This window comes from Thermobia domestica, chromosome 9 (genome assembly GCF_964235325.1).
Source record: "Thermobia domestica chromosome 9, izTheDome1.hap1.1, whole genome shotgun sequence".
Classification (NCBI taxonomy): domain Eukaryota; kingdom Metazoa; phylum Arthropoda; class Insecta; order Zygentoma; family Lepismatidae; genus Thermobia; species Thermobia domestica.
In genome coordinates, this window is record NC_137462.1 from 128,708,954 (window position 1) to 128,997,311 (window position 288,358).

The 288,358-nt window shown below is 35.0% G+C and overlaps 5 protein-coding genes across 5 annotated transcripts; all 5 read left to right on the forward strand.

Annotated features, from left to right (window-relative positions):
• The first annotated feature begins 19,044 nt into the window (after positions 1-19,044).
• LOC145695009 (uncharacterized) lies at positions 19,045-69,707 on the forward strand. The gene is made up of 3 exons (XM_081771834.1): positions 19,045-19,910; positions 29,167-29,332; positions 66,729-69,707. The coding sequence occupies exons 1-3, from the start codon at positions 19,749-19,751 to the stop codon at positions 66,962-66,964; spliced, it is 564 nt and encodes a 187-aa protein (XP_081627960.1). The 5' UTR covers positions 19,045-19,748; the 3' UTR covers positions 66,965-69,707.
• A 4,501-nt stretch (positions 69,708-74,208) lies between these two features.
• On the forward strand, positions 74,209-140,466 carry LOC145694115 (uncharacterized). Its single transcript, XM_081770234.1, has 6 exons — positions 74,209-74,510; positions 78,730-78,940; positions 83,794-84,007; positions 103,384-103,483; positions 135,963-136,146; positions 139,917-140,466. Exons 1-6 carry the CDS (start codon positions 74,331-74,333, stop codon positions 140,147-140,149), a joined length of 1,122 nt encoding a protein of 373 aa, XP_081626360.1. The 5' UTR covers positions 74,209-74,330; the 3' UTR covers positions 140,150-140,466.
• A 7,469-nt stretch (positions 140,467-147,935) lies between these two features.
• LOC145695010 (uncharacterized) lies at positions 147,936-195,135 on the forward strand. Its single transcript, XM_081771836.1, has 3 exons — positions 147,936-148,214; positions 188,810-189,026; positions 194,818-195,135. The coding sequence occupies exons 1-3, from the start codon at positions 148,050-148,052 to the stop codon at positions 195,048-195,050; spliced, it is 615 nt and encodes a 204-aa protein (XP_081627962.1). The 5' UTR covers positions 147,936-148,049; the 3' UTR covers positions 195,051-195,135.
• An 18,447-nt stretch (positions 195,136-213,582) lies between these two features.
• On the forward strand, positions 213,583-230,336 carry LOC145695011 (uncharacterized). Its single transcript, XM_081771837.1, has 3 exons — positions 213,583-213,783; positions 214,758-214,944; positions 229,359-230,336. The coding sequence occupies exons 1-3, from the start codon at positions 213,619-213,621 to the stop codon at positions 229,574-229,576; spliced, it is 570 nt and encodes a 189-aa protein (XP_081627963.1). The 5' UTR covers positions 213,583-213,618; the 3' UTR covers positions 229,577-230,336.
• Positions 230,337-249,930: 19,594 nt separating this feature from the next.
• Positions 249,931-263,453, forward strand: LOC145695013 (uncharacterized). The gene is made up of 3 exons (XM_081771839.1): positions 249,931-250,165; positions 250,891-251,077; positions 260,925-263,453. The coding sequence occupies exons 1-3, from the start codon at positions 250,001-250,003 to the stop codon at positions 261,140-261,142; spliced, it is 570 nt and encodes a 189-aa protein (XP_081627965.1). The 5' UTR covers positions 249,931-250,000; the 3' UTR covers positions 261,143-263,453.
• Positions 263,454-288,358: the final 24,905 nt, after the last annotated feature.

A 288,358-nucleotide genomic window follows, 5' to 3' on the forward strand; every position in this document is an offset into this window, starting at 1 on the left:
AAGTTTTACTATATTACTTTAAGACACTTACGCATTAAACATTAAGTAATTTTAAGCATTAAACTTGTGCATTAAAAGAAATAATTTCAATTTAATTCATTGATGTTCGGTTGCACCAACCGAGGATTAAGTTCGGATAAGATAATCCGTTGCTTATTTTTATCTTTTGATAAGAATCTTACATCTTTGCACCAACAGTTTGTGAGAAAGGATTAACTTATCCACGAATAATCGGAAGTTGTATAAACCTATCACGTTTACGACATGACGTCACGCAATATCATACGTTTGATTGGCTAAAACAGTGCAGTAACAACTGAAAACTGATTTGCGTAAAATGTGGTAACTTTTCATACTAGATATGGGGAGAAAGCAGGCGAAGTTGACTCCTCGGGAAGGCAAATATGTTTTAATGCTGATAGATAAACATACCCTTTAACCCCAAAAAAAAAAAGGCTTATCAACTACTGAAAAGGAAGCTGTTTCTGATATTTCATAATATAGGATATAGGACAGCATTTTTTGGGGAGGGGGAGATTCGCCGCGAGAGCTCATGTTGTTTGGATTTTACGTTAAGCTGTAGGACTGGGCCTCATATAGCCTCGATGCTGAAAGGGATGCTAAACTACAAACCAAATCAAATATGGATATCTGGGGTCTAAATATTAAGGATCCCATACACGCAGACACATGTATGGAGAAACCTTCCAACATGCATGAAGAATGATAAAACCACAGGCAAGTTGATTGTGTATGGCCTCTTTCATGCGAAGTTTTCAAACTCTTCTGTAAACATACATGATGGTTTTGCTATTCTTCATACATGTTTACCGTATATGTGATAGTTCATGCATGTTGGTTGTTTTATATTTAGGTCGTATCATTACCAAAACCCATCTATTTTCACTACCTTCGCTTACGTGCGTACACGTCATCGCTGACGTATCTGCTCTCTAAGGACGCACCACCGAACTTATCGTGCGGGTCCACTAGCTTCACCCTGCCATTACTCAATTAGATAGCACTTGTGCTTTTAGTGGCCACCTAGCACAGGTTGGTTTATGTTTTTTGCACTGTAGTTTTTGTGCGATATATATACGTATATAGTGATTTTCTATTCCAAGTTGTAAAAGTGTACACTTCTGTTTTCAAGGTAATTGACTTGTAACTCAAATTAACGTAACCTAATATAATGTAATCGACGAAATGTAGTACATTTTGGTATTTTTATTTGATTTTCGTGTGATCCAGGAATACAGCAGAAATGTATTAAGATACAAAGTAACATAACATATTACTAACGTAGATTTCACAATTATGTGGATCTCTTAACTCTCAGACATTTGTATAGTTGCGCGTCATGAGTTAGCACATTGACTTCAGATATATTTCTACTTCACTTCATATACTATGGTTACTTGCTACTTTATAGGGAAATTCATGCATAACATGTTCAACTTTCAGTAATGTATTTTTACGTAGCTACGTATCTCACAGGTAAGAAGACAATATATTTCGATTAGTAACACACTAGTCTATTAAAATATTACTACAAATTTGTTCTGTAAATTTTACAAATCTGTGGATCCGTACAGTAAAGGTGCACCGACGATTCTAATGAAAATTTGCTTACATTTTTTAAAAAATCTATACACATGAAGTTATTACTTACGGTGTTTACTGCATGACTTATTGGTAAAAGCACGATAGCAGCTATCAATAGTTTTTTGTTGTAAAATTTCCAGAATATACCAGCAAATTTAATGTAAGGGTGGGAGCAATTCTAGTTTATGACATACAAAGTCAACTGTTCCGATTTTCTGTTCGGTGTATTATTTTTGTTTTCACACTTATTGCTACTTAATGTACAAGGGCGTATTCAACCAAAATAAAGCACAATTTTAAAGATTTAAAATGCCAATAGGCCTGTTAAATGAACGAATGGAGCAGTGATATCATAAAATATAACTGACCCCCTGAGAATGTCTTGCAGGAACGTGGAATCTTACAAAGATAACCACCTTAAATGTAAGATAAATTTAACGTACTATGCATATCCATCACTACTAGCTGATTATTAAAAAATAAATTTCTTCGATTCACAAACTATAGTAAATAAATAAGTCAATTGATAAAATAAATAATAAAATAAATTAGTGTAAATATGCTACTGACATATTTTTATTGTTACAAATATCATTGTTTCTTACTTTAGGAACATACCACATTGGTCTCACATAAAATGTTTCCGTGATATGGTTGGCACTTAACCTGTTAACTTTAGTTTAATCTTTATCCACAGATTAATCCTTGGTTGATGCAACTGAGCATAAATACTTTAAATTAAGTTTCATTAACTTTGCATTGAAGTGCCTTCTGCAGCCATCTACACTCACATTGGCGGAATAAAGCGCTCTTAACCCTTTCCCTCACGCGGTTTTTTGGGCTATTTTTTAGACTTTCAGTCAAGCAGCTACTGCATCGTCACTGTTTATCCTAGGATCATGGTTCATACCTCATTCTCTTCAGAATAGAGCTGGCTTTTAAATGGTACCACTTGCATGTTCATACCATATACCAGGAGCGGGAAAAATGATGTCAAAGGGAAAATTTCCGAGGGATTTTTTTCTCGCAATTTGGCCCCCTCTGGAGCGGCCCTGTGTGAACGTAGCCATCTAAAAAAATCTGAGAAATAATACTTGGTATACTGAATGTGTGTGCTAAATTTCAAGTTTCTATCTTGAATACTAAGGGCGAGAGAAATTTTATCAGGAATTCCACCATGCCCCAAATTACCGTAAAACACGATGATCTCAGGTAAAACATTTCCTGAGACATCCCTAATTACCCTAGAGTCATGTTTCGCCCAACATTCTCTTCAGCTTAGAACTGCCTTTCAGGCGGTATGACTCGCGTGTATCCATCATGCATCTAAGCCGGGAAAATCCCGAAAAAAGGGATTTTTTGGTCTAAATATCCTTCTTTTCAACTTTTTGCCCCCCTGGACCCCCCTGTTTTAACGCAGAGATCTGAAAAAAATCTGGTAAATACTACTCGGTGGGCTGAATGTTTATGCACAATTCCAATTTTCCAGGTGCAAAAGTAAGCCCGCCAAAAAAAAAAAATATACCGACAATGTCCCATATTCGAGTATACAGAGGGAAATTTTTAAACATTCCCTGAGACATCCCTAATTACCCTAGGGTCATGTTTCGCCCATCATTCTCTTCAGAGTAGAACTACCTTTTAGGCAGTACCATTCACTTGTACCCATCATGTATCCAAGGCGGGAAAAGCCCGTGAAAGGGATTTTTTGGTAAAAAATTTCCCTTTTTCAAGGTTTAGCCCCTCTGTAACCCCCTGTTTTAACGCAGAAATTTGAAAAAAATCTAGTAAATATTACTCGGTGGACTGAATGTTTGTGCACAATTTCAATCTTTTAGGTGCAAAAATAAGCCCGCAAAAAAATACCGAAAATGTCCAAAATTCCCCTATACAGAAGTATATTTTGATAAAAATTCCCTGACACTTCCCTAATTACCCTAAAATAATAATTCGACCGTCATTCTCTTCAGAATGGAACTGCCTTTCAGACGGTCTGACTCACTTGTCTCCATAATGTATCTAAGGCGCGAAAATCGCGAAGAAAGGGATTTTTTGGTAAAAATATCCCTTTTTCAACTTTTTGACCCTCTGGATCCCCCCTGTTTTAACGCAGAAATCTGAAAAAAGAAATCTGGTAAATACTACTCGGTGGACTGCATGTTTGTGCAAAATTTCAATCTTCTACGTGCAAAAATAAGCCCGCCAAAAATACTTTACATACCCCCCCCCCGTATTTATTACACGAAAATATAAATTTTAGACTTATGACGTCATCATCTCCTGTGTCTCCACGCAGTAAGGTGTGAAACCATACGTAATGTCTTCTACAATGCCTCTGGACTTGGAAAAAAAAAAAACCGAACGAAAAAGCTCAAATAGGAGAGTTATAACGCAATGTACCATGAAACACCCCGTAGGTAGAAATTGTACCATGGGATCCCCCACATAAAATGTTTCCGTGATGTAGGTGGCACTTAACCTGTTAACTTTAGTTTAATCCTTATCCACAGATTAATCCTCGGTTGATGCAACTGAGCATAAATAGTTTAAATTAAGTTTCATTAACTTTGCATTGAAGTCCTTTCTGCAGCCATCTACACTCACATTGGCGGAGTAAAGCGCTCTTAAAGTAAACTAAACATTTCCAAAGTAAAATATTTCTAAGCTTCCCTTTAAGGGAAGGATCAACGAGAGAGAAACAATACAATACTTTCTGAATTTTAAAGTAAGAATAATGATAAATTTCAATGCAAGGGTGTAGTTGTTCCTACTTCATAAATAAATATATAAATTGTTTTACTCAGAATTAAATTTTCATCAATATCGTAGAAATCGATTTATTTTTCATTTAATAATCTTTCTATAATCACCTAGAGTCCTTTGGCTGCAGTGAGAAATTTGTCTGCTTTGAGCATGTTAGTAGGCAAGCTATCCTTCAAGTGTTGGTTGCCAAATCACTAAATAATTAGGGGTCTAAATAAGCAATATACTGTATAGATATCATATAAATATGAAGTGTTGCCTACGACACAGAAAATCTCGTCTCATCTCGAAAACGAGACAAGAAGAATATTTTCAAATTATAGAATCGAGACGAGAAGATACTTATAGAAATTTATGAGACGAGACTAGAAAATCTTATTTCTCGTCTCGACTCGTCTGGTGGACAGCATTAGAAATAGCATAAACGTTGTTATAAAAATAACTCTTTTTGCAGTTCAGATTGTAACTGAAGGAGAAAGAGTTTCTAAGAACCCAAACTAGGCCTTTAGGGGGTACGAAATACTCTGGAGATTGTAACTGAAAGAGAAAAGGCTTCAAAGAGCCCAAACTGGGCCTTTAGAGGGTACGAAAGGTTAAAAGGGACTTAACGTGGCTCCGTATCTTTAAGCATTTTTGTGTTTAAAACGTAGATTTCGATGAGCTATGTCCAACGGCACCACTTTTGATTTCTGGAAATGACCGCTTCAAGGTCAAATTAGGGGCCAAAAATAGAAGGGGGACCATTTAGGCAATGCGGACCAGTGGCCGACAGGGACGAAACGGGTGTCATTCGATCCTTATCTACACGTACATGAATGATTGATATGCCATTTTCCTGAAATTCTAGTTAAATCCGGAAAACTAACGAAAATCCAACATCCAAAAGTCCAGATTTTCGTTAATTTTCAGGGTCAAAATAGAACTTTCGAGAAAATGGCACATCAATTATTCATGTACGTGTGAATACGAATCGAATGACAGCCATTTCGTTCCAGTCGGTCACTGCATTGCCCAAACGGTTCCACTTTTTATTTTTGACCCCTAATATTACCTTGAGCCGGTCGGTTCCAGAAATCAAAAGTGGTCCCATTGCACACAGCTCATCAAAATTTACGTTTTAGACACAAAAATGTTTAAAAATACATTGTCATGGTAACTTCCTTTTAACCGGTAGGAAATACGCTGGAGAACCGGAGTTGAACAGGCTGTTGTAAAGGAAAAAATATAGCAAGAGAGAAGCCATAACTGTGAAATTTCATCGTGTCCTCAGTCAACCCAAAATCTCTCGTGCCCATTTCGCAGCATTATTTTTTAATAAATGATCTTACTGAATTGGGCACCACTATATTTATTCTTGTAGTCAACACCTGACGGTGTCTATTGCGTACAACTTATGCCGTATTATGAAGCAAGATCTGAGTGTGGCACCTTCTAAACCTAGTCGTTTATAAAGTTTTGAAGGGCATTTTGATCTGTGTTTCCATCCCACAAATTAGTTTTTCTCTACGAATTAAAAAAATGAAATGAAATCTTTAAGTTTTACGTCTAACGATTATGCCAGCGAGGCTACGGTGATTATGAGATATGAATGCCATAGTTTAATTAAGAAAGTGGAATGATACGGGAGAACCCCGAGAAAATCCTCGCACATGATGTTTGTCCACCACAAAGTTCACTTGGCGCGAGTAGGGTTCGAATCAAGGGTAAAATGCATAAGAGGTGAACGCTCTACCACTGAGCCATCGCGGCCCTTCTCTACAGATAGATAAACATATTCAAACTTTTGTTTAAATTCATTCAAGCACTTCAGCAAGAATAACAAATTTTTAAACAATTTTTTGTTAATCCGTTATAAAGGTCACATCGAGTGTAGAATAATGAACACTTCATTATTAACACTTGGGATATTTTGCATAAATAATTCTGTACAAATTGCGCCAGTGTTCAGCATACCGTTTACATTTATGCTTAACAAAAAATTTACACTATTTTTTACTTCAAAATTTTCAACCATTCTTAAGAGATGATGCTGTGGTGATTTTCCCAAAGTTTTACAACGTATGTTTTCCTTGTGCTAAATACTATGCACTTGCACATATGAAGAAATGGGCATAAATACTACTAACAAGGAAGGGTCACTCAGTGGCTCCGCTGAGATCAGAACGAGACAATTGTGTTTCCTTTTGATATGTTATAACTAGATGTATTCCCAAGTTATACGTGCCACCGAGCGGAATATCGTGAGTTACAACATATTTTGTAATGTAAGAACTACAAAAAATTTACCTGGCATAATAGTTTGAACCGAGTCATTTCTTCGAAAACGGTTGAGTAAGTGGAAAACTCGGCCAACACGTATCCCATCATTTTCAACGACAAACATTTTTGGGGTAAAAACTTTGTCCCAGGGTCCCCTGCAGGGTCCCAGACGGGGCCCAACTCAAAATTTTCAAATGGCAAAGGGGGTTAAGTGGCACATCATTTGAAAGCTGTTGTAAAATGAAAGAAAATGCAGCAAGTCTCGACTCTCTACAACAACCCTGTGCAAAATGGCGATGTGTCAAAGTGTAAACGAAAACTTAATTGAAAAGTCCATGGTCACCCCTATAAATCGGAAAGGGTAAGACAAATGTGAAAACAGGAAAGGATGTGTGGCATTATTTTCAAAGTACAACGATTAAAGTGAAAACGTCTTGTCCCAGGGTCCCCACATGGTCCCAGGTGGGGTCCAACTAAAAAGTTTCAAATGGCAAGAGAGGTAGGACATCGTTTGAAAGCTGTTGTTAAGTGAAAGAAGACGGAGCGCATCTCGAATTTCTACGACAACCCTGTCCAAAATTGCGGTGGGTCAAAATGTAAACAAAAGCTTAATTGAAAATCTATTGCCACCTTGAATCCAAGCGGGTCGCTTCAAACCTATATCGAAAGGATAAAAGTACCAAACTGCTGAAGCTACGAAAACAAATTTGTCATTAATGTTGATAAGTAAGTGACTAAAATATGCAAAATGTTCAAAAACGCGACATCTTGAATTCAAAATGCCGCACTATGTATCGAACGCATATCCAGCTCACACCACTGGTGTTGGAGAAACGAACGTTTATGGTTAATAGTAGATATCCACAAAATATCAAAGAGTATAATCTGTAATCCAATATGGCTGCCAGCGTGAAAAATAAGTTTGTATATAAATATGTTATTTCTTGGAATACTGTGACCAAACCAACAAAGTTTGACGCAGCTCGATGTACTGAAATCACTTACACATGTTTGGTACTACTCGCCAATCTTGCAAATGATTTTTTTTTTTTTTTTTGTATATTTAGTATTGCTTGAAGTATTGCGATCAAACCAACGAATGACATACAAATGTAACCATCACGAATACGTTACAGTAGAGCACCGACCTACTGGTGCACCAAGTTCTTTCTGAATGAACTACGTATGACAAAATTAGAAAAATACCCGAAGGTATTCAACTTTTGTTTAGCAGCATGAGTAGGAAATCAGAGTTGTGTTCGCGCATATTCGTTATATTCAAGTAAATAATGTCCAGAGAACCGTGAGGAACGTGCATTAAGAACAAAATATATATGTGTTGTTACCGAATGAAATAATAGTTGAAGTGAATCGAAATTCAATTGTTCTTTAGTCTTCCTATTATTTCTAAATACATAATAGAGAAAAATAGAGATTTAGATTTCTACTATGAATAACATAGGTTTGAAGCGGCCCTCTTGGATTCAAGGTGGCAATAGATTTTCAATTAAGCTTTTGTTTACATTTTGACCCACCGCAATTTTGAACAGGGTTGTCGTAGAAATTCGAGATGCGCTCCGTCTTCTTTCACTTAACAACAGCTTTCAAACGATGTCCTACCTCTCTTGCCATTTGAAACTTTTTAGTTGGACCCCACCTGGGACCATGTGGGGACCCTGGGACAAGACGTTTTCACTTTAATCATTGTACTTTGAAAATAATGCCACACATCCTTTCCTGTTTTCACATTTGTCTTACCGTTTCCGATTTATAGGGGTGACCATGGACTTTTCAATTAAGTTTTCGTTTACACTTTGACACATCGCCATTTTGCACAGGGTTGTTGTAGAGAGTCGAGACTTGCTGCATTTTCTTTCATTTTACAACAGCTTTCAAATGATGTGCCACTTAACCCCCCTTGCTATTTGAAAATTTTGAGTTGGACCCCGTCTGGGACCCTGCAGGGGACCTTGGGACTAAGTTTTTACCCCAAAAATGTTTGTCGTTGAAAATGATGGGATACGTAGAGGAACTGTACCAAACCCGGGCCCGGGTCCATAAAGCGGGCCCCCTCAATTGCTGCTCCGGGTATTGGCGTAGAATGCTAGAAATAAGCTGAATTGTAGTTTAACGTTACTGTTGCATGCAGCGCTAGTTCCTGTGTTGATCAGTTAATCCTTTGTTCTGCAATCAACATCTGACGAGTTTTCATGCAGTGGAAAGTTTTGAAGCTCCGACGAGCAAGCATTGTTTTCCATAGTTAGTAAAGAGATAAGTGAGCCAACTATTTATTTATTTAATCTTAATGATAAGAGGTATGTTCTATGTACTTAGCTAGTAATTTAGACGTAGGATTGACAAATTATTTGCAGCGAAAGTAAAAACATGTATGGTCGTAAAGTGGGCCCCCTTGTCAATCCTAAAGCGAGCCCCTACTATGTTGTGCAAAAGTAAAAGATATGTTTCATACCAAATTCTCATAATTCGTGCAATTTATCTACAATTTTCAAGAGGACCAAAATGCCCAAAACAAAGCTGAAACTAATAACACAATATCGTGGTCGAGGGCATGGCAGTGTTAAGTCATTATCAAGATCCTGTGATCCAGGAAAGTAAAAGACAGCTGAAGGTGAAAGGAAGAGCAAAGGAAGACGATTCTGATTGTGGCTCAATCTCTGATATAAGGAAGCATCAACAATATTCTCAACTTTAAACGTTCCACCTGGGAAAACATCGTCCACGGATGACGATGCCACATGCATGTTCTGCACTGAAAATTTTTCGAGTTATACGAGAGTTGAACTGTGGGTCCATTGTGTCATGTGCTCTTAGTGGGCCCATGTAGATTGTGAGGAGACTGGCAAAGTCATTTATATTTGTGACTTTTGCCAGTATTAGCAATCTTAACTTTGTGAAACATTTCATTTATCACGTTTAATTTGGAAGTTTTGGTTCTGAAGTTTGAGGATTTTTTTTAAGGATAAGTAGGTTGGAGAAAGAGAGATGTTTAGATTTCTTATTTCTACCAGTAGAATATTGAATATTTCAGTTTTGAAAGTTTCAGTCTTCAAGTTTAGTCTATATGAAAGATTGTTCTGGAGTTTGAAAAAGAAAAAAAGACATTTTGATTTGCTATTTCCGCCAGTAAAATGTGGAATATTTAAGTTTAGACATTTTCAGTTTATAAGTTTAATCTATTTGAAAGGTTGTGCTGGAGTTAAGAAAAATATTTTCAGATTGCATTTTGGTCACTAGAATGTGGAATATTTAAGTTTTAAGTTCAATTTTAATGTGTTCTTTACTTTTCGGAATTTGTTTCAATTTCTTCCAATAAAGTCTTTTAAACATTCATATTTGATTTTATTTCAACCCCCAGTGTTTAGGATGTTGTTTTTAGCTTAAATACGTAACTCATTTAAAGTAATACAGGTTTTTGCTTTGGGTAATTTATCTAAATTTAAGGGGGCCCGGTTTTGGAACAGTTTTTTCGAATGCCGAAAATGCAGTCCATAAGAAAATCCATTTTTTCTCAACCCATTTTTGCCTTGATTGTGATGGGAAGAAACAAGCAAAACAATTAAATATCATATTATTTTTAGCCTGAATAGCATTTTTTTCTGATTGATACTTTCTTAGATATATGGAAAAAACAAAATGGGGGCCCACTTTTGGTACAGTTCCTCTATTGTCCGAGTTTTCCATTTACCCAACTGTTTTCGAACAAATGACTCGGTTCAAACTATTCTGCCAGCTTTATAGCTTTTATATTACAAAATATGTTGTAACTCACGACATTCCGCCCGGTGGCACGTATAACTTTGGAATTCGTCTAATTATATCATATCAAATGCAAACACAATTGTCTCGTTCGGATCTCAGCGGAGCCACTGCGTGACCCTTCCTTGTAAGTTGCGAGAGATCAGGTTATCTGTACCTTCCACTCGTAGTGCAAATATTTCTTATAGATTTTAAAACTCCTGTGGAAAATCATAATGTTCTTGCAATTAAATAACATTTCATTCTACTCAACATTTAAGTTCTATGTTTTTCTATTTATCGAAAAAGGAAGACGTGCTTTAATAGTACAATTTTACAATTTCAACATTACGTATGAACCAACGAGTAAGAAAATAAAGCAATAAGTTATTGAGAATGGTGAAATTAAAAAATACTCATAGTTATCTCAATATTATTCAATATCTTCTTCAGCAGAAATGATTGTGAAGGGCCAATTACATAAGAAAGATGATATTTACGTAGAAAATGAAAGAATTATGTGTGTTAGTATAGGTTGCCCTCGAGACGCCAAACGTCTCGTCTCGAAACGATACGAGGAGTAGCCTACATTTTCACATTAAAACATATACATGACAGATTTCGTCTCATTTATGAGACAAGACTATAGATTTTTCGAGTTTCGAGGTCGACACTAGTGGTTTAAATTTGTAATATCACACACACTTTAAGGCATATTGTGAGAAGTTTTATACACGAAGTTAAGAAAATATTATAGGAAAGGAGGACAAAGCGGATCACTTAACTTCAAGGGCCTCAAATGGCAACTAAAATTAAGACCATAAAACCAAAGTTTTGAGGAAATATTTTATAATTATTAAACTTTCACATAACAATACAATAGTAACGAGAATTGCATATACATAAATGATATTGCTTAATTACTGAACTACTGCAATTTATTCATTTTGCCCTACCGGTAGGGCAAAGCGGGTCATGATAGTGGGGCAAAGTGAATAAGCAAAAACTCATACATTAAAAGTCAGGGTTTAATACAGATATGCAAAATAGAAATTGTATAGAAGAACAATATATGTGTACACAGTCTAAGACAATAAAAGAATGACACCTAAATGAACTGCTTTACCTACCAGAAGATTAAAATGTTTAATATTTTGTATTAGCCTAACACATTTAAATATAGAATTAAGTCTAGACAAAGCTTGCATACGCATGATCCCTAAATATGTTTAAAACGCTCAAGTCCATAGAAGTCTTTTTTCTTATCAAGTAGGCATCTAGTATCTAGTTTCTTTCAATCTATAGTAACCCTAATGAGTACAATTTACGTAGTAGCAAACAGATTAAAAAAAAAAAAAAAAAAAAACAATAATAAGGCTTAGGGCTGAAAATAATATCACATCGCACGCTTGGTTTACACAGATATCAAATGTGTCCCTTATAATAATATATGTCTCGTCCCTTATAATAATCGGTACAGTTTTCGTGAAACCATGACAGACAAATAGAACACTGAATCCAGTCTTCATTAAGTGGATCTGAATAATATTCATGACAGAACTTGCATTGGTAACTACCGGCTCCTGGTGATTTTGAATGTTTTACTTTGTAATTCCAGATGTACTTGGGAGAGCTATAGCCGCAGCAAAACATTTCTTCTTGCAGGAGAACCTTGAATGGTAGATTTCCCTCGTACTTCCTTTACGGGAGTTGCACCAGTACTTGGTTCGGTAGACATAGTAGACTTGCTATACTTCTTCACAATCTTCTGTTTTAAACATTCCTTGATAGGGGTACTCGTTAGTTCCTCTGCACGTAGAGACCTCAAGCTTCCCCCTCCCCGAACAAAATTTCACCGTACGCCACTGTAGTCATTAGTACTGAACATGTATGGAACATTTTACGTAAATTGATTCGAGGCAAAAAGTAGAGAAACGAAGAAACAAACAAAGAACTGAAGTTAATTAAAATCATTTTAAAAGATGTAAAATCAAACTATTAGTTTCTTAACAGTGGTATAGAATTACATAGTTTAATATAGGATAAGTTGCGTTAATAGCCGCTGCGATTATTTAACTGAACTCCTATCCTAACCCAACTTACTACTACAGCAACTACTGATGTTACTCTACTACGACTACCACCACCACTACTACTACTACTACTGCTAAGTTTTTGTTCGGCGAGTGTTAACGGAACAAATTCAATATGAATTTCAATATTCAAATTAGCTGTGTTGCAACGTATACGTACTGTCAATACCACATTTAGTGCCAAACAGATGTTCTAAAACAGTACTGCATTATGCTTGGGGCAAAGTGAATCGCTATTCGCTTTGCCCCTTCTAGAATTATTATCTTTTCCCCACACTAGCACATGAGACAAAAGACTGTCTACAGCATATGGACGACGTATTTACGATAATTCTCAAACATGATAACAAAGGTAAGATCCCACCCTGTCCATGCATAGTGTGTTCGCAAACATTCTACGGAATAGTAAGAAAATATTTCAAAATCCTTACCTCTTGAATTTTTTAGCAAAATGCGTATTTTCTTTTTTTCTCCTCTCTCGTCGAAACAACAACACATACACACAAAACAGTAACGCCCTTCTTTTCTTTCACTAGTGACGTCATAAACTGGGGCAAACGTTTCCTGCCCTCTGTTTTCAGTTGATTGTAAATTGCGTTATTCGCTTTGCCTCATATAATGTATCGTTCATATTATATTGCACATAAATTTACAAAGCGGACCGGCACAAGAAATAATTCTTCGAGAATCAATACGAAGTTTCTACAAAATTTAAGAGACGAAACGAGACGAAAAAGCTTATTTCTCGTCTCGTGGAAAATATTGTGTGTGTACAATTGTGGATTCATTGGTATTTTTTGTGGAATCTGGGCCCAAAAATTTATATTAAGCTAAATAAAATTTGAGTTACTTGATTGACTGTAGTTTAGTTTCTCCTTTTGAAGACCACGATTATATGAGACGGACTCATGTGCATACTGTTAAGTAATGAGCCCCTAAACAATATTTCGTCATCCTCTCATATTACAGCACCACCAGCGGGCCTGAATGGAAAGAACCAAATGCACGTACCATGCCGGAAGTCAATAAGTGTAAATTTTAGTTTCTTCTGGCATCAGGAAAGTTGTAATGAGAGAAAAAAAAAATTGTTAACCTGTATTACCTGTAACAGCAATGTTCGATTTGTACAAATGTTTATCAAATTAATATCAAAGAATCACCTGGAGTTGGACGTTAGATGTCTGGGCTGGCAACGATCAGCCGGCGATTGCAGTGGAAAGCTGTTGGTGGTGGTGGTGCATATGAAGATTACTCTGTATTACGTGAGGAGCAGTACAGCGGCAATGTAAAGTATGCTGAACACACAGGGAGATCGTAAAATGGACGACATCTCTGAATTCCAAAGAGGACAAATGGATGGCGCTGGCAAGTGTGTTGGATGTTTCACGAAGGAAAGTATTGTCTGAATTCTACTTTTCATCAGAGCTGTTCTGAGAGCGCAAGGTGATCCAACGTCATACTAGTATTGATCTGACGAATTGTAGTTGTCTTAGGTAATTATATTACATTGATAACCATGTGCATCTTCCTTTAAATTTCTGTCTTTCGTGTACAGATTGTTTGTTCCTCATACATTTCCAAACTCGATTTTTTACTGTTATGTCGCTGAAAATTTACTGCCCTGGTTCGTTGCTCTGTAACCTCTAAAACAGCTCCTAGTTCTGCCAAAGAGTAGGGTTCTCATTATTTTAGATCAGAAACCCGGAAGACTCTATGAAAGTAAAAACTATTTAGTACACCCTATGACAATTTAATATATATTCAGTGGAGTATTTACGGGGAGGGCTATCGGGCTCAAGCCCCTTCCCCGAAATAAATGTTATATGCACAACTTCATTAAAATTTGTCGGCACCCAGAAGGAAAAATATAAGTGCTTATTCACGCGTTGTGCATAGCCCTCCCCGAAACAAAATCCTAAATACGCCACTGAGTATATTCATAGTTATATATTTGCTTGTTGTTGAAATACAGTAATTTCACAAGTAATTAAGTAATAAGTGAACACTTACCAAAAGTGACAAAGAGTAGATTCCTATTAGTTGACGAAAGTGGGATAGTTTAAATATCGCATGAATGATATTAGTTTAAGTTTTGGAGGAAAACCTGAACATTTGGAGTTTTGAATAATTTTGGGAATTATGTAAATTCGGGACTTACTGGAAGAGTGCTCTTTCCTTGAGAGCTCTATCACTACAAGGAAAACACACTTCACTTTGACAGTCCCTACCGACCCCATGCCGTAGGCGTCGGAGGACCGCCGATGGGTAAGTAGAGATATCTCGCCAAAAATTAGCGGCCCCACTTCCGTTTCGAAAATTATACCACCAGCGGCAGAGACGCGACTAAACGCCAATGAACAACAAAATTACTCCCCAAAAATATGTTATATCGCCTATATGCGTAATTTGTTACATTTAGAAGAGTCTAAAAAACACTTTTGAAAAAGTAAAGAATAAGTGCCGTAGGACAGGAACGAACCACCAACCTTTGGATTACTAGGCGCGTGCTCTTGCGACTTGGCCACGAAGGCGATACATAAAACGTCGCTTGTAGAGGCATAAATCATTGAGGTATTTCTAATTTAGCTAATCAGAGTGCTCCTGTAACCGTGTATATTCGACGATAACCGTTTGAGATTACATAAAATCCGTTAGCCATGTAATTTTATAACAAAATAATGCGCGTCTATTTACTTTTTATTTCATGGTTCTCCCATAATCACTTTCAAATGATTGGCTACAGTTGTCATCTAAATTCATACAATTATACGCACTCATCTCAAGATTTTTACTTCATAATGTTGAGGCAAAGGTTATTCTTGACCCCCGGAGCTCACTTTAGGAACAATTCGTTAGGAAAAATAATATATAACAATAACCGCATGCACATGTCTGGGGCGATAGTTCGTGTTGGTCCCTTCACGATTCTCCGCTACGAATCGAAGAAGCGCGGACCAAAATGAAGTCCTCGCTGCTAAGTGGTGGTAACTTTCAATACTCTGACTATATATCTCTTTCGACTTGACGAAACCCTGTCGCCAGTGGCACACTAGCGACAGTCCTTCGACGCGTCGCTATAGCGACGATCGACATTTACCAGCAAGTGGGCCACTAGGTATTGGCGACGTTTACGGCATGGCGGATCTACCATCCTCACTACATTAATACTTCTTTCCAAAGATAGTGAGTAATGCTATGGAAACACAACACCTATTATACCAATTTATTCATATTATTCCTATATTATTCCAATTTTCTTTTCTTCTCACAGTTTTTCCTTTATTTTAATCCTTACTCGTTAATTCACTTTTATGCTAATTGAGAGTTTGAACTTTGTACATTTTATTCTAACATTTCCATCAGATTATCCCTTATTTGGTCAAAAGATTTTTCTAATTTAATAAACACTTAAATATAGTTCATTTTCTCTTCACTTTTCTAAACGAGTATTCCACAATTGCCCTAACATGTAAGTAAATTAATCGTGTCCTCTTTGGCCATTTTCTTTGTAAATCTAAACTTGTAATGTTCAGTTTCCTTAGGTTATATTGTATGTAAAGTTATCCCTCTATTTCACGAACTTTGCAAAATACGAACAAAAACTAGAGCAGCCAGTATAGTCTAAATGCCCAGATTTTAAATTTATTTCCAGTGCACAAACTATTTTCCACTGGCAAATAGTTTACTTGATTAAAAATAAAGGATTGTATTTTCTCTTTCTTTTGCATTGTAATTGTGGATATTAAGTCATTGCTGACATAATGTCTGAAATTACGGACAATACGACAATATCGGATCCATATTGCCCCCCCCCCCTTGAGTCCATTAAAATGACGAATGTGAATGTATGAATGTATTAAATTAATGTTTTCTGTGAGATGGTTGAAAATAAAATAATTAGAAAAAATCACTTAGTTCTTTCTCTTAAAAACTTTACATAACTAAAATTTTACGGTTTTTCAGAAACGAAAATTTACACGATAAAGTAATGATTTGTACCCAGTTGGCTTTAGAATCTTCCATTACACATACAAAAAATAAATTACTAAATCGTTGAAAGTGTATATAAAGTTAAAAATTGGTACTAAAATATGACAAGGAAATAATATAAAAACAACAAACAAAAAAATATATATCTGCAAGCACCAATATAGTATGTGGAACAAGAACTTTCCATCCTTCAATCCAGTTGTCTAACAGCATGATTTAAACTAAACACTAATGATATCTTGAAAGAATAGGTCAACAACCTAATGTAATTATACCAAGAAAGTTCTGTCGCTTTTTCACCCACCACCTTCGAACATCGATAAGACACCTAAGACGTACCTGGAAGATCAAAAATAATCCCCATCAGCATAGACGATCTTCTGCCAACGTTCTGGAAGGCCATGGATTCCATCGCAGTAACACTTGGTGGACCGTGAACCGAAGGAGGTATCAAGTATATTTTGTACCTCTACTAGAGATTTGAACTGGCGTCCTCTAAGGTGATTCTCCGAGGAATGGAACAGGTGATAATTTGACGGTGCAATAGCCAGGGAGTATGGCAGATGCAATTGTGTTTCCCATCCAAGGGGTAGAATGGTGTCCCGGGTCATCCTAGCCACGTGGGGCTTAGCGCTGTCCTGTAACAGGAGGACCCCCTTGCGATTCAGAAGTGTTGGCTCCAGAGTTTTGAGTTTTACTTGAACACGGCTCAACTGTTGACAGTACACACTTGCATTGATGCTCTGACCAGCTGATACCAGTTCCCAATGCACGATGCCACGGACAGTCCACCAAACACACCGTAGGATCTACTTCTGGTGCAGTGCTGATTTTGGCTATTTTGGAATCGGTTCATGGGATGGTAATCAATGATGACGGCTCAATGAAGTTTTGTACAGGACCGCTTGCCTCAATTGCTGCTTGAAGATCTTCATTTTGTATATGTGTTGTTTTTCAGGCATGTGGTACACCTTCGAGTGTTCTGTCACCGTCCTTAAACTTGTTAAACCCCACTGAACTGTCCGCGTAGTCACAATATCCTCACCAACGGCCTGGCATATCTTCCGCCCCACTGCAGAGGTGTGTGACTCCAGTTCGAACTCGTACAGCATACACGGCGTTATCACGCTCTGTGTAGGTCCCATGTTCACTCTGTCCTTACGCAAGTTCACGGTGTAACTGAACTGCCACAACCAGGTAGTATGTTGGATATACCCACAAGAAAAACTGACCTTTGCCTTATCTCCATTGACATTCAACTCATGGTGTAAGGGCTATTGGAACACAGACCTCCACAAAAAGTACAGAACTTTCTGGCTTACATTTATATATATTTTATTTCTTGTATAGCAATATTGTGTGATAAAATTTTAATATAGCGCATTTGTTCTTAACATTTAATTGTTTAGTATATATAATACATGCAACGTGTTATAGTGTCTTTGATATATGGCACTCATTGGACAAGATGCTCTGAACAATGGAGTTTAATCTTAAGATAGGAGACTTTCTTTTAATGCTTCAATAGCAGAGCAAAAACCCGCTTCAGTGCTACATAGGCTTATCAACTGCTTGGAAAGTTACCGTAAATTCAGTTGCATCTGTCGAAATGTTCATGATGATAGTAAGAGCACTGGACCTTACGTAATGAAGTGAAGGGTTCAAGCACTTTTGTGGCTGACTATACCTAATTCCATGCCCCTCTATCCCTACCCCATCCTGTAGAAACAAACTACCCCACGTGTGACTCCCTTTTGTTGAAGCAAGGTCGGATAAAAGGACATCATATTTTGAATCCACATTCTATTAATTAAGCAAAAGGTATAGAATCAGTTTGCAGTCTCTGAATTATTTTTTTTTAGCTTAAAGAAAAGGGAAACAAGAAGTACAGGTGTTTTAAGTGTAGACTCACGTGGTAAGGCTAATCTAGATACCTGAGTTCTACATTCACTAGTATATTAATGGAATTTACACTCAAAATATTTACTATGTTCTTTCTTCCGATCTTAATCCAACATTTCGTTCTTGAGTTATGACTTTTGTTTTATTATTTCTCCCAAACGTTTGGTGGACAATAACTACGAAATGATGCATTCCTGTACTCACGTTAGTGTGTATATAGTGCGTTCAAAACGTTGCTCTGCAGTGGATTATGCAAATAAATACATGGAAATACATCACTATAGTAAATGTTGAAAACTGTTCATATTAGGTAAAGGTACTAGTAAATCTTCTCAGACATTTATGCGAACACACGGAATAAACATTGGTGATTAATAAATTGTGTCTACCTTAAATATGATATCGTCCCTCAGAACTTTAATAGTTTTAGGTGGCTACTGACTGTTTCATGAATACAGTTGAACTACTTTTCATAATAGATTTTCAGAAGTCCTTTACACTTGTCACTCGCACGAAATGTGCATTCCTTAAAAAAAAAAAAAAAAAAAAAAAAAAAAAAAAAAAACCACCTCCATAGTTTTTTGTTAATACTGTAATACAACTTGTACTATTCGATACTCAACAGAACTCTGACTGACGTTTGAGGACAACCACTGGTTACAGTGTAATTCGAACAGTGTTTATTGTGCAGTATACATATATTGCACATATACATATAAGGGATAGCATAGCTTTGTTCCTGTCTCTGTTGGACATTTGCATAGCACAACAAACTCATACACAAGGACAAAAGGAGATGGTTTAATCCTTTTCTAACAATAGAAAGTTTCTACATCCATTATGGAGCGGCATTTTGAACGCACTGTAGACCTATTTATATTTTTGTGGGAAGAATCACTTTCTAAAGTTTCGGGTTCGGTTCCCGGAGGGAGCTATGTGATTGGAATCCTACATTAAGCTTTAGGTTCACGTCTCATATAGCATAATTGCTGACAATGATGCGAAACTCAAATCAATCAAACAAACAACCAACTTCTCAAAGTTTGCTGGCGTTGTTTCGGAGCACCCTGTATATTCTGTAGCTGGCAGTAAGCCGACTCTGAATGTACCATAAAATGAAAGCAATAGTGCTGATATCATAATATGGAAATCGTGCATAATTGTCCACAGAGGGCGTATGAACGATTACATAGGATATCACTGAATGAAGCAGCTGCAAAACAAACATGGAAGGAAGTGCTGAGATAATTTTTCTCCACAATGAGATATATCCAGTTACATTCAAGATTTTCCTGCCCTCAATTTTTCTTGTATCCAAACCAAACCTATAGAAATATGTCATTTGTACTTCAGTATTAAGATATATAGAATCTATTTATAATGTGGTTCCCTGGAAATGTTGTACTGTGGTCACTGCTATTTTTTGTAGCGATGCAAGAATCTAACACTTTAGTTGTTAAGAAAAGAACAGCATTTCATCACACTAATGGTTGCCCTAATGTTACTGATGTCCCTAGTCAACAGGATATAAATTTCGATGAGGTAAGTTCCATTCTTTCGTTCTCTTCATCTACTAAATATGTCTAAACGATGATAACACTACGTCTTGGTCCGGATCCTGAGTTTAATCCCCAGCCCTTGAAACAGATTGTTACACTAACTTACAGGACTACAACTAATATAGTAAACTCAATAATAATTATAACATCCCTAAACACATAAGTAACGGTTAAAGCGTCCGAAAACTGAATCCTGCACAATGTCTCAAACATCATATCAGTGGCGTATTTCGTGGCTACCGGGCCTACCGACGGTAGCCTTAGAATATTACAAAACAAAGTTAGTATAATATAAACTAATTTATATTGATAATTTTATACTTTACTACCTTCTTTCAATGTTAAAAGTTCAGGTGAAATATATGAATTTAAAATAAAACCACTAACGTTTTTTTTCACATACTCTCTCTCGCTTTCTTAGGAGATTTTCAATCTAGCAATGCAGCAGGAAACCACCTGTAGTTACTCAACTTTAAGAAGAATCGTGTAGTTATGAGCATATTCTCCTTCCCTCCACCTTCGCCCGCAGCGTACGAACGAGCTAGTAGGTAACACCAGTTATTCATAAGAAAAACTATAAATAATCAATGAAAGTAACTATATATATGTTTACATATAATGAAAAGTACCAATTTATAAACAAATGCTTCATTTCATTCCTGTATGAAATCACTCCTGATGTTCTTCTGGGCAATCAACTTGTGAATTACTCTTATAAAGTTTAGTTTTTTTTTTTCAGTTTTTTCTCTGTTGATACTATAGCTAATGCACTGAGACTATTTTGAGCTGCTTCAGCTACTATTTTGAGCTATTCTTTAAATGCTTTCATATTCTTTAATATGATAACACAACTTTCAATTTCCGAAGTCAACTTCGGATTATTTGCTATGATTTTCACGAATTTTGTTGTATGTCATTCTCTTTCTACAAACTCACCATCAATTCCACAATATACTAAATGTAATCTCCATAGTATAAAGACTACAAACATATTCTATTTCGTATATATTTGAAAAGCTCCTTCGTGGTTAAGCGGTTAGCGTAAGTACCTTTGGCATGGGAGACCCGATTCGATTCCCGGAGGGAGCTCACGTGGTTCGGATTCCAAGTTAATCAGTAGGTCCCGTCTCATATAGCCTCGCTGCTGAGAGGGACGTTAAACTAAAAATCAACTCAACTCGTATATTTGAGCTGCCATGTTTGACCTTTAGTGAACTGTTAACAGTATACACGAAACATGCAATGTATCAAATTATGTTGATAGTTGCAGAGGCACCTTTAATTAGGAACGCTTTGTCCATGTACTTTTGCATTGTTATCTCAAGACACTTTATTACTGTTCCGCCCCCCCCCCCTTAAAAAAAAAAAACTTTCCGGTTACAGCTGAACGTATGTTTTTGCAAATCTCAATACTCGTCTTTTTCCATTTTGCATGTGTTAAAGATGAATGTAGAAAAAAATCAATTCCAAAATTTCCTTCAGGTTCCCTCAATGCAGGAGGTAAGACTTTACGATTGTAGCAATATTACCAAGTATAGCATGTTTTCATAAGCTTTTCTTACAAACATTTACTTTATTTAGGTAGAAAAAACCATAGCCTAAAGAAAAATAAGAGATTGTACATATTTAAAAAAGTTTTAAGAATAAATTAAAATTTAATTTTATTCTGCATGAAATTAAAAGTCTCTGGATAAGAAGGTTTTTCACCTTCCCATTCCCCTTGATACGACCTCAAAAAGCCGTAATTTTGTTTGTTTTATTAGTGTATTTTCATTACGAGAAATTGAGATAAAGAGAAATGTAGATAACTGTTTGAAAGAATGAATTATGTTGTACCACTATATTCTTCCATATATTTTAAGTTGCAGTTCATTGATTCTGTTCAAAGCGCCACATTACTGGAAATAAGTCAACAACAGTGCTAATCTTGATTTTAACGACAGGAGACCGCAGTTCGTTCCCTCCGCTGCCATGCGTACTACACACAGAGCAGCCTATCACGCTTGCTGCTCCGATGTGAACGTGGTATGATGATGGAATGCATATACGCAAGGAATAAAGCAAGCGAAGAATAGAAACGAAATGACAATATAATAATATTGTAAATATTATTAAATATCTTAAGGAGCAACAAACAGTCCACTATACTTGGTGGTTCACGTGCTCTTGCGAACTGCACAAGGCGACGCCACTCGTGCAGAATAATAAATATCCTTTCAGTGAAACATATGCGTAGTGGGGTTGTAGTATTGCCCTCCTAAAGCTTGGAATCTTCCTAACAAAAATTTCTGAGTTTGAATAAGGTTAGAACTTATCCAAAGCAAAATGTAGGAATACTTTGTGCAGCAAATGAAAATAGAAATGTAAGAGCAAATCATATTTATCTACTTGATAAAAAGAAAGTGTGTTGTTAAGTCTTTTTATTTTGAAAACTATATAATAACTAGAGACCGGATGTTTAGGCACTAAAAACCTGGAAAATATGCAGGCAAATAGGCACTTAAAATTTAAAAAATAGGCAGTAAAATAGGCACTAAAATGTAACTCGAAATAATGAAGATAAATACTCAATACCATTAAAAAATAGATTCAAGTCATAGATAATGTTCAAAGAATATTACAACGACTCTATAGAAAAGCGTCGTCAACCTGGTCCGTCTGGTAAAATATAAGTTACGAAGCGATAATAACTTTTCTTTATGCAAGAATCAACTCAGATATTCAAAGATCATTAGCCTCACCTTTATTGCTTGATATGTCTTAAATATTCCTTTTTAAAACCGTGAAATACATAAATTCACTTGACTAGGTCAACACATAACATGTACATAGCCACAACTATCCCATAATAATCTCTTACATATATTAAAAACATTCTTCTTTTTTTGTTAATTTAAAATGAACATTCTACTAAGTATATTACATATTTATGAGCACTTTTTGCCCACGGTACAGGTAAATATTATACAAACTAAAGTATTTCGTTATAGAAAATGTCGCCCGACAAAGGGACTGAATATAAAAGTCATGAGTAGGCTTGGCTTTTATATTCAAGAACCACTGGTCTGATTAGATTAATGTTCGTACATTACATATGTTCTTTATATTTTGATCACACCTCGTATATATCTTCATTATTTTTTGGTTAACCCTCATATATATATAAAATATTAGTTATTATCATTCACATAAATACATTTACAATAAATCTTTGATTTCATTAATATTTCTCTTTTATTACATTATTATTTATTCTTTATCATTAAAAACATCGTCGCTTAGAAATATAATTAACGAGGGTGAAACACAAATTATCAAGATTACTAGTTTCGATCATTATTACAAACGATGATGTGACAAATAATATTTATTCTTTTCGGGCGCATTGTATAACAAATAAGTTAGATGTTGCAATTGTAATGTATACATAGTAGCACTAAGATGTCATAAATAAAGAAGAATTTCATTCAAGGTAGTTATTGAATAATTGATTTTATAGAATAGATCTTCCTTTTAACATAATCTTTGACAATTAAATTTTCAACACAAATCAATCTAATATAAATAATCTTTGCTTTTAATTAATTATAAATTGAATTATGATTCTTCACATTAATAAGAAAGAATAAAAATTAAACATAACCTACGTTTGAATAATCAAATGGAAGTAAATAAATTTATTTTACAGAAACAAAAGACACCTTTTTGTTATTAAATAAACACATTTTTCATTATTATTGTTATTTTTCATTCTTATTTATTTGATCAAGAATGTTGGGTGCTACTAACTCTTTAACTAGATGCATCCATTTTTCCTTTGTATACGGAGTAGGCTTCCAAACCTTTAACTCATCTATATTGCGAAGTCCAATTGACCTCCCCGTTTTAGCGTTTAACAGTTCGAAGACTTTAGGATTTATCTCCTTAAAACATAAATAAGGACCTGAGAAAATGTCACAAAATTTGTAGATTTTCTTTAACAACATATTACTCTGCGGATGTTACCATATCAGCCGCAATTAGTTTAAATTCATACTCGAGTAGGGTTCCAATAGGGTACACTGTACAGCACAATCATGATTATGTCCTGTATTATTGTTTTGTACAGAAATTACTTCAATACCTGGATCTTGATGTGAAGTGCCATCTCTTATCCTTCCATTACTTCTATCCACGTAGTTCGCTGCGTTGGTGGAATTTCTCCATACATTTCGTCTATTTTTAAACCTATTTTGACTATATGGTCTAACATAGGAATTATTACGATTAATTAGGTTAGGCGGATTCCCTACATAACCTTGTCTATTTTGTTCATTTTGATTGCTAGAGTATACTCGTCTTAGGTTCGGTTCATTATTATTCACACTTCGGATATTCAAATTCCGAACAGGGACCAAATGATCTGAATTATTCTTATTTTTACCCATTCCTGATTGTGTTAGATTCATAGCATGGTATTGAGTTTCGTAGCATTGTACAAGCATTAATAAATGACTGAAACTCATACACTGTGTGGAAAATAAGATCTGCTGTAATTTAAATGGAAGCAAATTGCGAATCGATGCAATTATTCTTGATTCCGATTGCAAGGGATTAACAACCTTTAATTCATTATAGACATTTATAACAAACTCTACAATAGATTTGTGCAATCGAGGATTGAAATGTTGATTTCTAAGAGTGGCATCTCTGTTTGCCAGCAAAAAGTCATTTTCGTAATTCGCGATCAATGCCGCTTTAAATTCCTCATATGTACTAATGTGATCACGTATTGCCTTAAACCATAAGGAACAAGGTGGGAGTAATACATGGGGTATTAATTTCATGTATTGTGATCGGTCGATAGACATTATATTACATTCGTCTTGGAATTTCTCTAAGAAAGAACTAGCATTTTCATTGCACTTACCACTAAATTTACTCATGGCTTTGATTTCGCTCATCTTGACACTTAGCTTTACCTTTCTTTTCTCACTCCTTGTTCTTGTGGTGTGATTGTTCCGGTCCGTAGCGTGCTGTGTCATGATACCATTTATATTTCGTTCATCAGTGATCTTCGGACAATTTTCCTCTAATATAATATCCTCCTCAGATTCCGGCGAAGGCGTATTTATATCCGGTGATTGGGGAAACTCGAAGCGATCACTGCCCAGATTATTGCGATAAATGGTGTCTCTAGTCTGTAACGTTTTAATTTCTTCCTGCATAGTAGCCAACTGGATCTTTTGATGTTTAACGGAAGATTCTATTAACGTTAAATCCTTTTTTACAGCACAGATTTCATGATTTTGATGATCGTGCTTTTCTTGACACTCATCGGCTAACCTTTTTAACTTCTCTTCAAACTGCGAGGATATGTCGTTCATCACCTGGACGATTGTTTGTTTCGTATCGTCTGATTTCAGTTCTATCCGTTCTATTCGTTTACTTAATTCTTCATACTGCTTGCTAGCTTCATTAAATTTCAGTTCTATCTTCTTTTCCATGGTCTGGTTAGCTTCATAGAACTTCAGTTCTATCTTCTGTTCCATGGTCTGGTTAGCTTCATAGAACTTCTGTTCCATGGTCTTGTTAGCTTCGTTGAATTTCAATTCTATCTTCTGTTCCATGGTCTGGTTAGCTTCATAGAACTTCTGTTCCATGTTTGTGTTAGATTCATTGAGCTTCTGTTCCATGGTTTGTTTTATCTCAGTCGTCATTTGCATAATTTGTCGCTGCACAGCTAACAAAAGTCGATCCTCAGATGACAAACTTGGTGTTGCACTAATTTCACCTGGATTACTGGTATTAGATTCCTGTTGCACTATTTCACTATCCATTTTTCTTTTGATGACCTTACCGCTTCGTAATACGGTTAAGTTCGTATTCATAAATGGTAATATCCAAGTAAATTCAGCCCTACTTTCCTTCTTCGGGAACTGAATTTTCAAAAGATCCCGGGTTTGGTAAACCAAATTTTTATAACGACTCTATAGAAAAGCGTCGTCAACCTGGTCCGTCTGGTAAAATATAAGTTACGAAGCGATAATAACTTTTCTTTATGCAAGAATCAACTCAGATATTCAAAGATCATTAGCCTCACCTTTATTGCTTGATATGTCTTAAATATTCCTTTTTAAAACCGTGAAATACATAAATTCACTTGACTAGGTCAACACATAACATGTACATAGCCACAACTATCCCATAATAATCTCTTACATATATTAAAAACATTCTTCTTTTTTTGTTAATTTAAAATGAACATTCTACTAAGTATATTACATATTTATGAGCACTTTTTGCCCACGGTACAGGTAAATATTATACAAACTAAAGTATTTCGTTATAATATAGAAACATACTTGTTCGTTAAATAATATCTTCTTTTACTGTATATACAAAAACGAGGCATGTTATGCATTGCACATACTGGGTGAATCTGAAAGATGTGCACATACTTTGGGAGGTGATTCGTGACATGAAAAGAAGACAAAAAGTGTTGTTGCATGTTGTCGAATTCTGCGTCATGTTCGAGTGACAGGGGTGCCAAATTGGAATCGAAATCGAATCCTGACAATTGGACTGGGACATAAAGGTGCGCACATACTTCGTGATTCGTGAAATTCAAGAGGACTTTTATCTTCTTTTCGTGTCACGAATCACCTCCCGAAGTATCTGAACATCTTTGAAGTTCATCCTGTATATATATTGTAACGTACCACGAGCTTGTATTTACAAACACATAATATAAGTAAATATGTGTGTATTATGTTACGTAAATTATATATTTTCCCAATGAAGGCTTATTTTGAAGAAAATACATAGAATAGGCAATATTAGGCACTAAAGCAATTATTTAGGCAGTAAAGGTCGAAATAGGCAAAATAGGCAAAATAAAATGGGCTTAAATCGAAACTATAACCCCCCATATAAACTTCAAAACGTTATTTTTGATCATATCTTTAATATTAAAGAATAGGCATTTTGTCTAACATCCGGTCTCTAATAATAACGTAGAAACTAAATTCCAATAATAATAATAATAATAATAATAATAATAATAATAATAATAATAATAATAATAATAATAATAATAATAATATTTTTATTGTTATTATTATTAATGTACAGGTGTGATAAAGGTTAGTGGTAGTCCAATAAATCAAACCAGTATACGCCATTGCATCATACAATAAAAAAATAAACAGAACCCTCCCTACTAGTGTGTTGGGTAGCAAGTGAATCGTTGGTGGAACAGGTCCCTTTTTCGATTCTGGGTGCGGCAACATTGAACACAAATTCCATCCTAAGCTGTAGGTCCATGTCATATATATTCTCGGTGCTACAAAATGACAGTAAACGAACGACCACAAACAATTGTACCGATATTTTTAATATTACATCATTGTTTCGTACAATTTCATTTCGGATAACGAATAATCATTTGAATAATGATTTGGATAATGAATGATGATTCCAATAACAAATAATTATTAGAATAATTATTCGGATAATGAATGATTATTCGGATAATGAATAATGATTCGGAAAATGAATGATTATGCAGATAACGAATACTTATGTGAATAATGATTCGATAACGAATGATGATTCGGATAACAAATAATTATTTGAATAATGATTTGGATAATGAATGGTGATTCGAATAACAAATAATTATTAGAATAATTATTCGGATAATGAACGATTATTCGGATAATGAATAATTATTTGAATAATTATTCGGACAATGAATGATGATTCTAATAACAAATTCAATATTTGAATAATCATTCGAATAATGAATGATAATTCGGATAACGAATAATCATTTGAGTAATAATTTGGATAATGAATGATGATTCGAATACCAAATAATTATTAGAACAATTATTCGGATAATGAATGATTATTCGGGTAATGAATAATTATTTGAAAATTATTCGGATAATGAATGATGATTCGGAAAATGAATGATTATTAGGATAATGAATAATTATTTGAATAATTATTCGGACAATGAATGATGATTCTAATAACAAATTCAATATTTGAATAATCATTCGAATAATGAATGATAATTCGAATAACAAATAATTATTAGAATAATTATTCGGATAATGAATGATTATTCGGCTAATGAATAATTATTTGAATAATTATTCGGATAATGAATGATGGTTCGGAAAATGAATGATTATTCGGATAACGAATAATTATTTGAATAATGATTCGGATAATGAATGATGATTCTGATAATGAATGATTATTCGGATAACGAATAATTATTCGGATAACGAATAATTATTCGGATAATGAATGATGATTCTAATAAGAAATTCAATATTTGAATAATCATTCGAATAATGAATGATAATTCGGATAACGAATAATCATTTGAATAATGATTTGGATAATGAATAATTATTTGAATAATTATTCGGATAATGAATGATGATTAAGACAACAAATAATTATTTGAATAATTATTCGGATAATGAATGATGATTAAGACAACAAATAATTATTTGAATAATTATTCGGATAATGAATGATGATTAGGATAACAAATAATTATTTGAATAATTTTGGGATAATGATTGATGATTCGGATAACAAATAATTATTTGAATAATTATTCGGATAATTAATGATTATTCGGGTAACGAATAATTATTCGGATAATAAATGATTATTCGAACAATTATTCTCATAGCATATAATTATTTGAATAATTATTCAGATAACGCATTATTTGAACAATTATTCGGATAACGTATAATTATTTGAACAGTTGTTAGGACAACGAATAAGTATTCTGATAACGAATAATTATTCGAATATTTGTTAGAGTATTGAAAACGAATATAACAATATCTGGCTAACAACAAAACAACAGAGAACAGAAGTATGCTAATAACGTTATTCGAATAATTTTAAAAGCACTAGTTAATACATATGTATGTATCAATATTCATGTTAAATTTTCTAAACATAACATAATAATTTAATTCCCTCATGGGTTAGCGGCGAGACTACAAGACTTTGGCGTGAGAAATCCAGGTTCGACCCCGGCGGTAGCTCATGTAAATAAGATCCCACTTTAAGCTATATATCCACATCTCTTATAGCCTGGCTGGTAAAAGGAACGCTAAACTCAGAATCAAATCATAATGTAATAACTTTAAAAAATAAGTTTATAATATTCTGCAAGTAGACAAAATATGGCAAATTTACCTTATCTTTGACAATTTCAGGTAATTGGACGATGGATTTTGGAACGTGCTTCTATCCCCTCTTCCCCATGCGTTATGTTGACTGTTGAAAGAAGAAACACAACTGTACTGGAACTGAATCTAATTAGTTCGCATGTTAAAGATACGGTGTTTTGCCAAATTATTGGGTCAGGACATTGCCAATACGGTGAGTTTTGTAAACTGTAAAGTTGATAATTACATGGTGTATGTATTATTCTTCATAATTAGAATCGAAAGTAATAGTTTAATCGATAACCTTGATAATCTGGAATAGAAAAAATAAGTAATTATAGTTTAAGGAAACACAATTTATATTACTGCTAAGTTACCATTAAAGTTAAGAAGACTTTAGATTATTTACCACAATAGTTTATCTATGAACTCAGTGTCCAAGAAACAGGTTCCATCTTTGATCTTATTACACTATTGCAACCAGTAGTTATAGTTGTACTACTTCAAGTTTCAGTATTGAATTCCCATATTTTGAAAGTCTAATTAATGTTTTTCACACTGTGAAACGAAACTCACGTGTTAAACTTCCAAAATATGTTATGCGCATGTGCCGGACAGCTTAGAGACCGCTTTATAAATTCGTCTCTGGACAAGTATCGGAGCAAAAACGGCAAGAAGTATCGATATGTTGCTTTCTGCAATCCATTTAGCGTCTCCGGAATACGTTCTATCTCCTCCGATAATCTTTTATTCAAACCGAAGTGATTTAAATTAGCCATTTAAGGTTTCAATATTTATCGCAATAGAAGGAAAACAGTAATAGATAGTGAGAAGCTATTTTGTGAAAACAATTTAGCACCTCAAGTTAACATGCCTATCCGCAACACTCTACGAAAACAGAAAGTGGTTGAAATTACTATTACTACCTGTTTCTACACTGATTTTCATAGAGGAAAAACAATAAGAGATATATGCAGTGGTGGATCCAAGGGGGGCTATAGGGGGTATAGCCCCCCTGGACGCCTGGAAGCTCAGGTATACACTGGATAAAATGGGCTGCAATCCTGCTTTACACTGGATAAAACGGCAAAATATGGTTTAGCCCCTCCCTTGATCATATCCTGGATCCGCCCCTATATATATATATATATATATATATATATATATATATATATATATACAGTGTCGTATTTACGATTTTGTTTCGGGGAGGGCTTTGCTAACTTTCGGGGAGGTTGCCTGAAAATGTGAAAATCCTGCAAGATATTTCATATACTTTACTATAGTAAGTAAGATTTCGGGGGGGCTTAAGCCCGGAAGCCCCCCTAAATACGCCACTGTATATATATATTTATCGATTCAGCATTTCAGCAATAGGTTTCAGTTCCATTTCCGTTAGCCTTCTCTTGAAACCGAACGTGGTGTTAAAACTAACCATTTACGATTTCATAATTTATTCCTATAGTGAAGAAATAGTAGGCCTAATAGTTAGCAACAAGCGGTTTTCTGCTACTGATTCGAGGTCTCAAGAGAACATAATCGCCACAACCATTAACACTCTATAATACGGAAATGGTTAAAAATTACTATATTTTTTTTCCTATTTCAGTACGGATTTCCATCTAACAAAAAGAGTAAGAGAAGTGGTTTCTCGATCCGTTTCGATCTCGATCGATTCAGAGTCCCAAGAATAGGTTCCTTCTCCTCCGTTAAGCCTGTATTCACACCATGTGTGGGAAAAAATATTCATTTCCGGTTTCAACATTTATCACCGTAGAGCAGAAACGGTAATACATAGCGACAAGCGGTATTCTGTACACTATACATTCAGGGGCGTCGTTTAGGGGGGGCAGGGAGGGGCAATTGCCCCCCCCCTGAGTTTGATGTTTATATAGATTTTATCAATAGAATAATAGAAAATCAGTGAAAAACGTGAAATTTTACTTATATCCAGGGGTCTTGCTCCCCCAAGCAAAATCTGAAATGACGCTCCTGTATACATTGTCTTTAAAGTATACAGGGTGGCCCATTTTAATCTTTCCACGGAAATATCTCGAAAACGTTTCAACATAAATGAACCAAACATAAACTCGAAAAGGAAATGCCATAGGGCACATCGAATGTTGTCACGGTCCACCCTTCAGGGGAGCCCAGGGTCCAACTTTAAAATTTTAAATGGAAACAAGGGGCAAGTGAGACCTCGTTCGATAGATCTTTAAAAACTAAAAAGCGCAGCGGTAAAAGATTTTTCATATCGGTCACAGTATTCAAAATGACCTCCAAGACATGGTTCCTGTATCAGATAAAACGTCCAGTACCACTAATATGATAAATGAACCGAACAAAAACTCAAATAGGAAAGGTCATAGGGCACATCGAATGGTAGGGTGGGTGAACCATATATGGAATACGTTCCTAATATGAAATACCAGACTATTTTGTCTACTATGCGCTGCCACCGAGAAGACTTTACGTAAACTTGTACACAGTGACGCCCTCAGTCTGCACATGAGTGGTTTGCTTTAACATAACATTTTTCTTTTGCTGCAGAATACTCTTTTGAAGAACTTGAGTTTTTCTGGCGAATATTTTCAGGCTGCTGAATATACGAAAAGAGGCAGGTATTATTGTTGAGTTTGTGATATTTAGATTACATATATAGTGTACCATAAGGACGTACAGATTCAGTACACAGAGAATCACGTAAGCTTGTGTAGAAAGAGAACTATCTAAAATGACGATTTTCCTAATATGGAATACTAGCAGGATCCTAATATGGAATATACCTAAATAGGTTAATCCGTATGTGAACTAGAAGTGAAGAAGAATAACTGAATTGTAAGTTATATTAAATGTGACTTCATATTTTAGACCAAGTGTCAGCGAACGTCTCCTAATAGAGACGTTTGGCATTTGTGTTGTCTGTCTGTTTGTCTCGCGATAACTTCTGAACGCTTGAACCGATCCGAATGAAATTTTCACAGATTATTTATTGGGTCAAATGTCCCAACTGCCGTGTCATCTACAGTGGAAAGTGAAGATAACAGAACGACAGTACCGATTGATGTAGTGGGTCAGGTACCACAACTTCAGCCACAACATCGCAACTCACGTGGTCGAAAGCCAGGTGAGGCGAAAGTAGTTACAAGCGCTCCACACATAAACAATTTAAAAGCTGCATCTACCTTATCATTGCAAGTAGTTAAAAAACGTTCGAAGCACCGGTCAAGAAAATTCAATCGAAACAGCCAATGAAAAGGACATCACTACAAGGTAGAAAGTTAATCCGAAAAGTCAGTGAGTGACTTGAAGGAAAATCGTGACAGTTTAAGTGATCCTACTGATGATCACGATGATGAGGAATATTGGATAAAGTGGACATTGTAGTAAATTGTGGTGGCTAGTGCAGGGAAGATAGACTGGTTAAAATGTCCAGTTTGTAAAAGATGGTCCCACGAAATGGCCTAATAACAAATAAATCCAGTCAAGTTTGATAATTATCTTTGTACTACGTATAATTCTGGTATTTCTGCTGTTTTATGCTTTAATTATGTTGTGTAATGTAAAGTAATTTTTTGTTTTCGTTTTATACATCTACAAAATATGATATATAAGGCAGAATGCCTACAACGCGATATTTGGATAATTCGAACATGGGTCGGTGAGGTCACTCGGTCAAAAAAGTGTAAACGCTTTTTCAGGCCAGCCACCCTGAATGAGGTTTTCCTCACTCACACCAAGCAAATACTGAGGTGGTTCCTAACTTATAGGTCCCAGGCCGCTTCTTCCCTTCTCTAATTCTTTCTTCCTTCCCTTTCCTCGGATTCCGTGCACGCTGATGGACGTTATCCCTCAAATGTGACGGGCTAAATGGCCTTAGAGGCCGAACGCCCAGAAATCTAAATCCTAAATCCTAAAATTCGAGCATGGGCACGATCCCTGCTCAGACTACCCATCTTAAGAGAAGTTTTCCCTGGTTTTCTTTAGTCCCATCAGGCGTATGCCAGGAGTGGTATTTTTCCTGAGGTCAGGACCGAGTCCTTTCCAATTCGTAGAATTACTGTATCTTAAGAGCCAATGTGATCTCGGAGTTGGAGGCTCCTCCTTGAACTAATAAATAAGTGTATTGCTTAAATAAACAGACAAATTGTCTTAATGCATTACCCATGATCGAATTCTCCAAATGTCGCATTGTAGGCAGACGCACACATTTGTTCTAGTATTCTATTTTAAGAACAGGTAGTGTTCCATATTAGGAGCGGGATGTGCCTAATATGGGAAATTGACTTTCTTTCAACTTTGTAATATTGTAATAAATCAATAATGTGAAAAAAACTTTCATACTTGTATTTTGTTTCGCAAAGCTACCACAAGTATTATGATGTGTAACATTTTTATTCTGGAATACGCATTTCTGAGAAATAAAGGAGAAACAAAAAGTATTCCATATTCGGTGAATTTATCCTATTGTTGCACTACCCCCCAGGGGGCACAGGGCCAAATTTAAAATTTTAAATGAAAAAACATGGGGCGAGTGATACCTCGTTCACATTGCAAAAACTGCAATGTTCAACAATTTTGTTTTGCATTCCAGTTCTTTGATTTTTGCATGAAATCATTACATGCAATAAAAAAGGAAGGTAGAGGAAAGGGGGGCAAAGTGGATATATGAGGCAAAGCGAATAACGCAATTTACAGTCAACTGAAAACAGAGGGCAGGAAATGTTTGTCCCAGTTTATGACGTCACTAGTGAAATAAGAGAAGTACATTACTGTTTTGTATGTACGTGTTGTTGTTTAGACGAGAGAGGAGAAAAAAGAAAATACGCATTTTGCTAAAAAAAATTCAAGAGGTAAGGATTTTGAAATATTTTCTTACTATTCCGTAGAATGTTTGCAAACACACTATGCATGGACAGGGTGGGATCTTACCTTTGTTATCATGTTTGAGAATTATCGTAAATACGTCATCCATATGCTGTAGACAGTCTTTTGTCTCATGTGGTAGTGTGGGGCAAAGAGAATAATTTTAGAAGGGGCAAAGCGAATAGCGATTCACTTTGCCCCAAGCATAATGCAGCACTGTTTTAGAACATCTGTTTGGCACTAAATGTGGTATTGACGGTACGTACACGTTGCACACAGCTAATTTGAATATTGAAATTCATATTGAATTTGTTCACACAAAGAAAAACATTCAAAATCACCAGAAGGAGTCGGTAGTTAGCAATGAAAGTTCTGTCATGAATATTATTCAGATCCACGTAATGAAGACTGGATTCAGTGTTCTATTTGTCTGTCATGGTTTCACGAAAACTGTACCAATTATTATAAGGGGCAAGACATTTACATTTGTGATCTGTGTAAACCAAGCGTGTGATGTGATATTATTTTCAGCCTTAAGCGTTATTATTGTTTTTTTTTTTAAAAAAAATCTGTTTGCTACTACGTAGATTGTACTCATTAGGGTTACTATAGATTGAAAGAAACTAGATACTAGATGCCTACTTGATAAGAAAAAAAAAACTTCTATGGACTTGAGCTTTTTAAACATATTTAGGGATCATGTGTATTCAAGCTTTGTCTAGACTTAATTCTATATTTAGATGAGTTAGGCTAATAATCACAAAATATTAAACATTTTAATTTTCTGGTATGTAAAGCAGTTCATTTAGGTGTCATTCTATGATCTTAGACTGTGTACACATATATTGTTCTTCTATACAATTTCTATTTTGCATATCTGTATTAAACACTGACTTTTAATGTATGAGTTTTTGCTTATTCACTTTGCCCCACTACCATGATCCGCTTTGCCCTACCGGTGGGGCAAAGTGAATAAATTCAGTAGTTCAGTAATTAAGCAATATCATTTATGTATATGTAATCATTGTTACTATTGTATTGTTATTTGAAAGTTTAATAATCATAAAATATTTCCTAAAAACTTTAGTTTCCTATTCTTAATTTTAGTTGCCATTTGAGGCCCTTGAAGTTAAGTGATCCGCTTTGCCCTCCTTTCCTATACCATTTAACGAGAATTTTATCTACTTTTTCTCATTACAGAGACATCTAGCTCTTATAAAAACACATTTCAAATAATTTTGTTGCGTAGATTCAATTTCCAAAAACTAAGGTTCTCATTTGCAATTTCACCATTCTTTCCTACTTCAGCAGAGGGAGGTTGCAGCAATAATTTTCTAGGGATTAGATTTCCTCCTTTGCATTAAGTCACTTTTATTTTAATCATCTTTTTCTCTGCTGTAGCGCTCTCAAGCCGTGGAATAATAATACCCTCTGTGATTTCCTATACGACTTTTATTCTCTTCATTTATCTCCAATCGTTTTCATATTAGTGGTACTGGACGTTTTATCTGATACAGGGACCATGTCTTGGCGGCCAATTTGAAAACAGTGATCCATATAAAAAATGTTTTGCCACAGCGTTGTTTAGAGTTTAAAGCAGTGGTGTCCACCGCCCCTTATGTCTATGACGCACCCCCCTCCCCAATTGTCTATCCGTATGTGTTCTTCCATGAAAAAATATTCTTTTCGATTAATTTTTACACCGCCTCAAACATATTTATATAGATTTTTACCCCCCCCCAAATATTTCAATGACGCAGTTTGCGTCATAGCCCCCCTCTGTGGGCACCCCTGGTTTAAAGAAATATCGAACAAGATATCACTCGACCCATGTTTCCGTTTAAAATTTCAAAGTTGAGCACTGTACCCCCATGAAAAGCGGCCCTTGGGTCACCACAACATCATCATTCGATGTACCCCATATCATTTCCCTGTTTCACTTTTTATTCTGATCGTTTATCTCCAACCGTTTTCTCACTAATGGTACTGGACGTTTAATTTGATACAGGCACGATGTCTTGAATGTCTTCATTTTGAATACGGTGACCGATATGAACATTTTTTGCCCCAACGCTTTGTAGTTTTTAAAGATCTATCGAACCAGGTATCACTCGCACCATGTTTCCATTTAAAATTTTAAAGTAGGGCCCTCATGAAGGGTGGCTCTGGGGGGCACCACGATAACATCATTCGATGTGCCCCATGGCATTCCCTATTTGAGTGTTTGTTCGGTACATTTATGTTGAAAAGTTTTCGAGATATTTTCGTGGAAAGATTAAAATGGGCCACCCTGTATATCACCTCAATTTGCAACACTCCACCAAAACCGAATGTGGTTGAAATTTACTAGTACTTCCAGTTTCAAATCTGATTTCCATAGGTCAAAAAATAAGAAGATATCAAGAAGCGGTTTTTGGCAATTGATTTAGCGTCCCGAGAATAGGTTCTGTCTATACCTTAATAGTACAGTACAATTAGGATTGAACCCGGACATTCAAAATAACAAACCGAAACTTTTTCTAAAATTATCACAATACTCTATTCGGTAATTCAAAGAAAGTACCAAAAAATCTCGCGTCGGGTTTCGTTACTGTGGCCGCCATATTGAATAGCCTATTAACAACGCCAAAAGTAGGGATGCATTCGAGTCGAGTCGAGTCGAGATTTAAGCCTGTCTCGACTCGTCTCGAGAAAATGTTGTCTCGACTCGTGTCTCGACTCGAAAATATGTTTCTGTCTCGACTCGACAGTCTCTGTCTCGACTCGACTCGAATTCGAGTCGAGACGTCTCGAAATTCGAGTCGAGACAAAATGTACGAGTTAAAATATACGCACACATCAGCCAGACCATCATGACTACCTACCTAATTGTCAGTATGTCGACTTTTGGCATGGATAAAAACGGCGACACGTCTTGGCATACACGCAATGATCCTTGATAGGTCGCTGGAGAGAGCTGGCACCACATGTGCTCACTCAGGTCACCTAATTCCCGTAAATTCCGGGAAGGGGGGCGATGTGTTCTGACGTCACGTTCAATCACATCCCTAAGGGACATCACTCAAATGTACGGCTCCAATTTCAATGAAACTTTTTTTGCTGATAGAAGGCATGTATGCATCATTACTTGTGATGACAAATTTTTTCCATGGTGCATGTTTTCTATTTTTTTAAATAACTTTTAAGAGTTGTGATGTGGTTATTAGAGATTACTACAGAAGTCCCTTACTACCCTTTGTAAACGGAGCGTTAATGAAGAAAAGTGAAGAAAAACCATGTGGATACATATAAGTCCTGGGGGAAGTCGTATGGTAGATATGACCTTGATGGCAGCCATCTTGAAATCCGCCATTTTGAATTAAGGTCAAGTTTTCAAAATGGGAATAGGGTAATATGATACATAATTTCGGGCTAGAATTTAATTAGAAAAATAATGGTGAGGTTAGTTTTAAGATACACCCATTTGGGGGAAAGTTACAGGCATATTAATTGTTTTTACTTACTGTGTGCGTAAGTCCCTTCTTATTTTCGTCTCAAGACCTGTAAATCGATCGCAACGGCATAGCCCGGTTTCGCACTAGTGTTTAGAAATCTTTAAACTCACTTGAGGCAATATTTGTGGATTATTGTATTGTATTTTGCCTTTAATTAAATTTGAACCCACTTCATGATCTTGTGTAAAGTATCATTAAAAGAGAATTTCTGTTTTTATGGAGAACGTAAGCATAGCAATTATAAAAGGTGAGTAAGGTGCGTATGTATTTATAAGAAAGTTTATTTTACGAGTCTTTTGTGGTTCCGCCAACTTATTCTTTAGTTTTTTTTTAAATACTCATATCTCATAAATAAAAGAGCTATTATAAAATCTCTTACCACTATTCTTTAATACTTAAAAAATTTTATTTATTGTAAAAGCAATGGCGAAATATTTCTTATCGCCCACTAAAATTATGGTGGAGCTCCTTCGTGGCTAACGGTTAGTATACTTGCCTTTGGCGTGGGAAACCTGGGCTTGACTCCCGGTGGAAGTTCATGTGGTTCGGATTCCACGTTAATCAGTAGGTCCACGTCTCACATAGCCTCGCTGCTGAACGGGACGTTACATTGACTACATTATAAAATTGTAATTTGTGACGACTAAAATATCAGAAATTAAAGATTATTCTTTGGGTTTTGGAACATTTTGAAAAACGTGAAAAACTGGTACTGCACCGATACAACACACCTTTTGGATTTGTCATTGTGTAAAGTGATACAAACTAAAGAAGAATTACAACTTTATGAAATTGTATTAGGACTTATTTAGAAATAAACACCAAATAAGTGTAATAGTTCATATCCGTATCAAATACCAAGTTTATGATGAATCAACTACACAACGTAGGATCCAAAAACGCTCATTGCAATTTGTTCCATCCTACAGTCGAACCAGGAACTGAAACATAAAGAGTGACATTTTCTTTCTAAAGATACTTTGTCCAGCTAAGTATTGTGAAGGTTTATGTCAGTAGAAGGAATTGCATTCCATTATACAAGCGCAATTTCACAACTTTATGTACACATTACTAAATATCGAACACCCTTGTCCATATGATTAGCGTACGCGTCTTTGGTGCGGGAGACCTAGGTTCGACTTCCGATGGGAACTCCTATGGTTCTGAACCCACGTTAATTTGTAAGTTCACGTCTCATATAGCCTTGATGCTGAAAGGGACACTAAACTCTAATCTAATACTAAATACAAATATTTAAAGAAAAATGATGACGAACCAAGATGACGTGAATTTGGCTATCAAATCCATTTTGTGTTTTCAGTTATTTTCTAGTAGTATTTTTTCTAGGCATCCTTTCAAAAGACAGTGATGCAAATTTCGTAACTGCGAATTCCTGTTAGAAGCCATGAAATTATCCGATTAGATGCAAAATTTCTCGTCCACTAAAATAGATACCGTAAATTTACAATATCTAACAATAAATAATTTTGAAAGATATCGCTTTCGAGGGAAAAAATGAAGTGAAATCTTTGAGTTTTACGTCCCACGATTATGCCGGTTAGGCTAAAGGAGAGGGGTGATGATGAGAAATTAGTGAAATCGTGGAATGAAGAAAGTGGGAGGAACGGAAGAACCCCGAGGAAACCCATGCACACGGTGTTTGTCCACCACAAAGTTCACTTGGTGCGAGCTGGGATCGAACCAGGGTCCCCAAGCACCAGAGGTGAACGATCTACCACTGAGCCACCGCGGCCCCGCTTTAGAGGGGCCATGACGTATAGTTGAACTCATTCTCGTAGTATGAAAGGTATTATTTATAATTATGCATGATAGGATCACAAAGAAAATTTAAAAATATTATGTGCACTTTCTTTTAACAAACTTATATTGTCTTTTATGGTGTGGAAGGAAATGTTATGTTCGAAAAAAAAAGTCCTTAACACGATTCTTGTTGCTACACACTGCATGTTCCTAGCCACAGAAAAGATGCAGCGATAGGTAGGCTATTTTTCAATTGCTTTAGATTAGTTTGATGTTTCAAGTCTTTTGTGTGTTTCTGAAGTTCACTTTTACCACAAAAGAGCTCAATATTGACATGTCTTACATAGCTTTGGTTCAATTCTCAACACGGACTGCAACTACCCGTTAAATTGTGCATCCGAAAGGCACTCTTTGTTAAACCTCGCTTATCACCGCTCATCTTAATAATATATATATAACTTCACCGCGAAGCAAATGTTGCATTTCTCTCTTTCATCCTAACACAAAACAAAACTAACCACAGCTGTGACACGAAGGAGCTATTTCGAAAAGAAACAAGCTGTGCTTCATAGAGATGTGTACCAAATGATAGAAGTATAAAGTATTGTTTTCTTTCCTGTTTATTGATATCAGTTGGTGTTCTTAATGAGTTTACTCATTAGTTTAGAAATAGTATATATGGAATTTGGACATATGTTGTACGTATTTTCCTGAGAAATTGATGAGACCAGAAAAATTATAAGGACAGATGGAATAGGTTTAAGCGCATCTACGTGACTTTATCAAATATTTATTCTCCATAATGGTACCACGCGGAAAACTTGGTATACTATAATCTTTGCCTCCCTCTGTTAGCTGTTTCGTATCATATATATTGGATGGTTTTGATATTTCTTCTGATCATTAAAATATAGCAATGGTACCTGTATGCGTGCAGAAATGCAAAAGCACAAGATAACTTCCTATTTGTTTTGGAAACAACAACACCCATTTCACGTGTGCGAGAGAAATTGAGCACAGCGAGATCGGGTGTTTATGTTTACTCACGGTCAGTTCGCAGCAGGAGTCCATGGTAAAAGATTTGGCTAACTATCTCTTCATATTGACGTGAAAACACTCGCAAAACCCTACAAATACAAAAGAATGTGCTTCAAAGAAAGTTTAGACACAGATGTTTCAATTTTCTCTTAGCATCTTTCTTCAGCAAAAGAGTCGGTTCATTGTATTCGAAAAAGGGAAGGGAGAAAGGGTGAATTTATATTTTATGGGGGGGGTAACATTGTAAGTAGTATAAACAATACATACCGCTTCCGACTCGACCCTCATCCTACCTCAAGTTGTAAAGTAGAAACTACTAGAAAGGGACAGAAGTATTCAACATGACTGCGACTTGAGTTTCAGTTCACAATACTAAAACCAGTGAGCAAGTAAAGAGTCTTTTGTAGGATCGTGTTTTACTTCTTGAATTTATTTTTGAACATTTCTGTGAATTCAACAACAGAACGCAGTAGAAATACGGACTAGTTTTTACTTCAACCATTACTTTCGCTCCAACCCAGGGATGCCACATTTATGATTTCGTATAATACTAGATTTAGTGATTTTACTATTGAACTAGTGATCTAGTACGTACTTTGGGTAAATAGGCACATTCTAGTGATTTTTTTGCATTTTTTTCTGATGCAGACAAATGAGAAGGAAATGGTTCTTAAAATAAAAGGAAGAAGTATATTGCAGTTCAAAACAAATGTAGAAACCTTAAATTATTTTTTCTTTTCCCTCTGACTGAATGAAACCCCTGCTGTGTAACGACCTTAGGTAAACAACTCTATCTTTGGTCCGCTACTTCCTTTTGTTAGCCGACATGAGATGGGTTACTTTTTTTTTTTTTTTTTAAGAAAGTGAAGAAATAATTATCCAGTACATTTACGTTTTGTCAGGCACACAGGCGCAGTCTGTACTTGTTTCCTAACGAATTTTAGCAACATAACATAAATGAAACATGTGTACCAGAAAATAGAGGCAGTACAAACGGACATTTTCATCTGTGACACATTTGATGAGAAATATAGTTAGATGTCACGTGCAAGCACTCTAAACATGTCATATCCTGTAATTCTATTCGTATGTTTATGTAGGTGAGACTGAGAAATCAAGAAACAATAATAACTGGTTTTCTTCCAGGGCAAAAATCTAAATGTGAAGGGGTGTTACACTGGGACTTTAATTGCGTCCTTTGTACAAGATTGACAAGTAATCGCAATTTTACAAGATTAACAAGTAATCGCAATTTTTTAATTTATTAGTTCTTGGGGAGAGGAAGATGGAAGCGAACCCTCGTAAGGACCTCTGCAAGAAAACATGAATACTATCCGCCACTGTTTGTTACATTACACAAAATAGTTATATATATACAGGGGCAGATCCAGGATATGATCAAGGGAGGGGCTAAACCATATTTTTCCGTTTTATCCAGTGTAAAGCAGGATTGAAGTCCATTTTATCCAGTGTATACCCGAGAGTCAAGGGGGGGCTATAGCCCCTATAGCCCCCTTAGATCCGCCACTGTATATATATATATATATATATAATATTGAGTTTTAGTCAGAGTTTTCATTCTGCAGGAGAGGGGAGGATAGTAATACCTGGCGAACATTTTCTATTCTCAGATGATAGCAAATGATAGCATTTCCTTCATTATAGCTTGGCCAAGCTAGTTGCATTATATATAAGGATTAAGTTAGCCTAAAAAGCTTAAATTTTTATGGCAGTTTTACTCTGTAGCCATGTTTCTCATTTTCGGTCTACGGGACTCTGTGTCCGGAAATTTTCGATGGCTTCCAAGTCGGAAAATAAGTCTATCAAAGGCATATATATTATATGTATGGTTATATGAGGCATGGATCTACAGTTTAAAGTGGGATACCGGTAACAACTTCATGAGCTTCCACCGTAAATCGAACCAGAGTCTCCCGCGATCAAGGTGTATGTGTTAACCATACAGCCAAGAGGAAATTCACATAAACACACACATATATATATTGTTGAGTTGATTTTGACTTTACCGTCTCTTTCAGCAGCGAGGATATATGAAGTGTAGACCTACTGATTAACGTGGAATCCGAACTACATGAGCTCGCGCCGGGAATTGAACCCGAGTCTTCCACGACAAAGACGCGTACACTAGCCACGGAGTTCACACACACACACACACAGAATCAGAGTCCTCACACACCAAGGGTGAAAGCTGTGCCACTGAGTCACAGCAGCCACGAGGCTAGGTCGAGTCCACTTTACGTTCATAGTTTCTTAGTACATAAATGTTACGATTATGAAATAGATTTTCCTTAATGAGCTGCATATAAACAAAAGCTTTCGAAATGTATTAAACAATTAGCTCGATTTGAGTGTGAACTTAAAGTTATATCAGAGTGTAAATACGGATACGCACCAAAGCTCGAAAACTTAATACACTATTTCTCCTATATAGTCAGCATGTACCAAGCAATCGTTCAGCTTTCATTTGAGAGGATGGAAATCGAAGGCTCCTGAACAACTATGTTACTAATGTGCGGAATGTATTTATCTTACAGTGAACTGCTTCGATGCCAAGTGGCCTAACTCCAAAATTGAAATTTTCCAGGAGTGAAAGTTAAAGTTCAATATCTCATGAACAATTCATATTTCTTTTATGTTGGGAACCAAAACCATAACTACTGTATGTAGTTCATTGTTTTATAATTTAGTGTTTACAAAAATCCTTTAAAAAAATACCTATTCACAGAAGTGAAAGGTACTTATCTGTACTAGTTCTTGGCATCCAAGCAGTCCATTTACTGTAATACTAGCTTAATATACCCATTCTTAGCATGGGGGCTGTATTTGGAAGTCAACACCTGTGGAAGTATCACCATTCATTTCAGCGACCGCGAAAACTATGGATTTGACACTAGTATCAATCAATATGGGCTATTTATACATGTCTCGGTATTCCTCACCCGCTGACACCCGGCCCGCGTACAGTGGTAGCTGAATTTGCAAGTTATCGCTGATGGAAGTGTCACCATTGATCTCAGCGACCGTGAAAACTATGGATTTGACACTAATGTCGATCAATTTGGATTACTTTTACTACATGTCTCGGTAAACGCGCCCCTGAGACCCCCCTGGTTACAATTTTGACAAAAACGCTTTGCCTTAGACTGGGACCTGGACCAAGGTATCCGTGACCAAAATTTGGTAACTCTCGGTCAACTTGTCTGGTCCTCAGGTCGGTCCCAGTAAACGTCCCCTCCGAGACCCCCCTGGTTCGAAATTTAAAAATAAACGCTTCGTCTTGATCTGGGGCCTGGACCAAGGTACCCGTGACCAAATTTTGGGAACTCTCGGTCCACTCGTCTGGTCCCCAGGTCGCACACAAACAGACAGACAAACTCACAAACAAACTCTTTATTTTATTTATATTAGATAAGATATACTATGTAAAATAGTCTCGTATCACAATATGTGATGTACAACAAATGTTTCATTATATATTATCCGTAGCTCTTGATATGCTGCAACATATTAAAGCCTCAAAATAGTTGGGCAAGCGAATAATCCAGAAGTTACGTAACCCTATTGCGTTCATGGGAACAAAAACAATAATTATAACTATGCTAAATTACTATAGACTATCAACTGCTCATTCAGAGAATTTATGAAGTCCACTTTATCGCAATAGTTTTATACAAACTAGATTTAAACTACGGATAATAGTTTTATACAAACTAGATAATCAATTATTATTATTATCATTATATTTGCAGTACAACCAAATACTGCAGTATTAGTTCTAATTAACTGAATTGAGCTGAAAATTAAATCTTGATCTTTAAAGATTAATTATTAATTTTATGCGTTCTGTACCTTTCTGAAGGAATAAAAGCTGGAATTGGTTTCAAGGCTGTTTCTGAGTGAATACTTTCTTCAAAATAATATTAAAAATTATAGAAAAATTTTCGAGACATTCGAGTCGAGTCGAGATTTTTAAGAGCCGTCTCGACTCGACTCGTGTCTCGACTCGAAAATTCGAGTCGAGAAATACGTTTGTCTCGACTCGTCTCGAATTTTACAAAGTGTGTCTCGACTCGAATCTCGACTCGAATTCGAGTCGAGTCGAGTCGAGATTCGAGACATGTCTCGACTCGAGCGCATCCCTAGCCAAAAGAATTCGTGGAAACCTTAGTATTCACTTTAACTGACTATAATACAGGTTGTAAACACAGCCGAAATATAAACCATACCTCATTGAAAACATACTTCATTAGTTGAAGTGTTGAACTTCTATCGTACACTCTTTTCATTCTTTACTTACACTTCTTTTCAACTGACTTTAAGAAAAGGAAGGTCTCAGTTTGATATATATATATATATATATATATATATATATATTTTACAAAACAATAATCATGCCTGTTGTTCTGTATGGCAGCGAAACATGGTCACTTACTCTGAGGGAAGAACATAGACTGAAAGTATTTTAGAACAAGATCCTGAGACGAATATTCGGACCTAAGAAGAACGGGAATGGGGAATGGCGGAAACTTCATAACGAGGAACTACATAATTTATATGGTTTACCCAACATTGTTAGGGTCGTCAAGTCCAGGAGGCTTAGGTGGGCGGGTCATGTAGCTAGAATGGAAGAAAGTAGAAACGCTTTCAAAGTCTTGACTGGAAGACCAATCGGAAACCGACCATTAGGAAGACCTAGACGCAGATGGGAGAACAATATTAAGATGGATCTCGTAGAGATTGGAATACAAAGTAGAAACTGGATGCAGTTAGCTAAGGATAGAAGTCAATGGAGAGCTTTTGTGAACACGGCATTGAACCTCCGGGTTCCATAGGCCAAAGAGTTATATATATATATATATATATATATATATATATATATATATATATATATATATATATATATATATATATATATATATATGTTTTATATTATATGTTGTGTTACATATTTTATGGTATATACAGGTCTAAATATAAGTATGCATGTATGTTCGTTTGTATGTTGGCGGTTGTTTCGAGAACCGTTGGTTATTTTTCGATGCGGTTTTTCTAATCGAATAAGCTATTCCCAAGAAAGGTTCTTACGTATAATATATATTTTTAAAAATTAATAATTAATTAGTTATTTTTTAAAATAAAGCAAATGAGTTTCGTTTCACAGTATGAAACTACGGTAGACTTCCAAACTACCTGACTTCAATACTCAAACTTAAAGTTGTATATCTATAACTACTGGTTACAATAGATTAATAAAATCATGGGTGGAACCTGTTCCTTAGACACTGAATCTGTATAAAGAAAACATTAGGACTACTCATAATTCCTTTATGCTTTTATTCAATGGCGATTAATGTTGAAAAGGGAAGTAGGGGAGATATGTATGTTTTGCCCCACTTTCCCCCTCTACCCCCTAACTGCCAAAAAAATTATGAAGCCGCCACTGACCATTGTACTTTAACACAGAAGGATACCCCAAAGTGAGAGTGAATATGCTTTTATGACATTTAAAATCATAAAAACTTACATCTAAAAGAATTTGTTTAGATTACTGTTCCTTTAATGGAAAGACAAAATTTTATATATATTTTTGGTGAATATCGCCCCAACCATCGCGACATTCTGTGAGCATCATCCATATATATGTGCCCTCCGATTTCAAAAAATATTATGAGATGTATTATCTTAGATTAATGTTTAGTTCAGCCATATCTTCATCTTCTTCAAATTCAGTTGTTTTTATGTTTTTTAGATTTGAAATTTGTATATCGATATTATCACAATCATGTTCATACATACGAAGCTCTTTAGATAGTTCTTTCATACGTTTTTGTACATTTCTAATATTATCCTTAGTTCGCTTCTTTTTTAATTTTAATTGTGTGATTTTTAGCTCAATTGTTTCATTGTCAGACTTAGCTACATTGCTTTCTAAGAATCTACATACTCTTTGATCAGATGTATGAGGAAATGCAAGCTGTTATATGTATTTACTTATTACATCATCTCTGAAACAAGTTTAAAAAGAAAAAAAAGCTACTAACACATATATACATATATAGCAAAGAACAAGAAGGAGGAAGTAAAACTTGGACGCTTGCCAATTTTTTTCTCTCTCTCATTCTCTCTCTTTCCTTCCCATCAGCTCTGAACGACAGAGAGGTTTATGCAATAGAAACAGAGAGAGAATGATTAACGCCGCAGTATGTCTCGCTTCCCATATAGTTTATATTGAATTTAACGGCTATATATAGCTCGGGCGCTGTATCCTTCGCTAAACTTTCCTCTCGTAACGATCAGAATTCGGGCGAAAAATATCGCGCTGTTACACGGCGGACTTTGGCTGTGAGCATCGTTATCGACAGAGCCACTATTTAGTTCCAAAACGTGCCACATGCGCGCGCTAGTGTTATATATACAAAATGTATTTCTCACATCTTTTTTCTCTCTCTTTCTCCCCACACATTTCTAGAGTTGAAAGCATTCAATAGCTGAGTTGTATTTGTATATTCAAAGGTCTTAGTTTTATGGCATTACCATAAAAACACTTAAAACATACTTAAAATTACAAGTTCGGATATTGATAATGGAATCTTCTGTTAATCTCGTTCTCTATAGGAAACAATGATTTCTTAAACTCTGTCTACTGATCGTAATTCAAACTGAATAGACAGCCGTTAATATCAAAAACTACTTGAACTTCGGTTTGCACATTTTTCACAATTACATTGAAATTGTTAGTAAGTATAAACTTCTTTTGAGGATCCATTTTAATCACTCCATTTTTTACTTCTGACGACATATTTTTGTTCATTTTCGTTTATTTTTTGGATTTACATACATAACTCAACAGTTGGATAGTTTTCTTTTAGACCAGTGTATTTGATTTTTATCCCATCTTTAGCGATCTCATCAATCATTTTATCTGTTAAGTGTTTTGTAAATCTAGGTGGAAGAAAAAACTTGACCCCCTCACACTCAACCAAAATGCTCTTTCCAAACTTAGTTTTAATCTTTTCCATTTTCACAATCTTATATTCTGTATTTAATTCTAATTCTCTTAATCCAACAACTTGTTTCTGCTCAAGACTTCCAAGGTTGTTTAAAAAATCAACGTGTTTTGCCATCGTATTTATTATATAGAAAATCAATCTTCAATTTTTATCTTCACTAAAAAATATTTAATCATTTTTATCAATTTCGTTTGATGGAAAAACTTCCATAAAACAATCGTTAATGAAAACGGTTTGAGGATGGTTAACTGATAAAGGTCCAGTGATACTGGCCCTTAGATCCTTGAATTGTTTTTGATATTTCGTTAACTATCTAAAACTCTTCTACTACTTTCTCATTTTTGGGATCATATGTAAAGTTCTTTCGCCCAATTAAAATCGCATAACATATAGTATCAGCAGCCACAGTTTCTGCAAAGTCTACAACAATCTTTATGTTTGTTCTTTCATTTACCGATACATTCTTCCTCTTACTACAATTAATCACATACATTGGCCTGTTATCTATAAACTCTTTAGGGTCATAGTACATTTCAGTGTTGCCACACGTTATCCTCTTAAATGCAGTATAATCTTCGTACATCTTAAAGTAATCCTTGTTAGCAATATCTAAGTTTCTTGATTCTTTTGGAAATACCTCATTCCTCCCATTCTTAAGATAGATATTCTTTACCTTACAATGATCAAACTTACTTGCATCTGCCGTTTGTTTGCCACTTCTATCAGTTTGGAACATTACAACTACGAAATCAGGCATATCAAATTGTCTAGAATTAAATTGAGTAGTAACATCAAACTCCAAGAAAGAAACTACAACAGTCTTCTGAACACATTGATAAGTATGGAATGAAAACATGACTTTAGGTTCTTTAAGAATATTCAACTTTAACTTGTTTTCATAATTAGATTCGTATTCAACAATAGGCATTCTTATCTCCATACTTTTTATTGTTATTTTTCCATCATGAGGAGCTGCTCCCGATCCAGTCCATTTGTACAAAACATCGTTATTGTTGTTAGCTTTTGTAAATGTTATTCTCAATCCACCTTTCCACATAACCTCTTTATAATCACTTAAGAAGCCTGGAATTAATCTTAATGGATACAAAACGCTAAAGTCCTTTCTTAGACCAAGTTTATCATCTGTTTCAAATCCTGCTTGTTTTAAATATTCAACTTCTGGCTTGGAAATCTTTAATGTTAAGACAGCTGTAGATGTTATTCCAGGTAGCTCAATCTTATCTATAACAACTCCATGCTTTCTAACCTCAATTTGAGAAAAGAAGAATGGGAAGAAGTTATCTACAAGTTTTATAGTATCGTTTGCACCAAATGTTCCTCCAACTGATGCACCAACAACTTCAAAAGTCATATGACAATCGATTGTGTGGATGTACGAACCCATCACCCACGTTGAAATCAAACTCAATATCTTTGTTAGCTTCAGTCAAATTATTAAATGTTCTTGTGTTAGCTTTAAAACTCTGTAACTCGTAACTCTCAACACTATCCATTTATTATAAAGAAAATCTTGAAACAACGCTTTGATGGGATATACCCATAAAAGAATCATTGGTCCTTCACATGTGAAGGGCCTATTAACAATCAAAAACTTATAATCCCCATCCCAACTTAACCTTAGCATTCATAGCAGTACCAACCCCAAAAGCAGCTAATCGTTCACCAATTGGTGCATCACTACTAAATGCTCTTTTCCATGCTTTAGTTTCTAGTTCCTTATCTGCAATATGTCTCGACTCTGTATCTTTATTGTCTCTGTAGTATATATCGTGTTTTTTACAAGCCTCATCTAATGGGTTAATACCTTCATCACCTCTTTCTAACCTTTCTTGAAGCTTAGTCCCAGGCCCGCAAAATCTGAAACCTGGAATATGTAATTCAAATGGGAGCTTATTAGTCAAGTCATTTACTAATCCTTTCCCAAGCTTCTCATCATTCCAGAATCGTGGTGGTAACGTATTTAAGATCTTAATCAAATAACCTATACCTTTAGGATCATTAGGAATAAAGTGTGAAAGCTTGTTATTAATCATACTCACTATACCTACTTTCTCATTGTAAAAGTTATGATTACCAGCCCTTTCTTCTCCATCTATAACTATTAACCGATCAATTACCTTTCTCACATCAGCCATCCATATATATTCTTTAGGTGTCTCTGTATATTGTTTAATTCCTTCACCAGTCCTTTTAGGTGTCGTGTTCTTTTTAGGAGTTGGGGGTAAAGTTGGTTTAATATAATTATCCCAAATAGGCTTGATAATATTAATTTACTTTGAACCTCTACTAGATGCTACCTTTTTATCTCGATTATATTTTTGGAAGGCATCTGATTCTATAATTATTTCCTTGTACTGTTCAAAATTATCATCATCATAATTTTCAATGGTTTTATTAGTATTCATCGTTAACAATTCCCATAGACCTTCTGTTCCTTTATAAGTTTTACCATTAATTATCAAATCATCACCATTCACTTTAACTTCCAAATTTCCTATCTTGTTTATTATTTTTCCATCTTCTTCTGCAGCTCTTATTCCAAACACAGTATCATTTCTTTTACTATAATATTTCGTTGCGATCTTACCAAATGACTGTGCTGTTGTTAAAGGTTCTACTCCTTCCACTTTGTCTTTAATTTGTTTTCTCATTTGTTTTATTTCTCCCGTTATAGGCGTATCACTACTACTTGGAGAACTATCATAAGTTATCTTTTTAGGTGTTTCTAATAGACTAGGATCTATTGAAGCCCTCTTATGTGCAACTGGAACAAGTTCAGTTATTAGATTTTTATTTTGCTCTGCTACTTCTTTGATCTCACTCCCTAAGTTTTGAATAGCATCAATTACAGGCTGTTCTTGTGTCTTAAATTTATCGTATATACCTGCTCTTTCTTTCTTCCAAGATTTGAAGCCCTTTATCAAGAACTCCTTCAACTTAATATTCTTATCAATTTCTTTCTCATTCATTTATTGTATAGTAAATGAACAAACGTCAATAAACGTCAATAAACGTCAAAGAACGTCAAACGTTAAAACGTAAAACGTCAATAAACATCAAACGTTCAAGAAGTGTTTTATCTTGTTCCTATACTTACCATTGTTTACCTTCCTTGTCATATCAATTACTATAAAACCATAATCTTCTTGCCAAAATTTTGAACACATCTCTTTAAATTTATCATAAGACATATCTCCCCCAACAAACTCATTATACACATGTTTAAGATTAGTGTCATCTTGTCTGAATATGCATAGGAAGTTAACGTTATCTCTTATAAGCTGTTTAGGTACTTTTGAATATGTTTTTGCAAGATAGAAACAGTCTAAATGTCTATGTCTACCTCTTGTAAAATAATTTCTAACAGTATCTTGATTCTCCAAAATGTAATCGTCAAACACAACAACAGAGTATTTTTCACATTCATCAATAGGTACAATAGAATCATTACCGCTTAAGAACGTTGCTATTTGCTTCTTAAACTTTAGTTCTGCCTTTTCAAATCGATCTTTTAACTGCTCATACTTTGACTGATTCATGCTTTTAGAATATATGTAGAAGTAATTATTGTTTAACCAACCTGGCTGTAATAAGAAGTTAAATAACAAAAACGTCTTACCAGACCCAGACGAACCCACTATAAGGCATCGAACATCATCAGGTATAAGTTCTCCATTTCTTTTCTTAGCTGTTGTTTCTTTTATCATCTCTTTTACATCCCAATTAATAGTTTTCTTACTCATTTATTATAGAGAAAATCATCACCTTTTATGATCTTATTTGTCTTAGAGTATTCACAACCTAGAAACACCATCCAAGATCATGTAGACGAAGAAGATAAGAAAAATTTTTCAGAAGTTAAGAGCGGCAATTCACCGCCCCACGTTGGGGTCCACCAGCACTGGACCCCTTTCAAACAATTTGAGGATGAACTGTAGGGTGAGCGTTTTGCTCACCCTTAAAATCCCTATATACCCGTTGATATTTTGTTTCTACGTGATCTCTGATTGCTTCTTGTTACCTGCTAATTTGGCCTCATATGATGCTTGTTTAAAAAGCCCTCGGAATTCCGATGATTAATTTTCTGCTCATAGTACTAGTCAGACCCAGTTCGTTGATGAAGGTTGTGTGAGGTTGTTCATTTGGAAGGGTGTTCGTAATGCGGACGCCATTTGTAGTCTCCAGGTCTTACGTTGTCTTTAAGGACTTGACTTGTATTTACATAGCCTATCTTATATCTTTATGTTGTTCTCTGATCTTAAGCAACGTATCTTTTATATATTCGCTATCCATTTCACCATTTAATGTTATTATCATCTCTAACTGTTCTTTAAATGAGTTAATACAAGTGACAATGGTTTTATATTCGTCTTTTCTTTTGCTTATGTTTAACTTCGAAGACAAACCTGTTATTATAGCACTTCCAGTTGCAAAAGACGTTGTTAATATCGAGTAAATTGTTACAGGTATAAAAATATTAATAAACCCAGTTGTTGCAGAAAGTATAACCGACAACGTGATCAAAGTGTAGTATGCGTATCTAACAATCCGTAGTTTTCTCTTTTTCTTCTTTAAACTGTTTTCTAACTTTTGAATGACATCCTCTATTAACTTGATTACTTTCTCTCTTGGAATATCTCTAAGTAAATCAAACTCATTTATTTATTATATAATAAATGGCTAAGGTATTTAAGCTAACGAGTGATACTTCTGTTTTAAAGAAGAAGCTCCATTACGAATTAGACAACAAGAGCAACTATTTAAGTATAGGACTAGTTGGGTTTTACAGTACATATCTGACACCAAACATAACAACACAAAAAAACAGTTTCTCATATGGTGATAGACAAGTTTTTATACCAGAAGGGCAATACAGCTTAAACAGTCTTAATGAATATTTAAAATCTCAATCCATCAACATAACATTATCAGAAGATCATTTAAGAAATAGAGTTAAAATTGAAACTGATAGTAATGATGTTACAATTGGGAGTATAGGCACTGTCCTCGGGTTTAATGTTTTTGAAGTTTTAGAAAAGAACAAAACACATATTAGAAGTAAGTTGCCAAAGTTTCATCCGTTTGATACTATAAATGTTCACTGTAATATAGCAGATGGCATGTTTGTTAAAGATACGGAATACACACATAGAGAAACAGGAATTATAGCATCATTCAAAACAGATGCTGAGTTCAAACATAGTATTATTTACGAGCCTACTTATCCATTATTTTTCCCTGTATCCAAAGACAAGGTTGATAATTTTGAGATAAGGATAACAGATGAGAATGATTCCTTAATTGATTTTGGTGGAGCAACAACAACTGTACTTTTACAAACCAAGATTTTCTCTTAGATAAATAGGAAGATGTGTTCTATTAAAGGTTGTATGTTTAGTGTTCCTTATAACGAACTAAAGGATTTAAATATTGATCATGTATTAACAAAGAAACAACTTAACGATAAATCTAAGAAAATTAAAGAAGGTAAAGGAATGGATTTAACTTTAACTACTGCACAAATGAAAAAGATTAAGAAAGAGCATATTGGCGGTTTTATCTTTACAATTCCAGCCATTCTAGCAGCTTTAGGAGCAGTTGGCTCATTAGCAGGTGGTGCAGCAGCGATTACTAAAACTGTACTTGATGCTCAGAAGAATAAACAAGAACTTGAAGAACAAAAAAGACACAATATGGCTATGGAAGAAAAGCAAGGGGCAGGTAAACCAAAGAAGTCAAAAAACTAAAACCATTGACCAACTTCGATATAGAGAGGTTGGCTAAAGAACTAAAGATAAAACGATTTAGAGGTGTATTTATGAGTGATGAACTTCCACAAAAACTCTATGTACATGAGTGTGGCGTACTTAACCTTGATAAATCAGAAAACATTGGTACTCATTGGATATTCTATTGGAAAGATAATAACAAAAAGTACGTGTTCGATTCTTATGGTGGTGTTCCATTTAAACAACTGGTACAATATCTTGGTATCGAAAACTTCTTTTACAATGACGAACGAATACAAGACTTTAACTCAGTTATATGTGGTCATCTTTGTGTTAAGGTTTTAAATCTTCTAAATCAGGGGTATCCTTTTAGTGACGTTATGTATATGATTAAAAATGATTAAGCGCTTTTATGGTTTGTATCCATAAAAGTTTTGTTTAAGATAAATATGGAAGCTATACACAATAGATTTTTAGATTATTTTGAGAAGCATGAGGATGAACTAGATGCATTAGATAGATATAATTTTTATCAGTATTTTCAGGATGTTAGCGAGATAGACTTAAAAGATAAAAACAATGTATATAATGTTATTGATCTATGGAAAAGGTTAATACCAAAATTTTTGTACACGGAAGAAGAGTTTGAAAAGTTACGTCCTATAATTACCTTAAAGGACTTGTTGTCGAATTATAGCTCTAGACCATTAGAGTGCAGTAATTGTGGTAGTAAGTCATTAACAAAAGGTACGAGTAGTTACATTTGTGATGATTGTTCTGTAGAGAGTGGTTGGGTTTACGATACTAATGAAGAAATGAGAGCTGCTTGTGCGAGAAAACCATGGTACGATACTATAAAAAGATTTAAGTTACAGTTATCTCGTTTGCAAGCTTTACAGGATAGAATTATTCCCGAAGAGGTGCTCAAGGTGTTAAATGATGAACTTAGAGATATACCAAGAGATTTAATATCAACAAAAGATGTTCTAGAAGTACTAAAGAAAAACAAATACACAAAATATTATGATGATGTCTATTTAATACACTATCACCTTACCGATCAAAAACCATTAAAATTACAACATATGGAAGAAACACTTATAAACGACTTCGAAAACTTACACGAGGTCTTTAGGGAGCTGTATCCGGAAAGAGCATTGTTTATTAACCTAAAATGCGTATTGTACCATCTGTTGAAAAAGCATGATGTTCATGTTGATATTGATTTTAAACACTCACCTAAACAAATAGAGATGTTAGAGAAATGTTTTGAAAAACTAGGATGGGCATTTTCTGTATAATAAATGAGTATGGATATATTTGGTAATGTTAAAGATAGAAAAGGTGATGTTGATATTAGTGAAGAAAAATTAAAATTGTTGGAGAATTTAAATGATGTTGTTAGCGTAAGTCAACTTAGGTCAAAAGAAACCCAATTAAAGAACGATAGAAAACGATTTGAAGATGCATTAGAAACGTTACAAGACACATACATCAAGAAAGAAGATTTTCAAAAGATCAGGATGGATACTACTAAATTGATTATGGAGAAAGAAACCATACCTCTATTATGTCGATTGAGAGCTAAAAACGTTAAGGAGCCAATCTTTAGAATATTTAATCTCTCTAATGGTTACAAATTTCTCTATAATGGGAAAATAATGCACATGGAGTTAAGTTTGGATAAATACTTTCTAGAGATATATTTGGGTGATACTTTGATTGAAAATTTACCTTTTAACTTTAACAAGAGTGATATAATTACAATTAAACCAAATAAAAATTCAACTATGGAAGAAGGACAATTACTGTTTGTTGTAATGTACATAGAAAGAGAGCTTTCCTAAGGACGTTTGCTATATAATAAATATGGATATCTTTGGTAATGTTAAAATGACATCAGAGTTAGATAACACAGTTGTGAGAAAAGATATTGCTATGTTGAAAGAAGAGCTTAACTTCATCAAACGGAGTCATGTTATAGAGCTTCACAGTCGATTGATATCAGAAAATGATGAAACTCCGTTCTTTTTAATACATAATCTATCTATCACATACAAATTTCTTTATAAAGGTAGGATAATGCATATAGAGTCATCTTACAATACGTATTATATAGATATATATTTAAATGATTCTCTAGTTGAAACTTTTCCATTGCACTTTAATACAAATGATAATTTAGCAGTTAGACCATCTAAAGATTCTGATCTGAAACATGGTAAATTACTATTGCTTCTTTTGCATGTAGAAAGAGAAGACGAAGATAGTGATGATGATAGTGAGAATGTTGATAGCATAATGTTAAACAGCGATAGTTATTGATTTTCTATATAATAAACAGGATGTATTGTGTTAAGTGTAAGAAATCGACAGATACGAAGAAAGATACTATTAGAATTGAACAAACAAAGAATAGAAGATATCTAAAGAAAGGTATTTGTTCTGTATGTGGTGTTACTAAAACTCAGCCTGATTGACTAGAAGAAGGTAAAGGTGTTAGAGAAGACATTATAGAAGAAATTCACAAACCATCTAGAAAAAACTTTGACAGATTAAGTGTAGTTATAAAAGGTATCGATGATCTTTGGCAAGCTGATCTTGTAGAAATGGATAGTGGAGTGTTAAAAGGTGTTTCCAAAATCAATAAAGGTTATAAGTATTTGCTAACGATTATAGATGTGTTCTCGAAATATGCGTTTGCTGTTCCTGTTAAAGATAAGAGTGGGAAGAATGTTACAGAAGCATTCGAATCCATATTAAGAACGAGAAAACCTAGTAACTTACAAACAGATCAAGGTAAAGAGTTTTACAATAAAGAGTTTAAGAAGTTGATGGATGAAAATCAGATTAATCATTACTCAACCTATAGTGGTAAGAAAGCTTCTGTTGTTGAGAGATTTAATCGAACACTTAAGCAGAACATGTGGAAAAGGTTCACGACACAAGGGAACTACAAATGGATAGAGATATTACCAACACTAGTTAAAGAGCATAATCATCAAATTCATAGAACAATTGGTTTAAAACCTATAGAAGTTAATAAGAAGAATGAGCAAACAATATTGGAGAAAGTGTATCAAAAAGAATATAAGCGTGTTAAGCCCAAATACAAGTTAGGTGATCATGTTCGTATAAGTAAATCGAAAGGGTTATTTGAGAAAGGATATACACCTAATTGGTCAACAGAAGTATTTGTTATTAGCGAAGTTATTCCATCTAATCCACCTACATATAGAATTAAAGATTTAGAAGAAGAGGATGTGCAAGGTAGATTTTACGAACCAGAACTATTAAAGACGAAGTATAAAGATGAATACTTGGTAGAAAAGGTGTTGAGAAAGAAAGGTGATAAAGTATATGTTAAATGGCTAGGGTTTGATGATTCGCATAATAGTTGGATAGATAAGAGTAATGTTGTAGTGTAAATATAGATGTTTGTCTTTTATGGTTATTATGCCATAAAAGGATAGTTTGAACGAGATAAGGGGGTAACGAAACGATACCCCCCATAACATATATTTCCAGGGTCGGTACTACTTTGTATCCAATTTTAGAACGACGACGTAGACTCTTGAACAATGTGAAATTTCTAATTGAATTCAAGCATCTTGTCGACTGGGCTTATGCTACTAAACTGTGTCAAGATGGAGGTAAGAGGTTTAGACACTGGCTAGAAAATAAACAATCTAAAGAACTAATAAGGTATTACGATGAGAAAACCGACTGCCAGAATTCCGGCGGTCGCTCTTGCACATATTTAGTAAAAGGAGGGGAGTCGCTCCAAAACAAAGTTACATACAAACAAATCAAGGTCCCGGAAACGGGGACCCGCGTTAATCCACAACAACATACAATCTTCATTAACGAGATAAGCGGTCTAGATAGACCACTTCAAAGAAGCGACGTATGCATGTTTGCAAGGGGTCCAGTACTGGTGGACCCCACGAAAATGAAGTTAAAAATAAAGATTTTCTATATAACAAATATGAGTACTATGGATAGTTCACTTAGCTTAAACGATATTTGCTACGAACAGATTAAAGATGATTACTGGTATGGTCTGTTTGGTGATTTCAAGTTGATTATAGATAAGAGTACAGGATACTTCAATGCTACTAAGTTGTGTCAGAGTGGTGGTAAGAGGTTTGACAACTGGCTGAAAAATAAAGATTCTAAAGAACTAATAAAAAATTAGAAGAAAAGTATCAGTCTAAAAAAATATATTACATGATTTTAGGAGGAAGACAAAGGATAATCACGGGTACATATGTTCATCCGGACTTGTTCCAAGAAATAAAAAGATGGTCTCAATTGAAAAAAGATAATGATAAGTCAGGTTTTGTTTATATAGCAACTACCAAACAGCACCAAGAGAAGAATATATATAAAGTGGGTTTTACAAAAAACCTTGAACAACGCCTAGGTCAGTTTAATGAGTTTAGACTTGACTTCGAGCTATTTCATTATGAAGAAACGTATAAGACAAATGATGCTAAAAAGTTAGAGTCACTTGTGCATGAACAATTAGATGAATTTAAATATAAAGGTGAATTTTTCAAGTGTGAACTCAACACGATCAAAGAAGTTATAGAAGAAATTCGAGATGATGAAGTAATCGAAAAATTAAAAGGATTAGAGTTAAAAGATGAATAGGTGTAAAAAGGTAAAGGCAATGAGTTTTGGACATCACTATCAGAAGAAGAATTGATTAGCAGTATAGATCGCTTGTATGATAGATTATTATCTGATAATTAAGGTTACAACAAGGGGGCCACCAGCACTGGCCCCTTTCAAACATACAACCTCATACAATTTTCAGCGAGAAAATACTTGACATTTTGGACCTCCGAATACAGAAGGGCTAAAAATTTTCTGAAATTTAGTACCATCTGCTTGCTTCTTTTGTTTTGTGTTTGTATAAAGAAGTTTGGTTTCGCTGTGTGGGATTTTGCACATGGGGAAATAAGTTCCTCCGAAGCTAGGAATTTTAGAAACTCGTTTTACACAGTAAAACTAGCTGGTAACGAAAATGAAGTTAAAAATAAAGATTTTCTATATAATAAATATGGGTACTATGAATAGTTCTCTTAGTTTAAACGATATTTGCTATGAACAGATTAAAGACAATTATTGGTATGGTGTTTTTGGTGATTTTAAACTGATTATAGATAAGAGTACAGGATATTTCAACGCTACCAAGTTGTGCCAAGATGGTGGGAAAAGATTCAAAAAATGGTTAGAAAACAAAGAATCAAAAGAGCTAATAGATTATATTTCCAGGGACCGAATTCGGGCCGATGAAATTATTAGAAAAGTAACAGGAGGTAAAGGTGAAACATGGAACAAAATAAGAGGAACATATGTATGTAAAGAGTTGATTTTGGATATATATCGATGGGTTTCTCCTGAGTTTTATCTTAAATGTAATCAAATCATTATTAACTACTTCGTTAAAGACTTTCAACAGCTATACCTTACTAGCAACGATCAGCTTCAAACAAGAGTAGAAGAGATAGAACAACAAATGGAGCAATTACGATTATATAATCAAGAACTAGAAAGCAAAGTTGATTATCTTAAAACAGCTGCAGCACCATATACAGAAGATCCAGGAAAGATACATAGGCTATTCATTATCAAGAAAAACCTTACTAAAGAACAACTTGAAAATATACTCTTTTACTATGACAAAGAAGAACGAGATCAAATAGAAAGAATAGAACGATATAAGTATTGGGTTGGAAGAGTACAAACATGCAATTGCGAAAGTAGGATTAAACAACTCAAACTTAAGTATCCAAGTATGAGTATTCTGCTTAACGTCGACGATCCAAACTCTATCAACTTATACAACAGAGCTAAAGAAAGATATGATGATAGAATAACTTGGCACGGTTCGCATATGAACACAGATTTAAGTGATATAGATCTTGTTGACAGGTTTATTCAGTTAAGAGACATTTAAGTATAAAAAATACGAGAAACTAAATATACTATTGCTTTTATGGTTTAAACCATCAAAGTACAATTTAAGTGTTATACATTACCATCTGCTGCAACAGCGAATGCTACATTCAACATATCACCTAAATCAGGATTATTATGATATTTTCTTATTATAGCTCTCCAATCCACAAAATATTTATATGCATATATAAAGTCTATAGATAGGTCTTGATAAGTTGAAATGTTAGTCCAATGAACTCTGCCTTCGAACTCTGCAATAAATTCTTCTGTTAAATTTTGAGACATTGAAATCATTTCCCAATCTACTTTGTCAGCGTAATCTCTTATAAAGTTTTCTGATAATTGACGAGTTCCAGATATGTACCACCAATTAACTCTATCTGCATGTTCTCGTATAAAGGCTTCAGAGAGTTCGTTTTTGTAAGATATAGCATCAAAATCAACTTTATCTATAAACTCATTAATAAATTCTTCAGATAGCTTTTGGTGATACGATACTTCTTTTCAATCAACTCTATCTGCAAATTCTCTTAAAAAGTCTTCTGATAAGTCTTGGCTTCCTGAAATAATCTCCCAATCAACTTTATCAGCTAATTCTCTTATAAACTCTTCCGATAAATTTTTCCATAAACATATATCACTCAAATTAACTTTCTGCATATATTTGCGTATGAAGTCTTCTGTAATGTGATCATAGTTATATTCCTCCTCATAATCATCATAGCCTATAGATAGCCATTGTTCATCAGTCAGTGAATCTAATATTTCATCAGACAAGTTCATAACGTTCGCATAGAGAATGTTTTGTGTAAGAAATGAGTTGTTTTCTTTAGTGGCTTTCTTGAACAAATGATCTAACATACCTATGGACACGCAAAAATTTATTTTGTCTTTATCATTATAACCACCAATATCTAAATATTTACGTACACAATCAAATATAGGTTTGTAAGATAATATTTCCTTAGCACTAGTCATGTTTGTTTTTATTCTTAGATTTTTAAATTTATTTCATTTTTGTTGGTTTTCTATATAACAAATATGGAGAAAGATTTTGATTTATTACATGATAGACTTGAACTAATTCATCATGATCTTAAACTATTAGCAACACTACTAGAGAAGCAAATACTGTTAAAGGAAAAAGAGTTATTAGTAATGCAACAAAAAACATCTGATTTGAGTAGTGATGATGAATACAAATATGGTAGTGATAATTATGATGATGATGATGATGAGTAAGCTTACAAAAATGATTCAGTTTTAAATGTGTATATGTGACTTTGATGGGTCTTCCCATGAAAGTTCTAGACTAACACAACGAGGAAACATATGTAGACAATGGCAGACGCGTGCAGATGTTTAAACGATGTGTTAGAAAAAATGAAAAATGAATTGAAATAACCCGGTGAAGAGTACTAACGAAGATTTTCTATATAATAAATAAGATGAGTAATTATAATAAGTTTACTGTAATAGAGTTAAGACGACAATGTAAAGAGAGGGGGATCAGAAGATATTCCCGATTAAGAAAAGCAGAACTGATAGACCTTCTTTAACAACATGATGATGAACAAAGCAGAAGGCAAATTAGAGATATATTTCCCTTTAAACAAGAAGTAATTGAAGAACCGAAGCCAGCACGTATACCCATCAAAGTTGAATTAGAAGAAACAGCACTCAAGAAGCGTTTACAAACCATTAAAGTCGAAAACACAGGAGGATATAAAGACCCAATAAAATTTTTAGATACAAGTGGGAGAGTTGCTATTAACAAAATCAAAGAGGAATTAAAATTTCACCCTGTTAAAGTTAACCTTGTTTTCATTTGTGACTATATTAAAGATAAAGAAATACAAGAGCACAATTTCAAAACATCAAACGAAAGAATATTAGAATCAACTGACTTAAGTGAATATATACATCATGCCAAACAAAAACTTCGTAGAGAAATGGAAGAATTTCAAGGCCGAGGATCAGGATGGACGTTACATCAAATTAAACACCTAGAAATCAGATTAAACAAGTATGTACCATTAAGAGCTTCTTCCTATATTGAACTTCTAAAGCAGATTAAAGATAAGAAAGCAGTAATAAATATTCAAAATAAAGATAATAAATGTTTCTTATATTCTATTGCAAGTTATTTAAAACCTATTGATAGAACCGATTCAAAAAATCCTCAAAGACCCTCTCATTATAAACAACTTGTTAATGAATTACAAAAGAAATATTGTGATGGTATTGAGTTTCCCGTACAGTTAAAAGATATAGTTAAATTTGAAAAAAGAAGTAATATCTCCATCAATGTTTACAGCTATGACAAGAACTATAATGTATATCCACTTCAAATCACAAAAAATAAGCAGGAAACTCATATCAATTTATTATATGTAAAAGATGAAAAAAACAATCATTTTTGTTGGATAAAAGACCTATCACGATTAATAAGAAGTCAAGTGACAAAACATACTGAGAAGTTATACTTTTGGGATAGATGTTTAACAAGACACTTTAGAAATGAGAAGCAGTTGCAAAACCATGAGCTATATTGTAAAGAGCATGAGGCTGTTAGAATAGAACTTCCTAAACCATATGACAATCAAATAAAGTTTCAAAACTATAATCGATCATTAAGAGTTCCATTTACGATAATTGCTGACTTTGAATGTATCTTATGTAAGTTAGAAATAGAGCATAATTGTAGTAAAACAGTAAAATATCAAAAGCATGAACCAATGAGTTTTTGTTACTATGTCAAGTATTCAAATGGAGACTACAAAGCCCCTGTTAGTTATATAGGTCCAGATGCTGCGAAAGTATTTATTGAAATGTTACAAAAAGAAGCAATAGAAATTATGAAAATATATAACAGAGTAGTTAATATGACCCCGCTTAGTGAGGAGGAAATAGAAGTTTATAACAGTTCAGATACTTGTCATATATGTGAGAAAAACTTGAATGACTTACCACCAGCTGTTGAGAAAAAAATAAATATACTGAAGAAGAAAATACAGTTCTATAAAGATAAAGATGATATGAGTGAAAAAATAGAAGAATGGAAGCATGACTTAAAAAAGTGTTTGTATAAGATAAATAAAAATAAAGCAAAAGTAAGAGATCATGATCATTTAACTGGAAAGTTTAGAGGTGCAGCTCACAGTTATTGCAATTTAAACTATAAAAATCCTAACTTTGTTCCTGTATTTCTTCACAACTTAACTGGTTATGATACGCATTTGTTTATTAGGGAGTTAGCTTATGATACACAAAAAATCAAACTGATCGCTAATAATGAGGAAAGGTACATAACATATGAAAAATATGTAAAAGCAGGATCAGAAAAAGATGGAATAAATTTAAGATTTGTTGATTCATTTAGATTTATGCCAAAGAGTTTAGCAGAGTTAACAAAGAATTTAAAGCCCGAACAATTTCGAGAAACATTAAAGTTTTTCCCGATTGATAAACTTGATCTAGTTAATACTAAAGGTGATTATCCATATGACTTTTTTGATTCATTTGAAAAATTGAAAGAACCTGTTCCATTATCTCCAGACAAATTTACAAACAGATTAACAGGAGAAAAAATGAGTCCTGAACGCCATAAGCTTCATGTACGAGTTTGTGAAGAATTCGATCTAAAGACAGGGGAGGACTTAACTGAACATTATAACAAAACAGATGTCCTTCAATTAACAGATATATTTGAAAACTTTAGAGATGTGTGTTTAAAGGCATATGGATTAGATCCTGCTTGGTATTATACAGCACCAGGTCTATCGTGGGATGCAATGTTAAAGATGACTAAAATTAACTTGGAAATGTTGACTGATTATGATAAAATACTAATGTTAGAAAAGGGTATACGAGGAGGAATCTCACAATGCAGTAAAAGATATGTAAAAGCTAACAACAAATATATGCAAGATTATAATAAGGATGAGTGTTCAACATATCTAACATATCTAGACGCAAACAACTTATATGGATGGGCTATGAGTCAATACATGCCTTATAAAGATTTTAAGTGGGTTAAACCTTACATAGATATAAAGAACATTCCAGATGACTCAGAAACTGGCTACATATTAGAAGTAGATTTAGAATATCCAAAGCATTTACATAGCAAGCATTCTGATTTACCATTAGCTCCAGAGAACATGTGTCCACCCGGCTCAAAACAATCGAAATTATTAACAACGCTTTACAATAAGGAAAGATATGTAATTCACTATAGAAACTTAAAACTATATATGTCACTTGGAATGAGATTGAAGAAAGTGCATAGGGTATTAGAGTTTAAACAATCAGACTGGTTAAAGAAATACATTGATTTAAATACAGAGATGAGGACGCAAGCTAAAAACAAGTTTGAAGAAGATTTTTATAAGCTCATGAATAACTCGGTATTTGGAAAGACTATGGAAAATATTAGAAAGAGGCAGCCCATACAATTAGAATGTGATCCTAAGAGGGTAGAAGCATTAATTGCTAAACCTAACTTTGATTACAGAACAATATTTAGTGAGAACTTGTGTGCTATACATATGAAAAAAGAGCGATTAACGTTTAATAAGCCAATATATGTTGGTATGAGTGTGTTAGAACTATCGAAGCTATTAATGTATGATTTTCACTATAACACAATGAAGCCGAAATATGGAAACAATATAGATTTATGTTATATGGATACCGACAGCTTTATATATGAGATTGAGACTGAAGACTTTTACAAAGATATAGCAGAAATAGTTGACCAGTTTGACACGAGTGAATACAAGGAAAATAACATATATGGACTACCACTAATAAACAAAAAAGTAATAGGTAAGATGAAAGATGAGAATAAAGGTAAGATAATGACAGAGTTTATTGGTTTGAAATCAAAGATGTATGCTTATAGAGTAGAAAATAAAGAAGAGAAAAAAGCTAAAGGAGTAACTAAATGCGTAGTTGCCAAGGAGTTGCAGTTTGATGATTATAAAGAAAGCTTATTTAAAAATGTTAAAACGTATAAGGATATAAACCTCATTAGAAGTTATAAGCACGATATATATAGCATAACCGTTCATAAGCTAGCACTAGATTCCTCGGACGATAAAAGATATATAGCGCGAGATGGTGTAAATACGCTAGCTTGGGGGCATTATAAGATAGAAGAGGAGTAGATGTAATTATATGTAGTGTAGTTTTAGTTATAAGTTTTAGATGTAAGTTTTTATGATTTTAAATGTCATAAAAGCATATTCAATCTCACTTTGGGGTATCCTTCTGTGTTAAAGTACAATGGTCAGTGGCGGCTTCATAATTTTTTTTTGGCAGTTAGGGGGGTAGAGGGGGAAAGTGGGGCAAAACATACATATCTCCCCTACTAAGGGAAATTGTTAACTTAAATCACTTCCGGTTTGAATGGAGGATTATAGTTCAGTGCAATTAGACCAAAAAAGGGTAAAACCCTGACATTCAAAAAAACAAGCCGAAATTTTTCCTAAAATCATCATGATACTCTATTCAGTAACTCAGGAAAAGTCCCAAAAAATGCCGCGTCGGATTTGGTTACTATGGTCGCCATATTGGATAGCCCATTTCCAATGCCAAAAGTTTTCGTGGAGACCTACCATTCACTTTAACTGACTATAATACAAGTTGTAAACACAGCAGAGACATAAACCATGCCTCGTTAAAAAGCTAATTAATTTAGTAGTTCTTATTGTGTGAAAATTGAAGAAATTTACTTTTTCTCGAAAGGGAGAAAAGGGAAATACTACAAAATTTCTCAGAACAGAAGGGAAAAATTGAGTTTTGGGGTTTTTATTACAACATGGTAGAGAGAAGAAACGTAAAATGTGTACAAAATTATTGGCTGCACTCTTCTCAGTAAAACATTAAAAATACATAATGTTAATATCCTCTAAAAGCTGGGATTTTCAAGATTCATATAATGCATTAAATTCCCTCTTGATTCATATTGTAAAATTATTTAATTACATATAGTAAGTAATCTTGTCGATTTACTCTGATTGTACTATATACACCGCAGTTTACTTTAAGCATATGTTGTTAATCCTGATGAGACCTATAGTGTGATATACGTCTGGGATAATATTTTAGTAAAATAATAATTAATGTTTAAGAGATAATCATGATTTTGTGCTTTATCTCATTAACCATATTACGTACTGTCGTCTTGCCAGTGTCACAATGAAGAGCTTCACGAGGGTATATTTCATGCTACTCTCATCTTAATCGATATCATGGTTCTCGTTGAACACAATTACACAATTCTTGGCTTTACAAAACAATTAGGTTTTTTTTTTAAATCAATTTTCTTAAATACTACGCATGAGGTTCTACGCTGACATATACCATTTTGTTCTATTCAGCAAGATCTATCGAATGGAATATGTCTTCTATTTTAAGTATTTTTTTTTCGTTAAACGCTAATAAATTAAGTTTTGTATGCCCGTAAGCAAGGGTGCCGATTTCTTTGTAAATTTAGGGGGGGGGCATTCAGATGCAAAAGGTATATATATATATATATGAAGATTTTAAGACAAATTGCATTCAAATTATGCCAAATATTGTATATTCGTAAATACAATAGGGGACCCACATGAGCTTTGGGAGGCCCGGGCCCCCTCGGCCCCCAGGATCGGCGCCCTTGCTCGTAACATACTTCATCAATAAAATTTTATATAACCTTACTGATAGAATACAATAGTGGTTCCCAACCAGTGATTTTATAATATTTAGATAGTACTCTATTGAACTGCTACAAAAAAAGAACTGTATTTTATTCCGTACGAGAAAGTAAAATTATTTTAAAAATTGTAGATCTATTCAGTTTAATAGTTTAAACCTTTTGATTAACATTCTGGATAATATAATCAGTTTCTAATTTTAACTCTCTCGTGACTATATAGTTAGTGTACACACCTATGAGAAAACACGCCTGGGCTCGATCCCCACTAGGAGCTCAAGTAGTTTGGGCTCCATATTAAACTGTGGATTAACATCTCATGTAATATCGCTATTGAAAAGCAAAGCTAAACTCCAAAACCATCGAACTAGTTTCGAACTTATTGGTTTTATTTTTTTATGTTATATTTTCACTGATTATTCTCGTTTATATATTCAAGTTTACAATCAACTTTTTAATTCCTTTTAGGGGCCACGGTGACTGAATGGTTGAGAGTTTACCTCTGATGTGTGGGGTTTCTGGTACGATCCCCCACAAGTTTGTGGTGGACAACATCGTGCTCGTGGGTTTTCTCGGGGGTACACATGTTTCCTCCCACTTTCTCATACTACCAATTCTTTCATCATCGTTCGTTTGCTATAATCATCGTCTCCTTTAGTTTAACGAGCATAATTGTGTGAGGTTTCAAAGAGTTAATTCCTTTCCTTTTAACATAGAAGCCTCCTCAGAGTTCTCTTGAAACGTGAAAATTATTACTTGATGGACATGAGCTTGAAAATGCTTTTAATTTTAATTTCATATATATATATATATATATATATATATATATATATATATATATATATATATATATATATATATATATGTGTGTGTGTGTGTGTGTGTGTTTGTTTGTTTTAGTTTGACTAAATTCACATCATATAAATAGCTGTTTATTGTTCCTACTTATACTTAATTCATTAAAGAACTTATAATTTCTTTATTTATTACTTTTCAGAAATGACAACTGATTTACGCTTTCTGAAAATGAATTCTGGTAGATATATAGTGGTGAGATTCTGTGAACGTTTCTACGATGAGTACTTAATGTGGGTTGGCGTTTTGCAGAGAGAAAATACTACTCTGACTCCCCAAGAACTAGATGAAATCAAAGATGTAATATTGTCAATGGGCATAAATCTCCATGATATGAAGATAATTCATCACCCTGATTGCCAATATAAGTTAACTTAATATATTGTTTACTTTACCATTACTTGCAATTACATATTGTAGTAGTCAAGGAAAAGAAATGTTCTTTCTTTATTTTTTTAAAAGGTTTTCGGTCATTTAAATATCTGAGAATATAAGCAGCCTTATAAGAAGAACCTGTCTCTTAAAATGTCCTTTCATCCAGTACAAACTGGTGAGTAAGGATGAAGGATCTACTATCTATTCACCTCGTTGAAATACGGCCTTCGTACTCACTAGAATAACCATCGTCCGACCGAAGTGACATCTACATCTGAGACGCTGAAATTACAGTGCTTTGTAATAAATTAGCACATTAATATGGTGTTTACATCTGTCTAAAACATTTGATCAAGAGTGAAGAATTTCTAGTTATACCGTTTCTCATTACAACGAGTTGATGGTTTTTAATGATACACTTTTCTTTAAAGCTATATTTATTAAGTTTTCCAACGATTAATCTTTGCAGTTGGGTATGTCACTACAAAATGATTATTTATGGAACTAGGAATTCAAGTGCAAAATTTTGGTTACCAAGATGCAAAACGTTGGTGGAAAAGATGCACAATTTTGTAAACAAAAAAAAAAAAAAAAAAAAAAAGTGGAAATTTCAAATGAAAATATTCATACAAATAGCACCAAAACTAATTACATCACATACGTATATAGGTAGAGGCCTATAGAATATAAGTTTAGCAGCAGCATTTTAGATTTTGTTTTAGGGAAAAGAGGCTTTATTCGGTGCTCTAAAGGGAAGGGCAATTGCCCCCCTTTAAATTTGAGATTTATATACATTTTACCCAGTAAGATAATAGTAAAATGAAAAATGCGAATTCAATATAATCGGATAATCTTGAGCTCCACTTCCCCCAAGAATAAAATTTGAAATTTTGCTGCTGTAACTTATATTAGAACTTATAATTCACTCATGTATTAAAATGGAGGTGGTATGTAAAAGATAATCGAAAACGACGGATATTAGTCTCCAATCAATGTTTGTTGGGGTCACTGAAATGAATAATTACACTCCCTATCCCGTCCCACCTCTGACTCCCATGCCGATGGGGGCTGAATTCTGAATTTGGACTTAAACCTCACCGGGAAAATTACTATTAATCTCAGCAACTTCGAAAGTTATGGATTGAACAGTCGATCGTTTTCGTTTATTTTTTAATGTTAGGCCTTCTTACCACCATGCTGAAATGTGAGAAAAAAATTAACTTGATCCATGGTTCACTTACATCAGAAGTAAAAACTACCCCGATCATGTAGAAGCTAGCCGCTGATATCGTTAAATTCACTTTTATTTATAACAGATATATTCTCAAAGGATGGGTGGGTGTTTCTCTTGCACCACTCCACATATAAACCTAGTCCTAGCCATAAATTATGCAATAAAACCATAACCCACAAATACTATATATTATTGGCACTATATATTATTGGCACTATATATTATTGGCACTATCAATAAACCTTTCAACTAACATTGATTGTACAAAAACCATCCATCTGTTTATTTCTCTCAGAAAATAAGTTTTTCTAAATTGGATTGCAGTGTACAGATATCAAGTTGAATCACTTTAAAAAGATTTTGCATTATGTATCATTGAAGAAATATAATAGAATTCTCAGGTATGTAAATATAAAATTGTATGAAATACTAGAAGAGGAGAAAATAATTAGCTAAATTAGAGTGGTTGTGCTTGCCAATGGACATACGTGGTGGTGTAAAGTTAATATATAGTTGTATGGAATCTCGCATTCTTGCCACACTTGGTACAATTGTACCAAACCCAGCCCTTTTTGTCGTTCATCGGCCCGTTGGTACCACGCTGGCATTTTCAGCCCATTTTGTGAAAAAGTTGGTACAATTCTACCAAATTTCAGTACCATTTAACAAATACTTGTCACATTTTCAAAAGTGTCAATAAGACTTTTCCTACACCTTAAGTTACTCATACTATGTGTTGGATTTTTAAATAATGCTGTCTTTAAAAAAGTACATTCTATTATCCTCCTGTCTTGAAATGAGCGAGAATAAGGGGCAATGGTTTATATTTTAATATTTTATTATAACGTATTGTTTGCACACGAACTCGGAGATGATTGATTTGTTCCTCGTTTTATATATATATATTTTCATAACGTTTTGGTTTATTGGTCACTTTCAAACAGAGCCGCGTTTGGTTTCCTTACAATACGTACCGTAGACGATAACTGTTTTCTCTTGCGAGAAAAGTTTCATCTACTTCCATCTAGTTTCATCGTTGTTTTCTTTCCACCTATTTGGCTGTTTTCAAACAGTAATTTTTGGAAAGACACTTACTTAATTTGGACTGTTAGAAGAGGGCGGGGGGGGGAGAAGGAGTGTTCTAGAACTTTACCTCTTTTAGTTTCGTGTATTACACTGTGATAAAATAATGAATTCAGCCCTTTTCGTTTCAATTTGGTACTATTTTTCAGCCCACTCCATAGCTAGGACTGTGGCAACACTGGAATCTCGGAAATCTCAACAGGAAAAGTTCTTTTAATAAACTAGAGGTTGTTATTATTTTTATCCATATTTACAGAATTTGATAGTGCTGAAATATTTTCTTGCCTTATTTATTAAATGTTAATTATTTTAATTATAACAAAAACCACAGTATTATGCTTTTAGTTGAAATTAAATTATTATATTAATATGTAAACGATTTGAAGTTTATAGATATGTATTATCAATAATAATAAAAAAACTATTAAATTTGCAACCTTGAAGACAGTGGCTTATTAAACTTTAAAACAATATTCTTTCATGATTGTATTTTATGATTTTGTTTGTTTGTTTAACGTCTGATTACGTACCAAGTCTAAAGGAGATAGTGGAGAATAATTTACTTTCCCGGGACCGGAAAAGTACTACATTATGGATTTTAGGGAAATGGTCAAACTTAGTATCAATCACTTTTTCTTTTCGTCATCCTGAATCGATTAATATACTGTATATATTGAATATGTAGTATAGTTAGAAATTTTCAGGCCTCGGAAAGTAAATTGTTACTCTATACAGGAAGCTAAGTTATGGAAGTAATCAAGATTGAAAAGTTAATTGATTTTCTTCGTCAAACTCAATCTATTCATGTGTATATTGTAGGTATATACAGCGTCAATAGAAATGCCCAAATCAAAGGAAATAAGTTGTGACTAAACCGAAAGTAGCTATCCGGAAATGGCCAAAAGTTATGTCAATTGACGTCTTTCGTTTGTCCTGAATCGATTGATGCGCATATTATCTATATAGGATTACTAGAAATGTCCGAGGCTCGGAAAGTACGGTAATGATAAGATGGATGGATGATAAATGATGTAATAAAGAAAGTGGGAGAAAGAAAAGAACCAAGAGAAAACCCCTGTTCATAGTATCTGTCCACCACAAAGATCACTTGGCGAGACTTGTGATCGAAGCAGAGACCCCACTGACCAGAGTTCAGCACTCTTCCAGTGAGGCCTCAGAAAATCTTTATTTATTGAAGTTTGGCATCCCATTTCAGTACCCAGGCTATATTGAGATGTTGTCGTACAGTTTATGCTGAAATACAAACTATCGTAATGAGTTAAATTCTTAACTGTTCTTCTATTGCGAATCGAACTCAGAACCACGTCATCAAAGACGCAAAAGCTAGCCAGCAGACAAGCGGGAAGTGCACTTTTATGTATAAGTTACGAATAGTAGTGTTATAGTATAGTACTTATTCTGTTTCCTTCTGCAAGTGAATGATTACTGCTGCTGGTGGATCAAAATCAGGTTAAATGAAGAGTCGAAATTTACAATGTTGATTCAGCATCATGAGGCTATTTGGAAACTACTTGAAATAATTCTACAGTATTGATAACATTTAAAGAAAAGAGGAATGTCCAAACATAATATTGAACATCATTGACCCCAAAGACGTACGAAGGAGGTGAGTCTTGGTGGCTCGAACCACCCAAAATCCCGACTATTATGTAAGTTTAGTATAATTTTAGACGTAATCTTACAAACATGTAATACAATTTATTCTCGAATTGAATTTGGAACCCTCAAAAGCTTTCATTTCATCGCGAACTAAATTTCTACGTTGCATACCTGATTGGCAATGTCTTATTCAAACATTCCTGGCCACTTGGTTTTCTTTTAAAAACTCACAGAACATTTCTGGTTATGTAAGCTAATAATATTAAAAATAAGAAGTTATCCTCCTAAGTTGTGAGTTGTGAAAATTACCTAACTTGTAAGAATGCTATTTCACAAAGATTAATAGATGCCCAGGATTTATTGAACACGAAAATACGTCATTAACGAAAGATAATTACGTAATTCATAGTCACACTGAATATAAAATATAACTTTTTTTTTTCATTTCTGATTGTACATAATGCTATTGAAAGTCGCAAAGGATTTGCAAACAGTGGCGGCTCTTGATGAAAATCACATCGATTAAAATATAAATGTTATCGCTATAAGCAAAGGGAAGAAAGTTCCATACTGCTTCACAAACACTGTGAAAAATCCGTTCTCCGGACAGCAGTACATTGTACAAATATATGGAAGCCTCATGTTTACTACAGAAATCAGTATGGAGCATAGCCTACCGGTACGTTATCCATATGCTACATACGCACTGCCCTAAGATGTTACATCATGCTGTTGTAGGATGTCTGACATATAACAGTTTTCCGTCAACTACATGTTATATACGTCCATTTGTATGTGAGATCCTGACCGCCTATACGAAAAGTACGTACAAATGGAACACTTATACGGAAAGTATTATAAAACATGCGTTTTCAGTTATACGTCTGCTGTACGTTAAGTCCAAAAACTATAGGAATTAAGCATGTAACCTACTTTTTTTTAAGTACGCCACCTACATTTTTTCTCAGTGAAGCTATATACATTAATTTGTGCATAAGATAGGTTATATTTCCCTAGTTTTTAATGATAAAATTTTAATTTTTATTGATCCTTCTTTCCTCAAGACCTACCATTGCTTGTAGCTACGATTATTTGATTGGCATGTCAGCTTTGATCCTACATAAGAAGATACCTATTTCTAAAAGTTAAGTCCAGGACCGTAACTTGAAGGGGGGCAGGGAGGGCAACTGCCCCCAGGGAAGCTTCCCGTCGTTTGAGGAGGCCCATTTTGAGACAAAATTTTCTTACTCCATATACGATACGAACATGATATTAGAAATGAAGCATCTAAACAGGTTCACTACATTACATAAACAAAACAGCAGACAAAAGGTAAATAGAACAAAAATGAGTCGTGGGCCCATTTCAGTAAAAAATGTCTACTATTAGAGGCAATAGAAATAATATTTATTCGTATGGCTTTGAGATTTGTAAATATTATCCCCTTAATAATTTTGTCATGTATGGAATGGGCCCAAGGTGTAACTAACGGAACGAAGATCTTGCCGTGCGGGAGGACCCACAGGCTCCGGGGATCCATAAAGAGTAAGAGAAAAATAGGGCCCAAATACGCATATTAATGTTTGCCCCCTCAAAAAAATTTATGGCGCTGGTTGAGTCTAAAACAGCGCCATTGCTTGGAATTTTTCCTGAGAGGGAAGCATTAACATTTTGGACCCCGCAAAAGAAATATATGAATTTGGGCCCTTATTAAAATATGAAATATTAAATTTAGGCCCTAATAGAATTTAAAATCTTACCAAACATTTTCATTACTTCTAGGGATCCTAGTTGAATTTTTACTAAAGTAGGACCTTCGTGACATTTATGCTTCATCTTAAGGAAATAGGCTTATTTTGTTGAAATGGTGAACCACCAGAGTATTTTAAATTATTTCCAGCTGTTTTGGAGATGGTATGATGGGCCCATTCCATGCTTTGTAAGTTTAATTGAGAGAATAATATTTGGCACAATTTAAAGCTTTAAGAAATAGATTGTTTTGGGGAGAAGGTTACTAATAGTAGACATTATAGAGAAATGGGCACAAGATTATGTTTCTTCATTTAAAAGTTCGTTTTGTGAGTATTGAGATAGGTGAACCTATTCCATGCATAATTTATTTATTCATGTTCGTACTGTATCATACAGAATAAGGACGTTTTATCTTAAAATGGAAAATCTTCAAACGGTGGGAAGCTTAAATGGAGAAGTAGTTGCTCCCTTTAGCACGTGAACTAAGTAGATATCCCAGACGACTCAGATGTACACAATCTTTCCCCTAAAATTGTCTAAAACTCTAAATTTCTCGATTTTTCGCCGAAACATGTTAATATCACTCATGAGATCTTAAAAAAGAGCAGCTTGATTAATAATTAACACTCAACTACTAGGAATAGTCTACTCTCTGTAACTCACTTTTCGTGGGCGTTTATCTTTTATTTTTATCTAATTCTGATAGTTCAGCAAAAACGAAGTAATAACATATGAACATAACGTAAATTTTCGTATGGTATCTCAAGGGTTTTGTCTAAACTTCATGGTGCCCTAGAATTGGGTTTAGAAATGAGATAAATATCACCCTTTTAAAACTCAATTCTAGGGCACCAAGAGTTTTAGACTAAAGCTCTAGGATACCCTACAAAAATTTATATTATATTCATACTTGCTTTTTGTATTGTGTCTCGGGAAACTATTGCAGGTTCTTCGGTGGAAGCAATTTGAATCATGATCGCAGTAAGTCTCAAATTTTTTCATAAAACATAAGATTGAAATTATAGTACAATCATCAGCAAAATCTCTCAATATATATAAAATTGACAGTTTTTACTATTATGTCTCATATAGTGAAGGAAAACCATCCTTAAATGAGTTCATTTATATCAACGTTATTGATTAAAGACCTATGCATAACAGTATGAGCTCTTGCTCGCGACTGTATCATAACTAAGAAAGATGTTTTTAATTTGTCAATTTTTGTCCGTCTCTCTCTTATGAATAACAAAGCTGAGATGGTATTGTAATGGGTGGTTCACGATAAGCACTTAACTTTTCAATAAAAAAATGGCAGTATTAACATGATAGATTCTTTGCTTTTTATTCGAATGAAACTGTATACCATTTTGTATTTTCGAAGGCTGAATAAATTATGCAGTAAGATCATGTAGAATTATTTGCAGATGTTAATAGGTCTATCATGCAAATATACACTGTTACGAGCATAATCTCCCATCACAGGAAACAACTTCCGCTGCCATTTGTTATTAAGTGAAGATAGCATAATTATCACTTTTTCTTAGAAGGTTATGCTCTACATTTTCGTACGCAAGAAACATAGTAGCCTATTGGCCGATTTTGCCTTTATTTCTTAGATTCTGAAGTTTGTTATTCGCTTCTAATCACGAAATAGTAATATATCTATGAGACTATATCGCAATGGAATCTTTGCATTTCACTTTGGTAGTTTGTTCTCTGATAATTCAGCGAAATGAAGCACTTAATGAATCACTTGGAGGAGGACTTGATTCACAGAATGAGTCTTACTACTACGATTCGGATAGCGACCTATCAAGGACACCAACACCATATGAAATAAATCCTGTTAATTTAATTGAGGTAAGTTACTTTTCAAAATTACATTTACTGGCAGTAGTTTTGCATTGATATTGACAAAGCTAATGATTAATGACGAACCAGATGAGTATTAGTTTGAGCACTTTGTTGTTAACTCCTTGGATACAATTGGCGTTATTGTTGGCTTTCCAGATCAAAGTTTACTATCTCTTCCAATTGCTTCACGATGTTGAGTTGTAAGCTTCTACCTGAAATTGAACCCAGGGCCATGTAGCTACGTTAAGTACTCGGTTGCACGGAAGTACTTTAAGAAGTTGTAGTTTAAATAATAAATAGGCTTAATGAAAAGGAAGTTATCATTGGCCATGATTTAATTTTGACTCTTTTACTAGTATTCGGCATCAGAGTTAATTTCCACATTTTTCTGCAGATCTGAATCTAGATATAAGCGTTGTCGGTGCTGGTCTACCTATGTTGCGTTATTTATGTACAAATTTATAAGCCTGAATTTGCATGCAAATATTTGGTAAACTTTTACGTAGCACTGTGCTTTTGTACACAGTTCATTGTGCACTTAAATTTATCCGAGCGATTTTTTTAATAAAGTCTGTATGTATTGTAATTAGTATATACTATAATCTAAATTTATTTGGTATTCAACATAGACAAGTTAAATATAATAGAAGATTATTACAGAGTTACTTCATATAATGTCAGTAGTTGATCATTGGTTTTTTATACAATAAATACTTTTAGTGCAACTATAGATCATATGAAATAGGATGTGCACAAAGTAACTCAAATGATATTTTATATGCATACGTACAATTAGGAACGCAGTTCTCTAGTACTTTATTCGCGATTTCCAACCTGTTTACCTGTTTGATACTAATGGTGGTGAGATGTATAGAAGAAGCCAACAAAACATGTTATTTAAGTCGGAGGTTTTTAACAGCTTACCGTTGAAAATCTTCATCACTTGCAAAATAATAGTAATTGTAAGACTCCAAGGAAGCTTCATTACTTTTGTTTCTATGACAATTATTTTTGAAATATGTTCTTAAAGTTGTGGATAGATTGATTTTTCTTATCTGAACTTAACGTCAACTATAAGTAATAGGCCATATTAGGGAGCATTAAAAAATGCACAATGTTTGTTATATATATATACAGTGGCGGATCCAGGATATGATCGAGGGAGGAGCTAAACAATAGTTTTGAGCTTTATCCAGCTATATCCAGGATTGAAGCCACATTTTATCCTGTGTGTAGCTGAGCGTCAAGGAGGAGGCTATAGCCCCTATATTCCCCCTTGGATCAGCCCCTGTATATATATATATATATATATATATATATATATATATATATATATATATATATATATATATATATATTTCTAGAAAATAAATATCTGAACATTACTTTTAGCTATAAATATTGTTCTGCTGGATATAAGCGTATAGATTATTGATCAGTGAACATTTAACATTCATAAGGTTATTATGAAGCAAGAGTAGGAATAACAACAGATAAAAATAAGTTCAAAGATCAATACAAAAGGATCTATGAAGAAGGAAAACATATATTTGTAGTTCTTTGAATACAGAATTCAGAAACAAACTGATTAGATCTCTGGCTTATAATGTTGCACCATCGGACAGAAGAATGGACGCGAAAAATAAAACAGTTTGCCCATAGATGGATAAATTTTTATGAAATCATCACAGAGATCAATAACCATTTGTAGTCCTTCACTGATTTTTTTAAAGGTTGGTGCTATCCTTCCTGTACTTGTTTTAGGTTCTTCTTCACTAAAATCGATGTTAAATAGTCTCTTCGATTCCATTTTTAATTAGTGATCTTCTTCCGATACAAACAACTCTCGAACGTAATTCGATTTCAACTGTTCGAAACTCATCTCATGGTATGTTATTTGCAATTTGAACAGTATTTTCAGTCATTGTTTGTAGAGTCATGTCTAAAATGATTGTTGCATATCTATAACTGTCTTTTTGAAAGAATATAATTTAACAATGATTTTGCAGGGTACTTTTAATACTGATACTATGTGTATACTCGAGAAATGTATAATTATGGTAAATTTCATAGGAAAAGAATTATAAATACGAAAATTAGAATGAATAAAACAAAATGTTGTTAAATGGACAAGGAAGTTTTATTTTCGTTTTATTGTTCTTATTTACTGCTCTTTTGACATAAAATTTGCCTCATGTATGTCATTGCCGATTATACAGATACTAACATTATAAGAAACACCGGGCGAATTCGTTATCAAATTTAATTCCTACAACGACATATTTATAGACATGCGACAATAATTTTGGACATGAGTGTACATATAATTTATATATAATCATTAATATGTAACAAACTACAGGGTGCGGGACGTAAAACCGGCCCGTCGTAATATTCTGGTATATTGTGTTTTTGGCAACAATTAAATAATCTACCTTCCTACCAAGAGATGGCGTGTCGAGGTCGGGTCGACTTATGTGACCTGCAGCAGTCACGTGCAGACGCAGCCAGTGAAACTTGTCGAAACCAGTTGAGAAAAAGGCCTCGTTGTGTTAAGCCGGGTGAGTGTCAGTGTGTGATAATGCCGTATTCGATACCCGAGCGTGTTGCCATTGTTGAAGGGTTCATTCTCACTGGATCTTTTGTGAAAACAAAGAATTTGTTTCGGGAGAAATTTGCAGGACGTTCTGTGCCAGCAAAAAGCACCATTCAGGAATTGATTTAAAAATGGCGGCGTACAGGATCGGTTCAAAATGCTCCCAGGAACAGACGACCATCTGTCTGCACACCTGAATTAAAGATGCAGGTGGAGGAGATAATGACAAGAAGTCCTCGAAAGTCAACCAGGAGATTGAGTCAACAGGTTCATGCGAGTGAGAGAAGTTGCAGACGTGTTTTAAGGGGACTGAAGTTAAAACCGTACCGGATAAGTGTTGTGCAAGAACTGAAGGAGCCTGACCTGCAGAAGAGGGTGCATTTCTGTTCATGGCTGTTGAGCAATGTTGCCAGTGGTTTCTTCTGGGAAGAGGGAAGACGGAAGGGAAGAGTATACGAAACAAATCCACACACAATTGAAGAACTCAAGGCCAGGATCCAGGATGTCACCAATAGCATTACAACACAAGAACTGACAAGGCTATATATTAATCTCCTCAATCGTGCTCACATGTATTGAAGTGGGCGGAGGACACTTTCAGCACCTGCTGTGAAGGCTGCTGTGAAGGTGAGTAGTCATATTCAATACATTACATTTCATTTATGTGTTGTAGTTAATCATATTCAATACATTACATTTCATTTTATGTGTTCACTTTACGGGCCGGTTTTACGTGCCGCACCCTGTATATCTGTCTAACAAAAATATAACTCACTGATTCGTAAATTGACCGATTCTTAATTACCTTGTTAAATCTTTTATTATCTTTTGAAGCTTCATAAACATTAACTCACATACAACATAACAGCGAGACTATGACATTACATTACATAATATCATGTTTGTTTGTTACTATGACAACCTTCAGTTCGTCATTCTGGTTACATATCAACATTGCAATTATATATTCGAAAAACATATATTATTCTTATATTTTCTTCTTTTTCTTCCTCTATAAAAATGAACTGGTTTGTACCTATTTATAAACAAATTATTGCTCAAATACAAGTATACAATACAAGTATACAACATACCGTTGTAAATACTAGTCATATGCAAACTGGGACACAGATTTTCCCGTAACGTGGATTGCTTTACAACGACTGTATTATGCAAATAATGCACTTCGCTTCTCAAAAGTTTTCCAACGCCTCATAATATCCATGTTCGGAAGCAGCATGGCAAGAGGCTTTTGTGCACGGGATACTGGGTTGGATTCCTGTTAAAGAATGCATTATAGTGGCCCGCGTTAAACTTTACATTGTAAATTCACGTCTCATATAACCTCGTTCTTGGGAAAGGATATAAAACTACAAGAAACAAGCAAAACTGCGTAAATATGCTCATTCTAAAAAAATAAAAATATAAAAAAGAGCTTAGTAGCTTAATGAACTACTACTTTAATAATTCGCCCTACTTTAATAACTTTAACATTAAAAAAAAATAACACATGGAGATAGTTTTGAATGGTTTCCTGTAGTTTTTATAACAATAATGTAATTTTTAAGTCTATGATTGGAGTGAATATTACTGTTTCTGAAAGTGAAAGTATTAATCTAATTTCTACAGCTGACAGGAAGATGGATTGAGTATGGAGTGATTTTTAATGGATCAAAAGAACAACTGACTGTGTGTCCAGAATGTCAGATAATAGCACATAACACAACTACTGTGATAGTAAATTCAGCAGCGCCCCGTTGCAAAGGAATATGTTACACATTAGTATGTAATTCTACAGCTACAGGGAAATGCTATGGAGAGGAAACCAATACCAGTTATGGTAAATTTAAAAGTCTTCTAATTTTATGAGTAACAAATTTATGTCAAAACTTTAGTCTATATAACTGAAATCCTAAAGCTATATGCTTATATATTTTGTAGATTTGTAATAATTATGTACACTCATGTCCAAAATTATTGTCGCATGTCTATACATATGTTGTTCTACGAATATAATTTGATAACGAATTCGCCCGTTATTTCTTATAATGTTAGTATGTGTATAGTCGGTAAAGACATGTATTGGGCAAATTTCATGTCAGAAGAGCAGTAAATAAGAACAATAAAACGAAAACAAAACTTTCTTCTCCATTTAGCAACATTTTGTTTTACTCATTCTAATTTTCGTATTTATAATTCTTTTCTTATAAAATTTACCACAAATATACATTTCCCTATTATACATATAGTATTAGTATTAAAAGTGCCCTGCAACATCATTATCAAATTATATTCTTATAAGAAGACAGTCATAGATATGCGACAATCATTTTGGACATGAGTGTACTTCTTTTGAGATTTGGTATCTTAACTCACCATTAAAACAGCACAGGCAGGTTTTGTCACCAGAGACTGCATCAAATGTTTTCCTGGATATTTGCATATTTGTAATTTCTGATATACTAGAAGTCTACGAGAAGTAATATTCAGAATTACAATATAAAAGATCAAACTTGAACTTTTTGTTTATACAGAGTAGAAAATTATAAATAAATCTATTGTTTCCATTTTTAGGAATTAAAATTCAAAAATTAAGAAAACACTGTCTCCCTCCGCTCTGCCATCACAAACCCAGAGCGAGCCACAAACTAGAATATACAGACCTTAAACTCTGCGAAAAACTGAAAAAAAGTTACGGTATTTAAAAAAAATGCTTACAAATTAAGGTGTGTCTTATAGTCCGTAAAATACGGTAATCTCGTACGTGGAAAATTCCTCTGATTTTACAATTTCCCTGACACTTCATCTCGCTTCTGAACACATAATTAATTACAAAATCTCTCACTCCATATAATTTCAACAAGAGATTCTTTATATTCAGTTACATTAAAATAATTTCACTTATTTATCTTATATATAAAAGAGAACGCACAAATCCTTTGTTCCCTCATCACGCTAATACGGCTGAACCAATTTCTTTCATTTTTGGGGGGTTATTAGGATTTGGACCCTAGATGGTTTTTATCATATCACTTTAATTTTTAATTACCAGTGTCTTGAGATAATTGACCATTCAAGTGTCCATAACGTACAAATCCTTTGTTAGTTCATCATAGGTAAAAATAAACGTATTTATATGCAACCCGCATGACCGTGTCACTCGGCGGGTTAACATAAATGACAGGCGATATAATGTTAACATTTACTGCAATCTACTATGGTTTTTATCATATCACTTGAAAGCGAAAAAGTAAAAATTATCTAAGTAACAAAGTTTATTGCGTTCCGGGGTGACCGCAGCGAAGCGGGGCGGGTTAACATAAATGACAGGCGATATAATGTTAACATTTACTGCAATCTTCTATGGTTTTTATCATATCACTTGAAAGCGAAAAAGTAAAAATTATCTAAGTAACAAAGTTTATTGCGTTCCGGGGTGACCGCAGCGAAGCGGGGTGAACGCTGCTAGTTTTATATATACTAGCAACATACGAATGTTGTAGCGTAACAGTGTTCATGCCGAAAGTTTTAGATCCTCACTTACAGTTCGTCAAAGATGATCAATTCCTCATGCGTGAATTGTTTAATCCGCACAATTTCCTAAAGACACACCCTCTTCCGCACTGAGGGTGATTATAGTAGAAAATATTTCATAACAGTTCCTTATTGACAGAATTGAGAAGCTTCTTTGCTTTGCTCCATTGAATATGTCGTAGAGTTGTAGCTGTTATTATTGATGTCAAATATATTACAATTTGACCTTCTTGAAATGTCTTTGCCACAGTTTGAAATAATCACTCGTTGAAATTCGGTACAATTCATCACAAATACACAACAAGATTTCTTAAAATCATTATATACAATTCACCAATTGTTGCTATTGGTGTACAGTAGACTAATATAAGTTCTTCATAATTAGCAAAGAGTCCAAATGGATGAATCGAGTTGCAGGATGAGACATATTGCGACTGATAGAGGATGTAATGTATGTGTATGTGCAAAGTTATAGTTGCTGAGCGCCATAAGAAACGGAGGGGGTCAAAGTTGGTGGGAGAGGGACTATGCCATGTTATATAAATACAAAGAATAAACTGTTGAATCGTAAAAATAGTTAAAGATAGACAATACAAATGATGGTAGTTCCATATATTGGCAAAACAAGAACGGGTACAAGTAGATCACGAACTTCCGCCGTCCTCTTCAAATGTGTGATATTTTTCGAAATGGAAAGGTAGACATGCGGCACATGTGTTTTGATCAGGAATGCAATGCTGCTGTCAATTTTGTCATATCACTAACCGTTGATGAATTGTGGCCTTTTTTTATCTTTGATGACTCCAGTGACTGACCAATAGTGCTGACGACCCACGAACGTACTGCCATCATCCTGATGTGCGAAAACCGCAGCTTGCCAGGGGTGGCTGGGGAGTTCAATGCGCTATACCACGAAAGGGAGCCTATATCCCACAATGGTGTAGCAAAACTCATCGGCAGATCCTGGAAGATGGGTTCTGTGGACAACAGACATTGTAGTGGTCACCCAAAAAAGTGTAGAGACGAGGAAACCACAGTCGCCTTCAGTAAAAACCTCCAATGTATCACACGGTGTTTATCCAAGGAATGTGGAGTTAATCCAATGTCCATTCGGAGGATTTCCATTAACAAGTGGCACCCATACAAACTCCAGTTTAACCAGCATCTAACAGAGGACTTTACAGACCGTCGAATGCAGTTTCTACAATTGGCAGCAGCACAACTGGCGACCAATTAAGATCTCCCCTTGACCGTGCTCTTCTCCGACGAGGCGAATTTTTACGTCAACGGAGTAGTAGGCAAACAAAACTATTGCTACTGGACTGACAATAACCCTCATTGGAGTGATACATCAATGATGATTGATGGTCAGCAGGTTATGGTAAGGTGTTGTATGTTTACACGAAGGTTATTTGCCCATCCTTCATCTACAGCACTTTGAAAGCCAACTAATACCTACGGCTGCTCAGCGTGTATATCCTGCTATCAGTGTCCGCATTACGGACTTGGCATGCGAGAAGTTCTCTGGGAGGTGGAACGGGCGTCTGGGACTGGTATAGTGGCCACAACGCTCTCCGGATCTCGACTTCTACCTATGGGACCACCTTCAGTCCATAAGATCCGGAATTTATTACATCTCGTGCAGTAGATTCAGTATGCATGTGCTTCTGTGCATCCAAAGACATTGCTGGCTGTGCTTGAGGAATGAAAAAGGCGTGCGTCACACACCATTGTTGCACAGGGTGGTCATTTCGAGCATATGTTGTGATGGCATCCAAAGGGATAAAACAGGTCAAAATTTATCAACGGTTATTGATATGACAGCAGAATTGCATTCCTGATCAAAACACAATCTTAATACATGTGCCACATGTCTACCTTTCCATTTAAAAAAGTCAGATTTCAAAATGGCGGAATTCAAGATGGCGGTGGAGATTCGTGATCTACTCTGCCCATTCTTCTTTTGCCAATATGTAAAACTATCACCGTTTGCATTGTACATCTTTAACTGTTTTTACGATTCAACTTCAACAGTTTACTTGATGTATTCCTATAACAGCATAACCTTTTCTCCCACCAACTTTGACCTCCTCCCCCTCTGTTTCTTATGGCGCTCAGACGCTATAACTTTGCACATACACATATTTTCACATTGTCTATCAGTCGCACTATGCCTCATCCCGCAACTCGATTCATCCATTTAGACCCTTTACTTGTAAGATAGGCAAACAGAACGATATATGGTTTCCTCACAGGCAATGTTTTTATGGTTATCCGGGTAACGTAAATTTCCAGCAAGATGTACAATGCATCTTTCCGGGATAACAGTCCCTAGTCCCTATTATTAATTCAAAAATACTGATGTGATTCTTCACGATGGGTCAGAACAACACAGAGTTGTACTTTCTGTCTTCGAGTTTAACTCGATATGTTCACGATCTCAACACGTTCTGTCATCGATTTAAAAATCGTTCTGTCTTCGATCTCAAACCATTATGTCATTCTATTTTTTGCTCTTAACACGTTCTGTTTCTTCTCGCCTCCCCTAGCCCCAAAATTCACTACCACTCACTTTCAAATTCATCAAAATTAAATGGCCGCCTGTAGTAGCTGGTAGCAACATTAGTGGTGTACTCTTGTTCCTGTCCGCTTAGTTGTATTCAGTTTTTATTAATAAAATTCACAACACAGAATTATTAAGAGGAACTAACTGCGTCATTTTGACTTATATGTAATTGTGGCTTTAAAATGATACCACTCTGGATTTTCTGCTTTGCATAAAACAGAAAAAAATTAGAGAAACTTCTACAAAATAGTAGAGACATCTAGCTTGGAGGAAGATAGATTCTGCTGAAAGATTGTCATGAATTTCAAAATATTGATATGCAAATTTACTAAATTAACCACTGATTAAGGATATAGTCCCTTAATTCATGCATTAATACGCATATTTCCTACATTGATAATTATGGAGCTTACTCTTATCTGATATATAGATTAATATATAGAACGTATATTAGATATACTGTGTAAGAATAAGAAAGCACGTTATTCGTTATAAAATTATAAATTAGAAAATATAGTTTATGTTGCTAAACTTTAACACACATTTACACATTATTTTTTTAAATCTCAGTAATTCTTTTGCTTTATATGCAGAAGTTCTCTACAACATCTGGAGCGCAGATCCTGAAAAGTTCATGATTGTGAACACCACCTTCATTTATCCAGACCAACAATATTCATACACAGAAATAAATCTAAGACCAGATGTAATTTCGGACACGGAAGTGCTCATGTTAATTTATAACTTGCTTGAAAGTATGGGGCTAGATTCTGACAATATGTATCGAACACACTTCAACACATGCAGGTAGGACAAAAAAAAATCATTTCAATTTACGAATTAATGCATGCAATTCAATAGACAAAATTATTAATTAATAGTTTAGTACAAGTAATGGAAGCAGAGACGTTCATGTTACACATGAATGTTCATTTACATAAAATGCATTAGAATACTCAATGTCAGGTATAATAAAATACACCGTATATGTTGTTCTTTCAGTAATACGTATCAGATAATGAGCTTATACGAAATGACATACTATAACTGTCAGTGGTGTAACTTCACTGACACGGCTGATGAAGATTAAACCAAGAAATGATGCGCGGATAATGTTCAAAGTAAAATGCGTAAATGCATTAACTAATCAACGTAATGTTAGGAAGTATATAATGTTTAGTCAATTTGTTGTTTGAGGACAGCTGTTTATAACTGTTCCTCTGAAATTGGAATATTAAAAATCATACGGATAAGAGGTGCAAAAAAGCTTATCTTTTGTAAGATGGAGAATTTTTAAAGAAAAATTTGAAATTTTAACATTTTCCGATCTTTTACCATATTATTATTAGAGTACCATTTTTGTTTTCTTGTATACAATTAAATAACACTTTCATTCTACAATTAGAAGAGTGTCTTTACAACATTCACTTTCAATCAGTACTATATTCAATCCAGGATTGACTATCTTTAATGGTTTCCTAATTAGCATTTCATTGATGGCCAGCAAGTGCAAGTTACGTAGTCCAACAAATCACGAGAGTCATGTTGATTGTCTAACTACCGTATCAAGTTCCTAAAAGTTATACATTTTCGTATGTATGTTGTACAGGATGGCAAAATTCAAACTGGCAGACAAAAAAAGTATCGTAATCCAAGGGACAGATACAACCTTATTTTTGTTTTGGTATAGAATTGCACTAGCATCTCGTTCTCCTTCGAGAAACATTTTACTGTGAGCTTCATAAATTCTATTGGAACGTGTCATAAGTTCAGTTTATGACGTAATGACTCAGTGGTTAAGCGCTCACTTCTGACGAGTAATGATCTAAGTTTATGCATAAGTTCTAACTGATAAGTTGGTTCTACTAAGCATAGCTACTACATTTACAAAGCAGCTATTGTTAATACCATTATGTTTGCAACATAACATTTGGATCGCTTGTACACCAAGTGGCCTAACTTCAAAAAACGAAAGAATGAACTAGTACTTTCATTCACTTTTATGGATGGGTACCATTCTTAAAATATTTTTTGTAAACAGTTAAAACTTTAGTGGGTAGTGTTGCTCTCAAGTAACATCGCATTCTATTGCGTTATCTGCACAAACTATAACTTCAGTGATCATTTATTTGGCATTATTGCTTTCATACAATATTCATATACATAATTTGTGTGTCGCTTCTTTAGATACTTCTAATCTTCGTCAACAGGGGATTGTCAAATTTAGTATTGTAGAAGTTTTATCTCCTACGTTCCGCGAAAGTTCTTTTTTATTTTTATTTGTGGTTTCTTGCTCTATAGGAAATATTTCAACGAAACTGTTGGTAATTACTGAGAGTATTATTTTGATATTTTACCATAAGAGGGCAATGCTGCTCAGTAGCTACACATACTAAGATCTAATTTATGGCAATGTTGCTATGAAATAAACACACTGTATTATGTAACCAAAGTACAAAAATAATTAAAAAATTACGAAATTATGATCAGGAAGACATGGTTCAACCATAAAAGCAAACTAAATATTTTAATGGTAATGCTACCAATGCTTTCCCATTAAAGGGTTAATTATAAAATCATAAACTATATAAACTATGGTTTTGATAGTCAAAATAAAATAATTATGAATTATTCATGATACATGAAACTTCAAATTTCACTCCTGGAGAATTTAAACTCTGGAGTTAGGCTACCTGGCATCCAAGCAGTCCATTTGTGCCATTGAATATTACTCTGGTAGTTCTACAAACATTTCGTTCGAACATGAAAATGCAGTGCATCCCCTTATTTGACATTTAGTTTCCTATCGGAACCGATTATATCCTTCATTATTGGACTTGTCGTATATTTTTTTTTCCTCTTTAGAATAGAGTAAAAATGTTCTTCTTTTATTTCGAAAACATCGAATTTGAAATGCCAACGGATTTATACGTTTTAAGACCAATATATGCAAAAATGAATGTTTTCGCCATCTATCCATCTGTTCGTCCGTTCATTAGGATGCACACTCGTCTAGAAGACATACCGTTTAACATATCTGAACCAAATTTTAATTCTTCAGGATGGTTTTCAATTTTTCCTTCAATTATAAATAAAATAGTTCGCTATAGGGTTAAGATAAAAAGCACCCTTTTCTCCAAAATGGCTCTAACGATTTTGTTTATATTTCGTAAAGCAATATTTCAATAACAATTCCATGCTCTGGTATGTCTTTTTTTTTATATAGAAAAATCGACACCTTGAAGTTTTTTTGGAGCACTTTTTTGAAAAATGACTAAACCGATTTTGTTCACCTATATATTAAAATGATAGGTTCATATGTTTGTGGTCGAGATAAGTTTATATGTTTTTTTGTCTCCAGTTCTTTTGAGAATGAGATCTCGAAAACTACAAGTGTTAGAAGCGTGCCGTTTTTTGCTGATTGCTTCCAAATTTTCTGTAGATTGTCCAGTTCTAAGTGAATATTTAAAGAAAAGAAAAACATGGCCGTTGTTTCTTTATTACATTTTTAGGGGTAACTGGAAATGTTGAAATTCAAAAAAAGGATCATATCCTACGAGTTATACATCTCAACATTACACATTTATATACAAGGATTGTATATTTCTCAAGCGTTTTTTTCATGGCCAAATGGTAATGGAAAACGAAGGATATATCCAGTCTAAGATGAACCTTTATTGTTTGGAGTGTTTGGCCTAATGAACACCATATATCACTAACATTATAATTAATTGTGCGTGTGTAATATTTGCTTATTATACTACATACTGCATGCAAGAAGAAAGAAAACACTGATCATACATGAATTAGAAACTCCATCAGGAAGTAGGCTCAAATCTTGCAAACGGTGTAAGATATTGAAAAAAATAATCGAAAAGATCTCCCATTTTTGATACCCTTTGCCGATTTTTTTTATCAAGACCTCCTCCCACTTGTGTCTGTAAAGAGACATGTACAGATGTGAGGAATGACAAGGAGATTCATGCTCATGTGTGAATGATGTGTTATGGAGAGAGCGAAGGTTCAGCTAGTGTTTCATGACATCTAATTTGTCCTGAAAGAATATACTAGTAGTAGTTTATTTATTGGGATGATTTTTTTTTCTGACGATTGTCTCGAAAACGACTCAAACTACTTTATGCATATTTCACTAATAAGCTGACAATATGACACCACTTAATTTTGTTGAAAAACCCAGAAGTAGTTTGCTCTTGTACTGATTTTCTATTTTTCGAATGATTTTCTTAGAAACGACTTAGATGCGATTTTTTTATATTTCTTAAAATACATATTTCATTAATATTCCTATAATGCTGCGTATAAAACACTTGTATAAAAGTATCCACAACAGATAGTTTATTCTTAGGAATGTACTTTTTTTTTAATTTTGTCGACATTTTGTTAAGAAATGTTTCATTAATAAATCTAAAATATGGCATAAGTCATTTCTTATGAAAAATCTATAAGGATTTACTTTTGAAGGTGAGTTTTTTTTGGGCGAAGTTTTCCGAAAACATTCTATAATCTTGTTCTTATTTCACAAGAAAATGCCCCTTTATTATTTGCCGCACAAGGTGATTTAATATACAGTATTGGAGCGAGCAAGTTTAGCACGGTAGCCCATACATTCTATTTCGTACTATAACAGAAAGAAAGACGAACCGTACTGATTTCTTCATTAAAGTTGTAATGTTGATAAAAAGCTCAAAATTTCACAAAATAAAAAGCCGTAGTAGTAAGGGCCTGACTTGACCTAACTTTTGATTATCCTCAATGAGGGGCCCCAAGGCCCGGGGTCAATGACCTAGGGGTACTTAGGACCACCCCCTCTAAATTTTGGCAGGGGTACCTTGGCCCACCCCCTAAATTTTGGCAGGGGTACATAGGACCACCCCCCTTAAATTTGGGAAATTGCCAAATCTAAAAATTTGGTGTGGTAGCCTAGGACCATAGTATGTACCTCTATCAGTATTGGGGGTCTATGTCGTTCCCTTTCATGGGTAAAAAATTGCCAAAAAGTCAAATTTCGGGGGTTTTTGACCTAATTTATCCCCTTTGATGAGGTATTATTACCCTATATGGTTATATGGACGTATACAGGGGTTCATTACCTATCATAAGACATGGGTATATTAATGCACCCCTTGAAAAATTTGGGAGGGGTACCTTGGCCCACCCCTTAAATTTTGGAAATTGCCCAATTTAAACATTTGGTATTATAGTATAGGACCCTAATATGTATTATGATAAATTTGGGTGGTCCACCTCGTTCCCTTTTAGGGGTACAAAATTGCCAAAAATATAAACGTAAGCAATACGTTGTACCACGTGTTTGGTTTTTGGTCCATTTTATCCCCCTTTGATGAGGTCCTATTACCTTATATAGTTATATGGTCATGTATAGGGGTCCATTACCTATCATAAGACATGGGTACATTGGTGCACCCCGGGAGGAGTACCTTGGCCCACCCCTTAAATTTTGGAAATTGCCCAATTTAAACATTTGGTATTATAGTATAGGACCTCAATATGTATCATGATAAATTTGGATGGTCCACCTCGTTCCCTTTTAGGGGTACAAAATTGCCAAAAATATAAATGTAAGAAATATGTTGTACCACGTGTTTGGATTTTTTGGTCCATTTTATCCCCTTGGATGAGATCCTATTACCTTATATGATTACAGGGATCTATTTCCTATCATAAGACATGGGTATATTGTTGCACCCTTCTTAAAATTTGGCAAGGGGTACACTGAAATTGTCCAATTTAAGCATAATACAGGACTTCAATATGTTTCGGTGGTCCTATTGCCATTTTTTTTAGTACAACCACGTGTTTGACTCAATGTATCCTATTTGATAAGGTATGGACGGGTATCCCCTTTCAATTTGGTATAACCCCTCGGGTGTAGTACGGTCACGTGATCGATGATTTGGTTTTGATGCGCGACGAGATCCCTGGTCAATGTTCTCTAGGAATTAGATGGAAACTTTGATAGGAAAGATTAATGGCATTTAAATTTTTTTTTCAACTTTCAAACTAAAAAAAAATCAAACCAAAGTTTTTCAAAACAAAAATTGAAACGAAAACTTTTAAACGAAAATCTTGAAACTAAAAAATTTTCAAAACAAAAATTTGAAACAAAAATTTTGAAACAAAAAATTTTCAAACAAATTTTTGAAACGAAAATTTCAAAACAAAAAAAATTTCAAACTAAAAGTTTTCAAACAAATTTTGAAACGAAAAATTTTCAACCAAAAATTTTGAAACGAAAATTTTTTTCAAACTAAAGAATTTTGAAAACAAAAAAAGTTTGAAGCAATATTTTTTTGAGACGAAAAAATTTTCAAACTAAAAATTTGAAACAAAAATTTTGAAACAAAAAATTTTCAAACAAATTTTTGAAACGAAAATTTCAAAACAAATTTCAAACGAAAAATTTTCAATTAGAATTTAAATCAAACAATGATCAAATTTCACGGGTAACCGTTAAACTTTATCCGGTTTTTAACTATTCGATTAACAAATAAACGGTTTTCAACTATTCGGTTAACAAATAAACGGTTTTCAACTATTCAATAAACAGATGAACGGATTTTTCCTTTTCACACCAGTGAGTGCAAGAATTGTTGTACTCGCTTTAAATACGCATCATTTTTGAAAGAAGGTGTTAGTGTTCATCATGGATACACAGTGGAAACATCCATTTACCTGTATTCTCGCAGGGCCTAGTGGGTGTGGAAAAACGTATTTTGTGAAGCGATTACTGTCACATCACCCAACCATGATCAATGCAAAATTTCGTAAGATATACTGGTATTATGCAGAATGGCAAGACGTGTATGCAACAATGCCAGTTCCAGTAGAATTTCACGAAGGACTTCCACGAATGAAAGATTTTCAGCCTCAAGATGGACCACATTTGATTATTATTGATGACCATATGCGAGAAGTGAATAGTGATATTGTTGATATGTTCACAAAAGGATCACATCATCGAAATATTAGTGTGATTTTTATAACACAAAATGTATTTCATCAAAGTAAAGCAAATAGAAATATGAGTTTAAATTGTTCGTATTTGGTGTTGTTTAAAAATCCACGTGACAAGTCACAAATCAAGCATATGAGTTATCAAATCATGCCTGAGCATCCACTGTTTCTACAAGAAAGTTATGCAGACGCAACAAGAAATCCACATGGTTATTTACTGATGGATCTTAAACAAGATACACCCGATGAAATGCGATTTCGTACAAATATTTTTCCCGACGATTTGCATCATTATGTTTACGTACCAACAAAACATGTTTAAATTATTGTGCATGTGAAAAGAATGACTTAGTCTGTCACGATGTCTCCTACAGTGAAACACGCTGATCTGCTACGTGCTCTGCACAAAGCTAAACCAAGATTGCGTAAAGCTATTATTGCCAATGCAGACGCTTCATTAATTCATAGTATTTGTGAATGTTGTTATAATGTCTTAAAAGGCAATGTTCCACTGACAAGTGCGCAGAAGTCAAGATTAAAGCGTTACAAGAACACGCTCCGCTATCTCGTAGACAATACAAAATCATTGGATAAAAAGAAGAAACATTTAGCCGTACAACAAGGAGGATTCTTACCTGCATTACTTGCACCTATTGTAGGAAGTGTGTTATCCAGTATTTTGTTTAAACAATAAACTTCATGGAACATAGCAAGAAGATGGTTTTAGTGCCACCAGAAATGCTTCAACGAATGCATGCATCATCATCCCGTGTGAGTGAAAATCGAGAATCTAATCTCGATCGTGAAATGCAATCTATATTGAATACATCGTATCCAAGTGATGAAGAAAAATGGAATCAGTACAATAGAATATTACAGAAATATCTTTATGTGATACGTAAACAAGAAGAACCAATACCACTTACAATTACATCAATGAAACCTGATGGTGACGTCCCGAATGTTGACGATAGCACGAAACAAGAAATTTTAGCCGCAATACCACAAATGTATCGTAAGAAAGCCGAACTACTATTCCGTCGTTTAAAACAAGATGACGCAATTACGTGGGATCATAAAGGAACAGTGTACATCAACGATAATAAACTACATGGATCCAATATTGTAGATTTAATGTGTGATGTGACTCGACCGAGGAAACATTCTAATCCTCAAGGCTGGGAATTGTTTTGCAACTACCTTGCATCGTCAAACACACCTCAAGAATTGATTGGTAATCCACGAAGATTAAACTATATTGTCAAGCATAATAGTACAACAGCATCTGAAGGATCTGCACCACCAAAACCGGCACCTGAATTATTTTCTTCCGGAGAAGAAGAAGAAGAAGAAGAAGATGATGATGTTTTAGAAGTCCGACCAAAAAGAAAACGTATTATTCCACAATGGTCAACGTACAAACCATGAACAAAAAGTTGAAATCCATTTATTACAATCCAGCACATCCTGCATCGTTTTCTACTGCAAAGAAATTATGGCAAGCCACAGGAAAATCTATACCTCTAGCCAAAATAAAACTTTGGTTAAACAAACAACCTACCTACACGTTACACCGTCCTGTACGTCGTCGTTTCCGTAGAGATTTTTATCTTGTCAACAATATTGAAGATCAATGGGAATGTGATTTAAATGATTTACAATCACTTCAAAACTATAATGACAATTACCGCTATATTCTTACAGTGATTGATGTGTTTAGTCGGTACAGGTGGGCTGTACCACTAAAATCAAAAAGTGCCGAGGATATAGTGAATGCATTTGAAATGATTTTCCAGGACAGGAAACCAATTGTACTACGTAGTGATCAAGGAACTGAATTTACCAACAAGACAGTACAAAAGTTTCTCAGGAAACACAACGTGCAACATGTTACAACAAAGGATCCAGATATTAAAGCCAGCATCGCAGAAAGATTTAATCAGACATTGAAACATCGTATGTGGAAATACTTTACCAAATATCAAACATACAATTACATCAAAGTATTGCCTTTACTTGTAAAAGCATACAATGAAAGTCGGCATTCCAGTATTAAAATGGCACCTGCAAACGTTTCTCAGGACAATTTACTGGAGGTGTGGCATAACTTATACGACAAAAAGCTACAACGTTCAAAACAAGATACGGATTTATCTGTTGGTGATACTGTTCGTATAAGTAAAACAAAACGTATCTTTGACAAGGGTTACCTCGAGAACTGGACTTGGGAAATATTCAGAGTAAAAGCCATTGTACCAAGAAACCCACCAGTGTATCGACTAGAGGATTTAAATCATCAACTCATCGATGGTGTTTTCTACAGAGAAGAATTACAACCAGTACCGCTCCCTTCGACGTTCCTCATCGATAAAATATTACGTACAAGAACAAAAGGTCGCAGAAAGGAGTATCTCGTCCAGTGGAAAGGATATCCTTCCTCATTCAATTCGTGGATCCCTGCAACTTCATTGAAGAAGAAGAATGGAACCTGATCAAGATTTTTACGTTACACTTCCCAGTAATAGTTCCATGGATTATTTTCCAGAAAATACATTGACTTCATATATTACGAAATTACAACGACGTGTAGAGTTTCGCCAGAAATGGGATGTGGCAATTGTAGAGATTCATTATCCACATTCTTTGCTGAACATTAACAGTGAAAACAATAAAATATATTACAAATCATCAAGTAGTAATGATCAAGAACCGTGGAAGGTTGTAACGATCCCTGTTCGCTATTATAACAATATACGGGATCTTATTCATGCAATTAATATACATCATAAAGAAACCAATTTATTTATATCTCATGACGCAACTAATAATATATGCCTCATAAGACATCCCAAAAAGGAAATCCATACTTCTGTACAAATTTCACCAAGTGTTAGTTTAATGCTTGGATTTGAACCGAAAAGTGATTTAAAAGATATGGAAAAGGGACAATATACACCGGATGTACGATTAGGCTTACCATCACAAATGTACGTCTATTGTGACATTATTGAATCTGTCATTGTTGGAGATACAATGGTACCATTGCTACGAATTGTCAACATGGATCCTGTGAATCATACTTTTGGAAGTCATGCAGTACAAATCTTTAATCCTGCACATTATGTTCCGGTGGAAAAAAATGAATTTTGAGCAAATACAAATCGATATAAGGGATAGCACAGGTCATCGGATGCCATTCACCTTTGGAACGGTGTGTACAAAACTACATTTCCGTCGTCGTCGTCATGACTGATCCGTATTTGCAATACTACCAAAAACAAGCGTTGTCCGGTATCGGCAACGTCTATGTGGGAAGTCCCTATCAAGCAGGACATGGCATTGGAAGTTTCCTTGGTGGCTTATTTCGTTCAGTGTTACCACTTGTGAAGCAAGGAGCTAAAACTGTGGGAAAAGAATTATTAAAATCAGGTGCCAATATGATTAATGATGTTGTGATCTCGAATCAACCGCTGGAAGAATCGTTTCATCAACGGATGCAAGAGGCAAAATCAAATTTACAAGAAAAAGCTAAAAATAAGTTGAAAACTATGCTGGGAAGTGGATATCATAAACGAAAATGGGATGACTGCTCTCAGTTTGAGGTTGACCTTCCAACGATCAACAACACCATCAATCCTACAAAGAGACGTAAATTATCACATAAGAAGAAGAAGAAATCATTGGCATCGTCACCAGATATTTTTGATTAATTCAACGATGGCTTTCTTACATCATCAATCCTGTGAATGTGTAAAAAGTGAATTGGACATTTTTTCAACATTACCCACGCAAACCAGTGTTCTGGACAATCGTATTATAGGCTACAAACCAATTAGTTCAATAGCTGAAAATTCACCAATAGAATTTGTAGTGAGTGGTAGCAGTGATGAATACATTGATTTGCCACAAACCTTATTGTACATCCAAGCACAAATTGTGAAACCAGATGGTTCCTCCTTCACCAATACGGATAAAGCAATTGCACCTGTCAATGATTTTCTAAATGCTATGTTTAGTGAAGTACAAATCTACTTGAACAATAAACTGATTTCATTTCCGTCACATAATCATCCATATCGTTCGTACATGGAAAAACTGCTCAATTATAGTGATGGAGCTAAAAATACACATTTACAAACAGCAATGTGGTTTCAAGATACGGCTGGTCATATGAACGCAACCACAAGTGAGAACAAAGGATTTCAACAACGCTATGAACTGACAAAACAAAGTATGAAATTCGATATGATTGGACATCTTCATTGTGACATTTTTAATCAAGATAAATTTTTAATTCATGGAGTGGAATTACGTGTGAAACTTATTCCTGCAAAACCAAACTTTTGTCTCATGGCCGGTGAAAGTGGTGTCAATGCAAAAATCAATATTCTAGATGCATCGTTGCAGGTGAAAAAAGTCAGCATCAGCCCTAGTGTTAAATTGGCACACAATAAAATTTTACAATCTACACCGGCAAAGTATCCTCTGACAAGGGTTCAAATGAAATCATTTACCATCCCGAAGGATATACAATCCAAAACTATTGATAACCTGTTTATGGGAACATTGCCAAATCGTATTATTGTAGGATTTACATCGAATGAAGCATCCAGTGGAACTATTACCACCAATCCATTTGAATTTCAACATCTAAACATTAATTTCTTTACATTGTACGTGGATGGAAAAGCTGTACCTTCAAAACCATTGCAACCCAACTTTGAAGAAAATCTCTACATTTCATCGTACCACACATTGTTCTCAGGCTCTGGCATACATTTTACCAATACTGGAAATACAATTTCAAGAGCCGACTACAAGAATGGATATACACTGTTTGTATTTGACCTAACTCCCGATTCTTCTGCTGGAGATTGTCACTATTGGAATTTACAACGACATGGCGCCATCCGATTGGAAGTTCATTTCCAAGAGAAATTAGCAGCACCTGCAAACTGTATTGTGTATGGAGAGTTTTCCTCACTCCTAGAGATCGACCACCAGCGCAACATTATCCTGGACTTTTAAATTACAAGGTACGTATACGTTATGTATCATTTCCATTCACGATGTTGAATACATTACAATTAGCTAGTGCTTTACACGGTAGTCCATTATTCAGAAATCATTTTACCGGGGTATTTGCAAGCGATGAGTTGCCCTCACGGATTTCTCTTCCTCTGGCAATGATTGTAAATACAGATCCATCCACAAAACTAGGAAGTCATTGGATTGCAATTTATATTGATCATCGCGGTGTTGGAGAATATTTTGACAGCTATGGCCTTCCTCCTTATGTACCACAACATGTTGCATTCTTAAAACTTCATTGTATGTACTATAAATATAATAATAGCCAAATGCAAAGTCTTGGTTCATCCGTATGTGGCTATTATGCTTATTTTTATTTGTGCTGTAAAGCCCAAGGAAAATCTCTGCGTGAAATTCAATACTTGTTCACAACAGTACCCACGGTTAATGATCGTAGACTGCTGCAATATACCTTCCAGGTAATTTTATCATATTTATCATTGCAAATGTATTGTTTAATCATCATCTATTTCTATACTAATCATCTTTTTCCTCGTTCTTTTTTACAGAATTCACAATACGAAGCTTTGCAAACGGGTGCTATGCTGCAAAACATGGAAACAAATCATTACAATCAAGAAGAGGAGGCGGTCTAATGAAGAAACCCAGCTCAATATACAAACATTGTCAATAAGAAAGAAAAAGAAGAAACCAGAAAAATGAATAAAATACAATTTATACTTATTTATGTGTTTTTTATTGTCCATTCCATATACAACGTTATCAGATTCTCCTAAAGAACTGTGCGATATAAGACGAGAACCCTGGACAAAGTTTCTACCTAATTCCTAGAGAACATTCACCAGGGATCTCGTCGCGCATCAAAACCAAATCATCGATCACGTGACCGTACTACACCCGAGGGGTTATACCAAATTGAAAGGGGATACCCGTCCATACCTTATCAAATAGGATACATTGAGTCAAACACGTGGTTGTACTAAAAAAATTGGCAATAGGACCACCGAAACATATTGAAGTCCTGTACTATGCTTAAATTGGACAATTTCAGTGTACCCCTTGCCAAATTTTAAGAAGGGTGCAACAATATACCCATGTCTTATGATAGGAAATAGATCCCTGTAATCATATAAGGTAATAGGATCTCATCCAAGGGGATAAAATGGACCAAAAAAACCAAACACGTGGTACAACATATTTCTTATATTTATATTTTTGGCAATTTTGTACCCCTAAAAGGGAACGAGGTGGACCATCCAAATTTATCATGATACATATTGAGGTCCTATACTATAATACCAAATGTTTAAATTGGGCAATTTCCAAAATTTAAGGGGTGGGCCAAGGTACTCCTCCCGGGGTGCACCAATGTACCCATGTCTTATGATAGGTAATGGACCCCTATACATGACCATATAACTATATAAGGTAATAGGACCTCATCAAAGGGGGATAAAATGGACCAAAAACCAAACACGTGGTACAACGTATTGCTTACGTTTATATTTTTGGCAATTTTGTACCCCTAAAAGGGAACGAGGTGGACCACCCAAATTTATCATAATACATATTAGGGTCCTATACTATAATACCAAATGTTTAAATTGGGCAATTTCCAAAATTTAAGGGGTGGGCCAAGGTACCCCTCCCAAATTTTTCAAGGGGTGCATTAATATACCCATGTCTTATGATAGGTAATGAACCCCTGTATACGTCCATATAACCATATAGGGTAATAATACCTCATCAAAGGGGATAAATTAGGTCAAAAACCCCCGAAATTTGACTTTTTGGCAATTTTTTACCCATGAAAGGGAACGACATAGACCCCCAATACTGATAGAGGTACATACTATGGTCCTAGGCTACCACACCAAATTTTTAGATTTGGCAATTTCCCAAATTTAAGGGGGGTGGTCCTATGTACCCCTGCCAAAATTTAGGGGGTGGGCCAAGGTACCCCTGCCAAAATTTAGAGGGGGTGGTCCTAAGTACCCATAGGTCATTGACCCCGGGCCTTGGGGCCCCTCATTGAGGATAATCAAAAGTTAGGTCAAGTCAGGCCCTTACTACTGCCGTGCGAAAAGTTCATTTTTTTTTTCTTTCCAAAAAGCAGATTCTTTTGGAACTCTTGCATATTTGGTATGAATGCATGCAGACATCAACGGTTAGGGACATACTTGAAAATATACCTGTCGAAACTACACGAAATGTGCTATCTAAGTAGGTAAAATTCATATAGTTTTTCTGACGAGTGTAAAATTAGTGTGTAAACAATTTTATATCTTGTAGTAATTGTTGATTGTAATATCTGCAGGATACCAGTGAAATACTTTGGTGAGTGTATTTATATATTATTGCATTATATGATATTAGATGGTTCATTTGGCTTTACATTTAAGAACCTACTTTGAATTGTCCCGTGTTCGATTCTCGATAAGGATAGTCGGTAGAAAAAGTGTAACCGCTTTTTCAGGTAAGGAATCCTGAGTGAGGTTTCTCTTAGGTTTTCTTCATTCATACTAACAAGTAAGCAATGACACCGAATTTTCCTAAACCCATCTTTGCCGATTATACACATACTAATATTATAAGAAATACCGAGCGAATTCGTTATCAAATTATATTCCTACAACGACATATTTATAGACATGAGACAATAATTTTCACCAATAAAATAAAATGAAATGAAATCTTTCAATTTTACGTCCCACGCTTATGCCGGTTAGGCTAAAGGAGACAGTGATTATGAGAAATGAATGAAATGGTGGAATGAAGAAAGTGGGAGGAAACGGGAGAACCCCGAGAAAACCCACGCACACGGTGTTTGTTCACCACAAAGTCCACACGGCGAGAGCTGGGATCCAACCAGGAACCTCAAGCACCGGAGGTGAACGCTCTATCACTGAGCCACCGCGCCCCCAATTTTGGACATGAGTGTACTATCTCGTCATTCCTTACTTGTTAGTATGAGTGAGGAAAACCTAAGAGAAACCTCACTCAGGATTCCTTACCTGAAAAAACGGTTACACCTTTTCTACCGGGGTCTAGGAAAATTCGGTGTAGGAAATTTCGGTGTAGGAAAATTCAGTGTAGGAAAATTCGGTGTACGGAAAACTCGGTGTGGGGAAATTTAGGTGTAAGGTAGATTTGGTGTAATACATATTGAATGTTACCACTTACGATATCTTGCGATACTTCATATTGTGAAAACCATAAAATGTAACGAATAAAATGTTGTTACCTATTTCAAGAAAAGCAAACATTTATTTATTTATTATTTTATTTTATTTTATTTTATTTTATTTTATTTTATTTTATTTTTTTGCCTTGAGTCCAATATCTCTTGCATGTCTTTTGCGGAGTATTAGTATAAATTACTTTTCATCACACTATGAAGCTGACACTTTTTGTCAGAAATAAAACAATTACAACTATAAGTTCAGAGAATAGTTATAGGAACAACTAAAAACATCCTTCCTATATAGTAGGCCTACATCATAGAACATATACAAGGTGATTCTTTTAAAACTCACGGATTTCATTTGGGTCTAGAATTTCTAATTGAAGTCAGATTTTCATGCGGTTTGTAGCAAATGATCAAGGAAGGATGGGAAATTTATGGAACTATGTTTACTGGTTTAAATTCATTTGGTGTAATATCGGCCACGCCTCTAGAAAAACAGCAAATATTCACCAGTGTATCTTACAATTGGAATTAGGTGAGGTGCGGTGTGGAAATTTGAGTTTCTTCGTTAGATGGCAACCTCGCGAAGGTCAATAAGAAACAGGAAACTGGACTGTTGTATTGAGAATTATGCTGTGCTACTGTATCAATATGATTAGGACACAGCTATAATAATGCACTCTTTGGAGCAACATGGTTTTATCGTTAAAAAGTTTTTGGAGAACGGAATCTGTTATTGCTACGTAAAGGGCATTTACATGCAACTTTGCCTCACGTTCTGCCCCAGACAGGAGCATAATCTGGTCGTTAGTGAATAAGTTGCAAGAAACAGTGAGACAGGGAAGCATCGGACCCCGCTGGCGGATGTTGTGGAAGATGTCAGTTACTGACTTTTTAAGTCGCCCAAGAAATCTCTCTGTCGTTTGTAGCGAGAAACCGGTTTATAGCTGTTCAACATGTGATTTATGCGTGTTACCACTAACATTTAATTTGTATTCTCATTAACATTTAATTTGTATTCTTCAATTTCGCTTCAAATATCCAATATCTCATTCGAACTGTAAGGTACACTGGCGAATATTTGCTGTTTTTTTCTTTTTCTTTTTTTTCGGCCTGCTCAATATTACCCCGGATGAATTTAAAACAGTAAACACAGTCCCATAAATCTCCCATCCTTCCTTGATCATTTACAACAAACCGCATGAAAATCGGACTTCAGTTAGAAATTCGGGAGCCAAATGAAATCCGTGAGTTTTAAAAGAATCACTCTGTATAGGGTAAGGGAAAAAAAAGAAGGAATGGCACAAAACTACATTTTCGAGAAAACGGCGTTTTAATATTGAAAACCGCGTAAAGAGAATAAGTTAGTTAAATCTTTTGCTCCCTTTTCATGGACATTTCTACATTTACGCATGCATGGCATATACAGTCAAATAGTACCAAGAGTCACCAACAGATACGACAAAGCACCCGAAAAAGCACATACATGGACATTCCTTGTTTTTCCCCGTACCCTTCAATTATGTAAGATGCAAAAATATATTGATAAAAAAAGTCTTAGTGGAACGGGCAATATAAAGCAGGATGGTTTTATCAGATAATAGTTGTACAAAAAGTTAACTTCTCCTCCAATCAGACACTTCAGTTTGTTTGCCTTAAGATAAACACGTACTGCAACCCTATTGACGCCTTATTGACTTCGATCAGTAGAAGATACTTTAGTTGAGGCATTTATTTTTACACCTTTGACTAATATATGATAAATAAAGAAACTATGTCGTTTTTGAAGAATTTAGATTTAAATATCTATTTATAAAATAGACATAAAATCGTTAGAACATTTTTGATAAAATATACAATTTTCAATTTTACCCGTCCAGTAACCTACATTTATTTTTGGAAGTAGAAAATTCTAGGAGACACCCTCTAAAACAGCATAAAAACTTAAGTTTTAAATTAAATGTCGATTGGTAGCGATGGTCTCTTCGCTAAATCACACGAACGGACATCGAAAAGCAAATTTCTCGTCATGTCAGGACCATGAAATGTTAAATTCCGTTGAAATCCAGAATTCAATTTATTTCAGGAACGCAATTTTTTTTAAAATTCCTTATAGTAGACAGTAAAAGTACGTTCTACACAAAGTTTGAAATTAAAAGTAATACACTCCTTTATCTTCAAACTTAAGTTTCTAATGGATTCTATGGTCTACTACAACTAATCTTTCTTTACACCTAGCATTCCCCACACCGAATTTTCCGTACACCAAATTTTCCGTGCACCGAATTTTCTTACACCAAGTTTTCCTACACCGAATTTTCCTGCTCCCGGCAAAGACATGTATGTGGCAAATATCATGTCAAAAGAGCAGTAAATAAGAACACGAAAATATAAGTTTCTTGTTCATTTTGCAACATTTTGTTTTACTCATTCTAATTTTCGTATTTATAATTCTTTTCCTATGAAATTAACCACAAATATACATTTCCCGATTATACACATAGTATGAGTATTAAAAGTACCCTACAAAATCATTATCAAATTATATTCTTACAAGAAGCCAGTTATAGATATGCGACAATCATTTTGGACATGAGTGTACCTAACATAGAGATTCCTGGTCGCTTGCTTCCGTGCCCGTTCCTCAGACAGTGTGGTGGCTGAGGGACTCAATTTCTTAAGACCACGAATGCCGGTAACGTCCAGAAATATCTATAAATAAATAAATAGATAATAAATAAATAATTGACTTGCTATTCATTTAGATGTTTGATGCTCCTAATTGTTGTTGAGTTGAGTTGATTTTGAGTTTAACATATGTTTGAACAGTGAGGCTATATGAGACGGGACCTACTGATTAACGTGGAATCCGAACTACATGAGCTCCCTCCAGGAATCGAACCCGGATCTCCCACGCCAAAGACGCAGGTACTAATTATTGTTTGCTGGACAATTTACATTACAAGGCACTTAAAACATGTTCCTTTGTTAAATATTCAACTGGTTAAATTAAAGTTATTCATGTGGAACATGATTATTTTATTTATTCTTGAATGAATCTAATAAACTATAGATATTAGTATAGTTCTGGTAAGCTGAGATTTAACTTGAATAAATTAAAACTTTCAGATTATGAAATACTGCTATAAAGGGCACACCCACGGACGAGGTTTACCGAGTTCGGACTCCCCCTCCCCAAATTTCCTAACTCAACTTACATTTGTACACTTTCTTAATAAAGCTATACTACAGGAAAATGATTGAGGTTTCATGAGAATTTGATTTTACACTTCATCTATACTCTTTCTCCTCATTCTAATTCTTTCATTTCTTCCCCTGAAAATATAGGTGGAAGTATTTTACAATTACTTATCGTCTTTTCGGATGCAGAATAATACCCGTTCAATACTACATTCACGTAGGGGATTCCCCTTCTCCTCAGAGCTTGGACTGCTCCCAACAAAAATTTCTGGGTGCGCAAATGCTGCTGTAAACTTTATGCGAGGTATATTTGTAAAACTCATAACGAAATTTCATCCCTTAAAGGAAGGGTAGAGGTGTATTAGTATTCTTTTCAGTAGCGCTGCGATTCTGAACATTTTTGGAAATCATATGTTACACTCAGTAAGTATTTCTAATGCATAAAGTAGAACACAGAAACAGAAAAAAAGAAAACATATGAATGACGTAATGTTATGAAAATCTATCAGTTAACAGATTCATGGGTTCAATTCCCGGTGGAAGAGCCTTGAAATTTAACCATATTAAAGTAGTCCAGTTTCCATCTTAAAGTATAGTTTAGGTCATTGGACGCATATGTTGTAAATAACCGAAGAGGGACACTAAATGTCAATAAACCAAAGAAATACGTATGTATAATTACTTTATATATATATATATATATATATATATATATATATATATATATATATATATATATATATATATATATATATAGTTTTATCATACATGGAGAGTAATATATAGTAAGTTTATTATGTCAATATATATATATATGAAATAAGTAATATACGAGGGTCATTGCAAAAGTCAAGCAAATATTTTTTTCTCGAAAATGGTAAAGAATTTTTAAAATTCTGAAATATATAAATGGAAGGTTAGTTCATATGTAAACACTACATGTAGGGAGATGGATGAACACACACACACCCCATAAAGATATAGCACGAGAAAAAAAGTTTTCGTCCCAAAAGTGTTTCTGTCAATTGCAACTGTATACAATAGTACATTACAAACTACGTTCATTCCATGGCATCAGTAGTCTCCCCAAGAATCTACAAGATAGCAGAAACACTAAGATGTCACAGGTACGTGTTCCTGCCCTGTACTATTGTGTACTGTTGCAATTGACAGTAAAACACATTTGAAACCACAAATTTTTTATCGTCTTTTTTCTAGTGCTATATCTTTATGGTAGTGTGTGTGTTCATCCACCTTCCTACATGTAATGTTTCCATATAAACTAACCTTAAATTTGCATATTTTTTTATTCGGTACCATTTTCGAGAAAATTAATAATTGTTTTGACTTTTGCAATGGCCCTCGTATATGAAATCAGGTAGTTTTTCTGATACATTACGACTTTTAATTTAGCATTGACAGCATAATGTACGTGAAATTCCTTGTACTAATCTTAAATGATGAAAATATGACAAATCATTATTTCATCAATCGCTGCAGATCGAGTGGTAAACATGATACTAAGAAATCAAACATTACGAGCCTGCTACACCTAGCTACGGGCAAGTTACGTACACACGAAACTTTCATTGTTACAGAATTAATTTAATTATACGAGGGAACGTATTCATTAGAGAATGTGTTGTTTTCTTTTAAAGTAATATAGTAGATGGAATAACTACACATAAAGGATCTGTTACGTATTAAGTTGTAACAACGTGCTAATTTCAATATTATTTACCTTCAGGAGTTACTTCGAAGAAGAAATTCCACCAATAGACTGGAGAGTTGCTTTTGCCAATGCACCTGCGAATCTACTTGCAAGCGATTATGCTACTTTAAGTCAGGTAATTGGCAGATATATACAAAATAAGTGCACAATGCCCTTGAGGACAAAACTTCTGATATTATTAGTAACCACAGTAATTGTTTAACATTAACAGAAAACAAAATGAATTGAGTTGTTGAATTGCTTGGTATATTGTACAGAGTAGAAATAAATCGGCTGAGAAGCATGCATTTTAAATGTCCACGATAGTATGAAATAACAAGTTGTATCATAACACTAGCTGAAAGACCCCTTCTTTGCACGGGGAGAATAGGTTTATGGGAAATATAAGAATCCTCTTCCCCCTTAGGATGTTTATTTCGATGAAAGTTTGATGAAAAAATATAGAAGATACTCTACTTTCAACTTAAATTTTGAAACACCATATCCCTATAGAATATGAACTTTAATCTAAATTACATGAGATAGATACATGGTCCAAAAATTATTGCAAATGGGCTAATTATATTCGTGTCCGAAAAAACTATCGATTAGTGACTATTCTCGGTCATTCAGGATATTTGTTTTCCTTTTATCATCTACCACACCGATGAGGACTGAACGTGGACTTAAAACAGCATTCTTAGACAATAATATAGGTCGCTTTTGATTACTTGTACTCCACCACTTCCGACATCAATCTGGGGTGCTATGGGTGTCTTACCGACACTGAGGCTGAACTTGGACTTACTGGCGTCGAAAGTGTCAGTGCAGTAAACCCGAAAAATATGAAGTCGACATTAATATTTGTCATTTTCGATTATTTTTACATCTAATCTCTTTCCACCTCCCACATTTGTAGTAGAGCTATGGGTGTTTTACTCCACAACATTTTCTAGATCGTAAATCACACATGTACTAAGTTTCTATGAAATACCCATGCGTTTCAGAGTTATGGTGGAACACGGATAGACCTACATAAACACACATATAGATACATTTATATCTCTCTATTCATACATAAACAGATATACAGGGTATCCTGTAATTCCTATAACAGAGTTTGGGAGTTGAAAGTAGACACCAAAACAAACAAAAAATATATAGATAAAAACTAGAAAGGGGCGTCTTTTACGAGTTATGAGCGTGGGAAATTTGGCGGCACGGAACTTTTATACATTATACATACCAAAGCAAATGACCTTGACACAGTCGGTGTGGAATTGCACACGGGAAGTTATAGGCTTAACATCCAACAATATCAAAATCAACCTCCAGAACAAAATGCGTAAGGGATTCCCCAAAGAACTTAGTGGATTTCCGCAAATGTTTGCAAATAAAGATTGGTCAAAATGAGCTTGAAAGAAAAGAATATTTAATATTAAACTAGAATTCGTTTGTGCCATGTCGATAGTGAAAACAGAATCAAATATACAGCATGGAGATTTGTGGGATTGCTGTAAGTGTTTGCATAATTACCAGAAAAATATGTTTCAAAAGTACCAAGAAACGTTAGTCTATTATTAAAGGTTAGATTAATTTGTTATCAATGCATGCAAAGTTGCATTTTCCATTGTTGGTACCACAAACAAGTAGAGTATTTTTTGTAACACTTTGTTGCTAAACCCACAAAATAGTATGTTCTACGTTTCGTAATAATGTGTTGTGAAAGCTATCGTCGACATGATATGTACAGTGTCCTGTGCACTGAGTACCGTACAGTGGAAATGACATACGTAGTTAAAATATTTGCACTAAGGCTCGGTTCAGACGTGCAGAAAAGTCTGTTGCGGGCCCGCAACAGACTCGCAGCAGACTCGTGCGGGCGTCAAAGATCAACCAGTTCAGACGTGCAGAAAAGTCTGCTGCGGGCCCGCAGCAGACTCGTGCGGGCGTCTCAGCCCAACCACTTCACATAGACATAGAAAACAGCTCATTTTATTTTCAGCTGCAGTTAAATGAAAATAGAAATTGAAAGAAAAAAACGTGCTGTTTTTGTACACTTAGCCAGTAAAATCCTAAGGAAGAAACAGAGACGATACTGGGTTCATCCGTACGTAAGCTCACGACTGCTTAAAGGTGGATTTTCTTCCATGTTTATTGATTTGCACAATGACGAAGAAAAGTTCTTTAATTATTTTTGCATGTGCATCACTTCATTTGATGAACTCTTATCGAAAATAAGTGATAAAATTAAAGCAGAAGATACTTTCATGAGACTAGCGATACCACCAATTGAAATATTGGCTGTTACATTAATGAGTTGATTTTGAGTTTAACGTTCCGTTCAGCAGCGAGGCTATATGAGACGTGGTCCTACTGATTAACGTGGAATCCGAACCATATGAGGTCCCGACGGGAATTGAACCCGCGCCTTCCACGCCAAAGGCGTGTACGCTAACCGCTTAGCCACGGAGGAGCTCTGGCTGTTACATTAAGGTAAGTTAATTATGTTAACTAATTATCATTTGTAAGAGCACAGAAAGTTAAACATTCGGAGATCTATTCATAGACATTTTCAAATGTTATTATGGGCCACTGGCATAGTTTAACAATTGCGTGACTAATTTAGATTTTTTGACATAGTTGGTGGCTTTAAATTAAAAATTAGACATTTTTTTAGACTTCCCGAATATCCCGCTCAAGAGTCAAGAGTTTCAATAATAGTAAAATTTCCCTTTATTTATTCAAAATTTACCGAATGTGAGGATTCGCTTCAGTTAGAGATATAAAATTCGCCATGTAAACTCACAATAAAAATAATGGAGCACAGATTTCAGCGTCTTTGAAAATTTTCTCTTGAAGGGGAGATGGGGGATTTCTATAGTTGTGGGGTCTGGTGGCTCAGTGATAGTGTGTCCACCTCTGGTTCGATCCCAGCTTGCGTCAAGTGGGCTTTGTGGTGCGAGAAGCACCGTGTGCGTGAGTTTTCTCGGGGTTCTCCCGTTTCCTTCCACTTTATTCATTGCACCATTTCATTCATTTATCACCATCATTTCCTTTAGCCTACCCGGTATAATCGTGCGACGTAAAACTCAAGGATTTCATTTCATTCCTATAGTAGTGACATTTCCCGTTATATATTGAGAAAGCGTTTAATATGAGGACTCGCTTAGATTGGAGATGTGAAATTCTTAATGTAAACTCTTAAATAAAAATAATGGATTTAGTGTTTCCGAATAATCCATTTCTAAGGTTAGAAAAAGGAAACATTTTTATAATTGTGACAATTAACGATAGAAGGTTTTGAGAAAATCCCCAATACGTGTAGCACACCACAAGGAGGCAATGCAGCAAACGGAAGCAGAAACAGATGGGCTGATTATTTTGTAAGCGACATATGTAGGTAGAGTTCTATGGCAAGATAACTTTGTTTAAGTTGTTCTTTATGTTAAAAAAAAAAAAAATCAGTTGTTATCTCTAGAATAGCAACGACGTGCACAATATTATGAATTGTACGAGAAACACAAATATTTCTGTTACATCTCGAGCATGCTTTTTATTTTTTAACCACATGAGTGCCCTGATGTTCAACAATTTTCGTGTTAACTCTATTTTTTTAATAGTACATTAACAAATAAAGACAACAATTGTCAGCCGAAAAACGATGTTTTTTCTTTCTTTTCTGTTCTGCTATTATGTTGATGGTTGTTTTGGACTTCAGCGTCCTTTTTGAGCACAGAGGCTATATAATACGTGACCTTGACCTAAAGTATAATGCAACGTACGTTATAAACATTCGGTTCATTCCGGAGTGAGTGACAAGAAATCTTATCAAAGAAACTGTATTAACAATAAAGGTTTGTTCTCCAAGCGTATTTGTTTATTGTTATCACAAAAAAGTATTCATAGCCTCGCTGCTGGAAAGGGGCGCTCGACGAAAATCAAGTGTAAATACTACATGAATATTAAATTTTTACATTGAAAAGTAATAATAATACATACCAATGCTGTTTTTTTTCTTCTGTTTTTTCATTAAATTTCTCACATAAGGTTTCACATACCCTATTCCATGCATCCCGTTTTTTTAGTTCTATCTCTATATATTTCGCACTTTAAATTCCATATCTCCTGATATTTTTGTATTTCGTTAATGAATAGTTCTTCATTCAATTCTTCGCTTTCCATTTCTGCGGGCGCGGGAAAGTCTGCACGTGTGGCTTGCCTCATTGCCAGCAATGGTTTTCCGACCCGCAACACCTGTGCGGACTCGCTGCGAGCCAGCAGTCCCCGCAACTCAATTTTCGCCCGCTGCGGGCCCGCAGCAGAGTCGTGCGGGAAAGTCTGCACGTGTGGCATGAATGATAAGAACCAATGTATTTCCGGCTCGCGCGGGTCCGCAACAGAGTTTTCTGTTGCGGGCCCGCAACAGACTTTTCTGCACGTCTGAACCGGTACTAACACAACACTGTATGGAGTGATACGTGAAAGAAAGTTAGGACTTCTCAAGGACTATTCACCGTGTCGTGAACCCTAACAGCTTATCAACCCCGGAAACTTAGTAATCGGTGATTAAGTCCCGATGGATTTGACAGTAATCTTGATCATGTCAGACATTTTGGTTTCATCCCTTTTCACCAGCACACCGACTGGGGGTTAAATTTGGACTTTAAAGGTATCTGGAGTATAACTATTCACTTCTGCTACTCGGAAAACTATGGGTTTCACGTCAGTCGTTTTCGATTATTTTTACATATCACCCCTTCCCACCCCGTAGTGATACTTTTCGGAGCTGAATGTGAACTTAAACGGTATCGTAAATGTCACTATGCCTCTGAGCGGCACCTAAAACTACGGATTACACATTAACAACATTCATTTATATTTACACGTTCCCCTTTCCACGCCCACGAAGGGTGCTACAAGATATTACCCTTACTTGAGGCTGAACGTGGACTTAAACGGCATCGGAACTGTCACTAATTAATTTAACGACCTCGAAATCGATTGATTAGATACTAATATTTATCGTTTTCTTTATTATTTTTACACATTCTCTTTTCCTACACATTTCTAAGGGCATTATGGGTATTTAATTCCACTTGAATTTGAACTTGGACTTACATTGCATCGAAATTGTCACTTAGTAACCCCGAAAGCGATTGATTCGACACTAATATCGGTCGTTTTCAACCATTTCACTTGTCATCTTTTCCGTCAGGTGTGCTAATGGGGAATAAACTTGAGAGTGTTACGATTCACCTCAGTCACCTCGAAAATTATGGATATCGGTAATTTTCTATCGTTTTATGTCATCTCTCCTAACCTCACTGGTGTGCTAGAGAGGTCCTACCCCCCCCACAGTATTTTTTTTTTTAGATTTGAGTGTTATGTGCACTAATACATGACTGCATATAACACTCACTATCTGGAAAATATTTATATATTGAAGGTCACTTAAATTAAGCGTTTAATCCTCAGTAATTTTTATGCTCAAAACATTGCGCTATAGGCATATGATTCTTTTTTTTCTTTTGTTTGTATTCAAACATTAGGGTTATGTGGCCTAGGAAGGTCCACTGCAGACTCAATCAAATCAAAACTTTTATTCGTTTTATTGAGGGGCTGCGGTGGCTCAGTGGTAGAGCGTTCACCTCTGGTGCTTGGGATCCCGGGTTCGATCCCAGTCCCCGCCAAGTGAACTTTGTGGTGGTCAAAAACCGTGGGCGTGGGTTTTCTCGGGGTTCTCCCGCTTCTTCCCTCCCTCTTTCTTCATTCCACCATTTCATTCAATACTCATCATCACCGTCTCCTTTAGCCTAACCGGCATAAGGTGGGACGTAAAACTCAAAGATTTCATTTCGTTTTATTGATTGCTTATTGAGACCGAGGAAATACTGTACGGTGTTTGGAAAACGCTGCAGAAATAGTTCAATCACATCAATGTTGTCATATAATCAACAATTATGAAGTACGAACCCACCTTCATCCTTCGATAGCTTTATATTCATTGCAAACTTATTCAGTTACAAATGTAACACGGTTTAAATCCTCTATAAAATCTCTTCTTACAAGGTACTCTTCATGAACCGCAGTATAACGTGTTGTTTACATCAATCAGCTTCTGGTACTCTAGTAAATTGACAACTGAAAATTGCTAACGTGAAGCGACTTATGAAATGAAATGAAATCTTAGTGTACGCGCCTTTGGCGTGCGAGACTCGGGTTCGATTCCCGGCGGGAGCTCTTGTAGTTCGGATGTCACGTTAAGCAGTAGTTCCACGTCTCATATAGAATCGCTGCTGAACGGGACGTTAAACTCAAAATCAACTCAAAAACATACAACATTCACCTTATTAACACATGTAACTGTAATACCTTATGCGGCGATACAAGCATCTGTGCTGGCAGCTGCTGGCCACAGACACGGGGTACTTACGTTCGATTTTCTGTGTCCCTGTGGGAAATCGTGTGATTTGGCTCCCAAGTTAAGCTTTGATTCACGTTTCATATAAACTCAGTGTTGAAAAGAAATGTTAACTTTTAAACTAACCATTTATCATTGTTCTTAACAATAAAGCTACAGTTTGATTGATTAGATTTTATACATGTTTTTTAGTACCAAAGTTATATGGTATAAGTTCACTCCAGCGTTGCTGAAGAGGTGTTCCTTATTTTTTAAAGAAAATCTGTATAAAATGTATTAAAAGCTTCACAAAAGAATAACACGTATTGAAACATTTAAAACAAATTATACGAAAAGGCCTCCCACTAATAAGAGAAACTGACAACGGAACATTCCGATTTGGCGAATTCAATTGGTGAAAATGATTGCTAGCACTCTATTCAGCACCAAAAGAAACAGAGAAAAAGAGGATATTGATTTGCAGACCGTATATAGGCAAAGTGAGGGCAAAGTACGAAGATAGAACGTAGAAAATATCTAGAAATGCCATGTTAATTTTGAAACGAGTAAGAGGAATTGAGGTCAAGTGTTGGATATGAGGAATGCATGTAGAGCTCAACTGAAAAGACGTAATGTCAATCATGGGGGAAATCTGAAAAGCCGCCATGTTGGAATTAGCGCAAGAATAATATATAGAAAGGGGATCATGTGACATATGGCTCTTGACGCACACCGTCTATTGAAATCAATAGGGGCCAAAACAGTTTGAGACCTCTGTTTAATTTAAACTGTTAAGGAGCTCAAGAATGATTGTGTAGTTGATACAAGAACGGAAAGAACAGTGTGCACATTTGAAAAAGGTTAAAGATGGTCAATCACGCTCGTCACAGCTATCTCCGGTATTGAAAGTAAGCAGTAGTCGACTTGTGTCATGAATGCGCCAGGTGCTGTTTGCAAATATCCAATTTTGTAGAAATCATATCTAATCATAGTTTGGGATTTTGGTGGTGTAAACTGGAAGTGAGTGAATTATTGCAAGAAGTTGTCCCGTTGTCTTATTTTGAAGTCAGATGACAGAAAAACTGTGTCTGTTATAGATTTTACGAAATTCGTATAATCGGAAGAAGAACACATAGAACGGTTGTATGAGCGACGTGCAACCATCAGGGATAAGGAGTCGGGTAAGTTCAACATTGTCCGGTTTCTGCACCAACTCTACATCTTTATTGGTTCTCGATGAATCAGTGAGAAGCAGCAGTTTTATCTGCTCTATAGAAAGCCAGAAAATGTCAGTCATGAGCTCTTCAGATTGTCCTTTGTTATATTTACACTTTTACCAGCATATGAACGAATATTGGGTAGATCGGAATACTTGTTGGCTGGAAAGTGGCCTCATTCACGTTTCTGGTTGATCCCATTCACGTCACCTTTACGACAGTATTGTTACATTGTCATAGCATGGAACGCCTCCTGTTGCAGAGGTCTCAAACTGTATTGGCCACTATTGATTTCAATAGACGGTGTGTATCAAGAGTCAGATGTCACATGATCCCTTCCCCGTATATTATTCTTGCGTTAATTCCAACATGGCTGCTTTTCAGATGTTCCCCATGATTCACATTATGCCTATTCACTGGAGCTCTACATGCATTCCACATATCCAATATTTGACCTCAATTCCTCTACTCGTTTCAAAATTAACATGCATTTATAGACATCTTCTATGTTCTATCTTCGCACTTTGCCATCACTTTGCCTATATACGGTCTGCCACTAAACACCCTCTTTTTCCCTGTTTCTTTTGCCACTAAACACCTTCTTTTTCTCTGTTTCTTTTGGTGCTGAATCCAGTGCTAGCAATCATTTTCAACAATTGAATTCATCAAATCAGAATGTTCCCTTGTGAGTTCATATAGTCATGAGATGAAGTTTAGGAGTTGGATATTGGTTACAACTATCAGTAGAAATAAAAACGAAAAAATGACTACTACCTCGACTGTAACTTGTAAATGCTCATCGAAAATGAGTTTTCTATCGATTTCGACTACCAGCTGTTTCACTTTTGGCTGATATTGAAGTGGGATGTAGATGCGCAGGTTGGTAGGTTTCGTCCGATAAAATCCCTTATAGAAATGTAAGTATTTTGTTTCCGATAATCAGAAGATCCGAATTCCTTTAAAGCCAAATGGCTGCAGTATGGACATTATAATGCGGAATGAACAAAATCCTGTTGCGCGCTAGAGTTCGTACCAATGCATTAGTGGTGTTGCATACATCTGCTAAGATACTTTAGGTATGGGTGTTGCTGATTAATGGATTCCATCTTTTACTATGTGAAAGGTACGAACTCGTAGGAAGCAAATCAGTAGCTGAATATGCATTGACGGTAATTGCGTATGTTGAAATATATAAAATAAACCTGAGTTTCATACTCTAGTAACAAATTTCTCGATAGACAAAATAGCAAATCCTCCGAGCTTGGTTGTTAATGTCATGGGCTAGGTACTCCACCACTCTGGTCAATTGGACTACACTGCACATTTTTATAGTATGGAAGAGAGTTGTCGGTAGCAGAGATGGAGTGGGTCAGTGGGTCAAGTTTCCTGGGTGGGTCAGTGGGTCGTGGGTCAACAACATGTGACCCACTGTGACACACCACCCACCGTGACCCACTGCGACCCACTACCCACCATGACCCACTGTGACCCACAGTAGTAGAAAATGGATCGATCTGGGCCAACCTGGAACATATGAGAACAGATGAGAACAACTCACGAGCCCCTGAGAAATTGAGCACCGTACACCGTGAGCCCACGGTCTTTAACGACCTCCATTTTAGGGGTGAATTTATTCCCTTTTATGAGCAATTTTTAGGGGGTGTACTCGTTCTCTTTTACGAGCACATTTTAGGGGGTGAACTCGTTCCCCTTTATGAGCATATTTTCCAACCCCTATGTTAATTACGAACACATAGAAGAGCAGATAACACATAACACTACGTAACACACAGCAGAACAGATAACACATAAGAGTACGTAACATAACAAGGGTGTACTCGTTTCCAACCCCTATTTTAACATAGCAGAAATTACAAACACATAGAAGAGCAGATAACACATAACATAGCAAGGGTGTATTCGTTCTCTTTTGTGATCACTTTTTCAACCCCTATTGGAACATAGCAGATAACACATAAGACTACGTAACACACAGCAGAGCAGATAACACATAACATAACAAGGGTGTACTCGTTCTCTTTTATGAGCATATTTTCCAACCCCTATTTTAACATAGCAGAAATGACATAAGACTACGAACACATAGAAGAGCTAATAAAAGAGTTTGGCTTATTTTCCAACCCTTATTTTAACATAGCAGAGAATACATAAGATTCGTTCCACCCCTATTGGAACATAGCAGATAATACATACGACTACGTAACATAGCAGGGTGAACTCGTTCCCTTTATGACCTCTATTTTAGGGGTGAACTCGTTCTCTTTTATGAGCATATTTTTCAACCCCTATTTTAACATAACAGAAATGACATAAGAATACGTAACAAGACTATGTAACATAGCAGGGGTGTACTCATTCCAACCCTTATTTTAACATAACAGAAATAGCAGAGAATGAGCAAAGATAGTCATTTTAGAGAGTGTATTCATTCATTCTCTTTGATGACCACTTTTTCCACCCCTAATTGAAATTACATAGCAGAGCAGGTAACACATAAGATTCGTTTCCTTTTTATGAGCACTTTTAGGGGTGTATTCTTTCCGTTTTATGATTACTTTTTCAACCCCTATTTGAACATTTTAACATAGCAGAAATTTATGAACACATTCTCCACCCCTATTTTAACGTAGCACTGATTTCGTTCCCAACCCTTAATTTAACATAGCAGAAATGACACAACCATGTCCTCAAACTACTGACCATCGTGAACAAAGGTCAAACTCAAAAAACAAAACAATATATCGAGGTGGTGTTTCCACATTTAGTAATTGGTCACCAGCAACTACATGCTCCAAAAATAATGACCATCGAGGTCAAAGGTCACAGTACTTAAAACCTAATAACTCGGAAACGGATCCACATATTGAGATGGTGTTTCCACAATTAGTAATTGCTCATCAAATACTACAAGTTGAGTTGAGTTGAGTTGATTTTGAGTTTAACGTCCCGTTCAGCAGCGAGGCTATATGAGACGTGGACCTACTGATTAACGTGGAATCCGAACCACATGAGCTCCCGCCGGGAATCGAACCCGGGTCTCCCACGCCAAAGGCGCGTATGCTAACCGCTTAGCCACGGAGGAGCTCTCAAATACTACAAGTTAGAGAATAATGACCATCGAGGTCAAAGGTCACAGTACTTAAAACCAAATAACTCGAAAACTGAGCAAAATATTGCGGTGCTGTTTCCACATTTAGTAATCGGCCACCAACTACTACAAGTTCCAAAATAATGATCATCAAGGTCAAAGGTCAAAATACTTAAAAACTAATAACTCGAAAATGGATCCACATACTGAGGTGCCGTTTCCACATTTAGTAATTGGTCATCAAATACTACAAGTTCCAAAATAATGATCATCGAGGTCAAAGGTCAAAGTACTTAAAACCTAATAACTCGAAAACGGAGTCAAATATTGAGGTGCTGTTTTCACATTTAGTAATTGGTCATCAAAGACTACAAGTTCCAAAATAATGATCATCGAGGTCAAAGGTCAAAGTACTTAAAACCTAATAACTCGAAAATGGATCCACATATTGAGGTGCTGTTTCCACATATAATAATTGGTCATCAACTACTACAAGTTTCAAAAATAGTGGCCATCGAGGTCAAAGGTCAAAGTACTTAAAACCTAATAACTCGAAAATGGAGCCAAATGTTGAGATGCTGTTTCCACATTTAGTAATTGGTTAGCAACTACTACAAGTTCCAAAATAATGACCATCGGGGTCAAAGGTCAAAATACTTAAAATCTAATAACTCGAAAACGGAATCACATATTGAGATGCTGTTTCCATATTTAGTAATTGGTTAGCAACTACTACAAGTTCCAAAAATAATGATCATCGAGGTCAAAGGTCAAAATACTTAAAACCTAATAACTCGAAAATGAATTCACATGTTGATGTGCTGTTTCCACATTTAGTAATAGGTCATCAACTACTACAAGTTCCAAAAATAATGCTCATCGAGGTCAAAGGTCAAAATACTTAAAACCTAATAACTCGAAAATGAATTCACATATTGAGATGCTGTTTCCAAATCTAGTAATAGGTCATCAACTACTACAAGTTCCAAAAATAATGGTCATCGAGATCAAAGGTCAAAATACTTAAAACCTAATAACTCGAAAACGAATTCACATATTGAGGTGCTGTTTCCAAATCTAGTTATAGGTCATCAACTACTACAAGTTCCAAAAATAATGGTCATCGAGGTCAAAGGTCAAAATACTTAAAACCTAATAACTCGAAAATGAATTCACATATTGAGGTGCTGTTTCCAAATCCAGTAATAGGTCATCAAATATTACATGTTCCAAAAGTACTGACTATCGAGGTCAAAGGTCAAATATTTAAGCCTGTGTGATCTATTCAGTTTTGTATCAAGCAGAGAGAAATGAAGAACGAATAAATATGATTGGTTTACTTCGAGAAAGAAAGCAAAGATATGCCATATTAACTATTTAAACAAACGAAAGGATAAATTTGAATGACCTATTCAATTTTGTACCAACGAGAAATGCCATTTTATCTAGCTCAAAATTTTATATCATTTTTGTACTACTCAAATAAACACAAAAAACGAAAAAATTATTTTAACTAACTCATACTTTTATACCATTTTGTACTACTCCAATAAACGAAGGAATACCAGAAAAAAAGAAGTGAAGATTAGGTGGATTATTTTCTTTTCTGCCAACTGGAAAAGAGAAGAAGAGCTACTTTAACTAGCTCATTATGCACTGTTTGAACAAACGAAAATTAACCATTATGTAACTTTTGAACTACTGAAATGTTCTATTTTTGTATCAATCAGAAAAAAAAGAAGAAGGATCATTTTAACAAGTTCATAATTTCAATGTTCTACTTTTTATACCAACGAGAAAAAATGAACTAGCTGAATATACGAAAGAATAAATTTAAGTGACCTATTCAATTTTGTACTACTCAAATAAACAAAAAAACGAAAACATTATTTTAACTAACTCAGACTTTTGTACCATTTTGTACTACTTCAATAAACGAAGGAATACCTGAAAAATAGAAGTGAAGATTAGGTGGATTATTTTCTTTTGTATCAACTGGAAAAGAGAAGAAGAGCTAATTTTACTAGCTCATTATGTACTGTTTAAACAAACGAAAATTGACCGTTATGTAACTTTTGAACTACTGAAATGTTCTATTTTTGTATCAATCAGAAAAAAACGAAGAAGGATCATTTTGACAAGTTCATAATTTCTGTAACGAAAGAATAATTTCGATGTTCTACTTTTTATACCAACGAGAAAAAAATGAACTAGCTGAATATACGAAAGAATAAATTTAAGTGACCTATTCAATTTTGTACTACTCAAATAAACAATGAAGTATTTAGTTTTATACCACCGAGAAAAACAAAGAAATTGTACCATTTTGGAGTATTCGAATAAACAAAGGACTTATAATTTGTGTCAACTCTAAAAAGGGTCATTTTATACCATTCTGTATGATTTCAACAAACAAAAGGAAAAAGCAAAACAGGATCATTTTAAACTAGTCGAATAAAGGAAGGCATAAATATGAGTGAGACCAGAGAAAAAAACAATGAAGAAGGCCTAGTTTAACTATTTGAGAATTTCTGTACCTTTTTGTACTATTTAAACAAACGATGGAATAAATTTGAGTGACCAGAAAAATCGAAGATGGTCCAATTTAGCTAACTCAGAATTTATATACCGTTGTACTAGCCCAATGAACGAAAGAACAAATTTGGGTGTTCTACTTTTTTATACCAAACAAAGAAGAACCATCTTAACTTGCTCAAACACAATTTTAGCTAGCGCAGTATTTCTGTAACGCAAAAATTAATTTGGATGGAGTAACAAGAAAGAAAGCAAAGATATGCCATATTAACTATTTAAATAAACGAAGGAATATACCAATGAGAAATGCCATCTCCAGGCCATGTTTTACTATGTTAAACAAAACGAAGGGTTAAATTTGAGATAGCGAACATGGATCATTTTACTCAAATTTGGATGGAGTATTTAGCTTTGTATGAACCAGAAAAAAAGCGAAGAAGGTCCATTTTAACTAGTTCAATATTTCTGTACAATTTTGTACTACCGAAATAAGCGAAATTTTATTTTTATACCAATCAGAAGAAAATCAAAGAAGGGTCATTTTAACTAGCCAAGCAGAAAAAAGGAAAGAATTAACACTTTGTACTAATCAAGTGAACGAAGGTATAAATTTGTGCTAACCAGAAAAGAAGAATGATCAACATTCTATACTTTTTGTGCCATTTATTGGGGTGTTCTATTTCCTTTTGTACCAACGAGAACCATTTTTAACTGGCTTAGAATTTTATACCTTTTTGTAAAATTTGTACCAAACCGAAAAAAAGCAAGGAAATACCATTTTAAATAGCTCAGCATATTATAATTTTTTGTGTTTTTGGTCTACCCAATTTCTTAACCATTTTGTACTATTTAAACAGTGACCTATTCACTTTTGTAACAAGCAGAAAAAGGCTTAAGCAAATAAGGTCAATTTATACCTTTTTGTGCTATTAAAATTGAGTGACCTATTCAGTTTTATACCAAGTAGAAAAAATTGAAGAATGAATAAATTTTGTTTGCAATTAAAAAAGCGGAGAAGGTCTATTTTATGTACTTTCTGTACCAACCATAGAAAAACAAAGAAAGGCCATATTCTGCTACTCAAACAAAGAAGGCCCATTATAACAAGCTCGGTATTTTTATAAAATTTTGTATTACTCTAATAAATTTGGGTGGTCTATTTCATTTGCGTAACAATCAGAAGAAAAGCTCAGAATGTTATACTTTTGTGGTGCTACATTTTGTATTATTTTTGTGTCATCCAGAGAACAATTTAAATTGCCTCTCCCTGACAAATCAGTTGCCAGAGGCCAATGTTTGTAATATTAGAATACTACAAATTGATCCATTTATCACTTCAATTCTCTGTAACCTTTTGTAATTTTAGCCCTAATATGTTCTTCTATTCTTACACAATCAAATGCATATGCTACAGTGTCTCAGTGTTCATTTACAGAATTAAATAATTGTTTATCTTTCTCTAAAAACATTTCTACTATTTTGTTGATATAATAATCACACTCTGTAATGTATTCATATACCAGATTAAATTTTTTCTCCAAAGTAGAAGTGTTCTTAATATTACAACCTTTAAAATGCTTCTTTAAATAAAGTTTATAGATTTTCTCTCTCATTTCACGTTTAATTAAGATCGTCCACACCTTTTGTAATAATTCGTAATCATACTGCAGCAAACAGTTGTGATGTTTTTCATTTTCATTATGGTCAGAACATGCTTCACATAATAATACTGAATTTGGTGTGTACTCACTAAATAATTGTATAACACATGTATCACTAATACTTTCACTAGTACACTCGCACTCATTAGCTTCCTTTCCAAAACAGGTAATATTTGAAATACTGTCATCATCACTTTTCGGGAGTATTTCATCATTATATCTATTATAGCGTCTAAAATAATACACTTCTTCTATTTCTTGTGTTGGATATATGATTCTCACTTTATCACGTAATTCATCTGGCAAATCAGGGTCAGACGGGTGAATTAACAGTATAAGTTTCTCGTTTTCACGCTGAATTTCTTTTTCTCTAGGTGAAACATAAACAATCTCCATGCTAGTCATTTTTCTGCTCTTCAGCAAAAACAAATCAAATAAATAATTTCATATACATACAATAAAAGCATTCTATGCATTCTCCGTCTTTAATAATATGTTTCAAGCAATATAACATCATGATGTATGTCCTATTATTTTCCAAATATACTCCGTAATATTATATTCCATTATAATAAAATACATAAATGCAAAAATATATATTTGTCTTTTTGACTTAGACGAGGAAGGAGACTAACAGTACAAATGTTAGGTAACGCATTCGTAACGTTACTTAAATATCTTCAGCAACATGGAACTTTGAAACTTTTCTTACTTTGATATGATCTCTTCTTCTGCTGTGATCAAAAATGGCCATGCATGATGTTACGCAAATTGCTATGGAGTCTGTTCTACACAATTATGACGCAACTCTGGTTTGTTAAATCTCACGTTCAAATATTTTATGACCCTTACTTAGTGACGGGAGAGGCAATTTAAATTGTTCTCTGGATGACACAAAAATAATACAAAATGTAGCACCACAAAAGTATAACATTCTGAGCTTTTCTTCTGATTGTTACGCAAATGAAATAGACCACCCAAATTTATTAGAGTAATACAAAATTTTATAAAAATACCGAGCTTGTTATAATGGGCCTTCTTTGTTTCAGTAGCAGAATATGGCCTTTCTTTTTTTTCTATGGTTGGTACAGAAAGTACATAAAATAGACCTTCTCCGCTTTTTTAATTGCAAACAAAATTTATTCATTCTTCAATTTTTTCTACTTGGTATAAAACTGAATAGGTCACTCAATTTTAATAGCACAAAAAGGTATAAATTGACCTTATTTGCTTAAGCCTTTTTCTGCTTGTTACAAAAGTGAATAGGTCACTGTTTAAATAGTACAAAATGGTTAAGAAATTGGGTAGACCAAAAACACAAAAAATTATAATATGCTGAGCTATTTAAAATGGTATTTCCTTGCTTTTTTTCGGTTTGGTACAAATTTTACAAAAAGGTATAAAATTCTAAGCCAGTTAAAAATGGTTCTCGTTGGTACAAAAGGAAATAGAACACCCCAATAAATGGCACAAAAAGTATAGAATGTTGATCATTCTTCTTTTCTGGTTAGTACAAATTTATACCTTCGTTTACTTGATTAGTACAAAGTGTTAATTCTTTCCTTTTTTCTGCTTGGCTAGTTAAAATGACCCTTCTTTGATTTTCTTCTGATTGGTATAAAAATAAAATTTCGCTTATTTGGGTAGTACAAAATTGTACAGAAATATTGAACTAGTTAAAATGGACCTTCTTCGCTTTTTTTCTGGTTCATACAAAGCTAAATACTCCATCCAAATTTGAGTAAAATGATCCATGTTCGCTATCTCAAATTTAAACCTTCGATTTGTTTAACATAGTAAAACATGGCCTGGAGATGGCATTTCTCATTGGTATATTCCTTCGTTTATTTAAATAGTTAATATGGCATATCTTTGCTTTCTTTCTTGTTACTCCATCCAAATTAATTTTTGCGTTACAGAAATTCTGCGCTAGTTAAAATTGTGTTTGAGCAAGTTAAGATGGTTTTTCTTTGTTTGGTACAAAAAAGTAGAACACCCAAATTTGTTCTTTCGTTCATTGGGCTAGTACAACGGTATATAAATTCTGAGTTAGCTAAATTGGACCATCTTCGATTTTTCTGGTCACTCAAATTTATCCCATCGTTTGTTTAAATAGTACAAAAAGGTACAGAAATTCTCAGTTAGTTAAACTAGGCCTTCTTCGTTGTTTTTTCTCTGGTCTCACTCATATTTATGCCTTCTTTTATTCGACTAGTTTAAAATGATCCTGTTTTGCTTTTTCCTTTTGTTTGTTGAAATCATACAGAATGGTATAAAATGACCCTTTTTAGAGTTGAAACAAATTATAAGTCCTTTGTTTATTCGAATACTCCAAAATGGTACAATTTCTTTGTTTTTCTCGGTGGTATAAAACTAAATACTCCATTGTTTATTTGAGTAGTACAAAATTGAATAGGTCACTTAAATTTATTCTTTCGTATATTCAGCTAGTTCATTTTTTTCTCGTTGGTATAAAAAGTAGAACATCGAAATTATTCTTTCGTTACAGAAATTATGAACTTGTTAAAATGATCCTTCTTCGTTTTTTTCTGATTGATACAAAAATAGAACATTTCAGTAGTTCAAAAGTTACATAACGGTCAATTTTCGTTTGTTTAAACAGTACATAATGAGCTAGTAAAAGTAGCTCTTCTTCTCTTTTCCAGTTGATACAAAAGTAAATAATCCACCTAATCTTCACTTCTTTTTTTCAGGTATTCCTTCGTTTATTGAAGTAGTACAAAATGGTACAAAAGTCTGAGTTAGTTAAAATAATGTTTTCGTTTTTTTGTTTATTTGAGTAGCACAAAATTGAATAGGTCACTTAAATTTATTCTTTCGTATATTCAGCTAGTTCATTTTTTCTCGTTGGTATAAAAAGTAGAACATTGAAATTATGAACTTGTTAAAACGATCCTTCTTCGTTTTTTTTTCTGATTGATACAAAAATATAAGATTTCAGTAGTTCAAAGGTTACATAATGGTCAATTTTCGTTTGTTTAAACAGTGCATAATGAGCTAGTTAAAGTAGCTCTTCTTCTCTTTTCCAGTTGGCAGAAAAGAAAATAATCCACCTAATCTTCACTTCTTTTTTTCTGGTATTCCTTCGTTTATTGGAGTAGTACAAAATGGTATAAAACTATGAGTTAGTTAAAATAATTTTTTCGTTTTTTTGTTTATTTGAGTAGTACAAAAATGATATAAAATTTTGAGCTAGATAAAATGGCATTTCTCGTTGGTACAAAATTAAATAGTCATTCAAATTTATCCTTTCGTTTGTTTAAATAGTTAATATGGCATATCTTTGCTTTCTTTCTCGAAGTAAACCAATCATATTTATTCATTCTTCATTTCTCTCTGCTTGGTACAAAACTGAATAGATCACACAAGCTTAAATATTTGACCTTTGACCTCGATAGTCAGTACTTTTGAAACATGTAATAGTTGATGACCTATTACTAGATTTGGAAACAGCGCCTCAATATGTGAATTCATTTTCGAATTATTAGGTTTTAAGTATTTTGACCTTTGACTTCGATGACCATTATTTTTGGAACTTGTAGTAGTTGATGACCTATAACTAGATTTGGAAACAGCACCTCAATATGTGAATTCATTTTCGAGTTATTAGGTTTTAAGTATTTTGACCTTTGACCTCGATGACCATTATTTTTGGAACTTGTAGTAGTTGATGACCTATTACTAGATTTGGAAACAGCACCTCAATATGTGAATTCATTTTCGAGTTATTAGGTTTTAAGTATTTTGACCTTTGACCTCGATGACCATTATTTTTGGAACTTGCAGTAGTTGATGACCTATTACTAGATTTGGAAACAGCACCTCAATATGTGAATTCATTTTCGAGTTATTAGGTTTTAAGTATTTTGACCTTTGACCCCGATGGTCATTATTTTGGAACTTGTAGTAGTTGATGACCTATTACTAAATGTGGAAACAGCACATCAACATGTGAATTCATTTTCGAGTTATTAGGTTTTAAGTATTTTGACCTTTGACCTCGATGGTCATTATTTTTGGAACTTGTAGTAGTTGCTAACCAATTACTAAATGTGGAAACAGGATCTCAATATGTGATTCCGTTTTCGAGTTATTAGGTTTTAAGTATTTTGACCTTTGACCTCGATGGTCATTATTTTGGAACTTGTAGTAGTTGCTAACCAATTACTAAATGTTGAAACAGCATCTCAACATTTGGCTCCATTTTCGAGTTATTAGGTTTTAAGTACCTTGACCTTTGACCTCGATGATCATTATTTTGGAACTTGTAGTAGTTGATGACCAATTACTATATGTGGAAACAGCACCTCAATATGTGGATCCACTTTCGAGTTATTAGGTTTTAAGTACTTTGACCTTTGACCTCGATGATCATTATTTTGGAACTTGTAGTCTTTGATGACCAATTACGAAATGTGAAAACAGCACCTCAATATTTGACTCCGTTTTCGAGTTATTAGGTTTGAAGTAGTTTGACCTTTGACCTCGATGATCATTATTTTGGAACTTGTAGTATTTGATGACTAATTACTAAATGTGGAAACGGCACCTCAGTATGTGGATCCATTTTCGAGTTATTAGGTTTTAAGTATTTTGACCTTTGACCTTGATGATTATTATTTTGGAACTTGTAGTAGTTGGTGGCCGATTACTAAATGTGGAAACAGCACCGCAATATTTTGCTCAGTTTTCGAGTTATTAGGTTTTAAGTACTGTGACCTTTGACCTCGATGGTCATTATTTTGGAATTTGTAGTATTTGATGACCAATTACTAATTGTGGAAACACCATCTCAATATGTGGATCCGTTTCCGAGTTATTAGGTTTTAAGTACTGTGACCTTTGACCTCGATGGTCATTATTTTTGGAACATGTAGTTGCTGGTGACCAATTACTAAATGTGGAAACACCACCTCGATATATTGTTTTGTTTTTTGAGTTTGACCTTTGTTCACGATGGTCAGTAGTTTGAGGACATGGTTGTGTCATTTCTGCTATGTTAAATTAAGGGTTGGGAACGAAATCAGTGCTACGTTAAAATAGGGGTGGAGAATGTGTTCATAAATTTCTGCTATGTTAAAATGTTCAAATAGGGGTTGAAAAAGTAATCATAAAACGGAAAGAATACACCCCTAAAAGTGCTCATAAAAAGGAAACGAATCTTATGTGTTACCTGCTCTGCTATGTAATTTCAATTAGGGGTGGAAAAAGTGGTCATCAAAGAGAATGAATGAATACACTCTCTAAAATGACTATCTTTGCTCATTCTCTGCTATTTCTGTTATGTTAAAATAAGGGTTGGAATGAGTACACCCCTGCTATGTTACATAGTCTTGTTACGTATTCTTATGTCATTTCTGTTATGTTAAAATAGGGGTTGAAAAATATGCTCATAAAAGAGAACGAGTTCACCCCTAAAATAGAGGTCATAAAGGGAACGAGTTCACCCTGCTATGTTACGTAGTCGTATGTATTATCTGCTTTGTTCCAATAGGGGTGGAACGAATCTTATGTATTCTCTGCTATGTTAAAATAAGGGTTGGAAAATAAGCCAAACTCTTTTATTAGCTCTTCTATGTGTTCGTAGTCTTATGTCATTTCTGCTATGTTAAAATAGGGGTTGGAAAATATGCTCATAAAAGAGAACGAGTACACCCTTGTTATGTTATGTGTTATCTGCTCTGCTGTGTGTTACGTAGTCTTATGTGTTATCTGCTATGTTCCAATAGGGGTTGAAAAAGTGATCATAAAAGAGAACGAATATACCCTTGCTATGTTATGTGTTATCTGCTCTTCTATGTGTTTGTAATTTCTGCTATGTTAAAATAGGGTTGGAAACGAGTACACCCTTGTTATGTTACGTACTCTTATGTGTTATCTGTTCTGCTGTGTGTTACGTAGTGTTATGTGTTATCTGCTCTTCTATGTGTTCGTAATTAACATCGGGGTTGGAAAATATGCTCATAAAAGGGAACGAGTTCACCCCCTAAAATGTGCTCGTAAAAGAGAACGAGTACACCCCCTAAAAATTGCTCATAAAAGGGAATAAATTCACCCCTAAAATGGAGGTCGTAAAAGACCATGGGCTCACGGTGTACGGTGCTCAATTTCTCAGGGGCTCGTGAGTTGTTCTCATCTGTTCTCATATGTTCCAGGTTGGCCCAGATCGATCCATTTTCTACTACTACCCACCACCCACCGTGACCCACTGCGACCCACCGACTCAATATGATCTACCGACCCTCTCCTCTGTCTACTCATTGTAGACAGTGTCTTCTGAAGACTGGTAAATTTGTCTCCGTTTTACTTTCAAGACCTTCATTTCCCTTCCTTTTCCATTTGTTTCTGTCTACTTACCTGAGGTGAGCACATCTAACCAAGTGAAAAAAGAACTTCAGGCACTTTTGGATATTGATATTTTAATAGTAATAATAGCAATAGGACTTACACTACTACTTGGCTTTCGAGACCTGTGAGTTTTTAGAGCTAACTACCGAAAAAAAAATACATTTTAATCACTGTAATATATAAATTATTATATATATTTAAAAAATTGAATGTACCTATGTGTGTCTGATCATCACGGTCAAATTGCAAATTCAAATGAAATTACTTTTGGTATATAGTTAGGCCTTAATCCAAATTGGGATGTTATATTGCTTTTATTATAATGCATAATATCCTAAGGAGGTAGTGAGGATCCGAATTTTTGCGAAAAAAAAATGAGTATCTTGCAAGCCATTAAACTTACGGAGATGAAATTCAGTGTATTAACTCTTTATTGAAAATAAACAGAATGTGTCCTAGCATTAGTGATAATTTCACAGTCTTGTTTTATTACAAGTGTAAACTCTTTAGTCAGTACAGAAGAGGCCGTGGATCGTGTTCAGAGTTGATGACGATGGATTTTGGTGAGTCAGAGTAGGTCACAGTGGATGAGAGTGGTTCATGGTGGGTGGTGGGTCACGGCGGGTCAGAGTAGGTCCCGGTGGTTGGTGGCTCAGAGTGGGTCACCGTGGGTGGTGGGCCAGAGTGGGTCACAGTGTGTGGTGGGTCACAGTGGCTCACGGTGGGTGGTGGGTCGTGGTAGGTCGTAGGTCAGAGTGGGTCATGGTGGGTGGTGGGTCAGTGGGTCGTGGGTCAAGTTTTCATGACTTGGTAGTATGAAGACATTCTACAACCTTGCTCAAGTATTAACAAGCAAAGCAGAAGATAATTTCATATGAAGGATGGATTGTTCTATGGTTTTGCTAACATTGCGACATCGATGTCCTTCGAACAAGCTGGAAAATATCCTGCTTTCAGAATCGCTACGAGTGTGGACAAAACAACAGATTTCTGTGACGCTCTGTTGAGTGGACTGAGTAAATGTAATTGGGCATTAATGCTTTCCGTCGATTAAGTTGTGAAGAAACCTGAAATTTTCGTCTGGAGAATAGTCAAGGTATCGGGTGTTTAGGAAATTTGTGATGATGTTCTCGCAATGAATTGGCGAAACCTGACTTCAAGTTTATTTGCAAATACTTTAGAATATTCATCTTTTTCCATTAAATTATTGGACTTTTAAATTTGGAAATTCAATATCATGGAAATCTTGATGCATATTCTTGAAAGTTAGATCCAAAGGGAGAATACCTGTTTACAATGGCTGGTGGTTCTTTGGAATTTCAGTGGCATACTTCCGCTCTTATTGTCTGTAGTAGCTTATTCAAGTTTCGAAGTATTTTCTCTGCAGGGATTGCAATTTAATAAAATTGTTGACATAATTTTTTTCGTACAGTGTAAGTTATACTAATGATGGTGATGTCAACAAAGGTGCATTTTAGTATGGGCAGAGTATGATTAGGTTATACAACCATTGTTGTATTGTATCAGCATCAATAGTGGCCAAAGCATTGAACTTAGTTTAATTCAACACTCAGAAAAGTACTTAGTGATGGCTCTCTCACGATATGATAATTTGGTATTTTCCAAGTGGTTTCCTGGGTAAGAATTTGAATTCTAAGCTCCAATATGATTAATTGTATTTTTTTATCCTTTAAAGAGCCAATTGAGGCAATAGAAAAAGTTAATCTAGAATTATAGAAGTTTCCTCATCATCTGAAAGAAAACACTGTGACGATGAAGTGAAGCAAAGTTGGTTTTCTTCAGATTAGCAGTGATAGTGGACCATATTTTAAGACGGGCGATAATACCTAGTTTTTATCAAACTTTTAAGCTTCCTACTGGTCTCTGCAGAATAATAATCAAGATGATCCGTTATTAGAAAGCATTGTATTATATTTCCCTGAGAGATTGCATCTATGACTCTTGAACTCCCACTGAATGTGAAGGTAATGTCTGTTTGAATATGACAATGAATTCTTTCCGAAGTAACTATAAAGAGATTTCTTTTAAATTTTTTATTCCCATCCAAACAGTTAATAGTAACGCAATAAAATCCAGCAATCAAGTACGTGAGTTAAGACAAGGATCTCGCAAAAAATGAACCTATTTCGATCCGATTAGCTATTATGTATATGGAAATAATCAAAGATTAACTTTGGTTGTAGCTAGTATTACTATATTTCAGCTATTCGAAACCGGAACACCTTGATGGGAGATAAATCTTGTACACCGAATAATTCGGTTGTTGATTTACTTTCACTCGTTCTATCGTCAGACAATGCTTAACCAGCACAGAAACCATTTAAGAATATAATATGATCACTTATTACTTGTCCTCTGACAACTACTTGTTTTCCAAGCATTTATTGCATCACACTGTACTGTTGCATTTCAGTCCGTTGTTCTTAACAGCTGGTAAAGTACTTTAAAAATATGACCTGTCCATAGATGAAAATGAGACAGTAAGAGACGTCAGAAAGTAAACAATGTCACTGAAAGGAAACTGAAAGAATGAATTGGCTCGACATTATTATTATTATTAAGTGCAGTAGTTGTAACAAGAGTAGTTAAAATAATTCAGAGGAGAAAGTCGTAGAAATACGTAGCATACGGTTCCATCCTATTCGTTGGTTTCTTCCACTGCATATATTTCGTTTCCACTCTTTACATCACTTACCGGTACTCATTGTTGCCAAATTATGGTCATAACTACTGCGAAGTTAAAACCAAAAGAAAAAAAAATCCCTTAAGATTGCGGTGAAGAGGTTCCCTATTTAATTCAATTACGAAGTGGAGTTCCTTCCTGGATAAGCGGTTAGCATACGCGCCTTTTTTTTGCGTGGGAGACCCAGATTCGATTCCTGGCGGGAACTCATGTGGTTCGGATTCCACGTTAATCAGAGGTCCCGTCTCATATAGCCTCGCTACTGAAACGGGCGTTAAAATCGACTCAACTCAATTACGAAGTAAATCCAGTAGCACTGATACTCTATTTCAGATTAGAAAATAAAAGAAATTTACAAATATATATATATATATATATATATATATATATATATATATATATTAGGGTGGTCCTTATTTATATGGGGAAAAATAAATTTAGGAATTTCCTTGGACTCACCCCCTAAAATGGTTCCATACTGGACAAAATTAAGCCAGGAGAAAAATTAGATCCATTGAATAATTTTAAATGGTGCCCCAAACGACCTAAAATTTTGAATGCGTTTACAATACATAGTATATGGGGAAAAGCTGGAATAAACTCTTGTAATTTTTACAAACGGCTTAAAAGAATGGAAAGATATCTTGGGTAATGAAGCTAGAGGAAATGAACAACCTAATTTTGTATAGCATTATTATGGCGGCCATCTTGAAGTCCGCCATCTTGAATTCAGGTCAAAATTTTCAAATAGAAAGAGGGTTATGTTACATATCATTTTGAGGTGGCGTTTTCCCAGAAGCACAAATCTTGTATTATTTTCAATCTACCAATAATCTTGTAAGAGTTATTACGAAAAACGAAATGCTTCGATGTAATGTTATTTTATTGTAGTTATGGACCACAGATTTGTAAGAATTTTGGAAGTATTTTACATAAACTGGAAACAAACTGCTAGAGAAAGTTAAATCTTTTTTTCCCCATGACTATCAATAAGTTTTTCCATCAAGATGATTCATAGACCATTATGAGGAAAAAGAAAAAAATAACGTGGAAGAAATTGAAATATCCCCTATTTATGTAGTACTGTAGCTTTGGGGTAAGTTTTCAATAGGTTTTCAATCTAATATACTACACAGTTCACTTTTGTCACATCTAGGAAAAGATTATCTATGAGAATTCACTATGTGCAAAAGAAACTGTTTCTGATACTTATTTTTCGTAAAAACGATGTTGTAATCTTCTGTTAGTTTCACTCCCCTTTCTGCTGCATCGTTTATTACGGAGATGAATTTAACTATTGTCTTTCCTTGAAGACAGTCATTGTTATCTGACCATGAAATCAGATCACAGTCAAGAAACCCTTTGAGCATTTTAAATCTCACGAGAAAAAATTGTTTGTTGTATCAAAATCACTGATTTCTCTTTTCGCAAGAATTTTTATGGTATTATCCTTGCGTCAAGCCTCTTTGCTGCTTCGGGGTTTCTCCTTACAGTTTTAATTCTTTCAACCAATTTTTGTTTTTCCACTATGTTAACTTCATCATCAAAAAACTCCAATGCTACGTATTCCTCCTTCAAGTACCAGAGATGCCGAGAAAATTTAGAAAGAGCCACTTCAGATAATTCATTATCTATTTGCCTATAACTGTACAAAGCTTTCAAAAATTACAGGTCTTGTAATGATAAATGGGATACTTGATCACATCTAAATCAAGCTTGGACATATAGTCGTATCAGAAAAATTCATGCTCTCCGAAGACCCGTTTCTATTTACTTCGTTAAACGAAAATGTTGGCGAAAGAGAAAGGGGAACGTCCTTTCCAGATGCAAACGAAACACAACACTTGTCAAATTCATATTTTAAAACCAATTCATAAATGTAGTGTCTACAAGGAAGGTATAGAAGATCATTTTGGAGCATCTGCTCTAGCAGAATGAAAGCACCGTTCACATGACACATATTGCAGGGAATAGTGTGACAACAAACTGCCTGCACGAACTTTACCAAGTTCCATTCTTCAAGCTAATGAACTGTAATAGAAATAATATGTTCGTTCTCCTCTTTATGATGACAAACTGAGAACACCAATTAGCCTCTCATGAGCATCTCCTGTAATAAATATTGATAACTCGTCGATAGTCTCTTTCCAGTCAAATTCGGCAGTAGTTTTCCGTCTCATTGCACAACTAACGCACTTGATGCACTCCGAAATTGTTTTTGTGGTCTTATGCAACTTCGCTACGGATTTTCTCTCAGCATCGATGCATATTTATTAATAGTTCCTTTACATTATGGCCTAATGTTTCTGCCGTCGCTGTCAGAATATGTATTCTCGTTCTATCAGTGGACTTGTATCGATCAAGAGCAGCAACCTGTCTTGGAGTTTTAAAATTAGTTTTTCCCCTTTTACATCTCTTGCAGGGTCCGGGCGCACACAGGCACATATTTAAATTTTATCTTACATACTCAACTGGGTTTTCCTCTTCATTTCTTGAAATGCTTACCTCCGTGTATTTTGGTGTAAAATTCATACAAATCATTTTCAGAAGTGCATTTTTCTTTTGTGTTCCTCTTTCTAATGAAACCGCGCATATCCCTCGTACTTTTCGAGCCAAACTCATGTCTTTACATTTAGTTGTGTAAGAGTTATTACTTGTGAAAAAGAGAAATATTTTCACAGGTAATAATTCTTAGACGACTAAGGCTATCTTTAAAATAGTGCCAGATTTGTGTTTCTGGTGAAACGCCACCTCAAAAAGATGTCACGTGACCCTCTTCCTATTTGAAAATTTTGATCTGAATCCAAGATGGCGGACTTAAAGATGACCGCTGTGAAAATACTATGTAACATTAGATGTGTTTCTTCCTCTAGTTCCATTATCGAGGGTATTTTTGCGTTCCCTTAAGCCGTTTCTAAATTACAAGATTTTATTCCAGATTTTTTCCATATATTATGTACTGTAATCGGATTCAAAATTTTAGGTCGCTTGGGGCACCATTTAATATTATTCAATGAAGTTAATTTTTCTCGTTCCTTAATATTGTCCCAGGTGGAACCATTTTAGGGGGTGAGTCCAAAGAAATTAGGAAATCAAATATTAAGGACCACCCTAATATATATATATATTATAACGACTTATCAATAAGATAGTCGTAAACCTGGTTCTTTTGCTGAGATAAAAATCCGAAGTGGTAGTAATTCTTTGGCATAAAAATATTAGCTTCGATATTTTAATACCATTAATCTCACCTTTTTAATAAAAATGACAATGTCTATAAACAGTGTTAAACTGGTTTATTATTTGATATAACTTAAATATCCTTTTCTTAAAACTGTTAAGTACACAAATTCACTGACTAGGTAACCATAAAACATGTCCATATCAACAACTATCCCATAATAATCTCATACATATATTAAAAACATTCTTCTTACGTTAATATGAAATTAACGTTCTACTAAGTATAGTGCATATGTATGAGTACTTTCTGCCCAAGGTACAGGTAAATATTACACAAGCCAAAGTATTTTGTTATATAAAAAAATGTCGCTCGACAAAGGGACTGAATATAAATGTCATGAGTAGGCTTGGCTTTTATCTTCAAGAACCACTGGTCCGTTTACATTAATGTTCTTACATAGCTTGTGTCCAACATATTTTAATCGCACCTTGTATATCTATTCATTACATTTCACATATACATTAAACAAATCTTACACTTCATCAATACCTATTTTTAACAATAAAGTTTTAACACAAATTAATATAATGAAAACAATTTTTGTGCTTGATTAATCATGAATTAAATTATAATCCTTCACGTTAATAAGAAAGAATTCAAGTCATTGTAAACTTATCGTTGATGAATAAAAATCGAAGAAAACATAATTGAACAAAGATCAAAAATCAAACACAATCTACGTTTGAATAAGCACATGTAAGTAAATAAATCTATTTTTTTTACAGAAACAAAAGACACCCTTTTGTTATTATATAAATACATTATTATTATTATTATTATTATTTTTCATTCCTATTTATTTGAGCAAGAATGTCAGGTGCTACTAATTCTTTCACTAGATGCATCCATTTTTCCTTTGTATACGGAGTAGGTTTCCAAACCTTTAACTCATCTATATTGCGAAGTCCAATTGACATCCCCGTTTTAGCGTTCAACAATTCGAAAACTTTAGGATTTATTTCCTTAAAACATAAATAAGGACCTGAGAAAATGTCACAAAATTTGTAAATCTTCTTTAGCAACATATTACTTTGCGGATGTTGTTTAACAAAAACTAAGTCATTGACCTTGATCCGATATTTTCCTTCCTGCAAAGACTCTACTTGCGAATTACGTTTCAAAAACTTGTTATGTCTTCGGATCTTTACCATATTCACTACAGAAGACATATCATTATATTGGCAAGCAAGATTATCTAATTTAGGAAGCAGTTTCTGAACGATTTCCTGCGGTATACCCGGTATCGTCAACGTTTGGTTTTTAAAATCAAGCATGACACGTAATTGGGATAATAAATCTAAGCCCATAATTAATTTCTCGTTAAGATCCTTTATTACCAGAATAGGGATTGATATTTCAAAATCTTGAATAGATATTGTCACACGAGTAATTCCTGCTACTCTCTTTTCATGTTTACCGGTAAAATCAACTATAATAAGATTCTCAGCCTTTTGTAACTTAGGATTCGAATAATTACTAGTAATTGCTTTCCACAATGAATACGATAATAGAGAGGCATTTGCTCCTGTATCAAGTAGAGCTTGGTACTTAACCCATTGACTTTAATAGGTAATTTAGCTGTACTATATGACTTTAAAAATACAAAATTTTCTTCAATATTAAAACCATCATTGACAGTATCATCTTCAAACCAACAACGATTTACAACCGGTATAAATTGGTACTGACACCTATTAATTGCTATTTCAGAATAATTATTTACAGTGACGTCATGTGAAAAATCATTTTCATAATTAGCATGAACATGTAAATTGGAAGATAAATGTTCGTAAGAATTATCGTTTAAATTTTTAGATAAATGTTCGAGAGAATCTACAGCTGACATGGATTTAACCCCTACCACATCAGCCGCGATTAGTTTAAATTCATACTCGTGTATGGTTCCAATAAGGTACACTGTACAGCACAATCGTGATTATGTCCCGTATTATTGTTCTGTACAGAAATTACTTCAATGCCTGGATCTTGATGCGAAGTGCCATCTCTTGTCCTTCCATTACGTCTATCCGCATAGTTCGCTGTATTTCTGGAATTTCGCCATACATTACGTCGATTTTTAAATCTATTTTGACTATATGGTCTAACATATGAATTGCTACGATTAATTAGGTTAGGCGGATTCTCTACATAACCTTGTCTATTTTGCGCATTTTGATTGCTAGAGTATACTCGGCTTAGGTTAGGTTCTGTATTATTCACACTACGAATATTTAAATTCCGAACAGGCACCAAATGATCTGAATTATTCTTATTTTTACCTATTCCTGATTGTGGATTCATGGCATGGTATTGAGTTTCGTAGCATTGGACAAGCATCAATAAATGGCTGAAACTCATACACTGTGTGGAAAATAAGATCTGTTGCAATTTAAATGGAAGCAAATTTCGAATCGATGCTATTATTCTCGATTCCGATTGCAAAGGATTAACGACCTTTAATTCGTTGTAGACATTTACAACAAATTCTACAACAGATTTGTGCAATCGAGGATTGAAGTGTTGATTTCTAAGGGTGGCATCTCTATTTGCCAGCAAAAAGTCATTTTCATAATTTGCGATTAAGGCCGCTTTGAATTCCTCATATGTACTAATGTGATCACGTATTGTCTTAAACCATAAGGAACAAGGTGGGAGTAATACATGGGGTATTAACTTCATATATTGTGATCGATCGATAGACATTATATTGCATTCGTCTTGGAATTTCTCTAAGAAAAAAGTAGCATTCTCATTACACTTACCACTGAATTTGCTCATAGCTCGAATTTCACTCATTTTGACACTTAATTTGACCTTCTTTTTCTCATTCCTTGTTCTTGTTGAGTGATAGTTCCTATCCGTGGCATGCTGTGTCGTCACATCATCTATGTTTCGCTCATCAGTACTCTTCGGACAACTTTCTTCTAGTATAATATCTTCATCAGACCCCGGCGAAGGCGAGTTCATCTCTGGTGAGTGGGGAAATTCAAAGCGATCACTACCCAAGTTATTACGGTAAATGTTGTCTTTGGCCTGTAACGTTCTAATCTCTTCTTGAATAGTAGCTAACAACTGTGTATTTACACGTATGTTATTAGAGTTGTTGCTGACCTGGATCTTTTGCTGTTTAATGGAAGATTCTATTACTTCTAAATCTTTTTTTACAGCACAGATTTCTTGATTTTGGTGATTGTGCTTTTCTTGACAATCATCGGATATCCTTTTTAACTTTTCCTCGAACTGTGAGAATATGTCGTTCACTACCTGGACAATTGTCTGTTTTTTTTTTCATCTGATTTCTGTTCTATCCGTCTACTTAATTCATCATTTTGCTTGTTAGCTTGGTCGAACTTCTGTTCCATTTCGTCAAATTTCAGTTCTATCTTCTGTTCCATGGTCTTGTTAGATTCGTTGAATTTCTGTTCCATGATCTGCTTTAATTCTTCATTTTGCTTCTTTATCTCGGTAGACATCTGCATTAATTGTCGCTGTACAGCTAACAAGAGTCGATCCTCTGATGACAAACCGGGCGTTACACTAGTTTCACCTTGGTCACTAGTATTTGATTCCTGCTGCATTGTTTCGTTGTCCATTTTTCTTATGATTACTTTACCACTTCGCAATATGGTTAAGTTCGTATTCATTAACTGTAATATAAAAGTAAATTCAACCTTACTCTTCTTCTTCGGGAACTGAATTTACAAAGTCCCGGGTGAGGTAAACCAAATTTTTATAACGACTTATCAATAAGATAGTCGTAAACCTGGTTCGTTTGCTGAGATAAAAATCCGAAGTGGTAGTGATTCTTTGGCATAAAAATATTAGCTTCGATATTTTAATATCATTAATCTCACCTTTTTAATAAAAATGACAATGTCTATAAACAGTGTTAAACTGGTTTATTATTTGATATAACTTAAATATCCTTTTCTTAAAACTGTTAAGTACACAAATTCACTGACTAGGTAACCATAAAACATGTCCATATCAACAACTATCCCATAATAATCTCATACATATATTAAAAACATTCTTCTTACGTTAATATGAAATTAACGTTCTACTAAGTATAGTGCATATGTATGAGTACTTTCTGCCCAAGGTACAGGTAAATATTACACAAGCCAAAGTATTTTGTTATAATATATATATATATATATATATATATATATATATATATATATATATATATATATATATATATATATATATATATAGATAGATAGATAGATAGATAGATAGATAGATAGATAGATAGAGATAGATAGATAGATAGATAGATAGATAGATAGATAGATAGATAGATAGATAGATAGATAGATAGATAGATAGATATTTATGATCTGATTGGAAGAACAGATGACTTAGCACTTCTTAATTCAGTTATTTACGACTTTACGAACCTTGATTTAACGGACTTCGGTAGCAACAGACAAAATCTCGAACAGTTTATTCAGCTGATTTTAGTGTGTTGCAGTGTATATTTACAATGTATCAGATATTATACATGTTCAGATTGAGTACTACGCTTCATTAAAAACATATGATTTCTTTCGTAAAATAATCGTGTATTTTGGCCATTGTAGATTTAGTGTCAGAAATTAGGACAATCGGTAACACTGGAGCGCTTTAACATTGTTACATTGCCCTCTTTAGTGCTATTGTACTCTAAACTTAAGAGGGAGTTGGTGCAGCTAGTATGGATTAAGAAATTTGCTTTACCATGGTTCATAAGAATTTTTCGTTATATATCTCATTATTTATCAATGTACAGCAGAGTTCGCTAACCCGGACCCTATTTCTCAAGACATCCGGTTAATCCAAACGGGATATTTTTAAAAATATATAGTCAAGAAAGCAAGATTTACTCCTGTACTACGTAATTTGTGACCCGGTCAGTCGGTTTCGTTGGCTAACTTTAGTCTTCTTTACAGAGAAAAAAATACGAACTTTTGTCCAGTGAGTCTAAAAACTTTCGTTCTTATTTTTAGTATAGGAATGTAGTGCATCTAAACCTTGTATTACGTGCATTTTAAGGCAAATTCCGTTTAATCCGGTCTTTCGGTGATTCGGACAAGATACATTTCCATCTAGTCAGGATTAAGGGTTTTCTACTGTATTTCAATAAATTACAATTTTAATATGCCTATGAAGCTTCCATAGCTACAGCTGCATTAATGCAACTGTCGATTATATTGAACCATTGTGAAAAGTGTTTATAATCATGTTAAACCAACGCTATGCCTGTTCGTTTAGGTTAGTATGCCGTAAAATAAGTTATTTTTATGAACAATAGGCTACTTTTTGTTTTTTACAAATTTTATTTCTATTTCTATTAACAATGTATTTATTTATATTTACCTGTTTTCATAGGTTGCTGGGAAATGGATAATTTACTGGGCATCCGTGGATTTCTTCAAGTGCTTGCAAGCTCACATAATAGAATATAATTCATCTACGATGTTATTTAAATCAGCTGCCCCTGCATGTGGGGGTGTTTGTTCTTCTTGGACTTGTAATAGTGAAGGACATATGAGCTGTTACGGTGATGGATTTGGTACGTATTATATAGAGAAGAGATGAGGAAATGAGGCACTATTTTCAAATGCTGTGTTATTCAATTTAAACATACAGTAAATACCCTTAAACGAAGAATACCAGTCCGTGTATTACGGTTTTCACAAACTTTTATTTTAACTTTTCCAAGAGAAGGCAATGCGCTATAAATAGTTGTTCAGGAATCTTTATTAAATTAGGCTTAACAAACTAATTACAACAATTTTCGACGGAATAAATGAGAATAAGTCAAATCGTCATAGCAAAATATTCTATTAAAGAGTTTTGGGGAGCATGGTAATGGAACGCTTACCTCTGGTGTGTGAGGCACCTGGTTCGACCCCTGCTCAAGTAAGCTTGTGGTGGAAAACGTCATGTCCGTAGGTTTTCTCGGGTTACTCCTGTTTCCTCACACATTCTCTGATTCCATCAATTCTTCCATTATTATTCACTTGTCTTATTCACCGTCTCCCTTAGCCTAACACACATAACCGTGGGACGTTAAAGTTCAAGATTTCATTTCATTTCATTTTCTATTAAATATTTTTGTACTGTGTTAAGATTAGCGTTTGACAGGAAAGTTGTGTCCAAAGATGAGGCAGATACCTGCCAATATATCTTGTTGGGCTGAACAAAATTATACATATTGGTTAGTGTAAATCCTTATATATAGTTTCGTGGAAAATGGACAGAGAAAAGAAAGAATAATTTTCTAACGCTAAAACTGAATGTTGTACGATAATCGCGGAACCTCTAAAACTGATAATGCCCTAAACCATTCATTATGGCACTAGTTAGACAACAGTGTACACTATGACTAACGAGATATGTTCCAAATTTCTGCCTAACTCAGACTTTAAATTTTGTTTGCGTATAATAGTGTGGAAAATTGAGACTTATCACACGATAGATGAGGCATAGATGGACAAAATTACGTTTGATAGTAAATTCTCATGTGTAATTTCTTTAAAAAAAAAATATGTGCATTTCTTCCATTTTATGTCATTTAATATTATGAAAAAAGTGCTATTTCACTCCAGGCACTAATTCATTACAGAAGAATAAGAAAAAAAATATTATTGTTGTCATAAAAATGTTAATTTCGATGTTTATTTTTCAGTGACTAAATTAGATATGTTATTTATTGGGTGTGACGACGTTAATCTCGTTACAAAGGCAATACTTTGGTTGCTAATTGGCTGTTTATATGTATCTAACAGCTAGAACAAGCAGGGACGCCATATGTAAAAGTCGTCTATAGCCATAAGTGTAAAGAACAAAAATTGAAATTGGTGTGTAATCATTTGACTTATATACAGGGTGTTTCAAAACAACACCAACAACGTTTGGGAGGTGATTCCTGACACCAAGATAAGACAAAAAGTATAGACCAACCTAAGTGCACAAAGGCTCCCTTTCGGAGTAATACGCTGCCGAAAACATGAAAACATGAACTTCAAAGGTCCATAGCTCCAAAACTATGGGAGCTACCGTAGTCAGGTCAAGACTTCACTTAGGAACTAATATGTGTGCTATCCAAAAATACAAGTTTCAAAATCCTGAGGTACTCACGCAACAATTTTTGTAGAGGGAGTTTGTCTATGGGCATATAATTTGAATTACTTACCAACTACCTCTATAAAAAATGTTGCGGAAGTACCGCAGGATTCCGGAACTTGGATATTTTGATAGGGCACATATTAGTTCCTAAGTGAAGTCTTAACCCGATTATGGTAGGTCCCATAGTATTGGAACTATGGACTTTTGAAGATTTTTTTTTTTCATGTTTTCGGCAGCCTGTAACTCCCAAAAGGAAGCATTTATGCACCCAGGTTGGTCTATACTTTTTGTCTTATCTTGGTGTCAGGAATCACCTCCCAAATGTTGTCGGTGTTGTTTTGAAACATCCTGTATAGTGTAGTTATTACTACAAAGTTTAAATATTTAGAACTGTGGGCAAAATATATATCGTTATAACTGATAATTTCTTATTCTGCTGGAAGATATTCATTAGAAGATTGTAACTAGGGTTAATTGTCTTCTTCTAACAATACTCCATACTTAGTTCTAACATTGATACACCTAATACTTGTAACTTAATATTGAAAAATCCTTAATGATATTGAATATAGAAAATGTAAATAAATTCATTACAGTACAATTCAATAAATCGTACAAATAAAATCCAATTCGTCAGTAAACTAAACTTTCATCATTTGTGTATTATAGGGGAATAATAACTTATAGAAAACCCGAACAACAGAGGGAAAATATCCACTCTAGAAACGGAGCATGAGTATATTAAGAGCTTCGTTTTAATCCCTTCAGGATCATAAGAATTGCAGAGAAGAAAAAAATATATTTTTAAGCTCACATCTAGATCCTACCAAGATCATCACCGTAAGTTGACTACTTAAACGGTTATCTAGTTGTGGTCAAGAACAAATATGTCCGTATGATCAATATTTTTTTCTTTTAAACGAAACAGTATAAATATTTCAATCTATGATATTTAAAAGAAAAGTTTTCATATCTCTACATAGGTCAAGGATTACAATGTTTCTGCATATGCAATAATATTTCTTTTGTACTTCATACATCCATAAGTATCTGGTAAAAAATTATACAATAATCAAGATGTTAATTACAAAACTATTAGAGAGGAAATTATATTAACTTATATTCAAGCTGATTTACATTGTGGTTGTGTCTTTAACATTAAACACACCAAAACGGAAATATTTTTACTGAATCACTACAATTTTTGGACAGTTTAACGAAAATATTAATCTTGGTCGTGAAGGGAGTAACATGGAATATAAACACGTTTGTTTATTAATATTTCGAATCTATGAACGTTTTCTTTTAATGGGACATTTTAAGAAACATATTTCCTTGCTCATGAAGATATTAATGTGGACCTAAACACTTTTCATTATATATGTTGGATCTATAAAGCTTATTTTTTAAATGGTACAGTTTAACAAAAAATATCTCCTTAGTCATTTTTTCTTTTAAACGAAACAGGGATTAATATGGACCATAAACACTTTTCATTATGGTGTTGGCTCTATGGACCCTTTTTTTATGGCACAGTTTAACAAAAATATTTTCTTGGTCATGAACGGATTAATACAGACCATAAAAACTTTTCATTGTATATCTCGGATCTTTGATTTTTTTTAATGGCATAGTTTAACAAAAATATTCCCTTGGTCATGAAGAAATATGGACCATAAACACTTTTCATTATATATCTCCGATCTATGAAGCTTTTCTCAAATGACACAATAATTCAATGTGAACAGATACGTTAATGTAGCTGTATTGATGGAAGCTTCAGGGAAAATTTTAAAGCAGCAATTTATTATATTAATAATTGATTTTCTTATGAAGTTTTCGGTTAGATTATAATCTTAGTATGCTCCACGAGGGTTTCATCAGTGCAGTTCGATTAATGCATCTATCTTTACAATGAACTATTGTACCACTTGTTAAAAATCATAGACTCAAGATATATATATATATATATATATATATATATATATATATATATATATATATATATATATATATATATATATATATATATATATATATATATAATGCAAACTGTTTATGGCTTATATAAAATCGAAGCTCTCAATCCATGTTGAAATAGTGTATTCTGTCTCTTTTTTTGTGTGGACATGAATGTGTTTGTCTTAATTTTAACTTAAGTTCGATATAATTATATAATTATAGTAATTAATTTAAAAATTTTACTTTCAGAAATACTTGTCAATATTCGAACTCCTGACCTAAACAAATTTATGGTATTGAATATGACCGTTGCACCACGAAAGGGGTATTCACGAACCTTTACGGAGGTTGATATTAAACGTGAGTTGATAACCGATGCTGAAAGTTTACAATCAATTCAAGAGTGGCTTGAAGACAATGGTATAGAAACAAATGCAATGCATCAAATATACTCAGATACCTGCAAGTACGATCTTCTTTGAACAAATCAAACCACTGCAGCGCTTGTGCATAAAAGTCAAGGACGATATCTTATTGTATAATAGTGAAAGACAGCAAGTATGACAAATGACTCTGTGCTCTTGAAGTTTAAATAGTGTTCCCCCCAAAAAACGTTTTGACAAGCCTGGATCGGCATAGACAACGCAACTTCTACATTTTGAATTGAAACATTCGTCGAAGAGGGTCTTATATGTATTCCTACTTCAAAAACGATGACACTTCTCTGAACGAATGATAACGTAATTAAATGCCTACATGCTGTGATTTTTTTAAAACACAAATATAAAATTTTTATGAAATAGTATCCTGTTGTTTACCTTTTCATCTTACTAATATCCCAATAGAAATCTCACTCACAATTAGTGATGTGAGGTGGAAAATTTTCCGTTCTAAAAATAAAATATTAGTAATAAAGTAACAATTCCTCAGTGATCATAAAATTGATTAAATTCATGTATAGAAATGTTAAAAAATGAAAGATCGTTTAAAAAATCCAAAAATTTCCATGACAGACAATTTTCAGTACTAGGTAGAACAAGTGAAACAATTTTTCATGAATCGAAAAATTGTCTGTCCTGTATAGAAAAATTGAATACGAGACGAGACAGATACTTTGTGATTAGTTGCAAGAAGAGTTAAAGGTTTTCTGATAGAAACAGATACATTTTCTGAAAGGAAACATCACTTTTGTTACCGTTTACCGAGATAACATAGCCTGAACTCTTGTCTGCTCAAAGTTCATTTTGTTTGTCAACAGTTAAGAAAAAAACTTCACACACTAAAACACAAACATTGTATATATATATAAAGCTTAAATTCTAAAGAATATTACCTGATGTAATGTTAATCAACAACACAAATTTTATCTACGTAAACACAAAGGCGTAGTCTTTCAGAATTAAAATTATGCAAAACGGAAGCACACAGGAGCTCAACAATTGGTCTCCTATGCTGTATAACCACATAATGAAGGTACATGGAGTATGAAAAGCGGGGAGTGAGTGGAAGAGGGCGAGAGAAAATTTCGGCATTAGTCGCGTAGTCTGCCAGACGACGCCTTTGTAATATCTGTTAAGACACCGACAGATATCAATAGCAAAACAATAATGATGTATCCACAATTGCTCTCAACGATCTACCACATTCATATGTCATGAATCACTCAGGGGCCCATCGGGCGCAACATAATAAGAATAATTAGTCTTGTAAAGACTGTTCGCCACCAGGACTTGTAGTAAGTCCGCACACAATGAAAATAATACTATCAAAGAATAAGTAGTCTTGAAAAGACTGATTTTATAGGAACTTTAAATTAGTTCGCATCAAAGGCGAGCTATGCAGCTCTGGGTGGTAGACGATTTATTATCTCAAACACAATGTCAAATAAATCAAGACGCAGAACGCATATCCATCTCAGGTAGTAATACTTTCAAATAACCACTTGTTAAGGGGACAGCGTTTAGGTCCCAAAGTAATACTAACAAACAAGAATATGGCAGTTTTCTTAGAAGTACTGACAAGCGGAGTTAGTATGCAAATAGAAGAATTCCCGTTAACAATGTCTAATTATTGCACTAGCGTAGATCTCTACCAATTTTGTGGGTGTGCGGTGAGTCAGAATCTCACTGCTGAAGGCCAGTTTAGTGTCAAGAACAATTATCGTATCAAAAGCCTCTAAATACTATCCTTAAACTAAGTTACCTTACCGCTCGTTAATAAGTGAGATCTTCCAAACTCAAATATAAATAGCAATTGGCTGATCTAAAGGAGCGTTTGAATTCGCGCTACAAATATGCATTTACGTTAGCACAAAACAATAGAAGGGTTTCAATGTAATTTTGAAAATACTTGAGAGGTGATCCCCTTTATAGTTAAGCGACTTGATGCATGAGGAATGCAAGCAATAGGTACACTGAAATATAAAAAACTATTGTAACTCACCTGAGGTCGAAGATCCTACCGCAGGCCCTCTGGAAGTTGAAATGGGAAACTTTTGGGTTACTATCGACGTCCCTACAGCCATTCCGTACAACTAGGCAGCTTAGATTAACTTGATGCACTAGATCACAAACAGATGTTATAACTTACGATTCGAGCGGTCGAGATACAAGAGTGATGGAATGACATCATCTTCACAGAACTTCGTACGGAATGAGAAGTTCTTCTTAGTATTATGATATCGCACAAGCTGGTCTGAATGTCTTGGAAAGGAGGTGAGACGAATGATAGAAATACAGCATCCAATTGAATATCATCCAACGGGACTTCACTCCACAGGTTGTTCTGCTTCCCCAGTAGACTATTACGTCTATACGCCGATGCAAGAGTCACCAATAAAGGTCTCAATAGTACGGTGAGAGAGATTCATATGAGGTATTATTACGAGAGCTTTGAATGATGTAAGCAACACATGAAATTCGAGATTGAAAGTTTTATTGATTAATTCTGCTAAGTCTATAGACTTTTATACAACAGGAAACATCCTACATGAGGTCTCGAAAAGAAGATGGAAAACAATCACAGCGTGTACTAACTGAGAGTAATTATTAGGAAGCGTTTAGGTGCCGTAAGTAAATTAGAGTGTGTGATGGATCGTATTGGATCCGACACTAACACAGTTCATGGAGAACAAACAGAAAGATTGTCAGCAGCAGCGAATTGATTTTAGTTGGGCTGCCTAATCACAAATAATACGGTGATAATGATGAAGACATTGATGGGTAAGAATAGCGCAAGCACTGTGCGTGAAAATGTCAAGAAATGTAGTTCTTGACACTAGCGACCGTGTCACGAAGTTGTTCGCCAATAAGTTCAAACGCCATTTGATGTAACTTGACAACTGTATAAGTCCACACCGACACAACAGAGTTAGCACTCGTCGGTGAAAGGCGTATCGGGAGATGAACTGTCTCTTCCGAATAATGAAGTTACAAGAGTTCTCCCCAAGACAGCCGATTGCAAGTCGGCGTCAACTAGATACCATTCCCCCGAAAGGGCTAAGAGCACGGAGCTCGTGCCCCGGCGACAACTTGGTACTTTTCCCCCGAAGTGCGACGAGCACGGGGCTCGTGCCTCGGCGACAACTCAAAGATTTTCCCCCACGAGAAAGAGATTACGAAAGATTATGTTAAAACCTTATCAATTGCACAAATCTGTAAATCAGTGTTGTGTGTATAATGGGGTAATCTCTGGGCTTACCTAATTGTAGCTTGGTTATCTGAAAGTAAAATTTAAGCTCTTGAGCCTGCGCGAGTGGGCAAGTAGGAGGACCTAAAGGTTTGTTGTACATTTGATAAGCTTTTAGACTACGCTAGGATAATTTTGTGAGGTTAGTTATTTGACCTTATGGGTACATTGGTCAGATCTGAATACAGGAAATAAAAATTTAGTATTACAATTTTAATTTGCTCGCTGATAACCAAGTACAATATATAACCATAAAAGCGTGAAAGGATTAGAAAACTAAACTACGAACATGGAATATGAAAGTAATAAACTTACAAACTCGTGACAATTTCGTTAGAAAGTGTCACAAACAGGATGAGTAACAAAATTTATATTTGAACACTTGTGATAAAGTTACAAGATAGTTTAGTATTTGTAGTCATACTTGGATGTATTACTGACACGGAATACGCCTGTGCAACCCGTTTTGCAATATCTTTATTTGTGTAGGAATTATGACCTATTAAAGTTTGGGACACTTGTCAGAGTCGGCATTACAGCATATTCTCAATATGACTCCATTGCGCTGGATATACAATCGGAGTATTTTCTGCCAGTCCTGCTGCGCAGGTCGCAAAGTATGTGGGTCAACAAAGGCACACGTCTCCTCAATACGCTGGCAGAAATGAAATACATTGTTGACTTTTACCTCGCATACAATTGATTTCAAATGACAATACGATAAAAGTCAAGAGGTGAGACCAGGGGCCCGTGATAGTCATTCCATACGACCCCTCCTACCTATTCAGTAACCTGAAAACTGTTCATCCAGAAACTGTCTGACCTCAGTAGCATAGTGGGGAGGTGTACCGTCCTATTGGAAGAAAGTTGGGAAATCACTCTGCGGATTCAACAACGTTGGAAATACATAATCACGGAGCATGTTAAGATACCTTTCCCCATTCAAGGTTCCATCAGTAAACACCGGACCCACGATTCTTGTGTCCCAAATCCCACACCAAACCATCACGAAATTTGTCCAATAACTTGGAAACTGTTATATGTGAAATGTAATTTCTGTCGGGATGCCTGGCATTGAAGTCAGCAGCAATCACTCTGGTATTTCGTCCGTCACTCATTAACACAATTTAATGCGTTCCTCCCGTGTAAGTGCCATTGTGGTTTACCTGCAACAATAAAGAAAACTGATCACCTCCTTGCAATTTTAAATTTAACAGATCATAAACTCCTACACAAATAACATTATCGCAAAACTGATTGGACAGGTGTATTCCTCAGGAAAAGGCATGTAAAATGATATGCGACATGATATTTTAAAGAATCAAACCTAATAACGCCTAATCAAGCTGGGTTCCAGCCTCAACACAGTTGCATGGACCAAGTTCTCCGAATCCATAACTACTTTGAAAACACACAGAAGAAAAAAATAAGCAGGAGCCATTTTCTTGGATCTAACTCCTGCTTCCATCAGAGTATTTCATGTCGGCAATACTACATAAACTAAACATACCTACTACAATCATACATTGGATATGTGATTTTCTTAAACAAAGCAAACGCAAACAAAACTGAAAGGCCTGCTTTCATAGCACATTACACTCTCCATAGAGGAGTACCACAAGGCACAACAATGGCACATTGTTGTACATCCTTTACATGAATGACACTCCAGTATTACCAAAAACCATCTGTCAGCTTGCACTCTTTGCCGACGACACGGCCTATTGGAACAAAGCCAATAACACACAGTTCATATTAAGTCGACTAAAATGCCAAGTGAATTAATTTAAAAGATGGTTCCTCGAATTAAACTCACAAAAAATTCAGATATTGCTTTGCTATCAAGGTGAAAAGAAACTAGAAGAGATTTGAACCAGACCATTATGATAGATAACAAACATATCTTCCCAACCGGAAAAGCGAAATATTTTGAGTGTAACTTTTGATAACAGACTAAACCTCAAAGGCGACATTTCCAACGTAAAGAAGAAAGCAATAACAGTAATGCTAAACCTCAAACAAACAGTAACTCACACCAACTTATCACCCAAAGTAAATATATATATATATATATATATATATATATATATATATATATATATATATATATATATATATAATTACTTATCAGAATTATTTTATTATATCACTATCCAATTTACAACAGAACTAACATTGAAGAAATAGCCAAAACGGAATAATACTGGATAAGAAACATACTACAAATCAATAGAGACAAGGAAACAATTTATGAATTAGCAAATCTCCAGCCAATAGAACAAACAATAAATCGAGTCAACCTAAAATATATAGAGAAACTTCAACAAAGAGATTTTTATCAATTTTGTTTTTCTGACAAAGACATACTATACGCACATCTCATATTACAAGCAGTAACCAATTATTACTATGAACAAATAAGTCAGTAAAACATCAACTTAATAGTTCAACATAACATCGTTTATCAAGTGAATACCGACGTTGATTGTTTGCGCATGTTCAAAATGGATATGGCGTGACACCACAACTCACCAAATCGATCTCTCATATACAGATGGTGATCAGAAAAATGGAAACACCTGCAGTTGGCAACACGTCAGATGTATGGGTTGGCAGTGGTGTCGTGGCGCCCGCAGCTCCGGACCGCTGGTGGTGGTGTGTTAGGTCAGTCTCCATACTACGTCAGGCGCAGTGGAACAGCAGTGTCCAGTGGCTGCAGCAGACGGAGGTAGTGTAAAATGGGAGACCTCTCAGATTTTCAAAGAAGAAATTGATGGTGCGCGGTTATATGGAGTGAGTGTGACGGCAGTGGCTACTGTGTTAGGTGTGTCGCGTGGGACAGTGTCGTAGGTGATGGCGGCCTACACAACTCACGGGAAAACCACATCGGGGAAGCGGAACAGTGGGTGGAAAAAATCATGAGTGACAGGTCACGCCGGGTATTAAAGCGTATTGTCACGCAGAACCGTCGTGCCACTCCGGAGCAAGTGACGGAGGTACTCAATCAACACCTCCCTCACTCTGTTTCGACAATCACAGTCCGCCGCGATTTACATGACATGAAGTTGCGAGATCGTGTGCACGGGCCAAACTGCTCATCAGGGACCATAACGCTTTCGCACGCCGGAAATGGTGGCGCGACCATGAAACTTGGACCATTGAGGACTGGAAACGTGTGATATGGTCGGATGAGTCATCCTTCACCCTATTCCCAACCACGGGCCGTGTTTATGTGTGGAGAACGCCCAAAGAAGCTTATGATCTGCAGTGTCTCCGCCCAACTGTGAAACATGGCGGCGGCTCAGTGATACTGTGGGCCGCCATATCATGGTTTTCATTGGGTCCTGTGGTCACACTTAGCGAACGAATCATTGCCAACGATTATGTCGTAACTTTAGGAAACCACTTGCATCCTATGGTCCAGATGTTGTTCCCGCACAATGATACCATCTTCCTGGATGATAATGCACTCATTCACACAGCTGGCGTTGTTGCAGCGTGGTTTGAGGAACATCGGGAAGTAGTTCTACATCTCCCCTGGCCCGCCCAATCCCCAGATCTCAACATAATTGAACATCTGTGGTCCGTCTTGGATACACGACTCCGGCGACGATTTCCACCTCCATCCTCTCGCACAGAACTGGCCGATGCCCTGCACGAGGAATGGTGTAAAATTCCACTTGCTACCATTCACGACCTCTATGCCTCCGTCCCACGTCGCATCAAGGCTGTTCTGAAGGCGAAAGGTGGCCCGACACCATACTAATCTGGTAAGTTGCAATTTCGTTCAGGTGTTTCCATTTTTCTGATCACCATCTGTATATAAGGAAGAATTCGGACCCAACCACGGAACAACTCACTGAAACATGGAAGAAGTCTTACTGAAACAAGGAAGAACTCTTACTGAATCAAGCAAGTACTCGCACAGAAACAAGGAAAAACTCTTATGGAACAAGAAAGAATTCTTACAAAAACTAGGAAGAACTCTCACGAACGAGTATAATACAAAAAAAAAAAGCCACACTCAGGCTCCACAGTAACCACACAACACTCACTGCTCCAGGCATCTTTCAACGTACGCACCAAGAACAAAATCCCTGGATAAAGTCGTGGAAGTTAGACATCCCTCCATCTCATACGAGACAGTAAACTGACATAACTTGACTTGACTTGAAAACAATTTAACCTATATTATACAGCAAGCAGAAAGCTTGGGTTGGCGGGGAGGGGAGGGACAACTAGTTTATATCTAATGCAACATCATTTGAAAAAAGTAAGTATTACTAAAGTAGAAGAAATAAGTAAAATCACATAATTAAAACTACTGTTTATTTCGTAGAAAACCTGAGAATAATTTTCCAAAATAGCTGTTGAAAGTAGCTATTTAATAATATGCATAAATACATAGAATCAAATTACCCTAATATTGTTTAAGCTGTCCTTCTGTTGTAGTTATATGCTTATCAGTTTAGAAGTAATAGGTCAAACTAAACCCAACTTTTTAAAAGTATAGTTGATCATATTACAGAACCAATGCCCTTCATTATGTTATCATAACCTCGCTCGGCCGAGAACTAAAGCCACAAGGTCATATATAGAATGTGACAAAAGAGCACAAAACTCGTAAATTATTAGTCTGTGAATGTGTAAAGTCGATGTAGCAGGATTAGAACGGTAATTGACAAGCAGCAAATTATGAAAGGAAGTTGTGTGTGTCAATTTTTATTGTTTTGTTGGCTTTTGATCTTTATTCTGATTTGTAATTATTCTTATGGTTTTAAAAAACACGAAATAGTTAAGCGATCCTTTTATCCTGCTTGTTCATATTTTCGGACACAAGATAATACCACATTTTATCAGGTAAGTTGACGCAACGTTATTATATATATTTATTGCAAAAGTAGGAGAATTATTTTCTTTAGGAATAAAATACTTAACATTTTATTTATTTATTTATTTATTTATTTTTTTGCTAGGTTTACTCTAAAGCAACGTCAATTGAACTCTACCTCTTACTTCAAAACATTACCATTCTTACTCCTAAACAGGATTACACTTTATACAGTGTGTTTCATAATATTAGTTTGTTATGCGTTAAAAGTTGTATAACGTCGTAACCGTATGAACTTAAATAGCTCGTTTTCTTTCACATCTGCAACTACGGTAAACTTTCCGAATATGAGAATCCAAAACTGAAACCGGAAGTAGTTGGTCTATAACTTCCAGCTGTAATAGAGGGTGATTGATATGCAGTGTAACCATATTTTTAAACAAAAAATATTTAAATTCATCATTGCTGGAATTTTATAAGTGTCTTCTACTCATACAGTTTGATCAGTTGCAGAAATTTGTTCGTTTCATTCTTTTTACTTTTGGAACTAGTTATTCTTGTGAAAAAAATCTCCAAAATGAGATATACAAAAAATATTTACACTCAGAAAAGTCCGTTTTCCGGACAGCAGTATATTGTACAAATATATGGAATCCTTATATTTACTACGGAAATCAGTACGGAGCATACATTATCCATATGCTACATACGTACTGTCCTTTTTTTCGCTTATATGTTATATCATGCCGTTGCAGGATGTCTGACATCTAACAGTTTTCCTTATATTACATATGTAGGGTCTATATATATGTATTTTACATTCGTCAGCTATATGATACATATGTCCATCTGTATGCGAGATCCTGACCGCCTATATACAGTTTTTTTTTTTTGTTCTTACGGAACACTTATACACAAAGTACGTATAAAATATACTTTTTCAGTTATACGTTTGCTATACGTTAATTCCAAAAACAACAGGACTTACACATATAATCTACGCTTTTACGTATGCCAGATACGTTTTTTTTCTCAGTAAGTTGCTGCCGCAATTAACTTGATCCAGAACTGCAAGCAATTGTCAGCGTAAAGTTACAGCTACGTATAACTCATTAATCATAGTTATAATATTATTTTCATTATGTGCATTAGCTACACATATCACTTTTTGAAATTCGTATTGAAAGCTTTTAGGATAAATCTTATATGTTTAATTACAATTACAATGTCCAATTTCAATACGTATGTCAGTAATTGTGTTTCCTAATTGGCCGTATAAAAAAACGTCTGAATATTATTTTGTATGAATTACTTCGTAAAGCGTTTACAATTTAATCAAAATAAACTAGTTGCGGATCGGAATGATAGTGATTTCGGGCCGGTTTTGACACTAGTTTGAGGACCATGATTCATGGCAACGTGATTGTGATAATCATATTACAATACATTTTTCCTGTTTAGGTAGTTGGCAAGGGAATCACAATTACTAGTTAGTTATTCATCCAGAGTTTTCTGCTTGTTATACATTAATAGTTCAAAATATAGTGCTTAATTAAATGTCCTAATTAGTGTTGGGCACGAGGCGAGATATTTCCCTTAAAAACATAAAAATTCCCGTTTCGTTTTCAAGATGAAATTAACTGAAAACGCGAAGTTTCTCGAGTCTTCTGAGCAAATCCATTTAACTTAAGTCTCAGATCTAAAACATCTTTTTAGTGTTACATAATTTATAGTATAAAAAGTCTAAATTGATATAGCAATACACAATGAAGAATATTTATCAACGTTTAAAGACATGGCAGCCAATACAGAATTTACCTCAATAATAAATATGTTGTTATATCACATCCTTCGTGAGCCTTTTGTAACGCAGAAGGGTTCTGGTAATTTCCAAACAAAATTATTAAAAAAAGGACAGGGCATAAATTTTATATGTAACTTTAGAAACCGAGAGGAGAAAATTTCGAGACTAAAGGAGAAAATATTTCCGAGAATTGAGACGAGACGAAGGAGATCTCGTCCAAAATCGGAACAATGTGAGACTTCTACAACCTTTTTTCTCGTCTCATCTCGTAGGCAACTCTAATTAGTATCACCCATTGGGACTTTTTCTTTGATTTCTCTCTTACTTTTACTTAATCAAGATTGTACTATTAGTACGTCTGCTATTCTACACAATAAATCTTGAAACCAAGTGAATGTTTGACTTCTGTTATTTGTAATAGATAGCTACAGCCATTATCTAGGCCAAGTTGTTTACTAGAGTTCAATCCGTTAACTTCTCCATTGGTAACGGTGGTATTAACGGTGGCTATCCTAATCCCATTTAAAACCTATATCATTCCCTAGGTTCTATGCAACTTGCACAATAGCAAAACAGTGTTGGTTGACTATAGCAAAAGGATATGGAATCACGTGATTGTCTTTACTGACTTTAGCAGAGTTTATTTACGTGTAACTTTTTTAAGGTTTTCCATCAACCATCCGAAACTCCATACCATATTTATGGAACTGTACAACACCTTCTTTCTCTTATATTAATGTAAATAATTTTATATCAAGCAATAGGGCAGCTAACGACATCTAGTGTATATAATTAAGAGCTAGTAGAAGTGCCCCGTGTCGGACGGGAGGAATAGTATTTATGTACAACATTTGAAAACAAAGAACTAAGTAGAATACATATTGACAAGCAACACCTTGGGCGTTTCCCCTTCATAGATTCATTGGCTATCTGACATGCACATTCGTCACTAAACTTGAACTTAATGTCATCGGGTCGGTCACGAATCAAATTAGTGACCCAAAAATTATGGATTATTCAGCGTTCCTTGTCATTTTACACACCCTTCCCACTCCCATGTCAATGAATCCTGAATTTGGTCTGAGACGGTATCAGGTATCTCACTATTCATTTCAGCGATACCAAAATTTATGGATTCGAAATTAATATTAGACGGTTTCGATTGCACTGGTCGACACACATTTTCATCCTAGAATGGTAATGGGCAAATTTTTTTTCGACTGCGCTGAATCCAAATGTGTAAGCCAAAATATTCCATCACCCACCAATTTTGAGAGAGAACACACTTTCCATATTACTTAAAGTAAAATATATTTCTAGCAAGTCTGCTCAATAGATGATGCCGCGATAAACCGTAGAGAGTTTTATTATTATTTATATGTAGAAGGAGGATCTTACAAACATTTTTACAATATATTGGCTACAGGAACGAAACTATTGCCTGTTGTAAAAGAATTGTAAAAAGTAAATCGCTTAAGTACTGATAAGCAGCTCGATGTCTTTCTACTTAATAACTATGACTGTAGAATATAACACATGTACACTAGGTTTATGTATTTCTCAATAAAAAAAAAAGCATCTGCAATGTGGTATTCATTCGGTTTGTAATTTTTAATCAGTTTTTTCCGAGTGTCAAGTGAAATCATTTGGAATTTCTTTGGTGGTGTATAACGTGACTTTTTTTGTCATTAATTGATTACGGAACAGAAAACGTATAAGAACATTATTGCAAACAAAGGTTATTTGTGTAAACTTGTTTCAGGAATTCTTTTTTTTTCTTTCTTTTTTTAAAAATATGTATTGTAACTGCTGTCTTTTCTATTTTTAAAAAGTTGTCTTGTAACTGCCGTGACATACATTGTTGTTACATTTACACACTGAAAAGGTGGGGGGACGGTACGTTGCGGCCATGCCGTCTCCCCAACCTATCTTTGCCCATTGTAATTTTTTAGGAACTGAGAGAACGCCGTACATATATTTTCGGGTCCCCCTGCGTTCCCCCGCACTTGTACCCCTACATTTACGGTGAAGTGACAGCAGACGCTTGGAGAAAGTCATTACCATTATTACTGAAAAAAAGCTTACCAGCTTTACTTTGCCCGTAAGGCCGGCGATAAGGACAAGATTTGGGGGTCAAAACTTTGCTGTAAATTCTGTTCGAGGACTCCAATAACAGGTTAACTATGAGGTACCCACAAACTTAGGTCTATGCCTTTTGCTACCTCCATGGTGTGACGTGAACCTCGTGATCTTCTTGACATTTATTATTTTTGTGTGATGAACATTGCTGCCTTTTCCCATAAATCAAAGTATCAAATACACTATTCAAATATATTTTCTGCTTTGAGACCTATTAGTCATGATGATTCAATGTCAGTAACAAAATCTCGAGAATATTTTATTGTGGAACTTCGAATCGGAAGAAGATTAAGCAGATGCGAGTTTACACATGCAGAAAGACGAAGAATTGTCTGTATTGTCAACCACAGAACCATATTTGATTACCAAGGTGGAGCTGAACACCATAGTTCAAGATCTAGTCTATCAAAAAAATAAAGACAATTACTTCAGTGAAGATTGCACCAGTAGAATAATCAGGAGGGTCATTTCAGATTTTGCTTGAGGGGGAGGGGGCAAAACCACTTGATGTGGGTAAAAATTTCGTGTTTTTCACTCGTTTACTACTATTTTCTTGATAAAATCTTATAAATCTCAAACTCAGGGAGCAATCGCTCTCCTGTCCCCACAATTGATAAATGTAGACGTTTTCATATAATTCCATAAGATAGTAACACATTTCACCATCGGTTTACTGTAGAACCAGGTAAGCAATAGCACAAATTCGCCGGTTGCATAATAACAATCTGCTATTATACAAAGCCATGGAACCCGGAATATGCCGAAAATACCTTGGACACAACCCTTTAGTATGGTTAGTTGGAAAGAACTGGAAAAATAATAATTAATCATTTTACTCTAATAATTCCTTATTTATTCAGCGAATAATAAACGACAACAAGCTCACAGACAAATTAAATTACACACTTTTCTTCTAAATTGTTAAAACGGCTACTAACAAAATATGCAAACACTTTCAATCCACTACACTCAATGACACTCCTAAGAATCATTTGGACAGAGGAGTACAAGTGTCATATTATAGGAAGAGGGAATCGACTATTTCAGGCTATTTTTTCAACGGATGAATATTGTAACAACGTTCAAGGATTAATGGATGAACTCTATTTAGAATACTTTCCTTGTGACTGTAGGGATTTTTGTTGATTCTCCTAAAACTAATTTAAAGGTGGTTTCACTACACAACGGAAACAAGAAGCCACCAATACCGCTTGCCTATGCACTTCATAAAAAAGAGAATTATGATAACCTTAAATGTATGTTGTTTTAACTATGCTATGGAGATCGTTCTTGGAACATATATGCTGACTTGAAAGCTGTAGCGTTATTCGGTGAATTGCAAGGGAATATACCAAGTTTTGATGCTTTGTCAATGGGAATGGGCAAGGAATAAACATTATTCTGCTGTTAAATAATGGCCAATCGAAATAGAAAACATTACTCATGAGAAAAATGTAGTACAAGAGTATTTGGTGAAGAAATTTAAAATAATATTAACGTCCCATCATGAGTCTAATAAGTGTATTTGTGAAAGCAGTAGACAATCTGCCTATTTAAAGGGAAATTTCCCATGCATAAGTAAAGCGAAAATGAAAGAAGGCATTTTAATTGGTCCGCAAATAAGGCAGATTTTTAAATCTCCTCACTTCCGAAATGTATTGCACAACACAGAACGAAGAGCATGGAATACAATTGAGGATGTGTGCAAGAGTTTTCTAGCGAATTAAAAGGCTAAAATCTATGAAGAGGTTGAGAAGGAAGAGATTTCCTCATACTGCAATTTAGGATGCAACATGGATTTAAAGTTGCACTTCCTCTATTTCCATTTAGACTTCTTTCTAGAAAGTATGGGGGCAGTTTGTGACAAACATGTGGAAGATTCCACCAAAATGTTAGCAAAATGAAGACAGATACAGGTTATATGGAGCCAACCTGTTAGCGAATTATGCTGGAACCTTGTGATAAGACCACATATTAAGCAATGCAAAATGCATAATAGGACAAAATAAGATCTTGCAGAGGAAGAATACTAGATATTTGAAACAATACATAGAAGAAGACGAATTCATAAATGAAAGAGTACTGAATGTCCAGAATAGAAATTTCATCATAATACTAATAATAATAATAATAATAATAATAATAATAATAATAATAATAATAATAATAATAATAATAATAATAATAATAATAATAATAATAATAATAATAGTATGTAGCCTGAAGGGTTCTACATTAGCACTTGAGCACAATGATGATCAGTGCGTATTTAAGGGGAGGCTTTTCGGCTTAAGCTTCCCGAAATTTTATTTACTATTTTAAAGTAAATGAAACATTTTGCAGAATTTTCACATTTCCAGGAATAAAGTTAGCAACCCCCCCTCCGAAACAAAATCGTAAATACGCCACTGATGATTATGATGATCTTTGCTAAACTGTGAATAATATAATTCTTTTTGGTTATCATATTCGGATTCAGCGCCATCGAATTAGTTTTGAATCACCGAAAATTATGACAAGGGAAAATCCTTTTTATTGTTTTTTTTTATTGATAATTTGTGTTATTTTTACATGTTACACCATTCCCACCCCCATAGAGATACTAAAAGTGTCTTGTGGCGACAACAGTTTTTCTTTTTCAGATTGTAAGTCAGATGAGAATGTCCACTTGTTTCTAAAAATGTGTTTACATACGATCGAGTTTCATCTTCTAAACATGACAAGTTAGTGAGATACTCCATTTTGTGTCTAAATTTTAAACCGCATTTGCACTTTTGAACCCTCTTCCTCTTCATAGAGACACAAAAAGGCTCTGAATAGCCTTCGGTTTCTTCCATAATATGGTCTTCTCAATATAGTTACTTACTGTTAGGAGTATACCAAGCCAACGTGGTAGATTTGGACACCGTATAAACATACAGATATATCAATGTTAGCTATATGCAAGATTAATGTGACAAACAGTTAGGTTTGCTTTTAATAATTAGAAATCCGATAGATGGTAGTCAACGCTGGGTATACTATTTGAAACCTCTGGTCGGATACGATAAATAATACTTGCACTATTCAATACCCCAGTCGCAATAGTTACAGGGTTTTGACGAGATTAGTAGTGCTTTACAAATAAATATCGGGAAATAATAAATATCTTGTAGCATACTAAGTATCACATAATTATTATAGAAGGATTTAAATTTAAAAGAAATAAATTACGACAATTCGGTTAGCACACGTTTCCATTTCACACGAAATAATACGGTTTCGTTTTTTTTTAGAAGGGCACACATGGGCGTAGTATGTCCGTGTCCTGTTATATACCTGAACGAATTTAAAATAGTATTAAATAACAACTTTAAATGTTGAAAATTGCATTTGTTAACTGCAAGACGATTAAGAAAAGTAAAGACTTCTAAATCTTTTCAATGTTCTATTAGGACTACACATCAGTGATGCCAACCTGGAACTTTATAAAATCCCATCTAAAAAGGCAGAAATTTCCAGTTTGGTCTGAAATTCCCACATGCTATACCAATTACAAAAATTTCAGAATTTATAAAATATGAAAATTGAAACTACTGTATGCCATTTTCTTTGTTCAATATTTAAGGGAATTATTCGTAAATCCCAATCTTTTAGATAGTTAATAAATAAATATTTTCTTAATTAAAAGAGACTGTTGAAAATGTTGCTGAAAACAAGTACATTTTTTTTTTTGTTGAATTTAGCATTTTCTTCACGTTTTTCTGTTATAGTCTGTTACTCAGGGGCGGATCCAAGACAGACTTCTGGGGGGAGGCGGTGGGTTTTAATAGTGCTACTTAGAGCTACATTTAAGAGCTAAAAGCTCTGGGATTCTTAATAAAAAAAAGTTTCCTCTTCTGGAGGGCAATCGCCCCGATCTCGCCCCTAGATGCGCCCCTGCTTCCACTGAAAGCAATTGAACTTGACAAACTTGGTTCTCCAGTTATTTCGTGCGGCACGTAATAAAACTTGCCTGTTTCTCGTTTGAACATTTAGTTTTCTCCGTTCATTTTTTTTTTAAATGAGTAGCTACAATTTATGCCTTTTTTTATAGTTCACAAGTTACTACCTAAATCACGTCTACACCAACATGGATGATAATAATAACGTTAACATGGATAGTTTCCAATAATAAAATTTGGAAAGTGCAGGTTCACGTTTATTCAAGCATCATTAGCCTATATAATTTTGTTGGCGTCGATAAAATAAGTGTTTGAAAAGTCCAATATATGCTGCCAATTTCGATAAAAAAAAAAAAAATCCCTTTATTCCTATTCAAGAAATTAATATTAAAAAATCCCATAAAATTTGATTTTTCTCAACAGTTGGCATCATTGCTACACATCTTTATACTAAAATGTTACATATTGTGTAATTCTCCGAATTTTGAATGATGTGTAAGATATTCATAATGTATTATGTTTAAAAGCAATAAATAAATATTTTTTTTAAAAAAATGAGAAAACTCATGAAACAACAGAAAAAGTAAAATTTAAAATTTTGTATATACATGCAACAACTAATGCATAGTGTGTTTTTTATTATAGTTTAACGTCTAACGCTTATGCATTTTATCTAAAACACATGGATGATTAATGACAGCAAATGATTCTAAAATTGAATTTCTCGTGCTCTCCCATCGGGAATCGAACCCGGGATCATATGCACCGAAGGCACCCGCGCTAGCCACTGAACCAACACAGATGACAAATTAGTTAAACTTCTTTCCACCTATTTTTTAAATATTACTTTGCGTTGGATAATTACTGTAAACAAATGTAGTATATATAAAAATTGAAGAAAATAAGTAACATTCTAGAAAAATATGTGAATCCCTTCCTCATCTTGGAAACCGTAATTCCATCGAAATTGAAAAGTGAAAACCCAGCTCGTTCTAAGTGCTCGAAGATTAATTGCAAACAACACAACCGTTAGTTTTTGCGAAGAAAATAAACCTAATTCCCTCTGCATGCTACACATTTCAATAAATTGTGAAATTGTATTAGTGTTCTCATTAGTCCTGTGTATATTTTTCTTTCCATAATTACTTTCCTTCCATTTCTTTCGTTGTCTAACCTTTTCCGTGTGATTTCCTCTTTCTGTGTTGTTCTAAGTTTGTTGTTTGGCATAGCATGCTTGGATTTTCTCCTTATATAAGTTTGATCATTTCCTCGCTGGAATTGAAGCTGCGACTTCTATAGCTACACAAATCCAGCTGAAGAGATATTGAGAAACTCAATAAAAACTGAATATTTGTTGGAAATGTGAACTTGGAAATCAGACTTTTTTTTTCACATTTACACTTTGTTGAATAGCATATGTCACTAAGTATGAAAAAAAGTCTGATTTAGAAGTTCACATTTCCAACAAATATTCAGTCTTTATTGAGTTTCTCAATATCTCTTCAGCTGGACTTGTGTCGTTATGGAAGTCATGGTTTCAATTGTGTAGGTTATTTTGAAATTCTGCACTGAAATAATAATAATAAAAAATACTCTATGGCGTGAAATAATATAAAACAGATAACATTTAAATTAAATAATTAATGAAGCTTACGTGGGCAGGTCATGTAGCCAGAATGATAGAAAGTAGGAAAGCTTTCAAAGTTTTAACTGGAAAAACAATTGGAAAATGACCATTAGGAAGACCTAGGCGCAGATGGTAGGAAAATATTAAGATGGATTTCGCAGAAATAGGAAAACAAAGTAGGAACTGGATCCAGTTTGTTAAAGATTGAAGTCAATAGAGAACTTTAATAACTGCGGCATTGAACGCCCGAATTCCATAGGGCATAGAGTTAGTTAATTAATGAAGACATTGTTAGGCCCACGACCTAAAAAATATATATTTGGCATAAATGTTTATACCCGCTAACCTATTATTGTACGTGTTTTGTTGAAAGTTGACATGGTAAAAACCTTGTTCTATAAGAATGTTCAAAATTTACCTAAACTTCTGATACCATCGAATGAGCATGCGTGCACAGAAACGACTTTTAAGTAGTGTTTAAGAACAATTTACATATACCATTTACACATTTACAAGTTGTTTCTGTCAGCATACTCATTGGATACATCAGATTAGGAACATTTTGAGCACTTTCGGGACAATTTCTACTAACCTCAGTTAAAATTCACAGTAGACACTTTTTGTTCACTGATAGGGATGCGCACGAGACAAGATTTGTGTCTGTCTCATCTCGAAAATGTGCTGTAAAAGTGATGTTTCGACTCGAAAAATGTATATTTCTCTATTGGAAGAGCCGTGTCTCGACTCGAATTTTGTCAGGAAAATTCTGTCTCGACTCACTGATAGTAAACTTAAGGACATTTTTGAAACATATCAAAACACTGAATGATTGTTTGCACAAGGAGGATGGAGTGAAAATGTCAGACAGGCAGTGGAAAGTAAGGCTCTGTCTACACTTTCATGATTTTGGTAAATTCTGGAGGTGTTATGATCACTAAAATATTCTGGTCTAATTTTCCTCAGTGGTTTTGGAAGTACCTCTTTGACAGACGCAGATTAAACTCCTGAGTTGTATTTAAACGAGGACAGAGTGAAAGAATAAATCTCGACCCTACTGGGGACAGATGTTTATTGACTGTGTTACCATTGTTCCTTAAATCAAATAAGGAACACAATATTAACTTGGTAAGCTCAATTGAACGGTTGGATGCAAGAACCAGCAGGCCCATTTTTTTAAAAGCGAATTTGAGATTGTCACATATTCCAGTAGGAAAAGATCACTCTACATTGTGTGCAAGAATCATGCGGACCTGATGTCGATATCCAATGTTATAATGCAAAGGAGGTACCTACATAAGTGTTCATCGTGAAGTTAGAACAAGAAACAAGCAGTTCCAGAAAAATTTCTAAAAGTGGACTTACCTCATTCTTGCATCCAACCCTTCAATTGCAGACGCCATAATAACAACTTGTCACTAGTACTTTGCTTGAGACCGTGTCTTCTTTGCTTCATATGAATGGTAATCCAATTCTTTCTCATAATTTGAAGTTTCAATTGAAGACTTCAAAACTCTTTTACCACCCATAATAGAACAAGGGTATAAATCGAATGTGATTTCTAAAGTAATACAATAATAATAATAATAATAATAATAATAATAATAATAATAATAATAATAATAATAATAATAATAATAATAATAATAATAATAATAATAATAATAAATGTTCACCCAAACCTTGTATGTACTGTACATTACATGTTAAAACCGATCTTAATTTAAAGCTCTAATTGCTTACATGTAACACTTTTTTTTTTTTTTTCAGTTTGCTCACCAACTTCTCAGAGCTCCATATTATAATATCTATTCAGTACTTTAAGGACTTCATTATGCGTAATATTATGTTGATTTGCAACTGATAGCACATGTAGTAACAATTATTAGTGTCTTCTAATGCAGACAAACGATAACACATGCAGATATAATTATTAGCATAACGGAAAGCTTGACACATTTGTTGTTTATTGTTATTATTATTATTATTATTATTATTATTATTAACGGAAAGTGATGGTGTCATTATTTTTATTATTATTATTATTTTAAACACTAGACATTCATTTTAATAGCTATGATTAAGGATCATGTATTTTGTTATATAGCAAAAAGTTCCTGATAAAATTACCTTAAGGAGCTCCTTCGTGGCTAAGCGGTTAGTGCACTCGCGTTGGAAATGAGAGACTCGGTTCCCAGCAGGAGCTCCTGTGGTTCGGATTCCACGGTTAATCCGTAGGTCCTGTCTCATATAACCTCGCTGCTGAAAAAACTCAAAATCAACTCAACTCAAAATTACGTTGAGGTTCTTTTTGGCTGGAGTGTGCATCCGTTCAATGTCACCCTTGTAAATTCTCCTAACATGTTTCGTTTGTTGATTATATTTTAACCCGCCTTTCAGCACTGATTCTATGATATGTCGTCGACAGCGTCACAAAGTGTCGTATCTCAAAAAAATCGAAAATTGAGATATTTTACTATGTGGTTGCATACACTGACTTCTACAATTTCCCAAAACGACACATCTGTAATGTGCGTTGTTTTGACGGTGGTGATGACGTCACTGTGTCGTATCTTAAGATGAAGTATATAAACCATTTTCACAAACAGTCGTATCTTGAGTTACGACAGTTTGTGAGCAACAGATCTTTCGCAACTCGACAGATACGCCTATATTCAAAACATTTATATATATATATATATATATATATATATACAATGTGGCCCAAATGTAGGTATACAGTCCCGTACTGATAAACTCATTGCTTTTTACATCATTTCTTATTGTTATCCATCAGGTAGACTTAGTTTCTTTATCATGTGTTCCTAATGTATTTTTACTTATATCTTAAGCTCGGAAGAGCCGAAGCAAATAAACTCATAAGCTAGAATGTTATACTTGATCAATGCGGGGCTGTATACATATATATTTACACGGCATGGGGCGTCCTCAGGTTGCGGATTGACATGACATGACATTTTTGAGTTTTACGTGTCACGGTTATGCCGGTTAGACTAAAGGAGACGGTGATTATGAGAAATGAATGAAATGATGGAATGAAGAAAGAGGGAGGAAATGGGAGAACCCCGAGGAAACCCACGCACACGCCGTTTGTCCACCACAAAGTTCACTTGGCGGGAGCAGGGTTGGAATCCGTGACCCCATGAACCAGATGTGAACGCTCTACCACTGAGCCACCGCGGCCCCAGGTTGCGGATCGAGAAGAAGGACTTTAGATATATTCTAGAGGTTAGCTGCGAAGATACTGAATGAGCAGTCGCGGGCAGACAAGGAGTGGCCCTCCAGCTTGGGGATTTGAGTGAGCCTAACGAATTACTCCCAGAAGCGACAGACCTATTAGCGACAGGAACTGTTATCTGTCCTATGAGCGACCGATTCATTTACATTGAGATGGTGGAAGATGATATGATTCCCTCTCGTAAAATATGTTTACCTCTGGCGTTATTAGCGTCCGAGCAACTTTGCTATGAAAAATCTACGTGCCAGTGAGACTGTTCGTCAGATATATTTTCCTTCTACTGTGAGTTCAAATAAAACTTACGTTAATTTTGAGTTAGATTTGACATAAAACATATCAAATAATTTAACGAGACAACAGGGATATTTCCATGAAAAGTACATTCCTATGTAATTATTGAAAATCCAGTTGTAATATCCCCGATCTTCAAAAGCTCTGTTTTCTGTATTTAATTTGATTGAAATCTAACCACACACTAAGCACAGTAATATATTTTATTTTGAAAAAACTTAAACGTTTAACAGTTTCGCCAACTATCTACTTTTTAGACTTCCTAAGACTCTATGAATAAAATGAAAAAAAAAAAATGTCAATGATAAAAGCTTTTGAGATCCCTTACATCTAATTGGCTATTCTCAACCAATCCCACCAATTATAATGCAGTTCACTGTAAACAATCCAAAAGGTAAACAAACTCTTTAAACTACCTCCCCCCTATTGTAAGCTACTAAAACGTAAACTAATTGCTTAATTTGCCTTCCCTCCCTTGTTTTGACTTATACATAAAAGCTTGTCATGTAGCAATCTGAAATAATCCCTTATAACTAGACGAACTGTTAAGTCCTGCGAGAGATTTGTAACTTTGTGTAATAATTTCTTCAAATACACCGTATTTTAGATTTCTTTGATATCCTCAAGTGATGATCACCTTTTTCCATGTGCGCCCGATGGGAAGGCAGGTGTCGCCCCCTGGCTCACAAAAATGTATACGTAATATAGCAAACCACGTATATTAAATACCAGATATACCAGACGTGATACAGCAACCATGGAGATGCCCTTCCCTAGAAAATTTTCTTCGGGCGCCCCTACCTCTTTCTGATTTCTTTCTTATGCCATAAACATGTTCAATCTAAACTTATGCTCCGTATAATTTTAACATGAAATTTTTAATTATATTAGAATCATAGACTACTCTAAGTATTTAGTTAGTTTTCCCCTTGATATAGTCAATGTATTTATAGAAATTAATTCAAAAATATAATATTAGGAAAAACGTATAAAAATTTTTTAATGTAATGAGAGCATTCTCTCGTATTAAATTCAGATAGAGCGAAATTTTTCATAGTACATTTTGTTAGGTTCTGAATCACATTAACATGAAACAAGTTAAAGAAGAGAGAACCTTATCTTCTTCCATTATCTTAGTATGAACGAATCAGTGACTCATAGAGCAGTTAAGAGATCGAATCGGTCGCTCATAGGACAGTTAACAGTTCCTGTCGCTAATAGGACTGTCGCAAGTGGGAAGACACCAGCCTAACAAACTCATCCTGTAATAGAAAAAAAAGGACACTTTTTCAGAAACAATCACAGAAGCCTCGGACCAAGACTGATAACTTGGCACATCAGCAAAAGAAAATGGACAGGAGATTTGGGACATGGAATATTAGAATTCTTTCCATGCGCGTTAAAATCCGTAACGAATGAGTTAGAGAAATACAGGATGGACCTAGTAGGAGTTCAGGTTGGTTGCTATGATGGGGTGTGCGGTGCAAACACGTAAGAACATCAGAGAAATTTCTCTCCGATTCTTTGAATCTAGGTATGGACAAAATGAGGGAGATTCAGACCACAGTGTATATAAGCACATCTATTAAGCACTGTGGCAGTAATTCTGTACCCTCGCAACTTGAACCGATTGTTAAAGTAAAAGTACCCATATACCGTTTATTGTGTTGACAGAAGCGATGTATGAGATTAGATCTCTGTTCCAATGTCTTTGTATTCTGTCAGTTAGACGTGATGAAAATGGAGATCCAATCAATTGGACGGAAATGCGCAAAATGAAAGTGAACAAAGACTATCCAAACTGCATTCAGTTTAAGACAAGTCATTTTGAGGACACTTACATAACTATTTCCCTGAAAAGAACGCAGATTGAATCCACCAGATAGAAGTTCCTACTTTGCAGACTTGTCAAAAATTATCGCTCCAGAGAAGTACGAGGACTCGTTTTATTTGATTGATTGATTGATTTTAACGCCCCTTTCAGCAGCGAGGCTATATAAGACGTGGACCTACTGATTAACGTGGAATCCGAACCACATGAGTTCCCGCCGGGAATCGAACCCGGGTCTCCCACGCCTATGAGGACTCGTGTCCGGGCCCAACTCCAATCATTCGAAACCCTGAACATGTTCAATTTTAGAGAAACTTACCACATTAGCCATCCTTCTCAAGTGCAATATCAAAGCATGCAATTTGCAAATTACTTTGCAAGATTTTATATCCTGGCAATGACAACTTGATAGCATTATTTTATGTTATGGTTAGTATGCTCTTAATATTGTGTTTCTTGTGTGTTCTCAGGAATTTCGTTTTACCCTCAAGAAACTCAGGAAGCATTTGTTAAATTATTTTGTGTAATAAACACGAAGTTTTTCAATAAAAGTGCAATATATTCCGATTGTTCATCTATTAATGTAGTTCTCAGTATAAAAAATATTCGTCGTATCCTTCATACAAGAGAGGATTACCATCGTCACAAACTGTCGTATCTTTTTCCCGTCAAATTTCCCACAAGCTTTTACAGGCAAATTCCATAAAACTTTCTACACTGATTTCTTATGATTTAAGTTATAACTTGTTAAATTTTCTCTCCTTTCGGTAAAATAGATTTTGAGTTATGGCTGTTCAAAGTTGTGTGAAAACCTAAAAATCGCTCTCCTGAAAAGTTTAGAAAACTGAGATACGACAGTTTGTGACGCTGTCGACGATGTGGACCTACAACTTAACCAGTTATCCGAACCACGTGAGCTCTAAACAGGACTTGAACTTGGATTTCTCGTGCTAAAAGTACATATAATAACATTTAGGGAGTTGTTTCCTAAAATGTGTACTCCCAAAAGAAATATACACATCTAAACCTCAGCGGTACCTCCTCTTCATGAAAGAACATTTATTTAAAATTTGGCTCTGTATAAATTCTACATGTTTTTAAGGAATTTCGTTTCATTATCCCCTTTATACGTTTACCCTGTCTATTTGTGTGGGTGGGTGGGTGTGTGCGTTTGAGTGAGTCTGTGAGACAAAAAATCTCATTAATTACTTGTTTAATTCCTGCCAAACTTGGTGAGAATGTAGTGAATCACAAGTCAGAAATCTGTTAGACTTTCCTGTTTCAACGTTGACGTGCAAAGAGGGAAAGCGATAAGTTATAGTGAAAAGCGGTTTCTTGGAATCCATTAAGCGTTCTAAGCATTAGGTAATTTCTTCTTTTCTAAGTCTATACTCATACCGAATGACAGATATCAACCACTTCTGGTTTTACACGTTGACCGATAAACAGTCATAGATACCGTTAAGCGATTTCCTGCTATCAATTAAGTAGCCCAACCTGAAGTGCTAGAAATCTACTTCCACTTTCGATTCTAATACCATTAGACAACAATATAACGCCATATAAACCAAATTCCTCACGTACACGTTGCACTGCTACATGTTTATAAAAACATTTTGCTTAATAACTGGTTTGAACTACTTATTTTCGCCCACCTCTAAATTGTCAATGACGCATTTTGTGTCATAATTAATAAGTAGGCGCACTATTGGTTTTGGATACTGATTGTTTTGTTGAATGAACTACTATGTAGGAAAATTTGAATTTACTAACGTGCACTTTAGTTACACGAAAACTAAGTTTTTAAAAATAGGACTTCATTAGTTCGCAATTTACAAAAATTGCAAACACGTAGATATTTTTATGCAAAGTTATATTTATAAATATCATGTAAAAGTAAGACACTGAAACAAATGTCTTTACTAAATGTGATTGCAGAAAATCATTCATAAATCTGCTGTCCACACACACACACAAAAAAAAAAAAAAAAAAAAAAAAAAGGCAAAGGCAAAGGCAAAGGCGTAATGAACAACGAATTGACTTGGGTTAAGTTCCAAAGTTGGAAGTCCGTTTCTAGCAAAATTTTGAAACAGGATGGAATGAATAATTTGATAGTTTGTGTGCTTGATAATGCATAAGGAGAGCAAAAGTTGTTATATATATATATATATATATATATATATATATATGTTACCGTCAGAACCCGAAATTAGGTAAAACTAGAATTTCCTAGTTAAAACTAGTTTTCTCAAAGCCGTTTCGAAAGAACTAGTATTAACTAGTCAATACTAGAATATACTATGTTAGTTAGGTAATTCTGGAATTAACGAAAAAGACTATATAATGTGAATCATATACAGTTTTTACTAGTTAAAACTAGTTCTGACCAAAATGGATCAGTTAACAGTGTTTCTGCAAGTTCGGACTTGCTCCTACTGGGAAAGTATTGTTTTGTTTTCTCTCAGTCTGTTCGTAGCCTTTGTGAAGTGTGCAGGTGCGTCTCTGTTGTCGTGGCTACGCGTGTGTTAGTGTTTCGGGAAGTGTGAGGTGATTATCCGTTGTAATGAGTCAGTCCGATAAAGAAACAATTTTGAAGGAAAGATTCTTCAAAGAAATTATTCGTTTGGAAAATGAAAAAGACAGTCACTATAATGCAATGACCAAGGACGTTTACAGTAAACTTTTAACTGAAGTTGAAGAGGCAAAATCTGCTGCAAAGAAAACACCTTTACAGTTCAGACGTTTAAAACGGTTTAATATTTTGGAAATTTGTGAAACAAAAAAACTGGTGTAGAATAGTGAGCCTGTGAAGTACTACTTACCTGCCGAGGAGATCTTTGATGTTATTGAAGCATCACATGTTGCTGTGGGACACGGAGGTCGAGATAGAATGAAAGCTGGAACTTCTAGGAAATATGCCAACGTTACGACTCAAATGATAAATATTTTTCTGTCAATGTGTGAAACATGTCAACGGAAGAAAAGTATGAAAAAGAAGGGCTTTGTTTCTAAGCCAATACTTCACACAGAAATGAACAGCCGATGTCAAGTGGACCTGATAGACATGCAAGCACACCCTGATCGTAAGTTCAAGTTTATCATGGTATACCAGGATCATCTGACGAAGTTTGTCTTACTGCGAGCGCTGCAAACCAAAAGAGCTGAAGAAGTAGCCTACCAACTGACAGACATATTTTTGACATTTGGTGCCCCCTGCATTTTACATTCTGATAATGGCAGAGAGTTTGTTAATTCTGTCATCAAGGAACTAACGACACTCTGGCCTGAGTTAAAGTTAGTCAACGGAAAGCCCAGGCACAGCCAAAGCCAAGGGTCAGTAGAACGGGCAAATCAAGATATAGAAAATATGCTTGCCTCGTGGATGCATGATAATAAAACAACAAACTGGTCAAATGGTCTCCGCTTTGTTCAGTTTATGAAAAATCGAGCTTATCATTCCGGAATAAAACAGTCTCCATACCGTGCGATGTTCGGCATTGAGCCAAGAGTAGGACTTACGACTTCAGCACTGTCATCAGATGTTCTCCAAAACATAAACGATGAGGACGACCTCATGAGAATTATTGAGAACATGAATGAGCGCCTTAGTGAACATGAAACATTTGATGAAGGAGAAAATGAGGCTGGTCCTAGTGCGGTTGATATCACATCATCCAGGAAAGAAGCACGTGAAAATTTGTCAAAGCAGGCCAAGAAAATGAAACGTATTTCTGATACCACCCATCCACCTGTTGAAGTGGGAGATAATGTCATAATACCAATCCCGGAAGTGGACAGAGCAAAGGCGGATTTTCGGAATGTCATTGGAGTTGTTCTAGAAAAAAAATGATGATCTGCACAAGATTGGAACCCAGGATGGAAAGCTGGATAAATTATATTGCAGGTAAGTTTTCTGTCTTTTATGTGCTCCTTATTGATACAATTTGTATTAACGTCCTAAACAAGCTAAGGAGCTTCTAACGACGGGACCTACAGGTTAAAGTGGGATCCGAACCATTGCTCGGGTTTGCATCCGAGGCGGAGGGCTCCCAGCGGGATTTAGAGGCCGCGACCACGCCCGCAGAAGGCCTTAAGCATTTTCATTTAAGGCCTTTAAGCATCTCTGGTACACACCGGGATGGGGTACGAGATAGCATATGGGAAGGAAGTTGGTTAAGGCCTAGTTTTATAGGTACTATCACATTCTTTGATTGGTATGAGAGGGATAAAAGCTGGAAATCCTCAGTCAGGGTGGTAGGCCGCTGGACGCGAACTTGCGACCTTCCGAATGCGAAGCCAGCACTTTACCAACTGATCTTTGGCCGCTCGGTAATTAAGAGCTATATTGTACATGTTAACGCTGTTGACTAAGCTCCCCACCACTTTCTTTTCTTTCTTTCTTTCTTTCTTTTTCTTAAGATTGTGGGAAGTTGTAGGTCACTATCACAATTTTGGATAGCAAGCAAGATAGAATTTAGTAAGTCTGTGATCTGAAAGGATTATTCCTGTAAACAACTAATTTTTTTGTTTAGATTTTTGAGTAGTCAGCGTGTGGCATCATTATTCACAGCTATTCAAATGTCTATACAGAAAGTAGATTGTTTACAGCGCTGATCCTTTTAGATCATAGAATTACTTAAATTCTGTCTTGCTTGCTTTTCAAAATGGTGATAGTGACCTACAACTTCTCACAATCTTCAAAAAACGGAAAAATTAATGGGGAGGAGCTTGGTCAACACCCTTAACCATAGATGTTAGTGTTTTATACGTATCTGTAATATTATTATTAACCGAAATAATGATGGATTCTTCACATCATTTTATGTCAAAATAATTTTCTGTTATAATGTCTATTATGTTTTTCCGGAACCGATTTAATAATGTGTAATCCATCTGTTGTTGTCTGCTGTGTACTCACCAGTATATTGATAACATGTCACGAACTTGACCCCGGTAAAAGACTGTTGTTTAGCTTGTGAAACCGGTACTCGTGAAATGTGCTTTAGTGCATAGGCGTTTTTGTAGGAAATACGCAGATTAACTACCGGTGTTTCTCTGAAATACTAATTATGACGAATGTGGAAATTGTGCGTTAAAATACATTATTATTTTGTTTTGAAAAGTCATTATTATTTTTTATATAAGTGATTCAGGATTCCCACACCATGTGATTAAACAAAATGTGTCTGTTGTAGGTCTGAATTCGACATTTGCCACGAGCAGTTCCTGACACCAGTCGAAGTACCAGATACTGAAATTTCGTTGAGAACTGCAGCCAGGAAAGCAGCATTAACCCCACAAGGGTTCACACGTTGTGTGTGCAAGAAAGCATGTATTTCGAAAAGATGCTTGTGCAAGAAGAAAGGTTTTCTCTGCAACTCAAAATGCCATGATAGTTTACCTTGTGGTAACAAATAGAAACATTTCAGATGTTTTAGCAATAAAAACGTTTTTCTTTGTATTTCATAATAAATATACAATATTACGTCAGTAGATTGGCTTTGGCACCACCGAATTGAATAAGTAGTAGTGCAATAGTAGTGTGTATTTTACTTGTGCTAACATACAAAAGCATTTCAGATATTTCTGCAAAACGGAAGTCTTTTCTGTGTATTTCTTAATAAATAAGTGTTTCTATAGAATTGTATTTGAACGACAAGGATTCACATATTATGCATGCAAGAGGCCTTATATTTCGCAAGGTACTGCAAAAACAAAGGATTTCTATGATATTGTGAGTGCCATAATAATTTTTAGAAATATATAGAAACATTTATGATGTTTGTGCAAAAGAAAAGTTATTTCTAAGTGTCTTAATAAATACATTTCTTCAGGTTTCACTAGTAATATTGTATTTTAATGAAAATAAATAGTAAACTACGTATTCTTAATAAGCGTTGTCAATTTTACAATTCACTAGTTAATACTGAGTTAATACGAAAGGCTGACGAAACTAGTTTTAACTAGGGTATTCTGGTTTCTACAGATTTCGGGTTTTGACGGTAACACATTTCAGTTAATACTAGTTTTGACTAGTAATAACACGTTTTAACTAGAAGGAAAAATAGTAAAAACTAGAACTACCTAACTAACATTGTAAATTCTAGTATTGACTAGTTAATACTAGTTCTTTCGAAGCGGCTTTGAGAAAACTGGTTTTAACTAGGAAATTCTAATTTTACCTAATTTCGGGTTCTGACGGTAACATATATATATATATATATATATATATATATATATATATATATATATATATATATATATATATATATATATATATATATATATATATATATATATATATATATATATATATAAGCGGTTCTAAACATGAAACTTGGCAAGCGGAGGGAACTACTTGGTGCAAAGTAATGAGGATTTGTATAATAAACATGGGTGCAGGTATACAAACACGTTGCCCTGTATGTGATGTAACAGTAATAGTTTGTGAAACAATGCGATGACAATCAGAAAAATCTATTAAAAGTATGTGAAAATGATCGTTTAATATATCTAAGAATAAATTACAGAAAATAAGATAAGTAAACAACTGCAAAGAAATGAGGAGAAAGTTATAATTTTCAATGTAACGGCAAGTAACATAACCAACCTGGTTACTAACCCGCGTTCACTCGCTGTCGCTCGCTCGGCATTACTATGTAAATTGAGGATTAATGTTTGATCAAGTAAATTAAAGTAAAAATCGATGATATTTGTATTTTCATAACTGCTATTACGCTTTTGCCGAATACTAGGCGGCATACCAACTTCGAAATAAATGCCATCGATTTTTCACACTTTTATTTCTAAGTTCTAGAGACCGGATTAAGTACTATAATCAAGGGTAAAAGTGAGGGGAAACGCGAGGGACAACGTAACCCCTAAAAAAATGTATATGTGGCGTACCCCACTTTCCAAAAGAATTACAATGGGCAAAAATATACATGAGGGACGGCGTGCAGTCATGCGTGACCCTCCCTTTTCAGATCCACTTTTACCCGTGACTATAATTATAAGTATTTTTCAAAGTAGCATACTAGAGAGCGCAGAGGATACTAATAAGATTATGTTGAGCAAGTTAACCATTCTAATAAAGATCTAATTATCTAATATTATACTTTTGCTACTGCTTAATTTCTTTTCTATATTCGCATTAGGTGTGTGCATTTCAAGAGAAAATGTTGGGAATCAGATCATTTTATTTCAAGCTGGCATTAAGAAAATTGCAGTTTAGATAATACAAAGTCAGTAAATGAAGGCTTTGGTTTAAAATATTTCACTATAGTACAGGTATTGGTTGTTGTGAGTAAAGACACTGTTCGTTCTGTTTGCAAGATATCTAACTAACTAGCTAACTCTACGGTTGAAGGAAACTGAAGGTTCAAAACCATAGAGGTAAATGCTTCCCTATCAATCCTAGTGAGTACCCAAGCAATGAAAACAAGATTGTCATTATTCATAGTTCTGAGATCGAACTATAGGGTGCTCATAATAAAATAAAAAGCGTTTCGAGTTTTAGTATGTAGAATATATTGGACATAATGCAAATTTTCATGGAATAAGTATAAGATACTGAACTTCAGCCGCTATTACTCCTCCCGGCCAGGCCCAACTCACTTGCTTACCATTGCTGACCTGCAAGCACGTGGACAGTTAATGCGGTGCTGTAATTCAGTGTTGCCACAGTTCTAGCTCTGGAGTTGGTTAAAAAATAGTATCAAATTGAAATAAAAAGGCCTGAATTCATGTTTTTTATACCAGTGTAACACGTGGCTCTATAATACGAAACTAAAAGAGGTAAAGTTCTACAATACTCAGTCCTCTTCCATGGGGCCGCGGTGGCTCAGTGGTAGAGCGTTCACCTCTGGTGCTTGGGGTCCCGGGTTCGATCCCAGCCCTCGCCAAGTAAACTTTGTGGTGGACAAACACCGTGTGCGTGGGTTTTCTCGGGGTTCTCCCGTTTCCTCCCACTTTCTTCATTCCACCATTTCATTCATCACTCATCATCACCGTCTCCATTAGCCTAACCGGCATAACCGTGGGACGTAAAACTCAAAGATTTCATTTTCAGTCCTCTTCCAAGAGTCAAAATCAAGAAAGCGCTCTTTTTAAAAAAAACATCCCAATAGGACCCCGAACAACCGTAGAAGTAGCCGAAACTTTTCTCGCACGTAAGAAGTATAACAGAGGCCGTAAACTAAAGGGGAAAACACTTATCATCTTCAATATGTATTGTAAGGAAACCAAACGCGCCTCTATTTCAATGTGACCAATAAACTAAAAAAGTATTATCACCATATATGAAAAAATATATAAAACGAGGAACAAATTAATCATCTGCGAGTTCGTGTATAAACAGTGCGTTATAATAAAATGTTAAAATATAAATTATTGCACCTTATTCTCGCTTATTTCACGACCGAAGGAGGACGATAGACACAGAAGGTTCGTAGCATTATGCAGTACAACGTCAGAACATGGATGTTCAACAGCATTTTTTAGGAGTTCAAAACACAGTATGAGTAACGTGAGATGTAGGAAAAATCTTACTGACACTTTTCAAAATGTGACAAGTATTTGTTAAATGGTGCTGAATTGGGTAGAATTGTATCAACTTTTTCACAAAAGAGCTGAAAATGCCAGAGTGGTACCAACGGGCCGATGAATGACAAAAAGGGCTGAATTTGGTGCAATTGTACCAAGTGTGGCAACACTGCTTTAATTTAACTAGTGATGAGCGCAAGAGTCTTTGTGTGCAGTGTTTGCAAGAATCTTGCATGCAAGACCAAGACCAAGACCATACATGGAAGCAGGGGCGTCATTTAGGGAGGGCAGGAGGGGGCAATTGCCCCCCCCCAAGAGTTTGAGGAATACATATACTTTAGTCAATTCTTTACTAATGTACTAGTACAAAAGATGAAATTCTTATGTCGGTAGTATTCTTGCCCCCCTCAAGCAAAGTCTGAAATGACGCCCCTGCATGCAAGACCAAAACCAAGACGAAGACTCTTGCACAAGTACCGGTATTACTTATTTTTTTATATATAGATGTAAAAAGAATGGGGAAAATCATTACATCTTTCACTAGAATTTCTTGGCTTCATAAAATTTTCGCTGAATTGAATGAGTTCCCAGTGGCTATGCTGTCCATGTGAATCTATCTGTTTTTGTAGTATATGGGTACAGTATGTCGTTTTCTGAATCGGTTGTTCCCGTTTTCTGTAGTTATTACTCTTTTTCAAGCCACATCGGTGTCATTCTAATCAAAAGCTTGTTGCACACAAAGAAATGTATCATTGGTGCTGAATTACGATGCAATCCTGCGTTTACAACACGATCGAGAGTATAATATGAATTAGTACAAGGTATAAGAACTTCAGTGTCTGATTTACTTTGGTCATCATTTGATTCATTTATGGCAGCCAATGATTGGATTTTGGGAAATCATACGAAGAATAGGGTATAGTTATGTCCATAAGAAGCGGATAAGTGAAAAGTACACTAAAACATGTTATAGGCGCGGCGGGATTGCACGTCCACCTTTGGTGCACGGAGTCCCGGGTTCGATTCCGGTGGGAGAGCATTTGGAACTTTAACTGTCCTGGATTTGTATGTGTTCGTTTTCCAGTCGAATTTAGTAAAAAGGCTAAAGAAGCCTTGCATACGAGGAAACTCGGGTGCTCAGGAAACTGATATGATCAGTAGATCTTTTATTTAAAAAAAAAAAAAGATCAGTGGTAGAGCGTTTACTCCTGTTGTACGGAGTCCCTGGTTCGATCCCAGATTGCGCCATGTGAGCGTTTTTGGTGGGCAAACACCGTGCGCGTGAGTTTTCTCGGGTTTCTCCCGTTTCATCCTACTTTCTTCGTTTCACCATTTTATTCATTTCTCATCATCACCGTCTTCCTTAGCCTCGGTTCATAATCGTGGGACTTTAAACTAGACACTTTATTTAATTTCAAAACATATTAGTGTGTTGTTCTTCTTCTTCCAAAAGTATAGAGAAATGTAATACTGAACATCGGTAATTTCGTACACCATAGGTGTCGACTACATGGGTATGGCTAGTGATGGGCATTGGGAATATTCCCGGTGGGAAGGAATTTAAAAAATGGGAATATTCCCGGGTTTTTTCCCTGGCCTATAAATTCCCGGGAAGGAATTTATTTTCATTTCTTTACTTTATCTTCCAAATTATAAGAACCATATGACTAATTACTTTTTATACAAAACGGAAAGGTAAATGGAAGTGATTTATGTGAGAAAAGAAAGTGAATTGTTGGTAACGAAGATAGAAAGCAACGTGGCATGCGGGGCTCTAACCCGCATTCATTCGCTAACGCTCGCTCTGCAACGCTGTCTGAATTTAATGTTGGTAACGTAATTTAACGTATGAAACCATAAAACAAACGCATCGGAATAGAACATCGCAAAAAAGTAGGTGCAAAAGCTGGCCCCCAATGCTAAAGAACAGCCAAAATTAGCAAAGTACTAATTTACAAATAATGAAAAGGAACCATTTTGTAAGGTAATTTAGAATTATGTAGAAATAGAGATGAAGTATTATTAATAAACCCTGAACCACCATTAGTAATAGACGTCGATCTGTCTCCTCTCTCTGACTCGAATTTCTGAAGTACTCGGACCAGAGATGGAGTGGGTCAAGTTTTCTGAGTGGGTCAGTGGGTCGTGGGTCAACGTCATGTGACCCACTGTGACCCACCACCCACCGTGATCCACTGTGACCCACCACCCACCGTGACCCACTGTGACCCACCACCCACTATGACCTACCGTGACCCACCATGACCCACTGTGACCCACTACCCACCGTGACCTACTGCGACCCAACACCCACCATGACCCACTGCGACCCACCACCCACGTGACCCACTGCGACCCACCGACTCAGTATGATCTATCGACCCTCTCTGGTCACTGCATTGTAGAGATTATCTTCTGAAGACTGATAAATTTGTCACCGTTTTACTTTCAAGACCTTCGTTTCCCTTTCTTTTCCACTTGTTTCTGTCTACTTACCTGAGGTGAGTATATCTAATCAAGTGAAAAAAGAACTTCAGGCACTTTCGGATATTGATGTTTTTAATAGTAATAATAGCAATAGGACTTACACTACAACTTGGCTTTCGAGACCTGTGGGTTTTTAGAGCTAACTACTGGAAAAAATACATTTTTGTATCATTGTAATATATAAATTATTTATAAAAAATTGAATGTAACTATGTGTGCCTGATCATCACGGTCAAATTGCAAAGTCAAATGAAATTACTTTTGGTATATAGTTAGGCCTTAGTCCAAATTGGGATGTTATATTGCTTTTATTATAATGCATAATATCCTAAGGAGGTAGTGAGGATCCGAATTTTTGCGAAAAAAAAAAGAGTATCTCGCAAGCCGTTAAACTTGCGGAGCTGAAATTCAGTATATTAACTCTTTATTGAAAATAAACAGAATGTGTCCTAGCATTTTTTAAATTCTCCTTTATGTGAGGGGGGGGGGGGAACTTTCTCTATATGGAAAATTGGTAGTGAGTTGGTTTGTAAAAATGATCGAAAACGATCGATGTTATTTAAGAAAAAAAATCAGAAACAAAAAATACAGTGCTTGGCTCCATATATCCATTGCTTTCTACTATAATAATTGCTGAAGCTTATGTTTATTATATGGAGCGCTCACAGCACAGGGCAATCAACCCATAAAGTTGTGAGAAAAATAGGCATAAAATTTGTACTGTAAGCTTAATTACACGGAAATTTGAAGTTTGGATTGCACGCATAATTGTATGGAAAATTTTACACTTTTTTCCCCTTTACGTTGGTCTACTTACTTTGATTTGGAACTTTGAAATTTCATCCTTTTTTTCACTGAAAAGTATTGATAATTCAACAAGGAAATAATTATACTATGATAATTTAATTGAAATTCATCGTAATTTGGCACATGACAGACAAGTGTGGTAATTGAAGTTGAAGGAGGAGGGAAATTCCCATTCACCTCTGAATACTTTCCAGAAACCTCGTTCGCTTTGGCTTTCTAGACGGGGGAGGGAACTTGGTAATGGTATCAAACCTTCATGTGTAATTACAAAAATTAAATTTATAAGCAAATAAGAAATCATCAGTTTATCAGGCTTTAATTGATAATTTATTCACAAGATTCCCTATCAAAGGCGTGGTAGATGAAGGTTCTGTTCTACAGGTAGATGGGCCGATATTGCCAACTGACATGGTCGATATGGAAAAGATGTTGTATGGTGATAGAGAGATGATACTTCTTGCTGAGTATTTCAAAACTGACCAAGAAAAATCGTTATCAGACTTAAGTCTAACAAGTAGATTGTCGATGAGAAGTTGCAGAAATCGGGTAGAAATATTATCAATTTCCACGACAGAGTACGAACGGGGATTTCCCCTTATGAATTTACAGATGACTGATATTAGAAATAGATTAAGTGCTCAAACATTGTCTAACTTGTTGTTCATCAATGTTAATGGCCCACTGCTAGACAAGCTCAAAGTAGACGAGCTAGTTATTTCTTGGCTGAAGGATAGACATCATTCCACTGCGGATGATTTACCGCCAAAAAGTTATCAACAGGAAATAAATCCGATTTCGGATTTGTTTTAAGGTGGAAAATTACGAGTTACGGAAAATGTATACTTGTATTACTAATGGCTTATTTTTTTATTCAACTTTGTACCTACTTTTTAGTAAGTCTCTTCTTTGCTTTAGGTAAACTACTTTGGAATAAATATTCATATTAATTGCAATTATGCGTAATTGTAACTTAAATTTAACGTGGTGTTTTAGTGATTACACAAATTACAATTATGAGCATACTTTATGGAGATGCTCTCACATAGGGTACCCGAGCATCTTTATACCCTATGAAAAACTGATTTTTCAAGTTTTTTGTGAGAAAAATACTGTGAACTGAGAAACCATAACCTTTTCCATATTGTACATGGGTATTTTCCTGCGAATAGAAGTTTCTTGTGGAATGCGTTCAGAAATTAACACTGGCAAGAATACTCTCTTAGTACAAGTATATTTTAGGCACACACTAATTTCCCCCCACTTCGAACTGTTTCAATTTCCTCACAGACAAAAAGTTTACCATTTTATATCGTAAAGGTCAGATCCACCGTTATTGTAACAGAGTGGTGCTTGAGCGATTGACTAGAAATTCAAACTCCGATTAATGACAATTTCACAGTCTTGTTTTAGTACAAGTGTAAACTCTTTAGTCAGTTCAGAAGAGGCCGTGGATCGTGTTCAGAGTTGATGACGATGGATTTTGGTGAGTCAGAGTAGGTCAAAGTGGATGAGAGTGGTTCATAGTGGGTCACGGTGGGTGGTGGGCCAGAGTGGGTCGCCGTGGGTGGTGGGTCACGGTGGGTCAGAGTGGGTCACGGTGGGTGGTGGGTCATAGTAGGTCATGGTGGGTGGTGGGTCGTGGGTCACGGTGGGTCAGTGGGTCGTGGGTCAAGTTTTCATTGACTCACGCCAACTCTGACTCGGACTTCTTTTACATGTGAATTAACGTATGGAATTTCGACAAATAGGTAGAATGAAAGGTCGTTTATGGCAATGTTACGTGCGAAAATATAAAGATAAGTAAGTTTCTTGCAAATTTTTGAACATAAATATGTATGCGCAAATGTTGATAAATTGGTGAGACATGTATCTTCTAGCATTTATCCAATCTAATTAGTTTATAACATTTATAAATTTAATGTAATGTGTTTATAATATCAGTAATAGAGTCAAGTTGAGCAAATCCACTTACATATAAATTTAAACCGTTACTATATAATTTTTTCACACATATTTAATTGATAGAACATATTGTAAATAATTATACATTTATGCGTACTTTCTAAATATAATGAAGTGTTAATAAAGTAACATAGTACTGTTCAGAATATACATTTTGAAGAATCCTCTGTGGACAACAGTAATAATATGCTGTGATATAAAGATTAATTCAACTTTGAAATCATAATATAGTAATAGAATGTAATTTTCTTACTGATTGTACATAAATTCCCGGATAAATTCCCATTTTGGGAATCTTCCCGGGAATATACCCGAAAAATATCTTCCCGGGAATTTACCCATCACTAGGTATGGCTTTGGCTTCGAGGCTTAAGCATCCGCTGGAAATTTTTAATGTGTGCTCATAAAATTAATATCGAAATAACATTTTCATGACATTGACAAAACTTAGTGCATGTGACCGAAAACTTGATTTCATGGAAGGATACGCTGAATAATTGTATATCAGTTTAACTTTTAGCCAATTATTCAACAATAAATAATTCATATTTACAAGTGAAAGTGATTTTGTACAATTATTTCAAATAACTTGGAGTTTGATGCTTATTTTGTATTTCTAATATAGGTCACAAGCATTTATATAAATTGAGTTTACACAAAAGACAGACAGTTGAGTCGTTTTCAGGTTTCGCTCAAATTATTCTAAAATATTAAGAGGTTTGATTACAGTCATTATTATTTTATTTCTCTCTCTCTCTCTCTCTTTTTTTTTTTTTTGGCCAATATTGCTAAAAATCATCAAAGCTATTCTGCTATTATTGGCAGGTCGCTTGCTGCAACAGAGAAGCTTCTATGTACAGTGGTTCTAAGCTAGTCTCTTCGTCTTGACATAGCAATTTTCTGTTTTAATACTTTTCTTCAACTACAGTCTCCTTTGCCCCTTCCCTCTCTTTCCTTCCACCATACCGTCTAGCACATCCCTCTAATACAGTTCCTCCTCAGCCAATGTCCCAACCAGTTCCTCTTCCTCCTCTTAATTACATCTAAAATTCTTATTTTCTCTCCTACTACTACTATTTCTAACACGTTTTCATTCGTTTTCTGTTCATCCCAGATAATTCTCTCCGTTTTTCTCGGTGCCCACGTTTCGAAAGCCTCCATTTTTAAAATTACTTTTGCGTTGCATCTTTCTGCCCCATTGAGTATAGTACATATTGGAATAAGTAAAACAATTGGAAATTTGTTCAATACAAAGATGAGCTAATCGTGGTTGAAAAAAAAAAATCTGACGTCTTTAGAATGTAAAAATAATTTTACAATTCATGATATTTGAATAATCTGTTCCGTCTTGATTTTTTTTTCATGCATCTCAGGGGCTGTCTCCTCAATTTGGGAACCAGTGGAGTATTGGATCTTTAAAAATATATAAAAAGATAACGATATGATTTATTTTATAAGTAGTGAAGCGTGGGCATCGATTGAAGAAAAATAAAGGTCGTCGCCTATGTTACACTATCATCATACTTACACAAAGGTAAACTATATTACATTTAGAAACACACATTGTATTTCCGTTACTATTGGTGCATTATATAATTTATTACCCCTTACGAATCCAGAGTATAATTTGCCTATGAAAAACATAATATTTGTTAAAAGCAAGACTTGCAAGACTCTGGCAAGCAAGACCAAGACCAAGGATTCCAGTACAAGACCAAGACCTAGACTGGATGTGCAAGACTAAGACCACCCAGGTCTTGGTCTTGGTCTTGCATTTGCTCATCACTAAATTTAACAAACTAACACTCCTGAATTCCAAAATCAATTACAGCTGTACGGCTTTTGCTTATTGATGTGACGTGGCAACAGTCGAGTGCTTTCAAAGGCATTAGATCATCATCATCCAACTACAACCGCGCTGTCTGACTCTCTCTTCTGCTCTAGATGATAGTGTCATATGATTGGTTGATCTTTCGTCCAGCAACACAACTATAGTTTTCTTTTAAAAAAGCAGTTCCGCATGTAACCGCTACGAATAATTTCGCTCATTAATTTCAAATATTTAGAAAAGGAAATCTTATAAGGGCAAAGACTTCATCGTTTTATGCATATTTTTTTTTCTTTAAGTTAATGCGGAAGCAATGTGATAGTATGGGGGAATAATCTTTATATAAAAGAAATAATCACTGACTGTGCAACGACTAGGCCCAACAACTTAAACAAGAAACTTTAAACTTGGTAATCAATAAGATTTCTGACGTACCACTGAGGAGGGATTTATAGAATGTCAATGCGAAAGGAGGGGAGTGGACAATTGCAATTATTATAAGATGTTCATATCTTGGAACTCCGCAACTTTGGAAACATGAAATTTTGTATTTAGACTTTTCATTTAGAATAAATACATGCTTCAACGTGTTCGGTATTTAACGATTAGAAATTGGATGATGGGCTGCATTTCTTATATTAAGAAGAAATTTTGTATTTAGACTTTTCACTTAGGATAATAAAATATATGCTTCAGCGTGTTCGGTATTTGAAGATTAGAAATTGGATGGTGGGCTGCATTTCTTATAAGAAGAAATTTTGTATTTAACTGTAATGCTCCAGCAATTCATTTTTGCATCATTGTTTTGCTTCAAAGTTCTTTTCACTAGTAACATTTGATTTTATTCTTCATTTACTTTTTTTTTATATTCTGCTGTCCTGTACCCACCATTGCTTCGTGTCAAAATTGAATTTATCTGCAGAGGTAGAAATGAAAACCCAAGACGATCGATCGTGTCAATTTTTTTTATGGGCGAAAAACTTATAGGGATTTTAGATAGGGAGGATACGCGTAACGCAGCCATACAAAAAAATCAAAAGTTCTGTGCAGCGAAACCCAAGGTACGGGTTAGACGTATTTTGGTACACGTAATCGAAATTTCCAAATCCCAGGACGATTGAGCATGTCGATTTTGTTTTATGGGCAAAAAACGTATGTGCTGCCTTGCGTACCAAACAAAATTCGCTAAAGTTTTTCGTCTATTAAAAATTGACACGATCGATCGTCCTGGAATTTCGAAATTTGAATTCAGCGTAACAAAATACGTTGAATCCAAACTAGGCCCGTAGCCAGCCCAAAAATGTAGGGGGGGACCCAGTAGAAGTTAGGGGGGTTCCTACCCAAACATATTATAGTTCATCACCATATTATAGTTCATTTGCAAGCCTACCGTGAGAATTTTAGGAGCCCAGTGAAAATTTAGGGGGGGGGGTCCGGTGCAGAGAACTTTTTTTTTTTTTTTGGTAGCTATGTTATCATTCAAAGGAGGCACAAAAATATAAGGTTTCACAATAAAGCTGTCAACATTTTAGAACAAAGATAACAAAACAACAGCGTTGAAAGAGCATTGACCTTGGTAATTTGAATAACATCATCTACAATATTTACATGTCAAAATGTAAAGAAAGTTCAAGTTACATAACTAATCAGAAACATTTGTTTCGTTTTTCTAAATAATACTAATAGGCTATAATGTAATACTATAGGTATCTTAATTAATTACAGATTAAGATCATAGAAATTTCCTTGAAATGTTGAAGTTTTACAACATATTTATCTCTTTTTCTTTCGAAGATATTCTATATATCACGGAGAATATCATTTCAATTGTTAACACTGATAACTTTTAGATAATATATTATTTATATCAGAGATGGCCAACCTTTCACCATGAAGAGCACTGAGGCCCATGATAAGATAGAGACACAGTTGTGGGCTATTTTTATTTCCCTTGTCCCACCTTTGAAGCAGTGGTTTGCCAAATGTATGTAAGTCACATATTTCTCGAAGTTTTCCTCTGTTATGGGTATCGTGATTGTTGTTTCTTATTTTACATTTATAGACAATAGGATAAGAACATTGCATGTTTGTAACAACCGATGGTTATATTAGACCCTAACAACCTTATTCTATGGAAGTTTTAGTAACCAAAATGTTAAACAAAATTCCTTAAGTTAAAAAGTTAAGTCTGAACACCTAGTTTTTTTTTCCTGTTACACATCAACTTAAAGAGAAAGGTAAGAAAAGCATACATTGGCTTTCCTCTTTTATCGAATTATTGATTTAAATAATTTTGATAACTATTTCGTTTGCTAGTACCACTATAAGGTACCTCAAAACTTAGATGCGCTTTAAGAAAAGTTTATGAATCACTTGTTTTTCTGGTAGCCAGCAATTTAACAATTTCATATGTTGAGTAAACTGCATCCATGGTAAGATTGTGCTTGTGTAAGGTAAGTTGCAGAGCATCATAATTGAAAATATACTTAATTTTATTTAGCGCTAATATGAATTTATTAAATATCAAATTGCAATGTGTTTTGTTGTCATTTACATAAGGCTTGCAGCGTATGCTATTCAAAACGTAATTAATTATACGCAAATTATTATGTAAAAAATTAATTATTGGATTCATTTAAACAGAGATAGTGACTACGAGGTCATCTATATGGTAAGCTTTATCGTACAGGTTAAAGGGTAAGGTTTCCTTATGCAATAAGTTGAAAAGTATAAAATAAAACTGATGCAGTATGTGTCCAGTGCGAGTTTGATAGATATTAATACGGCTTACTAGTTTTTCTTTCCTTCTTTAAGCTAATACATTTTCTTATGTGCACTCATGTGTAGTCTTACTTTAAAAAAAAAAAAAAAAAAATCAGATCATCACCTCGTTTAAAAACCACACTTCTTTCTTTCATAATTTTTTAATTTTTTTTATTTTATTTTATTTATTTTATTTTATTTTATTTATTTTTTTTTAGCTTTTCTTGCCCTTACTGAAACACTGTCTTCTTGTTAAACAACCGAAATAACGAACTAAATATACACTTAAATATTCTCTAACGATTATTACCATTATTGGATTCGTAAAATTACCAGCAGCATGTGAATCACCGATCATAACTATCATCAATAGTAGTTTTGAAACAATATACCTAATGGTTTCTATTGAAAGGTACAGATATTATCAAAATAATGGAAACACTTATATATTTCAGCATGTTAGTAACATTGAACATTCTTGTGTTCCCTCTGTCTTGTATTAGTCCGGTGTGAAGTGATAGCAAGAATTTTGTATTATCAGCTATTTTGATACTTGTTTTCAAAATACCATACTTTCTAAGTTTAAATCATTTTGAAGATTAATTTTTCAAGAGATTTTTGGTATGAAAACTGATTGTTTAAGAACAAATGATATACGTAATTGTACAATATTATTTGCTTTTAACAACCAAGAAAATTTCTAAGATCAGATATACCCCAATCGTAAGATCACCGAACAGAAGAAAATTATACATCAATCAATGTTACAGTTATGGATAGTTTTCTCATTTGATTTTGATTTCTAGTTCAGTATCTTTTTCAGCAGCAAGAATATATGAGACGTGACCTACAGTTAAACGTGGAATTCGAACCACATGAGCTCTAGCCGAGAATAGAACCCGGGCCTCCCACTTCAAAGACGCGTGCGCTAACCGCCTAGCCACGAAGGAGTTCTGGTTAGTTTTTGAAAAATTTGAGAAGAAAAAAGTATTTTGTAAATCGAAAAACTGATGTTGAGTGAAAAACCACGCCACTTATTGAGGCAAATTTGATACTTAAGTATACACTTATGAAGCTTTTTATTGATACCAGCAGCGTTACTGTACATAGTGTGGTTACTGACATATAGCCTAAATTTATGATTAACTCTTAAATGTGTACAATATAATCAAAAGATAAAACGTATATACAGGGTGGTCCAAAAGTAGGTATACAGTGCCGCACTGATCAGCTCATTGCATTTTATAGGTTATCCATCAGGTAGACTTAATTTCTTTATTATTTGTTCTTAATGCCTTTTGCTTATTCTTTAAGCTCGGAACAGCCGAAGCAAATAAACCCATAAACTAGAATGTTATATTAGATGAATGGAGGGGTGTATACCTACTTTTGGGCCACCCTGTATGGCTGATAGATCATATCGAGCTTAACAAAATGCCATATTCTGATGCATAATTTCCGAGAAAATCGACATAAACGAAATTTTATGGCGCAAAGGAGTGTCATTCGTTGCAAATAGTAGGTGATAGTTCTGTGGGAACAGATTGTTTAAAGCTATATTTATCTACTTTTTGTGTAAAAAAAATACTATTAAATATCAAATTACGTCTTGCTCTAGCAGTCACACGCACATACTCCTGACAATTACGAACCTACTACTTTAATATGTTGCAACATTTGGTTATACAACTTTCACCAGTGTTCGTAGTTTGCAAAAGCTAAAAATAGCGGATGAAAATTATATTCACAGAACAACAGAATTTCTTAATATACGCATAGCCAAAATTCCACAATAACCACAATTTTGATTGGCTCAAAAGTAGATACATATTTTAAAATTGTCTAACAACATTATAGAATATCCAGTACTTACAGTACGATGGTAGACCAAAGGGGAGGGGTAAATTTTGCCAACAAGTACTTCTTTTATTTACTTTATATGGATTAATATGTACTCAGGATTCTGTTTTTTTTTTGGGGGGGGGGGGTGATTGTTCTCTTTGATGAAAGATTCGTTTTAACTTTTTATTTAACTGGAATATACTGAATTTTTTGGGTAAAAAATCATGTTGTACAGGTCGATTTGACCTCCCTGCCTGGTCATAGATACTACCCATCTTTATTTTTCCTAAAATTCCTTTCATTTATTTTTTTATATCTAAAACTTGTATTACTTTTTAAAACTGTTACTTTTCTCCTTTTTATAAACAATTAGGCTTCCATGGAATTTGCCGAGTGTTAGTCGTAATACTGGTTTTCTGCATAGTATTATAAGAAAGAGTGCGTCCAGGTTTAGCCCTTCCGATGCGTAGAACAGGACTGTGAAGGAAGCAAAGTGGTCAGATACACCGTCCTTGAGATATTGTGTTCCAAAAGTGTGGGGTGCCACGAGATGGCGCCAACATCGAGGTTGAGATCGACGTGACACTTTAGTTTATGAAACTCAATCAGAAACATCCTCATCATCGGAAGTATTTTTAATGCGAAGAGAAACGCAGGACTATCGATGACCGGGCACAAGAAACTCATAGTTGTGGCAGTAAGAGAAGTACCAAATAATGGCGGCCATGTGTGAACAACATCCTACTGTACGTACTCCAGACTCGCAACAGCGAGTTTAATACGATATGGAGTTATATCTGTGACCACTATAACGTGATAGCTTCACACTTTATATAAATACCCTCGAGGCGTTAAGAGGCGATCTCGCAGTTGCGTCTCGATACTGGCGCCATCTCATGGCATCCCACACTTTGGAACGTAGGAACGGTGCATGTAACCACTCTGGTTCCTTCAGTCGTGTTCTATGCATCGACGCTATCGCTTGCACTCAAGTTAGAGCAAATTCATCAGGAGATGAAATTGGGGCTAAAGGCTAATGCTGTGTTGACCGCACTCTTTGATATAATATATAAGCGGTTTTATGCACAAATAAAAAGCACAATTCCATGAAAAGTTTCTTTTTTCAAATTTAGTTAAACACGTTAACTCAAATTGAACAAATATACTTTGAAAGCTACTTAAAACCAGTTACTTAAAATTTGGCCATCCCCTTCCCCTCTGGTCCTTCACTTAGCAGATCCGAGCACGGACTTTCTAGGGTTCGTGATTGCAGAACTTTCCTTTGCTTTTTAAGTACCAAATAGTTAAAATATGGCAACATAAATAACAGTGTACTCAAAGCAATAAATTATTAGAACCGCCCACAGAGTAACACAGTTGAACAGAAATAAATACATAAAACACAGTATATAAGCTATAAATGACATTAACACGAAATAATAGCATATCACTTGGGAGGTAACATCTTGGGGAGAAAATTTCTGTAACAGAACAGATAGTTAGATACAAGTGGAATATTAAAATTTTATTTATTCTGGTACCGACCACAAAAATTACTCAAGTTTAGTTTAAAAGTAAGAATTTAGGGGCCTTATGCAGAGTCATTCTGACGCGTGATTAGTGCCACACTAAAGAGTTCGACTAACGAATGTTTCCTGCAGTATTCAGGCCTTTAGTATGACGCTAATCGTATGTCGAAACGACTCTGCATAAGGCGGTAGATGTTTTACTTTTTTTTTTTTTCAGTTACTCTAATATTTTAGTTTTACTGTTGCAATATGTATTTTTGATTCACGAAATAAGTTAATGATAGAAAGTGCTTCTAAGAAGCAAGTGTATTTTCTAGACAATGACAGAACGTAGCTATCGTATTTGGGTACCTTCAAAAACAAAGAAAAATACCATACCTTCAAAAAAAAATCGAAAGGTATTACTTAAATAGATTGTGCTGAAGAAAGTGATATGGATGAATGTAGATATTTGTACGTAGTTTCTGGAAAATTGGTAATAAAATGTCTCGATTTTTTGTAAACCTAAAAATGTATGCCGCACTATCAGCACAAAGTGATCTTGAAGTACACTCTAATTGAATTTTTCATTCTGATACTAGCCACTCAAAAATATACAGTATGATTGGTGAGATATAACTCAAAGTTATAGCCCAAACTTTGGATCAGAACTTCCGTCTCTACATCATTACCTATTTTAACCTGCTCTGATGCCTAATACGAACTACCGGAGTCCTCAAAACCTTACATACTTCTTAACACATACAAAGCATTTTTTACGTCCAGTTTTTACAGTTTGGTTATCCGCACATGGAACATGTTACCGTCGTCTCCAGATTCTAGAGCACCACGTCCTACGCCTTTCCTTTGGCATTAATTACCAAGCCTTACACGGACTTATATGAGAAACACCTTTCCCGTACATCCTTTATCATCTAGAAGATCTCGGACTCCGATGTGTTACGATACGATTCCAGACCCACCATCGTTCACTGCTCTTTGATGCCATACACCACGAAGCCCCTCTCTGCAAACCCTTTATTATTCTACGACACTCTCCACTCCACTCTTCCTGCTGTTTACTCTATACCATTACGTTCTTCCATCAAATAGTTCCGACTTTCAACTTCTTGAGAACTTCCTTATTGCAAGCTCTCCTCCACACATCAATACATCTTATGTTGCACTATAGCATCTCCTCATCTCCATTGCGTTCAGAGCAGCCCCTGGACAGATGAAAACAGGCTTTCACCTCTAATACTCTTTCCTGTGTTGTGTTATGTTCTCAAGTGTACCTCATAGTTTCATCTTCGTTAATGTTCTACTGTAACCACTATATTGAGGAACTGTTAGGGCATTATCGTCTATTTGTCCGTATCTATCTCATTTTCATTCCTTATGGTTATAGTCAAAGGGTATACTGTCCTAAAGTTATAATGGTCTATGTTGTAACAAAGTTATGTAAAATGTCCTTATTCAACGACAATTCACCTCCTTCCAAAGTTTCTACCAACTTCGGGTCCCAAATAAAGAGTGTGTGTGGCTAGCAAGAAAAAAAAATCCACTGGTGGTAAACTTCCTTTATTGTTTTAGAATTACATTGTTCAAAGATAAGACATTTATTAATCAGTAGATCACATTGAGATAAATAAAATAATATATCTGAAAGTGAATTGTCATGCGTAGCTTTCGGAAAAACTGTGAGTAACCATATTTTACAGCTTCATGACTTAACGTCAAAAGGTATGTGGTCCGTTGCCAACCTGATTGAGTACATACTTTCTTTTAATACCGCTGGCAGAAGTTTTCATCATTAATTTATGTGTTGTATAAGAAAATATTAACCGCTAACTAGTAGGTCATGTCTACTGTTGTTTGATTTCTCAGAAGAGTGATACTTATACTATTGTAATTGTCAGTAGAATAGTCACTCTTTTTGTTAATATCAGCCAGAAAATGTATATTGACACAATGGGTCAAACTCACAAACGATCTTACCTGTGATTTGCGTTGTATTAAAGATTTGACTAACGTGTGAATATAATTCTCGTATTGAGGAAATTTTTGTTATACAAACTGATTCGTATGTCAATAGAGGCAGGCAACGATTTTTCCGCTAGGCTGTCCAAACACACTAGCAGAAAACGTAATAAGAGAATATTAAGCGTATCTGTCGAACCTTTTTCCTTTCTAGGTTTTTTTTTTTTTTTTTTTTTTTAATCACAATGTATTTCAACAACCCTGACGGTAAGTTGTGACTTGCATTTTGCAAATAAAATACATGTCATAAACGTTCTTCTAAATATTTAAATTATAATCACGGCAGATCTTTAGTACGATACTAATCACACGAAAAATTGTTTCTGAATATGGCGAATATACGTTTCTATAACAGTAAAATCATTTCTGTGTTGACATACGGGTTTAAAGTTGTAACTCACAAGTAGGCCTAATGGGTCTAAATGGATGAATCGAGTTGCGGGATGAGACATAGTGCGTCTGATAGAGGTTGTGAAAATATGTATATGTGCAAAGTTATAACGGCTGAGCGCCATAAGAAACGGAGAGGGCGGGAGGGTCAAAGTTGGTGGGGAAGGCCTATACTATATTACATCAAATAAAGTGTTGAGTCGTAAAAATAGTGAAAGATAGACAATACAAACAGTAATAGTTTAACATATTGGCAAAATAAGAATGGGCAGAGTAGATCGTGAACCTCCGCCGGCATTTTGAAATCTGTGATATTGTTTGAAATGGAAAGGTAGTCATGTGATATATCAATTAGGGCCAGCATGTTCTCAAAAAGTCAATTATGAACTTTAGTGATCATTATCTGTACTTATTTGGAAGATTTAGGATCAACTTTATAGTTAGGCTTTTTTACAAAAATTTAGGAGCCTGATACTAGTATGTTGAAAGTTTGGATTATGATGAAAACAAATTTAAGTTAAACATATCTACAAGCCAAGAAAACTAACAGTGAAATTTGATATCCAAGGTGTATATTAGTGCATTATTATTTATGACATTACTTCTGATTTGCTTCATATAGTGCCGAAGAGAATTGTTCGGTACTGTCTGCAAGAACCGTTTCCGCTTTGTTTTTCGTTTTTGGTTGAAAAGAATGTGGAATGTATATAGCTACCTTTTGTTAAATGATACTTACTAATATAGATCATAACACAAAAAAATCTGATAGATTGGAATGCAATTATAACGTACTGTATGTAGACCACTATTTTTTTCACAACTTGCTATATTTTCACTCAGCTTTCTTTGTCCACCTTCGTAAGCAAAACTAACTTGGACGAGCGTAGCATGTGATATCTAGATGAAAAGTGGGCTACTGCAGTCGAATGTATTTTCGTAATAATCCAAATTTTCAACATATACGTATCAGGCTCCTAAATTTTTGTAAATAACTCTAAAGATGATACTAAATCTTCCAAATAAGTACAGGTAACGATCACTAAAGTTCATAATTGACTTTTTGAGAACATGCTGGTCCTAATTGATATATCACATGATTACCTTTCCATTTCAAACAATATCACAGATTTCAAAATGGCGACGGAGGTTCATGATCTACTGTGCCCATTCTTCTTTTGCCAATATGTGAAACTATTACTGTTTGTATTGTCTATCTTTCTCTATTGTTACGACTCAACACTTTATTTGATGTATTTCTATAACATAGCATAGGCCTTCCCCACCAACTTTGACTCTCTCCCTCTCCATTTCTTATGGTGCTCAACCGCTATAACTTTGCACATGCACATATTTTCACATCCTCTATAAGACACACTATGTCTCATTCCGCAACTCGATTCATCCAATTTGGACCCTTTACTTGTCAGTGTGCTTAAAGTTTGATGACAGATAGAATTGTAGATGCATCTGTTGAAAACTTTTCGTTGCTTTATCATTATGTGCTTCCAGCATCTGTTTTAAATAATTAAAAAAACAATTGAAACATAAACGTATTAATTTGTTATTATTCTTTGTAAATAGCTACAAGGAGATTGGATAACTCTGAATGCAACAGAGAATTTCCTGGAATGCTACAAGCTACATATAAGGGTTCACAATACATCAACTGCTGTATTGACTGCATCAGTGGACATAGGCGATGGTCGGATTTACAGAGCTTATGCTTATTGCCAAATCAGTGGACGAAACAAGTGTATGTTTCCAAAAGAAGATGATGAAGACGAAGATGAAGATTATGGTGAGTTAAACTATTTAAACAATAAACAAACAAGTAACTTCTTGATAAGCTTTAAATGAACAGTTACATTTCTTGTTTCAAAGCTTTAAATGAACAGTTACATTTCTTGTTTCAAAGCTTTAAATGAACAGTTACATTTCTTGTTTCAAAGCTTTAAATGAACAGTTACATTTCTTGTTTCAAAGCTTTAAATGAATAGTTACATTTCTTGTTTCAAAGCTTTAAATGAACAGTTACATTTCTTGTTTCAAAGATTTTAAGTTCAAATCCCACGGTTCGCTATTTTTGACTGTGTTTCCTGCATAGTGTGTTTCTCCAGTCTTAGTAGGTGAATACTGAAATGGTTTCGTTAAATATTAGTAGTGGCTATTTCTATTGTTAAATATTTTTCCATTTTGAAAAGTCTTCATGTTTGTATCTAATATCTTGTTAATAAGTAAAGATAATACGTTTTCTAGTTTAACAGGTAGGCCATATTGTAATTTAAAATATTATTAGTAACGTTAGAATGTGTGTCGAAAGAAGGCGAGTGAATTATTACTAAAAAACATTCATATATTACTGTGAATTATTGTATATACATAAAGTTAGGTATTTCTACGACACAAAGGTTGAAGTTGCTTCATTTCGAAAAAGTGTCGCGATAGAGATGTCTCGTCTCCTGCTTCTATTGAGGAAACTTTGTCTCGTCTTGTGGAGATCCTCCATACAAAGTGTGAATGAAGATCATAGCTCTGAAATACGATGTAATACATTCCGCTTTAATAGATATTTTTCCAAACTTTCTTTCATTAAGAAATTGTTTTCTTCGGACGTTTTCACATTAAAATTAGTAAGAGATATTCAATTGTGATTTAAAAGAGAAAATTAGTTATTTTCTACGTTTCCTTATCAGTAAACTATTCTGTTATGAACAGGGTCTGGGACTTTATGTCCTATAAAACTGTAAAATATGTATGTAAGTATGTCATAAAAACTTCTTAAAAAAGAAACGAAATTTTTTTTAAAAAAAAGTAAAAAAAAGTCATCTCCTCAAAACACAGAAAAAATCAAACTATGAGTACTTAATTTACAAACTTATTTTTAGGGTACATTTTGTGGTTTCATTTTTTGCTATTTTTTAAATGTTTTATTTGAGCTTAGTTGACAGCTACAAAGGGAACATTTTCCAATTGTATCTCTAAACAGATTTTTAAAGGAAAGTTCTATCGTATTTTTTAATGATTTATTTTACTTAGCTTACGGTTATAAAAAAGATAATTTTTCAATAAAACAATTATAGAAGGTTTTTTGTGTTAATTTGAACAGCTTGCAACGAATCTCTAGAACTTTTGATTTCAGTTTCTTTTAGTTGAACACACACACATACACACAAACGGAGAGAATGTATATATTTCAATGTCATACTATGCTATACACTTGAAAATGAAAAATAAAGATCGGACAAATCAATAGGCAAAAGTAATTTTAAGCATTGCATTGTGGTACGAAGACATTCTTCAGTTTCTCTTCTGTGAAATTTCGCCTATTATCTACAAGCAGCGACTTGTAGCGTGAGAATGTACGTTCCACATAGCACGAAGTCAAAGGAGCAAACCTCAAACATACTGTATTTGTAGACATTAAATCTTCTAAAACATTGTTAAGAGTTAATTCTCCGTCACCACTTGGTGAAAGTGTCATATCCAAAATTATCGTTCAGGATGGCAGTGAACTTGTCTTTCACCAAATCTGCTCTTGATCCCTTTGCTGTTTACAACTTTGTTCTAACGTCTTCTACGGTTCCAAGACAGTCTTGCACACTGAGACCATTTGTCTCCATCGCTCAATGGATGACACCAGAAACCCAAAATTTTTCAGAAATGTAAACAATATCATCTTTGCATTTAATAGGGTATTATTAAGCAATTCTTGAACAACACTAATACATGCTGCATCTTCAGTTTGAAATCCAGCAACTATTTTGGCAAGAATAGGCCTATTGGCGCAGTAATATTGAATTGCTTTAAGCCATATTCCTCACCATGTCACCACCGGCAGTGGTGGCAAAGCAATATCCGGGGCAGCCTCCTTTAGGGCCTGGCGTCGTGATGGACACTTCAAGAAAATTGTCTTCATGTTTGACACAAAGAGATCTACGATGGGATATTTTGCTCTAATTTCTTCACATAGTTTGTGGATTCCGTGTGCCAGACAGGTAATGTGGATCATTTTGGGATATAGAACTTTCAAGGCCTTTCCTGCTTTCACCATATACCTAGCTGCATCCGTTACAAGTACGAGAAGCCTGTCACGAGGAACGCCTTCTGGAAAAACCACCTGCATTTCGTTTTCAATACAGCCAGCGATCGTAGAATGGTTAACCTTCTACAACTGCTGAACATGCACAAGGAACATTTACCCAGCCTGTTCAGGTTCCCAAATACCAAGCATAACCTGCAACAGTCTGTCGTTTTGTCCACCGATATACAAAAATTTTTATTTTCCACTTTCTGCCGGATGTTACACATAGTTTCACTATAGATATTTTCCACATAGGCCTTCCTAAGTGTGGATTCGTGAGGGATTTCCTTGTCGCAGTACTTGTCCAAAAACTCAAAAAGGTTAGGGTTTTCCAACTTCCACAGAGGGATATCAGGTGCGATAAATGCTTTACACGTGTCCTTGGAGAAAGAGGACATTCGACTCCTTTGGGACGATGTCACATGTTGAAATAGCGTTTGTGATTTCGCTTTCTTACTACACACATTTCTTTTATGCTTCGTCGTATCTAAATGTTGCAATGCAGAAGATCTCTTCGAATATCCCACACTGGATTCACAGAATTTACAGAACAATATCTTGTCATCTATAGAGAACACATCGCTCCCAAATTCTGCAACGTATGTTTTCAACTTCAACGAAACAGATTACTTCACGAAACAGATTACTTCTCTACACTTGTTCCGCTGCATGCCTGGCTAAAACTACTATTGATTTTGACTGACGTAAAAATAACTATTTCTTTTAAGGCACAAAATGCTAATTTGTTTGTTTTTGTTTAAAAGGAAAAATGTAAAGAAAAAAGAATAGTTGTGACTGTCGTGCGCATGTTCAACAATGACCAGAGAGATTTTTGTTTTAAATGATTTTCGGCATTATAACGCAAGGCGGTATTATTTATCCCGTACTAAATTTTAACCTGGTAGAAAACCAAATTCGTTTCGTATAGTCTGATGCAAGTTATATCAACCACAGCGAGAACGCGGATTTTATTACTTTGGAAGAAGGCATATAAGAAAAAGTCTTTTTAAAAAAATTGATTTTGTGCAAGTATAGACCCTATTGCAAAATATATACAGTGCGTTCCATGAATAACACTAAGGCCCCTCTTCTGCAGAAACCAAGACAGATAGAAACATGAAACCTTTTGTAATCTTCAAGGGACATTAAAGGCAACATTATGCTGATATGGAGAGCCCCCTATGAGGTGCACTCAAGAGAGTTACGGGGGGTAACTACAAAATTTTAAATAGCAACCCCCACCGTGTAGTATCTCGTTTGAAAGGTAATCACGTATAGAGACCAATTTTGGAAACTATATATCGCTTTCGTGTCCCTATCCAACATGGTGGCCATCCGTAAAGTAGGGTCGAAGTACGTTCCACGCATAACACTAAGGCCCGCCTCCTGAAGAAACCAAGGTAGATAGGAGCATGGAACCTTTGGTAACCTTAAAGGGATACAAAAGACAACATTATGCTGTTAAGGAAAATCCTCCATGAGGGGGACCTAAGGGAGTTACGAGTGGTTGGTAACTACGAGTTCTTCGACCGTACTTACAGATGGCAGCTATGATGGATAGAGACACGATAGCGACAATCAGTTTCCAGAACTGGTCTCTACACGTCATTGGCTTTCAAAGGAGGTACCACACAATGGGGTTGTTATTTAAAATTTTATAGTTACCCCCATAACTCCCTTAAGCTCCCCTCTTAGGGTATTCTCTTTATCAGCATAATATTGTCTTTTATGTCCCTTGAAGGTTACAAAAGGTTTCATGTTTCTATCTGCCTTGGTTTCTTCAGGAGATATTCCTTAGTGTTATGTGTGGAACGTACTTCGACCGTATTTTACGGATGGCCGCCATGTTGGATGGAACAAGCTAGCGACATGTAGTTTCCAAAATTGGTCTCTATACGTGATTACCTTTCAAACGAGATACCACACGGTGAGAGTTGCTATTTAAAATTTTGTAGTGCACCTCATGGGCGGTTCTCCATATCAGCATAATGTTGTCTTTTATGTCCCTTGAAGGTTACTAAAGATTTCACGTTTCTATATGCCTTGGTTTCTTCAGGAGAATGACCTTAGTGTTATTCGTGGAGCGCACTGTATGAAAATATGTCTTATCATTAGAAAAGTGAAAAAAAATGTGTTTCCAAATTGGAAAATGTGGAAAATATTCCAAAATATGTCCTATCAACTTTGCTTGTTTCAGCTGGTTTTCGCCTGATACGTGAAGATTGCATCTCATTATCCGATTTCCATGTAAAATAAGCATATTATATAACATAAACTCCCGGGCCTTAGTTATGAAGAAAATGGAAGAAATTCTTTTACGAGGACAATAGAAACGTAAATTACAAAACATTGCACAAAATTGTGAGATTTGGTATCCTTACTGTTAGCAGTATCATTGGAATAATATAGCAATAGTGTTAACACTAAGTCAAGTTTCTATACGAATCATAGAACCGGTTGGTTCCTTGTTAAATGATTTGAATGACACCACAGTCTGTAACAAATTTTCTTTTCAGCAACGTACATATATTCAATTTGTAACTCTGGCATAATTCAAAACACTTGATTTTGTCACATAAGGATACCGACTATAGATTGTAAACTTGAAATTTATCTTAGTTTTGATGCAATTGCATACTTTACCTTTGGTTGCTGGACTCTCAGGAAGTTCCAAGACTTTCTGTATCTATCCAAAATTGTTAGATAACTGTGAAGGTCGTATTATTTGTGTTGTTTGTTTGTAGAACAGATAACAACCCTTGACACACGCAGGTCCAGATCCGTTATATAGATAGATTTCCAGTGATGAGCCAAAACTGTGAACGAAGATGTATGGTCCGTTACCGCCATTCAGATATGATGATGATCATGTCCTGTTGTTGCATTTGGTGGTCGCATTTGCTTGCACTTTCTGCTTCGAACTTCGCACTTTCCCTTCTATCCACTTTCGTAACAGAGTGCTTCCTGCAAGTCAAAATGTCACGGTATGTTTCTCGGAGACCGATCATTTTAGCCCGTTTGAAGTCACTCACATGCAGATATTGCGTTCTTTGATGTCGACGATGATAACTAGTACTTATTTTCATGTTTCTACTTCGTTCGACGGGTCTTCACTGATTAATCGTGGCGTAACACTACCACACACAAGAGCATAACGCTATCAAAAGAGACAGCGCTACTGCATCTATCCGCTTGCCATTTCTCAGCAAACTTAATCACTTATGGCTTGGTACGTTGCTCTACTAATCCCTCGAGTTTGGTGTCATTCAGGCCATTCTATTTACCTGTTGCGATTTTCAGAAACGGTAGTGTATATTCTTCAACAATTCAAGTTAGAGGATAGGATGAAAACTAATCTGGTTATACGGGAGCGTGTAGAACGGCTTATCCCAAATATGATAATCTCATTTAGCATCAGTGAAAACTTTAAACAACATACCATATTTGTTATAAATTTTGGTAACTTTTTAATTATTTGTTTGTCAATTTAATGTTCTTTCTTTTTCAGAGAATATATTCCGAGTGTTGAAGGCGGATCCTACGAAATATATGGTGACGAACCTTTGTATGAAATATCGCAGTGGAACCCGGAAAGACAGATGGACAGAAGTATATAGGCGAATCGATGCAACTCTAGATAATCACGATCATCAAATGATCGAAGAGGTTCTTGAAAAGATTGGAGTAGAATATGGTGATATGTATGAAATTCATTCGGAGAATTGCACATATAAGTTTTAAACAAATAGTGGAATGTATGAAAAACATCATCTCTAATTTTTAATTGTATGGACAAATTGGTGATAATATATCTATGTTAGCAGTATTATTTTGCTTTGCTAATATCACTGCAAAGTCATTTGTACAGAGCATGGAGGCGCTCGAAGAAAATTTTCTAGGGGACATCTCCCTGGTTGCTATATTACGTTTGGTATGAAAATCTTAAGAAATTTAATATATTTTCGTGAGCCAGGACCCCCCCCCCACCCCCTTCGGGCGCCCATGTTCCAGAGGTATATTTAAAAGCATAAAATTATCATATAGGAAGCTTTAATGTTCAGAATGTAGATATTTCAACATCATGAGGCCCCACGTAAAGAGGTCTAAACATAAATTCAATATTTTATTTTTTTAGAAATTAGATTTCTGGGCTTTGGCATCTATGACCATGTTAGCCCATCATGTGTACGGGACGACTTCCCTCGGAGATCACACTATTCGAGGAAAGGGAAGGAAGGAAGCGGCCTTGGACCTCTATGTGAGGTATCATCCCGGCATTTGCCTAGTGTGAATGAGGAAATTCCAAGAAAACTTCACACAGGATGGTTGGCTTGAAAAAGCTTTTACACTTTTCCGACCGAGTGTCTCCACCGGGAATCGAACCAGGGACCGCTCGCACTAAAGGGCACGAGAGCGTTAGCGACTACGGGACGCGGGGTCACTTTATTTCTTTGTGTGTCCGGCAACGTTGTCGATTCTCTGTTAATTCCGTTATGAATTATGTTTTCTGTTGTCGTCGCTGTTCTGTTTCTATGACAAAACATCGAGAACAATAGAAAAACAGAATTCGTATCAACACCGTTATCAGACACGCAAAGAAAAATGTTGAGTTTATGTATAGAACTCTCTATGTGGCGTCTTAAGAGGATGCAGGTATCCATATATGCATTTTTTTTTCATTCATGCACCAACAAATATAAATTAATGTTCAGTGCTACGATATTTGCCTATAGCATATACATTGTTTTCATAGGTGCTTACAAAATATTGTTTTAAATTACATTTAAAGAAAACTAATCACACTTAGAGTAACCATAATTTTAAGTTTTGTGTATACGTGTGTAAAGACTGAAATAAGTCACAACTTTGTACCGAATTAGACAAGTTTTCACAGAATGCTTGTCTGCAGACTCTGTCGTTAATATCCAAAATGTCATATAGTTCTTCTCTCTCTCACGGAGCTTTCGACGAACTTAATGGATAATTTTCAATCTTACAATCTCAATATACTGACATATATCAGTATCTGATTATTTTGATCTTCTAGGGTATCACATAAATTCAAATGATGGGAATAGGGTAGCTGTGATAAAGAGCTCACCTCTAATGGGAGGAGTTTCTGATTTGATTCCAGGGCCCGTAAGTTTGATTGTGAATTTCCAGTTTTCTGCGTAAATTAATTCGCATTTATTTACTTTCAATCAATGACCAATCAATTATTTAGCCTCTGGGGAAACGTGGGAAATAAAACTAAAAGAAAAAATAAAATAATAGCATCATTATGTATTTGACAAAATTGTAATAATTCAGATAACGCTTGCAAATAGTAAAAATACTATAAAGGATAGCTCTACTTATTTAATTGAACGTGAAAAGAGGCAACGTAGAGATTGACGTCGCTCCAAATGTGAGAATGTAGGCTATATATGTCCATCAGTCAGGCAGCGTACACACACACATTCTGAGAAAGTGAACGTAAGTTGTATATAATGCAGCCTCATGCACCACTATCCAAATTATAGTTAATGGATATTCATTGAAAGAAAAACTTGCTGAATGAACAATGTCCGTAGGGCAAGGCGACGCCCATTGTCAAATTTGAGTACGTATTGCGATTGAAGAATGTGTAAATCATTTTAACGAAACACCACGGTTACAAGGAACTAATTTCTTGTTTGGATGTTGAACACACAACCTCTCATAATCACAATTATGTCAAAATTTTGTTATACCTTCGTCGTTAAAATAAAAAAAGAAAGTTAGATGAATGAAAATCAAACTAGCAGTGGGAGTTAAATACAGTATAATGCTCTCCCTCTTCTGAGATATATATGACTTTAAAGTCAATCATCTTTTGATCATGATCAAATAAAAACATTCATCTGAGCGGAGCCAGAAGAGTCGTTTGAAAGTGGCGGATCGCATACTGGATGATGAACATAGGCGCCTAATACGGAGTTTTACATCAAAATAGAACACAGTAGCGATGCTATAATAATTATAAGGTGATACTAAATACCTTGGGCATGCTAAATGGCTGAACTTAGAAAAAAAAAGTAGCCTTTCTTGGGTAAGAGGAGAGTTGATGCTGATACCCCCTTCGACCTCCCCCTGAATGCGCCACTAAATAGAAAGGAGCATATCAAGCAAATCTAAATGTTTATAACAAGCTCATTCCTATTATTATTTTTATTATACCGGTATCTTTGATCGTTTGGAAGGTCAGAACAATGCTGAAATAATTTGAAGACTTTATTTGGTTAATAATAATTGGCGTTTAATCAGTATAAAAGAAAAAAAGTGATCTGCTAATTTAAAAGACAGGAATTTTACCAAAGCAACGACAAAGTCTTTTTTTTTTTTTTCAAACCAATTGTCTTTATTAATTTAAAAAATTATGACTATAACCGTTTGTAATTGAATTTTATCTTACATTCGATTATATTTGTGAAACATATAAATATCATCTACTGTATATCGAACATTAAAAAAGAAACTAATTTCTTCAACAGTATTAGTATATAATAGTGAAAAAATGCTCAGAGATGACTCATACATTAATCGAAAGATCTTATCAAGCTGTGTAAAATGACATCCTTGATGGTAAATCCTGATGCATAGTTTTTGAGAAAAACAACAGAAATAAATTCCTTTGGCTCTGAGAGATGTAATCAGTCATCACAGAAAAAGGCCCCCCCCCAAAAAAAAAAGCCTCAAAATACGATGAAACCGATAGTAAAATACAGTCCCATCAGAGCTTTCAGTGTAACTCTGACATGGTTAAGGATATGTAATAGTACAATGCAGGGGCGGATCCAGAACGGACTTCTGGGGGGCGGTAGGTTGTATTACTGCTACTTAGAGCTACTTTTAAGAGCTCCAAACTCTATGATGGGTTTATATATATAAAATAAGAAAGTTTCCTCTCCCCTGGATCCTCCCCTAGTACAATGTTATTAACATTTAACAGGAAACTATCAAAATAGTTATATACCAATCAATAGATATCATTACGCTGAGAAAAAAATAATAGTAGAGTAAGAAACCTCATGCGTAGTTTTTGAGAGAATAAAGAAAATTGAACGATTTTTGAAAGCTAAAAATTGATACTGTATAAGAACCATATTACTTATTAATGTGAATCTAATAGTGTCTACTGAAATAAAAATCTTAACCTCTTCTGTATGACATTAACAGCTTGACAGTACATAGTATGGTTAATTAGATTTAACTTAATTTTTCATTAAATCTTTAAATTCCAGCTTAGTTATATTTATGCCGAAGTTATTACACATATGTCGTTACATAAATGACATCTAGCTGAACAAAATGGTATGCTTTTATGCTATTCCTATGCAGAGTTTCCAATAAACTTGAGGAAAACATATTTTTATGCTCCTGAATTCAGAGGCTCATCTAAAATTTAAAAAAAAAAGAAACTAATGCAGACAGACAAAATCCAGACTATGATAGGTATATCATGAGTTTACTATAAACATCCAAAAATATATAAATAATAAATCTAAATTATTTTTGTCACTAACATGCTGGGGAGACCTATCGCCCCTCGGCCGCGGGCGAGATCCGCCTCTGGCTAAAATGTATGGCGTTCGTTGCCAGTATTAATTAACTTTTATTTTGTTAGAAAATATAGTTTATTTGTTTCGTATGGGAAAAAGAAATGCACAATTAACTAGCAGATTGTATCTGTTATCATTTGTGTTTTAACGGTGATCCTCATACTTCTGATAATGCTCCTAACATTTACGTACTTTGTAATCTAAAACTACCATTAACTCAAAATCTTTATTATTATATACCATTTTATTAATATTTTAAGGATTCTTCGTTTGTATTTCGTGTAAATATCTGGTAGTTTTGATATATGAAAATCTCTTTTCATTTAGTATGGGTTACCTTTGAGATATCAAGTACTAAGGTAGTAGAAGGCCCCATACGAAGTATCCTTTGGTAGTACTTTGATTTCTGTAATGTATTAGCCCAGTTCTAATCTTTTTCATTAGATACACTCGTTAATCTGTACCTTTTCAAGATGTTTACGAGTGTAAAGCAAATGTAACATTTTATTTTGTTGGAAACAAGCTAAGAAAATGGAAAGATAACCGGCATTTTGGAAACAACTTGATTATGCAATATTGAATTACGTTATTTTCTGAACGATTATATTCTGTTGTGCTATCTTAAATGCTTTTATGATTTGTGTCTTTTTAATAAATACATAATATTATAATACGTGTAAATATGTTATGTTGTATATTAGTAGATCAAAATTCATTGCAAATAAAGAAATGTGAATGTGTACGTAACACAACAACTTGAGTGTAATAAAGATATCTTTCTTCACATTCCTTTGTGAATACCCAAACATAATATTAGTGCATTACAGGGGTCAACGTTCATTTTTAATATTACTGTTGTTGCTCTTACCTACTAATTAGCTTCAAAATTTGTTTTACAGATGTAATGTTACGTTGCGACTACTGTTTTGTTAAACTACTGTATATCCACTTACGTAGTTACTTCATCTAACTTCCATTACTTTTATTTTTCATAATCCTAAAGAAATGATACACAGTACTTAACATGTATTTATCACTAGTACACTGTAAAAAATGATCTAAGATGCTTGGTTTCGGTTAGGAATACATCTAATCCAGACCTCATATTAATGTCTCGAGCCACGTGTCAATTAATCTCGGAGCTAAATAGTGATGTAACATTCCAAATGAATAAGTAAACCACGTGGTATGCTTGCAAACTGAATTCTTCAAGTCTGTTTTGTTTCCATCGCAAAGTAAGTTTAGTAACACTAATGTTACGACAGCTCCTTGTTATCTAAAGTAGTGATGGCCAAATGGTGGCTAGGGAGTATGTTTTTGATGCGGCCCGAGAATGAAAATGAAAATGTATTATTAAAAAAAAAAAATCAATACATAAAATTAGAGTCTAGTTCATTCTCCACTACACCTGAATCGAAACTTGAGTTCTAACAGTGAAAATAATTTCTTTAACCTTTTGGTTATTAAGTTCATTCAGCAAGAAGGGGCCAGTAGAACCGTTCATTTAAGAGGCAGATTTCATATAGGTATAGTTACATTGAAATGTGTTTGTAGCTCAGGCAGTAATGGATTAGACATGTTAACAGTGGCGCAAATTTGTCTTCAACATTGGGGGGGGGGGGAAGACCGTTCCCATATATATATATATATATATATATATATATATATATATATATATATATATATATATATATATATATATATATATATATATATAGATAGATAGATAGATATAGATATATTTGCGATGTTCAAAATATTTATGAAGTTGAAAAACAATGCTGTGGAGAATCAGGGGAGCAGAGTTGTCTTCAACATTGGGAGGCGAGCAGATTTGAAGCTTATTCTAGGGAACATCAATTTCATCTTAGTTTCCTTTGAGGCAATCGGACACAAATCATTACATTTCTTCAACCCTCCCAAAAAAAAAAAAAAAAAAAAAACATATTTCAAATCGGATTATTAGGGGAAAAGTCCCTCCAGTTCCAAGATTGGAGGGGACATGTCAACCTCATCTCCCCGGGATTTGCACCAGTGGATGTCAACCAAGAAACAGGATACGCAGAATAGAGATAGTATAATATGATAGATATATTCCTAAAATCTATCATATTGCTGTATATTTATTTTCTTTTGTCTACTTTTCATTTACTTGGATTCAAAGCGTGGTTCTTATTTTACTTGGCCAGGAGCATATAATAAATTAGCCAACAGTTCTCTGAAAGTGTTCATTTCTGTAAATTACTTTCTATCTAAGCTCTACTCTTGCTTCGGAAGGTGAAGACCTCGTACGAAACATATGTGAACTGTAAATAGTGACAGGGGGCGCGGTGGCTCAGTGGTAGAGCGTTCACCTCTGGTGCTTGGGGTCCCGGGTTCGATCCCAGCCCCCGCAAAGTGAACTTTGTGGTGGACAAACACCGTGCTCTTGGGTTTTCTCGTGGTTCTCCCGTTTCATTCCACCATTTCACTCATCTCTCATCATCACCGTCTCCTTTAGCCTAACCGTCATTAACGTGGGACGTTAAACTCAAAGATTTCATTTCATTTTTTTGTAAGTAGTGACAGACAGCATCAGTGGCGTAACTAGTTTTAATGCGCGCTGGATCGATTTACTCATATCCGCCCCGTGCCACTTGCATTTCATTTCAGCTGCTGGCGTTATATATATATATATATATATATATATATATATATATATATATATATATATATATACACAACAGTATACAAAGTTTTATCACAAGCTATACAAGAAATCTACAGTTTTTAGTTATATTTTTCCTAAGTTATCACTACATATTTGATATGAATTAAGTAGGAAATTAAATTAAAAACGGTTTACTATAGACTTACTTAATCCAAACTGCTACTTTTATACTTAAAAGGTAGAATGATATCATTGCTTGTAAGTAATTCTTAATATAAGTAGGGAGTACAGGATAGTTTTACAAGTGTCAAGTAGGTCTCAAACATACCCAACTTTCGTTTTATTCCCGGGTGGGGATGGATCGCGGGAGGGGGCGCGGCTCACTGATTGCTATGACTCATTATGCAAAACTATCGCTAGGCAGCTAGCTAGACAAACATTGCAGTGAAGATTGTCTGAGTATCCAGAAAGGGAGCGCGGGGCTTGTGCGCCTCTCCATGAGGAGTAAAACATTGTAGTCCCTAATGAAACGTTTGTTCAAAGGTTGTGAAAAGAAAAGTTTTAAAATTTCTTAAAAAGAAGATCCTGTGTGTGTTCTCTACTCATTGCAGGTAATGTATGGTTTCCAGCTCATGGTAATTCTGGATTCTCCCACGTTGGAAATGGCTTTCCTCACTGCCGTCTACAGAAGGGCGGAGATAAATACGTATTATGAAGCACTGCAGTCCACATTTTTAGTTAGCGAACCAAATATCGAAAAATGTCTCAAGTTTATTTTTCACACCTGCCCTCCCGCCACAAAAACTCCTGGATTAGCCCCCGGTATCTGCTGTTGCGAATTAACTGCTAATAGACATAGTGTACCTTCTGAAATGTTTTCAAACGTTCTTTGCATAAGGAAGTTTTCCGTATTCTTTTTTTTCGCCCTTGTGCCCTTTTACTGTGCGCCCTGAAGTAACTGCTCCACTCGCTCCATTGTAGTTACGCCACTGTACAGCATACTTGTGTATCTGATAACAAAATGATGGCCAAGTGTGGAAGAATAGTTAACTTTTTCCACTTGTAATGAAGAAATACGTCTGTCTGATGTCAATATTGATAATTAGTTTTTGTACTTCAAAATCATTCTGTACCCAAATATGGGAAGTCTTATGGAATAGGAAAGTCCTTCCATCTCTCTATCGACAGAAATACTAATTCAAACATTTCTTTAAACAGAGAATTTAAAATTCCACACAAAACTAAAGATTTAGATAAGGAAACATAAAGCTTATAAGAATGTTTACTTTTTTCAGTTCAGGGAGAATACTAACGGAGGAGGCACGTTAAAATTGCGTATTGGGTGAATGAGTTGCTGTCACTGAAAACCAATGAAAACTTATAAGATACTTCCTATAAACGAGAATATCTGAAAGTTGATAAGAAAAATGAATGATCAAATATTAGGGTCAAGTTCTCATCCACTTAACCCTTTGCTGGGCCGGAAAAAGAATAGAGATCTGAAGCAATGTCAAGTTCTACTGAAATTCGGAAATCGGAATATAAAATTTGCAACTTTAGTGCTGAGAACTTGCCAGGCAAAAGTCTCTCGATGCGATACTATACAGAACTTGTTTTCAGCACTAAGGTTGCAAATTTGATTTTCCGACTTTCTAGCTATTCGGGAGCATACCAAACATTTATGTCAGTGAGTGATTCATTCAGAAACCACGAAAAACCTAGCTTCACTGGTTTCATATTTCAACTTCCATCGTCATCTTCATCCCATAAGATATAACTTAGTCCTTCCGCACATGTTGCTACTAGTAATTATATGTAACTTGGCGTTGCTCATGTTAGTTACTCAGCAGCAATGTTTTGAAAAATAACCATTTCAGTGTAGGCAGTCGTTTATGTAAATTTAGCTTGCAGCGCTGTTGAAAATATGGATGCCCGCACACTGATATACAAGAAGACCTCCATTGTAATAAAACAAGAGCTGCAATTCTGAATCATTTACGTTGCTACTTAGAGTAGCGGCACCATGCGGTGAATATCTGGACTACTTAGTTTACCATCGCGAGTAGCAAGATGATGCATTCCAGCTCCAAAGCAATTGTTCTACCAGAGTCGACGGTGACATAATAATTTACCTATCCTACCATCAGTGGTTACATAATGCTACGCAGCTATAAAGTTCTTTTCTTCCACTTATGTCGACAGCGTCATCCTCAGTGATCGGTAGTGACAGCATCATGAAGAGTAACTTTGGGTCACTTACGTTTGCTATTGACTATACGGGCACCATAGGTTCAACTGTAAAGGGTTTTCTTCCATTGACAGCGACAGCTACATCTCAGTGAGCACACACTGAGATAACATGTAGTGCACCTCTGGACCATTAGTGTTTACTACTGACAATAGGGACACAACTATGAGGGTAACTGTAAATTTTTTTCTTTCTATCGAGGTCTACGGCGACATTCTCAGTGAGCGGCAGAAGTGAACTGTGCAGCACAACTCTGGATCATTTATGATTACTATCGATAGTAACAACACTATTTACGGTATAGTTGTAACGCTTCTGCATCCACTGAAGTGGAGTGCGACGTTCTTAGTGACACAATGATGACACCATGCAGCGGAACTCTGGTCCATTTACGTTTATTACTGATAGTAGAGACACCATGCGGTGCATCTGTGGATCTTTTGCTTCCACTGTAATTAACGGGAATATTCAACCTGTTTCGCTTAATCATAACGGATACATTGCATTTTGCTATCCAATTTTTCACTTGCATCGCACTTCTAAGATTGATACCACGATATTTCACCAGTAAATAATTTACGATTAATTCGAAACCTCGTATTTTATCTTTCTTATGTACCAAAATTCTTTTGCATAAGTCTTCTCAAACGAGGTTTCCTTCGCCATAAACTTTGAAACGCTTCTACTGGGAATAACAGCTAATAGTCAATGTAACTCTAGTACAAATATAAACATGAATAACTAATGTCTTTCTAATACAACGAATTCTTATAAATAATAAATACTTTCTGCCAGGCTTGTTATAAACTTCAGCGTGATACCTAACTGTGCCTTCGTAACATTGATATGGCAGCAAAAATACATTTAATTGTTAAAATATGTTATATTCATCTTTAACTATATGAGAGTTATTACATATAAACTGATCAGTCAGAACATTATGAGCACTTACCTAATAGTCCGTATGTCCACCTTTGGCATGGATAGCAACGGCGATGCGTTTTTGTATGGAAGCAATGAGCTCTTGGTAGATTGTTGGAGAGAGTTGGCACCACATCTGCACCCACAGGTCACCTAATTCCCGTAAATTTCGGGCAGGGAGCGATGCGCTTTGGCAGCACGTTCAATCATATCCCAGAGGTGTTCAATTGGGTTCAGATTCGGCATCTTGGGATGCCAGGACATTAATTGGAACTTGCCACCGTGTTCCTCGAACCACTCCATCACATGATCGTCATGAAGGGGTGTACTTGGTCTGTAACCAGTGTACTATACGCATCAGCCGTCGTGGTGCTTTGCACGAGCTGCACTGGCCCCATGGATGCCCACGTGAATGTTCCCCAGAGCATAATTGAGCCGCTGCCAGCTTGTCTCCGTCCCTCAGTACAGGTGTCAATTAGCTGTTCCCCTGAAAGACGACGGATTCGCACCCTTCCATCGACATGATGAAGAAATATCGGGATTCATCAGACCATGCAAAGCTCTGCCACTGCGCCAAGGTCCAGTGGAATGGTCACGTGCCCATTTCAGTCGTAGTTGCCGATGTCGTCGTGTGAACATTGGCACATTGATGGGTCGTCACCTGCAGAGGCTCATCGTTAGGAGTGTTCGGTGCACTGTGTGTTCAGACACACTTGTACTCTGCCCAACATTAAAGTCTGGTCTGATGTTATTCCGCCACAGTTCGTCGCCTGCCCTGTGTTACCAGGCTGCTCAGCCTACGATGTCAGACAACTGTAATGAGAGGGGCCACCCAACCCCTCGACATTTCGACGTCGTTTCACCTTGTTTCACCAGTTGTTGAAGGCACTCAACACAGTATTCCTCGAACACTTGGCAAGTCGTGCAGTTTCCGAAATGATAGTGCCGACCCTCCGGGCTATTACAATCTGTCTCGGTCAAACTCAAATCGTGCGCCTTCCCCATTCTACACACGGCCAACACGCTCACTGATATTACATGCACCGTACGTGTGTTTGACTAGTAAGCATTCCTGATCAGGTGACGCTGCTATGGCCTGGACGGGTTTATATCGATAGTAGGTAAGTGATCATAATGTACTGGCTGATATTTATATATTCTACTTACTTTTTTCGCACGCTGACGTTCCTTTTGGATTCAACTAGTTGTTAATTTTGATTCCTCCAAATAAGAGAAATTTGTTTTAAAATTGCGAACACAAGTTACCTTTTTTACCCCAGAAAACTAGGCATTTTTTTCTTGTGATTCTTCTCGTCTCGCTGGCGGGGAGAAAGGTTGTATGGGTTGTCTTTATTTTTAGTTATTTCCAATTACATTCGTTTACTCAGTGTTCAAACTCGAATAATTCAGAGTTTCAAGAAATGTGAGAACATAAAGAAGAAATTGTTGCTTTTTTTGAACAGGATATCTCTTCCTATGGAAAATGTAAAATCTCTTTAGGCAGTCTTTGTAGAAAAAGGGAAGGAAGGGGCCTCCTTCGAGAAAGGGGTGGGAGGAATAAACTGAGAAGATGGAGGGGATAAAAACTTTATTTTTTCTGGAAAGAAGATGAATGGAACTTCCTTCATTCAGTTTTTCCTTTTTTTGGTGGGAGGGGGGAGATAAGGAGAAGAATCTTATCGGTAATATATGAAAGAAAAGAGAAATAATAATAATAATTATTATTATTATCAATACATATCAATATTCATAGTTGGAAAAAGAGAAACAGTTTAGAAGGGAACAAGAGGATATTCGATGATTTTTTTCTCCTTGCTTTCTTTCTCCGTGGTTTAAAATTTTTCTTAATTTCATCTAGATGTTTTCGAATTCTTCTATTTGGTAAGGTTTTTTTTCCTTCGTTCTCTTAATTAGTTGTATCTTCCTAATATGCCATTCTACGGAGAAGAAAAGAGGTTCAATGTGTCAATAATTCTTATATAGATTCTTATTGAGAATATGCATTCTCAAATTGTAAAATATATTACAAGAAAGCAACAGTTTGAGGGCAAATTTTACGCGAGTACCTCAATTATGTGGCAATCTTAATCTTTTTCACAAGAAAACTTCTTTCATCTATAGCTTCTTGAGAATCTAGAGGAGACGGAAAGGAAATCAGAATTGAATTTTGTTTGCTCCTTCATCCAGAGAAGTGTTCTTTGGCAACAGAAGAGCAATAAAAAGATTAAAATTACATGAAGAATGTACGTGTGTCTGTGTGTGTTACACTATAACTCTGGAAAACCTGGAGCACTTTTAACCAAACTTGATGCACATATTAGTTATAATCTGGGAAAGAGTACTGTTGGGGTAAGACTCCCAACACACCTAGGGAGAAGATACTTAAAAATGATTAAAACCAGCGATATTAGTTTCGAATCCATAGCTTTCGGGGTCGAATAGATGATCGGTGACACTTCTGATGCCGTTTAAATTTACGTCCAGCCTCCATAAGTTCTCTTACTGCCGTTGTAAGCGATGATAAGTAACAATAATCTAAAATGTCCGATATCAGTGTCAAATACATAGTTTTGCGGTTCGTTGAGATGAATAGTCATACTTTCGATACTGTTCAAGCCTAAATTAAATCACCGTACGCATGGGGTGAAAGTGAAAAACCAAATGTTTAAGATGACCAATTTTACTGTCCAATCGATCACCGACCATTATCGACGTACTTTCTTCTCGGGCTCGATGCCAATCTCGATATTAATATTTAAGCTTAAGTTTGGGAAAGAAGAGGCATGGCAGCTGGACCGGGAATTTAATGGGACAATGCCGACGTTGTTTGTCGCTACTTATTATGGTCAGTTTCTTGTTTTGCGTTAGTGGCAACGCTGCAGATGTCGCATTTCTAAGGTCACTGGAATTGACAGGGCCAAAGCTTCGACGTTGTTCTAACTCTATGGTGTTTGGAACCCAGAGGTTCAATGCTGCGCTCACAAAAGCTCTCCACTGACTTCAGTCCTTAGCCAACTGGATGCAGTTTCCACTTTGTATTCTATTTCTGCGAGATCCATCTTAATATTATCCTCCTATCAACGTTGTTCTACGTTATTTAATCTACTCAGTGCTTAATTTTGTTACTGGGGCAACACCAAATGTGTTGCTGTTATCTATCTATCTATCTATCTATCTATCTATCTATCTATCTATCTATCTATCTATATATATATATATATATATATATATATATAGAGAGAGAGAGAGATGTAGTAAGACGTATGTCTGTATATATATATATATATATATATATATATATATATATATATATATATATATATATATATATATATAGGGTGTCACAAAAGTCCCCTGATATAGGGGTAACTTTGTTATCATCAGAGTTATAACAAAAAGTAACAGGAGAAACTTCCCCGTCTCCAAATATGATGTTTTCAATCTAAGGTGAATGATTTTTTTTTTTAATCGGACGAGCCGTTTGGTCTGTACACTCTTTATGCACCCAATGTTAAATGAAAATACAACATTGCAATTTACCTGGACCCACAATAAAAGTGAATGAAGTTACTGTCGTTTACGATAATATATCACTTTCCAGCAGCCATTTCAAACAGTAACTTCATTCACTTATGCTGTGGGTCCAGGTAAATGGCAACGTTGAATTTTCATTTAACATTAGCCGGATAAAGAGTGTAGAGTCCAAACGGTTCATCCGATTTAAACAAATCCTTCATTTTAGATTGAAAACATTATACTTGGAGTCGGTTTTTCCACTTACATTTTGTTGTAACTCTGATAACAAAGGAGTTACATTATGTCAGGGGACTTTTCAGACACGCTGTATATGCATGTTCCATCTTAACTGTGAAGTACATGGAGTTATTTAAACTAAAACTTGGTACTCAATTATTGACAATCTAGGAAGAAATACTGTGAAGTAAGAGGATCGAAAGGAGTGATATGTAAAAATAAGTGAAAAACGACATATATTAATATCTAATTCATAATTTTCAAAATCACCAGCACTTTCTATGTTTTGTAAGTCCACGTCCAGCCCCATTTGCATTGTAGATGAAAAAGAGTAGAAATAAAAAAAAATGTACAAATAAACCGAGAATTGTATCTAATCCATAGTTTCCGGGATCGTGGAAAGACTGAGCTCGTTTGAGATAACTTTTTGGAACATGGTTAGTGTCTACCTGAAGATGGGTCTTTATCATGTTAGTTCTATTAAAGTTTGTGTAATATGAACTTAGTTTGTTTCAAAATTGATATCGTAAATAGAGTATCTTATGGATTATTATCATTAGAATTTGATTGAAATGAATATCCTAAGAGAGTAGACGATTGAAATATTTACCAATTATCTATTCACACTGTACAAAGAATAGATGTATAGAATAGATTTCAGCTAGTTAATTCATAAGTTCAAGTGCAGAGCAGAAAATTAGATAATTTAGAAGTGGGAGAAAGGAAGTGCTAGGCGTCCAAATGCTGGTTGATGATAATTCCCATCAGTCAGTCGCCAATGAAACGGAAATAGTTTTGTTGACATGTGTTTTGCAAAATATGAAGATTATGATACGAGTATATATTACCGTAGATAAGTAAGCTTCTGGTAAATAAATTTATAGATACTTTTTATATCTATTATTCTAGTAGTATAGAAAGTCATGCTTGACAATAAGTGAGAATTCTCCACAGTGATTACGAAATTAATTTAATGGTTATATGCATAGTAGAAGCGAGAAAAGTATTATTATTATTATTATTATTATTATTATTATTATTATTTATTATTATTATTATTATTATTATTATTATTATTATTATTATTATTATAGGGTAATTAAGTTCTTTATTTTAGACTGATTTCAATCTTACTAGCAGTAATTCTTAAGCCCGAAAGAAAATAAGACAAATTTAATTAAAATCATTTTATTTCCTCCGAATGTTACAGATTTTCTTAACATTAGCAGTAAATCTACACCAAAAACTGAAAAAAAAGTAGTAAAATCTTAATAAACTATTATTAGCTGAACCTGCACTCTCTACACAGCGCATCATTGACATATGAGCACGAATCTCCATGTCATTCCCCACAACATCTGTGCATGTCTCTTTACGGACATAATTGAGGGACGTCTTGATAAAAATCGGCAATGGAGTATCATATAAGGGATTTTTTTCGATTATCTTTTTCAATATCGCGCACCGTTTGCAAGATTTAAGCTTATACTTCTGGTTGGAGTTTTAATTCATGTATGATCAGTGTTTTCTTTCTTCTTGCATGCAGTATGTAATAAGCAAATACATTACACACAATATTAATTATAATGTCAGTGATATATAGTGTTCATTGGGTAAAACACTCCAATCAATAAAGATTCATCATAGACTGGAGAAATGCTTTTCATTATATCAAATTTGCAATCGATTAATGAAAACGGCATCTTTCTAGAGCTTGTAGTTTTCGAGATATCATTGTCAACAGAATTGGCTACAAACATATAAACTATTCTTGACCACAAACATATAATCTAGCATTTTAATATATAGATTATGAAGGAACATTGATATGCCAAACACGACTTAACAACTATGTGACAGCAATGAAAGTTCATAATTTTTATTGAATCCTAGTGAAGCTTTAAACATCAATCGTCAAACACATTAATCATCATTAACAATCATCATTCTTCGTCAAACACATTAAAGTGAATTCTAGTGTGTCCAAAATAACAATTTGTTTCGGAAAGTATTGAATGATATTAGCATTAGGTTCAATAATGAAATCTTGGCATTGATGTCTGATGGGAAACTCATGTCAGGTATGAACTAAGGTCATGCGTTTGGAGTCATAAACTCTGCACACGTCCATAAAAACTAATGAAGAGATTGACATACTCAGACAGTCAGGACGGTCAAATCACTAGCGCTGAATTTGGGCTAGAAATCTGTAATGAATGTACCATTTGCTGTTTGTTAGTTAAATTCCTTTTCGGTGACACAGTACTGCAAGGTGAGCTTCATGAGCACCGAACACCACGTTCGGATAAGTTTCTCAATAACTAATAATCTATTGTATGGTAATATTGCGTGGTCTGAACGATACAGCCTATTGAAATAATGTTTGATTTTATAATAAAGCTACCCTTTGGCTACCCCCAGACCCCCGACTTTGATCTGCTTTCGGCCTCGCATCGCATTTCTTATCTATCGGCCTTTGCATAAACAGTGAATTTCCTGAGCTCGCTCTTCATATTTCCTGAATTTGCCCATCCCTAGGCTTTGCTCCCACACACTGTCTTTGCTCGGCCTATGGCCTCACACCTCTTGAACCAACAATTCTATCGTTTCTTTTCCTATTTCAACTATCCAAAAGATAAGAGTTTTTATCCCAAGAAAACGCCCATTTAAATAACATGGGAATGTCTTCATCCCCTTTAGAACCCTAAAAAATTAAAAATACTTCCTTTTGACAATTTTCCTGTGGTTTGTCCTGGAAGGCTACAGTCATGCCAAATTTAATCATTCTAATCCTGCCTGAAGTACCTAAACATTTTGGGGTGTAGAAGACGTCCCATATAAATAAATGGGAAAGATTATTAAGTTACCCATAAAACCACTCTACGGATTGAAATTTTATTTCTGATTATTCACTTAGGTAATGCTAACGAAAACGTACAAGCATATCGAAATTCAAGTTTTTATTCTAATTTTAAATACCTAAAACATGAGCTTATAGGAAAAAAAGCCCATTTAAATAGCATGGGGAAATTCTTCATCCCCTGTTTAGACCCCCTAAAAATTAAAAATATTCACTTTTGGCAATTTTCCTGTTGGTTAGTTTCGGAAAGCTACAATCATACCAAATTTAATCATCGTAGCCCGACAGCAACTGCTCAATAATTTATGTCAGCTCATGTAGTTTCACATACATATAACTAGCCTTTGGCTAGTTGTGGGCTCCGCCCCCCAGACCTCCGACTTTGCTCGGCCTACGGCCTCGCATTTCTTATCTATCGGCCTTTGCATCAACAGCAAATTTCGTAAACTTGCTCTTCATATTTCCTGACTTTTCCAATCCGAGGGCTTCGCCCCACGCACTGTCTATGCTCGGCCTATGATCTCGCACCTCTTGAACCGACAATTCTATTGTCTGTTTTCCTACTTCAACTATCTAAAAAATAGGATTTTGTATTCCAAGAAAACGTTCTTTTAAATAGCATGGGAATTTCTTCATCCCCCTTTAGACTCCTAAAAAATTAAAAATATTCACTTTTGACAATTTTTCTGTAGGTTAGTTTCGGAAAGCTATAATCATGCCAAATTTAATCATTGTAGCTTTACAGGAAGTGCTCAATAATTTGTCAGCTCATGGAGTTTTATTTATATTTAAGATTGTGTAAAATTGAACCATACTGGGAAATTACCTGAATTGTATGAATATATAACGTTACTGACAAGAACTAACTAACTCTATGGCCTATGGAAATCGGAGGTTTAATGCCGTGTTCACAAAAGCTCTCCACTAACTTCTGTCTTTAACCACTGGATCCAGTTTCTACTTTGTGTTCCTATTTATGCAAGATCCATCTTAATATTGTTCTCCCACCTGCCCCTAGTTCTTCCTGTTGGTCGTTTTATGATTGGCATTCCATTTACGAGTTTGAAAGCGTTTCTACTGTCTTTCATTCTTCCCACCTAAGCCTCCTAGACTTGATGACTTCGAACAATATTTGGTAAACCGTATAAATTACGTAGTTGATCATTATGAAGTTTTCGCCATTGCGCATTCCCGTTCCTTTTGGGTCCGAATATTTGTCTCAGGATCTTGTTCCCAAATACTTGAAATATTAATGGAATTATTAATGCAGTAAGAAGTGTTTTATGGAGGTTTTAGTAGCCTTAGTTGTTATATAGATTTATATGAACTGAGGGCTTGTTTGAGTTTGGTCGTTGTAAATACGCTTATGTAAGTAATCTACTATACGCGGATATCAGTTTTTAAGCAGTACAAATCGACGTTTGCCCAGGAAAGGATATATTTAAATAAATATTCCTTCCTAAAGTTAAAGCATACCTAAACCCAGAAATATGACGTCCTCTGTGAAATAGCATATTTCAATTTACTAAGAGTCAGCTTGGTCCAAAACGCAGGGTTTATGTAATAATTTTTAATTAATTCTTCTATTCTTTATCCGCGATCGCTGGGATCAATGATGATACTTCAAGCAGCGATTACTTTCAAATTCAGCTACCATTGTATGCGGGTAGGATTCACCTGTACCGAAACATGTAAAACTAATCCAAAATAACCGATATTAGTGTCAAATCTATAGTTTTCACGGTAGCTGAGACGAATGGTGATACTTCCACAAGCGTTGACTTCCAAAAAGTCCCCATGCCAAAAATAGATATTCAGTTACTTTAAAATAAATATAACAATCTGACTAGATACAAACAAATATACGTATTATATGTAACACATATACAACGGAAGTTGTGTAAAACGTTGAGCAGATAACTTATATTGTAAAGGCTAAATTAATTAAAAATATGAATATACATGTTCAACAGGAAAATATTAATTGATGACAAAAGCAAATGAAAACTTCTTTCAACCCCACTTTCTATTTTTACAATTATCATACAAGCCATTTATTCATTTGAAGCGAGTGTATTACTGAGATACGAAGAAATCACACTAAACAATTTCCTGCTTGTTCTAATTTGTACATCCTAAAAGTGATATAATAATTCAAAATAATTATGCACATGACATGCGAAGTTTATCATCGATTAGAAGAAGAAGAAAAAATACATGGCTATAAATTTTAGACCCATTATATGGTAATACTTTTTTGTATTAGAAGAGCTGAAAATCGTCAAAAAGTGTAGAGAATGCGGACGCATACTTTTCTTACGTTTCTAGTTGTTATTTGTACATTTTCGCATTTTCGACATACAAATGCTTCCAGATTGAAAGAGCGCTCTGTATCTTCTGAGTCATCTGATTCAGACGATTGTTTTACACCCTCTATAGCAGAGGACATTGATTTACTTGGTGTAAGTACTTTCCTTTATGTTAACACTAGCTGTAAATTATTTGATATATTCTAACACTTTCTTCTTGTTATTCAAGTAGATTTATACAACATTTAAACGAAGGTTTCAAGTAGGAAGTCAATCTTTGTTAGATTTACATTTATTCCAGTTCGTTTGGGGCTCTTAGGATCAGGCTCGTTAGTGGTGAAGAGTATGTGCTCAAAGAAAGAAAAATGCGAAAAAGTTAACAATCTATTGTAGGTAATAACTACGAAGTAGCTACGCATTGATTTTGCATAGTGATGAAACACATTTTCAGCACTGCTCCAATATTCGCTAATGATTTATATGATTTTAACCTACTAAATAATTTTCTTAAAATCTACTCTTCGTTTATAAAGTAAAAAAGTTCACTTGTTATTTTATTATATTAGTATCATTACGAAAACTCGACCTTCTGCTCATTAGCGATACCATTTTTTAACATCGAGAAAATTTTTGCGTCAATTTCTTAATCAACAAAGTAAAAGAAAACAATGCAGTGGGTGGGTGCATATTGCTGTAGAATAGTTAAAGGCCCTCTTTATTTGTATTTCAATATGAAGGGTAAGGGGAAGAAACAAGGGATGTCACAAAACTACATTTTCGAGAAAACGGCGTTTTAATATTGAAAACCGTGTACAAAGAATAGGGTTATAAAATCTTTTGCCACTTTTTACATGAACATTTCTACATCTACGCATGCATGGCATAGATAGTCAAATAGTGCCAAGAGTCACCAACAGATAGGACAAAGCAACTTAAAATGCACATACATGGACATTCCTTGTTTTTTCCCCATACCCTTCATATATTTTCTTCTCTTCAGAACCAATGAATTTGAAACGACTAGTTCATAAATTCAGTTTAACATTATTAAGAATATTGTGGTAAAATAATTTGTATTTTTTTCTTTTCTTTTCCTTTTGCTTATATTTGTATTTATTACATTCCAGCTGTTGGGAGATTGGGTTACCTACAATGCATCAGCACCTATATTTGATTGCACCATACTTAATATTCAGGCACATAACGAAACAACAGCAATTGTGACAGAATTTTCTAGTTTTTACCCTTCAACCAATTACACGCTTATATGCAATGTAAGCTCAATGGAGTGTAGTAGCACGGAAAGTGGAAAAGGTAAATGCATTCATAAGTTAAAATTAATTATTTATAATATTATACTTGGCATTAGTGCTTTAAAGTTTATAAGTATTTCAAAACTTATGACCTGAAAATCTTACTCAGAATATTTGAAGACCGCAGTTGTGTTAGTAACATTTATTTGGTGTACTTCAGTCTGACTAAAGATTGCATCGCAGTAAATATAGATGTGAGCAATATTCATCGTCTACATATTAAAAAGAATCCTAAATTTTAAAAAAAATCTTCTTATCTTTACATATCTTTTTATTCTATATAGGCCTACATATACTTTTTGGCATTGTTTATTTCATTTTCATTTTATTTTGCAATATGTAAGCACATTTTCATGTTTCGAATTTATTAAGCACCCACACCACCGGCGTGTAATTTTTGCATACAGCACAGATTTAAATAAACTAGACTTTGGCCCGGCCACCCAAGTTTCATAATAAAATGAAATTTTGTAAAAGGAAAATTTTGTGAGATGAAACTCCAGTTTACTGTTAAGTTGGTTATTTCTCTTGGAGTTGGAAGCACTGCATAACCTTCGGTTGGATTGCGCGAGTCGTCGATCGGGATGACGTCACGTTGCAGCCGAGGTTCTGGCTTTAAGACTGAAGCGCTTCGCAGTGTATAAAATGAGGTAAGAGTGTTAGGTCCTCTGAATGAATTAATGGGTCATTAAATTAATATTTTTCCGTATAATCGTATAATTTAGTTAACTTCCTTTGAGAACTATAACAGTTCCTGACTATGGTTGTTATTTAGAAGACATTATTATTACTCAATATATTTTGGAAGCACTTATTTCTAAAAATATTGCGAAAGGAAAAGTAAGAAAGTAAAAATAGTTAACTCAATAGTTCATGTTACTGGTTTTGTGTAGGCAGAGTTATGCCTTCAGTTAAAACATGTTGATTCTTGTTTTCCTTGATAAAACTAAAGTAGAGTCGCTAGTCAGGAAGTTAAATATATTGAAATTACGGAAAATATTAAGGCTAGTGGAGACTTCAAATGAATGATTTATGTCTTAGGTCCGCTTTGAAAAAGGAAAGAAAAAAGAAAGGATTTTGTAGAATTACAGTTCAGCTGTTGCTCGTAATTCATGCATATTGACCCATATTTAAGAAACCATTTCCTCCCACATTTTCATTCCAAAGAAAGCCACTTTGCAGTAACTTCGAGTTCCATACATTTTGATGATATTATTGTATAGGTTTCTAAATTCTATATTTGGATTTACGATTGGTTATAGTATTTACTTCAGAAACTTTTGTCACTTGGAAAAAAAAAAAAACTTTTGGAAAATTAATGTTGCTTGCTAACGGAGATTTCGATTAATGCTATTCTTACTTGTTAAATTTGTTGAATGTTTTTCTATATTTATATTTATATATCACGTTTCGGATTTGTTATAATAAAATTTTCCATTTTGTTAGAAAACTTTTTTACATTTACAAGTAATAGTAGAAATTCTCCTGATTATCTTAATAGGATATTTTGCATACAGTATAAGCCTTTTCCAGTATTGAACCTCACTCTTCACGTCGTCATTATTCTCAGCCGTGGGGGAGTGGAATTCTCCTTTCTCTCTCCTTTTAAAATTCTTATATTATAAAGGGGGAAGTGGGGTGACGTCCGTTCTCGCAGGACTGGGGGTAGTGAGGGCTATTTAAAGATTATATGTGTATCGTTCATCCGTTACATATATAATTTTTAAATAAAATAAATTTTATACACTGCCTTGGAAAGGCAAATTTATGCTGGCTTCGAGGTCCGGCTCGGGGAGGTCCAGCAAAAGGTGTTTCCCTTTATATTCTAAAATTTGTGTGTATTTCTTTGGTCAATTAACCTCTAAATTAAATAACATATTTCATTATACTATGCCTTTCTTGTTGAGTTAATATAAATGTTGTATATGAATGTTAAAGTAAAATACTTAATACAGTGTTGCCGGGGTCGGATACAAAATTTATGGTTTAGTAGGTCATTGTGTAATAAGCAAATAATTATTGATAAGATTGTAAAAATAGTAGTAATTATTCTTTTGGTTTCTCTGAGCTCAATATTTTGTGGTGTGCTTGTAAGGATGGCACAGTCAAAGGAGACACATGTAAAGTCTAGATTTTCGGATTCTTCAAGTTCTAGTGGGGATGAATTTCTTGGATATTCTTATGAATTTAGTAATCCTATGTTTGATCATTCAAGGCCTTCAGCCCATATTCAAGTGAATCCTCACGAACCTTTGCTAAGTGGTCAAAGTAGACCATTTCAGGATCAAAATTATGACGTGAATCCACAAAGTAATGTGGGACACAGTTCACGGTTTGCGAATTCCTCGCTTAATTTAAGAGCAGGAGGGAGTCAGAGCTTTCAAAATAAATATAGAGATCGACCATTTAATATGGCAGCTTCATTAAATTTTGATTTTGAGAAATTTGCTGCGGAAGGAATCTATAAATCTTTGTTGCATGATATTAATAGTCTACCTATAATAGATGGTACCAATACTGAGTCTACATTTCAGTTTTTATTAAAACTTGATAGTATTGTCAGAGGTAAGGGTTTGCCTTCCGTGTAACGTGGGTTCCTGTCACCACGGCATGGCGCGTCCTCAGGTTGCGGATCGAGGAGAAGGCCTCTAGATATAGAGGTTAGCTGCGAATATACTGAATAAGCAGTCGCGGACAGACGACTAGGAGTGGTCCTCCAGCTTGGGGGTTTGGGTAAGGCTAACACCCTCATCCTGTAAAAAAAGGTACTTGTTCAGAAACATTCACAAAAGCCTCGGACAAGGACTGATAACTTGGCACGACATCAGCAAAAGAAAATGGACATGAGATTTGGAACATGGAATATTAGAAGTCTTTATAGGGCAGGCGCGTTAAAATCTGTAACGAGTGAGTTAGAGAAATACAGGATGGACTTAGTTGGAGTTCAGGAAGTTAGGTGGGAAGGAAATGGATCTGAGAATTCCGGAAATTTTACGTTCTTTTACGGGGAAGGAAATAAAAATCACCAGTTAGGAACAGGGTATTTCGTTCACAAACGAATATTACCAGCAATTAAACGGGTTGAATTTGTTACTGACAGACTTTCTTTTATTACTCTTAAGGGACGGTGGTGTGATATTATTGTTTTAAATGTACATGCTCCAACTGAAGATAAGGGTGACGATATAAAAGATAGTTTTTACGAAGAAGTGGAACGGATATTTGACCAACTCCCGCGATACCATATGAAGATTCTATTAGGGGATTTCAATGCGAAGGTAGGACGAGAGGATATTTTCAAACCGATCATAGGAAACGAAAGTTTGCATAAGGAAAGTAATGACAACGGTGTTAGACTCGTGAACTTTGCAACATCCAAAAATCTAATCGTGAAGAGTACAAAATTCCCACATCGCGACGTTCATAAATACACTTGGACATCACCAGACGGAAAAACACATAATCAAATTGATCACGTTTTAGTAGATAGAAGAAGACAATCTAGCATAATTGACGTCCGGTCGTTTAGAGGGGCTGATTGTGACACTGATCACTACCTCGTAGCAGCGATAATACGGGAGAGATTATCGTTGAATAAAGGTAATACTCAATGTCCGAAAACGGAGAGATTTAATTTAAAGAAATTAGAAGAGAGCCAGGTAAGAGAGGAATACCAGATTGAAGTTTCGAATAGATTCTCGGTTTTAGAAGATTCGGAGTGCACTAGTGTTGAGGATACTTGGAGTGAAATTAGAGATAGCATTAAAAGTTCAGCAATAGAAAAACTGGGACACGCGAAAATACGTAGGAACAAACCATGGTTCGACCAAGAATGCATTAAACTAGTAGAGAAGAGAAAACAGGCAAAATTACGGTGGCTACAAAATCCGAATGAAATAACTATACAAAATTTCGCAGATATCAGGCGGGAAACTTCCAAAACCTTTAGAACAAAGAAACGGGATTTTTTGAAAGCTAAAATTAAGGAACTTGAAGATAATAGTAAAAATAAAAATATTCGGGACATGTATAAGGGGATCAGCGAATTTAAGAAAGGCTATCAACCTCGTGCTTATATATTAAAGAAATCTGACGGAACAGTTCTCACTGATACGGATAGCCTCTTAAATAGATGGAAAGATTTCTTTGACGATTTGCTGAACACGCAGCCAAAAACTAATGTGCGTGGAGAAAAGGAGATACACACCGCAGAACCGTATATTCCAGAACCCAATCGAATAGAAGTGGAAGCCGCTATAAAGAAATTAAAGAAACACAAATCTCCGGGTGTAGATGAAATTCCGGCTGAGTTAATTTTAGCTGGAGGCGAAAAATTGTGGAACAAGATACACAAACTCATTCTCCTTATCTGGAACAAGGAAGAATTGCCACAAGAGTGGAAAGAGTCAATCATTGTTCCAATTCACAAGAAAGGCGACAAAACTGACTGTAATAATTATCGAGGCATTTCTCTTCTGTCAACATCCTATAAAATCCTTTCAAATATTCTGTTAGCAAGATTGATCCCATACGCAGATGAAATTATTGGAGATTATCAGTGCGGATTTAGACGAAATCGATCAACTATCGACCAAATATTTACCATTCGCCAAATACTCGAAAAGAAGTGGGAATACAATACCCCGGTACATCAACTATTTATTGATTTTAGAAAGGCTTACGACTCGGTTAGGAGAGAAACATTATACAACGTTCTTACAGAGCTTGGAATACCGAGAAAGCTAATTAGATTAATTAAGATATGTTTAAGTGAATCCCAAAGTAAAGTCCGGGTAGGAAAATTTTTGTCCACGAGCTTCCACGTCGAAAATGGCCTGAAACAAGGAGATGCGTTGTCGCCATTATTATTTAACTTTGTGCTGGAATACGCCATAAGGAAAATCAAAGATAGCAACCAGGGCCTAGAGTTGAACGGCATTCACCAGGTTATGGCATATGCTGATGATGTAAATTTAATAGGGGATGATAGGAGAACAGTAGAAATAAATGCAGAGATATTATTAAACGCTTGCAGGGACATGGGTTTAGAAGTAAATGCAGAGAAAACTAAATACATGGAAGTGCGTCGGGACCGTAATACGGCAAATTATGGAGGCGTTAAAATATTAAATAATACTTTTGATAAAGTGGATATTTTCAAATATTTAGGATCAATATTAACAGACGAAAATCATATTCACGAAAAAATTAAATGTCGACTAAAAGCAGGGAATTCGTGTTACTATTCGGTTCAAAATCTCTTGTCGTCGCGAATTCTGTCGAGGAATTTGAAGCTTAAAATATATAAAACGATAATCATGCCTGTTGTTCTGTATGGTTGCGAAACATGGTCGCTTACTCTGAGGGAAGAACATAGACTGAAAGTATTTGAGAACAGGATCCTGAGAAGAATATTCGGACCCAAGAGGAACGAGAATGGGGAATGGCGGAAGCTTCATAACGAGGAACTACATAGTTTATACGGTTTACCCAACATTGTTAGGATCGTCAAGTCTAGGAGGCTTAGGTGGGCAGGTCATGTAGCTAGAATGGAAGAAAGTAGAAACGCTTTCAAAGTCTTGACTGGTAGACCCATAGGAAAACGACCATTAGGAAGACCTAGGCGCAGATGGGAGGATAATATTAAGATGGATCTCGCAGAGATAGGAATACAAAGTAGAAACTGGATGCAATTAGCTAAGGATAGAAGTCAGTGGAGAGCTTTTGTGAACGCGGCACTGAACCTCCGGGTTCCATAGGCCATAGAGTTAGTTAGTTAGTTAGTTAAGGGTTTGCCTTTAGATCTTGTGTTAGTAGCTTGTCTTTCTCGTACAAAAGGAGAAATGCAAGAAGTTATACAATCGTTCATTGGGGACGCTTCCCCTTGGCAAACAGTTTGTAGACATTTAGTGGTGCGATTTATTTCCACTATTGGTAGAACACAATTCATGCGACTATTTTTCTACGTTCCCATGCGGGAGGATCATTCATTATATGAGTTCGTGGATAATAAATTATCGATTATTCACGTACTTGATATGTCCTTTGATGAAGCCACGATTTGTAGTTTAATTACTAATATGGTAACGCCTTCTGCCCATCAATTTCTAGCTGAAAGAGGTATGCCTATCGATTTAAATCAATTGTATTTAGCTGCAGAACACTATGATGCTTTGCATAGGTATAGGAAAGATTATTATAATTTACGTAATCAAGGTAGTAGCGTACGGGACTTGATACCACCCCGTAAATCATCTTCCTTTATCGGAGCGAAGAACACAAAACAGCAAGTAGTGTTGCAATCTCGTGAACCAAGAAATTTACATAAAAATTTAGTTTCTCCAGCTATGTATTCTTTACCATCTAATTATAAAAATTTTGATAAGGCGGAATTTTCTCATAACCATAATTTAGAATCTCAGTACTTAACTCAAAATAACTTAGACGTAAAACAAAATGGTAGTAAATTGGAAAATTTGTTAGCGATTCCTGTTTATATTACGGGCATGCGTTTTAAGTGCTTAATTGATACTGGGAGTACGAACTCTTATTTGGCTCGACATCTTTATGATGAACTTAGAATAAGGTGTAAAATAAAGGCAGAAAAGGTGAACGTTCAGACGATTGGCTTAGGAAATGTACAAGTTACAGTGGATATGAGAGTAAGACTATATTTTAAAATTGGAAGACACCAATTTAGTGAAATTTTCTTGATCGTGGACTCTGAGTTTGATCTTCTGCTTGGAAATGACTTTCATACAAAATACGACGCCATAATAGACATTGCTGGTAATTTATATAATATAAAAGCTCGGAAGTTAGTGGTTCCTATGATCCGAGCTGATGAACTTTTGTGTGCCCAGACTTCTCTCGCTTCTGCATATACTTCTAGGAATGGGGTGAGTGGAAAGCAGCCGCCATGCGACCTTGGTTGTCCGAAAGCTACACCTCAGCCTAGATCTTATGGTAATTCTCATCAGAGTTTGACTCCATCGACACCAGTAATTAGAGACAACGGAGTTAACACCACGTTTGACCCTGGAGTGGAATTCATTTTTGATCAGTCCATATTGCATCCACCGGAGATGAGACCGGAGGAATCTCTAGGTAATTATACGGTTCCTGATCAATTATTAAAATGTGATTCTAATTTACAGGAATATGTTAATAACTTGTTAACTTCATATTCTGATGTTATTGGAAACAAAATTGGTAGAGTAAAAAATTTTAGTTACAAAATTGAACTTGCCGATAAAACTCCCATTCGATTGCAACCTTATCAACTTCCAACGCATAAGCAAAAGGAATTAGATTCTTTTATTGCCCAGCTTTTAGAAGACGATATTATAGAGGAAGTAGATTATTCTCCCTACACATCACCCTGCTTTCTAGTAACAAATTCAGACGGAAGCAGGCGGCTTGTAATTTCATACGGAGAAGTGAACAAAAAGGTTATGGTAAACAGCTATCCTTCTCCTAACATGGAGAATGTAATATCTAGTATTTCGGACAATAATATCTTTTCAAAACTTGATTGTAAATCCTGTTTTCATCAAATTCCTCTGTCTGAAGAGAGTAGAAATATTACTGCTTTTGTGACTAAAAACAAAATCTATCGATATAAATCAGTACCAATGGGATTAGTGTTATCACCTTTTGTTTTAAGTAATTTGATGTCAAAAGTCTTTGAAGGGTTAATTGGTAAGAATTTAGAAATATATTTTGATGACATAATTTTATTTAGCAAAGATATTGAGAGTCATAAAGCTCTATTAGAGGAGGTATTATCTCGACTAAGAAATTGGGGAATTACTATTTCAGAAAAGAAGTCCTGTCTATTTCAAACTAGTATTAAATATTTAGGGTTTCGTTTTGAAAATGGCAACATGTCAATAGACCCTGAGAGAATTAAAGCTATCCAGGAGATACCAAAACCAAAGAATAGAAAAGGAGTGAACAGAATATGTTCATTTTTCTCATTCTATTCAAAGTTTATTTATGGGTATTCAGAGTTGATTTTTCCCCTTCAAGAATTAAGATCTGTAAAAAAGCCTTTTAAATGGACTAAAGCTCATGATGAAGCCCTACAAAAATTAAAAGATGCCTTTTGTAGTCAGGTCATTTTGAAAGTCCCAGATATGAACTCCAACTTCGTAATACATTGTGATAGCTCTTTGCGTCATTTTTCTGGGGTTCTCAGCCAAGGGAATCTTAGACCTGTATCTATGTTTAGTCGGGCAATTCCACAATCTGATTGGAGTAAAAATATATACGAATTAGAACTTAAGGCTCTTTCTTTATCTTTGGAAAAATTTGAATATTATTTGGCAAATCCCTTTGTAGTATATACTGATAGTAAGAGTTTAACTTGGTTACTTAATAACCATAAAAGACAAGGAGATATGGAACTATGTTAGAGAAAATCTCAAGGTTTAAATTTCGTATAGTCCATGTAAGATCAAAAATAAATAGTATAGCCGATTTCCTTTCAAGGGTTGGAAACCATCTAGAATTCTATACAAAAGACGATAATACAATGGAAGTCATAAAAGATCATAATAAAACAGTAAATTTGTCTTTCATTAATTTTTGGCAAAATCCTGTGTTTAATGTACCTCTTACAGATCACCAGAGGAAGGATCCTGAGTTAAGAGATATTATCAATAGGTTAGAGCAAAAGGAAGAAGTTCCTCCGTATGTATTAAGAAATAAGATCTTGTTTAAAAAGACAAAAGGTAAAGGGAATAATGGATTTAGAATTGTTATACCTAATTCTTTAATTCAGTCGATTATTGAGTATTCTCATTGTCCAATAATTCATGGTGGGCATATGGGATATCGAAAAACCATTGCTAAGGTCGCTGAAAAGTATACCTGGCCTACTTTATATTCTGACATTAAGAATTTTATACAATCTTGTCATTTGTGCCAAACCTGTAAAGATTCCAATCGAAAACCTATGGGTCAATATTTTACAAAAAAGGTAATGCACCCAAATTATACCTGGTTTATTGATATTGCGGGGAAATTGCCTAGTAGTTCTGGATTTGAATATATTTTAATTGTCACTGACGCCTATAGTCGTTTTGTCTTTTTAGAACCTTTAAGACGACTAACCTCAAAAATCATCTGTAATAAGTTACAGGAATTATTTCTTCGATACGGCTTTCCTGGTAAAGTCCTATGTGATGGCGCTTCTTATTTCGTGAGTGATTACTTCTTAAAATTCTTGTATAGCTATGGCATACAGAGTGTAAAATTCTCCCCATATAACCCACAATCGAACAGAGCCGAACGTACGGTGAGATCGATTAAAAATTTAATTCGTATTTATGTTGATAAGTCTCAACAGAATTGGGCCCAATTACTATCTAAAATTGCTTTTACTATTAACATAAGTATGAATGAAACTACTGGGACTAGTCCATGTGAACTTTATATGGGACGGAAATTTTACCATCCATTAGATGTTAAATGGTTGATGGATTTAGATCTTTTAGACGATGACCAGGATAAAGAGCAAAAATTAGTCAACATAAATAATAACATTGAACGCGCTTGGAAACATAGTGCGAAGGTATATAGTCAAAAACATAGTCCTGTTAATTTAAATATTGATGATTTAGTATTGGTTAAAAGGTTCATGAAAATTTCAGCTGAGAAACATTTCAATCCAAAGATCGCCCCTCAGTGGGAAGGCCCATACCGCCTTATTTCTAAACCTACACCAAATACAGTTTGGCTAGAAAATATTGAAAGACCATATGTTCATATAAAACGCCATGTTCGTTTTTGTAAGAAATATTTTCCACCAAGACAAGTTAATCAACCTAACCCATAAGGTAACACAGCAAAAAAAATTGATGTGAGATTTGAGGTTAAGTAAATTATTAATATTGTACTTATATATATATATATATATATATATATATATATATATATATATATATATATTGGATGTTTGTTCGAACAAATTTTGTGTTTTGTATATTTTTTTTTATTCCTGCAGGAATGCCTCGTCCGAGAAAGTGAGAGGTCAACCCTTTTCATTTTGTAAATACCTCATCATCATCCTTTGTGTATGTTATGTAAGGAATTGGAAAATTACTGTAGAAGTTTGTAAAGAAGGCGTTAGCATTTGAATATTTATGGAAGATTTGGTAATGTATTGAAATTATTTTATTATTCAACTTGGGATTTGTTATGGATAGGAATTTTTTTTGACCGACCCTCGGATATTATGTAACCCACCCAAGTTTCATAATAAAATGAAATTTTGTAAAAGGAAAATTTTGTGAGATGAAACTCCAGTTTACTGTTAAGTTGGTTATTTCTCTTGGAGTTGGAAGCACTGCATAACCTTCGGTTGGATTGCGCGAGTCGTCGATCGGGATGACGTCACGTTGCAGCCGAGGTTCTGGCTTTAAGACTGAAGCGCTTCGCAGTGTATAAAATGAGGTAAGAGTGTTAGGTCCTCTGAATGAATTAATGGGTCATTAAATTAATATTTTTCCGTATAATCGTATAATTTAGTTAACTTCCTTTGAGAACTATAACAGTTCCTGACTATGGTTGTTATTTAGAAGACATTATTATTACTCAATATATTTTGGAAGCACTTATTTCTAAAAATATTGCGAAAGGAAAAGTAAGAAAGTAAAAATAGTTAACTCAATAGTTCATGTTACTGGTTTTGTGTAGCCAGAGTTATGCCTTCAGTTAAAACATGTTGATTCTTGTTTTCCTTGATAAAACTAAAGTAGAGTCGCTAGTCAGGAAGTTAAATATATTGAAATTACGGAAAATATTAAGGCTAGTGGAGACTTCAAATGAATGATTTATGTCTTAGGTCCGCTTTGAAAAAGGAAAGAAAAAAGAAAGGATTTTGTAGAATTACAGTTCAGCTGTTGCTCGTAATTCATGCATATTGACCCATATTTAAGAAACCATTTCCTCCCACATTTTCATTCCAAAGAAAGCCACTTTGCAGTAACTTCGAGTTCCATACATTTTGATGGTATTATTGTATAGGTTTCTAAATTCTATATTTGGATTTACGATTGGTTATAGTATTTACTTCAGAAACTTTTGTCACTTGGAAAAAAAAAAAAAACTTTTGGAAAATTAATGTTGCTTGCTAACGGAGATTTCGATTAATGCTATTCTTACTTGTTAAATTTGTTGAATGTTTTTCTATATTTATATTTATATATCACGTTTCGGATTTGTTATAATAAAATTTTCCATTTTGTTAGAAAACTTTTTTACATTTACAAATAATAGTAGAAATTCTCCTGATTATCTTAATAGGATATTTTGCATACAGTATAAGCCTTTTCTAGTATTGAACCTCACTCTTCACGTCGTCATTATTCTCAGCCGTGGGGGAGTGGAATTCTCCTTTCTCTCTCCTTTTAAAATTCTTATATTATAAAGGGGGAAGTGGGGTGACGTTCGTTCTCGCAGGACTGTGGGTAGTGAGGGCTATTTAAAGATTATATGTGTATCGTTCATCCATTACAGTACCTTTCTCACAAAACATTTCCTCTGTCTACTGCCACGCATCCCACATTTCATTCTTTCGTTCTTAATACTTTGTTTGTTCACTTGCACTTTATTTTTACAACAGTTTGTTTCGTCATCCATCAAGTATCAAAATATGTGTGGGTTCGAATATTTAAGACTCTATAGAACCCACTGAAACATTAAACTCTATAGAACCCACTGTTCTCGTCTTGGCGTTTTTTCTCTGTTCTTTTGGTACTTGCCAAATCCAAGGAACATGCCAAGACATGTGTTTCGTTTCAATTAAAATATTCGAGAACAAAGCTTTTTGATTCAGAAAAACTGTGTTTGCGTAACAAGGCAAATGATATTCTTTTCCTCTCCATATGTCCACAAATATTAAAAATATTCACTTTTCGCAATTCTAGAAGGATGAATGTTTTCACCGCACTAGTTTCTAGAAAGACGAATATCATCATTGTTGTCTTACAGGAAGTTGTTAATAATTATGGGGTGTAAAAGCATTCCCATTTTACATGACGCTATCAAGCATTTTCAGTTTCTCATGAAACTCCACTAAAGCTAAAAAATAATAAGATTAACTTAGATAATGCTGTCAAAGTGATACTTAGATACAAAATTTTAAGTATTTTTCCAATTACTAAAAATGTGAGATTCAATGTCAAAAAATGTTCTTTTAACTAGCTTTGGAATCAGTTTCATTCCCTCATTTTACCTTCTGAAAATGTAAATATACACTTTTATCAATTTTCCTGTTAGTTTCTCTCTTAAAGCAATAAGCATGTCAAATTTCAACTTTGGACGCCAACTGGAAGTACCCGTGGTTTTCTGTCAGTGGGTTAGTTTTTGTATCTTTATTTACTGTAGGTAATCTTTTTAAGTAGAATAACAGCTATTGATTTATTATCGTCAGCTGACGTTGTTCATTAGTGCCAAAAAAATTAGTTTCCTCCATTCTCTCAATGAATTCGCGTGAGAATTAAGCAGCAACCATGCTAGTTTATTCAGTTTTGAAGTCACCTACATATTGCTTTGGAAGATAATACATTTGAACGAAAATTAAAGCTTTAGCGTTAATTACTATTTTAAACTACCCTATATCTCATAAATCAAAAGTGTGTACTATTACCTTCCCAGTGACATAATGATTAACATATTTATATTTATTTATTTATCTTTGTTTCTGGGCATTACCTGAATCTATGACCCTATGACCTTAGGCTCACTCAGAATGGTTGACTTGGAAAAGCTTACTTCTTTTCCACCAAGTGCTCCTACCTGGAATCGAGTTAGGGACTCTCGGACCAAAAATTGACAACTATTGACTACCCTCGGCAGCACCACTAATGAAAAGCTTGAAAACGATATATATTTCAGCATTAGTGTCATGTGAAAAGATTACTTTTTTGTCCAAGAGATCAATTTTTAGGTTCATAAAAATAAATCTGGAAAATGATGCATAAATATTTACGTCTCACTCTTATTATTTTGTTCAGCTCAAACTGATATATTAATTGGTATATGTCTTACCATCGGACATGTATTATGTTAATACTAGGATCAATTACCCGCTTCACTGGGTTAAATTAAGAAAAAATAGTAATGTTTTTGTCGTTCATCTCAGCAACCTTAAAAACTATGAATTCGACTAAACCATCTCAGGTATAAACTTCATCTAGGCCGTAAATTTGATCGAGATCTGTTCGGTGGTTCAAGAATTTTATACCTTTTCTTTTATATATATCACTCGAAGCTCTACCGAAAAAGTGATACGACAAAAATCACGCCAGGTCCGAACCTCATCTATGCTGAAAATTTGGTTAAGATTGACCGGGAGTTTAACCGTGATGAAGTCACAAAGAAAATTACTTTTATTCTTATTTTTTAACATATATATATATATATATATATATATATATATATATATATATATATATATATATATATATATATCCCCCTTCCGCTCCCCTACGTTGCACCGTCAAAGTTAAATGACAAAAAATATCCCAGGTCCAAATATCATCTATGTTGAAAATTTGATCAAGATGGTTGGGTGATTCAAGAGTTAAGTTTTATTTATTTTTATAGATCTCTCCCCTCCCCCCCTAAGTTCCACCATAAAAATGAAATGAAGAAAACATCCCAAGTCCGAATCTTATCTATGTTGAAAGTTGGATCGAAATCTTTCAGGTGGTTCAAGAATTATTAAGTTTTACTCATTTTCATATAAGTACCCACCTCTCCTCCCCCTCCCCTAAGATTTACCGTCAATATGAAATAATAAAAAAAATCCCTGGTTTCAACCTCATACATGTTGAAAATTTGATTGAGATCGTTTGGTTGGTTCAAGAGTTATCAACTCACGAACATAGTCACTTTTATTTTTACATATATTGATTTTAGTATATCTGCCCCTCCTCCTCCTTTCCTATGTTGCTCCGTCAAAATGAAATGATAAGAAACATCTTAGCACGAACCGCATCTATGTTGAAAATTTGATCGAAATTGGTCGTTTGGTTCAAGAGTTATTAAATTTTATTTATTTTTTATAATTCCCCCTCCTCCCCCTCTCCTAAGTTCTATCATCAGAGTGAGTAGCTAAGAATACTCCCAGGCCAGAAGCGCTTCCACTTCAAAAATTCGAGTGAGATCGGTCGAGCGGTTCAAGAGATTAAGACACAAACACAGTCACTTTCAATTTTATAATATAGAAGATTATTGCGTGACTTTAGTTTTGTATTTCGTTAAGAGGAGTAACACAAGCAATTAAATATTTAATAATTTTTTCCTTGTATGTTAATTCTCATTTCAAACATTAATGTACTTTACTAATATGTAGTTTGTTGCATTTTTATTACGTCAATTAATCATCACAATTTTGAATTTCAGTGGTTTTGACTCGAGTTACAGCAGCAGATTCCAACAGATATCTTGTCTTTGATCTCTGCCTAGCATTATCGACCGACAGAACTTATCAGTTCGTTATTATTAATGTTCGTCCTGGCATAGACCTAACAAAAGATGACTTACTTGAAATTCAGGCGGAGCTAGATGACAGAAATCTGAAATTTGATGATATGTTCAGAGTTTTGACACAGGATTGCTAATAGACTATCAATATTTAAGTCACTCATACTCGCACAATATTTGTTTTACTCCAATATTCTATAACATTATTTTTTCTGTTAAAAATAATCAAGTTATTCCATCTCTATATGCATTTTTAGTTGTTTACATTTTGATTAATAAATATAATTTTGATTTATTATATTTCGAGCAAAACTAAAAGGTTAGTATTCAGAAATAAATAAATTTCAAGAATTGTTGACAGTTTTTTATCAGAGTGGTGAAAAATATAGTATAATGTAATTTATGAGCAAACATATATTCATTTCGTACCTTATAACATAAATGATTTGCATATTGTTGTTTGTACTGTTTGCTTAACTAAGATTTTTGTCACAACGTTGATTATAGAAATATATAACATAATTTAAATTACAATTGCCTAGTCTTGTGGAACGTAAGAAAAGAAGTAGCTATTCTTAAGAAAAGAAAAAATGAAAAATGAATATTCAAGTAGTGAATTACTGGTATAGAGAGAAGGAGTAGAAAAACTCAACTTCAATTAATATATAGATTTTGTCCCGTTCGAGTATTGACCATTCATTTTAAAGTTTGATATTGTATTGACCCAGGAAGTAAATTTGAAAATTACAGCATTTACTGCAAAAAAAGAAGTCGATGTATTATTGGTTATTGTTGATCACATTCCATTTACGACTATATCTAGGTAAGAAAACTGTCACTTCTTTAATGTAGCAGATACAAGTTTATGTGCCTAGCAGATATTGTCAATTCAATGTATTAGTATTGGCAAAGCTTTATAAGTTTAAATGCAAAGGCAAACATGAAAAATCAAAGTTAAAGGAGGTCTATTCACATTTACAAATATTAGGTTTATGATTATCAAATTTTGTAAATATTGCAGAAATGAAAGAATTGTTCGAAACACATCTTGCACTTTGACATCAGAAACTGACAATGTACTTATGAGAAAGGAAGCAGCCTCTTTGTAAGCATTTATACTAAATAGTTCTTTTACGTAAGTTTTGCAGATTACCAGTTATAGAACCCATTTACCTCGCGTTTCTTATACTTTTAGGAAGAATCATACAACACGAGTTAGAATTTCAACATAAAAGAGACAAAACTATCTTAAAATGAAAACTAAAAGAGAATAATTAGACCGTTATGACTACATCCTACAAAGTAATCATTTGGTCCATAATCTCATGTTTCTAATTTTAAGAGTTTTCGAAATATGACCATATTATTATAACAATTACAACTGCAAATCCTTTCTCTTTCCGCTTTTTCTTTTACCTTTTTTTCTAAATGGAAACGTCAAAAAGACTCTTGAAACACATCTTTAATTATTTTCATTAAAATACCAATTACCAATTTTCATGTCTCTAGCGTTAAGGAATTTCAAGATGTGACTATCTAATTATAACAATTGTAAGGTCCATCCTTTTTCATCCTACCACGCTGAAACACGTCTTTCATTATTTTAAATCAAAAATAGCAATACCAAATATTATAAACCTAACCTTAATATTATATTAAAGAATTTCGAGATATGGTCATCTTCTAATCCAATCGATTTTTTTTTTTTTTTTTTTTTTGTCGCGCAGAAAGGAAACCAACTTTTCCCTCGAATGGTTTGTGTGTTAAAGAAGTGAATTCCACTACTTACGACACGATTGTAAATTTATCAGGATACTGAATAGTGGACAACCAATAATATGATTAATAATAATAAAGTTTAAAAAATATGTACAGTACTTATAATGGGTAGTTTACTTGAAAGGATGTTCACTAGATTGTTTATAATTCTCTTAATAACAATACCTATTTAAAAGAAAATCGTTTGATAGAATTTGTCTATCAAAGATTTTTTCGTAATAACAAGAAAGTGGTTTCACATACCGCATTAGAACATTTGTATAGCAAGTGATGTAATGAGTATGAGCAATTCCAAAGGCAGTAAAGGAAATATTACCATTATGCGATACAATATTATGTTAACTTTGATTTTACTTCACTTATCAACAGTTTCCAACTCGAAAACGGGATTTTTACACTTCACATAACTCAAGATTGTTATGAGAGGCATGAAATGTCATGACTTGCCTGTTGGGATCGTTATGGAAAGCACCCACGTGTTGGGGGATAACTGAAAAATTTGACTGAAATGAATCACATAATTGTGATGACATTGGATGGTAGCTATAAAGGAATAAGGATTTAAAAGTTACAGGAAAGAATAGGAGCTAATTTAGAAGTCTCACCTTAATTTGAAGTAGTTGCAATGTTCTCTCTTTTTCTTTTTGTTAATGATAGGTGTAGACTTATAGCTCGAGGCGTCTTGAAGATCTCCATGATGAGGACTCGTCCGACAATCGACCATGGCATCGAATGCCGGACCAAAGGCAGGGTGATGTTGATGTGTCCCATGTGGTGGTTGAGATCCAAAGACTTACATACTCTACAGATAATGTATTAACCATGATAACATCCACAAAAGCGCAATTTTAAATTTTGGTTTATAGGAAAGGGCAAGCTTCTCTATTGACAAGAATTTCGTTTTTTAATTAGTGATAGTATGTTACTATACTATTCACTTACATACTTGGTAAAACTTGAGAGAGCAATTGGTCCCTCATTTACTCTTATATAGCGATCTTGAATGTGATGTCTGAGTTGAAGTTTATCTTCCTGTCAGAAAGTTAACATCTTCCGAGACCTTTGTTATTGTTGTTATGTGGTGCTATAGTGTTAACTTCTGAAATCTATCTTAATTCGTTTATTATGTTTGAGGCTCAGAGACAGTCTTTTATTTGAAAAACATTCTCTCAAATATTAATCTTAAAGCTCTTTCAGTTCTCGATTGTGTTTTTGCAAGTCTACAGGTTTGTTCGTAGCATTATATACCGAGACTGGATTAGCGCATCTGGAGTCCCGGAGCTAAAAAAATAATATGTGGGCTCTACTGACAACGACTAATACATTTCTGTGAAAGTACAGGAGAAAAGTAGGGGAATATGTTTTATATTGTTGACCAGTTGAGATTTTGAGCGGAGTTGAAGGCCGGGGCTATAGCCATGCGGCCATGCTATATATATAAAGTTAAGCAAAGTCAAAAGAGAAACATAGCTTGAGGTCACAAATTGGATATTCAGGTTACTGATTAACTTTTTTGATCTCTTCCACAGTGCTTGTATCTCTTTTAGAATTTAAAATGTGAACACAAAATCTATTATCTGTTCTACTGTTTCTATTTTGATTTATTGGTGCAGTGTAAAATGAAAAAAGAAAAAAATATTCTTCGTAAGGAAATATGACAAGTTTCTTTCTTATATTGGATATATAAAGGGTGTCCAATATACAATGCAACCCGAAGTTTGGGATAGTAGAACTTGTGAACCTGAAGTGATACACAAATAATGGTTATTCCAAAATAAAGCTTTGCTCATGCATATATTTTTAAAGTAGGAAGCAACGTTTGAAGTACACTAGGAACTACACAGTGTTGCCAGGTGTAGCCGAAGGTGCAAATCAATTCTTTTGCAACATATGTAGATTGACTCATAACTCGTACGTATAGATGTTCTGTCGTTAATTATCAGTTTGTTCAGTTGGAGTAGCTTGGAAACTATGTAACAGATAAAATAATTTTTCATTTCTACCGATAACTAATCGGATGAAGCCTCTGTAAGGAGGAACTAAGAAAATTGCAGTTTTCATAAATTAACACTCTGAATTGGCAACATTGCTGAAGTTTCAGTGCGTTAAAAGGTGTGTTAAAGATCTGTCTATATTATGCAATTCCTGAAAATAGTGAAAAAGAAACTTTGAAATTATCATGAAAAAACTTTTACTTACATGCACCTGGCAACGCTACTATTCATTTCTATGGGGCTACTTAAAGCAAAAGGTATACAAGAACAATTCCGAAGCTATAAAGACCTGGAAACGAACATTTGCAGTGCCATTAAGAATATTAATACTTCTACTTTTCGTAAAGTTCCTGTCAACCTGGTGAAACGTTTAAACCAGTGTTTGAATCAAAACAGGGGACACTTCCAGCATCTGCTGTAGAGCTGATAACTCATTGCGTGGTAGTAGCAGTGTTGCGGGGTGCATGGAAGTAAAAGTTTTATACCGCGTAATCTACCGTATACGTGTTTCTCAAGGAGTCGTGTAAGGTCGAAAAAGATACAACTGTTGCACATAACTTGTTACAACTAAAAACATAGTACTTACAGAGCATGATTTCTTATAAAGGTATAAGGAAGGCAAGGTAAATGGGTTCTATAATTGGTAATCAGTAAAACTTATTTGATCAGCATGTTCTTTTTGACTGCGACGAGACTTCTGATCTCTACAAACGAAGAAAGAAGACTGAAAGAGAAACCACCACACATTTCCTTTCTGCTTCTCCGAATTTCGAAAATCCTTCCTTAGCGGTACATTACATCAAAAATTATATGTACTGTCAAAATTTCAAATTTATACATGATTTTGTAATCGTATGAGTTAGTATCGTTTTAGTGTGTGAAAAGAAACCTTCCAAACTATGAGAATTCAATACTTAAACTTGAAATAGGTACGTCTGTAAGTACTGATTGCAATAGGGTAATAGGATGAAAGCTAGAACCTTTTTCTCGGAAGCTCAAACCATATCAAAAGACCATTACTCGATATCCCTTACTATTTTTGTTCTGTGACGATAAAGGTTGAAACCCCATATAAATAAATGGGAAAGATTATTCAGTTACCCATAAAACCACTCTACGGTTTGAAATTTTTATTTCTGATGATTCACTTAGGTAATGCTAACGAAAACGTACAAGCCTATCGAATTTCAAGTTTTTATTCTAATTTTAAATACCTAAAACATGAGCTTATAGAGGAAAAAAGCCCATTTAAATAACATGGGGAAATTCTTCATCCCCTGTTTAGACCCCCTAAAAATTAAAAATATTCACTTTTGGTAATTTCCCTGTTGGTTAGTTTCAGAAAGCTACAATCATGCCAAATTTAATGATCGTAGCCCTACAGCAAGTGCTCAATAATTTATGTCAGCTCATGTAGTTTTATATACCTATAACTCGCCTTTGGCTAGTTGTGGGCTCCGCCCCCCAGACCCCCGACTTTGCTCGGCTAAGGTCTCGCATTTCTTATGTATCGGGCTTTGCATCAACAGTAAATTTCGTAAACTTCCTCTTCATATTTCCTGAATTTCCCAATCCGGGGGCTTCGTCCCAGGCACTGTCTATGCTCGGCCTATAACCTCGCACCTTTTGAACTAGGGATGGTACCGAGACCGAGACTAGTCTCGGTCCCGTCTCGGTATCATCTCGAATTATCGAGACGAGACCGAGGCGGCCTTTTATATACCGAGACGAGACCGAGGCGGCCTTTTATATACCGAGACGAGACCGAGACGGCCTTTTATCTACCGAGACGGAGCTCTATAAATCGAGACGAGACCGAGACGAGACTTAGGTCAGTCTCGAAAGTCTAGGTCTCGTCTCGAATATTGATATAGAAAACTATTAAGATTGACCTTTACTCAAAATTTCTTTCGTTGCTGTATTAGGTAATATGGGAACAGTTGACTAATGTTCAGTGGCTTATTTAGGGGATGGCAATCGGACTGAAGCCCCTCCCGAAATAGATTTGTGATCATTTTTTCGCATTGCACGTACAACACAAATATTTCTTACTCGTTCTCAAGCCTCTCCCGAAACAAAATCCACTGCTGATGTGTATAGTCATCTCTGTCTCTCTCTCCCTCTCTCAACACACACACACACACACACACACACACACACATATATATATATATATATATATATATATATATATATATACCAGCGGATCCAGGATATGATCGAGGGAGGGGCTAAACCATAGTTTGACATTTTATCCAGTGTAAAGAAAGAAGTAGGATTGAAGCCCATTTTATACAGTGTATAGCTGAGCGTCAAGGGGATGTATAACCCCTTTAACACTCCCTTTGGATCCTCGCCTGTATATCATATCTAATATAAGTAAAAGGAAGAGTTTGTTTGTCTTTGTGTCTGCGTGATTGTCTTTCTGATTGCCTGTGTGCGGTCTGGGGACCAGACGAGAGTCCAAGAGTTACAAAATTTGGGTGACAAGTATCATGTCCCATGCCTCAGACCAAGAAGAAGCGTTTTTTTTTTTTTTTTTTTAAATTTTGAATCACCGGCGTTTGGGGACCGGGGGCGTTTACCGGGACATGTAAAAGTAGTAGAAAATGACCGACATTAGTGTCGAATACATAGTTTTCGCAGTCGCTGAGATCAATGATGATACTTCCATTAGCGATGACTTTCAAAGTCAGCTACCAGTGCATGCGGGCCGTGGTTCACTTGCGGGGGAGGGGAGTACCGAGACGTAAAAATAATACAAAATGACCGATATTAGTGTCAAATAGTTTTCGCGTTTCCTGAGATCAATGGTGAAACTCCGATCTCATTAACCTCCAAATTCACCCCATTCAGCTGCGGGCCGGAGTTCACAGGAGGGATACCGAGACATGTAAAAGTAACCCAAAATGGCCGATATTAGTGTCAAATGTATAGTTTTTGCGGTCGCTGAGATCAATGGCGTCACTTCCATTACGATGACTTTCAAATTTAGCTACCAGTGCATGCGGGCCGGGGTTCACCTGCTGGGAAGGGGGTACCGAGACATGTAAAAATAATACAAAATGACCGATGTTAGTGTCAAATACATAGTTTTCGCGGTTGCTGAGATAGTGATACTCCCACAGGCCTTGACTTCCAAATACTGGTCCCATGCGAAAAAATGGGTATTTTATCTAGTTATATATAATAGTCATATATATTAAAAATGCTGAATTTTTTTAACATGCTGTGTGAAATATAGAAGGGGAAATTCTTCTAGATACTCTGCAATACCACTAGATAAACAAGCAATGTTGCCAACGCAACATAAAGTTGTAATTTCTCAAATTGCACTACGTTTGATATTACATATTTCTGTTCAGTTAATTTAGTTTAGTGCGTGGGTTTTCTCGGAGTTCTCCCGATTCCTCCCACTTTCTTCATTCCACCATTTCATTCATCTCTCATCATCACAGTCTCCTTTAGCCTAACCGGCATAAGCGTGGGACGTAAAACTCAAAAATTTTATTTCATTTTTAATTGAGTTTAACGCCTCTTTCAGCAGCGAGGTTATATGAGACTGAACCTACTGATTAACGTTGAATCTAAACCACATGAGCTCCTGCCGGGAATCTAACCTGGGTCTCTCACGCCATAGGCTAACTGCTTAGCCACGAAAGAGCTCTAACACATTTCTAATTTAGATATTAAATTAAACCGAAAAAGCACATATATTATTCAGTGTAACAAAGGACAACACATATCGCTAACATCAACATTTTGGAGATCTCTAATAACTCAAATGGCAGGAACATTATAACATTAGCGTTCAGTAGTTTTAATTACAAGTCGCAGTCACATTATTTTAAGCACTGTTGCGAACTTAAATAAATTGCTAAATATTATTATAAATATAGTACAAATAACGTAGCTAAAGTGCAAAATATTTTAAAATTGCTCGTAATTTGTTTTATGGTGCAAGAATGTTTTTAGAACACGATGTTTTTCATAGTCTTTGGGCTATTTATAATGTTAATGTCAAAGTTTTCGTTCCAGCAATACATGTAAAAGCAAATTGTAACTGAAATTAAACGTAACTGAAACTTTTCAGTAGCACTAGTTGTTTTCCCTAAGCCTTAGGCCTGGTGTATTTTTTAGATTAAAACGCTGCTTTATTAAAATTTTAATTACACACTAACTGCATTTCATTTGTTATAGTTTGACCACCGACCACCTCAATCTCGATCCATACCATATAGCTATATGCAATTATTCAAGGACTTACAGTTAGTAATACACATTGTGTTGATTTTTGGTTTGTTTTGTTTTAGTTTAATGTCTCACAATTATGCTAGGGCGCTAAAGGAGTTACTGATCATAGTGGAATCCGAAAAACTTTGGTCGTTGAACATTACCGCCACCGGGAATCGAACTCGGGACCATGCGAAACAAAATTAAGCGTACTAGCCATTACAGCAAATGGGGGTCCTTACATTGTGTTGATTTAAATAATTGAGTCAGTGTTCTCAGATCCGAAGATCAAAAAGTAGCGTGTCTGTGCTCCAAAAGTAGCGGATATGAACTATTTGTAGCTCAAATATATAGAAATGAATTATTTGGCAACTAATGACTGGTACTAATGAAATAATGTTTAAAATAGACCGGAAAATGTGATGGACATATTGCAAGACGAAATTATGATCGATAGACGAAAACGATTTTAGATTGGATACCGCGTGACAAAAACTGCCTAGGAAATGTCCGCATACAAGAAATTCTGACAAAATCAGGAACCACTGGGGAGTAACCTGAAAAAGAACTACCCAAGGTAGATAGTTGAAGAAAACTTGGGAACACTTCATCCAGCAGTGGATTGATAATGCTTGATTATGATGATGGTGATGATTTTATATCGAGACCTCAGAGGTAAACTAACCAAGTCATAATTTCGTAATTTTACAGGAGAAGCGAAAAACCGGTTCCTTAACTAAGATCTATAATACTATTTTTCAAACTATACTAAGTAGTAAGATGGCTTTAGACTTACATTATTACACCACTAGAAAGAACATAGTCTATTTAAAAAAGTGTTCTAACTCAATTTGACCAAAAAGTGACTTAACATAGTCTACCACTAATGTTCAGATATATATATATATATATATATATATATATATATATATATATATATATATATATATATATATATATATTGTATAAATTTACTAGGTAAGATAGGGTAAATTGGATCCAAAATTTAACGAAAGTCATAATAAGTAATGGTCATAAATTAAACCATAGATAGTACACGCCAAAACTAACAAAAAAGTCTTAGTAAACATGTGTCCGCAAACGCTTCGTAACGAAGAAGGGGCTGTCGAAAGTGTGGGAAAATGAAGTTTAGAGACGGATATATCAAAAAGTATGAATCGGACAGAGGGCGGTCCAATGAATGACTATCAAAGTCAGACCTGCGCTATACAGAAATGCATGGTTGATAACTCTGCAATGCGCGCAAGGGATTCCCCAAAGAAACGGAGGGATTCCCGGAAAATTGTCCAAGGAAAGGGGGATCGAGATGAACATCGAGGGCGAGTCTATCCACCAGTAATTCATAAGTCGTGGTACCAGATCGAAAGCTTGAAAAGATATAAAATGACGGACAATGTTTACGTGCCGTGTGTGGTTGCATAACCAGCAGGAAATAAGAGAGGCAATCGAAGAAAGGTGGTGGTGCATGTTGTGAACTACTTCTGAGCACATTCCTAAGACGAATGCACATGTACAGAGTAGTCCTTTACTGTACCAATACCAAGGTAAAACAAACGATGCGCGAAAATGAATGGAATGGCCGATAGGAACACTGGGAGAACATGGAATCCAGCTGGAAATACTGAATGGGGGTTGCAACAGACGTTGAGCTCACCTTGGGTGCATGATGTTGCGGGTTCAAATCCGCTGAAGTGCCCATTGAATGCAGTGGTTCTGATCCCAGATTTCCCAAATCGTAGGTCCCGTCTTTCAAAGCTCCTAAGCTTGTTTAAAACAACAATAACTCAATCAATCGAGCGCCTGTAGGTTGCTCATTATTTGGTTCATCCCCTGTACGCATACGTAAAGAAAAAAACTGTGCACGTAGTTCTTGGTAAGCCAGAAAATATGGAATGGAAGAACACTACATTGGTTCGATTACAGACGTGAATTGGAAACACGCTTGCCTTTCCACGTTTGTTTATTATGTTGCCTGAAGGGTTCTGCTACAGGTCTATATGCTTTCGTCGTACCGGAGTAGTCGCTTGGGAGAATGATTCAGAGTGTAGAGGTTCGTTGTCTTCACTTGTCTTTCTTGCCTACATTCAATGTAGTAGTTCTGTGTGTTGAAGAGGTGTCAAATGCGCGTGCCTTTACAGTGTTGTGGATGTACTTACTTCACCGTATTGCGGGGAACAGTGCAATAGTTTAAGTAGTGTTGCAAAGCCACGGGGATACTATTGTGCAGTGTTAATTAGTGTTATTAGTGTGTTGCTAAATTATTGCTTACCTTGCCATTGATACAACGTACAGTAATATTGAGTATGCTGGCATGCACTTTATGTACGGGAAAGCATACGGGAATGCGGTAGAGGCCGCTAGGTTATATCGCGAGACTTTCCCTACGAGACAGCAACCAGATCAGCAACCACACTTCGATTGCCTCTCTCATTTTCTGATGGTTATGCAACCACATACGACACGTAAACATTGTCCGCCATTTTGTATCTTTTCAAGCTTTCGATCTGGTACCACGACTTATGAATTACTGGTGGATAGACTCGCCCTCGATGTTCATCTCGATCCCCCTTTCCTTGGACAATTTTCCGGAAATCCCTCCGTTTCTTTGGGGAATCCCTTGCGCGCATTGCAGAGTTATCTACCATGCATTTCTGTATAGCGCAGATCTGACTTCGATAGTCATTCATTGGACTGCCCTCTGTCCGATTCATACTTTTTGATATATTCGTCTCTAAACTTCATTTTCCCACACTTTCGACAGCCCCTATCTCCGTTACGAAGCGTTTGCGGACACATGTTTACTACGACTTTTTTTGTTAGTTTTGGCGTGTACTATCTACAGTTTAATTTATGACCATTACTTATTGAACACCCTATATATATATATATATATATATTCTTTACTATTTAATACTTCATGTTGCTCCAAAACTACGAAAATGAATACAAAAGAAAACTAGAAAGTTAAGAATCACTTGTTTTGGCGAGAGAGAGAAAATAGATACAGCTATCTCGAATTACCTATATACTTATATAATATGTATGTTCATGTTTCGCAAGTTATCGCAAGTTTCGCAAGTTTCAATCAATATAAAATTTCAACGTAATAAACGCATGATTGGTTTTCTCAAATAAAGATCACATGCACCGCTAAGAGCTCAGTAATAAGCTTAATCTACACTGAGAAAAAAAATTGTAGGTGGCGTACTTAAAAAGATAGGTTACATGAGTAATTCCTGTAGTTTTTGGACTTAACGTACAGCAGACGTATAACTGAAAACGCATGTTTTACAATACTTTCTGTATAAGTGTTCCATCTATACGCACTTTACGTATGAAACAATGTAGGCGGTCAGGATCTCACATACAAATGGACGTATATAACATATAGCCGACCAAGGTAACATAAGTATATGTAAGTGATATACGGAAAACTGTTAGATGTTAGACATCCTGCAACGACATGATGTAACATCTAAGGGCAGTGCCTATGTAGCATACGGATAACGTATGCTCCGTACTGATTTCTATAGTAAGCAAGAGGATACCGTATATTTGAAGAATATACCGCTGTCCGGAGAACGGATTTTTCTCAGTGTATGTTACGGCAGTGGATATACGTATGCGAATGTAATGCATTACAACTTTAGGAACTTGCATAAGAAATAGAATGTACTTAAATTTAGGCACGAACTATGCGAAACATCTGACTTTGAATCTAACTTGTTTCGTGATGCAATCCGAGGCCACACATAGGAAAGATGAGTGCCGTAGCTCCCACCACAAAGTTCAAGAATTTCGTGTTATAAGGTGTCAATTAAACACGTAGATGTGAAACGGTAATAAAGCATTTGATAAATTTTAAACAAAATATATTGTAATAATAATTTACCTTATTTGTTCAGATAATGAACGTTATATTATGTTTTTAAAATGACAGTCAAAACAGAATGTATTGGATAATAAATGATAAATTGAAAAATTTCAATTTCGGTACGATTAAATACATTCATGCTGCTATGTATTGCGTTATCCGTTAGAATGTATTGAACAATTCTTATTCTAAGGAAGGAAATAAACTATTGTATAGTACTGAAGTTAATTTAATAGAGTTTAATTGTATAGGCAGTACTGAGGCCATATGAGAAAGTCTTTTGCTGAAAGTGAAATATGGGTTACTATTAGAATTTTATCCCAGATATGATATACCCACTGATGATTCAAACTGGAACACATGCATGGAAGGCATCAGCGCTAGAAAATTAGCTCTGAAGAAGTACACCATGCTATAATTCTAAGTCAAGAATAAGGCCAAAAATAAGAAGCAGAAACGACATACTTTACAATAATAATACTTTTACAATTTTAATTTCATCTATTTATTTCAAGACTTTCGAGACGAGACCGAGACGAGATCGAGATTTGGTCCTCGAGACCGAGACCGAGATCGAGACAAGCATTTGTTGACCGAGACGAGACCGAGACCGAGACAGCTATTTTTAAACCGTATAACGACTCACCAAGGGTAGTCGTCAACCTGGTTCGATCGATGATATATGAATCTCGAGTGGTAGTAATAGTTTGCATGTAAAAATATCTTTAATAATTATACATATTATTATTCTCACCTTTTCTATCAAAATTATAAAGTCGATGAACGGTATCAAATGGTTTATTAGTTGATACACTTTTATGTATTTTCATTCAAATTGTCATGCACACATACAAGATGATTAGGTATCCATAAACAATTACATAGCAACTAATTACATAACACTCTCAATATCTCTTACCGATATTAAAAACATTCTTCTTTCGTTAATAATAAATTAACATTCTATTAAGTATAGTGCACATGTATGAGCACTTTCTGCCCAAGGTATAGGTAATTATTAAACTATCCAAAGTATTTCGTTATATAAAATGTCGCCCGACAATTGGACTGAATATAAAAGTCATAAGCGAGCTTGGCTTTTATCTTCAAGAACCACTGCACAGTGGGCCAGAATCAGAATCTGACTGGAAAAAAAGTAGTTTTGGCAACTACGTCTAATCTACATTCGAACAGCACAGTTGTGTTAAGTAATAAATAAAGTTTCTTGCTGCGTATCAGTAAACACGGATGACAGCATATAGTGGCGGCAGCAGCACTTCAAAATTGATAGTTCATTATCTGTTTTATAGCGCGCTGAATTGGGGTAGTATGAACGTAAGGTTTGCGGTGTAATTGCGCATGTGAAAAGGCAACGAACGATCGCAAAATAAGCTATGAGTAAAGGTATGTATATGTACTTGCTGTTTGACTAAAGTTTTGATTGATTGGTTTACGTTGCTGTTCTGTAGAAGCATTTCTAGAGAGTCGAAGTATTCACGTATTGAAGAACTGCTATTGGAAATTGAAATTGAGATTTAAAAATGTACGTTCATGTCTGTATTGAGATCTTTCGTCATGATGTAGTTTGATATATGTATTTCGAAATACAGTTGTGATCTACTGCCCGTTCTTGCCCGATTTTTATATTTATCGTCTTTTCAGAGTTAGGTGTAGCGAGCCGGATACGCTCTTCGTGACGTGAAGAACCTGTACGAGGTATTACGTTCTAAACCATCACTTTATAATTATGATACGAACAGTTATGGAATATAAATTCTTTCTGTGGATGTTCTTCGCAGTGTGAGAGTGACTTTAAATGCCTTCAAGGAGTACGTTTGAGGAGGAAGTTTCTGTAACAGAGTTTCACATCTTCCCATTCACCATTGTGAACACAAGTTTAGGGATATCATTTACTTCCTTCTCCTGAATTGGTACATTAGTAGGCTTTAAATTACGTATTTGCGTTTCCATTGAACATACCTCTTTTCTCGACAGTTCAGTTCTCTTTTCTGGTACAATAATTTAACGGGTCGACAAAATCTATTGAGACGATGGTTTGGGATTTTGCTACAAAATTGCTTTGTCAACCTCCCCATCTGATGTTGAATACAACTGTAAGGGAACGAAGGAGATAGCAAAAATATCTGAGCCACTAGTTCAATTTATTTTCTGTTTGAACTTTCTGCTGAACTGCTTCCATCGCAACCCCACTCACACACTAATTTCATTATGTCTCCATCTTTGATGCACTGTTTAATATAATCTTCATGTAAAATCACGATGCGCTCAATTGTCTGATTTACTATTGCTTGTAAATTACCTTCGGCTGACGTGTCAGTTACTATAATATTCTTTTCTCTGGGATAACGCTTTAATTTTGCGTCCCACATCACTTTATACGACGTATATATGTCACAATGTTTTAACTTTGCACCTAGTCTCAAATGTGCATACTGTCTTTTTGTTAAGTTGTTATCTATAATAAGTGCAACGACTTCATCCGAAGAATAAGTGTTTGAGAGAATTTTGGCGAATGATAAGCCTTTTTGATTTTCGTTGCTCCCTCAGGTGTCGTTTGAGTGATTTCTCCTAATACAACCGCGACATCTCTTTTTCCAGCAGCTCTCAATGAACATTGGGTAGCCAACACCAGCTCTTACTCAGAATGCTTTGTAACGAGTGGTTGTACAAGTTTTTTCTTCGACTTTGTTTCCGGATCTTCGAAGAGTTTACTGGGTCTGCCTAATTTGCTTGTCAAATGCCTATGCTCTTGGCTTCAAGAGATCGTTTTGAAACCAGTAAATACTTTATCAGAGAACTTAATATGTCCTTTTCCAACCAATCATTTTATTTGGATAAAAATTTATCAGTCATTCTATTACACAGCTTCCAACGCTTCTCGAAATCACTTTGAAGGCACTTAAAGTCACTCTCACACTGCGAAGAACATCCACAGAAAGAATTTATAATCTATAACTGTTCGTATCATAATTATAAAGTGATGGTTTAGAACGTAATACCTCGTACAGGTTCTTCACGTCACGAAGAGCGTATCCGTCTCGCTACACCTAACTTTGAAAAGACGATAAATATAAAAATCGGGCAAGAACGGGCAGTAGATCACAACTGTATTTCGAAATACATATATCAAACTACATCATGACGAAAGATCTCAATACAGACATGAACGTACATTTTGAAATCTCAATTTCAATTTCCAATAGCAGTTCTTCAATATGTGAATACTTCGACTCTCTAGAATTGCTTCTACAGAACAGCAACGTAAATCAATCGATCAAAACTTTAGTCAAACAGCAAGTACATATACATACCTTTACTCATAGCTTATTTTGCGATCGTTCGTTGCCTTTTCACATGCGCAATTACACCGCAAACCTTACGTTCATACTACCCCAATTCAGCGCGCTATAAAACAGATAATGAACTATCAATTTTGAAGTGCTGCTGCCGCCACTATATGCTGTTATCCGTGTTTACTGATACGCAGCAAGAAACTTTATTTATTACTTAACACAACTGTGCTGTTCGAATGTAGATTAGACGTAGTTGCCAAAACTACTTTTTTCAGTCAGATTCTGATTCTGGCCCACTGTGCACTGGTCCGTTTACAATAATGGTCTTACATTACATATGTTCATCACATTTTGATCGCCCCTCGTATGTATCTTCATTACATATCATAGATATAGATACATTTATAACAAATCTTTCACTTCATTAATACTTATTTTTCATTACATTAATTATATTTATTTCATTATCATTCATTACATTATTATTATATTTTATTATTAAAACGTCGTCGCCTATTTATTTAATACTAGAAGGGTGCGAAATCAAAATCGTAAGAAACAAACATGAGTTACCATTATCCAGGGCGCATTATATAATAATTATATTAGGTGATATTTTAAAATAAACATTGGATCAATAAGGCATCAAAATATAGAAGAATCTCATTCAAGATAGTCGTTGAATAATTAACTTAATAGAATGAGTCTTACACTTAACACAATCTTTGGCAGTTAAGTTTTCAACACAAGTCAATCTAATATAAATAATCTTTGTTTTTAATCAATTATGAATCGAATTATAATTCCTCATATTGTCTGTATAGCGAAGTTACAAGAATTGTTTTCATTATTGATATTAACACATAAACTTAAAAATAAAAGTTCACAAGAATCTATAACTGATATGGGTTTAACCTAATTTCATTAACGGTAATCAGCTTACATTCATACTTGCATATGATTCTAATAAAGTACATTGTACTGCACAATCATGATTAGTTTCCACAACATGTTGTACATGTATTTCATCGTGATTCTGATTTTGATACGAAGTGCCATCTCTCGACCTCCAATTACGTCTATCCATGTAGCTTGTTGTATTCCTGTAATTTCGCCCTATATTCTGATTGTTTTTGAACCTGTTTTGATTATATGATCTAACATAAGGATTGCTACGATTAATTAGGTTAGGCGTATTCTCTACGTAACTTTGCCTATTTTGCTCGTTTTGATTGCTAGAATTTACTCGGCTTAGGTTGTGTTCCGTATCATTCACACTTCGGATATTTAGATTCCGAACAGGTACAAAATGATCTGAATTATTCTTATTTTTACCTACTCCTGCTTGTTGACTCATAGCATGGTATTGAGTTTCATAGCATTGGACAAGCATTAATAAATGGTTGAAACTCATACACTGTGTAGAAAACAAGATCTGTTGTAACTTAAATGGGAGCAAATTTCGAATCGATGCTATTATTCTAGATTCCGATTACAAGGGATTAACGACTTTTAATTCGTTGTATGTATTTACAACAAATTCAACAACAGATTTGTGCAAACGAGGATTGAAATGTTGATTTCTAATGGTGGCATCTCGATTTGCAAGCAAAATGTCATTTTCATAATTCGCAATTAGCGCTGCTTTGAATTCCTCATAAGTATTGATGTGATCACGTACGGCTTTAAACCATAAAGAACATGGTGGGAGTAATACATGAGGGATTAATTTCATATATTGTGATCTATCTATACACATTATATTGCATTCGTCCTGAAATTTTTCCAGGAAAGAAGTAGCGTTTTCATTACATTTACCACTGAATTTACTCATAGCCCGTATTTCACTCATCTTAACACTTAACTTTACCTTCCTTTTATCATTCCGTGTACTTATTGGGTGACAATTCCTATCCATGACGTGATGTGTCGCTGCACCATCCCTTTTCCGCCCATCTGTCCTCTTCGGATGAATTTCTTCCAAAATAATATCCTCATCAGACACAGGTGAAGGCGAAGTCATCTCTGGTGAGTGGGGAAAATCCAAGCGATCACTACCCATATTATTGTGGTATGTGTTGTCCTTAACCTGTAGCGTTCTAATTTCTTCCTGTAGAGTAGCTATCAATTGCGTATTTGCACGTATGTTGTTAGAATTATTGATGACCTGAATCTTTTGCTGTTGAACAGAAGATTCTATTACTTCTAAATCCTTTTTTACACCACTGATTTCTTGGATTTGGTGGTTGTGCTTATCCTGACAATCCTCGGATATTCTTTTTAATTTTTCCTCGAACTGCGAGGTGATGTCATTCATCGCCTGGACAATTGACTGTTTCGTTTCATCTGACTTCTGTTCTATCTTCTGTTCTATCGTCTGCTTTAACTCCTCGTATTGCTTGTTAGATTCTTCGGACTTCTGTTCTATCTTCTGTTCTATCGTCTGCTTCAATTCGACCAAATTTTGTTTCATGGCTTCAAAATCGTCCTTTCGACATTGTTCTTGCCGCTGTAAGGTTAGCAAGATTCGTTCTTCGAATGTCATTCCTGGTGCTACACTATGTTCACCGTTATCACCATCATTGGATTCATTTTCTATTGCCTCACCGTTCATTTTTCTTATAATTATTTTACCACTTCTCAGTCTTGTGAAATTTGTATTCATTAACTTTATTACAAAAGTAAATTCACCCTTACTTTGCTTCGGGATATGAATTTACAGCAATTCCCGGGTGAGGTAAACCAAAATTTTTATAACGACTCACCAAGGGTAGTCGTCAACCTGGTTCGATCGATGATATATGAATCTCGAGTGGTAGTAATAGTTTGCATGTAAAAATATCTTTAATAATTATACATATTATTATTCTCACCTTTTCTATCAAAATTATAAAGTCGATGAACGGTATCAAATGGTTTATTAGTTGATACACTTTTATGTATTTTCATTCAAATTGTCATGCATACATACAAGATGATTAGGTATCCATAAACAATTACATAGCAACTAATTACATAACACTCTCAATATCTCTTACCGATATTAAAAACATTCTTCTTTTGTTAATAATAAATTAACATTCTATTAAGTATAGTGCACATGTATGAGCACTTTCTGCCCAAGGTATAGGTAATTATTAAACTATCCAAAGTATTTCGTTATAACCGAGACGAGACCGAGACTGTACAAAGTCTCGTCTCGTGTCATCACGATACCATCCCTATTTTGAACCCACAATTCTATCGTCTGTTTTCCTATTTTAACTATCTAAAACATAAGATTTTGTATTCCAAGAAAACGCCTATTTAAATAACATGGGAATTTCTTCGTCCCCTTTAGACCCCTAAAAATTACAAAACATTCACTTTTGGCAATTTTTCTCTCGGTTAGTCCTGGAAGGCTACAATCATGCCAAATTTAATCATTCTAATCCTGCCAGAAGTGGGTACACACTTTGGGGTGTAGAAGACGTCCCATATAAATAACATGGGAAAGATTTTTCAGATCCCTATAAAACCACTCTAAATTTGGAGTTTTTTATTTTTACTGATTTACGGAGATAGTGATAACAGAAACATATAGGTATACTGAATTTCAAGTTTTTATTCCAATTCTAAGTACCTAAAACATGAGATTATAGGTCGAAAAAAGGCCTATATAAATAACATGGGGAAAATCTTCATTCCCTCTTTAGACAGCCTAAAAATTAAAAATATTCACTTTTGGCAATTTTCCTGTCAGTTAGTTTCGGAAAGCTATAATCATGCCAAATTTAATCATTGTAGCCCTACAGAAAGTGCTTAATAATGTGTCAGCTCATGGAGTTTTATATATAGTTAAGATTGTGTAAAATTGAACCATACTGGGAAATTACCTGAATTGTATGAATATATAACGTTACAGACAAGAACTAACTAACTCTATGGCCTATGGAAATCGGAGGTTCAATGCCGTGTTCACAAAAGCTCTCCACTAACTTCTGTCTTTAACCACTGGATCCAGTTTCTACTTTGTGTTCCTATTTATGCAAGATCCATCTTAATATTGTTCTTCCACCTGCCCCTAGTTCTTCCTGTTGGTCGTTTTATGATTGGCATTCCATTTACGAGTTTGAAAGCGTTTCTACTGTCTTTCATTCTTCCCACCTAAGCCTCCTAGACTTGATGACTTCGAACAATATTTGGTAAACCGTATAAATTACGTAGTTGATCATTATGAATTTTTCGCCATTGCGCATTCCCGTTCCTTTTGGGTCCGAATATTTGTCTCAGGATCTTGTTCCCAAATACTTGAAATATTAATGGAATTATTAATGCAGTAAGAAGTGTTTTATGGAGGTTTTAGTAGCCTTAGTTGTTATATAGATTTATATGAACTGAGGGCTTGTTTGAGTTTGGTCGTTGTAAATACGCTTATGTAATTAATCTACTATACGCTGATATAAGTTTTTAAGCAGTACAAATCGACGTTTGCCCAGGAAAGGATATATTTAAATAAATATTCCTTCCTAAAGTTAAAGCATACCTAAACCCAGAAATATGACGTCCTCTGTGAAATAACATATTTCAATTTACTAAGAGTCAGCTTTGTCCAAAACGCAGGGTTTATGTAATAATTTTTAATTAATTGTTCTATTCTTTATCCGCGATCGCTGGGATCAATGATGATACTTCAAGCAGCGATTACTTTCAAATTCAGCTACCATTGTATGCGGGTAGGATTCACCTGTACCGAAACATGTAAAACTAATCCAAAATAACCGATATTAGTGTCAAATCTATAGTTTTCACGGTAGCTGAGACGAATTGTGATACTTCCACAAGCGTTGACTTCCAGAAAGTCCCCATGTCAAAAATAGATATTCAGCTATTTTAAAATAAATATAACAATCCGACTAGATACAAACAAATATACGTATTATATGTAACACATATACAACGGAAGTTGTGTAAAAAGTTGAGCAGATAACTTATATTGTAAAGGCTAAATTAATTAAAGATATGAATATACATGTTCAACAGGAAAATATTAATTGATGACAAAAGCAAATGGAAACTTCTTTCAACACCACTTTCTATTTTTACAATTATCATACAAGCCATTTATTCATTTGAAGCGAGTGTATTACTGAGATACGAAGAAATCACACTAAACAATTTCCTGCTTGTTCTAATTTGTACATCCTAAAAGTGATATAATAATTCAAAATAATTATGCACATGACATGCGAAGTTTATCATCGATTAGAAGAAGAAGAAAAAATACATGGCTATAAATTTTTGACCCATTATATGGTAATACTTTTTTGTATTAGAAGAGCTGAAAATCGTCAAAAAGTGTAGAGAATGCGGACGCATACTTTTCTTACGTTTCTAGTTGTTATTTGTACATTTTTACATTTTCGACATACAAATGCTTTCAGATTGAAAGAGCGCTCTGTATCTTCTGAGTCATTTGATTCAGACGATTGTTTTACACCCTATATAGCAGAGGACATTGATTTACTTGGTGTAAGTACTTTCCTTTATGTTAATACTAGCTGTAAGTTACTTGATATATTCTAACACTTTCTTCTCGTTATTCAAGTAGATTTATACAACATTTAAACGAAGGTTTCAAGTAGGAAGTCAATCCTTGTTAGATTTACATTTATTCCAGTTCGTTTGGGGCTCTTAGGAACAGGCTCGTTTGTGGTGATGAGTGTGTAGTTAAAGAAAGAAAAATGCGAAAAAGTTAACAATATATTGTAGGTAATAACTACAAAGTAGTTACGCATTGATTTTGCATAGTATTGAAACAATTTTCAGCACTGCTCCAATATTCGCTAATCACTTGTATGATTTTAACCTACTAAATAATTTTCTTTAAATCTACTCTTCGCTTATAAAGTAAAAGAGTTCACTTGTTATTTTTTTATATTAGTATCATTACGAAAACTCGACCTTCAGCTCATTGGCGATACCATTTTTTAACCTCGAAAAAATTTGAGACGTCAATTTCTTAATCAACAAAGTAAAAGAAAACAATGGAGTGGGTGGGTTCATATTGCTGTGGAATAGTTAAAGGCCCGCTTTATTTATATTTCAATATATTTTCTTCTCTTTAGAACCAATGAATTTGTAAAAAACAAGTTCATAAATTCAGTTTAACATTATTAAGAGTATTCTGGTAAAATAATTTGTATTTTTTTCTTTTTTTCTTTTCTTTGCTTATATTTGCATTTATTACATTCCAGCTGTTGGGAGATTGGGTTATCTACAATGCATCAGCACCTGTACGTGATTGCACAATACTTAATATTCAGGCACATAACGAAACAATAGCAATCGTGACAGAATTTAATAGTTTTTACCCTTCAACCAATTACACGCTTATATGCAATGTAAGCTCAATGGAGTGTAGTAACACGGAAAGTGGAAAAGGTAAGTGCATTTATAAATTAAAATTAATTATTTATAATATTATACTTGGCATTAGTACTTTAAAGTTTATAAGTATTTCAAAACTTATGACTGAGAAACTTACTCAGAAAATTTGAAGACCGCAGTTGTATTACTAACATTTATTTGGTTTACTTTAGTCTGACTAAAGCTTGCATCGCAGTAAATACAGATGCGAGCAATATTCATCGTCTACATATTAAACAGAATCCTAAATTCAAAAAAAAAAAATCTTCTTATCTTTACATATCTTTTTATTCTATATAGGCCTACATATACTTTTTGGCATTGTTTATTTCATTCTCATTTTATTTTGCAGTATGTAAGCACATTTCCATCTTTCGATTTTATTAAGCACACACTCCACCGCCGTGTAATTTTTGCATACAACACAGATTTAAATAAACTAGGCTTTGGCCCGCTGGGTACCTTTCTCCCCGAACATTTCCTCTGTCTACTGCCACGCATCCCACAATTCATTCATTCTTTCTTAAAGCTTTGTTTGTTCACTAGCACTTTATTTTTACCACAGTTTGTTTCATCATCCATCAAGTATCGAAATATATGTGGGTTCGAATATTTAAGACTCTATAGAACTCACTGAAACAGAAAACTCTATAGAACCCACTGTTCTCGTCTTGGTGTTTCTTCTCTGTTCTTTTGCTACTTGCAAAATCCAAGGAACATGCCAAGACTTGTGTTTCGTTTCAATTAAAATATTCCAGAACAAAGTTTTTTGATTCAGAATAACTGTGTTTGCGTAACAAGGCAAATGATATTCTTTTCCTCCCCATATGTCCACAAAAATTAAAAATATTCACTTTACGAAATTCTAGAAGGATGAATGTCTTCACCGCGCTAGTTCTAGAACGACGAATTTCATCATTGTTGTCTTACAGGAAGTTCTTATTAATTATGGGGTGTAAAAGGATTCCCATTTTACATGACGATATGAAGCATTTTCAGTTTCTCATGAAACTCCATTAAAGCTAAAAAAAAAATAAATAAATAAATAAATAAAATTAACTTAGATAATACTGTCAAAATCATACTTAGATACAAAATTTTAAGTATTTTTCCAATTACTTGAAATGTGAGATTCAGTGACAAAAAATGTCCTTTTAACTAGCTTTGGAATCAGTTTCATTCCATCATTTTACCTTCTGAAAATGTAAATATACACTTTTATCAATTTTCCTGTTAGTTTCTCTCTTAAAGCAATAAGCATGTCAAATTTCAACTTTGGACGCCAACTGGAAGTACCCGTGGTTTTCTGTCAGTGGGTTAGTTTTTGTATCTTTATTTACTGTAGGTAATCTTTTTAAGTAGAATAACAGCTATTGATTTATTATTGTCAGCTGACGTTCTTCATTAGTGCTAAAAAAAATTAGTTTCCTCCATTTTCTCAATGAATTCGCGCGAGAATTTAGCACCAACCATGTTAGTTTATTCAGTTTTGATGTCACCTACTTATTGCTTTAATGTCTCATCTTTGGAAGATAATACATTTGAACGAAAATTAAAGCTTTAGCGTTAATTACTATTTTAGACGACCCTATATCTCATAAATCAAAAGTGTGTACTATTATCTTCCCAGTGACGTAATGATTAACATATTTATATTTATTTATTTATCTTTGTTTCTGGGCATTAGCTGAATCTATGACCCTATGATCTTAGGCTCACTCAGAATGGTTGACTTGGAAAAGCTTACTTCTTTTCTACCAAGTGCTCCTACCTGAAATCGAGTTAGGGACTCTGGGACCAAAAATTGACAACTAGTGACTACCCTCCGCAGCACCACTAATGAAAAGCTTGAAAACCTTATATATTTCAGCATTAGTGCCATGTGAAAAGATTACTTTTTTGTCCAAGAGATCAGTCTTTAAGTTCATAAAAATAAATCTGGAAAATGATGCATAAATAATTACGTCTCACTCTTATTATTTTGTTCAGCTCAAACTGATATATTAATTGGTATATGTCTTACCATCGGACATGTATTATGTTAATACTAGGATCAATTACCCGCTTCACTGGGTTAAATTAAGAAAAAAGTAGTAATGTGTTTCGTTAGTCAGTCACTTTTTACTATTACTAAAGCGCTCTTTGATACTGGTAATTTTCGATGATTTTTGTATATACCTTCCCCTCCAAATTTTGCGGGGTACGGCATCGGAAGTATCGTTGTTCATCTCAGAGACCTTGAAATCCAGTGGCGGCTAACGTTAGTGTTGCAGCGTTGCGCAACGACCAAAGTATTTCAAGAAAAAAAAAATACATTATTATCAATAGTAGTAAAGAACAGAAAAAATACTCTTTAATACTCGCATATATACGCTTTAAATAACATATTTTTTACTTCCGTAACTGTCCGTTACGTTAATTCGTTTTAAAAAGCGAAAAATAATCAGTCACAGAGTATCTAATTTATATTGTGTTGCAGCGAGCATACAACGATCAGATTCTTTTAGCGCGGCAATTAGAGCAAATGTTAAGTCTCCTTTCCCCTATCTCAGAAGTTAAAGGGACTGGTCGTTGCAGAGTTTCTGCAACACAGCACGGTTTCCAGTGAACGAGAAGGTTTTTCGCGCTAAATAAGATTTCTGAATTTTCTTTTACTAGCAATTAACAAATGGAATTTGTTTTTATGCATTCATATTTTTAAATTACGGTACCATACTGAAGCAAATCAATATAATGAAAATTAAAAAAAGTGATTGCAGAATTACAAAATAAGAAAGAAAATATCTAGTAGATGAGAAAACAAATGAAAGTAGATCCCAGTGGCGTGGCGTAACGCTTTGACGATTGTTACCGGTTGTTGATATTACAAGTATCTCTAGTTTTCCAATATCAGAAAATCTAGTACTTTTTTTCTTTTAGTGTAGCAACCATTTCAAACTATAGGCATTGGCATCAATTTCTTTAGGGGGGGGGTCAAATCTCACTTCATTTACCTTGATCTTTTTGAAAAATGTGGCTATTCAGGTTCTTCCATTTTTTACTAGATAGAATCGAAACCGTCTCTCAATACTCTTAAATATTTTTCAAAGTCATCTATTTTCTTTCTACAGTAACCTACATAATGAATTTTCTTTTCTAAGATATTGAACAAGATTTCTTACTTTATCCTATAACATAAAACAGTTCAAGTAAAAAAATTGAAGCCAAAACTTTGAAGGGTTTGATAGAATTTTGCTAGACGAACTTTGATTTGAGAATCCCATTTACCGATGTTTTCGTCGTGGATTTAAACAGTCCTAACAGTTCATCTTGTAAGCTATAAAGCACATCATTTATCCTACTTCTATAGTTCCACCTTGTGTTAGAGTCTGTTGGGGTACTTTTGTTGACTATATAGTGCAGAGCATTTGTTCCTTTTGAAGACTTCGAGAAAAAAGACGCAAGTCACGACATAGTTAAAAAAAAAAAAAAAAACTTACACTCTTTTGTACAGTCAACGGACTTTTCTAAAACTAAATTAAGCCTATGGGCATAACTATGAAAAAAATAGACTTCTACCTCAACAACCATAACCGAAGCTCCATCTTTTGTTTGAGCAACAAGTATTCCGTATTGAAAACTAGTCAGACTGTCAAACACAATTTGGGACAGTTAAACTATGGTATGATGAAGACGATTGCACAGTCCTTTTTCAAACACATCAAAGTGCAAATTCAACTACTAGACTAGAGCTGCAAGTCTGCTGAATAGAAAGTATTCTATACTAAATTAAAAACAAATTATTTTCAATTAGCATAAATCCTAAATAGCCCTAATAATAAGTATTCGAATTAGAAAGAGCGCCAGAAACATTTCTACTTCTCTCTATCATTACTATTCCCCCTTGATCTTGAAACAGTTCATACATAGCACAATATGTTTCATCGATGAGCATTCCTGTATATTTAATGACACGCTTCAGAGACTGACAACCATCTAATTTTTTCTAGCATTTAAACAGCTAGAAAATCTCAGTAAATAATAATAATAATAATAATAATAATAATAATAATAATAATAATAATAATAATAATAATAATAATAATAATAATAATAATAATAATAATAAATTCCCATAGCTCAAATTAACAGTCAATAAGAAACTTTATTTTGAATCAAAGCAAACATATTAAATTTGTTAGAATATCCTATGGAGTATATTCTTCCTGTTCTCTATTGGTATATTATTCAAACTTAAAGGTAACATATTAATATACAAAGTCATGCGAAAATGATATTTTAACATGGAAGTCATGCACTTCGGAACATACAGTCTCATAGTGGCAGGTGTTCAATGCTATTACTATGAAAAACCTGCTACTTATATTTGTCTGAAATTGTATACTGTTAAGACAATATAATAACCTTACGAATATGGAAATTACAGACAAATTTCCGTCCTTGGAATGGGAAAGCAATCGAAACAGTATAGTAAAATCACTGCCAGCTCGATCCTATTTAGCGAGAGGACAGCGGGTAGAGTAAACATGCTGATGATATTCTAGATTCTCCTTGTTTTGACGGGGAACGTTCCTATTTTTTCCTGTTCCACTCAGCTGAACGGTAACATAAGGGCCATTCCAAACGTCCAAATACGAGCGCGCAGGATGCTTCTGGCTGGCACGCTGAAAGGTACTTCTGGAGTGAATGACCGCTATCGGGGTTCGCGTTACCTCTGAAATCTGCGGTATCAACAATAGTATGTTCCTATTTGGCTCTGGCATGTTGTGTTCATTCACATTGTAAATGCGGCATAGGCCGTCTGAACTTTTTTTAAAAAAGAAAAAGAAAGAAAAGGAAAATATGTAAACATCTTCCCATGTTGATGATGAAATTTTGAGACATATGAAAAATACGGAAAACTGTCATATTTTTACCGTTACCGCCGGTAACAGCGGTAATATGCACTACACGTCCCTGGTAGATCCGCATTTAAAAGTTAATTCTTAGCTTATATTGATAATGAAGGCTTCTTCCACAGTAATTTGTGAATCAAATATTAATAAGTTAGTATGTAGAATCGTTCCCACCCTTCTGTGGATGGTATTTTAGTATAAACATATTTCTTTTATAAAATAAGTATATTTTATACTCTTGATAATTTCCACATAAAACTGTATGATAGGGAACTCCACATTGAATTTGGGACTAGTTAGCAATGCTCAGGGGCGTAGCCACGATGGGGGTCCACCGGGTCCTGACCTCCCCAAAATTTCGAAACTTGACTAACATTTGTAGACTTTCTTAACGAACTATACTTGTTCGCTAAATAGGCTAAGTATATAATTTTACGCCTCATCATGAACTCTTCTTTTCTTATAAAAATATTCGTTCTATCATTTTTTTTCTAAAAATATAGGTGACAGTAAGTAAGAATTACTTATCGTCATTTCGGGTGCAGTATAAGACAGGTTCCATATTATGTAGACGTATTGGACCTCCCTCAAATACTTGAGACCCCTCCCAGTTAACATTTCTGGGTGTAGAACTGGCAGTGCTATTTGTTTTTATGTTCTTTGATTTTTGGCTTCTGTTACATGCTGATCCTTCATCTGGCGGGTTTCGAGGTTTCTTTTCCAGAACATATCACATTGTTAAGCGTTGTTTCGCCTCATGTGGAAGTATATTGTGTTCATCGTGCATTGCGTAACAACCAAGACGGATGATTTGGAATGTAGTTTTTCTTTTACGCACATGTGTGTGTGTGTGTGTGTGTTGATGTATGAATATGTGACATTCGCAATTCATATACCAGTACCTCTTTTGTATCAGCTGGTTTGGTTTTTAATTATTAGGTTTAATGTTATTGTGTGTGCTTTAATTCTGTAAATAACCTACAAATTCTGAATGAATTGTATACCATGACTTCTGTAAATAACTTACAAAAACATTGACCAGCTTTCAACTGAGGAAAAATTTGCAATTAAGGCTTAGACGAAACAAGCAAAGGGCAATTCAGGAGAGTGTTCGAAAAAAATAATCCAGTTTAAATTTACATGATATCTTATGCAGTAGTGTTGTTTGCACCAGATACATTTCCTCAATTTATTTTAAATTTTCCTGGATAAACTGTGAATAAAGTGTGTTCAATGTACATTTTTTTATAACACTAATCTCTGCTACGAACTCTCTTCAGTCAACGCTGAAGAGGAATTCGGATCACTGTCAGGGACTGAGTTTGCTAGAATGAATCGTTCGCAATACTCTAGAAAAAATATTTAGTGAACCTGCAAAGCTTCTGAAATTAATGTTAACTGTACCTATAGTGTCAGCAAAAGACGAAAAGTTTTTTTCTACATGAGAAAGAATTGACACTTCTAAGGAATCGAATGTCCCAAGAAAGGTTATTACCATTGGTTATGCTTTCCATCGAAAAAGACCTAACAATAAGAATAAAAGAGTTCAACCAGCATGTATTGGACAGATTTGCTCCAATCAAAGAGAGGAGAATGGACTTACTAATTAAATAAGGTGACTAATCGGATAAAATATTCAGCATTTATTATTTTTCAAAAACATAATTTTATTTAATTTAACATGTCACATAGCATTTGCATCTAAAGTAACGCTGAATAGTCAATGAGTCAACTTTATATCTTCTGTCTCTTATCGTTCGTACTGCAACACCCGAAACCACAATCCACCGGCCGCCACTGTTAAAGACTATGAATTCGAAAAAAACATTTCAGGTGTAAACTTCATCTAGGTCGTAAATTTGATCGAGATCTGTCCGGTGGTTCAAGAATTTTATACATTTTCTTTATATATATATATATATATATATATATATATATATATATATATATATATATATATACCCTCCTGCCCCCTTCCCAAAGTTCTATCCTCAAAGTGAAATGATAAAAAAAACCCACCTCAGACAAGAACCTCATCTATGTTAAGAATTTTATCGAGATTGATTGTTTGGTTCAAGAGTTATTAAGTTATATTTATTTTTAACTCCTCCCTCCCCCTTTCCTAAGTTCTATGGTGGAAGTGAATAGATAAATACTATCCCAGGTCCGACCCTCATCTGTGTTGAAAACTTCGATAAAGATCGGTTGGGTGGATCAAGAGTGATGAAGTAGCAGTCACTTTTATTTTTATTTTTTTTTACATACATCTCCTCCTCCCCCTCCCTTATGCTGCACCGTCAAACTTACATAACAAAAAATATCAATGCTAATTCTAAACGCTATCTATGTTGAAAATTTGATCGAGATCGGTCGGGTGGCTCAAGAGTTTTATTTATTTTTATAGATTCTCCCCTCCCCTCCCCCTACGTTCCACCGTACAAGTGAAATTAAGAAAACATCCCAGGTCCGAATCTTATCTAAGTTGAAAGTTGGATCTAAATCTTTCAGGTGATTCAAGAATTATTAAGTTTTATTCATTTTCATATAAGTACCCACCTCTCCTCCCCTCCCCTAAGATTTACCGTCAATATGAAATAATAAAAAAGTCACTGGTTTGAACCTCATACATGTTGAAAATTTGATTGAGATCCTTTGGTTGGTTCAAGAGTTATCAACTCACGAACATAGTCACTTTTATTTTTACATATATTGATTTTAGTATATCTGCCCCTCCTCCCCCTTTCCTATGTTTCTCCGTCAAAGTGAAATAATAAGAAACATCTTAGGGACGAACCTCATTTATGTTGAAAATTTGATCGAAATTGGTCGTTTGGTTCAAGAGTTATTAAATTTTATTTATTTTTTATATTTCCCCTCCTCCCCCTCCCCTAACTTCTATCATCAAAGTGAGTAGCTAAGAACACTTCCAGGCCAGAAGCGCTTCCACGTCAAATATTCGAGGGAGATCGGTCGAGCGGTTCAAGAGATGAAGACTCACAAACATAGTCACTTTCAATTTTATAATATAGAAGATTATTGCGTGACTTTAATTTTGTATTTCGTTAAGAGGAGTAATACAAGCAATTAAATATTTAATAATTTATTCCTTGTATGTTAATTCTCATTTCAAACATTAATGTACTTTACTAATATGTAGTTTGTTGCATTTTTATTACGTTACCGTCAAATGGGGTGAATAGAAACACATTTTTGGCTATATGAGAATATAAGTCTGGTAATGTTAAAGATTTCGCGTATCAGATTATTCCAAAAGAAAGGTCTTAATATGCTAATGAATTTCAGTAAACGTCATATTAATTTATCAACTCCTTTTTTCTTCACCTTGATTTTTCTTAATGTTTCTGTTCACCCCTACCCATGGGGTGAATAGAAACAATTACTTTATTTTCATTGTTGTTTCTTTTATACTATTGGAAAGGTAAAAAAGAAACAGCGTATTTGTTGAAACGAACTATTTATTTGATACCTGCAAGATATCAGTTCAATAGGACCAGTATTACATAAGTTACAAACTTATAAAACAATACAATGCACAATATAGGTATAAACGACCATATAGTTTTGATGATATTTGAATAAGATTTAAACCACTGAAATCATCAGGGAAACTTATCATGAGTTGAGTTGATTTTGAGGTTTACGTCCCGTTCAGCAGCGAGGCTATATGAGACGTGGACCTACTGATTAACGTAGAATCAGAACTACATAAGCTCCCGCCGGGAATCGAACCCGGGTCTCCCACGCCAAAGGCGCGTACGCTAACCGCTTAGCCACGAAGGGGCCCGAAAGTTATCATATACTTAAAGCGTGCTGACGAACTCCTAATAAAACCCAACAGTTTCGTTCTGAAAATTTCATTGTTTATGTGCTCTCTTATAAAATACTCCCACATATGCATCATGTTCCCATTTTCGCACTTGGGTGCTGAATAGTCTCATCGAGTTTTAGCTTCTCATTTTACCACAGCAAAATCACCAGCTTTAGAAAACCATAATCTAGTTCGTGATCGTCTGGAATGTTGTCTTCTGGAGTGTTGTCTTTCTCCTTTTCCGACAATACAAATGTAGGTTGAGTTTCGTTGTGATTTGTGAAAATGTATCATTTTCAGAAAACAAACCAAAACTCTTACCAGAAACATCTATTCGTACTCTCTTCTTCCCTTATTTAATTTTTTCATCTTCTCTCATGCTCCTGAGAAGATCCATAAGGAAACGGTTTACAGTCTGAGATGACTTTTGCTGTTCTGTTTCTTCTCGTTCATTGTCTTTTTTTTTTTTTTTTTTGGCAACATCCTCAGTATTTGGTCTCGACAAAGGGGAAAAATTCCACACTTTTCAAATCCAGCCCTGATATTTTCCTCCTTCAGTTTCACACTTTTTTTTTCAGAAGACTTGGAAATTTGTTCTTAGAGATGGTTGATACATTCTTATCAGGTCCTTTTTTCTGCTCCTCAAGAATTTTCTACTCCTTGAGGAATTTCAAGAATTTCCCAACAAGTGTTTCTATTCACCCCACTAATTAAAAATCATAACAATAACCCAGTAAAGTTAAATTTTGATTAAAAATTATTTACAAAAGGAAAACTTTTACTATGAACGTCAGTAAATGAAACAACAAACTACAAAATAGGCATATGTTCAAATGCAACAAATATGAAAATGTCATACTTACCAAGAAAGTTTAAGGAGCGCTAAAATACCGTGAAAGATTTCAGTAACACATTAATGCTACTGCCGTCTACCTCAGTATTCCCAACTCAGTAAAACATTTTGTCTCTGCCCTGGACACTTTAGCCGTATAAGACTATGTTAAGATATTTCAGTTTTCTTGATTAATTTATCGTCCAGATAAATCCAAAACTAATCTGGGAGTTTTGTTTCTATTCACCCCCATGTTTCTATTCACCCCATTTGACGGTAATTAATCATCATAATTTTGAATTTCAGTGGCTTTGTCTCGAGTTACTGCAGCAGATTCCAACAGATATCTTGTCTTTGATCTCTGCCTAGTATTACCCTCCGAGAGAACTTATCAGCTCGTTACTATTGCTGTTCGTCCTGGCATAGACCTAACAAAAGATGACTTACTTGAAATTCAGGCGGAGCTAGATGACAGAAATCTGAAATTTGATGATATGTTCAGAGCTTTTACAGAATATTGCTAATGCGCAAACAAAAATTATTTCACTCATTCATGCGAAAGATTCCTTTTACACCAATATTATATAACATTTTTTTCTGTTACGGATAATCAAGTTATTACATCTCTATATGATTTTTAGTTGTTTCCGTTTTGATTAATAGATGTAATTTTGATTTATTATAGCTCAAGCAAAACTAAAAGTTAATATTCAGAAATAAATAAATTTCAAGAATTGTTGACAGTTTTTTTTTATTAGAGTGGTGAAAAATATAGTATAATATAATGTATGAGCAAACATGTATTCAAGTTCGTACCTTATAACATAAAAATTTGCATATTGTTGTTTGTACTGTTTGCTTAACTAAGATTTTTGTCACACAATTGTTTAGTCTTGTGGAACGTAAGAAAAGAAGTAGCTATTCTTTAGAAAAGAAAAAATGAGAAATGAATATTCAAGTAGTGAAATACTAGTATAGAGAGAAACAGTAGAAAAACTCAACTTCAATTAATATATAGATTTTGTTTCGTTCGAGTACTGTATTGACCATTCATTTTAAAGTTTGATATTGTATTGACTCAAGAAATAAATTTGAAAATTACAACATTTATTGCAGAAAAAGAAGTCAATGTGTTATTGGTTATTGTTGATCACATAGCATTTACGACTATATCTAGGTAAGAAAATTGTCACTACTTTACAGCTACTAGTAGATACAAGTTTATGTGCCTAGCAGACATTGTCAATTGAATGTATTAGTATTGACAAAGCTTTATAAGTTTAAATACAGAAAGACAAACATGAAAAATCAAAGTTAAGAGACGTCTATTCATATTATCAAATATTAGGTTTACGATTATCAAACTTATAAATACTGCAGAAAACAAAGAATTGTTCTAAAGTACGAAACACATCTTGCACTTTGACATCAAAAACTGACAATGTACTTATTAGAAAGGAAGCAGCCTCTTTGTAAGTATTTATACTAAATAGGTCTTTTACGTAAGTTTTGCATTTACCATTTACCTCGACTTCCTTATACCTTTATGAAGAATCATATAATACGAGTTAGAATTTCAACATAAAAGAGACAAAACTATCTTAAAGTAAAATATAGAAAAGAACAACTAGACCGTTGTGACTCCATTGTACAAAGTAATCATTTGGTCCATAATCCGATGTTTCTAATTTTAAGGGTTTTCGAAATATGGCCATATTATAACAATTGCAACTACAACACATTTCTATTTCCGCTTTTTCTCTTCCCTTTTTTTTAATGGAAACGTTAAAAACCGCTGAAACACGTCTTTAATTATTTTCATTAAAATACCAATTACCAATTTTCATGTCTTTAGCGTTAAAAGATTTCAATATGTGACTATCTTATTGTAACAATTGTAAGGTCCATCCTTTCTCATCCTACCACCCTGAAACACGTCTTTAATTATTTTAAATCAAAAGTCAAAATACCAAATGTTATGAGCGTAACTTTAAAGAATTTCGAGATATGGTCATCTTCTAATCCAACCGATTTTTTCTGCCGCGCAGAAAGGAAACATCAACTTTTCCCTCCAATTGTCTGTGTGTTAAAGAAGTGAATTCCATTACTTGAAACTTGTTTACTTGAAACAGGGTTCACTATATTGTTTATAATTCTCTTAATAACAACACCTATTTAAAAGAAAATGATTTGATAGAATATTTGTCTATCAAAGATTTTTTCGTAATGACAAGAAAGTCGTTTCACATGCCGCATTAGAACCTTTGTATAGAAGTAATCTAATGAGTATGAGCAATTCTAAAGGCATTAAAGAAAATATTACCATTATTCGATACAATATTATGTTAATCTTGATTTTACTTCACTTATCAACAGTTTCCAACTCGAAAACGCGATTTTCACACTTCACATAACTGAAGATGGTTATGAGAGGCATGAAATGACACAACTTGCCTGTCGGGATCGTTATGAGAGGCACCTACGTGTTGGGGGATAACTCACAAATTTGATTGAAATGGCACATATAATTGTGATGACATTGGATAGTAGCTATAAAGGAGAAGTTACACGAAAGAATAGGAACTAATTTAGAAGTCTCACCTTAATTTGAAGTAGTTCCAATGTTCTCTCTCTTACTTTTTGTTGATGATAGGTGTAGACTTATAGCTCGAGGCGTCTTGAAGATCTCCATGATGAGTACTTGTCCGACAATTGACCATGGCATCGAATGTCGGACCAAAGGCAGGGTGATGTTGATGTGTCCCCTGCGGTGGTTGAGATCCAAAGACTTACAGGATCTACACATAAACTATTAACCATGATAACATCCTCAAAATGCTTTTTTTAAAATTCTGGTTTCTAAGAAAGGGTTTATATACACTTCTTCTCTATTGACAAAAATTTCGTTTTTTAATTAGTGATAGTATGTTACCATACTATTCACTTACATACTTACGTAAAACTTGAGAGAACAATTGGTCCCTTATTTACTCTTATATAGCGATCTTGAATGTGATGTCTCTGAGTTTTAGTTTATCTTCCTGTCAGAAACTTAACATCTTCCGAGAACTTTGTTATTGTTCTTATGTGATGCTACAGTCTTAACTTCTGAAATCTATCTAATTCGTTTATCTAGACAGTCTTCTATTTGGAAGAACATTCTCTCAAATATTAATCTTAAAGCTCTATATTAAAGCTTCAAGAACTGTTCGAGTTTCAGTTCTCGATTCTGTTGTTGCAAGTTACAGGTTTGTTCGTAGCACTATATACCAGGACTGGATTAACCCATCTGGAGTCGCGGGGCTAAAAAAATATGTTGCCTCTACTAACTGCAACTAATACATTTCTGTGAAAGTACAGGAGAAAAGTATGAAAGGGGAAAAAGAAAAAGCAATAAATAAATAAAGAAACAAAACAAAGCTCCAATCGCTCTGTAACAAATGAGATTCATGGAATAAGTCGTGAGTGGGAACCTTTCACCTCTGGTGGGGATATTCTTGAAGCTATCATCTTAAGTCTAATTATATAGGAATATATATTTCATTTCTTACTTTCGAACATACAAGGTTGAACTAAAATGAGAAACTTTTATATCGGACTTCTCACGAAAAATGAAATAAAATAAAATAAATACATGACCGAGTTTATTATATATAGAATTCCCAGTCAGACCCCCTTTTCAGTTTTATTCACAATAGGAAAAGAAGAAGATGAAGAAAGGAAAAGGAAAATAGGCTAGGAGGAGAGAAAAGAGGGAGAATAGGAAGATGAGAAAAGAGGGAAACTGTTACTGGATATTTTGAGAAATATGGTAAAGGAAAGTGAATAATTATTAAATTGGGATCATTTCCAATAGCTATTGGGTGAGTATTTGTTATTAAGGTGATCAAAGGTAGACACATGTTAACCCATACCCCCAGACCTAGATCCATCCAACTACCGAATCATCCCAATCTAGCTCCGAGATAGATGAGAAAGTTTAATTTAACAGTTTATTCAATATTTCCGAAAGTGCTTGACTAGTATCCAGTACTTGAAGCATAAATGATGAAGTTGACGGCATGTTATAATTGACCGAAGCCAAAAAAAAAAAAAAAAAAAAAAAATCAAAGTAACCCGCATGTTTGTTGAAGATTTTGCCTTCCAAAGTTCTCCCAGGATTATCGTTCATTCAGGCTATTTCTGTCTCTTTTTGCTTCCTTTATAGAGCCAACTTAAATTGAGTTAGTATTGACTTTTCAATGACTTTAATTGTCAACTACCATTAATTACAGTAAGTCACACATATATGTCAAAATGACTGGTGCACTTAATAGTAAACCTACATTTCACTCACACTCACATTCATACAGGACAATGTATACTTCAGGATGCATTTAGTTGAATTAAACTAACCAAACTACATTTCTATAGACATTTATTACATTCAGAGAAAACGTAATTTGACAGCACAAGGAAAAAATTACGATACATGAAAAGAAAATAATAATAGTAATAATATGGTTTATAGGCATGCACAGAAATTTGTTACTTTTCAATATCGAATAACAAATTTCTCTTTGTAGATACATTAAGAGTTGGATTACGTTAAAAAAATCGACAAACAAAAAAGAAGGAAAAAAAACCAAAGGTTAACATTAAACATATTTAAGATTCAGTACGAACTACTACATATCAATGCGAAAGAAGAAAGAAAAAAGATTGGTTAATCATTTAAAAAAAACTTTGGTAGCATTTTTTATTGAGTCTCTATCCCAAGAGTGGAAATTTCGACAATTTTATGAGTCCTTTTCTCACGTCGATAATAACTCCTTTATCAACTCTCTTTATACACTGTGATTGGTGTCCATGAGAGTAGTTAGTCGTTTGTCTTAACTACAGACAAAGATAGTTGCTTCACTTTATATATATTTTCCATTTAGTATCTTAACGCACTTGGTATGAAAATTCCAAATTTCTTGAGATTTAAAATATCGAATCCAGTCCCAAACTTTGGGAACATATTTCTATTATACGATATTTCAATGGAGCTAGGTCTCTGGACCTATCCTAGGTCCTGTATTTTCATTACGAAATTATTAATCAAATTTAGTTCAAATTAAGATCACTGAATTTTATTTCTGGTCTAGATCGTGGAGTCAAGAGATTCGAGTCACTGAACTGGCGAATGACAAATAGTTATGTTTCCAGTCGTAGAGGAAGGATCTGGGGCACACTGTTTCATAATTCACTAATTTCGTTATGGTTTCATGAAATAACTTTAGATACGGATTAGGGTTATTTTTACGACCTGCTACTTGTTCTATTTACATGCCAAATTCAACATAGTATTAAAAAATTTAATAGTTACGAATATTAATAACAAATCCGTAAGGCATTATTTATTACAAGTTACGCGGTAATACTCTAACAATCACAAATAGTTGGTCAATATCGGGTGTCGAAAGTCTATGGCAACCTAAAACAACCAGGGTAGATACCGAGCCTTTTACATACATATTCGCTCATATATACATATATATTCATATTATTCAATATAATAAATTTTACTCTAATATCAATCTTAGTATTTCGTCGACAGTTAATTTTCTACATAACCTTTTCATATTCAATAAGTATTCACATTTTCTTGGCTCAAAACAAAACAAAACCCTGACTAACAAAATTCTTTTCTTTTAATAAGGTTACAACATTGAAAAGTATATATAAACCCGATAATCGATAAAAAATGAATTTACTAAGATCCGCGTATAGAGAAATGGCTGATATTATTTAATAAGTTGACACAAGAAGTGGAAATACAACAAATAGAACAGGCACGTAACTTTTCAAATTATGTAAGCATACATATATAAATGTATATACAGAGAAAGAAAAAAGCAAGATTATTTGAAATTAATGGGCCCAAGCTACTAATACATACACACCATATAACCCATCAATAGAAGGGGACGCGGTGGCTCAGTGGTAGAGCGTTCACCTCCGGTGCTTGGTGTCCCTGGTTCGATCCCAGCTCGCGCCGTGTGGACTTTGTGGTGGACAAACATCGTGCTCGTGGGTTTTGTCGGGGTTCTCCCGTTTCCTCCCACTTCCTTCATTCCGTCATTTCACTCATCTCTCATCATCACCGTCTCCTTTAGCCTAACCTGCATAACCGTGGGACGTAAAACTTAAAGATTTCATTTCATGTCATAACCAATCAATAGAAAGAAACCAGAAGTTAGTAATCAATGGGTATAGTTTGTACGATCGATGAACAATAATCAAGCTTCTGGGAATCTGAAATCGTAGTGTATCCTTTCGTCAGTCCCTCCCATGGTGGATTGAGTATCGTGAAAAACGGTAGTAAGTTGTTCTGTAATACCGGAAATACCTCCACGAATTGTATCCCTCGATGCCTCAGTTAGTACATACGATCGAAATAAGTGATATGAACATTGTGTGCTTTCATGAGTTTCAGAAACGAGGGGGGGAGAGGTTCAGAAAAATCTTGAAGTAAGAAGGAAGAAAGAGACAAGATAGAGAAAGCGGCGCCAACGAAAGAAGGAAGATTAAGGTACTATTCACTGCACAGACGAGTGATCGAATTTAAGTATATAACAACTCACAGCCAAAAATATTCGCATATGCCGAAAGAGGGTGACTTACTTAAATACGTAGTCTCGGGGGCGTCCTGCTGCCAAGGATGCAAGTCAATGTCCATCAGATCCCAATCCCACAAGAGTTTGCTTGTAAGATTGAAAGCTGAGCCCCGTATCCGGCCCAGACCAGCAGGATAAAAGGAGAGGGGAAAGGGACCAGATAACTGTATCCCCAATTTTGAAATCTCTAAGAAAAAAATATTCGACCCCTCAGAAGAACTAAGAAGGTTCAAGGACAGTCAAGAAACTAGAGTAAAAGTAATAGCTAAGATATCCCTAACTAGTAATTTGCCAAAGTAAAATAAAATTAAAATAAAATAAATTTTAGATCGGTGATTTCAGTGACCAAACATCACCGATGGCTACCCTGTGCAGACATGCCAAGTCTGGGATGTCGTTAATTTCCATCATCTGATTAAACTAAGAAAAGAAAGGAAAATACTTAAGAGGACTAGGGGTCGATATCCGGGTACGCAATGGACCTAGATGTTAATTTAGTAGCGGTTGATTTAATTGGATAGCCCCATCCGATCTATTAGCTATATGAAAACTGTACGGTAAATAATGTAAGCAACGTAGAAAAAAATCTCGGAGAGTCAATGAATGTTAAAGGTACAAATGACCAAAACCTGTACTTTCCGATGATCACAGGATATAGCAGTTATTTTTATTAATTATCATTTCCGTAAACCTTCAAAGGTAATTCCTACATGATGCTATCCTATCTTATGAAATTCTTAAGAACCGGAGCTGTTAATATGTGATATTTAAATGTGAAGTAACATATAATTCCCAACTACACATTACTATCCAATAGCAAACTCGGTTGCATGAATGTATCGGTGTAGAAGTCAAAATGCGAGAGATTTTCAGAAACATATTTATATTCTCAATATATAATATACACTGGGCTTATCCATTTAAGTACAAATGTCCTATCATCTCCTTCATTTTATATCATAATCGTATTATTACTATATCATTACATTTATTCATTATTTACTCATTTCCACGCAAAGCAATATGTAACGTTCCTCTTTGAGCGTTACATTTTCTCAAAGAGATTATTTGTAGAGATGTTTAATCAGCTCTTAGTTAGTGTTATTTTCTTTTATATTTTCTCAATTCTCCACCCTCATGAAGGATTCAAGATGGTCGACAATTGGACTAGCATGTGTAGTTGAAATATGCTACTTCCTTTGTATGTCTATGGTTTGCGTCGAGCGGATATCTCAGTCTCGGTAGATAGCGCGACTGTTTGAAATAATTTAAAATTTTTGTGTTTCGTTTAAACGGAGGGGATTTATTATAAACGTACATATATAAACATTGATTTATGTAAATTCTATTTTTATTTAGTTATATATATTCTAATATTAAAGTTGTCGTTTCGGTATTACGCTCTGATGCGTAGTAAGGAGCGATCAATCAGAGAGCGAGCGGGATGCAGAAGCGTGCTCCCTTTGTCTCAGCTCTTTGAACAAACGAACATGGTGGGGTTGAGAATGGAGGTGTAGTTCTTCGTTCTGTCTTTGGACATGAATTACTGCGTGTAGTTCAGTAAGTGATTGTTTTCTATTGCAAACCCTTTAATAAAAGATGCTATGACCGAGTAGTGACAACAGATTCAGTGTACGTGAAGTGAACTATAATAACTCACCTACGAACATTCAGCTCGTGCTCGCTCCGGATACTACTGGGATTGGCTTGATACTTGTTAATCGTTTGCTGTGTTGTAAATGGAAGTCCGATAATCCCCCCAAGAACTGTCTCTTGGATCAAGTTCGATCTTGTGTATGGCCACTTCTTCTTGACGTAGTGACTCTCCGTCCACCGCCTTTCCTTAATTTGGGAATCCATCCTTTGTTATTTGCCGGCTGATTCTGCCTGCTTCTGTGGGACCTGAGTATATCATTCAGTGAAACTTCTATCTGTGGTTATTGTCGTGAACGTAAGTGTTCTAGCCACTTATACAGTGAAATCCCATTCATCTGGTGAGGGAGTTAATGAAGTATACTTGGTTGCTGTTAACGGAAAGGAAGGTCACCATTTGATCAATCTGCGCCTGTGGTTTTGGTTACGGCTACTACGTGGTGAGATGCCTGAGAGGTCATTGCAGTCGCCGCCCGAAGATGCTGCCCGAACTGAGCCCTTGGAACTGGCTTGGGGTGCCGGTATTGTCTGCTAGTAAGTGTCAAAAGCTTGGGTGAGCTTTGGTCATCGTCTCAGGTAACTATGTTTCATTATTTTCTATCTCAATCTATGGAAGGAGTAATGTCGTCGTGGAAACTGTGAAAGAATTTGTCTGCAGTTCATATAATTCGTTCAAGTTGCCTCTGTTTATAATATCCAGTGCTGTACTATTATCGTCGTTGTCTCGAATCGTTCTATAAAGCAAAAAACAATATATATAAATACATTATTAATCATTGGTTACTCAGTGCATTTACATACTATATGTATATCAATTCTACAATGTCTATAATATCGTTTCAAGTAAATCTTGTCCGTAACATGTTTGAGTAAAAGAAAGTGAGTCTCTATCCAGTAAGTCGAATCATACGCCGACGGGGTAGTCTGATATCAACACCGTTTCTCTCTTGCTTTAAATGGAATCATTTCTCGAGTTGCGTAGATGTAAAAACTACCATCTAGCTTATGTTCGTCCAGTAGCGGGCACTCCGTATTGTCTATTTACAAGTACTGTGTTTGGTGAAGTAAAAGCTTGATTAGCGATGGCTAGCTCATGTCTGTCCGGTAGTGGACACTCCGTATTGGTCATTACAATATATATATATATATATATATATATATATATATAATCTAAGTATTAAGTTGCCACACAACAACAATCTATGTAAATCCTCGAGTTGTCTTCATGTCATATCTCTAGCTATAATGCTACTTACTGGTTCAGTAGGACGCGTCGAAGACTGTGGGCATTCCGATATTACTCACACTTTGATGTGATGGTGTCAGGGGTAGAGTCTAATTTACTGGTTGGTCTTGTACTTCCTATAATGTTTCTGCAGTATGTATTATTATTACCGCCGCTGTTAAATTGTAAGTTATGTCGAGGGAAATGCCCTCTTAACAGTTGGTTGCGGAGAGTAGTGGAAACGTTATGTGTTTAGGGAGGAAGGTTAGTCGACACAGCAACATGCTTACTCCCTCTGCGGTGAGATGTTTTGTAAACAGTAATGTAATATGTAATTTCCCTTCACTTGCTGTGATGCAGCCTACCGAAGATTATGTCCTAATATTTGGTCGAGGAATGTAAACAAGCTTTCTACTGTTACTAAGGATAACGTTCAAATATTGTCGTTACTAATCTTTTAGTTGTGTTGGCGCTAGAAGTTTTCTTGAATCTTTAAAGACTGAATACATATGATTTTTTCAGACAATTGAATCTAGCTGTCCATGATCACTAATGTTAATGATATTTTCAACATTATACGTTATTTACAAGAGAGTTAAATAAACATGATTGCAAGGTATGTGGTGTTGTTCTGAAATGATTTTTTTTATCTTCCTCTTTCTCCGTACCGACGATGCCATTAGTGTGCAAGAGTCTTGAGTTAAATAGCGTTGTGCTCACTGGTCTATAATTGTAGCTTAAGAAAGGAATAATATCGGCGACCCAATTTTTTTCTTTCTTCCTTTCCCCTAACGTCAGCTACGAACAAAGAGAATCGAACTAGCGTAAATAGCGCTTTTCAAGTTGGCGTACACAGCCAGAATTCTAATTACTGTAAAATGTTACGCCTCAAGTTGACGTACCCATCCAGGAACGCCTCAAATATTTTACGGACACCCTATTATATACATTTATACGCAGGCCATACACATATTACATTATGCACTAATAAATCTATAATTGTCACAATCCGTCACGCTTAAACTGCTACACGATAACATTCATCGAACCACGGACTCTTTGTTCCGAAACACCAAAATTATACTTACTTCGCAGCTTTTTTTAAAAAAAATGCATGCGTGTATTTACTGAAAGTTAAATTGTCAACGATTATTTTATTTCTGATTTGCTGATAGAACTAAAGCAACAATTAAATCTCTCTACAGCAACGGGAAAAGAGAATTTAGTATTGCATTTCGAAACAAACAGTAACATCATGTAGGCTTACTTCTATTAAGAAAATATGGATTCTTGATTTTGGCGGATATTTAGGTTTCAGATTGAGGTAACGAGCTGTAATTTTCAATGCTACAAGATCTCATGCTATTTCATCGAAACGCATACTCATATGAACCGAAAACCATGTCCACTGGATGTAATTTGAGAATAAGGGACCAAAATCAAACAACCTGGATCGCTAACTCATGCAATGACGCAATGTCAACAAACAGCTGATTGCCGAAGACGGAAACGATGGCGCTGTAGTAGAGAAATAATTTACTGTGTACTAAAATATACCCTTACACTTATTAATCAGAACTCTAATATTTACTACTGTTTAGTGTACTTATAGTTAGACAAATGGTACTAAATTAACACATAGTGAATACACTGTCCTTACAGTAAAATCATGCACTCCCTTAGAACTACTAACTACATACAACACTATAAGTGCTACACATAAAAACGACTAATTAAACAAGCACCATTTAGTATATGCATATTAAAGGCAAGTACCTCCTGATATATTAGATTTAAAACACATTATTCCCTTTCCGGTATATAAAGTTGGCTCTATTGATCTTTAGGGGGACAAAATGAGAAGGGTAACCCTTGTCCAATTGACCTGATCAATTATTTAAAGCATGTTTACTGAAGTTTGATGCCCTAGGGGCACCTTAACAAGGTTTATTGAGGGACCTTTCCCCTGAGAGGGGAAAAGGCTCTAATCACGAATATTATCTAATCCATTCCCCCGCTAGAAATGGTTCAATTCGGAGAGAGAATACGAGCCCCTTTGTTAGATTAAGCTGCCATTCTGATAGTTAATATTACAACTATGGAACCTACTATGTACATGCAATTACTGATTAATTAAAAAAATCACATTTACCAAATACACGAACGAAACACACAAAACAGGTCGTATTTTCCCTAACACCTAATTGAACTCGTTGGTTTGAAAGAAAAGGAAAGTAAAATCACGCTTCTATACTATCTATTCTAGTTTGGCAGCATCATGGCGTCCTGTCAACCGGAATTTGATATTTCACTGAATTATTGATCCTTTAATAAAAAAATGCAGAGTTTTGGGCTCCTACGCCGTCTTTAGGTTTTGAACTATAAAATTAAATTGGATTTTTACCTTAATTCCATTAAAATCTCAGTCCTGTCCAGTCGAAATAGCGTAATCAATTTTACAAGTTGTACTTCCAAAAGGTTTCTCGGTAAGAATGATAACATTGCGCCGAAAACGACAGGGATAGGAGGATTCCTCCAATCAGGGCGAAATCTTTTAGCCGCGGAAATTACAAAGCAAATAGAAATTGGTGAAATCCAGATATAACCGGATCTGAAAGTCACTATGGACTAGTGAGAGGGGGTGAGGGAAGGTTTAGTTACCTGGCCAAATTCTACATTGGTCTGAAATTAAGAAAATTTATATCCAATGGCGGAACTATGTTTCGGTATGACGTCAGAGTGGTAAATCTTGTAACTATTCAACTTGTATATGCGAAAATGGAATTTACAATTAATCAAAATATAAATAAATATGTTATTCCGTGAAAATATGTTTCCTAATGAGACCTTTCGATTCATTACATTAATTTGAAGTAAAGAGGATAAATACATCGTGTAATTAAACCGAAAACGAATTAAAAAATTCACTAGGTACAGGGTGAGTAAAAAAAGTTGCCATTACTCTCAACTGTAATGGTACATAGTAGGGAAATATGTTTTACATTTTTGACCATATTTTATAACCAGTTGAGATTTTGAACGGACTGGAGGCTCGAGGCTATAACCATGCGGCCTATAAGGGGTCACAAATTGGATATTAAAGTTACCGATTAAGTTCTTTAATCTCTTCCACAGTGCCTGTCTCTCTTTTAGAACTTAAAATGTAAATACAAAATCTATTATCTGTTCTCCTGATTCTATGTTCATTCATCGATATAGTGTAAAATGATATATATATATATATATATATATATATATATATATATATATATATATATATATGTTCTTCGCAAGGAAATAGCACAAATGCCTTTCATATATTGAATATATACAGGGTGCCCAATATACAATGCAACCAGGAGTTTGGGAAAGTAGAACTTTTGAACCTGAAGCGATACACAAATAATGGTTACACCAAAATAAAGCTTTGTTCATGCATATATTTTTAAACTAGGAAGCACACAATGTTGCAAGATGTAGCCAAAGGCGTAAAGGTGTAAATCAATTCCATCTTTCTTTCTCTTTTTTTTTTTTTTTTTTTGCAAAACATATAAATTGACTCATAACTCATACGTATGGATGTTCTGTCGTTAATTTTCAGTTTGTTTAGTTGGAGTAGCTCGAAAGCTATGGAGCAGAAAAAAGAACTTTTCATTTGCACCGATAACTAATCGGGTAGGGCCTCTGTAAGCAGGAACTAGGAAAATCGCAGTTTTCATAAATTAACACTCTGAATTCGCAACATTGCTGAAGTTTCAATGCATCAAAAGGTGCGTTAAGGATCTGTCTACGTTATGCAATTCCTGAAAACAATGAAAAAGAAACTTTGAAGTTTACATGAAAAAACTTTTGCTTACATGCACCCGGCAAAACTGCTATTCATTTCTATGGGGCTACTTAAAGCAAAAGGTATACATGAACAATTCTGGAACTATTAAGACCTGGAAACGAATTTTCGCAGTGCCATTAAGAATATTAACACTTCTACTCTTCGTAAAGTTGCTGCCAATCTGGTGAAACGTGTGAACCAGTGTTTCAATCAAAACAGGGGAAACTTCCAGCATCTGCTGCATCATTGCGTGGTAGTAGCAGTGTTGCGGGGTGCATGTAAGTAAAAGTTTTATACCGCGTAATCTACCGTATACGTGTTTCTCAAGGAGTCGTGTAAGGTCAAAGAAGATACAACTGTTGCTCATAACTTGTTACAACTAAGAAAAAAAGTATTTACAGTACATGATTTCTTATAAAGTTATAAGAAAGGAGAGGTAAATGGATTCTATAGCTGGTAATCTGTAAAATTTATTTGATCAGCATGTTCTTTTTGACCGCGACGCGACTTCTGATCTCTACAAATGAAGAAAAAAAGACTGAAAGAGAAACCACCACACATTTCCCTTCTGCTTCTCCGAATTTCAAAAATCCTTCCTTAGCGGTACATTACATCAAAAATAATAGGTATTGTCAAAATTTCGAGTTTATACATGATTTTGAAATAGTATGAGTTAGTAACGGTTTAGAGTGTGAAAAGAAACCTTCCAAACTATGAGAATTCAATACTTAAACTTGAAATAGGTACGTCTATAAGTACTGATTGCAATAGGGTAATAGGATGAAAGGTAGAACCCTTTTTTCGGAAGCTCAAACCATATCAAAAGACCATTACTCGATATCCCTTACTATTTTTGTTCTGTGACGAAAGGTTGAAACCAAAAATCTTTAATTCGAACCACTTACGGTTTGGAGGAGGGGTAAAAGAGAAGATAGAACGTATCCTTCGGGCGCTGAATCGATTGTGAGAAACCACATTTGATATCTTTTTCAGTCTTTGGTCTAGGAAAATCTAAACCCAGAAGCACGACTAAATTCAACCGCTTCCAGCATCGATATAATATTGCGGATTTTGAAGATATATATACGATTGAAACCTTGTATGAATTGCAAAAATTGTTTGTCGCTGTCTATTACTCGTCTCATCAATATAAATTTTGAAACCGTAAGTAGTTCATTTGAACTACTTCTGGTTTGAACAGAGGCTTAATGGAAAATGGTGAATCTATTCTTGGCAAGCTGAATTCATTTCAAAGAAACGCATCTCGATATCCACACCGATCTATCACCGATTTGCTCTACAGAAAGAATTAATGAAACTGGAAGTAATAGTAAACTTGAACCATTTCCTCTTCTGACAGAGCGCTGTCAAACGTCATGTTATATAGTCTTGAGACGCTGAATCTTAAAAAAAAATAAATAAAGCAGATATGTGTAACCGTTTTCGTTGTATGGTGATAAACGCTGAAACCGGAAATGGCTAATTTTAACTACCTTGGTACTTTCGGTTTGAACAAGGTTCGAGTGGAGGATAGGGGACGTTTTCTTGAGACATTCAAGCGATTGCCAAAACCGCATCTTAAAAACATTTACCTTTTTGCTCTATAGAAATAAGTATTGAGACCGGAAGTAATAGTAAATTTGAACCACTTCCGGTTTTGTAGATTGTTGTGAGTAGTTTTTGTGTATTGCTTTGTGAAAGTTAATTGTTCATAAAAAAAAAACAGTTTCTTGCTATCTGTTACCGTTTCCCTATGTCGATAAACGTTATAACCGGAAGTGGCTAATTTGAACCACTTTCGCCTTCTATTTAACAGAGGAAATGAAACCTATTCTTCAGACGTTGAATTGATTATAAACAACCATATCTCGATAACTCTTACCGGTTTTGCACTGATATCTGTCGACAGACGAATAAAGCAGTTCTTTAAGACCAGTGCCAGTCTGGCTAGGTCGGCTGCTCGGCAATCGCCGAGGGCCCGAAGGGCCGAGAGCCTTTGGGAGGGCCCGGACGCATAGGAAAATAAATATTTAAAACTTAAAAAATAACTTAATTATCAGATGTTTAGAATACAAAAACAGAATTAACTACTTATAATTTTAAAACACAACAACATAGTTTAATGTAATGCTTGAAAACCAGTTTAAAAAGAACCAGTAAAAGATTTACACATAACAAGCTATAGCCTAAGGCGCCACTCTTGTAGGGGCCCATAATAAAATAATAAAAAAAGTAATTTGAATATAATGACATTTTTTTCTATCTAACTTTAATTTTCAGTTCACAGTTTACAAGGTATCTTCTTTAATAACATTACCTAGATACAGTACCGAAAACTATTTATCTGTTATACTATTTCCCTTCGGACTTTATAGTTGCCGCACTTTCCTTTGTGACAGTTTTCATAGATTTATTGTTCCCTTCTTTTCGTACTTTTTTACAGGTTTTCCTAAAATTGTCTAACATTAACATTGTATTAATTCCCGACAAAAACGAGTGAAATAGTTTACTAAACATTTTTTTAATTCCAAGATATTTTCCTATGTGTGTTCTCTGCATGTATAACTTCCTTAAAACAGTCATTTAATCACTAGAAACAAGATTGAAGTGGTAGCTTAGTCTATTATTGGATGTTTACAGTGGAGTGAGGTCAGCGTTAACTTGTCACCCTCGTACAGATTCTACTGAAAAGTGCCTTCAAGCAGAACATTTATTCGGGCTTGTGGAAGAACCCGCTTGCTTTTTAAGCAATTCATACAAGAGAATGATCGTATGGGAGAAATTTACAAAGAAACATCATTCTGGGTGGGCAAAGCTACATCGATTAAAAAAAATAGATACTACTAGGTGGTGGAGCAAACACAAAGCTCTATCATCCATAATAGATTTACATTATGATAATGTTGATTCTTCTAAATTCGTTACATTTTTGCCAGTATTGTAAGATATGTCAACAGGCAATTTCTATTGCAAAACAAAATTTACAGTGCGTTCCCTTTTAGGACAGTGGTGCAAATTCGAAAATTTGTTTCTAGCTGTAGTCATGCTAGACATGTTTTCAGTTACTTCTCCTGTGTCCAGCTTTCTCCAAAGCAAGTCTTTAGACTATGCAAAGGCCTGGCAGTCGGTAGATGCATAATTAGACGAAATTAGAAGAAAAAGAAGTTACAAAAATTTTAGAAGATAGCATGACAAATGTAAATCCCTGGTTAAAGACGTCAAAGCTTATTTTAGGAATGGGGAAAATTGATATAGAAGGTGATTTTTACAGAAAAAAAGAATTCCCAAGGTGATGAAAATGCCTTATGAACAAGTTTCTGACGAGGCTAGAAATTTGTCACATGACCAGAAATACAAAGCACTATAGTTTAACGTTCTCGATTATGCGAGTAAAAGTATAGAAGAACGGTTTGTACCCAACAAGACTCTACTGCTTGATTGTTCCTGGTTAGACCCAAAAAGGTACGAGGATATAGTTGCAATGGAGGTAGAAGATTTTCCAGATGATTGCTTGCAAACTGTCTCTCAATTAGCAAACATGAATAGAAGTGTGTTGTTGTTAGAACTGAAACAGTTTGCAAGCCAGTATCGTAATTTGAGTGCAGATTTTAGTGACAAGTCTGAAGAACCAGAAGAGAAAGATGTGTGTAAATTTGTGAGAATTACAAGTAATGATGGTGATGGTGATTCAGATGAAAGTGTGACATCTGAAGAAGAATCTGAAGATAAAAAGAAAAAGTCTGAAACTCAATATGGTACTAAAAGGAAATATTTCAGATGTCTCTCATGTGCATTTCCCATTCTCTATGAACTATCGTCACAGTCTGGATTATTTACTAATTTGTATACTGTGTTTAAATATACAATGACCATTCCACTCAGGTGACTTGTGAACGAGTTTTTTTTTTCAAATTGAAAATTGTAAATAAACAGACTCAGGTGTTCTTTAAGCGAGAACTTACTATCTTCTTTAATGTTGATGAATATTGAGAGAGACTAGTCTATAAATTTGGACAAAATTAGTCATTGATGAAATTACGGTGACAAGCGAAGTTTTGAAAAGAAAATTAATGTATTGATATTTTCCTGATACTTTGTAATTCCTGTGTGTGTCTGAGTCATTTCCAGTTTTACAATTTTGTGCTTTATGATATTGTAATCATTTATTAGTAGTAATCAATAATTTGCCTGTTTGTATTAATATAAATCTAGAATAAGCTTCACTTTGTTAGTGCATACCAATATTTTCGTCTTTTTACGATTATGTGGTCATATAAATGTTGTAATACACGTTAAATATTGTTCATTAGTTCTCATAGAATAAAAAAAAATGTTTATAACTAGACGGGTTTCGCATAATTTTGCCATATCAACACATTTCTCTTTATTTCACTTATAGCCTCATTACATCATATAGTACAATGCTAAACTGATGCCGAAACCAATATTATAATTTATATCTACGTTATATTGCTTAAGTATGTTTTACCTTGTCATTTACTGTAACTTAGGTAGATTTAAAATACTTCAGAAACTTTTTTTTGTCATAAACAAACCTTTAATCATTGTTGTAAGTACCGAAGATAAGCTGTGAAAAGTTTCTCGATCAGGGGCCCCACAACCAACTTTAGCCGAGGGCTCGTGATTGCTCCAGACCGGCACTGTTTAAGACTTCCGTTACTTATGAACAACATAATTTGGAAGCCTAAAAAGAGAATGTAGCGATGTTTAGCTGCCAATCCCTTCAAGACCGTTATGCTTTATTCGATGACTTTTGGAACGTAAGTGGACTAAGACTAATTTAGACCTTTACCTGATTATCAATATCAGGGAAAGAAGGGATGAAGGTATGGGGAGGAAGAGGTGACAAGTAAAATTAGTCAAAAGTATCCGATATTAGTGTTTAATCCATAGTTTGCGGGGTCATTGAGATGGAGAGTAACACTGCCGTTTCTGTTTAACCCCAAATTCAGCCCCATGTGCTTAAGGGTAAGAAGGAGTGATATACTTTTTGTTATTATACTTTCATTGAAATGCGAACGTATGGAAAGGAAGAAAGATTTTAAATGCTTCCCATAAACCTATTCTCTCAGTTCGAAGAATGAGTTTTATAGATAGTAAGAGCATAAAAGAATACTCGATCTCTAAAGGAAAAGGGTATAAGCTTAGAAAAAATCTATTTTTGTCAAGTCACATGTCTTAGACAACATCCTTTACAACGGTCTATGACTTAAGTAACAAGCTGTAATGTTATTTCAGATTTTGCCATGGGGAGGCAAGATTGTCGACAGGCATTAGAGCATCACGTTTTCTTTAAGTATTTTATACAGTTTATTAAAAAGCATGTACTTTCCCCTAGCACTGGAAGTGGTAGATATGGACATTTTCCGGTTTTAATGTTGATCCCTATAGAAATAAATGGGTACAGATAGTGTTAAGCGGTTCTTGAAACTGAGTCAACTCTCAAAAACATATCCCATTATCATCTGCAACAATCTATGGAAACCGAAGTCGTTAAAATTTACAAGTATCTCTTGTTTCACTGTTGATTTACTGTACATAGAACAAAAACGGTAAAAGATATCGAGAAGCTGCTTTTTTTACAATCGTTTCAGCATCCCAAGTATAGGATCCCTCTTTTGTTAAACCTCTGTTCAAATCCGAAGTGGTGGAAACCAGTCCCTTCCTGTTTGAACGTTGATCGCTAATAGCGCAAGAATTTTAATAGATAGCGTCAAGCAGTTTCGCTAATAGATGGCCACAAGTGGTTTACAGCAATTGATTCAGCGCTAGAAAAGAACAGGCCATCACCAAACGCATCACTGCTAAAATCGAAAACAAATGAAATTTACCAGTAATTCTGGTTTCAATGCTTATTTCCATAGGCCGAAACAAGTTTCGAAGAGATTTCGAAAAGCGATCTTTCGACAGATTCAGCTATCCAACAATGAGTTTTGTCTCGACTTTTATCTATCTCTTTAAACGTCTGTGTGAACATCTTGGTTACAACAGTGACCGCACAACGAATAAAAGGAAAATAGATAGCGATAAGCAATTTTGATAAGAATTCAGTACAGCAAGAATATGTTTCACCTCAGATGTTATTCCTTTTTTGTAACAGAAAGTGAAAGATATCACTTAAAACTTCCGGTTTCAAGTGAAGCTTCACAGAGCCAAAGCAGTAAGAGATATGAAGTCAGCATTCAAAGAACTGGTTATACCTATCTTAGGTATTATTCCTCTATAGCAATCTATAGATGTCATACTATTGCAAGCTATAGTTATAGATGTCCTACATGAAGTCTGAGTATTGCATTCGCTTAGTTTGAAAGTTACTGTCGCTTCACGTTGTGAAATGACACTCGCTTCCTGATCTTCAGTACTGGTATTAGAGTTCCACATTAGGAGCAAAATCTGTGTTATTGTGCATGACAATGCGAGCCACACAGCGGCGGCTTGCTTACCGTATGAAAGTGTACGTTGTTTTGTTCCATATATTGCAATTATTCATCAACAAGGGACTATCAATAGTCGAAGTAGATGACATCTTAAAATTGTGTTCTATCATAGTAGCACACTTTAAACACAGTCCTTTAGCCTCCAATGAATTATGTAAACGACAAGAACTGTTCGAGCTTCCAAAACACAAATTAATACATGTTAAAACCAGGTGGAATAGTGCGTACGACATGATTGCTCGACTTGCAGAACAACGCCGTGCCGTGGTAGACATTTTAACGGACAGAACTCTCACATCATCAAATGATGTAAGTAAATTTGAAATTTCTGGTGACAAGTGGAAAGTGTTGGAGGAGCTTGTAAAGTGTCTGGAACCTCTGAAAGCAGCAACTACAGTTCTTTGCAGCCAAGAACATGTTACTCTTTCTAGTGTGCTTCCTATAGCGTATAGTCTTGTAACACGTCACCTTACTCTGAAAGACGAAGATTTAGAAATTATTAAGAAGATTAAAGTGGAAATAGCTGAAGATTTAAAGCTGTGCTTAGTCTTTAGTTGTACAGATATTAAGTCCAAGTCCGTTTTGATGATAGCAGCTGTCCTTGATCCGCGATACAAGCACTTACCATTTCTTGAAACATTATTCATTGAAGAAAAGTCGAAGATTATCAGTGATGATTCGAGGAAAGATGATCAAAAAGAAATTCGTAGCGTGGTTGATATGTTGCTTGGGGATCAATACACTACTCTTCAATCTTCAAGTCATGCTGATGAAGTAAACTCTTATTTGTCGGATCCACAAATACGACCCTCAGATGACCCATTACAGTGATGGAAGAAAAATGAACACTGATTTTCCATACTCTCAAAATTGACCATAAAGTTTTTGGTTCTTCCAGCAACGTCAGTTCCCGCAGAAAGAGTGTTCTCAATAGCTGGAATAATTGCAAGTTCGCGGAGAAGTAGAATTACACCTGCACACGTTAATATGCTGGTTTTGAAACAGAAACATGAAGAATGAGTGAAGTCGAAATGTAAATTTCATAAAATCTCAAGAGTAGTCTTTGTATGAGGTGTATACTAATGGGCTTATTATTTTCAAAGTAGTCCTTGGTGAAACATAATATTAATAATTTTAATTAATAGTTTTAATTTTTGATGTATAATTCTGGAAGTTTAATTTTTCCAGCTCCGGGGCTATAAGAAACGTGGATAATAGGATCAAGTATGTTCCGCACCATTGTAATTCTTTCAATATTTTCAACCCGGGCCCACGTGCACCAAAGGCACATATGCTAATCACAAAGCCAGAGGAAAGGGTTGAATTTTAATTGTTATATGCATCTATATCACAAGTCACTGTTCAGTGAAATCGCATTAAAATGCGTATATTTTTATAATTGATTTAAATTTTGTTTTAATACTTATTAGTAATTATTTATGAACAAATGTTGGAAACAGCAAAATCAGAGTTATAAGCTCCCGAAAATGATAAGTAACTTTGGGTTTTATGTAGTTCAAAAACTATGAACCTATAAAAGGTTGTCCAAGGACTTCCTTAGAAAGTAAAGTATGTGCTATCCACTTATCAGAATCCTAGGGAACAAGTATAACGAATATGATTGAGGAAGTTTACTTACCGGTACTGAACACAGCATTCTCATTTCTACATTTGTTGCATAAAATGCATGTGCACGTGATGCAAGATTGTAAAACATGTACATTTATATGGAGTCCACATTAATTTTTAAGCTTCTTATTGGTTTGTATCAAAGGCTCTCGAACTACTTCGATAGGTACATAGTTTTAGAACTACAACAGATCAAATTAATAACAACAGTGGTATTTACGATGTTCGTATGAGCTTTTTGTGTTCTTTCATTACAAGTATTTCACTAGTGATTTTTGTATAAAATTAACACCCTATGTATATTAAAATCACTTTATATTTTAATACTTAATAATACTAATACTAATATATATATGTATATATACTGGTAAATATGCCAAGAATAATAATTGGCATATTGGATTATTGTATTATTTGTATTTTGGTAATTTTTATTTCTATAATGCTGATTCTATATACTCTTTAACAATGAGTTCCATTAAGGTTCATGCAGTTTACTTGGACTTTAAATATTGCAAAGAGAATTAAGAATACTGTAATTTTAGAAAATAAACCAATTAGATCTGACTGCCTATAAAACGTTATGAAATTAGGGATCGCCACATTTTTTCGAAAAATACTTTTTCGAAGAATGAATTTCTCGAAAACCAAAATTTTTTCGAAAAACGAAAATTTTTTCGGAAAATGAAAAACGAAAAATTTTTCGAAACAACGAAAAACGAAAAATGAAACTTCCGAAAATTGAGAAACAGATTTTTCGAAAATGTCCATCCCTAGTCTCGATGTTAATATTTAAGCCCAAGTTTGGGAAAGAACAACCATGTCAGCTGGACCGAGAATTTAATGGGGCAACGCTGACGTTGTTTGTCGTTATTTGTTATGGACAATTTCTTGTTTTGTATTAGCCGCAACGCTGCAGATGTCACAGTTCTAAGTTAACTGGTATTGACAGGGCCAATGCTTCGACGTTGTTCTAACTAACTAACTCTATGGCCTATGGAATCAGGAAGTTGAATGCCGCGCTCACAAGAGCTCTCCACTCACTTGTATCCTTAGCCAACTGGATCCAGTTTCCACTTTGTACTCCTATTTCTGCGAGATCCATGTAAATATTATCCTCCAATCAACATTGTTGTACGTTATTTAATCTGCTCAGTGCTTTATTTTGTTGGAGGGGCAATGTCAAATGCGATGATAGTGTATATCTATCTAGATATAGAAAGATGTATATATACGAGGATCACTACGAAAGTTTTAAGACACGCGAAGTTTCAACTCGCCTCGCTTATCGGCGTGGCCGTATCGCCTTCATTTGTTTGCTGATGTGAGCAGTATTCGGCTGTCTAGAATGGAGCTCGAAAGGGAACATTTTCGGGTAATGATCCTTTACGATTTCAAAAGTGGTTTGAACGAGACACAAAGCCTTGACCGTTTGCACGGGGCATTTGGGAACCTTGCTCCTTCCCGTGCTGCAATTTTTCGTTGGTTTGGTGAATTCAGAAGAGGCCGGACATCGCTTAAAGATGAAGAGAGAGCTGGACGTCCGAGTTGAGTTGAGTTGATTTTAGTTTAGCGTCCCTTTCAGCAGCGAGGCTATATGAGACGTGGACCTACTGATTAACGTGGAATCCGAACCACATGAGCTCCCGCCGGGAATCGAACCCGGGCCTCCCACGCCAAAGGCGCGTACGCTAACCGCTTAGCCACGGAGGAGCTCAGCTGGACGTCCCACAACAGCTGTGTCAGATGGAAACATTGCCACTTTGGAGCAAATGATTCGGGAAAACCCTCGAACAACTTTCAAGGACATTGAATCTACAGTGAACATTGGATCGTCAGCAGTGACAAAAATTCTTCATGATCATCTTCGGCTCAGGAAGGTTTCATCTCGTTGGGTGCCTCACACTTTGACTGAACATCAGAAGCGCATGCAAGTGGAATGATGTGAAGAAAGGCTTGTAAGATTTGATGGAGGCAATTCTCGACGCGTCTCTGACATTGTTACTGGTGATGAGACTTGGATCTATCAATTTGACCCTGAAAATAAACGCCAGTCTATACTTTGGATCTTTCCAGACGAAAATCCTCCCACGAAAGTGAAGCGACTGCGAAGTGTGAGGAAGAAGGTGGTCGCAACTTTCTTCTCCAAATCTGGCCATATTGCAATTGTTCCACCTGAAGAACAAAGGACTGTTACTGCTCAGTGGTACACCACTGTTTGCCTAACAAAAGTGTTCCAGAAGCTTCGGGAGCGGCGTCCAAGAACTGGATTGTGTGGGATCCTGCTTCATCATGACAACGCGTCCGCACACACAGCCAACATCACAATTCAGTTTTAGAATCTACAGAGGTCAAACTTACGACTCATCCGCCGTATAGCCCTAACCTGGCCCCGTGTGATTTTTTTCTGTTCCCGAGGATCAAAGATCGCATGCGTGGGAAAAGATTTTGCAGCCCTGAAGAAGCTGTAGTGGCTTATATAAATGAACTTTCAACACTTGAAGAAAAAGACTAGCAACACTGCTTCCAAAAGTGGTTTTCGAGGATGCAAAAGTTTGTACAGCGTAATGGTGAATACTTTGAGAAAATGTAAGTGTTAAATTGATTTTAAGTATGTAAGTTATTTCACATCTCAAAACATTCGTAGTGAAACTCGTATATATATATATATATATATATATATATATATATATATATATATATATATATATATATATATATATATATATATATATCAGTAGCGTAGCGTGGTATTCCTAAATGGGAATGCCAAAGTTAGTTACTTATCTGATATAATACAATACAATGTAATACATGTTCAATGTGTATTCTCCTTAACAAGTGAAAAGATTCACTATGCAGGAAATGTTGTTTCGATGACTCATGTTTTATAGCTTTCTTCATGAAATTACCCAAATCAGAAATACCGTTTGAACACCATTCCGACTCCTTTGCCCCAAACATAATGCAGACGAAACATAACAACCGTCCTACCCTACAGAACAACCAGAAAACCAAGTAAACCTATCATCATACCGCGAAGACTGAAATATTCGCGACTGTTTGCTAGTTGTCGTTTTTATGGAAAGCTTTGGGGTAGGTCGTACCCCTTTCAGAGAGCAGCGCTGCTCGTAAGTCAACCGAGATATGGTAGTTGTTAACAAAAAAAAATAAAAAATAAAAAAAAAATAAAAAAATAAATTTGTGTCTGGTGCTGTTATCGTAGTCATCATTTGCTAAAAGTTAGTAAGGTACTATACCTTGTAGCAGCCGAACACTTTCCAAAGCTATTTCTCTTAGTAAATGCAATTTTCTTCATACTACAGTAAAACAATAAACAAGTATTCATTTCAAATCACAACGCAAAAGAAACTTTATACCGGCAATTTTTCTTGACCACCAACGATCAATGTTGCTAATCAAAAGAATAAATCTAGTACAGAACGCAAGGGCATAGCCAGGGAGAGGTGAACCAATAATTTATCACAAGAAAGGATTGTAAAGCTATATTCATTAAACAACTTGCAGAAGCATTATATTTAGCACGGCATAATTTGCAACCATCCCATACGATTACACAACACAAATAGAAGATTAACAGGCTGAGTCTGCTCATTAATGCCCGCAATCAGCCATTAAAGTTTAGGAGAGAGGCACAAATATGCTAGGGGGTCCAATCGTCACAATTCTGGATCTCTTTTATCAATAACTACTCTTAATAATTAGGAGGCCAAAACATTTAGAGGGCCAGGCTCCCCTAATTGCACGCTTGGTGGGGTACAGAAGCAAATGCGTAGATTACGTTAGACGCCAATAAGCAATTGTCTCAGCTCCTTTTCTACCACTAGCATTGTGACAAGAAAAACCGGCTCCACTTTTGTATGAATATTGTTTTTAGTAAAATTCCCGCATACTTCAATCTCGTTTTTTTTTTTTTTTTTAATTTTAATGTCATTCCTAGAAATTTGTCATCTTGGGTCCGGACCTCAGGTGCCCGTTCGTGAATATGGGCCTGAGTGTGTATATCATTTGAAGATACAAATAGAAAGCACTGAAAGCAACTCTGGGGGCCTATTTCTGTGTATCTACTTCATTGTTAGATATCCAGATACGGAAGAGCCCAAGTAAACTTTGTGAAGGGCGAAGGGTGGTCTACCAGATCGGTGACCGTGATTCTACAGAATGCATTATAGTTATGCTTGTGTATGTGAGTCTTTTCAAAGAATATCTGGCTACACCCTGGGACATGATATGTATTTATGATGTAGATTATTAGTTTGCCTTTAATTACGATTACAATTACGTAGCATTTAATTACGATTAAAGCATATCTATTTTTATACTATCACTTACATAAGCGACATGCTTCATAATGGCGTTGAACTATTTATGTTTTGTTCTATTTCCTTGGCAGCGCTCGTACGTTCTATACAGAAACCATAGTTTAGTTCAAAATATATAGAGTTAGCAGTGCTTGAGCATACGCCAGCTTATATCCAAAGCAAATGTTGGGTTGGAAGGGATGACGGGGAGTAGGAAAAGAAGTAGATGGGCATGCGCATTCGACAGAAAGCAGACGAAAACCCCGATGCTTGCAGTAGGCCTGGATGCTCAAGGAACATAGCATACAACAAGACTGAAAATGTGCATCTGAGTGATGCTCATGCGTAGGTTCCGCTTGCCAAAGTAAAGCGAGAGAGCACATATAGAAGATTGCAGTGGAAATAATTCTGGTAATTAGAAGCAAACATTTTATAAATATAATGAAATACGTACTTTTTCTTATTAACAGAGGATGCCGGGCATTCAGGCGTTCCCTTACGCTACGACGCTGATATATATAGGGTGCGGCACGTAAAACCGGCCCATCGTAATATTCTGGTATATTGTGTTCTTGGCAACACTTAAATAATCTACCTTCCTACCAAGAGATGGGTGTCGAGGTCGGGTCGACTTACGTGACCTGCAGCAGTCACGTGCAGCCGCAGCCAGTGAAACTTGTCGAAACCAGTTGAGAAAAAAGGCCTCGTTGTGTTAAGCCGGGTAAGTGTCAGTGTGTGATAATGCCGTATTCGATACCCGAGCGTGTTGCCATTGTTGAAGGGTTCATTCTCACTGGATCTTTTGTGAAAACAGAGAATTTGTTTCGGGAGAAATTTCCAGGACGTTCTGTGCCAGCAAAAAGCACCATTCAGGAATTGATTGAAAAATGGCGGCGTACAGGATCGGTTCAAAATGCTCCCAGGAACAGACGACCATCTATCTGCACACCTGAATTAAAGATGCAGGTGGAGGAGATAATGACAACAAGTCCTCGAAAGTCAACCAGAAGATTGAGTCATCAGGTTCACGCGAGTGAGAGAAGTTGCAGACGTGTTTTAAGGGGACTGAAGTTAAAACCGTACCGGATAAGTGTTGTGCAAGAACTGAAGGAGCCTGACCTCCAGAAGAGGGTGCATTTCTGTTCATGGCTGTTGAATAATGTTGCCAGTGGTTTCTTGGATCCACTAATGCTCATCATGAGTGACGAGGCGTGGTTCCACCTGTCTGGGAACGTAAATTCCCAAAACAACCGGTATTGGTCGACAGAAAATCCACACGCAATCCACCAGGTACTCTTGCATGATGAGAAGATTGGTGTTTGGTGTGCCATTTCCGCCACACGTGTTATTGGGCCCATATTCTTTGAGACGACAGTGAACAGTGACGTGTATATGGGAATCCTGGAGGAGTTTTATACACACTTGACCGAAGAGGAGCGTCAGTTATGTTACTTTCAGCAGGACGGTGCAACATGCCACACATCAGCTGCATCATTGTCCCTTGTACATGAGATGTTTACACCAGAGAGGACAATCAGCAAAGGCTTGTGGCCTCCTGGGTTCAAGACTTCTCTACGTGTGACTTTTACTTATGGGGACTGTTAAAGGAAAAAGTATACGAAACAAATCCACACACAATTGAAGAACTCAAGACCAGGATCCAGGATGTCACCAATAGCATTACAACACAAGAACTGACAAGGGTATATATGAATCTCCTCAATCGTGCTCACGTATGTGTTGAAGTGGGCGGAGGACACTTTCAGAACCTGCTGTGAAGGCTGCTGTGAAGGTGAGTAGTCATTTTCAATATATTACATTTCATTTATGTGTTTTAGTTAATCATATTCAATACATTACATTTCATTTTATGTGTTCACTTTACGGGCCGGTTTTACGTGCCCCACCCTGTATATATATATATATATATATATATATAGATGGTGATCAGAAAAATGGAAACACCTGTAGTTGGCAACACGT

What these genes read in the sequence shown, in the direction of transcription:
- LOC145695009 (XM_081771834.1), top strand. Translation starts at nt 19,749, where the DNA reads ATGTGGTTCCCTGGAAATGTTGTACTGTGGTCACTGCTATTTTTTGTA. An exon ending in AGGATATAAATTTCGATGAG is followed by an intron (nt 19,911 to 29,166) that starts GTAAGTTCCATT and finishes TGACAATTTCAG; the next exon opens with GTAATTGGACGATGGATTTT. An exon ending in GTCAGGACATTGCCAATACG is followed by an intron (nt 29,333 to 66,728) that starts GTGAGTTTTGTA and finishes ATTACTTTTCAG; the next exon opens with AAATGACAACTGATTTACGC.
- LOC145694115 (XM_081770234.1), top strand. Translation starts at nt 74,331, where the DNA reads ATGGAATCTTTGCATTTCACTTTGGTAGTTTGTTCTCTGATAATTCAG. An exon ending in ATCCTGTTAATTTAATTGAG is followed by an intron (nt 74,511 to 78,729) that starts GTAAGTTACTTT and finishes TAATTTCTACAG; the next exon opens with CTGACAGGAAGATGGATTGA. An exon ending in ATTATGCTACTTTAAGTCAG is followed by an intron (nt 103,484 to 135,962) that starts GTAATTGGCAGA and finishes CTGTTTTCATAG; the next exon opens with GTTGCTGGGAAATGGATAAT.
- LOC145695010 (XM_081771836.1), top strand. Translation starts at nt 148,050, where the DNA reads ATGAAAGGAAGTTGTGTGTGTCAATTTTTATTGTTTTGTTGGCTTTTG. An exon ending in ATAATACCACATTTTATCAG is followed by an intron (nt 148,215 to 188,809) that starts GTAAGTTGACGC and finishes CTTTGTAAATAG; the next exon opens with CTACAAGGAGATTGGATAAC. An exon ending in AGACGAAGATGAAGATTATG is followed by an intron (nt 189,027 to 194,817) that starts GTGAGTTAAACT and finishes TTTCTTTTTCAG; the next exon opens with AGAATATATTCCGAGTGTTG.
- LOC145695011 (XM_081771837.1), top strand. Translation starts at nt 213,619, where the DNA reads ATGCGGACGCATACTTTTCTTACGTTTCTAGTTGTTATTTGTACATTT. An exon ending in AGGACATTGATTTACTTGGT is followed by an intron (nt 213,784 to 214,757) that starts GTAAGTACTTTC and finishes ATTACATTCCAG; the next exon opens with CTGTTGGGAGATTGGGTTAC. An exon ending in TAGCACGGAAAGTGGAAAAG is followed by an intron (nt 214,945 to 229,358) that starts GTAAATGCATTC and finishes TTTGAATTTCAG; the next exon opens with TGGTTTTGACTCGAGTTACA.
- LOC145695013 (XM_081771839.1), top strand. Translation starts at nt 250,001, where the DNA reads ATGCGGACGCATACTTTTCTTACGTTTCTAGTTGTTATTTGTACATTT. An exon ending in AGGACATTGATTTACTTGGT is followed by an intron (nt 250,166 to 250,890) that starts GTAAGTACTTTC and finishes ATTACATTCCAG; the next exon opens with CTGTTGGGAGATTGGGTTAT. An exon ending in TAACACGGAAAGTGGAAAAG is followed by an intron (nt 251,078 to 260,924) that starts GTAAGTGCATTT and finishes TTTGAATTTCAG; the next exon opens with TGGCTTTGTCTCGAGTTACT.